Here is a 271,732-nt window from a genome sequence, read left to right as displayed (position 1 = left end):
TGACAAAATACTACCAAGGAGTTGATCCAATTGTACTTGCAAAGTAGGACAGTGGTGTCTGAGCTGAATCAGAATTTAGGCTTTCCTCAACTAATAGCAGGCTGTCTGGCTATTACTGAGTTTAGAATAACTGAGGTTGCTACTGTTGCTAACGAACCCAAGTTTACCTATGTAACTGCAGGAAAGGTAAGGCACTGGTATCTGTCTTACTGTCAGTACAGGGGTGGACTGTGTTGCTGTCTAGAATTGTGAGAAGCGAACTCTGGAGCTCTTGTGCCTTAAATTTCTAACTTGTGGCTCAGGGCTGTAACGCTCCGTGTAGCCAGAGGGAGAGAGACATTCAGAGGCACTGTCACTGTCTGATAGATGGTGACCATGTACTGAACTGTGGTCAGAGATGCTGTGGTCATCATCTGATCTGTCCATTGTCTGGTCACACTTCTGGGCCAGAATCTCTGCGTATGGCCTTCTAAAGCTTCTACTGTGTGAATGCCTATCTCGACGCAGTTGGTGGACATGGCGCTTACGCTCAGTGTCCCTATGCTGCCTTTTGTCATCCCCCTTTGGACTGTTCTGAGGGTGATCTTTTGAGGCAGCAGACCTGTATGATGCTTCAGTGTTTGAGCTGGCAGGCTCAATTGTTTTCCCTCCTGCTTTGGAAGTGACAGCAGTTTCCCAAGCCACCTGTGTCATCTTTCTTATCTCACGCAGTGAGGGGTTACCTTGGTGCGTCATAAGTACAACGTGAGTGCGTACGCATGGATGAAGGTTCTGCAAGAATAAGGACTTGAAGGTGGGGTTTTCTTCTAAGCCTGGTGCATTCTTGCCCTGGAAGAACGCATGCCTCAAACGTTGGTAATAATCCCTGGGATGCTCACGACGGGAATGTTTAACTTGGAGGGCTGCAACCATTGATGTGGTCTCGTCAGCAGTAAAAGAGAATTCTTCTACTAGTGCTTGACGGAGCTCTTGGTAGTCATTTCTGACTCTGGAAGGTTGTGATTGTATAAACTTGTGTACAGCTTTAGAGCTGGTTTTCCACACAAGTTTAACTTTCTCACTTTGGGTTGCATGGGGCAGGTCAACTAGATTGTATTCTAGTTCTCTAAAGTAATCTTCAATGTGGTGATTACAGCTGTCTGGGTCAAAATGATCAATGTCCTTAGCTATGAGCTCAAGCACTTTAAGGCGGGGACACTGTGAAATCATTTCTGGTGAAGACAAGACTAAACTAGCACTATCATGGACATGTGCATCACGTACTACAGTTCTCTCTGGTTGAAGGGCAGGGGCTGAACAACTGTTATTACTTTCCTGATAGTGCTGAGGAGAGGCTGAACAGTTCTGGGATGTTCTAGTCCCCCCTTCGGAAGGATGAGCACGGATGAATGTGTCATGTATCGGTGGCTGAGAAAAACACTGGGCAGAATATCTTCTAGAGGATAAACTACATGTCTCTTCAGTGTCTGTTTCAGAGAGATGGGAACTCAGGTAGCTGTTAGCTCTGTGTCTCAGTGGAGGTTGAGAGGCTGACTTCATTCCCAAGAACTTAGGGTCAGTTGGGAATTGTTCCAATCTTCTGAGTGGAGAGGGAGTTAACCTTTCATTATGGGAGGAGTGTGAATCGGAATAACCGGAATCACATTGGCTGAATGACTGTAGTGGGGCAGGACATTCTGACCTAAGCCTTAACAATTCCTCCTTGTGTGAGCAGAGATTTAACTCTGCTGAGTACAGGTCTTCTAAATAGCGCATGGCTTTCTTATTGGCCGTCTGAACCTCATGGAGGAGGCAAGCATTTTGCGCTCTAAGGAAATCTACCTCCTTTTCTAGGGCTGCTCTGCTCTGACAGGCAAGGCTGGTTTGCCTGTGGAAGTTCAGAAGCAAGCATAACAATGGATCTTTGGATGAGGTCTGTGCATCATTCCTGTCCTTGAGTAGTGAGTCTATTTCTTTCCTGCACTCACTGAAATTCAACCTGCTGATGAATTCTGGGTAGCCAGGTTCTAGGCTCTGTGCTAGGGAAGAAATAAACTGTTCTACACAGGGGTTCTCCATTGTTGTATCCGGAACGGAGGATTAGATTAACAGTTGACTAGTACAACAAAACAATGTGGTTGGCTATGGTGTTGCGTGACAGACACTTTGTAGTGTAGTTTGGGCAGTACACTAGCCTAACCAAACAATGTTGTGGCTTACACTATGGGGAGTAGCTTCCTGTGGAGGAGGGGTAGCTACGACACTGTCTAGTGGCTCTAGTGGGCACAACAGATTTCAACATGCACTAACTGAGATGCAGCGCAGTAACAGCTAGAGGATTGTTTCTTAAAGTTGACTCAGGCTGGAATGCATGGCAGTAACAGCTAGAGGATAACTTCTAAGTTTCACAGGGCTGGTAGCACGCTGTGGCTCTATCTCACAGGCTCTATTTCTTACTCAGGCTGGAATGCATGGCAGTAACAGCCAGGTACAAGCTCTCTATGTGTCACAGGGCCGGTGGCACACTGTGGTTTAATTAGCAAGGGGAGCACTTGAATTAACAACTAATTCTGACAGCTTGACTGGATGGCATTGAATGTATACTATTCGAATGCTGAACCAAAATTCTTACACTTCCTACAGAGTAGGTTCAACCTGAGTGGCTAGCAGCAATAGCAATCTCTTAGTTTAACACTACGAGGGCTTAAAGTGGTAGTTATCAACAACTCAAGATTTGGGTTACCAATTGCTTTAGCTAAAATTGATTTGAAAAAAATCAATTTTCCCAACACTTAACTTGTTTGTAAGTACAGCTAGATATCTTCTCCTGTGGCAGACTGGTCGTGTTAAATATAAAGACTTTTGGATAGTCTAAAGGTTTTAGATTCCAGAATTTTGGTACTGGCCAAAATTATGCTGAAATTAATATTGCACAATTATGAATAATTGCCAACAATACTCTGCCTCACACGGGGCACCATTTTGTTGGGCCTTGGCTACAAGTTTGGCTATCAGCAATAATTAATGATTATCAAAGATAATTGTTAATTATTAAAATCAATAAAATTATTAATAAGAATTAATAATAACGGGGCACCACCCTGGACTCAGGGAAAAAGATAGCCAATTCAGTCTCAAAGTGTACTAATCTATGAATTTGGGACTTTGATTAATAATTAATTTAATAACTATAAACAAAATCACCATATCAATAGCTAGTAAAGGTTGAAGGATTTGGAGTTCTTTACAGAGCAGAGGTTGGCAAAACTCATTCTTGTGCAACATTAAAACAGACAACAGGTATATCCAAAAGCATTTATTTAACAAAAGGGTAAAAGCAACACACAATACTAATCTAGCTAAGTGTACCTATATACAAGTGTGAGTGTGTGTGTGTGTGTGTGTGTGTGTGTGTGTGTGTGTGTGTGTGTGTGTGTGTGTGTGTAGGGAAGACAATAGCAAGATGGCTGCAGTCACCTGGTGACTGAGCACATGGCATGCCGACACTTTAGCTGATAAAGGGAACTACAGAGATAAAAGGCCAGACCATGTGGTGTCTTGAACCACATGTGCTGCCTGAACCAAAGTTTGCCAAACTAGGTTTTAACCTCTTAACTGTGTGGTTCTCTATTCAAGGCCAAATGATGTATGCTAAAGGTGCCAGGTTAAGATGGGGTTAGTTGCATGCAAGGCCTAGTTACTGGATGTAACATGTGTTAAGCATGCTAACATTAACCTAGCGGTGTGGCTATGCAGTAACCTGACTATAGGTAACAAGGACATCACAACAACAGTTCAATGTATAACCTTAACCAAATCAATACACGTACAGTACATTGTTTGAGTTAAACATTCTTGCTTAGCCGTACTATGCTTCACTGTGTTGCTAGGCTATGCCCAGTTGTTACCAGTTCATGAAGGAAGAGATGCGTTGTGGTGTCCTGCTTTGTAGCCGGTGAATCCGTGGGTGAGTCAGGCTGAGAAGGCTTTGGCTCTGAAGCTTAAGATGCAGGCGTTGCTGGGCAGACAGCACTCCAGTCGTGCAGAGGGCCCAGGTCACTCCTTGGTGTAGAGTTAGCAGCAAGCTAACTCAATTTCGCGGCTCCTGTACTTGTTAAACTGGCCAGCAGACTTGTGTGTTAGCTGCTGGCACAAGGAAACTTAGTTTCTGAGTCTTAGGCAGGCTCTCGCGTCTTCTGCCGTAAAGAAGACTGTGTGTGTCTGCTGTGAGCAGGCCACACCAGAGAGCAGAGAGCTGCTCCAGCAGCTCTGGAGGTGTGAAAGAGAGCAAGGAGCTGCTCCTGCTGCAGCTCGTGGAGAAAAAAGAGAGATAAGAGGGGAATCTCTAGTTTTGATAACCTGGATCCATGGGTGGAGCTTCACACTTTGGGTGCGAACCCCCAGGGCTCAGGTTTCTTGGAGTCTTGAAACATGTGGTAAACTGTGGTCCACATGTAGTCCCAACAGTAGGCAAAACAACCAGAAAGCTGAAACAACGTAGAAGTGAACATAAAAGTGCTAAACGTAGGAATGACAGAGATTATCCTGTAGTTGTACATATCAATGATGCAAAACATGACTTTTCAACTTAACGTTTTTGTGGTATTGAAAAAGTCAGCCTACTGTGTAGAGAGGTGATCATGACTTGTTAAAAGAACGTGAAGCTTTTTGGATCTTTACTGTACAGATCTTGTCACCCAAGGGTTTGAATGATGAGCTACTTCTTAATGTGATGTTATGACAGGGGATTTTTGAAGGTCTGTGTAAAGAAACGTTCCCATTAAATCCCCTCTAATTGCAAGCACAGAAGAAAGTCTGCAGGAGTTCTTTGTTCTGTCATTACTTGTACAGAAAAAGTCATTTTTCAGTAACTTTCATTTTCGATTGTTTTTAACATGTTTGCTGAGAGTGAGATATGTGCATATATATATATATATATATACACACACACATACACACACACACACACACACACACACACACACACACACACACACATATATATATATATATATATATATATACACACACACATATATATATATATATATATATGTGTGTGTTCTGTCTGTTACTGTGAGCCTCAATTTTGGGTTCTTGCAGCAAAGTTAGAAAGCAAATTGTGACAATGTTTGTTTAATTATTGCTCCTCCCACGAACTTGACTCAAGCTGGTCTCCAGAAAATGGAACTTTTTAATATTTATTTATCGCAAACATTTATTTGAGTGTCAAAAGAGTAGAGAGGTGGACATAACCAATATTAACCAATATTGGGGAGAAAAAAGACAGAAAATGTCTTTTGTTAAAGGGAAATCATTTGCCTTAAAAAGCAAATACTGCTACTGCACACAGGATGTGAGAAAACAATGTTGTAACATTTTAAAAGCGTTACTTGACAAGGTGATGATTATAAATACAAACTTTGAAATACAGCAGTGGAAAGGAAGTGCGCTGTGGTTTTGTTGGTGAGTGGTGGAGACATTCACCCTTAACTCCTCCAATATCTAATCCTTTAAGTATTTACTCTTGTCTTCTTATAATATAAGATATTTTATAGATTTAAAGGATTATATAAGATACTGCAGATGTGAGCACCAACTTGCTCATCAAAAGCAAAACCGTTCTAATTAAAGAGAAGAGAAGCTAATATCCTCCACCAAAATGTCCACCAAAAAGTTAACAACTTACAAGTGAGAAAATTAGACTGAAGCCACAACAATGAGGAAGAGACACGTTACTCATGACAGGAAGTAGACAGTGTATTTCTCTGTATGAAGCACTAATAAGGACATTTTGAGAGCTAAGAGCCAGAGGAAGACAGAGGCTGTGTCTCAAATCGCATACTTCTGTACTTACACTTAACATTTAAAGTGCATAAGTGTGTTCACACTGAGAAGTATGGAAAAATGCAGTGCACTGTGAGTACCCAGATGGTACACTCAAAATGGTCTAAAAGTTGAGTGTGGAACTATGGACACTTCTCGCCCACAATGGTCGCCATCTTGGCTACGTAGTGTAAGAGGAGGGACCACTTTTCAAACTGGAAATGGCGGCGGGTACGTTGTAACTACGGTGAACATCGCCACATTATACAAATGTAAGTTAAACATGTGTTTTTTAGCATTAAGCATCACTACACTGTTGTCGGATGTAAGCCATCAGTATGTTTATTGGGTTAAGGTAGCTGTAATGATTTGGTAGCGCGAACTATAACGCAAATGCTAACACTGGCTAATGCTAATTTCTGATCGTCATTTCCTGTAAGTGCACAACGGCTGTGATTTGAGACAACACTAACCTGTACACAGTGTACTACGTGAAAGTGTACTAGCAGAAGTATGTGATTTGAGACACAGCTAGAGAGAAAGACAGAGAAGCATGATGTTTCATGTGTAATTTATGTGTGATGCTGTTTCCTTTTTACTTCCCAGGTTTGTGGTGATGGTGATGATGAAGGTGATGCAGTGACCTACAGCACTGTGAAAGCTTCCTCCTCTTCTGCTGGAGCCTCCACTGATCCCAGCAGCCTCTACACTACCATCAACAAACCCAACAAATAACAGATCACAGTGTTCATATCATTACATTTAATTTATACCTGATTTGTTGAAGCTTTCTGATGAGAAAACCAGTTTTTATTCCCAGAATCCCAGCCAATTAACCTTTACTTCATAATAGAGACTGTATCCCTGTGGGGAATTTGTCTATGCTGTCCACACTTTATAGAGATTTTATCCTAATAATCAGTTATTTACAGTGTGCAGAACAGACTGTGCTTGACACATGAAGGGAAAGACATAAAAAGCATTCACGGTTTATTCAGTATTATAATGATTCACTGTTGGACTGTTGTTCTGGACTTTTTGTCCAGAAAGGGATGTAGTAAGTTCAGATATCCTTAATGAACTCACTATCAGGCACTTTATTGAGCTCAGTGATTGTTGTGCTAGTGTTGAGTGAAAGTTAAAATCTTCATTTTCACCGCTATTAGATGTCTTTTGATTGTTTTTTTTCTCTCTAAGCATGTATCTAATGTTGTTTAATGAGTGTTATAATGTATGTCTCTGTTAGAAATGTAATAAATCTAAAAGGGTTGTAGATCTATTGTACAGGTTTACAGTTGAAATTCCATTTATGTTTCATGCTTCTTTCAGACTATTTTAGAAATTAACATTTGTGTTTGATGTATTATTATAGAGTGAAAGATAAAGACAAATACACACATATACATCACACACTCTTCTTGTTACTGTTGTTTTGTGTGTAAGGCCACTGAGCATGTGTGAGAATGTGGTTGTGATATGTAGCATGACAAGCTAGTGAAGCTCTGTCAATGAAACCGAAAAGTAGTCTCTTTGTCTGATGCCTTGATAAAGTTTGGCCTGTCTGTTACTGTGAGCCTCATGTGGTTGAGGTGTTTATCTGGTCGTCATCAGAGGCTAAAACCTCCAGAGCTCTGCTGCTGTTGTACCCACATTCTCAACAAAACACTTCCTGTTCAGTTCTCAGAAACATTTACTTCAAAGATACAAAGAGGAACTAACAGGTCTCAGACCACTAAAACATCATCTTATCTGTTCTCAGCTGCTGCAGTATCACCAAGTTGCACCATGTTGAGCATCAAGAGTCAAAGTTTGACTCTTCACCTGTCTGTTCATGTGTGCTGTAAATCATCAACATGAATCCTGTCACAACAGAATCCTAATTCTGTTTGAAAACATCCTTTATACTACTTTTTACTTATTGACATTGCAGTTATGTGGTATGTTCTTAACCACTATTGGGGTGCTGTTGGCTAATTATTAAAGGGAAATCATTTGTCTTTGAATGCAAATACTGGTCCTGTGCACAGGATGTGAGAAAACAATGTTTTTACATTTTAAAAGCATTATATGATGAGGTCATGATTATAAACTTTGAAATACAGGAAGTGTGTTGTGGTCTTGGTGGTGGGTGGAGAAGTTCCGCCTTAACTCCTACAATATCTAATCCTTTATGTATTTACCCTTGACTGATTATAATATATGATCTTATAAAGATTTATAAGATTATATAAGATACTGCAGATATGAGCACCAACTTGCTCATAAAATGCAAAAACTTTCAAATTTAAAGATAAGAGAGGCTAATATGCTCTGCCTACAAAAAGTTGTGAGTGAGAAAAATAGACTGAAACCACAACAATGAGGAAGAGACACTTTACTCATGACAGGAAGTAGACAGTGTATTTCTCTTTATGAGACATTTTGAGAGCTAAGAGTGAGAGAAGAAGACAGAGAGAAAGACAGAGAAGCACGATGGTTGAACTCAGATGGATTAAAATGTCTTTATTTCTGATACTGGGACTTCAGTTTACAGGTAAGATACAAAAATCTGCATTATTACCAACGATACTTTATTGAATTGCTTTCATTTTGCTGAGACAGTCAAATATGCTGTTTGTTTTCAACATTCACACTACAGTCATATTCTTATTTCAGTTCATTTATCACATTTCTCTTTCAAATTCTCAACAGCAGTAACTGGACAAACTTCCCTCGACATCACTGTCAGAGTTGGAGATGAAGTCACTTTGTCTTGTGAAAATGTGATGACTGATCAGGATAAATGTAACAGTATTTCCTGGATCTTCAGTGGTTTAAGAAACACAGCAGCAGTAGAGCTGATTGAACTTGGACAGATTGATGAAAATGCCAAAGCTAAATCAGACAGACTGAATGTTACAGTGAACTGTTCTCTGGTTATAAAGAAGGTCACAGTTGAGGATGTTGGTCGTTACACCTGCAGACAGTTCAAATCAGGACAACAACAAGGTCAAGACTCTCGGGTTTATCTGTCTGTTGTTACCAGTGAGTATTTACATCATAATGTTTTCAGCTCAAACTGTCTTGTTAGAACAATATACTGAAACATTACAATAATTATGATCACAGTGATGAAGTTAATTTTACTCTTGTTGTCTTTCTCTCACAATATCTCCATCTTCACCAGTGACTGAACATAAGAACACTGATAAGATGATGTTAAGCTGCTCTGTGTCGACATATGGACAGTGTAGACAGACAGTGAAGTGGGTGTATGAGGGTAATTATTGGGATGTGAACACTCAGCACATGAAGGAGTCACAGTTTTCTTGCTTTGCCACTGTGACGTTTACAACTTCCCATCTTGCTGAGACGTCAAAGTATTCTGAGTTATTCAAGTGTAGCATGACACATATTCACACTGGAAAAGTGCAGCTGTTTGCCTTCAGCCCTCAGTCTTCAGGTGAGTAATCTGCCTTATTTATCTTCTAATTTTTTGTTTGTAGATGATAATTATGTGGTATTTTCTCACCACAGTTTGTTGGTTTTTGAGATTTAATTTGTCCAGCTGAGGATGCAAGAAAATAAACAAAACCCAAAACATCAACACTAATAGGAATAAAGGATAAAAGCAAATAAGTTGAGCCAAACGCAACAGCATCTGCATGAAAATACAACACACATACAACGTTCTTTTGTTCCAGTTCATCTCTCTGTCTGTTCATAGTTCATATCTTTCTTTTTTCATATGTTCAGGTGAGGTCACTAAAAGAGCTGCAACAACAAAATCAACACCAACAATGAAATCAACAAGACAACAAGGTAGTGATTTAACAACTTGTATCTCTGAGTGTAAAGTATGAATGTCAGACTGAGTCTTGGCTGTGGGTGGAGATATTCTCTTATTCACTTAATCTCAGTCAGTGTGTTCACACACATGTCTGAGTCTCAAATTTTGTTGTTGCTCACTGTTCTCTCTCTTTCTGTCTCTCAGCCTTTGATGTTTAAGGTAGAAAACAGATAGAAGAGAAATATTTCTAAATGTCATTTGTAGATTTGTATTTTCAGTGATTCCTGTAGCAACATACACTTAGCACCAGAGTTCACAGTTCAGTTCAAATATTGAACTATATTGAACTAATATTGTAATGAAGCAGTGATTAATGCAACATTTTCCGGTTAAAAAAAAGCAGTGCTGTATATACTGTATTTTTCTCATCTTTTAACTGCAGGAGTTTGAACAGAGAAAAATGTTCTTAATGTTTTCATTTTCTTTGCAGTTTGGTTGAGGTTCATCGTCATGTCTGTGGGTTTAGCAGCTCTCTTAATAACTGTTGTGTCAGTCAACATATGGACCAGAACTAAAGGTGAGAACATTCACAGAACGTTTATGAACAAGAAGTTTTGATGATCCTGGATTATTATTGATGTTGGGCCTCAAACGACGAGGTCACACAGAGAAGTCCACATGTAACCTGTGAGGCTTTACCACAAGGTGCTTTTTCCTTTGTTTCCCCCGAGACTATGGAATGGCGCCAAAATGCTGCTTACAGACAATGGGAGTCCATTGCAAACTCCATTTCTAAGGATGCTTTGTGATTTTCACACCTCAGCAGGGAGCAGTCAACATACAGTCTCTCATTGGCGGAGACGCTCCTGCACAGCGGAGCGTCCTGATGATGCAGCCATGACATCACCGCCCCTTTAAAAACTGAACGTGCCCTGAGGCACACGCCTTTCCCATGTCACTGAGCTAAGGGTAACCTTTGTTCCTCTGTGAGTCAGCTTGACTAAAGGGGGTACCCCACGCACGTGTTTTCTCCTCATCGAAGACTCCCCTCGCTGGACGAGATGAGACTTCGCCAGTGTTCACCCGAACACATTCTCGGATCTGAGAGAGACCGCTGCTGCAACCAGCGTCCTCAAATTCCCTCGAGAAGGAAGAAACAAAGTTTCTTCAGGAAGATGTGGAACTTCTCTGCCCCGCTCTTCTTCACCGAGTCGACTCTGCTGTTCTCTCCGCCACGCCACTGAGAGCCAGCTGCCGTGCTTTTTGCCGACTGTGTGAGAACGGCCACCGTCTGCATCCGAGCCAAGGACAAAGCCGGATAGAAAAGGTGGACTACAGCGACCAAGTAAGAGGCATAAGTCTGGGCAGAAGCAGTGTTAGTTGTGTGTTCTTTTCAGCATCAGTTGCTGTTGTTTAGCTTTTAGCTTTTAGCTTTATTGCTATTGTTTTGTTGTGTTGTTGACGGACCGCTGAGTCCATTTTTCTCTGTTTACTCTGAGGAGTCTTTTAAGTTTGCTGCCTGTTTAGTTGTGTTCACCACGCTAGACTGTTTTGTGTTTGTCCCGCTCGGGACTACTGCTGTGTTTGCGTCACCGTGAGTGAGAAAGTAAGTTGCTTTGTCGATCAGAAATCAGACAACGTGCGTCACAGACTGCCATCCGTACGCGCGCTCTCTGTGGACAAAGGAACCTCTTCTCTCCCTCACACGATCGCTTTCTCTCCTTCTTCTCTCTCTTTTGACTAACACATACACGCGCACACACACACACACATACACGCACTGACATAGTTTTGCACATCTGATGGTCAGATAACGTCGGACAAAGCTTTGCCCTGTCTTTCTTTATCTGCCATCAGGCACGTGTGTTTTTCACGGAATTGGGTGAGTGCAAGACGCCGACCACCAGGTGGCACCATCTTGCTTCTGTCTAACCAAGACACTGCCGTACTTCCGCCATTCGGTTCTCGCGTGACGTGACTTCCTCCCATAGTCACATCCATCTTGCAGACCAACGACATCATCACGTCAGGCCCGTTGCCACACACACATACACACACACACACACAGACACATGCATTCCCCTGCATGTGTCCAACCCTGTACGTAGCTGTCGTGTTTTGTTTGGTAGAATTAGATTTTAGAATAGTTGTTTATTGAATGAAGCATTTGTTAACTTTGTTAATTTTGCTAAGGTTAATAAACACTGTTATATCTTTAAAGAGAAGTTCTTCTGTCATTATTGTGTGTAACATATTGTGAAAAGTGGCTGATTGATTATCTATGATAATTATGAATTATTGCTAATAACCAAACACACTACTGCCCGTCCCACCATTGATGAAGCTAAACTTGACTTTGTTTTTGTGTTTTCAGGGAACAAAACACAGATGGATGACAATGCTCAATCAATCAATCAATTTTTATTTATATAGCGCCATATCACAACAGAAGTCATCTCAAGGCGCTTTTCACATAGAGCAGGTCAAGACCGTACTCTTTAATTTACAGACAATGCTGTGAGTTTTAAAACTGAATATTCAAATGTTTATGTTTGTGGTAGTTCACTATTTACTGTGATTCTGTAAAGAGGATAAAAATAAACAGTGGTGAGTGTATTAATCTGAAACAAAGGTTGTTTATTAGTTCTATTTTATCTCAGAATCTCAAGTGTGTTGTGTTGTTTTTCACAGGTGCATAATAATGAAGATAGAGATGAAGGTACGGTGATCTATGAAAACGTTGGAGAACCTTCTGCTTCTGTCAGACTCCACTGATCAACAACTTTCACACCAACATCAACTCACCAGAGTCCACCGCAGTTAAATAACATTTCATCAGATTTCATATGAGTAGTTCAGACAATATAAAGATCATTTTGTGTTGTTGTCAAAGTTTTTATCCGTTTTAAAACACTTTAACCATGTTTTTAATTGTTATTGATTGCTTTTTGTGTTGTAGCTTTGTCTCAGTTTTATCATTATTTGTACAAAAAAACTAATTTTTAAGAAACTTTCATTTTGTATTATTTTTAACATGTTTGCTGAGAGTGAGACATGTTTTAAATTGTGTAGAATAGACTTAACTGAGCTGGGAGCTCTAATAGAGTCAGTAACTGTCTTCTCTTTATTATAACTGATATTATATTACTGGCCAGTATTTCTCTATGTTTCCATACTGAGCTGCACTAGACGTATAATAATACAAAGAGGGAAATAAAATGGCTGTAACTTTGAAAGATTCCTACTTGATTTGATGAACTGAGACTGCTGAAGCCTCATATTAACTTTAGATTAACTTTAGAATATATTTTTGAACAGAATGAGGATTTTGCTCCCATCTCTGACACTGGAAGCATGTTAGAAAGGGATCTTTGATTACAATGAGCAAAAACCTGTTTCAATGTATATATGAGCACCTGACTATTGTTTAAAGACAGACTTGAAAAAATGTGAATCTATCCTTTAAACTGCCTCGCTTCATACTGTACATTGTTATTGTATTAATTTTATGTTTCTTGTACTTTTTCCTGAATAAATGTTCTTGCACAGACATAAATATAAATCCCTTTTGTAAGATAGAGAATATGTTCTGTCAGCTGGTAACTACAAATCTGATCAGACACAAAAATGACGTGGTGTTCCTCAAGGGTCCATTCTCGGGCCTCTTCTGATCGATCTCTACATGTTCCCATTAGTTCAAAACAAACAAACATTTAAATATTTTACCAACAATACTTTTCAAGAATATAAATACAAATACTCTACAGTAGTAAAAAAAAATGTAGTGATGCAAAAGTTTGTAGACTTGATGTAATTTGTTGGTTGGAGTAAAATATAAAAACATGACTACTTTGACCTTTGTGAGTTTAAAGGTTCAAATGTTTTATCATTTCTGGTCACACCTGAAGTCACATTTTGATGATGAACATGAAACATCAGCTCTGCCTCAAATAAATCCAGCTTGTGTGTTCTCCATGTTGTTACAATATATTTGTGCCTTGTAGTTGTTTCTCTGTTTTCTTGTTGTAGTCTGATGTTCAGTTTGTCATTGATTGTTTGAGTTATAAGGAGAGGCAGATGTTTGCTAGCAGTGAGCTGTCAGCATTTTTTTTTATCTTATTCTGAAGAATAGTAGTGATGCAGTTTTATTACTTCACTCACTGATTATTCCATATATTTTAAAACTTGTTAACTTAAGGCTTTCATGGAAAACTGTTGCACTGCTGATCATTGCTATTGCTGATATAAGTGTCGATAAACTTACTAAACTGAAAACTAAACTGAATTACATATCTCCCAGCTGCACCAGAGAGTGAATCACTAGAGTATGAAAGACTCTTTTCCACCAACTATGATATATAAATGCACAATAGTATCATGTAAAGTGCTGCACTGCAAAGGGACAGAGTGTCTACAGGAGCTAGATGGCAGCTCAAGCAGGATTTTTATCCTGGCTGTAGTTACTCTGTAAGGAAACTGTCATTGGGTTTGCAGTGCCTTAGAGCAGTGCAATCTGTGTACCTAAATGCAGCTGTTCATTATCTTGGAGTGATAGAGTTATTTTCAACACAGCTGAAATGAGCGTCTTTTTATCTTGTACCTTGATAAAGTGTGGCCTGTCTGTTCCTATGAGCCTCAGTTTTGGGCTGGTTCTTGAAGGAAAGTCAGAAAGTTAACTATGATAAAGTTTGTTTAATTATTGCTCCTACAAACTTGAGTAAACCTGGTCTCCAGAAAATGTGATTTTTTAAGAGTTATTTATCGCAAACATTTATTTGACCATGAAAAGAGGAGAGAGGTGGACATTTCAGTTATGTGGTTAACCAATATTGGGGAGAAAAATGACAGAAAATGTCATTTTTTGAAGGCAAATTATTTGTATTAAAATACAAATACTGCTACTGCAGACAGGATTTGAAAAAATAATGTTTTCACACTTTAAAAGCATCACATGGTGAGGCCATGATTACAAACATGAACTTTGAAATACAGCAGTGAAAAGGAAGTGCACTGTGGTTTTGGTGGTGAGTGGTGGAGACATTCACCCTCAACTTCTACACTATCTAATCAGTTATGTATTTACTCCTGTCTGCCTATATGATATTTTATAGATTTATAAGATTATATAAGATACAGCAGATGTGAGCACCAATTTGCTCATAAAAAGCAAAATCATTCAAATTTAAAGAGAAGAGAAGCTAATATGCTCCACCCACAAGAAGTTGATAACTTACGAGTGAGAAAAACAGATTGAAGCCACAATGAGGAGGAGACACTTTACTCATGACAGGAAGTAGACAGTATATTTCTCTGTATGAACCACTAATAAGGACATTTGAGAGTTAAGAGTGAGAGAAGAAGACAGAGAGAAAGACAGAGAAGCACAATGGTTGAACTCAGATGGATTAAAATGTCTTTATTTCTGATACTGGGGCTTCAGTTTACAGGTCAGATACAAAAATCTGCATTATTACCAATTGTACTTTATTGAATTACTTTCATTTTGCTGAGACAGTCAAATATGCTGTTTGTTTTTAACATTCCCACTATATAATTCATAAATACATATAAATAATATAATAATTATGTGCTTGACACATGAAGGGAAAGACAAAAAAAGCATTTTAGGTTTTTTCAGTATAATAATGATTCACTGTTGGACTGTTGTTCTGGACTTTTTGTCCAGAAACGGATGTAGTAAATTAAGATATCCTTAATGAACTCACTATCAGGCACTTTATTGAGCTCAGTGATTGTTGTACTAGTGTTGAGTGAAAGTTAAAATCTTAATTTTCACTGCTATTATATTTCTCCTGGTTGTTTTTTTTAATCTTTAAGCATGTATCTAATGTTGTTTAATGAGTGTTATAATGTATGTCTCTGTTCAGTTTGCTTTGTTGTGGTACAAAAGTGTCAAAAGGCAAACTGAGCAGAGATGTGATCATGTGACATCCCTTACTTGGACTGAATAAATGTTGTCACCCCTGAGAGTTTAATATTAAACATCCAAATGAGTCGAAAATGTAAAAAATCTAAAAGGGTTGTAGATCTGTTGTACAGTTTTACAGTTGAAATTCCATTTATGTTTCATGCTTCTTTCAGACTATTTTAGAAATTAACATTTGTGTTTGATGTATTATTATAGAGTGAAAGATAAAGGCAAATACACACACATACATCACACACTCTTCTTGCTGTTGCTGTTGTTTTGTGTGTAAGGCCACTGAGCATGTGTGAGAATGTGGTTATGATATGTAGCATGACAAGCTAGTGAAGCTCAGTCAACAAAATCACGTTCCTGCACATGCTCAGTGGCGTCTGCCTTGAGAACTACTCTCTGGAGACTGGATACAAAATAAGTAACCACTAAGTAGGTTATTAGTGATGACTGATTCACATACACACTTCTGGGACAAGCACAGACCAGTAAGCACACCAGTTATCATCAGAAACATACTGCTGGGGTCTCAGTGATGATTTTCAGAGATGAAAGTAGTCTCTTTGTCGGGTGTCTTATTAAAGTTTGGCCTGTCTGTTACTGTGAGCCTCTTGTGGTTGAGGTGTTTATCACGTCATCATTAGAGGCTAAAACCTCCAGAGCTCTGCTGCTGTTGTACTCACATTCTCACCAAAACACTTCCCCCTCAGTTCTCAGGAACATTTACTTCAAAGATACAAAGAGGAACTAACAGGTCTCAGACCACTAAAACATCATCTTATCTGTTCTTTCCCAGCTGCTGCAGTATCACCAAGTTGCACCATGTTGAGCATCAAGAGTCAAAGTTTGACTCTTCACCTGTCTGTTCATGTGTGCTGTCAAACATCAACATGAATCCTGTCACGACAGAATCCTAATTCTGTTTGAAAACATACTTTATACTACTTTTTACTTATCAACATTGCAGTTATGTGGTATGTTCTTAACCACTATTGGGGTGCTGTTGGCTAATTATTAAAGGGAAATCATTTGTCTTTCAATGTAAATACTGGTCCTGTGCACAGGATGTGAGAAAACAATGTCTTTACATTTTAAAAGCATTATATGATGAGGTCATGATTATAAACTTTGAAATACAGGAAGTGTGTTGTGGTCTTGGTGGTGGGTGGAGAAGTTCAGCCTTAACTCCTACAATATCTAATCCTTTATGTATTTACTCTTGGCCGATTATAATATAAGATTTTATAAAGATTTATAAGATTATATAAGATACTGCAGATGTGAACGCCAGTTTGCTCGTAAAATACAAAAATGTTAAAAATAAAACAGAAGAGAAGCTAATATACTCAACCTACAATAGCTCAATAACTTAGAAGTGAGAAAAATAGACTGAAACCACAATGAGCAAGAGACACTTTACTCATGACAGGAAGTAGACAGTGTATTTCTCTGTATGAAGCACTAATAAGGACATTTTGAGAGTTAAGAGCGAGAGAAGAAGACAGAGAGAAAGACAGAGAAGCATGATGGTTGAACTCAGATGGATTAAAATGTCCTTATTTCTGATACTGGGGCTTCAATTTACAGGTAAGATACAAAAATCTGCATTATTACCAATGCTACTTTATCGAATTACTTTCATTTTAATGAGACAGTCAAATATGCTGTTTGTTTTTAACATTCACACTACAGTCATATTCTTATTTCAGTTCATTTATCACATTTCTCTCTCAAATTCTCAACAGCAGTAACTGGACAAACTTCCCTCTACATCACTGTCAGAGATGGAGATGAAGTCACTTTGTCTTGTGAAAATGTGATGACTGATCAGGATAAATGTGACAGTACTACCTGGCTCTTTGTTGGTTCAGGAAGCACAGCAGCAGAAGGGCTGATTGAACTTGGGCAGATTGATGAAAATGCCGAAGCTAAATCAGACAGACTGAGTGTTACAGCGAACTGTTCTCTGGTTATAAAGAAGGTCACAGTTGAGGATGTTGGTCGTTACACCTGCAGACAGTTCAAATCAGGACAACAACAAGGTCAAGACGCTCAGGTTCATCTGTCTGTTGTTACCAGTGAGTATTTACATCATAATGTTTTCAGCTCAAACTGTCTTGTTAGAAAAATATACTGAAACATTACAATAATTATGATCACAGTGATGAAGTTAATTTTACTCTTGTTGTCTTTCTCTCACAATATCTCCATCTTCACCAGTGACTGAACATAAGGACACTGATAAGGTGACGTTAAACTGCTCTGTGTCGACATATGGACAGTGTAGACAGACAGTGAAGTGGGTGTATGAGGGTAATGATTGGGATGTGAACACTCAGCACATGAAGGAGTCACAGTCTTCTTGCTTTGTCACTGTGATGTTTACAACTTCCCGTCTTGCTGAGACGTCAAAGTATTCTGAGTTATTCAAGTGTAACGTGACAGATAAAAACCCTGGAAAAGTGCAGCTGTTTACCTTCAGCCCTCAGTCTTCAGGTGAGAAATCTGCCTCATTTAGTTTCTCTTTTTTGTGTGTAGATGATAATTATGTGGTATTTTTTCGCCACACTTTGTTGGTTTTTTGAGATTTAATTTGTTCAGCTGAGTATGCAAGAAAAGAAATAAAACCCAAAACATCAACACCAATAGGAATAAAGGAAAAAAGCAAATAATTTGAAGCAAACGTAACAGCATCTGCATGAAAATACAACACATAAACAATGTTCTTTTGTTCCAGTTCATCTCTCTGTCTGTCTCTTGTTCTTTTTTCATATGTTCAACAGCACCTACAGCCAGTGATACTCAACAAGGTAGAGATTTAATAACTTGTATCTCTCTTTCTCTCTTTTGATCAGGATTTTGAACAGAACTGAACTATGCAGTCAAAATGTTTTTAATATTTTCAGATTTTCCAGATTGGGCAAAGTTCATCATTGTGGCTGTGGGTTTAGCATCACTCTTAATAATTGTTTTGGTGATCATCAGATGGAAGAAAACTAAAGGTGAGAACACTGACAGATGAAACTTTCATAAACAAGACATTTTGATAAACCTGGATTTTCACTTTGGAAGCTAAAGTCGATTCTTTTGTCTTTTCAGGGAAGAAAACACAGATGGATGAAAACATTGTGAGTTCACAAACTGAATTATTAAATGTTTATACAGTTATGACTTTTCAGAGAAAAACAGTGTTTATGGTATGTTGTTTTAAAGGAGACATATTCAGCACATTTCCAGGTCTATATTTATATTCTGGGGCTCTACTGGAATATCTTTGCATGATTTACAGTTAAAAACTCCTTATTTATCTTGTACTGGTCCTTTATGCAGCCCCTCAGTTCAGCCTCTGTCTGAAACAGGCTGTTTTAGCTCCTGTCTCTTTAAGACCCGCCTCCTGATGAGCTCACTCTGTTCTGATTGGTCAGCTTCAGGAAGCTTTGTCCGGCTCCACAGACTACGTAAACAAACAGTAGTGGTCAGATTTCACGACTTTTTCTTTTTCTTTACTTTAAATGTCAACTTTTCAGATACATCTGTACATGTTTGAGCTTAAATCTGATCCAAAATATCTGAAAGACTACGGAACGGACGGCTGTTTGTGTGAATATGTGATGATGTGACGTCAGTTTAATGGGGAAGTAGAAGTAACTCTGCAAATGGAGCATTCATTACAGGCTGACTTTTGACTTTCAGGGAATATTTCTGCATATGTTCACCTCATGCTTTGAAATTTTGATTATATGAAACATAGACGTCTGACATTATATCAGTATATACTTGATTTTGTACGTATTTGTTCCGCAAAATATGACATGATGACTTTTAGCCTGATTTCCTTCTTTGAGAGAGAATAAAATAAGATTAGAAGAGTGAGTCAGTATAAATCCACATGTTACTGAGCAGCCATCATGTTGTCTTCACTGTGTAGGCTGATCCTGAAGATGGTGTTTCCTACGTCTCCATCAGCTTCACCAAGAAGACCAACAGTAAAGCCCGGGTAAGCTGAGTGTTTGGTTACACTGGTGTTGTTGCTGAATGAAGGAAAAAGTTTTGTCAGGAAGGAGAAAAGAAACGAATATTTATTTTATTTCAGTTATTAAATCGAAGCAAAATGATGACTTTCAGATCTCTCAGCTCCTGTTGAGTTATGTTGTTATGCTTTTTCATGTCATTATGTGTAATTTATGTGTGATGCTGTTTCCCTTTTGTTTCCCAGGTTGGTGGTGATGGTGATGATGAAGGTGATGCAGTGACCTACAGCACTGTGAAAGCTTCCTCCTCTTCTGCTGGAGCCTCCACTGATCCCAGCAACCTCTACGCTACCATCAACTAACCCAACAAATAACAGATCACAGTGTTCATATCATTACATTTAAGCAGAACAGACTGTGCTTGACACATGAAGGGAAAGACAAAAAAAAGAATTTTAGGTTTTTTCAGTATAATAATGATTCACTGTTGGACTGTTGTTCTGGACTTTTTGTCCAGAAAGGGATGTAGTAAGTTAAGATATCCTTAATGAACTCACTATCAGGCTCTTTATTGAGCTCAGTGATGGTTGTACTAGTGTTGAGTGAAAGTTAGAATCTTAATTTTCACTGCTATTATATTTCTTCTGATTGTTTCTTTTTTATCTTTAAGCATGTATCTAATGTTGTTTAATGAGTGTTATAATGTATGTCTCAGTTTGCTTTGTTGTGGTACAAAAGTGTCAAAAGGCAAACTGAGCAGAGATGTGATCATGTGACATCCCTTACTTGGACTGAATAAATGGTGTCACCCTTGAGAGTCAAATATTAAACATCTAATTGAGTAGAAAATATAATAAGTCTAAAAGGGTTGTAGATCTATTGTACAGTTTTACAGTTAAGATTCCATTTATGTTTCATGCTTCTTTCAGACTATTTTAGAAATTAACATTTGTGTTTGATGTATTATTATAGAGTGAAAGATAAAGACAAATACACACACATACATCACACACTCTTCTTGTTGCTGTTGTTTTGTGTGTAAGGTCACTGAGCATGTGTGAGAATGTGGTTGTGATATGTAGCATGACAAGCTAGTGAAGCTCAGTCAACAAAACCGCGTTCCTGCACATGCTCAGTGGCGTCTGCCTTGAGGACTACTCTCTGGAGACTGGAGACAAAATAAGTAACCACTAAGTAGGTTATTAGTGACGACTGATTCACATACACACTTCTGGGACAAGCACAGACCAGTAAGCACACCAGTTATCATCAGAAACGTATTGCTGGGGTCTCAGTGATGATGTTCAGAGATGAAAGTAGTCTCTTTGTCTGGTGCCTTGATAAAGTTTGACCTGTCTGTTACTGTGAGCCTCTTGTGGTTGTGGTGTGTTGAGGCTAAAACCTCCAGAGCTCTGCTGCTGTTGTACCCACATTCTCACCAAAACACTTCCCCCTCAGTTCTCACGAACATTTACTTCAAAGATACAAAGAGGAACTAACAGGTCTCAGACCATTAAAACATCATCTTTTCTGTTCTTTCACCTGTCTTCACCTGTCTGTTCATGTGTGCTGTCAAACATCAACATGAATCCTGTCACAACAGAATCCTAATTCTGTTTGAAAACATCCTTTATACTACTTTTTACTTATCAACATTGCAGTTATGTGGTATGTTCTTAAGCACTATTGGGGTGCTGTTGGCTAATTATTAAAGGGAAATCATTTGTCTTTGAATGCAAATACTGGTCCTGTGCACAGGATGTGAGAAAACAATGTCTTTACATTTTAAAAGCATTATATGATGAGGTCATGATTATAAACTTTGAAATACAGGAAGTGTGTTGTGGTCTTGGTGGTGGGTGGAGAAGTTCAGCCTTAACTCCTACAATATCTAATCCTTTATGTATTTACTCTCAGCTGATTATAATATATGATCACATAAGGATTTATAAGATTATATAAGATACTGCAGATGTGAGCGACATTGCTCGAAAAATGCAAAAATGTTAAAATTCAATGAAAAGAGAAGCTAATATACTCCACCTCCAAGAGGTTGATAACTTACAAGTGAGAAAAACAGACTGAAGCCACAATGAGGAAGAGACACTTTACTCATGACAGGAAGTAGACAGTGTATTTCTCTGTATGAAGCACTAATAAGGACATTTTGAGAGCTAAGAGTGAGAGAAGAAGACAGAGAGAAAGACAGAGAAGCACGATGGTTGAACTCAGATGGATTAAAATGTCTTTATTTCTGATACTGGGGCTTCAGTTTACAGGTAAGATACAAAAATCGGCATTATTACCAATGATACTTTATTGAATAACTTTCATTTTACTGAGACAGTCAAATATGCTGTTTGTTTTTAACATTCACACTACAGTCATATTCTTATTTCAGTTCATTTATCACATTTCTCTCTCAAATTCTCAACAGCAGTAACTGGACAAAATCCCCTCGACATCACTGTCAGAGTTGGAGATGAAGTCACTTTGTCTTGTGAAAATGTGATGACTGATCAGGATAAATGTTACAGTGCTACCTGGATCTTTGTTGGTCCAGGAAGCACAGCAGCAGTAGAGCTGATTGAATTTGGGCAGACTGATGAAAATGCCGAAGCTAAATCAGACAGACTGAGTGTTACAGTGAACTGTTCTTTGGTTATAAAAAAGGTCACAGTTGAGGATGTTGGTCGTTACACCTGCAGACAGTTCAAATCAGACAAACAACAAGGTCAAGACTCTCGGGTTTATCTGTCTGTTGTTACCAGTGAGTATTTACATCATAATGTTTTCGGCTCAAACTGTCTTGTTAGAACAATATACTGAAACATTACAATAATTATGATTACAGTGATGAAGTTAATTTTACTCTTGTTGTCTTTCTCTCACAATATCTCCATCTTCACCAGTGACTGAACATAAGGACACTGATAATGTGACGTTAAGCTGCTCTGTGTCGACATATGGACAGTGTAGACAGACAGTGAAGTGGGTGTATGAGGGTAATGGTTCAGATGTGAACACTCAGCACATGAAGGAGTCACAGTCTTCTTGCTTTGACACTGTGACGTTTACAACTTCCCATCTTGCTGAGACGTCAAAGTATTCTGAGTTATTCAAGTGTAATGTGACAGATAAAAACACTGGAAAAGTGCAGCTGTTTACCTTCAGCCCTCAGTCTTCAGGTGAGAAATCTGCTTTATTTAGTTTCTCTTTCCTTATGTGTAGATGATAATTATGGATTATTTTCTCACCACACTCTGTTGGGTTTTTGAGACTTAATTTGTCCAGCTAAGGATGCAAGAAAAGAAACAAAACCCAAAACATCAACACCAATAGGAATAAAGGAAAAAAGCAAATAAGTTGAGCCAAACTCAACAGCATCTGCATGAAAATACAACACACAAACAATGTTCTTTTGTTCCAGTTCATCTCTCTGTCTCTTGTTCTTTTTTCATATGTTCAGGTGAGGTCACTAAAAGAGCTGCAACAACAAAATCAACACAAATAAATTCAACAAAAACAACAAAATTATTAACAGCGAAATCAACATCAACAATGAAATCAACAAGACAACAAGGTAGTGATTTAACAACTTGTATCTCTGAGTGTAAAGTATGAATGTCAGACTGAGTCTTGGCTGTGGGTGGAGACATTCTCTTATTCAGTTCATCTCAGTCAGTGTGTTCACACACATGTCTGAGTCTCAAACCTTGTTGTTGCTCACTGTTCTCTCTCTTTCTGTCTCTCAGCCTTTGACGTTTAAAATACAAAACAGATAGAAGAGAAATATTTCTAAATGTCATAAGTAGATTTGTATTTTTGGTGCTTCCTATTTGTAGCAACATACACTTAGCACCAGAGTTCACAGATCAGTTCAAATATTGAACTATATTGTATTAATATTGTAATGAAGCAGTGATTAATGCAACATATTTCCGGTTAAAAAAAAGCACAAGTGCTGTATATACTGTATTTCTCTCATCTTTTAACTGCAGGAGTTTGAACAGTGAAAAATATTTTTAATATTTTATACTTTGCAGTTTTGTTGAGGTTCATCATCGTGTCTGTGGGTTTAGCAGCTCTCTCAATAACTGTTGTGTCAGTCAACATATGGACCAGAACTAAAGGTGAGAACATTCACAGAACTTTTATAAACAAGAAGTTTTGATGATCGTGGATTTCTACTAATGAAGCTAAACTCGACTCTGTTTTTGTGTTTTCAGGGAACAAAACACAGATGGATGACAATGCTGTGAGTTTTAAAACTGAATATTCAAATGTTTATGTTTGTGGTAGTTCACTATTTACTGTGATTCTATAAAGAGAATAAGAATAAACAGTGTTGACTGTATTAGTCTGAAACATTTTAATCTCAGAATCTCAGGTGTGTTGTGTTGTTTTTCACAGGTGCATAATAATGAAGATGAAGATGAAGGTACGGTGGACTATGAAAACGATGGAGAACCTTCTGCTTCTGTCAGACTCCACTGATCAACAACTTTCACACCAACATCAACTCACCAGAGTCCACCGCAGTTAAATAACATTTCATCAGATTTTACAGAGTAGTTTAGACAAAAAAGATCATTTTGTATTGTGTTGGGTTTAGGTGAGTGATTCTTTTTTAAACTACAGCACTTGTCAAACTTTTAATCTTTTTAAAAAAATGTTTAATTCTTACTTATTGCTTTTTACATGTTTGTTTGTTTTAGTTTTATCATTATTTAGTAGCTCTGACTAATTCATTATTGGCCTCTCTGTCAGAGTTTGTTGATTTCTTTATTAAGCCATATGTTGTCACTTTATCAGCATATATTAGACATTCCACTGATTATATTAACAACATTTCATGTCTTACTGTCTTATCTGACGATACTCTCTTAGTGATGTTGGATATTGCCAGACTTTACATGAATATATCACATGACGGTATTTTGGAGGCTTTACACTTTTATCTTCAGAACTGGGACAATACGTTGTTCTGCCTAATTAGTTCATCATTGATTTAGCTACTCTTGTCATGAAGAACCATTATTTTTACTTTAATGGAGATTTCTATTTACAAGTGTCTGGGATGAGCATGGGGTCTATTTGTTTGCCTAATTATGCCAATCTGTTTGTTGGTTTTTTTAAGAGAAATCGTGAATTGCATGAATTTTTTCACCTTACTGAATATCTTTAATAGCAAGTTGAAATTGACAATGGATTACAGAGCGGAAAAGGTTCATTTTTTTGACAAGTAACTTGTCAAACTTTTCAACCATTTAAAAAAATGTAACCATATTTTTAATTGTTACTGATTGCTTTTTGTGTGTTAGCTTTGTCTCAGTTTTATCATCATTCATACAGAAAAATTTTAAGTTACTTTTATTTTAGACAGTAAGCAATATTAAGGCAATGTTGTTGTTGTGACATTCATTGCAATAAAGCGAAGCTGAATTAGAAAAAAATTACTATGTTTAAAATTGTGTAGAATAGACTTAACTGAGCTGGGAGCTCTAATAGAGTCAGTAACTGTCTTCTCTTTATTATAACTGATACTATCATTTCTTCTCTTTAAACATGTATCTGATAATGTTTAGAGTGTTATAATTTATGTCTCTGTTCAGTTTATCTTGTTGTAGTAAAACAGTGTTGTGACGGCCCTCTGGCTTTGCTATGGCCCTGAGGTTTGTGTTTTGCCCTGCGGCTGCTGTGTGTCAGAGACTGTATTAGTGCAACTGGGTACACCTGACCAGTCCATCCAGGATGTATTTAGGATCAGCCATCCTCGCTCTTTTCTTCTGTCACTTCATGTTTTCTTTTGCTTGTTTGGTTTTGTTACACTTCTCTTTAGTTCACACCATACAAGACTACACATTCACACATCCACTCACCAACATCACTGATCTACTGACTGAACATTTCATATATTTGATTAATATATTTTGTTGCAATTTCTTGAAAATAAATATAACTGATTGATTTTTTCAGTGCAACCTTGTGTATTTCCCTTCATTTGTCACAGCCTGAGACCCTCAACATAACTGTCAAAAGGCAAACTGAGTAGAAGTGGGATGTGATCATGTGACATCCCTTACTTGGACTGAATAAATGATGCCTTGAGATTCATATTTTAAAGAGCTGAATGAGTGAAAACTGTTTGTAAATCCAAAGAGGTTGTAGATCTAGTACAAATTAACATTTTTAGTTTGGTGAATTATTTTAGAGTTAAAGATTAAAGCACACACACATACATCACACACTCTTCTTGTTGCTGTTTGTTATGTGAATAAGGCCACTGAGCATGTGTGGGAATGTGATTCTGTTTGCAGTGCTTTGCTAGAATATCACAACCTCTTGACATGTAAATAACTTTAGTATAAAGTCAAGTATATGTTGCACAACAAACTAGTGAAGCTCTGTAAACAGAACCATGTTCCTGCACATGCTCAGTGACATCTGCCTTACACAGAGCTCTCCTACTGGAGACAAAATAAGTAACCACTAAGTAGGTTATTAGTGATGACTGATTCACATACACACTTCTGGGACAAGCACAAACCAGCAAGCACACCAGTTATCATCAGAAACATACTGCTGGGGTCTCAGTGGTGATTTTCAGAGATGAAAGTAGTCTCTTTGTCTGGTTACTTGATAAAGTTTGGCCTGTCTGTTACTGTGAAACTCGTGTGGTTGTGGTGTTTATCTGGTCGTCATTAGAGGCTAAAACCTCCAGACCTCTGCTGCTGTTGTACCCACATTCTCACCAAGTCACTTCATGTTCAATTCTCAGAAACATTTACTTCACAGATATAAAGAGGAACTAACAGGTCTCAGACCACTAAAACATCATCTTATCTCTTCTTTCCCAGCTGCTGCAGTATCACCATGTTGCACCATGTTGAGCATCAAGAGTCAAAGTTTGACTCTTCACCTGTCTGTTCATGTGTGCTGTCAATCATCAACATGAATCCTCTTTGTTCTTAAACATGATAGAAATTTAATTCTGTTTTAAAGCAGAAACGCACCTCTGCTTCATTACTTTGCTTCATCTTAGCATAGAACTGTTATTTATTTAGGCAGTACGGTGGCTCGGTGGTTAGCACTGTTGCCTCACAGCAAAAAGGTCCTGGGTTCGAACCACGGCCATTAAAGGTCCTTTCTGTGTGGAGTTTGCATGTTCTCCCTGTGTTTGTGTGGGTTTCTGCTGTGTGCTACAGTTTTCCTCCATCATCAACATGTATATTAGGGTTAATGCTCCTGACCAAGCCTCTGGTAAAAGAACTGCAGTTGGTCCCCGGGTGCAGCACTGCAGCTGCCCACTGATCCTAGTGTGTGTGTTGAAGTGGTTTCTGTCCTACAGATAACCGATACCCCCAGTGTGGATAAGGCACCGACTGATGGCTATCCTCTACCTCTGACCTAGGTATCAAACGTAGTTCCCAAAATCTACATGCATGACCATCCTAGCCTTGCTTAGGGAACCAGAATTCAGCCTGGCTTCTATAATCACCAGCTGTCGTTGAACCACTTCCAATGGGCCTATATAGTCAAGTATGTCCTGACAGCCTGGGTCGAAACAAAATGTGTAGGTGCAATAAGTGTTGGAGGTTTGAAAGTACTCCAGGATGGCCTACTAACAGGACATCAGTGGAGGAGGCCCACTCTGTAGTTCGAGGGCACTCGCCCGGTTTTATAGGGCAGCCTCAGAGCCCTAGCCCTAACAGTTTAGCCAATTAGACTCCTAATTATAAACCCTCAACCTAATATTGTATTGAAATCCTACCTTTAACACATGTACAACTGCATATTAGCACTGAACCTGAACCATTACTACTCTATTATTTAGTAAACAACACTATTTTTTAACTTAACAAGAGTCTCAATAAAGTTTTAATCTAATCAATTTTCAAAACTATTGTCAGCCTATCCAAAGGGAGGCGTCTCTTCTTACCTTAAAGGAGCGCCAGAGAATCTCAGAGATGAGCACGAGTCAGGAACTTTGATTGGAGTGTATAAAAATACAAATTATTTGGTTTTAAAAAGCAAGCAATCTAAAACTACAAAAATAGTAAAATACAAAAACAAAAATTAAAGAGAGTCTCTAAGAGATCTCTCACAAGGAAAAAGCCTTGTCCTCTTCTCCCAAGGAATCCAGGATCACCTTCCCTCCTGCACGTCTCAAGGCTTTACTTTTTATATCTCTACAACCTCCTCTTCCTTGTATTACCACATATTGTCTATCTACAAAACATCCAACAATTTCATGCTGATGTTACATGACCTAACACAAAATAGTGAGCTTTTCTTTATTTCTCACTTACATCAGAGTACGGAACTGCATGGAACTTTTGAACTTCTTCTTATTCACTTTTTGAGATTGTTATCGAAGGATTTCTGCAAGATGCATGAACACAGCTCCTGTATTGCCTCAGAATTTCAGGTGGTTGCCTAAGTTTTATGATGTTTGTTTTTATTTGTATTGTAGTCATTCTTGAAGGTTCAGTTCTAGTTTAGTACACGTTGCACAAGTTGTGCAAATTCCTCAGAAACTGGTGCAACACATTAAGTTATGTTAATTTTGTCCCCAACTTTAATTAAATAAAATAGTTTAAAGTAGGCTTGAATAGAGTTTGTCTCGGCCACATATAGTGGAACTTTCAACACCCTCTTTTGGCCGAGGCATACTCGAAAATCAGAGAGTGGAAGTTTGTGGTTAGTGGTGGCACTGGTCAGAGTGATAGGTAGCATATATGTGCCACAAAGATGTTGGGAAAACCCAATAGAGGATTATTATACCTCTTGCCCACCGCCCGGTCCTTCCGACTGGCGGCCTCTTTGCAGCTACCACCTGCGTGACTGTGATCACGCGTTAGCATAGTTCCTTGGTCGAGACAAGACCTCTCCTACTATGAGCCAATCAATTGTCTACATAGAGGCATCAGCTGGATTTGTGCAGCTTGCGCCTTCCTTACTTTAAGACATCAATAATAGAAAAAAGTAAATGAATAAGTAAAACAATCAACAGAGAAAATCTTCAAACATTTTAACATTATATAATTGAAATCTAAAATGTAAAAATGTAAAATGGTAAAATCTGAATCAAACAAAATCAACTCCAACCATAAAAGCTTCATAAGCAGAGTAAAACTTTTTTTTCCCCTTAACACTAATCACAATATTAACTGCCCTAATAGGGAAAACAGTCAACAAAAATCATCAGAACTCAAAAAAATAAACTTAATATCAATGATGATAACAAGAATGATATTGTAAGTGTAAAACAAAAATGTAACAAATGCTGAATGAATCAACATTAAAAAAAAATCCACAAATATCAACATGTCCATCTAGTAACTTCATAATCAAATTGCAAGAAACACTATATGTCTAAGGTAGCTCTGTGCTACTATTACATATTGTAGGATAGCAAATAAGACTTGGCTCACGATTTCATCGGCCTGCACGTTCCCAAGCAAAAATAGTGTCATGGTTTGATTAGCTTCGCTTGATGTATATGGAGTCCCTGGTTGCGATTCCATCGTCAACTGTGGAAAATATCACGAATAATAAGTTACAAATAGTTCTTAACATCAAGTGTATCTGTCCATTCTTAAAATTTAACATCTGTCAGACACACCTCCAAGGAGGAACACCCTGATTGTGTGTGTGAAGCCTTGAGCCAAACCACAAAACTGCATGACAACCGTTGCTAGGTCTAAAGAGGAAGTTATTACATCATCAATATAGACAGTGAAGACAGTGAAGTTGTCCCTCTTTGTCAGATTGTCTATGCTACTATGCTAAGTCGTCTTGCCTTCATCTCCGGACTGCCTTCCTGGTTCCTGATCAGCTTGTCTCCGACCATCGCTCCTCGTCTCTGCCCCAGTAAACCCACCAGCCTTCTGTCCCTGACTCTGAGTTCTGCCTGCCTGTTCCCTGGTCTTTGTCTGCTTGTGGTTGAGAGACGTTCCGATTCCTGCTCTGCCATCGTCTCTGGTTACATCTGCTCTCAGAATCATTCAAAAATATACAGCTAGAAAATTGCAGCCATGTGTCACTCAAGACTTGTCGGGCTTTAAATTGCCAACATGTAGTTTTAACAGGAATCATTGCGTAATGGACATATTCCAATGTCAAAGATAAGGTAGTTATGTTCAATTTTTGATAAGTCACCTGTAAATCTGTTGGATCACCCATAACGCAAGTTCGTCTTTCACAGTCAGAGAGCATAGACCAAGAAATGTCACACACATCAGTCATGTCCATGCACACAGCTCTTGCCTCTGTCCAAGTCATGGGTGTGAGCCATGAAGGAGAGAGATGATGATCAGCTTGCCTAGATGTCTTTGATATGCATTGTTTTAACAGCCTGTCAACTTCCTCATGCTTCAGTCTGCATAAGCTGTCAGAGTCACGGCCTGTTCTGTTACTCTCTTCAAAATAGCTGTCATTTGTCAAAAATGTCTCTAAACTCACTCTGGTACCGAATGAGGCTTTTCGGGTAATTATTCCATAATCTGCAATATCCCACCTTTCAACATGGGTGGAAACCATGAGGCAATCAAGATTGCGGTGACACACCAAAACACAAATCCAATTATCATAATTTTGAGTCTAACTTTTAAGTGCCGAGTTATTGAGTTTTGTTGTTTCTTGTCCTCAGGTTCTGGTCTGGTCTCACCGGATATAGGCACCGGTTCAAGGCTCTCCATTGCTCCCTCTCTAGCCCTGGTTGCACGAACAGTGTCAAAGACACTGCAACGTCCATTTTTGGGCCAATGCCAATGTTTGAAGTCAAACTGCCATCAGTCAAAACTTTGCAATTTTTCAGCTGTTCAATTTCTGCTACTTCAAGAGTGTCCTCTTTTCTGTGTGTAGCCATGTCCTCATAACCCAAGTTTGTGAATTCTGTCATCCAATCATAATGTGGCAGTTTTAAGTGTTGTGGCAGTTGAGGCTTGTGTGTCTCAGTCAGAATGTCAGATGCATTTTACAATGCTCAAATCACAGTCTGAAAAGTAACTGCCAAAGGCAGAGTCTCATCCTGCACCAGAGGAAAAAGTGCTCTCCTTCCAACCGAAGGGTAGAGCAGAACTCTATCTGCACTTAGTCTCTGTAGTCTAGATACACTGAACACAGGTATAGCTTTCTCCATTGAGTCAGAAAGCTCCGAGAAACGAGCTGAGTCTAAACTAAGAGTGCTGCTTTTCCATTGAATACAACCTCCTTCCTGAAGAGCTCCCTCTCTAACTCTGTGCTCTTTTGCCAAAAAGCCAGATCCTCTACAAAGCAGTAACCCTTTAAACAGTGGGAGACCCTCATGAGTTGGACATGTTCTCAGCGTTGATCCATCCCACATGCAGCAGCATTGTGAGGTGGTTCCCCTCTCCTGAGGGTAATCCGGGTTGGTGTTCTAAACTGCAGCACTCTTCCTCCTTCTCTACCCCACATCATATTATCTTGTGGTGTATGCATTGAATTCCCATCAGGAAGTCGTGCAGGTTTCTCATGGTTAGGTCCATGCCACTTAACTATTTCACACTCTCCTTTACAAATCAGGCATTCACCAGGTGTATATGGTGACCACTCCAAAGGTTCCCAATGCTCCTCTCTTAGGTATCCCTGTTTTGCCGTAGCCTCTCTGTGGAGGGCTCTGCCAACCATATGTGACATCTTGACTTTCCCTTGGGCCAGGACTAACAAACCTCTGAATGTATGAGCTTGTGCGGTCTGAGGCAGGGCCATATTAATTTAGTCTTTCTCTCTAATTTGTGAAAAATGAACTGGACCAAATTTCTTAAGTACCGCTGTATTATTTGATTCTACCTCTACTATAGTGTCGTCCCCTTCTGTTTTGGATTTAATAGCTTCCTTATTAGGATTTACTACTTTTCCGCTCACCCAGACTTTATCACCAATCTGAAAAGTAAAAGGGCCTGGGTTACGTTGACTGTCAACTATGACTTTTTTAATCTTTGGAGCCTGACTGTGTTCATGCAGAGGAACTAACTTTCCACGTGTATCCCAATCAGTTAGTGCATTTTTTACAATCCAATCTTTTGCAGCTCTCTCAGCTACACCACTTGTTTCAGGTTTATAGGGAATAGACCAAATTTGTTGTACACCATGAGACTCTAAGAGTCGTGATACTTCAGAATTTTAAAATGTTTTCCATTATCCATTCTCAATGTTTCAATGGTTGGATATTGAATCAACAGCTCTGCTAATCTGGCTGAAACTGTCCTTCCTGTTGCTACTCTCAAGGGGAAGAGCCGCCTTACACTGGAACCGTTATCTGCACAGTTAAGGAAATATTTATTACCCAATGTTGATCTGCATGAAAAAGGCCCTGCCACATCTGCACTGAAATGAGTATGTGGGGTGCATGTGATAATGTGATGCGGATGAGTTTCTGTCTTCTTAAACCCTCCTGCTCGTGCACACTCGGGACAACTTTTCCTAAAGTTGATCACTTTCTCCCTAGCTCCAGGTATATCCAGCCCTGAAGCTTTCAGCCACTGTACGACCCTGTCTCCTCCGACGTGTCCTAACCCTTCGTGTATGTGCTTTAACACATTTAACTGGTCAGGGGGTGGTACTGTGGTTATTCCTGTGTTACCATCTTTCCACTCATTAGGCATGATTAATCACAAAGGCCCCAGTCTTGCTGGCCGCTCCGGAGCTAACAAATCAGCCTCCCTATTTCTTCGAGATAGGTAGTCAGTGGCTCCAGTGTGGCTCTCAACTTTGATCCATTTTACTTTTAGGCCTCTTCTAGCCTCTGCAATGATGCCCCACTGCTCTGCATGAGTCAGGGGCATTCCTTTAGTGTTTTCAAACTCCCTCTGTTCCCACAAATCCAACTCTTCTCTTCCTGCTTTATAACAATAATCAGAATCTGTTACAATCGCAATGCTTTTCACACTTTTCTTTTTACAAAATAGCAATGCCTCAAGAATTGCTGTTACTTCAGCTGTTTGTGCTGATTCGTTCACTCTACCACTTTTTGTCCAAACTGTTGGGTCTCCTTTTTTGGTCACATAAGCCCACTGAAACATTTCTCTGTCTGCGTTTTGTCTGCTTCCATCTGTAAATACATACCAATCTGCTTCAATTTCTTGCCCTGGTTTAGGGTTAATTATTTTTGGTATTGGCTGTCCATCACACAAAAACTTAATTTGATTGTCAATTAACATTAAATCCCATTTCCCCCACCTTGAGTTCAGAGTCTCTGCGTCCACAAGTTTGGATTTGGAAGCTGTTCCGAGAGAGAGAAATGGAGAAAAGATGAATATTGTTGCTCCCTGTGCTAATTCTTTTAAAGCTCCATAGTATCTGGATACTCCTGTCAAGGTTTTTTCATGAGGTGTAAACTTCTGTTCTGCAGGTTTAAATGTGTAGCTGAGCATAATGCATGCTTGCTCTGAGCCTTGGTTTTTACATATCAAATATATTCCCTCCATCTCTAAGTAGGTGTTTACAATCAGATTTTTCTCTGGGCTTCTTTTTTCAAGATCAACAGCATTTAGTATTGCATCTTTAAGTTTGTGCCAGGCGGTAACATGTTGTTTGGTGAGCACCCCTTTTCCTGTTTGCAATGCTCCTTTTAGCCTTTGTAATGGTGCAGCATATTGAGAGAAGGCCCTCACATGATTTGCTAAATATTCTCCTTTCCTAGGCAGACTTCTGTTTCTTTTTAGGTAGATGGATCTTTTAGCTGGTTGATGCTCTCTTTGTACTCTGGTGTGACTGCTTTTCCGGTTTCTGTTATACCAAATCCTAGAAATTTCAGTGAATGTTTTGCTATCTCACATTTTTTGAGTCCAATTTTGAAACCTGCTTCAGTGAGGCGGATGATAACCTATCTCAACAGATCTAAATGTTCTTCTTCACTGTCATTTGTAAAATATACATCATCAATGTAGATTTTAATGGGGAGTTCCTCCAAGATATCTTCAACTACAGATTGAAAGACATTTGGCGCAGAAGACAAACCTTGCACTAGTCTCTTCCATCCATAGCGCTGCCTTTTCCAAGTAAATGCATTTTTTGCTGTTGAAGCTGGACACATTGGAATGGACCAAAAACCATTTGCCAAATCAAGAGTAGTTTTCCACTTTTTATTTTCTAATGTTCTGACTGTCAGGGGTTTATCATTGATCTGGTGTCTGAGCAAGACCTGGTGTTTAAAGCAATCAAACTATGAACCAATCTCCATGTTTCATCTGGTCCTTTCACTCCCATAATAGGTGTGTTTGTGACAGCATTGTCAAGGCGGGTTATTACTCCTAATTTCTCTAGTTCCTCAATTGTCTTGCTCAACTCTTCTATGCACTCAGGAGGAAGCGGATGTTGTGGTTGTCGAGGGGGGGATGCCTCCTTGAATGTGTGTATGTGTGTGTGTGTGTGTGTGTGTATTTTTCATGCACTAAGCCACAGTCATTTTTAAAACAAGAGGGATTTGTTAACTCTAAAGTTTCTTTTAATTTATCTTTGAATTGGGTGTCACTTTCTTCCACTAATTTATCTTTTAATGCATTATCAATTTCTTTCATCCACTTAACTGGAGTAGGCTCACCATGATCTAGATCTTTTAAGGAAACTAAAGCTTTTTCTGCTTGAAATGCTGTAAGTATTCCACGTTGTATTTAATCCCTTTGAACAATTTGATCATTTCTTAAATCTATGAGTTTTTGTCTACCAGTTAATTCTCCTTCAGAAAAACAACTGATATGAGCACCTGTGTCCAAAACAAATTCCTCACTGTTAATGTTAGTTTTTAATTGTGACTCTGCCTCAAAAGTGCTTGGATGCTCTAGGCTGATCCCTGCCCTGGCGATATACATCCTGCCTGATTGGATATGCTGCTTTTGACGGATCCTGTCTTCTTTGTCTTGGGTATTTATCTCTCATTATGTGGTCGTTTATCTGTTCTCTCTGAGATGGTAGTTGTGAGGTGGCTGGGAGCGCATTTCAGTTTGTGGTCTTTTTTGCGGCTGTGGAATTCTCTCTTTAACTCTCTTTTCATCCATAATAGCTTTAAGAGCATCATAATGCTATGCTTCCTGAGCTAGTTGTACAGGGGTTAGAACAGCCACCTTTGCAGCTAATTGATATCCTCCTGGTATTGCTTCACAATTTCTTTCTAACATGGTTGTCTGTGCTGCAGGACTAACTTGGCTCTGTACTTGGAGGAAAGCCAATTTAGCGTAGTAGACCCTGTCTGCAGGTCCTGAATCAACCTTTTTTCTAACACCGAATTTGGGTCGATGCCAGGGGTGCGGCCAATAGTGCTTGCAGCTTGCAAAATGGTCATATCTGGTGGGATTGTAATCCCATGTTTTGTGTTTAGATGCAAAGTTGCATGTGGTGTATTTAAAATTTCTGCTGGAACGTGTTCAACCACTCGTCTTAAATATTCCTGCACTGGCTCATTTTTCTCTCTAACAGGGCAAAGATTAGTCATCAAATCAAAAACCTCCCTACAATCAATTCTAGGAACACCTAGATTGCTGTTGGCATCTGCCTTTGTTGTGGCTGAGTGTGATGAATTTGCTGATCTGCGGTTACATGATTAGTTGCCATCTGTCTAGACAGTGTCTCAATGCTGCTTTTCATGCAATCACAACCTGCATCAGTGTAACTTCCCTTCCATGAGCTCGTTATTCCTGGTGTTTGTCTAACCTGAGTACTCAACGGGGCTTGGCAGAACACATTTGTGTCCTCCCAGCTGAGGGTGTAATTATCCTGAATATTAGAACTTAAGTTTACATCTGGGGGTGTAGAGGAAAAATAAAAATGATCATTTAGTGTATAAATTTCAGACTCTTTTCCTTCCTTCACCGTGGTACCTTTCCTTCACCAGGTACCTTTCAGGCTTAGATTGCAAACTTTTGCCGCCAGTCGTTACTCAGCTCTGAGTCACTGCGGGGCGCTTCATTCCCGTTTAAAGTTGTTTAAGGGCTTCCCCAATATTAGTGCCGCTACTTTTGTAGGTAACCATTCGAGTGACATGTCTAACAAGGTAGAGTAATCAGTTTTTTAACATCTGGAGGTCTTCAGGTCCTCTTTTAACTCTTCAGAGGTCCCTGTTCAGGCGCCATGAAGTGGTTTCTGTCCTACAGATAACTGATACCCCCTGCCGGTGTGGATAAGGCACCGACTGACAGCTTTCCTCTACCTCTGACCTAGGTATCGAACGTAGTTCCCAAAATCTACACGCACGACCAAGCCTTGCTTAGGGAACCAGAATTCAGCCTGGCTTCTATAATCACCAGCTGTCGTTGAACCACTACCAATGGGCCTATATGGTCAAGTATGTCCTGACATCCTGGGTCACAATGAAATGTGTAGATGCAATAGGTGTTGGAAGTTTGAAAGTACTCTGGGATGGCCTACTAACAGGACATCAGTGGAGGAGGCCCACTCTGTGAGTTTTGTAGGGCAGCCTCTGAGCCCTAGCCCAGTTTAGCTAATTGGACTCCTAATTATAAACCCTCAACCTAATATTGTATTGAAATCCTACCTTTAACACATGTACAACTGCATATTAGCACTGAACCTGAACCATTACTACTCTATTATTTAGTAAACAACACTATTTTTTAACTTAACAAGAGTCAATAAAGTTTTAATCTAATCAATTTTCAAAACTATTGTCAGCCTATACCAAGGGAGGCGTCTTTTCTTACCTTAAAGGAGCGCCAGAGAATCTCAGAGATGAGCACGAGTCAGGAACTTTGGTTGGAGTGTATAAAATTACAAACCAGTTTTATTTGGTTTTAAAAAGCAATCTAAAACTACAAAAATAGTAAAATACAAAAACAAAAATTAAAGAGAGTCTCTAAGAGATCTCTCACAAGGAAAAATCCTCATCCTCTTCTCCCAAGGAATCCAGGATCGCCTCCCCCCCTGCACGTCTCTAGGCTTTACTTTTGATATCTCTACAACCTCTTCTTCCTTGTATTACCACATATTGTCTATCTACAAAACATCCAACAATTTCATGCTGATGTTACATGACCTAACACAAAATAGTGAGCTTTTCTTTATCTTACTTACATCAGAGTATGGAACTGCATGGAACTTTTGAACTTCTTCTTATTCACTTTTTGAGATTGTTATCGAAGGATTTCTGCAAGATGCATGAACACAGCTCCTGTATTGCTTGAGAATTTCAGGTGGTTGCCTATGTTTTGTGATGTTTGTTTGTATTTGTATTGTAATCATTCTTGAAGGTTCAGTTCTAGTTTAGTACACATTGCACAAGTTGTGCAAATTCCTCAGAAACTGGTGCAACACATTAAGTTATGTTAATTTTGTCCCCAACTTTCATTAAATAAAATAGTTTAAAGTAGGCTTGAATAGAGTTTGTCTTGGCCACATATAGTGGAACTTTCAACACTGTATAGGATGGGTCAAATGCAGAAGATCATTATTCCCACAGGGATCAATAAAGTACTTCTTCTTTTTAACCAGGCAGATGTCTTTGCCCCACAACAGGTTAGTGTGAAATTTGTACCATCTTACATCCATGTTTTCACATTTTAAAAGCTTTACATGATGAGATCATGATCATAAACATGATGTAGTTTGAAATACAGCAGTGGAAAGGAAGTGGTCTTAGTGGTGAGTGGTTTGAGACATTCACTGTTAACTCCTACAATGTCTAACCCCTATATAATGATAAGAATATGCTCCGCCTACAAAAAACAAACTGAAGCCATAACAATGGGGAGGAGATCATGACAGGAAGTAGACAGTGTATTTCTCTGTATGAAGCACTAATAAGGACATTTTGAGAGCTAAGAGCAAGAGAGAAAGACAGAGAAGCACGATGGTTGAACTCAGATGGATTAAAATGTCTTTATTTCTGATACTGGGGCTTCAGTTTACAGGTAAGATATAAAAATCTGCATTATTACCAACAATACTTTATTGGATTACCTTTATTTTACTGAGACAATCAATTAAGCTATTTGTTTTTAACATTCACACTACAGTCAAATTCTTATTTCAGTTCATTTATTACATTTCTCTCTTAAATTCAGCAGTAACTGGACAAATTTCCCTCGGCATCACTGTCAGAGTTGGATATGAAGTCACTTTGTCTTGTGAAAATGTGATGACTGATCAGGATAAATGTGACAGTACTACCTGGCTCTTTGTTGGTTCAGGAAGCACAACAGCAGTAGAGCTGATCAGACTTGGGCAGATTGGTGAAAATGCCAAAGCTAAATCAGACAGACTGAGTGTTACAGTGAACTGTTCTCTGGTTATAAAGAAAGTCACAGTTGAGGATGTTGGTCATTACACCTGCAGACAGTTCAAATCAGGACAACAACAAGGTCAAGACTCTCGGGTTTATCTGTCTGTTGTTACCAGTGAGTATTTACATCATAATGTTTTCAGCTCAAACTGTCTTGTTAGAACAATATACTGAAACATTACAATAATTATGATTACAGTGATGAAGTTAATTTTACTCTTGTTGTCTTTCTCTCACAATATCTCCATCTTCACCAGTGACTGAACATAAGAACACTGATAAGGTGATGTTGAGCTGCTCTGTTTCGACATATGGACAGTGTGAACAGACAGTGAAGTGGGTGTATGAGGGTAATTATTGGGATGTGAACACTCAGCACATGAAGGAGTCACAGTCTTCTTGCTTTGACAATGTGATGTTTACAACTTCCCGTCTTGCTGAGACGTCAAAGTATTCTGAGTTATTCAAGTGTAGCGTGACAGATATTTACAGTGAAAAAGTGCAGCTGTTTGCTTTCAGCCCTCAGTCTTCAGGTGAGAAATCTGCCTCATTTACTTTCTCTTTTTTGTGTGTAGATGATAATTATGTGGTATTTTTTCACCACAGTTTGTTGGTTATTTTAGCTTTAATTTGTTCAGGTAAAGATGCCAGAACCAAAACAAAACTCAAAACATCAACACCAATAGGAATTAAAGCTGCAAGCAGTGATGAACGGGTCCTCGCGCCTTTGCACACGTCGGGTCGCGGCGCAGTCGAAGGGCTTCTGTCACGGGCATGCAGATGTCTTCAGACCTGCGCTGTTTTCAGACAGTGCAAGAAGGAGATAAACATCCCTAACTTTGTCCACTATTTTACCTGCTTCTGGGGCTGCTTTGCTGCAATTTCGTAGGAAGCACTATTCAGCCAGTTTGCATCACTGACTGAATATTGTCATGAGGACATGTTCAGGCCGGGACTCTTATCAAACATGCAAAGTTTGGGGCAGACTGGAGCATTTGCACTAAAGTTATAGCAATTTCCTCTGTCATGGCGAAACATGAAAAACTCAACACCACACGCTTCAATGATAGCTAAATTATAGCATATTAGGCACCTTACCGCCACCCTCCGCTTCGGACTGTAGACCAAATATTAAATCCTACACATCAATCCTGTCTGTCTAATAAACTCAAAAAAAACCCCAAACTGCTACTCCGCCCACTTGGCAGGTTCATTAAAGTTTTAATCCTGAGCTCCAGAACTCTAGTCTTCCTGAGTTCTTCCCTCATATATTGTCTTTTTTGATCATATTTAGTACAATCTATGCTTGCATGTGTAATAGTTTCCTCAGCCAAGTGGGAAAAAATATGTGCATATATCGGCAATCGCCAAAAAGTAATCGTGTTAAATAACTGTGATGTCAATATTGAGCAAAAATAATTGTGATTATGCTTTTTGCCATAATCAAGCACCCCTATAGAGAACATAAATTATGATTTACTTACACACACACACAAAGCATTTAAATATGTATGTGATAAAGTGTTGTCTTTAATAAACAGTTACTTGAACATTTTTCAGTGTGCTCCTAAATTTCTGTATACCCCTAACTTTTTTCATTTAGGAACACATGTACTCCTCAACAAAAAAGTAAGCATTGAACACTGCTGTCAGATGTGTAGAGACAATAAGTAACTGCAGCTGGACACAGAAGAATACTCATATGTTTGAATGGAGAGTGTGAGCGAACCGCTCGGTGCTTAGGCCCTAATAAAAGAAAAACTGCAGTACAGAGCTACAAATTTTAGTTTTTATTTTTCTGCAGCACTTTATCACTAAACTGTCACCCTCATTCCATTTTTTCCCTTCCCCTCATAGGTCATCCCCACTACTGAATTATACATAAAAGACTCATAATTATTGTAAAATAAAGGATAATAACACCAAACTTCATGCAAAGTTTGTGTATGATGTACTGTATGTATATAGACCTTTCTGCTGTATCCTTCAAAAATTAGCTGCATTTAACCGTGAAACCCATCCCCCCACTTTCTTCCCTCCTTCTCCCTCTCAGCTGGAGAGAAGGATTTCAGAGTACTCTTCTTGTGAAATATCCTCATAAATCCCATGACTATGGCCAAATCTTACATTAAAAATTATATTTTTGTAGGAATTTTCGTCACGAATCCATTAATACAGGTTTGAAAGTGGTCTGACTTATAGTTTAGATGTCAGCGACCTTAGTTTGGCACAAAGTCCATGCCCAGACATTGCCTCCCCATTGGTTTACATTGTAAGGTGCGATGTGGCACTCCAACTTTCGAGGCTTACAAAATCTAAACCGTTAGAATTATTACAAAGTTTTTAATAACTTTTGTTCAGCACAGTGTGATAAGTCATGTATTAAAGTTTGAAGCCGATACCATTAACGCCCTAGGAGGAGATAGCATTTGATCAGGGTCCAAAATTGGCACAAAGTCATACATTCATGGGTGTATTGTGGACTTCCTGTTGGATTTAGGTCAGGGGTGTCAGCATATGATATGTAGGTCTTGATGAGACAAATAATTGAGTTTTGGTTTGATCTTTCTACGACATTCCTACGGGCCGCCATTTTAGATACATAGGTGGCGCTATAGAGCACATTTTAGCACTTTGGGGGATAATTTTTACATTTTATCAAATTTTTCATCAGACCTGATATGCCAAATTTGGTGAGTTTTTGAAAATGTTTAGGGGGTCAAATTTAGGTCTGAAGTGGTGAGATAAGAAAGAAAGAAAGAAAGAAAGAAAGAAAGAAAGAAAGAAAGAAAGAAAGAAAGAAACAGAACAGATACAAGAGGGTCTTCACCCCTTTGGGGCTCAGGCCCTAATAATTCCAAGCATCATTTAAAGATGGATCAGTGTGCATTGTTGCTTGATAAATTCTTTTCATATAAGACCTTTTTTAACATACATTCTTCTCTATCTTGGCTAGGTTGCTCTCCTGGAATTCCTGAAAACAGAAGCCACTTCTGGCCAATTTTCCTAATTAGGGCCTGAGCCCCAAAGGGGCGAAGACCCTATTGTATCTGTTGTGTTTGTTTCTTTCTTATTACGCCACTTCAACCCTAAATTTGACCCCCTAAACATGCTCAAAAACTCACCAAATTTGGCACACACATCAGGTCTGGTGAAAAATTTTATAAAATGTAAAAATTATCCCTCAAAGTGACAAAATGTGCTCGAGAGCACCACCTATGTATCTAATATGGCCGCCACGGCCCGTAGGAATGTCGTAGAGAGATCGAACCAAAACTCGATTATTCGTTTCATCAAGACCTACAAATCATATGCTGACACCCCTGGCCTAAATCCAACAGGAAGTCAGCAATATGCCCATCAAAGTACGACTTTGCACCAATTTTGGACCCCCAAGAAACTATCTCCTCCTAGGGCGTTAATGGTATCGGCTTCAAACTTTAATACATGACTTATCACACTGTGCTGAACAAAAGTTATTAAAAACTTTGTAATAACTCAAACGGTTTAGGTTTAATAAGCCCCGAAAGTTGGAGTGCCACATCGCATCTTACAATGTAAACCAATGGGGAGGCAGTCTCTGGGCATGGACTTTGTGCCAAACTGAGGCGTCTGACGTCTAAACTATAAGTCAGACCACTTTCAAACCTATATCAATGGATTCACGACGAAAATTCCTACTAAAATGTGATTTTGAATGTAAGATTTGGTCAAAGTCATGGGATTTATGAGGAGATTTCACAAGAAGAGTGACATTCTCCTCTCCAACTGAGAGGGTAAGTATAGGCCCCATAATAGCTAAAATCATTTCTCATCATATTCCTAATTCTCCATATAAATTTGAATAAGCCTTTTTCCTGTTGAGTCAGAATTGTAGGAGGTGTAACACTAGCATTCAGGCAAAAGTTCTGCAAGAAATATGCTGGAGTTGTACCATATGCATAACGTACTTTTGTTCTTTGAGCTAGGTAGTTAGTAGTGTCTCTAGCATAACCTACATTTCCCCCTGTATAGAGGGATAGCCATTGCATTATTATAAATGTTGTCACTTGATCAGTGGATTGAAAACATTGTTTTACAAGATTAAGATCACCCAGAAGAAACCCATAGGCTAGAACTTTTTTAGTTTTTACACTCAATTTCTTTGTTACCCTTTTAAAAGTGTCTAGGTTGCATTCAATTAGTTGTTTTTTCTCACTTTTCTCACTTATATAACATAAAGGATAAACCTGGAAATCTTTTGAGCCAGTTTCTGTAAAAGAAGCTGGATTAGACCACTTTCTTTTTCCCCATGTGTTGTATTTTTCTAAAACACAATTTTGCAAGTCATGCCAAATTTTCCAAGTGTTTTCATAATTTCCATAAATAGCCTTCCAAGCATCTGAACCCGGCACTGGTAGTTCAATATAACTAACATTTACCAAGACACTGTCAGAATTTCTAATTCTCTCATTTTTTACCCAAGGTAAATTTTGACTTTAGGAGACTAAAGATGGAGATCTGTAAGGTAGTATGCCATCTTTTCCCCTCTCTATGAGCCGCTGTAAAACTGAGCAGAGGCCATTTCCACCACTGCTTATCAATGAGGTCATAACTACATGCACAAAATTCTCGAGTCAAATCTGAAAATACAGGATTTTTATCACCCACCTTGTAGTACCATTTCCTTTTAGGAGTAGTTTTAACTGTCCTCTTATAACGGTTTGGGATGGGATCTTGAACAGTTTCAGTTAGATCATCTGGAGTATCTGTAATCACTTTTTTTCTAGGAAAGTATCCTTGAATCAGATTAAGAAATGTGGACCACACATATCTAGGCTGAATAGGCACTTGAGATAGTAACCTAAATCTAGTTAACAGCTTTGGTTTAGTCAGATTTGTCAAAGTCAATGGCTTTCCTGTTTCCTCTGTGGGGAAGGATTTAATTTTACCAGAATCATTCAAAAAGATACAGTTGGAAAATTGCAGCCATGTGTCACTCAAGACTTGTCGGGCTTTAAATTGCCAACATGTAGTTTTAACAGGAATCATTGCATAACAGACATATTCCAATTTCAAAGATAAGGTAGTCATGTTCAATTTTTGATAAGTCACCTGTATATCTGTTGGATCACCCATAACCCAAGGTTATGGGGACGATCAGCTTGCCCAGATGTCTTTGATACGCACTCACTCTGGTACCGAGTGAGGCTTTTCGGGTTATTATTCCATAATCTGCAACATCCCACCAACCCAACATGGGCTGGAAACCATAAGGCAATCAAGATTGCTGTGACACTCCAAAGGTTCCCAATGATCCTCTCTGAGGTATCCCTGTTTTGCCATAGCCTCTCCGTGGAGGGCTCTGGCTACCATATGTGATGCCTTGCCTTTCCCTTGGGCCAGGACTAACAAACCTTTGAATGTATGACCTCATGCGGTCTGAGGCAGGGCCATATTAATTTATTCTTTTTTCCTAATTTGTGAAAAATGTACTGGACCAAATTTAGCCGTATTATTTGATTCTACCTCTACTACGGTGTCGTCTCCTTCTGTTTTGGATTTAATAGCTTCCTTATTAGGATTTACTTCTTTTTTGCTCACCCAGACTTTATCACCAACGTGAAAAGCAAAAGGGCCTGGGTTACGTTGACTGTCAACTATGACTTTTTTAAGCTTTGGAGCCTGAATGTGTTCATGCAGAAGAACTAACTTTTCACGTGTATCCCAATCAGTTGGTGCATTTTTTATAATCCAATCTTTTGCAGCTCTCTCAGATACTTCAGAATTTTAAAATGTTTTCCATTATCCATTCTCAATGTTTCAATGGTTGGATATTGAATCAACAGCTCTGCTAATCTGGCTGAAACTGTCCTTCCTGTTGCTACTCTCAAGGGGAAGAGCCGCCTTACACTGGAACCGTTATCTGCACAGTTAAGGAAATATTTATTACCCAATGTTGATCTGCATGAAAAAGGCCCTGCCACATCTGCACTGAAATGAGTATGTGGGGTGCATGTGATAATGTGATGCGGATGAGTTTCTGTCTTCTTAAACCCTCCTGCCCGTGCACACTCGGGACAACTTTTCCTAAAGTTGATCACTTTCTCCCTAGCTCCAGGTATATCCAGCCCTGAAGCTTTCAGCCACTGTACGACCCTGTCTCCTCCGACGTGTCCTAACCCTTTGTGTATGTGCTTTAACACATTTAACTGGTCAGGGGGTGGTACTGTGGTTATTCCTGTGTTACCATCTTTCCACTCATTAGGCATGATTCCCTCCAAGATATCTTCAACCACAGATTGAAACACATTTGGCGCAGAAGACAAACCTTGCACTAGTCTCTTCCATCCATAGCGCTGCCTTTTCCAAGTAAATGCAGTTTTTGCTGTTGAAGCTGGACACATTGGAATGGACCAAAAACCATTTGCCAAATCAAGAGTAGTTTTCCACTTTTTATTTTCTAATGTTCTGACTGTCTGTGAGGGGTTTATTGATCTGGTGTCTGAGCAAGACCTGGTGTTTAAAGCAATCAAACTATGAACCAATCTCCATGTTTCATCTGGTTCTTTCACCCCCATAATAGGTGTGTTTGTGACAGCATTGTCAAGGCGGGTTATTACTCCTAATTTCTCTAGTTCCTCAATTGTCTTGCTCAACTCTTCTATGCACTCAGGAGGAAGCGGATGTTGTGGTTGTCGAAGGGGGGATGCCTCTTTGAATGTGTGTGTGTGTGTGTGTGTGTGTATTTTTCATGCACTAAGCCACAGTCATTTTTAAAACAAGAGGGATTTGTTAACTCTAAAGTTTCTTTTAATTTATCTTTGAATTGGGTGTCATTTTCTTCCACTAATTTGTGTTTTAATGCATTATTATCAATTTCTTTCATCCACTTAACTGGAATAGGCTTGCCATGATCTAGATCTTTTAAGGAAACTAAAGCTTTTTCTGCTTGAAATGCTGTAAGTATTCCGCATTGTATTTAATCCATTTGAACAATTAGATCATTTCTTAATCCTATGACTTTTTGTCTACCAGTTAACTCTCCTTCAGAAAAACAACTGATATGAGCACCTGTGTCCAAAACAAATTCCTCACCATTAACCCTCCTGTTATGTTCATTTGTCAGGAACAGCAATGGTGTTCCCGGGTCAATTTGACCCAGTGCATTTTTAATTATCCAAAAGATGTCCGAAACCAAAAAAATCCTAACAAGCAGTGTGAATATTTCATTACTAACTCCATTACTAACTATTCTATCAATATTTAGTGCAATGGTGTTCCTTACCTCTAACAGGTAATGGTTCAATTAGGAAAATTAACTCGTTTTTCACTAAAAAAATGCATGTTCAAACTTTTTTTTAAATGTTCCACCACTTTATTGCTTTTGAAAGACCAACATATGAAACACAATAGTTTTACATAACATTGAAACATAACATTTAAATTTTGTTTTACATACATGCACTGTTTGTGAACCAGAAATGAACAAAATCGCAATACAACAAACAAGCAATCGCAATATGAACGTGTGTGTGTGTGTGTGTGTACATCTACACAGCACACGAGTGACATGTCACCACACTGAGCTTTGTGCAAATGAATTTTGCACATTTCACACAGGTCATGCTTGTCTTGACATCGTCAGCTGTATTTCACCATTTTTTGACATGAATGTCTTGCTTGGAAGAATAGGAATAGCTATTCCCTCATCTGGTTCAAAATCAGAATCATTAGAATCAGAATTTAGCTCAAGATGGTCTTCATCTTCAGACACATCCTCTTCCATTTCACTGTCATGATCAATGATGACTTCCAGAGCCTCCTGGACTGTCATCCTTTTGCTTCTGCTGCTCATTTTGTAAAGGTGTGACAGAGTGTAATGTTGGTAGAACTGCCATGCAGAGAATCTTCTATATGTTTTGCCCCTCCCCTGTTGAGTGTCCACTGAATGTGGGTGGAGTTTTCCCGCGAGAACATAAATGGTTCTCGTCAAATATCATAACACCTGCATCTGTGTGTGTGTGTGTGTGTGTGTGTGTGTGTGTGTGTGTGTGTGTGTGTGTATGTGTGTGTGTGTGTGCTGTGTGTGTGTGTGAGAGTGATTGGGATGAAATATGTCTCACAATTGCAAAGAAAAAAATAGTCTGACATTTCTGACACCCTTTTACCTCCAGTTTGACTGCTGGGTCAAATTGACCCGAACAGTATCTATGTGATATAAACATGCAGGGGGTGGTTTTCCTAGATCTTCAAACTTTAAAACGGGTCAATTTGAACCGGAACATAACAGGAGGGTTAATGTTAGTTTTTAATTGTGACTCTGCCTCAAAAGTTTTAGTAGCTCTTTTGCACCGGATGGGTCTTTTGAAGATTGTGCCTCTTGTGCAGCTCTAGCGTTCTTCCGCGCTTCCTGAATGGCTTTTTTTCTGATCTAGTGGGAGATTTGCCCATTCTGACTTGCAGAGTTTGCGGGTTTTTTTGAGATTTCTCATCAGTTCTTTGTGGGAACTCTCTCTGCTTGGATGCTCTAGGCTGATCCCTGCCCTGGCGATATACATCCTGCCTGATTGGATATGCTGCTTTTGGTGGATCCAGTCTTCTCTGTCCTGGGTATTGATATCTCTCATTATACGGTCATTTATCTGTTCTCTCTCTGAGATGGTAGTTGTGAGGCGGCTGAGAGCGCATTTCAGTCTGTGGTCTTTTTTGCGGCTGTGGGGTTCTCTCTTTAACTCTCTTTTCATCCATAATAGCTTTAAGAGCATCATAATGCTGTGCTTCCTGAGCTAGTTGTACAGGGGTTAGAACAGCCACCTTTGCAGCTAATTGATATCCTCCTGGTATTGCTTTACAAATTCTAACATGGTTGTCTGTGCTGCAGGACTAACTTGGCTCTGGAGGAAAGCCAATTTAGCGTAGTAGACCCTTTCTGCAGGTCCTGAATCAACCTTTTTTCTAACACCGAATTTGTGTCGATGCCAGGGGTGCAGCCAATAGTACTTGCAGCTTGCAAAATGGTCATATCTGGTGGGATTGTAATCCCATGTTTTGTGTTTAGATGCAAAGTTGCATGTGGTGTATTTAAAATTTCTGCTGGAACGCGTTCAATCACTTGTCTTAAATATTCCTGTTCTGGCTCATTTTTCTCTCAAACAGGGCAAAGATTAGTCATCAAATCAAAAACCTCCCTACAATCAATTCTAGGAACACCTAGATTTGATAGATTATTTAGAGTTGAATTTCCTGTCAAACTCATGTCTAATAATGGGCCTGGAGATGTTAATCCTACAAGATTAGACTGCAGCAATGTAGGTCTTTGTGGGACAGGCGCTGGTGTGTGTACGTTTTGCAATAGAGTTCTCTGAGCTCGCGCACCGTAGTCAATGGGTGGTATTATGCTTGTGGCGGACACAGGTATAGCTGTTGGCATCTGCCTTTGTTGTGGCTGAGTGTGATGAATTTGGTGATCTGCAGTTACATGATTAGTTGCCATCTGTCTAGACAGTGTCTCAATGCTGCTTTTCATGCAATCATAACCTGCATCAATGTAACTTCCCTTCCATGAGCTTGTTATTCCTGGTGTTTGTCTAACCTGTGTACTCAACGGGGCTTGGCAGAACACATTTGCATCTACCCAGCTGAGGGTGTAATTGTCCTGAATATTGGAACTTAAGTTTACATCTGGGGGTGTAGAGGAAAAATAAAAATGATCATTTAGTGTATAAATTTCAGACTCTTTTCCTTCCTTCACCGTGGTACCTTTCCTTCACCAGGTACCTTTCAGGCTTAGAAACTTTTGCCGCCAGTTGTTACTCTGCTCTGAATCACTGCGGGGCGTTTCACTCCCGTTTAAAGTTGTTTAAGGGCCTCCCCTATATTAGTGTCGCTACTTTCGTAGGTAACCGTTTGAGTGACATGTCTAACAAGGTAGAGTTCAGTTTTTTAACATCTGGAGGTCTTCAGGTCCTCTTTTAACTCTTCAGACGTCCCTGTTCGGGCGCCATGAAGTGGTTTCTGTCCTACAGATAACCGATACCCCCTGCCGGTGTGGATAAGGCACTGACTGACAGCTGTCCTCTACCTCTGACCTAGGTATCGAACGTAGTTCCCAAAATCTATACGCACGACCATCCTAGCCTTGCTTAGGGAACCTAAGTCCTGACAGCCTGGGTCACAATGAAATGTGTAGGTGCAATAGGTGTTGGAGGTTTGAAAGTACTCCAGGATGGCCTACTAACAGGAGGATCACTGGAGGAGGCTCACTCTGTCGGTCGAGGGCACTTACCCAGTTTTATAGGGCAGCCTCAGAGCCCTAGCCCTAACAGTTTAGCAAATTAGACTCCTAATTATAAAAGCTCAACCTAATATTGTATTGAAATCCTACCTTTAACACATGTACAACTGCATATTAGCACTGAACCTGAACCATTACTACTCTATTATTTAGTAAACAGCACTAATTTTTAACTTAACAAGAGTCAATACATTTTTAAATCTAATCAATTTTCAAAACTATTGTCAGCCTATACCAAGGGAGGCGTCTTTTCTTACCTTAAAGAAACACCAGAGAATCTCAGAGATGAGCACGAGTCAGGAACTTTGGTTGGAGTGTATAAAATTACAAACCAGTTTTATTTGGTTTTAAAAAGCAAGCGATTTAAAACTACAAAAATAGTAAAATACAAAAACAAAAATTAAAGAGTCTCTAAGAGATCTCTCACGAGGAAAAAGCCTCGTCCTCCTCTCCCAAGGAATCCAGGATCGCCTCCCCTCCTGCACATCTCTAGGCTTTACTTTTGATATCTCTACAACCTCTTCTTCCTTGTATTACCACATATTGTCTATCTACAAAACATCCAACAACTTCATGCTGATGTTACATGACTTTACACAAAATAGTGACCTTTTCTTTATCTCTCACTTACATCAGAGTACGGAACTGCATGGAACTTTTGAACTTCTTCTTATTCACTTTCTGAGATTGTTATTGAAGGATTTCTACAAAATGCATGAACACAGCTCCTGTATTACCTCAGAATTTCAGGTGGTTGCCTATGTTTTGTGATGTTTGTTTGTATTTGTATTGTAGTCATTCTTGAAGGTTCAGTTCTAATTTAGTACAGAAACTGGTGCAAGACATTAAGTTATGTTAATTTTGTCCCCAACTTTAATTAAATAAAATAGTTTAAAGTAGGCTTGAATAGAGTTTGTCTCGGCCACATATAGTGGAACTTTCAACACTGTATAGGATGGGTCAAATGCAGAAGATCATTATTCCCACAGAGATCAATAAAGTACTTCGTCTTTTTAACCAGGCAGATGTCTTTGCCCCACAGCAGGTTAGTGTGAAATTTGTACCATCTTACATCCATGTTTTCACATATTAAAAGCTTTACATGATGAGATCATGATCATAAACATGATGTAGTTTGAAATACAGCAGTGGAAAGGAAGTGGTCTTAGTGGTGAGTGGTTTGAGACATTCACTGTTAACTCCTACAATGTCTAACCCCTATATAATGATAAGAATATGCTCCGCCTACAAAAATCTTGGTCCTTTACAAGTGAGAAAAATAAATTGAAGCCACAACAATGGGTGGAAGATATTTTATTCATGACATGAAGTAGACAGTGAATTTCTCTGTATGAAGCACTAATAAGTACATTTTGAGAGCTAAGAGTGAGAGAAGAAGACAGAGAGAAAGACAGAGAAGCACAATGGTTGAAATCAGACCAAGCGGCAACCTCCAGGGCTGAAAAATGAAGCCAATGCGGAAGTGCCAAAAACTGAAGTTCCTTGAATGGCCACTTGAGGCTCCAAAAGTGAGTCATTCCCCACAGACCCCCATGTTAAAACGCCCAACTTTACAGCAGAAATAAACATGTTTACAGCCTGGTACAAACAACGGTTTAGGTCTCTATAGCTAATTTCCCCTTTCATGACAACTGTGCGGGGGGTGAATTTTTTTATAACTCACTCGTTTAAATTTTATTAAGCCGTAAAGTTATGCGTAATGAAGGACATGGCTGCTTTGAGTGACAGGTCCGCCAGCCGCTAAGTGGCTTGTTTCAGCCATTCGGTCCGCCTCTTTGCCCATTTTTGATCGGCTGGGAGTTAGGCAGAGTCACACACAGCCAAGATGGTGATGGCCGGAGAGGCTCACTTTGAGCTTAAAACCGCTCTTCAGAAACCAACGGGTGACATCACGGTAACTACATCCATATTTTTATACAGTCTATGACTCAGACGGATTAAAATGTCTTTATTTCTGATTCTGGGGCTTCAGATTACAGGTAAAATACAAAAATCTGCATTATTACCAATGGTACTTTATTGAATAACCTTTTATTTTACTGAGACAATCAATTATGCTGTTTGTTTTTAACATTCACACTACAGTCATTGTCAAGTTATGTTCTTAGTTTCTGTGCGGCTTCCCCACTTGAAAGGGATTGATGTATCTACTTGGAGATCTTAGCTGGATTGCACTCAATGACCAAACAGCTGCTTCTTTTTTCCTCCTTTTATTTTGGCAGGCTAAGCAATTTAGCTTGTCATTGCATTAGGTGAAAAACCTGAATTTAGAAACCAAACAGAAAAAAAAAAAAAAAAAACAATTATATATGCACTTGTAAACACACTTTTTCACATTAAATGTGGATAAAATTAAAGCCCAATGCTCACTCTTGGCTCAATAGCAGATCCTGCATGCATTTTACTGCATTTCAACATAAGTGTTTAGCACAAAGTACTTTATACTTATATTCATTTAGAATAATATCAAATTATGCAGTCCTTTAAGCAACCATAATACTTCAAATGCGTTAAAAAACAGCAATTAATACTTTTTATCATCCACGTTTCCAGCATTAACAGGTTCACGAATAGATTTTCAACTAACAAACACTAAACACTCTGAAACAAACAACCCATTTTGCACTTTTGGACACTAAAGAGTTAAATTATTGCCCGTGCTATTAAACTAGCATGAGTCCAATTTAGCTCTGCAGCAGCAGCGGTCTCCACCAGGGAAACTATCTCAAGTCGCTTTAAAGTTCTGCATCTTTCCGGCTGCCTCTCCGGACTTTGCAGACATATTAGCCCCGAACAGTCTTTCTGTTCCTCACAACACCATTGAGACCTTTGATGGCATCTTCTAGCTTTGAGTTTTTAGCGTGCCATTTGTTCTCTTCCGGACTGCTCTGCCCCTTTTTCATGTAACTCTGCGTGTTACACTTTTAAAGCTCTAGGCGGCACTCCACAGAATGTTACTGTCCGTTTTGCTTTTGAATGTTCTGTTCGTCTGTGGATTTTTTCCATTATTTTCCTTATTATTTATTTATGTAATTTTTTACCCCTCTAGTCCCGACACTTCCTTTTTTTTTCTTAATGGAAACTCCATTTTGACTTGACAGTCATATTCTTATTTTAGTTCATTTATCACATTTCTCTCTCAAATTCTCAACAGCAGTAACTGGACAAACTTCCCTCTACATCACTGTCAGAGATGGAGATGAAGTCACTTTATCTTGTGAAAATGTGATGACTGATCAGGATAAATGTGACAGTACTACCTGGATCTTCAGTGCTTCAAGAAACACAGCAACAATAGAGCTGATTAACCTTGGGCAGATTGGTGAAAATGCCAAAGCTAAATCAGACAGACTGAGTGTTACAGCGAACTGTTCTCTGGTTATAAAGAAGGTCACATTTGATGATGTTGGTTTTTACACCTGCAGACAGTTCAAATCAGGACAACAACAAGGTCAAGACATTCATGTTTATCTGTCTGTAGTTACCAGTGAGTATTTACATCATAATGTTTTCAGCTCATACTGTCTTGTTAGAACAATATACTGAAACATTACAATAATTATGATTACAGTGATGAAGTTAATTTTACTTTTGTTGTCTTTCTCTCACAATATCTCCATCTTCACCAGTGACTGAACACAAGAACACTGATAAGGTGACGTTAAACTGCTCTGTGTTGACATATGGACAGTGTAGACAGACAGTGAATTGGGTGTATGAGGGTAATTATTTGGATGTGAACACTCAGCACATGAAGAAGTCACAGTCTTCTTGCTTTGTCACTGTGATGTTTACAACTTCCCATCTTGCTGAGATGTCAAAGTATTTTGAGTCATTCAAGTGTAACGTGACAGATAAAAACCCTGGAAAAGTGCAGCTGTTTGCCTTCAGCCCTCAGTCTTCAGGTGAGAAATCTGCCTCATTTAGTTTCTCTTTTTTGTGTGTAGATGATAATTATGTGGCATTTTCTCACCACAGTTTGTTGGTTTTTTGAGACTTAATTTGTCCAGCTGAGGATGCAAGAAAAGAGACAAAACCCAAAACATCAACACCAATAGGAATAAAGGAGAAAAGCAAATAAATTGAGCCAAACGCAACAGCAGCTGCATGAAAATACAAACAACGTTCTTTTGTTCCAGTTCATCTCTCTGTCTGTTGTTCTTTTTTCATATGTTCAGGTGAGGACACTAAAAGAGCTGCAACAACAAAATCAACACCAACAACAAAATCAACACCAATAAAATCAACAACAACAACAAAATTATCAACAACAACATCAACATCAACAATGAAATCAACAAAACAACAAGGTAGTGATTTAACAACTTTTACCTCTGAGTGTAAAGTATGAATGTCAGACTGAGTCTTGGCTGTGGGTGGAGATATTCTCTTATTCACTTAATCTCAGTCAGTGTGTTCACACACATGTCTGAGTCTCAAACCTTGTTGTTGCTCACTGTTCTCTCTCTTTCTGTCTCTCAGTCTTTAATGTTTAAAGTACAAAACAGATAGAAGAGAAATATTTCTAAATGTCATTTGTAGATTTGTATTTTTGGTGCTTCCTATTTGTAGCAACATACACTTAGCACCAAAGTTCACAGTTCAGTTCAGATATTGAACTATATTGTACTAATATTGTAATGAAGCAGTGATTAATGCAACATTTTTCAGGTTATAAAAAGCACAAGTGCTGTATATACTGTATTTCTCTCATCTTTTAACTGCAGGAGTTTGAACAGTGACAAATATTTTTAATGTTTTAGACTTTGCAGTTCGGTTGAGGTTCATCATCGTGTCTGTGGGTTTAGCAGCTCTCTCAATAACTGTTGTGTCAGTCAACATATGGACCAGAACTAAAGGTGAGAACATTCACAGAACTTTTATAAACAAGAAGTTTTGATGAATCTGGATTTTTACTGATGAAGCTAAACTCGACTCTGTTTTTGTGTTTTCAGGGAACAAAACACAGATGGATGACAATGCTGTGAGTTTTAAAACTGAATATTCAAATGTTTATGTTTGTGGTAGTTCACTATTTACTGTGATTCTGTAAATACAATAAGAATAAACAGTGTTGACTGTATTAGTCTGAAACAAAGGTTGTTTATTTGTTCTGTTTTATCTCAGAATCTCAGGTGTGTTGTGTTGTTTTTCACAGGTGCATAATGATGAAGATAGAGATGAAGGTACGGTGAAGTATGAAAACCTTGGAGAACCTTCTGCTTCTGTCAGACTCCACTGATCAACAACTTTCACACCAACATCAACTCACCAGAGTCCACCGCAGTTAAATAACATTTCATCAGATTTTACAGAGTAGTTTAGACAAAAAAGATCATTTTGTGTTGTGATGGGTTTAGGTGAGTGATTCTTTTTTAAACTACAGCACTTGTCAAACTTTTAATCTTTAAAAAAAATGTGTAATTCTTACTTATTGCTTTTTACATGTTTGTTTGTTTCAGTTTTATCATTATTTAGTAGCTCAGACTAATTAATTATTGGCCTTTCTGTAAGATTTTGTTGATTTCTTTATTAAGCCATATGTTGTCACTTTACCAGCATATATTAGACATTCCACTGATTATATTAACAACATTTCATGTCTTACTGAATTATCTGACGATACTAGTGACGTTGGATATTGCCAGCCTTTACACAAATATATCGCATGACGGTATTTTGGAGGCTTTACACTTTTATCTTCAGAACTGGGACAATACGTCGTTCCGCCTAATTAGTTAATCATTGATTTAGCTACTCTTGTCATGAAGAACAATTATTTTTACTTTAATGGAGATTTCTATTTACAAGTGTCTGGGATGAGCATGGGGTCTATTTGTTTGCCTAATTATGCCAATCTGTTTTTCTGTTCTGGTTTTTTAAGAGAAATCATGAATTGCATGAATTTTTTCACCTTATTGAATAGCTTTAATAGCAACTTGAAATTGACAATGGATTACAGTGTGGAAAAGGTTCAATTTTGGATATGTAGGTCATAAAAAACAAGTGCACAGTATCCACTACCTTATAGCGTAAGGAAACAGACAAGAATACTCTTTTGTTAGTAAGCAGTTTTCATCCCACCTCACTCAAGAGAGGTCGTTCCAAAAGTCAATATTTTAGACTCTGAAGAATATGCAATACTACCGAAAATTTTATGAAACAAGCTGATGATTTGTCCAGCGTGGGTATCCTACTGAATGGATAATAAGGTTTATGAAATGGCATTGAGAAAACCCTGCTGGCAACTGTTGAGAAAAAGTGAGAAAAAAGAAAAGAGATGTGTTGTAACTTGTATTACCTCCTATTCTCCCCACTCACATGCCATAAAATCAGTTTTTAGAAAACATAGGCATATTTTAAAATCGGACCCTGAACAATCCCCAATCTTTTAAAGATCTGCCACTTTTTGTGTACAAATGGGGGGAAAACTTGAGAGACCTAGTGGTCCATGCTGATTTTGCACATCACAAGACTACGCAACCTACACAACAGAAGCTTTTATGCTCCCTACCAGATGGTTACAAAATTAACAGTTTTTGTCGTCCTCACACGAACAAAGTATTTCCAATAAAAAGTTTCATTATTTGTGCTTCCATACATGTTGAATACATGCTATGTTGTCCATGTGGTCTAGTGTATGTAGGCAAAACAACCAGAAAGCTGAAACAAGGTATAAGTGAACATAAAAGTGCTAAACATAGTAATGACAGAGATTATCCTGTAGTTGTACATATCAATGATGCAAAACATGACATTTCAATTTTACGTTTTTGTGGCATTGAAAAAGTCAGCCTACTGTGTAGAGGGGTGATCATGACTTGTTAAAAGAACATGAAGCTTTTTGGATCTTTATTGTACAGATCTTGTCACCCAAGGGTTTGAATGATGAGCTACTTCTTAATGTGATGTTATGACAGGGGATTTTTTGATATACCATCTATTTTAGACTCATCTTGAATGAATTATTTATTATTAGACATTTTTGTCTTCATTTCCGTATTGGTGTCCTCATAAATATATATATATAATTTTTTTTTTCTCTAATTCTGTCTCTTCACCTTTCTTGTCCAGGGACAGATTCTAGGAGACAGTTTTTTCAAGCTCCAACCAGATTTGAATTAGAAATTGAAAATACTGTGTATGTTTGTCTTTTAAAAGGTAGCTTTTTTGTCGTGACTGTGTACATTTTAAGCTATGTGTAATGTGCATTTTGTATTTCTTTGTCTATTTATACTGTCAGCATAGAGAGCCATGATGTGATTTTGTATGATGACTGATTAAATGAGTGATGTCATTCTGTTGTGTGACCTGATTGGTCCATGTGGGTCAACCAACCTTTTTAAGATGGTCTCTCCTTTTGTCTTGTGATATAACCTGATGAAGGTCTGTGTACAGAAACATTGTTCCCAATAATCCTCCTCTAATTGCAAGCACAGAAGAAAGTCTGCAGTAGTTCTTTGTTCTGTCATTATTTGTACATACAAAGTCATTTTTCAGAAACTTTCATTTTCAGTTGTTTTTAACATGTTTGCTGAGAGTGATATATATATATATGTATATATATGTGTATATATATATATGTATATATATATATATGTATATATATGTATATATATGTGTGTGTGTGTGTGTGTGTGTGTGTATATATATATATATATATATAATATGGCCCGTCTGTTACTGTGAGCCTCAATTTTGGGTTCTTGCAGCAAAGTTAGAAAGCAAATTGTGACAATGTTTGTTTAATTATTGCTCCTCCCACAAACTCGACTTAAGCTGGTCTCCTGAAAATGGAACTTTTTAATATTTATTTATCACAAACATTTATTTGAGTGTCAAAAGAGTAGAGAGGTGGATATAACCAATATTAACCAATATTGGGGAGGAAAAAGACAGAAAATGCCTTTTGTTAAAGGGAAATCATTTGCCTTAAAAAGCAAATACTGCGACTGCACACAGGATGTGAGAAAACAATGTTGTAACATTTTAAAAGCATTACTTGACGAGGTGATGATTATAAATACAAACTTTGAAATACAGCAGTAGAAAGGAAGTGCGCTGTGGTTTTTTTGGTGAGTGGTGGAGACATTCACCCTTAACTCCTCCAATATCTAATCCTTTAAGTATTTACTCTTGTCTTCCTATAATATAAGATATTTTATAGACTTATAGGCTTACATAAGATACTGCAGATGTGAGCACCAACTTGCACATAAAATGCAAAAACGTTCTAATTAAAGAGAAGAGAAGCTAATATGCTCCATCTGCAAAAAGTTGACAACTTACAAGTGAGAAAATTAGATTGAAGCTTCAATGAGGAAGAGACACTTTACTCATGACAGGAAGTAGACAGTGTATTTCTCTGTATGAAGCACTAATAAGGATATTTTGAGAGCTAAGAGCGAGAGAAGAAGACAGATGCTGTGTCTCAAATCGCATACTTCTGTACTTACACTTAACATTTTGAGTATGTTCACACTGAGAAGTATGGAAAAATGCAGTGCACTGTGAGTACCCAGATGGTACACTCAAAATGGTCTAAAAGTTGAGTGTGGAACTATGGACACTTCTCGCCCACAATGGTTGCCATCTCGGCTAAGTAGTGTAAGAGGAGGGACCACTTTTCAAACTGGAAATGGTGGCAGGTACATTGTAACAACAGTAAACATCGCCACATTATACAAATGTAAGTTAAACATGTGTTTTTTAGCATTAAGCACCACTATACTGTTTTCGGATATAAGCCATCAGTATGTTTATTGGGTTAATGTAGCAGTCTGTAATGATTTGGTAGAGCGAACGATAATGCTAACACCAGCTAATGCTAATTTCCGATCGTCATTTCCGGTAAGTGTACAACGGCTGTGTTTGATTTGAGACAACACTACCCTGTACACAGTGTACTACATGAAAGTGTACCAGCAGAAGTTTGTGATTTGAGACACAGCTAGAGAGAAAGACAGAGAAGCACGATTTTTCCTATGTAATTTATGTGTGATGCTGTTTCCTTTTTGTTTCCCAGGTTCATGGTGATGGTGATGATGAAGGTGATGTAGTGACCTACAGCACTGTGAAAGCTTCCTCCTCTTCTGCTGGAGCCTCCACTGATCCCAACAACCTCTACGCTACCATCAACAAACCCAACAAATAAAAGACCACAGTGCTCATATCATTACATTTAATTTATAACTGATTAGTTGAAGCTTTCTGATGAGAAAATCAGTTTTTATTCCCAGCATCCCAGCCAATTAACCTTTACTTCATAATAGAGACTGTATCTCTGTGGGGAATTTGTCTATGCTGTCAAAACCTCAGAGAGATTTTATACTAATAATAAGTTATTTACAGTGTACAGAACCGACTGTGCTTGACACATGAAGGGAAAGACAAAAAAGCATTTTAGGTTTTTTCAGTATTATAATGATTCACTGTTTAACTGTCGGTCTGGACTTTTTGTCGAGAAAGGGACAAGTTAAAATATTTACATCTACATTTTTCATTTAGCAGATGCTTTTATCCAAACACAAGCAGGGATCTAGTCAGGAGACAACAACATGAGTAAGTGCCATAAAGCTTAAGATAGAGTCTGATTAGACATCAAGTGCAGAGGTGTTCGCAAAAGAGCTGGGTCTTTGGTCTTTTCTTAAAAATTGAGAGGGATTCTTCAGATCGAACAGAGTTAGGTAACTCTTTCCACCACTGGGGAACTACAGAGGAGAAGAGTCTAGCTAGCGACTTAGGGCTCTGTTGTAGTGGTGGTACCAGGCGCCTTTCGTTGGCAGAGCGTAGTGAGCGGGAGGGAGTGTAGACCTGAATGATGGAGTTCAGGTAGGCAGGACCCATTTTAGTTAATGTTTTGTAAGCGGATGTCAGGGTTTTGAATTTGTCATGTGGACAGCAACCTGGATCCAGCGGAGGGATCTGATTAGTGGGGTGACTTGTGCTGTTTTGGGCTGGTTGAAGACCAGACGTGCCGCCATGTCCTGGATTATCTGCAGAGGTTTGAATGTGCATGCGGGGAGGCCTGCCAGTAAGGAGTTGCAGTAGTCAATGTATGATATTACGAGAGCCTGTACCAGGACTTGTGCTGCATGCTCAGACAGGTAGGGTCTGATCTTCCTGATGTTGTACAGGGCAAATGGACATGACTGAGCGACTGAGGCCATGTGAACCTTAAAGGTTAGCTGGTCATTGATCATGACACCCAAGTTCCGGGCAGACTTTGTGGGCATGAGTTGGGTTGATTCGAGCTGGATGCTGATGTTTTGTTGTATGGAGGAACTGGCTGGGATGACAAAGATCTCGGTTGACTTGAAGGTGGCGTTCTCTCATCCATGCTGATATATCAGCAAGGCATAACGAGATCCTAGCCAAGACTGTGTGGTCTTCCGGCAGGAATGACAGGAAGAGCTGGGTGTCATCAGCATAGCAATGGTATGAGAAACCATGGGAGTGGATGATTGCGCCAAGTGAGGTTGTGTATAATTAGAAAAGAAGTGGACCAAGCACTGATCCTTGAAGAACCCCGGTGGGTTGCAGTTTGGACACTTCTCCCCTCCAAGATACTATAAAATATCTCCCTGGTAGGACATGAACCAGTGGAGGGCGGATCCTGAGATACCAAGCTCAGTGAGTGTGGAGAGGGGGATGTGGTGGTTAACTGTATCAAAGGTAGCTGACAGGTCCAGCAGCAAAAGGGCTGAGGACTGACCAGCAGCTCTAGCTGAGCGTAGTGATTCCATAACTGACAGGAGTACAGTCTCAGTAGAGTGACCCTGCTTAAAGCTGGACTGATTCGGGTCATACAGGTTGTTCTCAGAAAGGAATTCAGAGAATTGGTTAAAGACTGTGTGCTCAAGTATTTTTGACAGGAAGGGCAGGAGTGAAACCCGCCTGTAGTTTTCAACCTGGGCTGGATTGAGTGTAGGTTTTTTGAGCAGCGGGGTGACTCAGGCTTGCTAAAATGCGGTAGGGAAAACACGTTATAAGTGAATATCCTTAATGAACTCACTATCAGGCACTTTATTAAGCTCATTGATGGTTGTGCTAGCATTGAGTGAATGTTAAAATCTTAGTTCTCATTGCTTTTTTATTAAGTCTTATCATTTCTTCTCTTTACGAATGTATCTGATAATGTTTAGAGTGTTATGATTTATGTCTCTGTTCAGTTTGCCTTGTGTTGTGACAGCTCTCTGGCTTTGCTGTTGCCCTGAGGTTTGTGTTTTGCCCTGCGGCTGCTGTGTGTCAGAGACTGTATTAGTGCAACTAGGTGCACCTGACCAGTCCATCCAGGATGTATTTAGGATCAGCCATCCTCACTCCTTCCTTCTGTCACTTCATGTTTTCTTTTGCTTGTTTGGTTTTGTTGCACTTCTCTTCAGTTCACACCATACAAGACTACACATTCACACATCCACTCACCAACATCACTGATCTACTGACTGAACATTTCATATATTTGATTAATATATTTTGTTGCAATTTCTTAAAATAAATGTAACTGATTGATTTTTTCTGTACAACCTTGTGTATTTCCCTTCATTTGTCACAGCCTGAGACCCTCAACATAACTGTCAAAAGGCAAACTGAGCAGAAGTGGGATGTGATCATGTGACATCCCTTACTTGGACTGAATAAATAGCGTTACCCTTGAGTCTTATTTTAAAGAGCTGAATGAGTGAAATCTGTAAGAAATTTAAATACGTTGTAGATCTAGTAAAAGTTAACATTTTTAGTTTGGTGCATGATTTTAGAGTTAAAGATTATACATACATACATCACACACTCTTCTTGTTGCTGTTTATGTGTGTAAGGCCACTGAGCATGTGTGGGAATGCGATTCTGTTTGCAGTGCTTTGCTAGAATATCACAACGTCTTGAAATGTAAATAACTTTAGTATAAAGTCAAGTATATGTTGCACAACAAGCTAGTGAAACTCTGTAAACAAAACAATGTTCCTGCACATGCTCAGTGGCATCTGCCTTACACAGAGCTCTCCTACTGGAGACAAAATAAGTAACTACTAAGTAGGTCATTAGTGATGACTGATTTACATACACACTTCTGGGACAAGCAAAAACCAGCAAGCACACCAGTTATCATCAGAAACGTACTGCTGGGGTCTCAGTGATGATGTTCAGAGATGAAAGTAGTCTCTTTGTCTGCTGCCTTGATAAAGTTTGGCCTGTCTGTTACTGTGAAACTCGTGTGGTTGTGGTGTGTTGAGGCTAAAACCTCCAGAGCTCTGCTGCTGTTGTAGCCACATTCCCACCAAAACACTTCCCCCTCAGTTCTCACGAACATTTACTTCAAAGATACAAAGAGGAACTAACAGGTCTCAGACCACTAAAACATCATCTTATCTGTTCCCAGCTGCTGCAGTATCACCATGTTGCACCATGTTGAGCATCAAGAGTCAAAGTTTGGCTCTTCACCTGTCTGTTCATGTGTGCTGTCAAACATCAACATGAATCCTGTCACGACAGAATCCTAATTCAGTTTGAAAACATCCTTTATACTACTTTTTACTTATTGGACATTGCAGTTATGTGGTATGTTCTTAACCACTATTGGGGTGCTGTTGGCTAATTATTAAAGGGAAATCATTTGTCTTTGAATGCAAATACTGGTCCTGTGCACAGGATGTGAGAAAACAATGTCTTTACATTTTAAAAGCATTATATGATGAGGTCATGATTATAAGCTTTGAAATACAGGAAGTGTGTTGTGGTCTTGGTGGTGGGTGGAGAAGTTCAGCCTTAACTCCTACAATATCTAATCCTCTATGTATTTACTCTTGGCTGTTTATAATATAACATATTTTATAGATTTCTAAGATTATATAAGATACTGCAGATGTGAACGCCAGCTTGCTCATAAAATGCAAAAACTTTCAAATTTAAAGATAAGAGAAGCTAATATGCTCCGCCTACAAAAAGTTGTGAGTGAGAAAAATAGACTGAAACCACAACAATGAGGAAGAGACACTTTACTCATGACAGGAAGTAGACAGTGTATTTCTCTGTATGAAGCACTAAAAAGGACATTTTGAGAGCTAAGAGCGAGAGAAGAAGACAGAGAGAAAGACAAAGAAGCACGATGGTTGAACTCAGATGGATTAAAATGTCTTTATTTCTGATACTGGGGCTTCAGTTTACAGGTAAGATACAAAAATCTGCATTATTACCAACGATACTTTATTGAATTACTTTCATGTTACTGAGACAGTCAAATATGCTGTTTGTTTTTAACATTCACACTACAGTCATATTCTTATTTCAGTTCATTTATCACATTTCTCTCTCAAATTCTCAACAGCAGTAACTGGACAAACTTCCCTCTACATCACTGTCAGAGATGGAGATGAAGTCACTTTGTCTTGTGAAAATGTGATGACTGATCAGGATAAATGTAACAGTACTAACTGGATCTTCGGTGGTTCAAGAAGCACAGCAGCAGTAGTGCTGATTGAACTTGGGCAGATTGGTGAAAATGCCAAAGCTAAATCAGACAGACTGAGTGTTACAGCGAACTGTTCTCTGGTTATAAAGAAAGTCACAGTTGAGGATGTTGGTCTTTACTCCTGCAGACAGTACCAACCAGACAAACAACAAGGTCAAGACTCTAATTTTTATCTGTCTGTTGTTACCAGTGAGTATTTACATCATAATGTTTTCAGCTCAAACTGTCTTGTTAGAACAATATACTGAAACATTACAATAATTATGATTACAGTGATGAAGTTAATTTTACTTTTGTTGTCTTTCTCTCACAATATCTCCATCTTCACCAGTGACTGAACATAAGAACACTGATATGGTGACGTTAAACTGCTCTGTGTCGACATATGAACAGTGTAGACAGACAGTGAAGTGGATGTATGAGGGTAATTATTGGGATGTGAACACTCATCACATGAAGGAGTCACAGTCTCCTTGCTTTGCCACTGTGATGTTTACAACTTCCCATCTTGCTGAGACGTCACAGTATTCTGAGTTATTCAAGTGTAGCGTGACAGATAAAAACCCTGGAAAAGTGCAGCTGTTTGCCTTCAGCCCTCAGTCTTCAGGTGAGAAATCTGCCTCATTTTTTTCCCCCTTTTTTGTGTGTAGATGATAATTATGTGGTATTTTTTCGCCACAGTTTGTTGGTTTTTTGAGATTTAATTTGTCCAGCTGAGGATGCAAGAAAAGAAACAAAACCCAAAACATCAACACCAATAGGAATAAAGGAAAAAAGCAACAGCAGCTGCATGAAAATACAACACACAAACAACCTTCTTTTGTCTTCCAGTTCATCTCTCTGTCTGTCTCTTTTTTCATATGTTCAGGTGAGGACACTAAAAGAGCTGCAACAACAAAATCAACACCAATGAAATCAACAACAGCAATGGGACAGAGCACAAAGGCAAAGATGAACCAAACAGCTCCTACAAACAATGATACTGAAACAAAACAACCAGGTAGAGACTTAATAACTTGTATCTCTCTTTCTCTCTTTTGATCAGGATTTTGATCAGAACTGAACCATGCAGTCAAAATGTTTCTAATATTTTCCAGATTGGGCAAAGTTCATCATTGTGGCTGTGGGTTTAGCATCACTGTTAATAATTGTTTTGGTGATCATCAGATGGAAGAAAACTAAAGGTGAGAACACTGACAGATGAAACTTTCATAAACAAGACATTTTGATAAACCTGGATTTATCACTGTGGAAGCTAAAGTCGATTCTTTTGTCTTTTCAGGGAAGAAAACACAGATGGATGAAAACATTGTGAGTTCACAAACTGAATTATTAAATGTTTATACATTTATGACTTTTCAGAGAAACCAGTGTTTGTAGTATTTTGTTTTAAAGAGGACATATAATGCACATTTCCAGGTCTATATTTATATTCTGGGGCTCTACTGGAATATATTTGCATGATTTACTGTTAAAAACTCCTTATTTATCTTCTACTAGTCCTTTATGCAGCCCCTCAGTTCAGCCTCTGTCTGAAACAGGCTGTTTTAGCTCCTGTCTCTTTAAGACCTGCCTCCTGATGAGCCCACTCTATTCTGATTGGTCAGCTTCAGGAAAGCTCCTCCAGCTCCACTATGTAAACAAACAGTAGTGGTCAGATTTCACATCTTTTTCTTGTTTTTTACTTAAAATGTGAACTTTTCAAGTACAATTTTTCAAACGATGTGACGTCAGTTTGATGGGGAAGTAGAAGTAACTCTGACTGAGTTACTGAGGCTGACTTTTGACTTTTAGGGAGTATTTCTACATACCTTCACCTCATGTTTTGGAACTTTGATTATGTTTAACATATTAACATAGACTTCTGACATTATAACAGTATATACTCAGTTTTGTACGTATTTGTTCTGCAAAATATGACATGGTGACTTTTAGCCTAATTTCCTTCTTGGAGAGTGAGTCAGTATAAATCCACATGTTACTGAGCAGCCATCATGTTGTCTTCACTGTGTAGGCTGATCCTGAAGATGGTGTTTCCTACGTCTCCATCAGCTTCACCAAGAAGACCAACAGTAAAGCCCGGGTAAGCTGAGTGTTTGGTTACACTGGTGTTGTTGCTGAATGAAGGAAAAAGTTTTGTCAGGAAGGAGAAAAGAAAAGAATATTTATTTTATTTCAGTTAATAAATAGAAGCAAAATAATGACTTTCAGATCTCTCAGCTCCTGTTGAGTTATGTTGTTATGCTTTTTCATGTCATTATGTGTAATTTATGTGTGATGCTGTTTCCCTTTTGTTTCCCAGGTTGGTGGCGATGATGATGATGAAGGTGATGCAGTGACCTACAGGACTGTGAAAGCTTCCTCCTCTTCTGCTGGAGCCTCCACTGATCCCAGTAACCTCTACGCTACCATCAACAAACCCAACAAATAACAGACCACAGTGTTCATGTCATTACATTTAATTTATAACTGATTAGTTGAAGCTTTCTGATGAGAAAAAATAGTTTTTATTCCCAGAATATCAGTCAATTATTCTTTACTTCATAATAGAGACTGTATCCCTGTGGGGATTTTGTCTATACTGTCCAAACTTTATAGAGATTTTATCCTAATAATCAGTTATTTACAATGTGCAGAACAGACTTTGTCTGACACATGAAGGGAATAACATAAAAAGCATTTTAATTTTTTTTTCAGTATTAAAATGGTTCACTGTTGGATATCATTTTTAACAGTTTTTCTCTTCTATGTTGTATTTCTGTAAATAGCTTTTTGTCCAGAAAGGGATGTAGTAAGTTCTGATATCCTTAATGAACTCACTATCAGGCTCTTTATTGAGCTCAGTGATGGTTGTACTAGTGTTGAGTTTCTCTTTAACCATTTATCTGATATTGTTTAGAGTGTTATAATTTATGTCTCTGTTCAGTTTATCTTGTTATAGTAAAACGGTGTTGTGACGGCCCTCTGGCTTTGCCATGGCCCTGAGGTTTGTGTTTTGCCCTGCAGCTGCTGTGTGTCAGAGACTGTATTAGTGCAACTGGGTACACCTGACCAGTCCATCCAGGATGTATTTAGGATCAGCCATCCTCACTCCTTCCTTCTGTCACTTCATGTTTTCTTTTGCTTGTTTGGTTTTGTTGCACTTCTCTTTAGTTCACACCATACAAGACTACACATTCACACATCCACTCACCAACATCACTGATCTACTGACTGAACATTTCATATATTTGATTAATATATTTTGTTGCAATATCTTAAAAATAAATTAGTAAAATTAATAAAATTATTGATTTTTTCTGTACAACCTTGTGTATTTCCCTTCATTTGTCACGACCTGAGACCCTCAACATAACTGTCAAAAGTCAAACTGAGTAGAGGTGGGATGTGATCATGTGACATCCCTTACTTGGACTGAATAAATGTCACCCTTGAGAGTCATATTTTAAAGAGCTGAATGAGTGAAAACTGTTAGAAATCTAAAGAGGTTGTAGATCTAGTAAAAGGGGTTAAAGATTAAAGCACATACACATACATCACACACTCTCGTTGCTGTTTGTTATGTGTGTAAGGCCACTGAGCATGTGCAGGAACGAGGTTCTGTTTGCAATGCTTTGCTAGAATATCACAACCTCTTGACATGTAAATAACTTTAGTATAAAGTCAAGTATATGTAGCACAACAAGCTAGTGAAGCTTTGTGAACAAAACCATGTTCTTGCATATGCTCAGTGGCGTCTGCCTTACACAGAACTACTCTCCTACTGGAAACAAAATAAGTAACCACTAAGTAGGTTATTAGTGATGACTGATTCACATACACACTTCTGGGACAAGCACAAACCAGCAGGCACACCAGTTATCATCAGAAACGTACTGCTGGGGTCTCAGTGATGATTTTCAGAGATGAAAGTAGTCTCTTTGTCTGCTGCCTTGATAAAGTTTGGCCTGTCTGTCACTGTGAGCCTCGTGTGGTTGTGGTGTTTATCACGTCATCATTAGAGGCTAAAACCACCAGAGCTCTGCTGCTGTTGTACCCACATTCTCACCAAAATACTTCCTGTTCAGTTCTCAGAAAAACTGACCTTAAATATACAAAGAGGAACTAACAGGTCTCAGACCACTAAAACATCATCTCCTCTGTTTTTTCCCAGCTGCTGCAATATCACCATGTTGCATCATGAGCATCAAGAGTCAAAGTTTGACTCTTCACCGGTCTGTTCATGCTTGCTGTCAAACATCAACATGAATCCTGTCACGACAGAATCCTAATTCTGTTTGAAAAGATCATTTAAACTACTTTTTACTAATGGGACACTGCAGTTATGTGGTATGTTCTTGGTCAACAATGCGGTGGCACAGAAAATATAGGCTAATGTTTAAAGGGAAATCATTTGTCTTTAAATGCAAGTACTGGAACTGTGCACGGTACATGAGAAAACAATGTTTTCACATTTTAAAAGCAGATTATTTTAACCTACATTATCTCAAGTCAAGGACTATTTTAATGCACAACTCAGAAGATGATTTTTGCTCCTCAAGATTTTAAAAGGCCATTTTAGTTGAGGACTAGACCTTACATACCCTTAGAGTAAACTTGCAGCTCTCATTTACCCTATATGAGAAAATGAGAGAATAATCATAATAATGAAAGCACAGTGCAAAGCAGCTGGATGAGAGGTCATTACACAGAGTGATGCGTCATCATATTTAAATATAATTCCACCCAAAGTCTGACTAAAACTGATACTAAAGCAGAGTATTCTGCAGAAGTCTATTTCCGGCACTGAACATTTGACTGTTTGTTAATTCAGACACTTTAACGCTGTGAGGAAAATCATCAGAAATGTACTGCTGGGGTGTCAGTAGTGATTTTCAGAGATGAAAGTAGACTCTTTGTCTGGTGCCTTGATAAAGTTTGGCCTGTCTATTACTGTGAGCCTCTTGTGGTTGTGGTGTGTTGAGGCTAAAACCTCCAGAGCTCTGTTGTTGTTGTAGCCACATTCTCACCAAAACACTTCCCCTTCAGTTCTCAGAAACATTGACTTCAAAGATACAATGAGGAACTAACAGGTCCTGTTAGGGTACAGCTCTCATTTACCCTGTATAATAAAATGAGACCCTGCTTATAACAGTTTGCTAACCTGAGAAATCACATACAAACTAATAATGTATACTACCTTTAAATTAGCTGAATTTATTCCATAACTATGTGTTCAGACCGAATGTGAAGCAACTTTTAGATGTGGCACGACCCAAACACAGTCACACTCCCACAGACACTCTTGGCGCATCTGTTGCGGATGTAGTTTGATGGTGCGCAATTGCCCCAAAGGATTACATTGCAGCCTGTTTCACAGCTGCTGGCTGCAGCACTCCTGCTCAATACTGGACCAATTTCAAAAACTGTTGTCCCCATTAGTCACTTATACACAAAAAGATGGGAAAATAGGGTCAAGGTTAAAAAATACCAAAGTTTCCCTTTAACTACAACATTTTGTCTCACTTCTATCTTTCCTCCACCTTATTATGAGTCCATTACAGCTTCTAGTGAATATAAAGTATAACCTTTCTGTGTGGAGACACGCCTGAATTGTCAAATTAGAAGCTTCCAAAGTGACTCTCCCTGTCTATCTTTGGTCCATCAGCCCGCCAACAGGCTCAAAGTGTGTCAAACAGATTACCTCTGAACATAAACACAGTCAGTGTTTTCAGCTGCGAACGATCCAACCAGGAGGAGCAAAGACCACTGCAGAGGGAACTTTTCAACTATTTTTACTACGTTCATGTGACTCCCAATGGGCTCATTTCGGCTGAATGTGAAGGAAATCCAAAGCTCGGCCCTCACAAGATGTTTGCTCACTTCTCCTGCAGGTGCTTTTGCTAAATTTGGCTCAAATGTGAGTAGACCAAAGTTAAATGTTTCGTATCATATTCTTTTTTATTATACCAAGAAATGAGAGAGAAATGTCTCACTGTGAAGAAATGGAACAGTTAAAATGCTCCTTTTTCATTCATTTTGAATTCTAATTTGATTTCTACTGTAAAAACAAAATTCAAATAAAAATATTAAAAAAAGAAGAAAGTATCAGTTGTGTAAAACTGTTTCTTCTCTTCAAGCCACTTGGTCTTTTTTTAGAGTTATCCAAATAACTTAAATAACTTTATGTGTCCCATAGTAGCTTGTTGAGTAGTTGTTGAGATATTTTGCTCTGAACAACAGTGTTAGACTGACCAAAGGACCAATATTGCAGTTCTCAGCTGCTACTCACGAAGCAAAAAAATAAATACTGTTCAACTCAAAATTACATTTGAAATCTGTTTGCCTCCTTACTTGTCACTGACCAACATACACTTCTATTTAAACACTTCAGTGTACAAACTGATTTACACGATCACATACTGTTCATGTGCAGATATTGATGATGCACATAAAATAGTTGCACAGGGTTGTTTCTGGACATTTCCAATCAATCATCAAATAGTTATTTGTATAGCACCTTTCGTACAGGGTGGTGTAATATAATTCTGACAATAATAAGTACAACAGTACAAATATACAGAGTACAAACAATTTGTTACTAATGCACATGAGAAACAAAAATGATGAAAATGAGCTTAATGTGCTTAATAAATAAAGTTGTATTATTATTACTATAATAGACGTGCAGTAAAATTAGTGAAGCTATGTGTGACAGCTGAGTATAGCTCTGTGTTAAGAAATCACTTTTTCACTTATTCATTTGTCATTACTTTCAACCGTCACTTTCACTGGACAGTTATAATCTTCAGTTTCCTCCTGTTCATAAAAGATTTTTTCAATGTAAGTGATGGAGGCCAAATCCACAGTGTGTCCATACAGTCATTTTGCACAAAAATGCATTTAAAAGTTGATGGGAAGTTTATGTGAGGCTTCAGCAGTCTGAGTTAGTCATATCAAGTGGATATCTGCCACATTTAGAGTCTTTTTAGTATCAAATTCCCTCTTTGTGTTTCCTCAGACAGTGTTTCCCTGTTGAGCTGTGGTGGAAGTATAGTAACAAAAAGAGGAACTTTGGAACTAAAAAGACTGTAACATTGAAAGATATCTACTTGATTTGACTCATTTGGACAACTGAAGCTTCATATTAGCTTCAGATAAACTTTTAAATACATTTTTGCACAGAAGGAGGACTGTGGATTTTGTCCTCCATCACTTACATTGTAAGTGCATTATGAAGGGATCTTCTAATGGTCAGTATGAACAGGAGGAATGATTACAACAAGAAAAACATGTTTCAATGTTCATTTGGGCTCCTGACTGTTATCTTAAGACAGACTTGAAAAATTGTGAACCTGTCCATTAATGTCACAACCTGTCAAATACTTCCTGATACTCGTTTTCTTCACTGTACGTCCATCATGTTAGTTAGGAACTTTATTGTGCACATTGTGGAAAATTATCTTTGATTTAACCACACAGTGTAAAAAAAGTCAATACAATACAGTTTAAGTGACAATATAGGATAATGATGGAGGACAGGTGACAGGGACACCGCAACAACAAACGACATCATAGAAAATACACTACAGTTAAAGCATTGGGAGAGGGGCAAGAGAGGTTTTGTGAAATCCCAGGCAGACTATACATTCAGCATCCTAATTGCATTTGGCATTTTGTTGTATAGAAAAAAAGGCCAGTGGGTTGTTCACCTGGGCTACTGCACTTACATTTTGACACCATTTCTCTTTTAGTCTGGATTTCAGGAATGGAAATTTCCATATTGTTAATTTTCACTGTAATTTCTCTCAGAAACACTATCAGAAATTCCATCTTTGTTGCTCTTACCACATGTAAATGTGTGTTTTGTCACTAGAGGGCAGCACTCTGCAGCTGATCCTCACACTGTGTGACTCCACAGGAAATACTGAGGAAAACCCCACAGAGTTTCACCCCTGCTGTGTGTAATTATACACCCTTTAATATTTTTCACATCATGCACTTTTAAATACTGTGGTTCTGTGTGTATAAATATACAGACGGGTGACAAATTAAAGAGAAAACCAGCATAAAGTGTCTTAGTAAGGTGTTGGGCCACCACGTGTCACCAGTACAGCTTCTGTGGACCTTGGCATTGATTCTACAAGTCTCTGAACTCTTCTGGAGAGATGAACACCATTCTTCCAAAAGATATTCTCTCATTTGGTGTTTTGACGATGGTGGTGGAGAACGCTAACACTTCGGTCCAAAATCTCCCATAGGTGTTCAATTGGTGTGAGATTTGGTGACTGTGAAGGCCATAGTATATGATTCACATCATTTTCATACTCATCAAACCATTCAGTGACCCCTCGTGCCCTATGAATTTGGGCATTGTCATCCTGGAAGAGACCACTCCCATCAGGATAGAAATGTTTCATCATAGGATGAAGGTGACCACTCAGAGAAACTTTGTATTGATTTGCAGTGACCCTTCCCTCTAAGGGGACAAGTGGACCCAAACCAGCAAAATGCCCCCCACAGCGTAACAGAGTCACCAGATACCCTCACTGTAGGGGTCAAGCATTCAGACCTGTACTGCTCTCTTGGTGTACGCCACACATGCACTTGCCCACTTGTCAAGAATATGTTGAAGGATGACTCATCTGACCATATCACTTTTTTCCACATCTCTGTAGACCAGTGCCTATGGTTTTTGTACCACTGAACTCTCAAATGTGCATTCATCTTTGTAATGAGGGGTTTATGCACTGCATCCCTGCTATAATATCCTGAGGAAGAGTTGCTTTTCTGTGTTTCTTTACATATCGCACTAATGCACGAGCATCATGGCCTCACCAAATGTGTGCTGTCGACCCCAATTTTTGACCCTATTTACTGCATTTTTTATACGTGTCTCAGAGCATGACTGGATGTTGATTGCTTAATTGTGCCGTGCATTGCACATTCATTATGACTCTCCCCTCATTTATTCAGGTTTTTCCTGTAATATGTCACCCTGTACTTTTCCCTCCTCCTTTCTTTTCTTTATCTAACCATTGTGTTTTTAGTGGGTTTACCTTGTAATTTTTGTCTCAATTAAAACACACACACACACACACACACACACACACACACACACACACAAAAGAAAAGTAAGTACCAGATAAGTTCAATCAGGTTGAACTAAAAGAAATGCCTCTGAAGTAATAACATGGTTCTCTATTTTGAAATAAACTGTATAAAAATGTATGTAGTTTTATCAGACCCCAGAGCTGTGTTGAAACACATCTGAGCAGGTTCCTGGAGTCCCCTCCTTTAGATTCTACTGACCCCTTGACCTTTCCTGTCAACTTTTTACCCCATTACTGATATGAATAGTGAGCTCATTAGAACATTGTTCATGTATTTAACATTGGCAGCCTGTAGGTGCTGCTAACAGGGATGTTTAGTCTTGCAAGACACCTCTTGAAATAATATTCAGGCTATTGGGAAACACTAACTGTCTTGTTTGTATTGACTTTTTTTACACTATGTGGTTAAATCAAAGATAATTTTCCACAATGTGCACAATAAAGTTCCTAACTAACATGATGGACGTACAGTGAAGAAAACAAGTATCAGGAAGTATTTGACAGGTTGTGACATTAATGGACAGGTTCACAATTTTTCAAGTCTGCTTAAAACAACAGTCAGGAGCCCAAATGAATATGGAAACATGTTTTTCTTGCTGTAATTATTCCTCCTGTTCATACTGACCATTAGAAGATCCCCTCATAATGCACTTACAATGTAAGTGGTGGGGGACAACAGTCCTCCTTCTGTGCAAAAATGTATCTAAAAGTTTATCTGAAGCTAATATGAAGTTTCAGTCATCCAAATGAGTCAAATCAAGTAGATATCTTTCAACGTTACAGTCTTTTTAGTTCTTAAGTTCCTCTTTTTGTTATTATACTTCCACCACAGCTCAACAGGGAAACACTGTCTGAGGAAACACAAAGAGGGAATTTGATACTAAAAAGACTCTAAATGTGGCAGATATCCACTTGATATGACTAACTCAGACTGCTGAAGCCTCACATAAACTTCCCATCAACTTTTAAATGCATTTTTGTGCAAAATGACTGTGTGGACACACTGTGGATTTTGGCCTCCATCACTTACACTGAAAGCACATTTGAAGGGGATCTTTTATGGTCAGTATGAACAGGAGGAATGATTACAGCGAGGAAAACCTCTTTCATTGTTCATATGGACACCTGACTGCTGTTTTAAGACACACTTCAAAAATTGTGAACCTTTCCTTTAAGCTGCTAGTACATCAGTACTGCTTCTCAGATGGAAAGGGTGGAAAAGCTTTGGAAACCTCCCCCCTCACTCTTCCAATGTCCAAATCATCACTTTTCACGTGAACAACTGAGTGCAACACTATGATCATCTCGATATTTAAACAATATCGCGTGCCCCCCCCCCCTTACAACAACATTTCACATCGTCTTTGAGTGTGGCTGTTTGGAACAGTAATGCATTTTATTTCTGACGTGGTATGAACCAGTTCCTTTCCAGTGAGACTGTCCACCCAAGAAAAGCAACACAATAGGTCGTAATGTCAGTCGTCCAAAAACAAGCTATAATTATGTTTGAGTGACAGATGCCATCTAGCAGCCGTAGTAATTGTGACTCAGAGCAGTGGTGCAGTTCAGATGACGTATATATATGTGAACAGCTTTCCTCATTCAGGGGAGGAGGGGTGGATGGAGGCGTTAATCCAACAGTGGATTTGCCACAGGAGACTGTGAGTGTCACATTTCCAACCATGAGTCAGGACAGTTTTTTAAAAAATGTAACTACGATTGTCCCCTAACCTTAATCCTGTGGTTATTATTGTAGCCATGACAATGAATGTGGCCTAACTTTAAGGAAGTAGTAACTGTAACCCACACCACATGTTTCTCTTACCTTAACAAAGTGATTGTTTTAACCCAAACCATGATCTTTCCCTAAACCTAACCAAGTGGTTTTTGTGCCTAAACCTAACCAGACCTTAACCACATCACAACATCTTTTTTGGAAAGCACAGACAAATGATGTTGTCCTACTGATTACTGCCTATAGGGGCGCCAGACTCTTATGTGTTGTTCTGGAGTCACATAGTCAAACCATTTGATTTGGAGGACTTGTTCTTTGTTGTACAACCCTGCCCTTACAAAAAATTACATAAAATGTATTATGTTTTAAGATTAAACTCTTATTTCTGCCTCTGTGAAATTCAAACACCACTCTGCTCTCCCCTTTATAAGCCTGTATATTGTTTTTTCAGCAGAGAAGAAACTCACATCACTGTTATTCCACCATGATGTCATGAAGTCAGTTCCACCCATGTGTGTTATTACTTCTGTCTGTTGTGTATATGAAAGCAGCGCAGCCGGCGACCGGCCGCCTTTGATCTCTGCAACACAACGTACCGTCGGTCTCTGAGGCCTGTAACCGCACCCTCGCCCCCGACGTCAACGCTGACTGTCCGGTCCGCTGTGACTGTACACGAAGAGGACCGCAGACAAAACAGAAGGGTAAGAAGTCCCATTCCTTCAGATCTGACTCTGTCTGTCTCTGATCTGACCCACCCCCCCCCCACCTCACCTCTGGACCGCAACCGCTGATGCAATGAGCTCAAGGCGAGTTTGGCAGCCATCTTGTTTTTACAGCCTCTCTGTCTCCATCTGCTCTGTGATGAAGGCGGTACAGCTGAGTGGCTGCACGTATACTGGACACACAGTCTGTTTTAGGCTGCCTACACATGATTCTTCAGAACACAATGCAGAGGAAAAATGTACAGCAGGGCAGCTTTATGGCATCAAGACAACGTTGGAAGAAGTACTCAGATCTTTACCCAGAAACCAATACAGCGATGTAAAAATACTCCATTACAAGAAAAAGTCCTGCATGAAAAAATCTTACATAAGTAAAAGAACATAAGTATTATGAGCTTGATTTAGTTAAAGTATTGCAGTAAAAGTAGTGGTTTGGTCCCTCTAACTGATATATTATTATATATGACATCATCATATTATTGATACTGAAGCATCAGTGTTAGAGCAGCATGTTACTGTTGTAGCTGCTGGAGGTGGAGCTAGTTTCAACTACTTTATATACAGTTAGCTAGTTTAGTCCAGTGGTTCCCAACCTAGGGGTGGGGCCCCTCCAAAGGGACACCACATAAATCTGAGGGGTCGTGAGATGATTAATGGGAGAGGAAAGAAGAAAAAACAAAGTTCTGATACACAAATCTGTTTTCAGTTTTTGGACTTTTTCTCTAATCTTTGATTTTTGCTGAAATATTGGATCATTTGAACATTTATTGAAATGAAAGCATGTGAGAAGTTTAGACGGAAAAATGACTATTTGGTGGAGCTGTTAACAACTCATAGACATGTGAAATGTGACCCTGACTACACACTGCTTTTTGCAAGACGTCAAAAGCCAAAAAGGTTGGAAACCAGTGGTTTCATCTTTAACAATGTGTTGTATTTTAAAAGCTTGTTATATTATCCATTGTGTCAAATCTTCATCTGAAAAGTGACTGAAGCTGTCAAATAAATGTAGGGGAGTAGAAAGTACAATATTTCCCTCTGAAATGCAGTGGAGTGGAAGTATAAAGTAGTGTCAAATGGAAATACTCAAGTTAAGTACAAGTAACTCAAAATTGTACTTAAATACTCGCTTGAGTAAATGTACTCAGTTACTTTCCACCACTGCATCAAGATGTATGCCAGGTAGCAGAAAAAGCTGTGAATAGGGACAGAGGGGAAAGTGGGAAATGTATGGACAACAAAATTTGTAATGTTTTTGAGTTTAATGGAAAAGACTGCTGTTAGATTAATCAATTATTTAGTCTATGAAATGTCAAACAAAAGTGGAAAAAACCCATCACACCAGATGTCTTTTTGGCGTTGCCCCACCAACAGTCCAAAAAGCCAAAGATAATTAGTTTTCAATAATATAAAACAGCAAAAGGTTTGATATTTTTGTTTATATATTTATATATTGTCAAATTTGTTGACAGCTAACTTTCTGTCAATCAACTAATTGATTACTGTAATTGGCTAATTCTTTCAGTCCTAACTGAAGGAGCTCATGCTTCTATGTTTATGTTTGTTTTTGTCTCTGGGAAAGGAACTTAATCAACCAATCAACTTACTTGATGCACAGGTCTGCATGACTCGTTGTTGACATTTGGAAGTTGTGCCTGTCAGCTCCTCTGCATGCCACATAATAGCTTTGACAGAGACATTTCTGTGTATCTTCAGACACAGACACAAAGCACAACTAATGCAAGTAATACAAATACTAGTTCAAAACGCCCCTGAATTCGGGTGCTTTTGTCTACAGATTGCAGCCTTTAGTCTGCAGGACAAAAACTGCTTCCTTGATGAATTCAATCTCTCGTCACATGGCTGCGAATGTCAGAAAATCCTCAGTGGGACTATTTCCTTGTGTGGTTGGAGATTTTCCATGAACGATGGCGTGATTATCTGGGCTATTTTCACATGCCAGCCCCCTGTCCAAAACACCCGAGCGTCCCCGAGCTGCAGTAACTCATCTCAGAGGAGATTTATGAGCCTCTGCTGTCGGTTCTTAAGTCTTCAGTTTTGAGATTCAACCATCATGCTGTAACTTCAATTCTTTATAAGAACATGCAAGAAGATGCTTGTTTGATTCCAGCTCTGAATTTTCAAGACTCAAGAACTTTATTGTCATTGTGAAAGAACAATGAAATCGCAATTGCGTCAACCTCAAATGGTGCATCAGTGTTTAAGACTTCACACATATTTACAAAGAATAAATAAGACAAGAATGAGATAAGAAATATAAAATATTAGCAATAAAAAGTACAGAATCTAAGCAATATAAGTAAAAAATACAAGCAATATAAAATATAAATACAATTAATGACAAAATACAATTAACAAGGGTGTGAAAGCATCAGCAGCAAATTTAATCCTTTTTTCTCTCCTGTACAGCAAATACAGTCTGTAAACCATACAGTTTGAGTGCACACACACACTCATACACACACACCATCCTCCTGCTGGTTCACAGATTTAACAAGTTGGACATGACTGACCTGTGGAAACACTAACTGCCCTCTGTGGACCCTGTTTCAACAACAGCAGGGTGGGTGGTCCATCCCCATTACTCGATTAGTTGTTTTTACAGTATGATACACTCATCATCACAAAAACGCAATCAAGGTGGTTTAATTAGCACTCAGCAGTGTTGGGCAGTGATTACTTTATAATGTTTACAGCAATGTGATTATTTTTTTCCAGTAACAAGTAGTGTAAGAGATTACAATTTGATGTTATGCAATTACATTGCTATTACTAATTTGAGTAACACTCCATTTCTTCAACAGTTTTGAGGTCGACTTGTTTGGTGTCTTACTGATAGTTTGATGGAGTGTTGATATTAGTGCTGGGAAGTTAGAGTATTTGTTTCTGTGTTGTTTCACAGGATGTGTGGGTTTTGAGTAGAAGATGTGCGGGTATTGAATAGAAGAAAAGCAATTATGCTTAATTATCCTGCCAAAATATTAGGCTGTAGGCTACTCAAAGCTGATAACTTCTAAAATCTACTTTTACTTTACTTTTCTTACTGTGTGTTGATGCTATGTGTGTATTATTTTTTACAGTATTTAAAGAAAAATTGCCCAACTTGTATGTATGTTGTATCATGACAGTAGCAGAAATAAGAAACAACCTGGAGACAATAAAGGTATTTAAAGGACCAGTGTGTAAGATATAAGGGGGTCTATTGGCAGGGGTGTATTGGCAGAAATACTGGAACAAATGGAATATAATATTCATAAATATGTTTTAATTAGTGTATAATCACCTGAAAATAAGAATCGTTGTGTTGTTGTCACCTTAGAATAAACCCTTTATATCTACATAGGTGTACTGCCATGTTTCTACAGTAGCCCAGAACAGACAAACTAAACACTGGCTCTTGAGAGGGCCTTTTTTGCATTTTTCCCAAGTTTCGCAGCCACCATAAGTTTTTCTACACGCTTGGAAGGGGAAGAGGTATTCAGTTGATTGCAATCTGCAACCTCACCACTAGATGGCACTAAATCCTACACACTGGTCCTTAAAACAAAACGCACTAGTTGATATCATTTTGGCATCTGTGTGTTCACTGGTCCGATGTGATAGCTTGTTGTGGGGACAAAAACAAGGAAAAATGTGACTCACTCCAAAGTATTTACATGTTGTTTGCTGGCTGGCTAACTCAACCGGCTGGTTTAGTTCAGAGTCAGAGGCTGTGAGAACAACGCAGCTTCACTGAGAGGATGGGACTTCATGTCATCATTGCGGCTAATGTTAAGTTAGCTGTTGATGGTCAGTAAATACCTCCAACCTGTAGGCTGGTTGCTTGTTAAACTACGTCTCCTTTGCTTTGTCTACACATTTTAAACACAGAAGATGGGACGTGGCTGTGGACGCTTTCAAGTTGTTTAAGTTGCAGAACCGATAGTGGGTTGAGAATCTATGAGTTATAAAGGTTTCTCTCTCACTTCAGTATACTCTAGTCAAGCAACATCATCCGTCTCACTGGTGATAGTAAGGCTATTAATAAAGTCTAGAAGGAGATTCAAAGTTTTGAATCTTTCATTGTACGAATATTGATTTATTGATTGGGACAGTCTGCAGTTTTTAAACATTACAGATGCACTGCACTGGAGTTAGCTCAAAGCTAATTTGCATCCGCAGTCCCCCACAATCAAAACATACAACAACACCATACAAAATACAAAATACAAAGCTACACACAACAGCACATCACATACACCCACAATGTCAATTAGAAATTAATAATGTAAATGTGTCAAATTAAAAGCAAGACTACCTGCGCTAATGAGAAGATCATAGATGGAGTTTAGTATTCCTTTATACCTTCTGGACTAGACTTACAGGCTGATTGATTGGTTCAGATCTGCTTCAGAAAATATAGTGAAAAATTTGTGATGGGTAAACTTGACTGAGTATGACATTCATAATGTGAGGAATTAGATTTTTCAGCCCTAGTTGACTTGGAAATAAATGGAAAATATGAGAGCTAGAATGTAAAGCCCACATTCGACATGGATTGTGACGTGAATGTTTCTTTCCAAGCTGTAGCCTCATATCGATGATCGACCAGCATCACCTGAACACAGCATGATTTTTAAACGTCCTGTTTTGTTAGAAAACCGGCCAATGCTTGGCTCTTGATGTTTTGGTTGATGTACTGCACCACAACTTTGAACGCTTCATGATTCTTGTTACGGGACCATTTTTCTGTACGTTCCCCTCCTGGTTACAGCACAAACATTACATTAGACGGCCATTACATCAAACCCTGGGTCCAGTGTTTAGTTACTGTCCTGCTGATTTATGAGATCAACGGCGCCGTATTTCTGGGCTTCACTTGCCTTTTTAAAACCAGTGACATGCAACGTCGGATCAGAGTGTCACCATCCTCATCTGCTGTTGATCAGTCGGCTCTTTTAATGTCGAACCAAAAGTTTTACTGCTGCTTTTTACTGCAGCTCTCCACTCTGCAGAGCCTCGAGGGGTCAGGTTTACCAGGACGCTGGTCGTAAACAGGTTCAAACTAAACTATAATGTCAGTGAAATGATCACATATATTATTATTATTATATTATAATCAAATTATACATTTATATTTAAACTGAGACTAAACTTATGTATAATATAATGTTAATTCAAATCATGGTCTTTGACCTTTGAAATGTGTTCAAAACAAAATGTTAATCAGTTTATTGCAGTGATGGAATGAAACTAAGTACAATTTCCGAGACTTTACTTTAAGTACTGTACTTAAGTACAATTTTAATTGTACTTAACTTGAATATTTCCATTTTTTGCTACCTTGTACTTCTACTCCACTACATTTATATCACAGCAATAGTTTATATCACAGATGAATATTTTATATGTAAAACATATGATCAGTTTATAAAATATGCATTGTTATAGATAAGATTAAAAAACAATATATGTTGTTAAAATTAACTTTTACTTGACAACATTAAAATGATGCTTACATGTACATCATCGGTTAATGGGTATAACACTAATTGGGACCATTTTGCATAATGAGTGGTTACTTTAAGTACATTTTGCTGCCAATACTTATGTACTTTTAGTATTTTTACTTAGAACTTTTACTAAAGTAAGTATTTTGAATGCAAGACTTTTACTTGTAATTGAGTTTATTTAGATTGTGGCATTGCTACTTTTACTTAAGTAAAATATCTAAGTACTGTATAGAATCCATTTTCTTGAATATATTCTAGATTACAGTTATTCGTAGCAGTTTACAAGTCATTTATGCTTTCCAGGAGTAATTTTATAAAATGACAGACACCATTTGTCCTATTAGTAGAATATTTAACCTTGTAAAGCCATAAAGACACTTCACCATCAGGATATTCTTTAAACAAGCACAATTTCCACTTGTTATGGTGACTAAAGGTAGATTTCTATCAGCAGAAATAGTGTTAATGTAGTAAAGAACAAAGAGTTGTATGTTAAAGTGACAGTCTCACGTGAATCTGTTTTATTTCTGCTAATGAGTGCCAATGTACCGCTTTGCTGCAGGTGAGGAATTTTTATTGTGTTTCCAGACTTTAGATCAAGGTGACAATATTTTCAGAGGAGAGACAGAGGAGAACAGGAGAGGTTTTCTCATTGTGGTTAAAATACAATAGTGATCACCTGAGAGGGAGATTAACTGTACTGTCAGCAACACAGTAGTACCTCAAATCTCACAAAAGTTACGACATTTTAATGTTATTGTTTACTGATTTTCTGAGGAATCACATTATGATATTCAGCATCAGATATGCTCTGAAGCTGTTAAATGAGGCAACTAAAAATATTCAAATATCAAGCCCAATTCCCATATTACCAAAATTACATACCTAGGAATCACGCACACACACATCTCACCAGAACATAGTAAGGGGCAATCTCGGAACCTATCGGCTATCTGTTTGACGATGATTTAGCCTTTGGGGGCAATGGCCAATATTTTGGGGGTTCCAGCATAGCAAGTGGATATCCCGATAACAGATATCCAGGCCAAGACTTCCTCTTCTGTGCACCGGTCATTGTTTACAGTCCGATAAGCAACTTGAGACAGTCCAGGAAACATTTCAGCCAATCTCTGTAAACAGATATATATGCATATGAATGCAGATGAATAAAAAAAGCTAATAAAAAGCTAAATCATCATCAGTCGATAGCTGATGGGTTCTGAGATTGCATTTTGGCAATCTCAGAACCCATCTGAGATTGCCACCTCTTCTGCTCTCCACATGGACTGTTTACTTGCATGCAACCAAAGCCCCCTCAAATGTGATTGATCAATACTACTCGGACTACAAAAGGAAACCAAAATGCTTCCAGTACCAAAATCTTGTCCCGTTGCCTACAGATTCTGCATTCATATGCAGATCTCTGTTTATAGAGATTAAGTGAAGGGTAATTATGAAAAAAATTTTAAGGAAGTTGAACATGACCTTGCAAGTTGGAACAAGCTGCCTGTTTCTTTACAGACTTGCATATCTGCAATAAAAATGAATGTTCTGCCTCGCATTAACTTTCTAATTATGATGGTTCTGCTCTCTCCCCTAGTGGACTATTGAGACAGGATTGATAAACTAGTAGGTAAATATATTTGGAATAACAGCCATCCTAAACAGAAATTATCAGTACTGCAGAGATTTTAAGATCAGGGTGGGCTTTCCCTCCCTAACTTTAACATCAAGTTCAATTCATCAACATCAATTCTTTCAACTATGTCCTGTCATGGCTCGGCTTGACAAATGCTCTTTAGTGTAATTTAGATAATAATCTCAATTTCATCAAGGAGAAACACTGTATGCTACATTATAGACCTATTATTGCCAACACACAATTAGAAGTTTCAGAGTTGTAGAGAAAAACTTGGAGAGGAACCTGAAAGGACACTATAACACCCCCCTGTGACATAACATAAATATATTAATTGCAAATAAGCCCACTGGAATTCAAACCATGGTCCTCAAAAAGTATTAATACCATTGGTGATTGATACAATGACAAAGATATGCTCAGTTTTCAAGAATTGTGCCACCTCTTTGGCTTGTCTGGCTCATGTTTTTTCTCTACTTGTGAGTAAGGTCAGCGCTTGAGTCATATGGTGTGCCGTTGGGGGCACAGCTTCCCATTCACCCTTTCATCAACTGGATAAACTTTCTCCCCACTATCAAATTTGTATCAGTAATATACTCCAAACTACCTGGACAACAGAAGGACCTGTCGATGCTCAGAGCATGGAGGAGTGACTTTGATAAAGGTGAAGACAAATCTTGGGACAATGTGTGGAAAAATACCTTCTGCACTTCTAAGAATCCCAACCAACTTATCCACTCTAAGTTCTGTCACAGAGTTTATTATATGTCTGTCAGCGGGTTTTGCATGAGACAAGCACAAAGTCTAGACTGTAATATGTGCCAACCTAACTCATTAGGATGCTATAAACACATGATGTGGGAGTGTCCCTCTGTTCAAGACTTTTGGGACCAGGTATCCAAAGTTCTGTCTGAATTGATAGGTAAGGCCATAATACACAATCCAACTTTACTGCTCCTCAGCAATGATTCACAGTTAGGACTTAGTAAAAGACAGCACAAGTTGTTGCTGTGAAGTCTAACAGGTGCCAAAAAATTTATTGTCCAAAGATGTCTGCCGCATCACTTAGCACCAGGAAATGGCTGACATATTTTCAAGGCATTGTGTTACTTGAGCTGTCTACTGCCCGAATTAATAAAGCAAAATTCACCAATTTGGAGATGTGGGCACATGCAGCAGTGCAAATAACAGTAAGCTCTTTGGGTCATGAACAGAGGAACACTATATGTTACATCTCTCTCGGTTGAGCAGTCTGTGGGAGAGCCCAGGGTCAGTTGTGAGGGGGGCTATTAAGAAGGATGCTGGGGAGGGATGACGAGGGAAGGGGGGCAGGGATTTATGTGTATGCAAAATGCTTTAATTATTTGTATGTCACTTCTGTGTCATTTGCGAATAAAGATTTGTTCACAAAGAAAAAAAGAAAATTGTGAAAAATGTCAATCACTGTTTCCCAAAGCCAAAGATTCAACCTAAAATGTCAAATATATTCAGTTTACTATCATAGAAGACGAAAGAACACAGAAAATATTCACATTTAAGTGGTTGGAATGAGAGATGTTTTGGTCTGAAAACTTTTGCTTAGTACAGGGGCAGCTATGTCACTGAGTGAGACTGTTCTCTCAAGAAAAACAAATGTCATTAAAACAGCAAATGTCTCAAAAATGACATGTTTACCTTCAAAAGAAGCCCTCTAGTGACTGTAGAAATTATGACTCTAGTTGGAGGCAAAGGAGGAAGTCATGTGACATTAGAGAGCAACAAAGTCAATAAAACGTCAGACTTTAACACAGCAGACTGATGATGAGGCTTTTCATCACTTTCAGTGTCTTGGTCAGATTTACTGAGATGTTGTGGATGTTGTACTTCTCTCCCAAACACACCAGTTCTCCACAGCTGACGTCTTAACGGCTCTGAAAAAGCTTCCAAAAACAAACAGCCTATGTTAAACGGGAGCTGAGGGACTCGGCACATGAAGAAACTCATAAAGAAGGCCTGTGACATCTGTTTTCTTCCCCTGGTGACCTCTGGGAGGTCACAGCGGCGTCACGGACACCAGCAGAGGTCATACAGAGGGTTCCTGCCAATAGTGGTCAATGGCAGACTAACTACCACCTACCAGAGGACAAAGACCTGCAATTTATCTTTTATTTACTTTTTACAGGTTTGTAAATGTTTTATTACTTTTTAAAATGACTTTATTTCAATTGTTGAAGTGGTAATCTGTTTTGTTTCGTCTCTGTTGCTCAGTTGTTTCTGCTCTTCATCCCTAGAGATCACCTGTCAGTCAGTGTATATACATATTGTTTATTACGCCCATTTTTTCATTTTCATTATTTGCATTTAATGACCACTAAATCAGCTGGTTTTTGCTCTGTTGGTCTGGGAAGCTGATTTATCATTCACCCACATATGTATAGTAATAATGTCTATACCATGTTTATGCCCTTGCCTGTGTGGTCCGTACATGTGATGTGTGAGCGGAGATGTGGGTGAAAGGTTGAGGGTTCTCCTGGTGTCTTCATATTGTGGATTTTTGACCACCAGCTTATCACGAGAAACTGAGAAAGAGTCAGCAGATATGTAGTCAGTGTTTTTCCTATTAAAGGAGACATATTATGCTTTTTCTGGTTTTCTGTTATTCACATACTGCTATGATGTCGGATGTTGATTTTTTTCCCTCAGTTCCTGATTTTATTGAGTCCTTTATTTATAACATAGTCATTTATTGTTTTGTGTGTGGATGGGATGGGGGTTGAGGTATGGTGATGGTGGGGGGGGGGGGGGTATTGTTTTTATTGAGTAAAACACATATTATTTGTATGAAAAGTGCTATACAAATAAGGACTGATTGATTGATTGATTGAGAGAAGAAACGTCTTCCAGAGCAACAAACATTGGAGGTAGAAGAAACTCTCTTTACACAAATCATTAAGTTTACAGTTTCTGCTGAATGATCAGCCCCTTGAGCCTCTCTACACACTGACGAAATAATGTCCCACATCTGTACAAACAAGTTGAGAAATTTCTTTTTCAAATGCTGGAAAAATGTTTTAAAGCTACCTTATGACCTCAAACTTTTAAACTACACCAAAGTTTTAAACTGCCGTATTTCCTTGTTGAATAGGTCTGTCACGATTTCTGCCTCAGTTCTTTGTCTCCCTACCTGTTGCCACTTCCTCAGGGTCTGTCTCCCTCTCTCTCCCTGTGTGTGTGATTGTGTGAGTGGAGACAGGTGTGCTGGAGTCAGAGCAAAGCCCCTCCAGCTGCAACCTGTTCCATAATCAAAACCTCCGCTTATACTCAGCCCTGCTAGATCGTGTCCTCTGCATCAGTCAGTCTGTGCTTCAAGCCATTTTTGTTTGCATTTACCAGTTATCTTGTTGTTGCCTGTTTTCCCTAGCCTGACACGGTCTCCTGTTCCCCTCAGTCCTGTCTGCTCAGTCTCCTGTCCCTCAACTTGTCAGCCCTGCTTCCCTGTCCTGGAACCCTGCTCTACCCAGCTTCCACGGATTCTACTCAGGACCTGCTCCCCTTGCTCCAGTCTGCCTCAGCCCCAGGCTCCCAGTTACCAACCCGAGCCTCAGTTTCCCAACTAACACTACTACTACTTTAATACTACTTTACTACTTTCTGCTGGTCTGCTTTAATAAATACCTTGTCCTATCGTGTCACTTTTTTTGTGCCTCTGTGTGTCTGCACTTGGGTTCACTTGCTCCGCCCCCACGTAATAAGGTCAGTTTAAATGAGATTTGAACAGAGAATTAAGTGTCAGAAATACTGTTAAGGATGCCAGGATATCTCTGCCCACATTATCTGTATGCTCAGCTCAAATCTCTGCCTGCATCAATAAATGATATCATCTTTAAGCTCCTTGGGCTGCTGCTTCTTCAGCTCATTCTGTGGCGTTTTGGCTTTCTCTCTCTGCACCACCCAAGTGTTGAGTCCCTGCAGGTTTTCAATGGACCCTCATTCTGATAACTGTAGTTTGATCCCATGGTTTATACAAACAGTCCCTTCAGTCCTGTGGAGACGGGAGGAAGCTCCACATCTGTAGTCCACCACAATCTGACCACAGATCTGTCAGCAGCCATCTGACAGCTTTCTCTTCTCACAACACCAGAATGATGGAAAGGACAGAAGTAAGCGGGGTTTGACAATGTTTGTATATTCGTTTTTCAAGTTTTATGATTTTAAATGCACTAAACCCCATTTTTGATGCTATCTTTGGCCAGTTTTTCAGCTACAGTCATTGAATGTGATTTGTGATTTTCTTTTATTTTCATGTCATGCACACAAAGTGCCCAACCCTCATGCGTTTACAAGACACCAAAAGTACAGTTGCAGTGGTCAAACATTTCATTTCATTACAAAATTACAGATTATTATACAGCTCGGTCTCAAACAAAATATTATGCCTTCTCTCCCAAGCTTGGCAAATAAAATCTGCTACAAAAAAGGTTCCTGAAGTACAACTCAAGTTTTTCAGAATCATCCAGCCAGAAGAAATCAACATAAATGGAGAACAAATAAACTAAAATGTACATCCCTTTCGTCCTCGTAGACAGGACAGTAAAACAAAAAATTAACCTCATTCTCAATTTCACGTTGCTCACATGACAAATAGAGTCTGTCCTCCTCTGGGGTGACATTAAACCTGCCGATCTCTAGGGCTAATGGTAATGTTCCTGAATGTAACTGTGCACATATGGATCTTTGTCTTTTGTTTAAATTATACTTCACATAAGGTTCTACACTGTAGCTATATAGACAATAAGTTCGTAATTTTTGTCTATACCATATATCAACAGACCATTTTACTCCAAATCTCCTAAATATCACAAAATGACCTGTTCTGGATGATGAATGATGAATTGGTTAAATAAAATAAGGATTTCAACTCATTAGCCTAGGGGTGACGATGCAAAATGTCCCAATTAAATATCTTTTTTAGTAAGTCTGATCAGACATCTCCATAAGTCATTTCCAAAGCCGAAGCATTTGACATTTATGTCTGATGTTTGGAGATTCTCATCCCATATCTCCACTAATGGCCAAAACTGAAGTACACTTACAGACTCCCAAATACAGTTCAAATAGCTCTGTGATGCACAGTGTTGCAATTTGTATGTTCACAGAAACTCCAAACTCTAGAAGCATAGTCAGACACAGGACACACACGAATCATAGAGTTGTGTATAAGACTGGAGTCCCATATTACCACATTGTTTAATTTTGTTCAGTACAGATCCCAGTGCTCTACCCGCTGACTAAGCTAGAATAATGACAGCTTCTTTAAATGTCATCTGCTCATCCACTGTCAAGCCAAGATATACTGATCAGTATATGACTAGCACTATGGGACTCAAATTTAAAAAACAAAACAAAACAACTGAACTTCTCTCCAGTTATTTTTGTCTAAAATATTCTATTTGTGTTTTGTCTTGATTTACCACTAGTCTCCATTTCCAGCACGATTCCGCAACAATGTTCAGCATAATCTGCAGATTTCTTTCATGTTTGACAGTTAGACTACATATGTCATCTGCGTATAATAATATGCCTACAATCTGATCAACTTTAACTCCCAAGCTAGAAGCCTTAATTTGAAGAGCTAAATCATTAACATAAATGGAAAACAATGATGGAGAAAAAATGTCTTCTTGCCTCACACCACATTGTTGGTAAAACCATCCAATGTTCTGGTAATTTGTCTTGATGCAGAAGGCAAAAGTGTGCATCTCACTCATAGACTATATATAAAGATCTCCTTTGAAGCCAGGACCTTCCAAATAAGGAGTGTGGGACCACACCAAGTGTTGGACCAAAGCTAAGGCTTACTTACTGGGAATACCGAGTGCTGCACACTTGAGTTAACGTTAGCTACTTTAGCCAACTTGTACTAAGAGGGCAGGTATTGTAATCAAATGACATTAAACTTAGTGAAATGTTGTAACAGTTGTCCAACTCAGTAGGAGTCCTGGAGCCAGGGAGAGCAGCAGGAGAGCCAACTGTCAAATGACCACCAGCACACTCAATTCAATTTATCAGATTTCACACAGCTCCCTCTGGAGACACAAAAGGCTTTATGCTTTCTTTTTTTTTACATATGCAGAGGTACTCTCCAACATCTGGAAACACACTTTATTGTGTCAAATTGGAGTTGCCCTTTAAGCTATACCATAGGTTTAAGTGTGAAAATCAGAAATTATAGAAGATATTTTAATGCACAAAGAAACTCTTCTTTGCTTGTTAACTGTTTGCTGTGATCATACTCACAGTCGAAATATATTTGTGACACTTACAAAAGGCTGACAACAACTGAACTTTGAAATGTTTGTGATTTCAACTGTACTGAGGTGCCCTGCTTAAAAAAAAAACACATTTAAATAAAAACACTAAAATAAGTAAATACATAAAAATAAGCCCACAGGCTTCAAGTAAGCATACATACAGGAGTAAAAAGAATTAGTTACTTTCACTCTTTGTCATGTTGTCCTGACCAGATGCAACATGCCTGATGAGAAGCGGAGCACAGCGGCGGCTCAGCACGCTTCACTGGGCCTTTAAAGAGGAAAGATGTGCAGGTGAAAAAAGTTTTCAAGTCTTTGCTTGTGTTGAAACAACTGAAAGTCTGGGACAATGGCTAGAAATGGACTTTTTTTTTGCGAAACAACATTTCTTTCGATATTTTTTATATACCTGGTAACTGTATGATGAGGTGAGATGCTGAAGGCTCGAAGGGCCACAGGTCACAGTTTATCACATATCAGCAGTGTGGTACCTTCAGGGCCGGGGAGAAAAGGTCTGTCACCTTTTTTACCGTGAAACCTGAGACCTTCACTTAGCCAGAAGAATGGCATCACCTCCCCCTTCTTCTCTCCTCTGCTCAACTATTTTAAAAGCCTTTCGATGTTAATGCTCAGGTCAAATATTGTGAGAGTTTCTGTTTATGTGTCTAAGCCCAGATCCTCCTGTGGATCTAAAGGGGGGATTAACAGATCAACAGCACAGGTAAAAGATCTGATGATAGGCAGTCCAGGTTCTTTTAACACTGTCTTGACATGAAGTTCATTTTACAGGAAAACTTTTTTTTGCATCCTGGTTTTGTATATAATTACTGTCTGTTATGAGAATATTTTACCCACATATTGCTCACTGCTGAGCTTTGTGGATGTTTGGTTGGTTCTCTGCCGAACATCTACAACAAAAAGGCACCAATATGTGCTCAGACAGGTCGTCAACAAGCACCTAATTTAACAAAACTTACTGTATAAGGTTCAATAAAATGGCATCTTTACACCCTTAAAGTAAACAACTTTAATATTATTCAAGAATTTAAGGGGAGAGAGAGTATGGGATTACTGAAAAGACCGATTTACTGATTAGATTGTATGTTTGCACTTTCTAGAGCAGGTTGAGGTCACCATTTAAGATTCACAGTTTACCTGAAAGTGACAGTTTCCTGGGATGTCAAAGTGTCCATTTCATTGCTTTCTCAAAATTATTATCCAACTGTCCTTTGTAAACATCCATTACATTTTATTAATTGTGCATGTACACACGATGGATGTATTATGGGAACTAGACATGGAACCCATTCATTCCTACCCAACACATACACCAAAAGGTGTAGCACAACCTAGAAAACATGTATAAGCATCTGTTAAGACTGAACAAAGTGTCATTCAAAAGTCGTCGTAGTCGAGTATATTTTTAAAAGTCACATCAGTATATTTTTAACATAACTGGTTCAACAGGTTCAAGATTAGGGCTGCAACCAACTATTGTTTATCTGTTGATTATGTTCTTGATTATTTGATTAATGGTTTGGTCTTTAAAATTTCAAAAAAATGTGAAAAATGATCACTATTTCTCAAAGCCCAACAAGGAACCTAAAACATCTTGTTTTGTCCCGAAACCAACAAATTATAAACCACAAAATATTCACATTTTAAAAGGTGGAACAAGAGAATTTGTGTATTAAATATAAAAGACTCAAAATGATTCATTGATTATCAAAATAGTCGGTGATTCATTTTCTGTCAATCAACTAATCGATTAATTGACATTTTTTTCTGCTCTATTCAAGTTTCAACACCTCAATGCCAGCTCATCATAGTTTATAGGATTTTGCTTTGGTGTGCTCACATCAGGATCCCCTGGACAAATTTCTTGGCAAAAGCGCTTTGATTTCAAAAGTGAAAACCTTTTGTATACATTATGGTGTTATACACAAATTTGCAAGTAAGGCGACACTGTCTACAATACACTCGACATGGAGCGAAAACCCTGACACCAGAAGAACTGTGTACACTTTTAGACATTCTCTCCTCAAAAGACATTCTTAATTTTTGTTGTTCACACAAAAAATGGCAGAAGTAATTGTGTAGAAAATGAGAAAAGAGTTTAAAAGAGAATTTAAAACCAATCTCTGCATGAAGTGGGCATGCCTGTTGGATTGTTGGTTTTGGAGAGTTACAAAAATTGCCGAACTCAGTGCCCCAGTTCCAACTTCGGGGTTTTCAAACACTCTTCAACGATCCGACAAGCATTTGATTGAAACGTACTGATGCCTAGACTTGTCGTCCTGTATGCAGGTATCCCTTAAAACATCCATGTTGCACACTTTTCTCTAATTAATTATTAATTAAAATATGAGCAGAAAAACAAAAGTATGTTTAATAATTTCGGAAAGACTGATGGAAGAAAACTCTCTTTGAGAAAATATACTAACATGCAGAAGCTAGTGGAACAAAAGCTAGCAAGAAGAAACTCATTTCTCGATTTACGTCACAACAGTCTTTGCCTACCTGCTGCAGAAAAATATTTTACTCACTTTCCGTGCATGGATGTGATTATTTTCATTCTAAAGCCATCATGCTCACTTAACAAAATTTCATGACATCAGGCAAACCTCTGATGGTGATCTCAAGTTGCGCTATCACCAGCCGCCATCAGCAACACAAAAACACAAAGATGAGTGTGACAAGAGGAAAGTGTTATCGGGCAAAAACCTGGGTGGTAGCGGTAAACTATGTTGTGGGAGTGTTTGTGGTTAAAGATGGAATGGCTGAAAGGGTGTGTGGCAGCGTGGAAGACATTCAGATAGTTAAGATGGTATTTGTGATTGCTCATACAACGTGAACCAGCTCTATCCTCCCTCTCAGCTTTGTTACGTCTGTCTGTCAGCGCCCTGCTGAACAAGCAGCTATTCATTAGAGATGCTATCAGATGGCGAAAGGCGCTGGGTTTTTTCAGATAAAGAGATGAGATCGGTGGGAACCATCTCTAATCTGACTCTGTGTGTTCGTGTTTTTGTACAGAGTAAGAACGTCACCGTTATCAGACGAACATTACATGTCTGTTTATGCATGTCTTGCCAAGTGTTTCTGGCCCTTTAAACTTTGTCACGCCATTTTCATTCTGTTGCTCTCCACTGTGACAGTAGTAAAACTCAAACAAGGTACTGTAATCAAATTTACCTTTCATTTTTGAATTACCTTAAAATGATCTAATGTTTTGTAACAGGTTTTACACCGGCCTCCCATCAGTGTGCTATATGGCTACTATTATATATAGATATTATAATAAAAGAAAATGTACCGACATTGATATATATCTTAACTGGCCTTTTATTCCAAAAGTTGTAAAGGAAGCAAGGGAAGTACATTTAATAAAGCCCTGGAGGGTGTGAGTGGATGATAAAGGGTAACCGCCTGTACGGGACGCTCTAATAAGTAAAGCGAACATACCGGCAAGGCAGCAGGGATCATTTCATTGGTCAACACTGCGCCTGGCCTTCAATTGGTTGGGGAATTTTGACAGGGTTGTTGCACAAATAATCTGAGAGCAGAGCAGAAATCTGAGAGCAGACGTTTTACAAGCAGCCTGAGTGCGAGGAGAAGGGTTGAAGCTGGAGCAGGAAATCTGTTCAAGCAACAATATATCTGAGTACAAGCATACAGTTTGAGCAGAAGCAGAGCAAATCTAAGTGCAAGCAGAGACTATTTGAGTGCAAGGGCAGGGTTTGAGGGAAAGAATTACAAAATCTGAACGTGAATAAATCATGCTCTCAACTTGAAAGACCACGCTCTTGAATAAAGATAGGAAAAAAGCCCCATAGACCTTCCCATCTCTATTTGTAACGCTCTGAATGCCCACTAAAAATTAAAGCTTTAACTATAAAACGTATCAGTGTCTAGACCATTAAAAATGTCCTTTAAAATGATTTTAAAAAGTAGAAACCCTGTAGTGTTATTGGCATTTACAACAAGTCAAAGTTTCCACAGAGCACAACCATGGTGCAATGCAGTAGTGCAGTGCTCTTGTTTGTAAGACAAACGCATCTTCCATGCACTCAGAAAAGCATAGTCTCTGTTTGACAAGTTAAGCCGTCATAATTGATACCTGATGCTCAAAGGGTTGCAACACGACAGTTGTTATTGTGCAGTAATTAGCCAGGGATGGGCTTTGTGCAAGGTTATGGTACACTGGCAAAGACTGCAACTAGGCGTCAGACAGAACCACACAGCGTTTAGTCACGAATCTGTGTCAGGTGTTAACAATACAAGATTCAACTGTAATTAATAGCTATAGACATGATGTCAGTGATCATGAACGATATATCATACTTAGGCACACATCATGTGCCTGTCTTTTGAAGATCTTCCACTGACTTTATTCCTGTAAGTGATCCACCCTAAATCTATCTTTTGAGTGAACACTTACTTTATTGTTTCTTGTTCTCTTTTTCTTTCTGTGCCAATATTGATGTGAAGCACTTTGTAATCTGTGTTTAAAAAGGTGCTTTATAAATAAAGTTTTATTTGCTTACTTACCTTTCTAAATTTAGTTAGTAGTTTTTTATTTTATGTCAGTTACAATTGATTCCAATGGTAACTAGTTTTCACAGTGGAAAAAGAAACAAATTGGTCCATATGAATCTATCAAACTGCTGTCTATCTGTGTGCTCAGTTAAGTATGTTGAAACACTCATGTTTCCACCAAAATATGGCTAAATATTTCTCTCAATCCAGCATGTAATCCTATAGCTGATATGGATTCAGTACATCAAGTAAGAAATGAGAAGATGGCTTGAAGAAGAAGAGTTTTGTTTTTGTTGTTTTCCCTCCAATCATGCACATATATTTATTACTATTTCTATTTTATTTAAACTCTTTTCAATGCACATTTCACTGTGATTGTACCTTATATGATTACATGTGACAAATAAAATTGATTGATTGATTGATTGATTGATTACTGGTAGCTTTGTCCTGCTAATGTTACGTTAGCCTCCTGTCATGCTGGATAACCAAGAATTTACCATACTGTTATTACCGGTTTAGTACTGGTTGCCTGTTAGCTGATGTTGAATGTCCAACAGTTTAGCCCTGTGTTAGTTTTGTTTTAGCCAGATGCTGGATTGTTAGCAATTTAGCCTCACTAATGTTATCTTTGTGACTTGTTAGCTAATTTGACATTAGATTGGCCTTGTTAGCAGTTATTGAATTGTTGGTAACTTAGTCCTGCTAGTGTTATGTTGGCTTCAGGCCCCACTACACAATAAGTGTTAGGGTGCAGTTGGCCAGATTCAGACAATTTTTTTTAAGTAAAAAATTTCACTGATTGGTAGGGTGTGTTTGTTTTGTCATTGGACCAAAGAGGTTAGTACATCTTTCACGGGAGATGTTTGGCTTAAAATTAACTGTCCTTCAAATGGTTGTCACAAAAATAGCAAAACACGGACGCAGATCTTATCCTCACAGCATACTTGTAACCCTGTCTGACTCTATACAGACTCTAAGTGTTTGAAGTTTTTAAGATATGTGTCAAACGCCACCGATGATAATCTTTTGATCTTCAGTCGACCACATCATCTCATTATTTATGTTCTCTCATGTTCCTGCAGGACAGAAAGAGCAGTGCGTCAGAGGTGACTTCGAATGGAAGGTTAGTCTAGTAAGACTATCAGAAAATATTCTACATTATGACAAAACGGAGTAAAAGGTTGAGGCAGAAGTGACTAAAGCTGGATGTCTGTCAGACAGAAAACTGCTGAATCATTGAGCAAGACAAAGCAGATAATAGAAAAGAGAATGAGGTCTTAACTGGCTTCCTAAGTGACTCAAACACTTCCTAAAGGGACAGTTTTAAACAATGACCAGATGTTTGCTCTGTCTGTCTCTGTTTCAGCTCGACTCAGATTGTTCAGGTATTAATGGACAGCCTCTGTTTGCTTTGAGCTGTTTGCTCATGGATCATCTTACACCTTTTCTTAACCTGCAGGAAGCGTCTCCTGATCTGCAGAGGCAACAGCTAATGAGTCTGAAATTTAAGTTGGTTTTCCAGGTCCAGGATCTCAGATGGACTCACTGAATATCTGTTGTAACACAAATATCTTTGTAGTTACACATTCAAACAAACAAACTCAGTGTGAAATTGTCACGTTCATTTGTAATAATACATGTTAAACATGTACATGTAATAATTATTTAATGTGAAAAAAATCATGTTATAGGCACATGTAGTTTTAGGATATTTTCACATGTGAAATATAATATTTGATGCAAAATATAATCCCATGGGAAATATAATATTACATATCACATGTAAAAATATCATTTTCTCATGCTTTTTTGTGTAGGATTGATTACAGTTTGGTTACAATAAGTTTTTTGTTGGGTACTACTTTGTCCAGCTGATACTAGAATCAGCTGATTGATGGAAAGCCAGACCCAAAAGAAATAAAATCACCATGATCAATTATTTCAATAGTTGTATGTCACTATTATCCATACAATTTACTTTGTTTGAGGTAGTTTAATTTGCATAAACCCATAAAGTTAATGTGGCTGTCGACATTAACGTGTTAGATTCATTCTGAACAGAAGGCTAGCAAAATTGATTTGTTATCAGTCAAACCTGTCCAGGAAGAACACTGATACTGGACAATTCTGTCAAGAATTATGTTCAGTGTTCGATTAACACATACATACACATAATCACAAATGATTGTTTGTATATTTCTGTTTGTGTACAGATTAAACAATTAAGAATGAATGTTCATAAGTGAGCTTTAGAGGTGCTGGCGGGCACTTTTTTGAACTCTGGAGAGAGCCAGGCTAGTTGTTTCCTCCTGCTTCCAGTGTTTATGCTAAGCTAAGCTAACCGTTTCCAAACTCAAGCCTCATTCTCCACACATGAGAGTGGAATCAATTAATCAATCAAGTCTCATATAACTCTTGTCAAAAAGGTGAATAAGTATATTTCCTAAAATGTTGAATAATTCTTTTATGGTTAGGGAAAGAGTGAGGATCAGGTAAAACAAAAAAGAGCATCTACCTCACCTGACCTACTTCCTGCAATGACATTGAAGGTTGGCACTGGATGAAAATGTTGTGTTGCTGATTTGTCCAATGTGAATGTAATTCCTATGGATACTGAGCTGTATAGGCTGTGCTTAAAATACTCTTAACTTTCTTATATCACTGTGTACATTTATTGCTGTAAATGTAAATTGTTTTTTGCTTTTATCCATCAATTGATGTTTAAATGCTCTAATTGCTCAGACAGTCTGATTTGTTGGACACCAAATATAAATCCTGTAACATCTGTGTATGATACATATACATACTTACACAATCCTTTACAAACTCTGATTGTTTAACAAATGAAGTTTATGTTAAAAAGACATCTTTATTATTATCATTATTACTATATTTGACCATCTGTTGTGCTATTCTACTCTGCTCTGACATCTGGAAAACCTTTGCTCTTAATGCCGTCATTACCACTGAGATACATTTTCTATTGCATGTCTTTATTAAGCACATTTATAGAAAAATATACAGCTTTGCCAGTATATTTTACAAGATGATACAATTCCAATGCAATTGATATGTTCCCTTTCATGATAAAAATGCAGAAAAAGTTGGAGTTTGTTGAAACACAAGTTCAGGGTGAAAAAACAGTCAGTTTTGTTTTTAAAGGGGAAAAAATTACAATTTCTGGATGTATTTGGTATATTTTTCCTTCACCTCTTCTCTGCATGCTGCTCATTCTGCAAAATGTTGTAAATCACTAAATAAAGTCCTGGAAGGGGCAGATCATAGGAGATTGAGACTGAGTTTCCCTCAGGTCTTAAGCTCCAGTTTGGAGCAGTAAAAGTCACTTTGTCTCGACTCTCCTCAGAAATAAAAACCTGATAGTCTTTCAGCATCACATCACGTCATCTGTGGCTCCTCTGTGTCATCACGAGGCTGTAGACAATCTGTGAGCTGCATGATGGTGTTTGTTCAGGAGACTTTGACTTTTCCTGTCTTCTGCAGAAAAAAACAAACCAATAAAAAATCATTTATCATGCCATGTCAGCATCATTTCATGACAAGACTTAATGGCTGCAAATAAATAGTGCAAAACTAGGCATGCCCTAGTAGCCTACTGATGAAGAAGCTTGCCACGTGTCTGCAATGTCTGCGGTTTGATTCATTTGTTGGGACATTTGTTGCATGTCTTACCCTGTCTCTCTCTCCCCTTGTTTCCTGTCATCTTTCAACTGTCACTATCTAATAAAAGGCATAAAATGCCTCCAATATATATATATATATATATATATATTAAAAGTTCATAATCAAATAATTGTTGTTTTATTCTGTTTATAATTTTGGATATTGGATGTTTCATCTCTGTGATACAGCTCTCTTAAACTGGCTCTAATCAATATTTTTGTATTAACAATGGATCAAATGATGTGTTAAGTGAAAGATGTCATTCATGGGTATGAAAACAAAGAGAACTGTCACCTGACTCTGCGGGTTTTTTTTCCCAGCAGCAGGCAGCTGTTTTTAGAGAAAAAAGCTCTAAACTCACAGTTAAGCCATGTTAAGATGGAAAACTGCAGTGCATGAAAATAGTACAAGGGGCTCCGGTGGTGGGGGCATGTTGTTTGAGGTACCAGTGAGACAATGAAATACGATCCAGGGAGTTGAGTTGGAGTTACAGATTAATTGCATTTAAACCTGCAGTGTGGTTCTTTTGTCTTCCCCTTCTGGCAGTGAGAGTAATTACACAAACACTGTCAACATGTGCTTACGTCATAGGGTCCATAGTAGCCTATCCCGCCGCTACTGTTGCAGCTGGAAAACGTTGGATAAATTGTTTTGAGGGTCACGCAATCCCTGCGAAACGACTCGTTTCACTTTCAGAATTTGATCCATTCAGCCTGATAATATTTGGAAAGTCTAGAGGAACCACACAATTAAATTATTTTATCCCAACGTGGGAATGTCACCATAGACACCAGATTTAAAAACTCTGTATACTGCGAAGTACAGAGAGATTTACCTGGCAGTGATAGGCTTAATCAGCATTGTGTGAGCTCATTTGGCAAGGACTTGAATGTAACGGACGTTCATTTACATGTAAAAGTTCCACACTCCAGCTTTAAGAAATTATCAGAAGCCAAAACACTGCAAAGCGGTTTGTAATACTCACAGACTGGATTTTACAACTCTGGAAAGTTATCACAGCAGCAACTGTTTAATGAGGTAAACAGTTGAATACAGAATTCACGTTACAAAGTAATCCACCAGGAATGTGCGCTTGCATGTATGTGATTGGCCAGCGCAGCACTGGATGACGTTGGGTTGTGCTGCGGCAAAACTTGAGCCCAGTTCAACTTTTTGCTGGAGCTGAGCTCTGCTAAGCCGTGTGCAGTGGCACCCCCGCTGTGTGAATGCACTGCCCCCATTCAAATGAATGGAAGGGCTGTGTTTTTCATGCACTGCTGTAGCTGGTGATGAAAGTGGCACATTTAGCAGTTAAAGACTCAGATATTTTTTCTACGGAGTTGGTGGAGACCAAACCAGAACTAAAAGAGTGAATATTGGACTTACATTCACCAGGTGGATAGAAACATGACTGAAATTGAATGATAATGTTGCTCCATAACTGCTGGATATGAAAATAATAACTGTTCACTAGCATGTTCACCATAACAACTTCATAAGGTTATGACATGACTTTGTTTTCACAGCTTGTTGCGCTTCCTCAGTGCAGCCAAAAAATCAATTAATGCAGTTTTGAAAGATTTGAAAGATGGTTTGATCTCATGATGATATGTAAACTTGAACTCTAGCCTACATGGTGAATGTTTGTTTGGTGCAGGACAACATGTATGTTCATGTCTGTAAGTTAGATAAGAGGGAGACTTTAGCAGAAAACCTAAGATGGCTCTGTGGCTCTTGTGTTGTGTAACAGGATGCTATCAGGCTCAGTGTGACCGTCTGCTCTGCCTATGATAGAACAACATGTTAGTACTTTATGCAAAGATTTGATTTTCTGTATCGAAATAAGGACTCCAGCAATGTAAGCGGATAAGGAGGATAGGAGGGACCAATGAAAAATATAAATTCCTCCCTTTTGGTATTGGCTAAAGACACTTGGTTTAATGTCGTCACTTGATGTACACGCATTTCATGTATTATTTTTTTTTTATTATTTTATGTATCTTTTATGTACCTTTTCTGTATGCTTAACTCTCTGTGTGTTCTATGTTTTACATGGCTGCAAGACAAATTTCCCCTCAGGGACAATAAATTTTAAGTTGAAGACAAGCGATTTACAGAGCAGATGTGCATGCTGTAGCAGAAAAAAAAAACATATATATAACAATATAATTCCAGTTTGACTTTAAATTAGCATTGAAGTACAAAATGTATGTTTTGTGGTGATATTATGAGGAATTTTTAAAAAGAAACAAACATTAATGTGTGATTAGTTCATTATAAACTCAATCTCTCACACATGGTAAGTCCATATAGAGACATAAAAACACTCTTGGATAGAGGCTCCTGTAGCCTCTATGGATTTGGACCCTTTGGAGTGAAACAACTTTGTCATATGTGAAGTTAAGTCTATTTTATTTATATAGCGCCAAATCACAACAGAAGTTGTCTCAGGGCACATTTCACATAGAGCAGGTCTAGACCGTACTCTTTAATCTACAGAGACCCAGCATTCCCCCATGAGCAAGCACTTGGCAACAGTGGCAAGGAAAAACCCTTTAACGGGAAGAAACCTCGAGCAGACCCGGGCTCTAGGTGGGCGGCCATCTGCCTCGACTGGTTGGGTTGAGAGACAAAGAGGGAGGGGCGGAGGGGAGATGACATGATGTTTGTTGAGCTTTTTAAAGGACTGGTTTTGTTGGCTGTTGATTTCTGTCTGTTCTGTTGTTTTTAACGGCCGCAATGAGGCTTGAGGCTGCTGGTTTGAGATCAGATTTGTGATCATTATCTCCAACTTTTCCAGTTAAAATTGTAGCTTCAGGTCAGAGGTGTGCATGAGTTTTGTTCAATAGTATGAAAAAACTTAAACTTAATCATTTAGATTTATTCTTTGATACAAACCTTTAGTTAAACAACCAGAAACCATTAAAGTTAAATTAATAACATATACAAATTAATTTTCTATTGTTTTAAGGAAACATGTCATTTTTGTCGGCCTGGTTTCAGGCTCGTTTTTACCAAACACACACAGTTTAAACAGCAGATATGGTGCAATATATCATCTGTATGTATATACTTGTACAAAGTCCTAACTACATTTTTCCTATCAAAACCAGGAGCTGTTTCTGCTGTGTAATTTGGGACCATTTTTATCTCAACAGGACCAACCCTGTCTCTGAAAAACACACACATTAGTGGTTCTTCAGCACAAAAACACAGCGTCTAGCAGAAAATAAAGCCCCTCAGATGTGTTTTTATAGCATAAAACACAGGATGGAAAAACTGTGGCTTTCTAGAAAACAGTTTCTTAGATTTATAATTTTCAGCCGGCCCACAAAGTCAACTTTCCCTTCAGCTTCTATCCTCCAAAAGAGCTGACATATAACTGTAAATGTCAACAGAAAATTTGTGGATAAATGCCCCATTTGCACCCACAATTTCTGTATATACAGTGTCAATAAGAATATAATTTTCATTCAAACATTTAGTGTCTAATAGTACTGGAACAAATCAGATGTTACGCTATAAAAGCATGTGTGAGTCTCACCTTCTCTCTGTGAAAGTTTGAAAGATGTAGCATTGTGGAAATCTGCAGCCTCCAGTGGTGGTGCAGGGCCAGGATGAACCAGACTGGGAGTCAAACTGGGATTCATACTGGAGGACTGATGCTGCCAGTGGTGTCCAGGGATCATGTAGTTGGCTGCCGGACCTCCATACACACCGTACTGGTTCGGCGGAGAATACGCGCAAGCTGAGACGTAACCAGACAGACTGGATGAAGACTGAGGAAAAGAAAGAAAAATAAAGAAACATGAGAAAACAAGGACAGCTTGTATCTTTTTAAAGCAAATCACTTGCTTAACAGAAAAACACAGGAATACGTTTTATGACAAGGGTTTTCCTGCTTCTAGTGTTGCAGAAATATACAGTTTTTTTCTTAACCACACATACTGGTGTGGACAACCATTGACGAAGCACATTTCTTAGCCTACATCCTATCTTAGACCTTAACTTTAACCTTATTCTAACATTAACACTAAAGTCTTAACCCACAAATAGACGGTAATGTCGCCATTTTCCAAAAATGCCTATTTTTTAATTCCTAATTTGCATAATGTTCTTTCTTTCCAAAATTAAACCCAGTCCTCACTTTCCAAAAATGTGCTCACCTCAAAAAATGTCCCCACTTTTCAAAAATGTCCACCACAGCCACTGAAACTGTTGAACTGTTGGCCTAAAGTATATTGAGCTGCAGGTGTGTATTTTCCAAAACCTGAAACTCAAATTTGTGAAGAATTCCAGCAATTTTACAATTTTATAATGATTATTTTATTTACCTGTTGTGGGTATTTGAGGTCTGGCTCATTGTTGGTTTTGTCCACTCCATTGACTCCGGAGGGAAACGGTCTGCCGCTCATACTGGTCCAGTCGTCCACTTTAGCTGAATGTCCATCAGATCCAGACAGAGCTGCAAATAAACAAATTAACACTGAATTAAAAATATTTTAACATTTTTTGTCTCTGTGTGGAAACTCATATCAGCAGTTCTTGAGCAATTTTAGTCCACCTTAAAAGATCAGTTTGTGTCATATTCAGTTAAATTTAATCCAGTTAGAAGAGCAACAAAGTGTTTTTTAAGGAGAGAAATGACACCTTAGTAGTCAGTGACCATAAGATTTCACTAGTATGAAGAAAAGTCCAGAAAATTCTCAACGAATAAATATTAAAAATAATGAAACTCTCTAACCCGTTGTCAGATTTTCTCACTTCTGTTTACAAAAGTCAAACACAAAATACCTTGCTATAAAACAGGCTCTGGTGTTCTGCAGGGCAGACGACAGTTTTATTATTTACAGATGTTTTTTGACTTTGTTTTATTTCTTCCATATCTGCTTAATCGAAGCAGTTATTTTGTCAAAGTGCTGAACAGCTAAAAAAGATTCACAATGTTTGTCAGTCGCACCTTAGAGCTTTTCACCCACTGACTTAACTTATCTTTAGTCTTAAAGTTGTTGATGGATTCTGTTAGCTGTTGATTCTTTCAACACTGACGCTATTTTGCCAGTGAAGCTGCCGTATATATCATTTATATTTTTGAAAAGTAATATTGTCAAGGTATCTGAGGTCACGATCTCAGAGTTTTTCTGTGAATTTGGAGGTTTTGGCAACTTCAGGAAACTTTACATTTAACGCTTAAAAGATTAAACACTGGTTATTTTTATAGGCTAGATGGTTCCACTATCTTAAGACTTGATTACATTTGAGTATTGTTGCACCAACACAGATGCTATTTTGAGATTTTAACAAATTGACAGCTTCAAAATTATAAACAAAAATATCACATCTGGCTGCATTATTACATCAATTTGAAATGTCTAAATTCTCACTTAAACACATTTCGTAAGTGTAAATAAAGTTCTGTTGGACTGACTTGTAATGAATTTTCTTCAGAGGAGAATTATAACTGTTGACTTTAAAAAGATAAATTGGTGCTGTTTGAAGTGGATGCTTTTATAGACTTCTACATTCTGTATATTATTAACTTTCTTTTTATTTTTGAGTAAATATGTCCTCACCACCAAGATCTCAAACCAAAAAACAAACTTCAGCATATTCAATACCACTTTTAGTATCTATCTAGATATGCTGAAACTTCTTCAGAATTGCAAGGCCATAAAAACTGTGAAAAACTGTCTCTAAAACTGTCTCGTATTAGCTCAACCTTTGAGCAAAAGCATAATTTCCTCCCTCTTTCATGCTTGTTTTTCCTACTATCCTGGATGTCTTGTTTTCTCTTCATCATTGTTGTAGGTTTTGTTTTCTTAATGATTAAAAAAAACATAAAAAATAAATGAAGTTCTGTAGATTTGAACAATGTAAAGATGAAGCTAGAGACGGTGGATCCATCAGGGGTTTTCAGGGTTAAATGAATCAGTTCCCGAGAAGGAACAAGAAGTTCTGGATCGAGTTTAAACACAAAAGGTTTGAGTGAAACCAGAGATGAATCAAAGATGACAGAATGAAGGCATGAATGACTGTCTTCAGATGTGAACAAGACTAAAAAACAAAAACAGCAGTTGAATATCACCACAGGATTTCTGAAAAATTTGGGACCAGAGGCAATTCAAAGTGGCATGAGTGCATTCAAACAACATGTAAAAACACAGCGAAGAGGAAAATGAAATCAATCAAATAATAAATAAGATTTATAGTATAATATACGATTTTTTTAAACTCACAGTGTAGCTAACCGACCGTTTTGGGACTGAAAACTTTATCTGCTGATTATCTCATCATCTGGCTTATTTTGCATAGTATAGTAGTTATAGTAGATTTTTAAACAAGGTGTGTTTTTTTATCTTCTGTAGTATCAGTTTGCAATCATGCTGACTTGGTAGAAAACGCTCAGTCCTGTTACAGCCGACAGTGATGCAACAAATAATCATCTGGAGAGAGAGAAGAAAAAGTAAATATGCGGCGAGGGGAGTAAATTCCCACATTATAACCTAAAAATGTCAGTTTGCCAGTCATTATTGCAGTTTATCATTCTTTTAAATACATATTTAAGTCTTTGATCAGTATATTTAAAGAGGAAAGTCTGACTCTTTGAAAAGAAAGTCGTCAGTTTTTCATTTAAATCTGCAGATATTTCAATGGTATTAACTCAAATATCAGCATGAGTCATCCCACACTTTTTGGTGGAGTATTATCAATTAATCTGATCAGTATATTTTCCTGGACAGCAAAAGTAAGAATGTTGAACAGTCTTCTTTGATAAAAGTCTTTAATATAAGGACTCAAGCTAAAAATCAGTTTATCCCAGTGCTCCTCAATATGAATACATGTCCACATAGGTTTCTATCATTTTAGGTCACGTTCTCTGTGTTTTTCTGGGAAACTGGAGGTTTTTAGCAACTTTAGGAAACTTTACAATCCACACTTAAAAGCCTACACATGATGAGTATTTTGAAATGCTGACTCCTCTTTAGACGTGATAAAATTTTACTAATTTTGCATTAATATAAATAATAAATAAATACATGATGCATTATTTCCCTATCAGAACTTTATTCCTGACATTGTGAAGAAGGCTTAAATCTAAAAAGGTTTAAAGAGAAGACTAAATCTGCATGATTTTGACCGGACAAATTATTAAATAAATAAAATATGAAAATATATCATTTAAAAAAGGCACAGATTTTCTTGTGGGTGATGCAGGATTTCTAAACTCTTGGCTACAGCCCCGTTTTAAAAAAATCTTCTCAGTCATAGTATTAGCTTGTAATATTATTTATTTTATGGCATTTATGTAAAAACTCACCTGAAACATGTCTGTAAACAGAATAATATGCTTCTGTTTCTGTTTCAACCACCGGTGGCTCCAATTTTACCAAGTAACTTTATTTTCGCAAACACTTCACAAAACTTTATTTTAATTTCTTAAGAGAGGGATCATAAAGTTTACAAAAATATCCAATATGTAAGGCTGAATTTCGGAGAAATTTGATTAGATACGACATCAGAAGATGCAATATATGCAATTTGATTTTCTGTTTGATTTATTTGCCATAAAAACACGTAGTTTGGGGTTTAAATATTCGATTGCAAACATCATATAGTCTATATGCAAATACATAATGAGGGAAAAGTTTTGTTTTCAGTAAAACTTTTGGACATTTGAGGGTGAAAATCAGAAGTTTTTAAGTGTTATTAAATAGTTGCCACCAACCTGCCGGGTCCATGAAGGCTCGGATGCCCAGGATGTTGTGCCAGCTCCGCGGCAGACCGACGTGCCCGGTGGGTACGGATCCAGTCCTGGTCCCGGTGGGGGAGTAGGGGTAGACGTGTCCGTATGGGGGCAGCTGAGCCGGAGCCGGCTTGCTGCTCTCATGTTGACCCGGCTGAGAAACAGTCCCGATCTTATTCCTGAGGATCCGGCTGATGGAGCTGACGGACGGCACGTTGTACTTGTCACACACCCCGTCCGTCAGCAGCCGGTCCCGGATCTCCCAGGCGAAAATACCCGGGTCCCCTTGCTTGTATTCCTGGATGCTTCTGACCACGGCGGGGGTGGTGACGCGCGGCTTGCTGCCACCGATGGCTCCTGGCAGGATGGAGCCCGTCTCGTTGTAGCGGGCCAGAATCTTGGACACGCAGCCATGAGAGACGCGCAGCTGTCGGCTGATGTCGCAGGGCCGCATGCCGAGCTGCGCTAGCTCCACGATCCGCAGCCGCAGCGGGGCGGGCAGCGGCCGGCCGTTCACAAACACCCCGCCGAGCTGGTTCACCTCCCCGTAGCTCTGCTCTGCACACACGGGAGTCATTTATCAACCAGCTTCTTACTGATTTTCATAGGCCTATATTTGATTTTAGTGCAATTATTGATCTTTAAGAAGTCAAAAAGGACTTCTAATGTGATCCACAATCCAACAATTTTTAGGGCCTACTTAACGTGAAATAAAACTGAGAAAAGAGGATACTTTTTGGAGAAGCATCAAATGTTTCTATTTGATAAATTCTAGAAATTGTTTAAAAAAAATAAATTAATTAATTAAAAGGAGAAGAAGAATACGATGAGATACAGATTAGGGTTTCTTTACATTTAATGCACAATAATGAAATTAAATCAGCAGCAGTTCTTGTTTCTATGCATAGATGACGTAAGAATGAGCTAGAAATATATAATATAATACAATAATTATTAAAAATAATATATTCAGCTCGGAGAATAAATATATATGAGGCCTGGGATTTGTGTGACTAAACGTCTTTGTGCGGACAGTATATGTATTATTGTTATTGTTAAATTGTGCTGCTGTTATTTTTAATTAAATTAGTACCCAACTAGAGTTGCAAAAGTTTTAATATTTTTGTTATTTCAGGATGGATTCTGGCATCAGTTTTATAACAGAGAAGTAAAATAGACATTCAAATAAAAACATGTGTAAATTATGTGGCTATCATCATTGGCAACAAGGCAGATAACTGTCATCGAAGACCCAATTAGTGTTTGTTTTGACCATTTCAATTACAGGTTTGAAGACTTTGACTTAAAGAACGAACATTTGCTCTTTTTTTTTGTTTTTGTTGTTGTTTTTCATCTGATTATAGCTGAAAAACCTTGGCCTGTAAACAAACATTACTCGTGTACACAAACCTTTAACAGCATCAGAAAACATGAATAAATCAGATTTTATTTAAGACCTGTCAATCAATTTGGGAGCTTCAGACTACAATCTTTATTATTTATTATTATATATATATATATATATATATATATATATATATATATATATATATATATATATATATATATATATATATAGTATTTTTAATTTTGGTGGTAGTGTGACCATTTAACTTCAGACACTCTTATGAATAGCCTAATTACAACTTTAATCTTTTAAAAATTAATTAGTTCAACAGTAGCTACTTATAACAGTACTTAAGATAATAATAATCTTAAACCAATAAAACAATCATTATCACATCACTTAAAATACAAAAGAAACACAGAGTGTGATATTATCTCCTTTCACGACTTTTACTTCATTCAAACACTGAAGTAAAGTTCAGACATTATAACAAGAAGTGAGAAGCTTTTCATGAAAAATCTGAACTGAAATTAAATCAAATTAAATTAAATCAAATTAAAATTAAAATCAGTTGTGTCTGAGCATTTGCTGTCTTTGCCCCTAAACACTGGACTAGTTTACCTCAAAACCTTATATTCCCTCGCTTTTTTTCAACTGCTGTTTTTCTGTTCTGTCCTAGTTGTTTGATATTTAACATGCTCTCTATAAATAAATCTTTACTTAAGAGACTTGCAGGGCAACAGCAGAAGACATTTTGTTTTCCCATGAGACATTTTTGATTTTAGACAAACAACAAACTACAGGATGATAAGTTTCATCTTGTCCTCCTGAATCCAAAACAGGTGAGAGTTCATGTGTCTCTGCTCATTTAAAACATGTTTATCCTCTATAAAGAAATTCCAGAACAGCAATATGCAGCATTTCCTCTTTGTTTTTACTCAACTAATGTCCTAAAATAAAGGTTTAATAGCTGAATTTTGTTACTAAGCATCATCTGAGTTGAATGCAGCTGCATCTCATTTCCTGCATGTAGCTAACCTTATAATTTTTACTCTCACTTTACTTCAACAGCACTGATTGATGCAATTATTGTTTGATCAAGTAGCTTTTATGTTGCATTCAGTATCATTTCACTAATCTGACTAATGTGAACTCCGTTTTCTTCAAGAGGGTAATATTTTATGCAAACACCCTATTAGAAAGATTAATCTACAGAAACCAAAGTTTAAAAATATGGTGTATATTCATTTTATATCAGCTCATGTTTGATATCTCTGTCTTTTATTATCTTCATTTTAATTCCTGCTGCTACTTTTGTCTCAAAGGACTTAAAACTTGCAGCAAACATGCAACTTTCCCAAAAGAAAACATCCAAAATTGGAGAGTAAATTTACTTTTAGCCTGACATTAATCCTCTCTCTCTCTCTCTCTCTCTCTCTCTCTCTCTCTCTCTCTCTCTCTCTCTCTCTCTCTCTTTGTGTGTGTGTCACCCTCAGCCTCAGTTTGTAAAAGTTGAACAGTTTTCATCTCCTCACCCATCAGCTGCTGTCCACAGCGTCTCAGCGTCTCGCTACTCCACCATCCAACAATGCTCCGACTGCAGCCTGCAGCTCCCTGAACCATCTCCTCCTCCTCCTCCTCCTCCTCTTTCTCCTCCTACCCTCCTCCTCTGGGTGGACGTCATGTTTCCTGTTTGCAGAGCAGGAGGATCATTTGGCGTCATTCAGCACCCAGAGGAACGAGGGCTCTTTGGTGAATTTAAAGGATAGGTCTTTTTTTTCCCCCCAAGTCTGTCTTAATACAATACATACATGTCATTATGTATGTGGAAATGGGTCTTGATTACTGTAACAATTCCTACTTTCCACATTGGCCCTGAAGCTGTTCTCTCTGAACGAGACTACACTATAAGAACTAAGGGACGGGATGAAACCCTGTCACATTTTTAATGCTCAGAGAAATGCAACATTATCTTCCCCCAGGTTTGGAGGACGGGACCAGATGAATCAACTGTTTGTTGTTTGTGAGTATTGCGGAAAAAAAAAAAACAGCACTGAGCAAGACAGCCTTAGTGACATCTACAAAACCCATGCCCTCTCAAAGACTGACACCCTGTTCAGTGAGCTTCAGCCTCTCCCATCAGGCCGATGTCTTCAGCTCCCAGCTGCAAAAGTAACAGAGCGAGGAATTCCTTCATCCCATCAGCCATCACACTCTATAACACACAGCAGCACAAGGAGGGTGGGTGTGTATGTCTTGCACATAAAAACTCCTGGTACTCATAGCAGTACTATAGTCAGTGCTGCACAGTGGAAGGTATCATATTGTGTTTATGTCTGGGCTGCATTGTGTCATCTCTCACATTGATTGTTCTCACATTGTTTTCTTTTATCGTCACTTGGTGGCACTGTTTTCTTGTTTGTATATTGCACTTGATTTCAGCAGCAAAGTTAAGGAATAAAGAAACATAGACAATCTAAAGTTAGTAAAATTTCTGGAAAGAACCAAGTACTTTAGCACTAATTTATAGGTAAAATAAAGACAGTGTTCAATTGGTACACTTCCAATTAGTGAATTCCAGTTGCTAAGCTAGCATAACCTGAAGTCTTTTAGTCAGTTCACAGCAGGTCAGCCAAACATGCAAACATGTTTTATCTGCAGAAAAACATACAATTCAACATATATAAGAATAAAGAAAAAACAAAAAGGCACAAAAAAATCTAAAATCTATGTACTCTATGCATCGCATCGGTGCACCGCCTGTTGGCACCTACATCCTATCAGACTCAAACTTAAGCTTTATGGCACTTACTCATGTTGTTGTCTCCTGATCCCTGCTTGTATTGTATCAGTCTCAGATGTATATCACTTTGGATAAAAGCGTCTGCTAAATGAAATTGTAAATTTTAAAGTTTCCAATAATAAATGACTGATGAATAAATATGAACTCAGGTCGAAATGGAATATATAGCACTGCTATAAATAGCACCAAATTACAACCAAAAACTCAGATGGCATGTCCTGGTGGTTCAGTGGTTAGGCAAAAAAATCTAACTGATCCACAGATATCCAAAACAAAGAACACAGATTCAATAAAATATGGGTCATTTATACACAAGGACAGAAAAAATAACTGAACTAAAAATAGATGTTATACATGAAACTGAAGCTTGACATAGGATAAAAATGCTGAAAGTTAATTTATTTCCACAGATGTTTCTGCAATTAGAATTTGGTCTTTGTTTACCACCACCATCATCCCACCACCCTCCCCTGAGAAGCGTATAAAACTTCTCAAAACCAATGTTATAGAATGCTTTACACAAAACAAACACAAACATACAGGAAGGCAAGGCAAGGCAAGGCAAAGCAAGTTTATTTGTATAGCACATTTCAACAAGGAAATTCAAGTGCTTTACATAGAGCATAAAAGGCATCAAGACAGAATATAAAAGCAGAACAAGGCAATATAAAAAGATGTAGCAGTCACCAGATGTCTGAGCGTATTAACCGCTCTCTGAAAAGCATGATAGCTTCTTATGTTGGGGAGAGGCATAAGAATTGGGATCGGTTCATACGAGAGCTGTGTTTTGCCTTGAACTCTGCGGTTAATGAAGCCACTGGCTTTACCCCAGCTGAGCTGCTGCTTGGAGGGTTTTTAAAAGGACCTTTCACCAGAGCCCTTGAGCCCTCTTCACAGGTGCCCCATGCCCTGAAAAATGTCCAAGCTCTTGTAGAGTCAAACCTGGAATGGGCAAAAAGAAAACAGCTCATAACTGCAACAAACACCAACAACATGTTACCTACCAAGAGACAGGGTCTGGATGAAAGCCCATCCCCTGTCCATTTCTTCCAAAAAGCTTGCACCATGGTGGATTGGTCCGTACCGTATTGTGGAGCAGGTAGGCCCTGTGAATTACAGAATTGTGCTCGAGGACACGGGACAGGATCTGCAAGTGGTCAAGGTGTCTGACTTAAAAGAGTGTCACCCAACCTGTGCCAAGGTGGAAGCTCAGGAGAAAGAAGCTGTCACATGCACATTTTATGGACAGAGACACTAGTGATGAAGATGACTTTTTAGGTTTTTTGTGAAATTATGTGAAAGTAAATAACTGTGTGAAGGACATGTGTAAACACCTAGGAGGCGGTGTTTTATTATATGGGGGGGGGAGTGTAGCAGTTACCCATTCATGGGACTTGCTGTCATTTCCCTGTTCTGAATTCGTGTCTCCCGGTTCCGAAATTGTGTTGTTGCATGTCAAAATCCCTCCGGATTGATTGGAGGGTTATTCAGATCACCTGTTGGGAAGGGTGTGGGAACTGGCTCCCAAATAGTAATTGAGGGCAGCTGGGTGCATTGCCCTCTTGGCCAATCAGGGTATGACGACGCCCTTTTTCTGGGGTTTAAGAGAGGAGGGAAACCACACACCTTGGTCGCTGTGTTCTTTCCTCAACTTGTTGCAGATCTCATTTGCAGTCTGTTCACCCTTTTGAGTCTTTTGCCTTTCTGATTTGAGGGTACCTTTCAGGGAGTACTACAAAATAAACCTTTCAACCAAGTGACCTGCGTTGGGTTGATCTTAGTGCTATTTGTACAAGAGGTTGTGCTTGCCTCACGATAGCCTAACACCTGCAGGCTTTATTTTGTTTATTTAGTATATATATCAAAGAGGCATTTGTTTATTAAGGGGCCGTTTCCCAATGTACAGAACCTTGTGAGGTGGTTTGTTTTATTTTTTTTTTATGAGGCTGGGAGCTGGTTCTCCAGCTTCTTACAGAACAGCTGTGTTCAAGGATATTCAATACCGCCACAAAGACATAAATACAATTTTTTTAAAGTCTTAAATTGGAAATAAAAAGAAGCTAAAACAGAATAAGGCAGATAAAACAGGAGAATAAAAGTTACGGTGCAGTGTAACATATTAACCCTCAAAATTGGTTTAATATAAGGCAGTGGCAAACAAAAGTCTTTAACTGTGATTTAAAAGAATTAAGAGTTGCAGCAGACCTGCAGTTTTCTGCAAGTTTGTTCTAGATATGTGGAGCATAAAAACTGAATTCTGCTTGCTCCCTTCCAGGAGTAATCCTTCTCTGAATGTCAGAGTAAATTCTCTTCTGCTTCATAAATTAGTTTTAGTTCTCAGTTAAAACCTCTCAAATCAATTCTGAGACACTTGATAAATACGGGCCCAGGGTCAGAGTCTGACTTATAAAACCTGTTTTTTTTTTTTTTTTAATTTATTTTTTTATCTTTTCTGCACCAAACAGGTCATATACAATAAATCTGTAAAGTGCTGACTTCAACAAAATCCAGAGATAACTGTTCAGTTTGTAGTCAGTCATGGGACTTAAGTGAGGATGACAAAATCCAGACGCCAGTCCAGATGGATCATCAGGATATAGCTGATCCTCTCTCGACACACACTCCTGTATGTTTACTCACACTCTTACGGAGATCATGACAGAAGAAGAAACAGAATAAAAATCAGTGTTTAGTGAGACTCAATTCATCAGCTGTCGGTCAGTGATGCAGCACATCCAGTATAAAGAGCAGCAGGGACTTCAGTCCTGTTCAGACCAGAAGTGGAACAGCTGTGTAGCGTAGCAAGCTTCCTTTCAGCACTCATGTTAACATGTTGTAGTGAACACACTGAGCTCCAAGCTCACAGACCTGCAGAAACTTTTGTATCACGTCTGTTTACTCTGCAGATTTCACTGAAATACAGAGGAAATAAACTGCTGAGTCATGAACACATTACTGCAGAAACAGACATTCAGTCATCAGTTTAGTGATAGATTTACTGTTGATACATGTGAACGGTTATAAAAGTTTAAAAGCTACAGAGTTTCTGTGGGATTTGAAGATCTTTCCTGCTGTGAAATCATCACAACACAATCAGTATGAGCTCTCAGCTAAACACCTGCTGTGATTCCTGGACATCAGAGGTTTTGGTCTGTATAAAGACCACATGGTTGAACATAATGATGGTTCTGTGGAATCAGAACCAGTGATTTGCAGGCTTCAATCAGACTGATCTTAGAGCTCTGACAAAGATGAACTGATCAATTACTTAGTGTTGAAATGAGAAAACACTTACAGATCATATCTGATAGTATGACAGTTTGATGATGAGGACCACTGTCTATATACATCTTGTAAGGCTGTCAGCTATAATCCAGCTTTATTTCCTGCTGACATGAACACAACAGTAGTCATCTTTACATCAACTCAAACACACGATCACAACAAGCATCTGGATGATCTGATTGGCTGGCTGCCTGTTCTCTCTGTCTTTCTGTCCAGTCCTTAAGCCTGTAATTGTTGTTCTCTCACAGCTTCACTGAGGAAAGATGAGAGGGGTTGGACTTCAGAGCTGAGTCCAGAGAAGCACAGCTGATCACTGACAATCTGCATTCACTGCCTGAATAAAGAATAAATTATGTAGATAAAAATCCATTAATCATCAGATCAGATGTGTTCAGGATTTAAATGTGTAGTGCAGCATTACATCAATGACTTTTTCCCTAAAACGAGCAAAGTGACTTTGTCATTGTGTTATTCTGGATCATCATGTCAGCCTACTTCCCACCAGGCACATTTTTGAACAGGAACTGCACTAGTGAAGATTAAAATCCATTTATAATCCAATCAAATGTGTTAAGGTTTTAAATATGTCGTTCAACATTACTATGTCTTCATCAATGAGTGTTTTCCTAAAATGAGTAGAGTGTATCATTGTGTTACTGTGGATCATCATAATGCCAGCCTTCTACAGACATCATTCAAATGTCACCACGGCATTCAGACACAAATTCATGTCAACATTCATTCATTAAAAAATACCTTAAACACCTGCATTGATTTCTGTGTGTGTGTGTGCGCGCGTGCTCTGAAGGATAAATATCACTGATCGGACATTACTCATTAAAACACATGAATATAATAAAACACTAAACTCGATCAATTTAAAACTGATATTAGTTGAGATCTTCTGTATACAGATGTGACTTTTACCAAAAATGATAAACATCAATTTACTTTAACAACTAATAGTTCACATTTTCTACAATGTCCTTAAGAATCAGTCATATTTTATAATGACAGACTAAATTTTGAACAGTAAAAAAAATGAAACTATGGAAAAAGGAAATCAACTTAATAGATGTGAGTCTTTTTGTACATAAATTAGGTTCAATTGTTAAACATTAAGACCAACAATAATAACAGTCAGTGAACTGACCCCAGAGTCTCCAGTCTACAGTGTGGTCTCTCCAGAAAATCACACAGCAGCTTCACTCCTGAACCTTACAGCTTGTTGAAGCTCAGATTCAGCTTTCTCAGATGGAAGGGGTTGGACAAAGGTTTAAATGTGTAGTGCAGCATTACATCAATGACTTTTTCCCTAAAATGAGCAGAGTGACTTTGTTATTGTGGATCATCATAATGTCAGCCTTCTTCCCAACAGGCACATTATGAACAGGAACTGCACTAGTGAAGATTGAAATCCATTTATAATCCAGTCAGATGTGTTCAGGTTTTAAATATGTAGTTCAACATTACTATGTCCTCATCAATGAGCTTTTCTAAAATGAGCAGAGTGATATGTTACTGTGGATCATCATAATGTCAGCCTTTTACAGACATCATCCAAATGTCACCACAACATTCAGGCACCAAAACTGACTCATAAAAAATATTTTACACACCTGCATTGATCTGTGTCCCCGTGTGTGTGTGTGTGTGTGTGTGTGTGTGTGTGTATGTTCTGAAGGAACAATATCAATAATCAAACGTTATTCATTAAAACACATTAAAATTAATGTAAGCCAGAAAAATCTTCATCAACTAAACTTTAACAATTTAAAACACACAGTATTAGTTGAGAGGATCTTCTGTATGCTTAGTGACTTGTTACCAAAAATGATAAATATTAAAGTTGCAATAAATGACAATGAGCCCCACTAGATGTCAGCTAACAACTATTTGCTATGTAAAGATATAGTGGAGTAATGGTGACCTGGGCAGAGAGTGAAGTCACCCTCCCTCTTTGTGTGTTGTTGTCTGAGCCTCTCTGCTCTGTGTTGTGGTAGCCACTCTGACCATGCGTGCATGTGAGTCCCTCCATGTCCTTCAGGTCCGTTTCCAACATGGCGGCCACGTCACAAACTTCCTCAAATTACAGCCAAACAGTACACTAAAATGTTTCTGAAAACATTTGAGATGAAAAATAGGCAATGCAGTAACAGAATCTTGATCCATATTTGATCAGCACTGCTTAGTTTGACAGTTTGATCTGAGTTTCAAGAACTGTCTGTTCAGGGGCTGCTCCCCCCCCCCCCCCTCCCCCCCCACCTTTGAGTATGATGCACATATTTGTTTTGGTCTGAGATGCTAGTGATAGTGCAACATCAAGTGGGGCTGATTGTCATATATTGCACTTCTTTTTTTTTTTTTTTTTTTTTAATTTACTGTACAGTTGAAAACTTTAAATCTGGAAAAAAGAAAATTAACTTCATGATTGTAAGTTATGTATGTACATAAATTACATTAGTTTCAGTTGTTTTATCCAGTTGATAAACCATAGTAACAGCCTCTGACCTCAGTCTCCACTCTACAATTTGGAATCTCCAGTCCAGCAGACAGCAGCTTCACTCCTGAATCCTGCATATTGTTGTAGCTTAGATCCAGATCTCTCAGATGGGAGGGGCTGGACATTAGAGTTGAGGCCACAACCTAACAGTGAGTCTCTAAGAGTCCACAGTCAGAAAGTCTGCCATGACACATATTACAACATATGTTATCATGAAAAGAGGACACTTTATATTTTCTTCATGCATTTGATTAAGAAAGTTTGACATTCCCTATTTTGATTAACATTTGGTCTTCACCTCAGTGGTTCAGTAACTCTTTTTTTTTTTTTTTTTTTTTTTTTTAAATATTTTTTCTCTGGGGTATTTCCTTTGATGGAAAGCAACAGTTAAGAGATAACAAAGGTCCACTGCCAGAATTGAACCACGGACATTGTGGTTACTGCATTTGGCATGAGTCTGAACTAGTAGGCTTCCAGAGCACTCCTGGTTCAGCTAATCATATCTCACTGTGCTTGAATGAAACAATAATTATTATCACTCTCTCTCAAACCTGCAGACTTTTAATATTTTTTTTAATCTAGCAGATGAAGGGAGAGAAACCAGAGTTAAATTGAGGCTTCCATAATGTGCAGTTTGTCTGTGTGATCTGATCCCATGTCTGTCTCTGCAAAGTTGGCATGAGGCCATCTCGATTAGAAAACCATTTTTACTGTCCACTATTTTTACAGTTACAGTTGAGAAAGTTCATCTCTCTTTGCAAGCTACCTGCTGCTGTCAGGTTCCCACCCATAAGCAAGAAAATTTAATGACTTTTGACAAGCACAAATGAAACAAATGGCTTGACAACATTAGACCTGTATATAAAATATTAATGTAATTAAATATAATATAATTATGTGCATGACAGATGACAGCATGTTTAGATGTCAACATTGTTTTCTGAGAAACTGATTCAGCACACAAACACAATTAACAAACCAATAAGGTTGAATTATTAACATAGCATCAGAAAGATGTTATCAGGGTATCAGTATTAAAATATAACATTGATCTTTAATGTATAAAATATCTCTTTAAGCTGTCTGAATTCTACCATTCTGCTCTTCATTCAGACCTTTATGCATTTCCTGTTACTACTCTCTTCTACACCAACAAGAGAGAAGAGAGTAAAAAGAGTTTTTTTCTGTGACAAACAGAATATAAGAGACTTAAAAACAAGACTATGTAACACAACTTCCATCTTTAAAATAAAAAGCTGAATTCGTGAGAAATAAAGGCACCATTGTGTGGTGGAAAACTGCCTTCCCATGATGAATGTGCCAGTGAGTGCAAAGATAGCATTATGCCAATAAGAGACAGTTCCCAGGGAGTTAGGAAGAAGGCTAATCTGTGGTATAGCATTTTGGTTTTCTGTGAAATGATTAAAGACCACCAGGTCTGTTTTTAGTGTGAGAAAAAGGTGGAAGATGCTGAGACAGTAATTTTTAAGATAAGTCACACTTGAAACATTTGAAACAGCTCAAGAACATCTGTGGCTAAATATAACTGACATTATTTTGGCTATGAACAAGTAGAGCACTATTTTAACAATTTTATATAATTTATATTTGAAGAACTAAACTACCAATCTACATTGATTTATAATGCTAATCGCATCTGGACTTACTGAGCCTTTCTGCAGGTCCTCAGTGGATCCCAGAGAGTTCCTTCTCTGATCTGTTCTGACTTCAGGAACTCTTGGATCTCCTGATGTACTGAGTGGTCATTCATCGTCATCATCAGTGGAAGATGTTGATGCTTCTGTCAGGAGAGATATCACAAGTGTTCTTCTTTTTCAGGTTGTTGATGACTCTTTGGATGGTTTCTGAACTGTTCTGTCTGACCCAGCAGGCCTCCTAAGAGACTCTGATTGGACTCAAGAAAGGCCATGAAGGAAGCGAACAAACAGGTCTAGGTGGCCATTTTCACTTTTGAAAAATTTCTCCATGGTTCCCATTAGGAAGACATCCAGCTATCATTGCTTATGAAATAAGCAATAATTTTCTCAAGGAAAGACTTTGGTTTTGACTTCCTGAGTTTTAACTCTTCTCCCAGGAAGCCCTCCAGTGCAGTGGTGCATGTAGACTGCAGCAAGAAACTCCTGAACGCTCAGATGAACAAAGCAGTAGACTGCTTTCTGGAAGATCACACTCTCCTATGAAGATCTCTGTACAAACTCCTGACAACACAGAGGCCTCTGTGACATCAAGACCAAAATGCTCCAGGTCTTCCTGGTAGAACACGATGTTTCCCTTGTCAAGCTGTTCAAACACCAGCCTCCCCAGCTTCAGAAGAACTTCCCTGTCAACTTCCATCAGCCCCTGTGGACTTGTCTCATGTCCCTCATCATACTTGTGCTTCTTCCTCTTTGTCTGAACCAGCAAGAAGAGTGAATACAGGTCAGTCAGGGTCTTTGGCAGCTCTCCTCTCAGGTCTGTATTAAACATGTGCTCCAGATCTGTAGCAGTGATCCAGCAGAGGACTGGGATGTGACACATGATGTGGAGGCTCCTGGATGTCTTGATGTGTGAGACGATTTTGGTGGACAGCTCTTCATCACTGAATCTCCTCCTGAAGTATTCCTCCTTCTGGGCATCAGTGAAGCTACGTACTTCTATTACCCCGTCAACACATGTCAAAGGGATCTGATTGGCTGCTGCAGGTCAGGAAGTTATCCAGACAAGAGTTGAGGGAAGCAGCTTCCCCTCGATGAGGCTTGTCACCACCATGCTGACTGATGACTTCTGTGTGACATCAGACACAACCCTCCTGTTCTTGAAATCCAGTGAAAGTCTGCTTTCATCCAGGCTGTCAAAGATCAACAAAACTTTAGTCAGCAAGCTTCTCTGCTGTGACCTTCTGTAATATTGGATTGAAGTCATGGAGCAGCATGAGGAGATTGTACTGCTCATATGATCAAGTTCAACTCCCTGAACAAAAGCAGAATCACCAGACTGACATCCTGGTTTTCCAAGCCCTCTGCCCAGTCCAGAGTGAACTTCTGCACTGAGGTTTTTCCAACGCCAGCGACACCTTTCGCCAGAACAACTCTGATGTGTTCCTGTTGGTTCGGTAAGACTTTAAAGATATCGTGGCACTTTATTGGAATGTCATGGAGGGTCTCCATTTTTGAAGCTGTCTCAAGCTGCCACGCCGCATGTTGGGTATTAACCTCGTTTGTCATTCCCTCTGTGATGTAGAGCTCAGTGTAGATCCTGTTGAGGAGGGTTCTACTTCCTGCTTCATCAGTTCCCTCAGTCACTTGTTGACATCTCCTCCTCAGACTGATCTTGTATATATCTGAAACCTCCTGCAGATAACTATCTGCTGAAAGAGAAGAAAAATATAGATCTGAACAACGATCATCGTTTTTACATGCACTTATATAGCCAGGCTACTCAGAGAAACCAAGTTATGTGGGTATTCAGGGAACGTGTTAACATGCACAATACTGGGTAGTGTAAATCTGTGTGTACAAGCAACAAATCAGTGATGAGATTTCTTCTCTACACCAACCTTGTTCTCAAAGCATGCCTTTCTTATTTTATCTGTATTTTTGATAGAAAATGTTTGTTAGTCCTGATTTTTGTTCAGTTTTTCTGTGTGTCTGAGCCAGAACTTTTTCTCAGTGCGAATGTGTCTGAATTCAATTAACAGTAAAATGTTAAGTGCTGGAAACCAACTTATTTAGACATCTAGAGGATACTTTGTGTTAGTTTCAGTTTTAGGACTTTAAATACATGAATGAATCACTCTATACAATGATCTCTCCTTTCATTCAGCTGCTCCACTTTCCCCATATACAGTCTTTTGTTAAGTACATGTTATGTGCATACATGGCAGAGAAGCTGATGATCTCCAGGAGAAATCTACCTGGGAAAAATCAGGTTTCTCAAATCTTCATTACAGTAACCAATAACTGTTTCTTTGTAGGACCACCCATCAGAATTATGTCACTGCCCACCTGGCAAGATTTCATTCATGTTTCCACAGTTAAGACCCACAAAATTTCAATGATCCAATGATAACCCCTCAAATGACCCGTGCAGTCTAAAACCAGCCTCCAGGAAGTATCATTTAACATTTTAGTTGATATTGTACTTTTAAGGCATTTTCACAAACATGTTTAAATACCAAATAACAAAAAACAACATACACACTATCAATATGGGGTCATATGCTTCTGTGCACTGATCAGGATTTAGCAGTATTTGAATCAACATGTGATGACAATTATTGGGTTGTTTCTGTGCATGTTGCCAGGCCTCTGCCAATCAAATCTGGTCAAACCACACCCAAACAGTCCTGGCAATTTGAGTGTTACAGTCCTAACTAACGATGCTGATAGTATGTTATTTCAATCAGACAAGTGAATGGAGTGAAGATAATGTTTGTTATAACAGAGATAGAAATGTGACAGTCATGACAAAAGTCTTTGTTGCTTGGATTCCACGAGGATATCATCCCTGAGCAGCCACAAGATAGATACCCCATGGTGTCCAGACACTGGTGGTGGTGGCGGCTGCTGAACCTGTGGAGATTGGGCAGAGATGGGGAGATAGAGGGGCGTGCATAACAGCAGCATGCACAGACTAAGCAGAGAGACATATTTAAAAAGACAGCAACCATATGATAGGCTTACAATGAATGTGTGTGGCTGTGCTATTGGATAGATGAGACCAGCTGATGAACCGCTGATATCGCGATCCAAGCCCCAGGCAATGACAGCTAGGAAATAGGGTGAGCATGCGTGAGAGATGAGTGACATGATGATATGAGAAGTAAAACTATTGACCTAGGCATGCAAAAAAGATAGTCTTCCTGACTGAACTTTCGCTAAGCTCCATTTCTCACTGAGCCCTTAGTGACATGAGATAAGGTCAATAAACTCAGCAGGTTCAGTCTGTGATTTTGATGATTGTATGAAGAGTTTTAAGATCACAACACCTTTTTGGAGCATTTTCTGTTCGCAAATAAAAAACACAGTTTAGGTGTTTGTGTCAGAACTTGGCCTTTTGTTTTGTTTTTCTGCTAATGCTTACATTTACATACCATATAACAAAACAACTAATGTACACACTCTGAATACTAAGTCTGTGTTTCTTTTTGTATCTACAGCTTAAATCATATGTGAGGGCACAGAAATCCTAAACATTTATCTCCTGTAAATTCACAATTTGTCTGAAGAGTCTGATGTATGCATGTAGTTTGACTGTATCATTTACAGACATTTTTAAGAGTAACAACTTCACCTAAATTTGGATCTGCTTGCTTTCTTTCAAAGCAGTGTTAATTATCCAGCTAATAGAATTACAAAGTGGGAGGAGCTATTTCAGACGCCCTTGATTCCTGAAATTAAAATTCCATTACTTTTTCCCCATAGACAATGTAATATAACTCACAGTTTGAGCACTTCTACGGCTTTGATTGGTATCAAACTCTCCTGGTTTAATCATCAGTGCAAAAGATGAACAACTGAATTAGAAAATATCTGGTTTACATGTCACTCAGTGCAATGGTGTGGCTCACTGACATGTTTTTATGATTTTGTACAACAATATAGTGTACTGAAGTGCTGTAGTATTTTGGTGTCTAATAAACCTTTAATCTCATATGTTTTTCAAACTGGCCTTCATGAATTGTATTCCATTGTCTCACCAGTACCTGAGACAATATGACAAAAGCTCTTAAGTGGTCAGAACACAAACCATAACCAACTGTGATAGTTGTCAAAACATAACCAGACCTTCATGTACAGTAGTTGTGTATTTGTCTATTGTGTTAATAACGACAGTGGCACTGACATGAACACATAGTAAAAATATTGTTTAATTAAGAGCATGAAAGAAACTCTTACTGGCATCTCTACAGTGTACACTGTGGTACCGTTTTGCCTAGCCTCAGTTATGTAGTAATATTAACAGTAGCATTAAGAATAATACTGGCAGTAATAACAGTTGCAGTGGTACTAGTACCACTAACGATAGCATTAATACTAGTAGCACTGACAGTGATATAATAACAGTTATACTAACAGCACAAGTAAACCCTGACTGTGAACTCAGAACACAAGATTCAAGACAAACACGTCTGTATAAGCACCACACCCAGTGGTGAGAAAACAGGAAGTGTGAGAGAACAGGATGTTCTCTTTAGCGTTAACCGTCTTTTAAACTGTCTCTTTGACATAGATTTGCTTCTTGACTCAAACATGACGCACAGAATATAATTTTTATTAATTCATAGTTAAAAGAAAGTTTTACATTCTCTCAATAGTATGGCAAATTGTGAAATGTACATGAGCAAACACAAAAATGGCTCCAACAGAAGTCTTCCCTCTACAGTCCAGAGGGACACCGCTGACTCAGACTTAAAACGGAAAAAGTAGTGTGGTATTAACACTCACCCTGCCTTATATGTCCTGTTTTCCTCCATTTGCTCTCATGACTGTAAAGTGGAGTCTCAACTGAGTGAATGCATAATTTCACTTTCGTTCGTTCCTCCCCTCAGAGCTGCTCCTCCCCTCTACATCTCCTGTGTGCTGCAGTACTATGGAAGATTTAAAATGCCAATCAAACGAAGCAATAAAGTAAAATACAATAAACATTATAATGTGTATTTCCTTTTTAGGTATTAACAGTCTTAATTGTCTGCAATAACTGTCATAATTGAATAAAAGTGAATAAAACATTTTTTTTTAAAACGATAATTGAACTTTTTGAGTTTAGTTTAATTATATGAATTATTATTCACAAGGACATGAATTTCTATGCCACATTAAAATGAAAAACCACAACACAGAAAACAAAGTGAAGAGGTTTAAGGTATTTCAGTGTTGTCCAGCAGAGAGCAGCATAGACCTGCCAGTACTAAATACAGAGTTATTAGTTTTCATGAGGAGGTGCAGGGAAGCTTTTTTTGAAATGAAGATGGTGATTTGACTTGAAAGGAATTAAAGAGAAAAGGCTTGACAGGCTTTTGAAGCTTTCTGGAAGCAGCTTTAAGATCATGAAGAAGTGTGAGATATGGAAATGTTAACCAGATTGTTAGATTAAGTCTTATTATATTTAGTACATTATATATCATACTTGTTTTATTTATTCTTATTTATATATGTTTGGATGGATGGATAGATAATTACTCTGTCTAAATATTAATATTCTGTAAAAATTTCCACACTGACTACTTCTTATAAGATTTTTTTAATGCAATGGCGCCTCCCTTTGGAAAATTTCCTACATTACATTTTTTCCCATCAGTGGAAAGATGATCAGTGAAAGCTCATCTGTCATTCACTTTACAAACTTTTCAATGTGGAGAAATATATTTATATTTTGATAGGAAAACAAGAGAATGTAACACTTTTTACAGATCTGTAAATTCCTAATAACATCCAAGGAAGTTTCCTGAAAATAACATAATAATATAGCAATTATATGGTAAATTGGCACTAATTTTAGGTAATTAGGTGATCAATCTGTGCAGTTTCAGTTCATTAATTTCAATTAATCTCTAAGCTGTTACCTATAATCTTGTAATCAGTGCACAGAAGGTCAGATAAACATGCAAAAATGTAAAATCTGTCTACAAACCAACATACAATTATGAAGCATTAAGTTTCCTATACTAAATGATTAATGAATAAATATGTACGAAGCAGTACTTTTAAGGAAATACCTCCTAGAAATCAACAGTTTCTTTTAAATTCAACATAACTAACTAAATTTACTAAAATACCATATCCCTACAAGTAACAAATTACATTTTTTTTCTGTGAGATTATTAGGAAATAATAGACCTGTAAGTGTAAGGAAGACTTAAATGTAGAAATCTGGAATTATTGATTATTACCGCATACAATATTATGATAATGTTTTTAAAATGAATGAAATCAATACAGCATAACTGATTATAAATTTATACAGTACATAACTTCCAACTTATTCAGTCAACCTTGAGGGTTGTAGAAAACCCAAACCAACAAAATACATATAATTTCTGGTCACATTTTGTTGTGTTTGTATATTTTTTATTATCTTCCTTAAATATCCTGTATATGTTTCAATAAGGTTTAAAAAAAGATACATTAAAACTCGACTTATTTGTTTGTCTTTCTGGGTTTTCCACATTAACTGGACATGTGGCTGAAAAAAAAAATCTGCAGTTTCTCAGTCCGACACCAGGTGGTGCTCTGAGCTCAGGGTTGAACAACAGAATCTCAGAAAATAATTTGGACATTTAGATATCATGATCTTAGTTTAACTGACCTGTTGTCACCTTTGTGTAAATAGTGTTTTTTTTTTCAGGATGACATGTCTGTAAACAAATATAATTGTCACATCTGAGAGCTGCAACATGTAAGAATCAAGTAAAATAAAAGCAAACTGAGGAAAAATATCTACACTTTTGTTTTATAATTGTGGGAAGAAAAATACTTTTTCCATCATATTTGGGCCAGAAGACATGTTACATTCTCAGAAAGAAAAATGTCCTCTTTCGTTGTTGTAGTAGTGGTGGTGGTGATGATGATGATGATATCATCATCTTTATTTATATAGCACCTTTCATAACATAAAATGCAGCTCAAGTGCTTTACAGAAAGGGGTACAAGCAAAAAAAAAGATTTTAAAATATTAAAAGAAAGGAGAAAGATAAATACAATAAACAATAAAAAACTACAGTAATAAAGAGTTAGTCACGAGATAAAGATAAAAAAGCTGATAACAGTAAAAGGCAAATAAAAGGTTGAGTTAATTAAAAGCAAGACCATAAAAATAAGTTTTAAGCTACTTCTTGAAAATATAAACAGAGGATGCTTGTCTAATATGTGGTGGGAGTTTGTTCCAGATTTTTGGTGCATATCTGCAAAAAGCTGCTTCACCATACTTTTTGCATTTTGTTTGTGGCACATTTAACAAGCCAGCATTAAGCGACCTAAGTGACAGTTTGGAATATATTCTGACAAGCAATCTGAGAGGTATAAAAGTGCTAGACCTTTTTAGGCTTAAAAAGCAAGTAAAAGAATTTTAAAATCTATCCTCAATGTTACAGTTAGTCAGTGCAATGACGCTAATACTGGTGTAATATGTTCCCTTTTCCTAGTTTTGGTTAAAATTCTTGCTGCTGAGTTTTGAATGAGTTGCAGCCGATCAATGGTTTTATTTGGTAAACCAGTATAAAGTGCATTACAATAATCTAAGTGTGAAAAAACAAAGCCATGAGTGAGTTTCTTGGCATCCTCCAAAGTAAGGTAGGGTCTGACTCTTGCAATGTTTCTTAAATGATAAAAAGCTGTCTTTGTAACATTGTGGACATGACTTTTAAAATTCAATTCAAAGTCAAGGATAACACCCAAGTTTTTTACTTCTGGTTTAATCTGTAGAGCCAGATTTCCAAGCCTCCATGAAAGTTCTTCTCTTTGTGCATCTGTGCCAATCATTAGAACTTCTGTTTTATGTTTATTTAATTTAAGGAGGTTACCACTTATCCACTGTGTAATGCTAGAGAGGCAATCTATCAAAGGAATTAGGGCATCTTTATCGTCTAGCACTACAGATAAATATAACTGGGTGTCATCTGCGTAACAATGAAAATTTACACCATGGTTGCGAACTATTTCTCCAATTGGGAGCATATACAGGGAGAACAGTAGCGGACCAAGAATTGAACCCTGAGGAACACCAAAGAGAGAGTCACACTTGTCTCTGTACTATGACCTCTTCTAAAGCCAGACTGAAATTTTTCATGGATCTCATTTTTTGCAGGAATGCATCCAACTGTCTAACTGCCTTCTCTAAAATCTTACCTAGAAAAGGCAGGTTTGAAATGGGCCTAAAATTAGTATAAAAAATGTTATCAATATATTTTTCAAAATTTCTGCTACTTTTATTAACTTTTATTATTGATATTGATGAAGTATTTGGGAGGCTGTTTGATTAGATTAAATTCAACTTGACTTTCATTTCACAAGCACTGTGACAATGAAATGCAATGTGGTATCTAACTAGAAGTGCAACCATCATGTACAGAATAGTGGGTGGTATAAATATGTGCAAGAAGATCTAACCAAAAAAGTAGCTAACCAAATCAATCAAACCATCTAACCAAATAAGGAAATAGCCTCAGATACCAGCGATGGAAAGTATATTTACTCAAGTACTGTACTTAAGTACAATTTTGATGCACTTGTACTTTACATGAGTATTTCCATTTGATGCTACTTTATGCTTCCACTCCACTACATTTCAGAGGGAAATATTGTACTTTCTACTCCACTACATTTATTTGACAGCTTTAGTTACTTTTCAGATGAAGATTTGACACAATGGATAATATAACAAGCTTTTAAAATACAACATTGTTAAAGATGAAACCAGTGGTTTCCAACCTTTTTGGCTTTTGACATCTTACAAAGAGCAGTGTGTAGTCAGGGTCACAGATTTATCTGGTGACCCTTTGGAGGGGCCTGACCCCCAGGTTGGGAACCACTGGACTAAACTAGCTAACTGTATATAAAGTAGTTGAAACTAGCTCCACCTCCAGCAGTACAACAGTAACATGGTGCTTACACACTGATGCTTCACTATTAATAATCTAATGATGTCATATATAATATATCAGTCAGAAGGACCAAATCACTACTTTTACTGCAATACTTAAACTACATCAAGCTCATAATACTTATGTACTTTTACTTAAGAAGGATTTTTTCATTGCTGTATTGGTAACTTTATTTAAGTAAAGAATCTGAGTACTTCTTCCAGTACCTCTGTCAGATGCAACCCTGAATTTACATTTTTGTGGACATCCTGTTGACCAGAATGTCAACAGGATGTGCTTTTTGTCCCTATACAGTGGTGGTAGCGTTCCATAGGCCAAATCCAGCCCTCCAGCAAAAGTATTTGTCCCTCCAATGAAAGTAGGTCTCTAGTCTCTGAGTGCAACACAGAACATGTATTCACATTAGAGTCATTTTTAGCCAAATGGGGATTAAAATAAGATGTAATTTACTGGTGTGAAACATGACATCTGCCCTCAGATACAGTCCTAAACTGTGTTTATAAATCAATTTTATTATTACATAAATTAAAAGGAATAAACAAAGCCTGGAGGTCTGCGGCAGTCATTGAGCCCCCCAGTGACTAATCCTGAAGAAACTGGACTAGAATCTGACTGCAGACTCCTGCTGGTGTCTTGTGATGATCTTAACTTAACAGTGTCCTATCAATGACACTATTATTGTATTTACTGTTTATTTTAATTGTACTTTCATTTTTATTTTTGTCATTTTCATTCATATAATTTATTGTATCTCATTTTATTCTAATTATTTAATCATTTTATTTTTTTATTATTTTAATTGTTGTTTTACTTTATTTTAATTTTGTTTTGATTTTTTTCATATCAATTTTTATATTTTAATTTTATTTTTGTTTTTACATTATTTTTTATTGTTTTTTTAACTTTTGTTTTCATATTGTTTTGTTTGTTTTACTTAATTTTACTTATTTCCACTTTTTTCATTTCATTTTTATATTTTATTTTGGTTTTATATTTAAGTGTTTTTTAAAACATTTTTTAACCTTTTTGTCAATATTTTTAAATTTTATTTCATACTTAAATTTTTGTATTTATTACCTTTATTAAAATATAATTTTACAGTTTTTGTTTAATGTTATATGTTATGTTTTTATAACTTCAGTTTCCTTTGTGTTTTACGACAAATTAATAAGGCTACAATTTTTCAAGTTTTACAATATTTATTTAGTTTAAATCAACTTAGTGTCAACCAATGATGAAACTGCTTTGTGTGTGTGTGTGTGTGTGTGTGTGTGTGTGTGTGTGGTCATGAATATAGAAGACAGTCTATTGAAGGCAGCAGTCTAAATACCATGACAACTCCCAGCAGCCTCACATGTATTCCCAGTAGTGTGTGTGTGTGTGTGTTTCAGGCCATTATAAAGTGTTCAGGGGGAATAAATGGGATAAATGTGGAGGCTGTGCAGTCTTTGTGGCTGTCAGCTTGTCGTGTGTTTGTTTGCAGAATTCGACCACCCAGCAGGAACACACACACTCACACACACACACACACATACAGAGCTCAACTCATTGTCACACACATCACACACAGCAAACTCAACCAAACATAGCAACTCTGCCATTAAAAATGTCCCCAAAACAAGTAATATCCTGAAGGAGTCTGGTTAGGAAATGTCTTCTTTTTCACTTCTCCAGTAATTTAATTTTATTTTCAGCTTTCAAGACTTTTTTCTTATTAAAACATATAAGATTCAGTCAGTGAAGTGAGATCATGACACTTGTTCCCACTGATTTTATAGAAATGAGGATCAGTACTCACAAAACAAGGCTGAAAAAGGCAGATCAGTGCATGAGAATCAGAAACATGACACTCAAATCTATTAGTAACAAAAAAATACAACTTGATTTGTTGAATCAGCTGAAATGTAGATTGTTGGTTTGTGTTTCAGCTTAAGGATTCATAATAGAATAGTAGAGTAAATGCCTTGTTGTAAAGATGTAGATTTAAAATAAAAGTAACATGTTTAAAATATATATTTTTTACAAGTTATTGACTTTATTTCACTGTCTTTTATATTTAGGGTTAACAAATACTAATTGTTTCATCAATATGAGTTTCATACATTTTTATAGATGCTTGTGTCATTTTTCTTGTATTTTGGGTTCCAGAAGTAGCTTTATACTTTGTTAAATTGACAAAATGATAAATAAGAAATATAGTTGAGAGTTTGTACTGAAAAAAAGGGAAACCATGCAGTTAAAATTGCTGAACAAAGACAATAAAGTGATGCAGAGAAAGTCAACAAAAATTAACCAAAGTTACTCCATTGATTGTCAATCAAATGACAAACTGACACGCACTAAATTTGAGGTTTTTGCAGCCACAAATCACATCGTGTAAATCAGACAGCTTTGGAGCAGTTGGAGGATGGATTTATAGCTATGCTAGTGGCATGTTTCTGGCAATGTCAGTCGGCCCACCACTTTGGTCCAGATCAAAATATCTCAACATCTAACTGATTGATTGGCACAACATTGCTACAGAATATGTGACTATATGATCATTAGAGGAATTTCAGTTTTGAGCAGTACCAAATGTTTTTACTGACTATTTAGATATAGTGGGAGTACTATGACAGTGCCAGTTGGCACCATAATTAAGACCCAAAAATTCAATTGTGGAAAGGCCAGTCTGATTGACCTGAAATTTCACGCACAAGTCCAGCTCAATGTGCTCTACAAAAAAAGTCTCTTGGACCATAAAAGTCTGCCATGATCGGTTTTTGCTAATTTGCATAAACTGAAAAACAGTAATGTGACGTCTACTTTTTGCATCTTGACTTTATCAACACCAAATTTGGTATGAAGCCTCAGGGGACTGAGACAATTTTAAAGATTATTTCAAAAACATGGCCACCATCGATCAAAAAAACTTTGCAAAGGGCAGTGCTCAGCAGGAAATTGGCCATAACTCATTAACCATTTGTCCAATCATCATAAATCTTGGTAGGTAACTTCAGTCCGTGATTGGAAATAGGTCTACCACAGCATTTTGAGCCAGACCCACAGGGGTCACCACAAATGCCTTTAACGTGTACCTCAAAACCTGGTGGACAGAATTTCACCAATTTTGGTGCACATGCTGTTGAGGTGAGTATTAACCAAAATCTGAAATGCCATATTGATTGGTGCAAGTGGGCATGGCCTGTCACATATTTGGTCCAAAACCATTACAAATCACTGTTAAAAAATAATGATGTTTTATGGTGTGACAATGCTGTGGTTAAGGTCAGGTTAGGTTTAGGCACAAAAACCACTTGGTTAGAGTTAGGGAACGATCATGGTTTGGATTAAAACGATCACTTGAAATGCGATTAGTACTTCCTTTAAAATTTTGCAACCTTTGTCGTCATGGTGACAGTAAACCCCACAATGTTATGGTTTTTTAAAAAAATGTCCTCACTTGGAAACATGACACTTGCCAATGGAAGCAGGAAGCTTCTAGCTAGAGATGCTCCCAATCCGCCTCCTCCTAATAAGGCAAAATCATCTTTTCAAGTCACCTTATATTGACATCATCTGAATAGCGTCACTTCCCCGGTCATAATTACAACGGCCACTAAACGTCACTATAGGTTGTTTTTGCTGGCTTGAATTTTAGACCATGGACCAATAACACTTATCACTAACCCTTAGACCAATTTTTAGACTTTATACTGTGGTTTTTCTTGTGAGGTCAGTCAGAGGTCAATTTGTCAGATTTTCATCTGAAAAGTTACTAAAGCTGTCAAATAAATATAGTGGGGTAGAAAGCTCTGAAATGTACTGAAGTTTAAGTATAAAGTAGCATCAAATGGAAATATTCAAGTAAAGTACAAGTACCTCAAAATTGTACTTAAGTATAGTACTTGAGTAAATGTACTTTCCACCACTGGGAGCTAGTTTCCTCCTGCTTCTAGTCTGTGCTGTAAACTGAGCTAAACACATCATAGCCTATCTATAATGACACACACAAAGATGGAGGGCCGCCTCTGACTATGTTGGTTCCCAACATAGTCAGAGCTTCAAATTTAAGCTCCAGAAGATTTAGATCGGAGCCCCAAAAAAGTGCAACTTCAGGTATGAATTCACACTAAAATCAATTGCCACAATGGTACCTCCAGTCCAGACAAATTCCCCCAGTCCTCCAGACAAAAAGGCAAATGGGGGTCAAGGTGCCATTCAATGAGTGTTGGGTGGCATTGCCTGAGGTAGCACATGAAGTTTGGTGGCTGTTGTGGAAAAACTGACTGAACAGTAAGGCTTTGGAAAATCAAATCAGATGAAAATCCATGCAAGTAAATGGGCCAAAAGGCAGGAAAAAACATTAAGAAGGGAAAACTTGTAGACCATGTATTTCCAAAAAAAACCCACTTCCCACTCATTTGGCGCCCCCTACCTCATTTGGTGCCCAAGGCGACCGCCTATGTGTCAGTTAATCTTTAAAAGGAAAGTCAGGGTTCAGTTTGCATGCACATGGTTTGAAAGTTTTCAAATGTTACAGTAGCTTTAGCAATCTAGCCTATTACTGATATAAGAGCTATAAATGATTATGTATAAACTAATAACTAGCTGCTGTAATGAAGTGCAGTGTGTTTGTAGATCAGTCCGTCAGCTGTCGTGTAAACACACTGACTCTTCATCTGCTGCTCCAGTTAATCCTCACAGCAAACACAGAAACACTGAGCAGAGAAGAGAAAGTGTTTGTTTCTACTCACCTGAATCTCTACCGAACAACAGTGTGATGAGATCTGATGTTCGTCCTCTTATCCTTCACTGTTTTAGCATTAATTCAAAATCTATTCATTTCTCAAGGCAGTTTTGTATGTTAAGTGATGTGACTGTCAAACACTGTCACTCATATATTATTTTTTTCATGTGTGTTTGCAGGTGTTAAAAAGGCCAGATTTATTCATTTATTTAAAATGTATTGTTTAAACTTAATTTCATGTAATATTTTATTTTAAATGATTCGATTTTTCATTTTCATCTTAATTTTCCTTCATTTTTAATTTTTTAATTTGGTTTTATTCATTTCTTTTATAACTAAATAAGGATACAAAGTCAATAGACTAAACTGAATCTTTTACTATGAATAATTCATTTGAGTTTTCGTTTTGCTTTATTTTGTTAAGTAATTGAACTTAATTTGTTTTATTTAGAATAATAGATTATTACATATTTTTATTTGAAAAATTAGTAATAAACTAGTAATAAAGTTGAGTTAAAATATATCAATATAACAATGATTTTCGTTTTTTGCACTTATATTATTATCATTATTATGTTAATGTTACAACATTAATACAAATAAATAAATAGTATAATAAATAAAAAGAAAAAATTAAGTACTTTCTTCTCTGTGTCCTTTCATATAACTTTCTAAATGTAGCCTATGTGATGTTTAATCAAAATAAAGACATTAAAGTAAATAATAGATTCCTGATCATCATAAATGTTGTTTGTTTACTTCGACGTGTCCTCAGCAACATTAGAGGTTTTTATTCTTCAGTAAACATGTAAACAGGAAGCGGATCAGTGACTCTTTCTCTCTAATCCTCCTCATTAAACATTCATCTCCTCCCTGAAGCTGCAGCATCACACTTCATGGCTGCTCCCACACCCTCATCCACTTGACTCCCGGGACCCGCCTCCGTCCTTTTTAACGACACACACACACACACACACACACACACACATACACATACACATACACATACACACACACACACACACACACACACAGGCCGTTAAAAAGCTCGGAGGACACACTCTCTTAGTGTCTTCCCACATTATCCCTCAGTATTTTCCGAGCTGTTAAATCCTCTCCGGTCGGCCCGTCCAGCTCCGGGCTCCCGCTCCGTTTGACGGCATTCATGGACCTAAACAGCCCGTTCTCCGCTCCTCTTTAACGGGCTTCAGTCGGTGAATCAGCGCGGACACAAACCTGGAACTTTCTCTGTTTCTGTCTCCCCTTCCCTCTCCGCGCGTCATGTCTTTTGGCACCAACACAAGAACGGGCTTCTTGGTGCAGGACATCCTGGATCTCCCCGACTCCACCGGGAGGTGCGGCTCCGGAACCGAAGAGACAGAGGAGGACGACACCGAAGAGGCCTCCGCGGAGGTTTCGGGGTCGGAAAACGCGCAGAAACTGGGATTTACCGGAAGGAATTTGTGCGAGCGCGGCGAAGGGAGCTTCAGCAGGTGGAGCCGCGGATCCGGTAACCTGCACTTCTCATGTGAGGAGATTTAATTTAAAAAATAGTCATTAAAAGTTGATACTCACACTCATTTTAGTCCATATTTACATTATATTTATTTAATTCCTACCTTTAAAGTCTGGAATTTGACGCTCTTCTATTCGTGCGTAATTATCAAATCGATTGTAACCGTAATAATCTGCTTTACTGTCAGACTTACATGAGGTCTTAATTAATCAAAAACTAAACAATCATCTCGTTATTAATGGTAACTGTTAAATTTACAGCTCAAGAGTGTTGCTGATGTTCAGTTTGTGTCGTTTTTAACCAGAACAGCAAGTGGAGAGGTGTCCAGTCTATCAGTTGAACTAAAAATCATGTTTTTGTGAAGGGAGATCAACACTGTTTTCAAATCAGCCGCAGGATGTTTGTAGGAAAATATGAAGCGAAATAATCTGAGCTGAAAACTCGTAAACCGTAAAAAGTGAATTGATTTCTGTTAAGAGGAGACATAACTTCAGTCTTTTGTTGTTTTAAAGAAAAAAGATTAAATTACTCGTGATGGAAGTTTCTGTGTTGTTTCAGGATAATAAAAATATTGGGAGTAATCAGATTACTTGTCCTCTCGCCCTGCAGTACACGGTCTTTCCTTACAGTCCCGGATCGAGCCTAAATCTCCCGAGCTCTCCCCGGACGAGTCTCCGGACGCGGAGGGGGATCCTGCGGGCGGCGCGGTGCAGAAGAGCCGCGGCAGGAAGCGGCGGGTGCTGTTCTCCAAGGCGCAGACGTTCGAGCTGGAGCGCCGCTTCCGGCAGCAGCGCTACCTGTCCGCCCCGGAGAGGGAGCACCTGGCCGGGATGATCCACCTCACCCCGAACCAGGTGAAGATCTGGTTCCAGAACCATCGCTACAAGATGAAGCGGGCCCGGACCGAGCGCAGCCTGGAGGCGCTACAGCCGTTGCCGGCCCGTCGTGTCGCCATCCCGGTCCTGGTGCGGGACGGGAGACCCTGCGACCGGATCACAGCGCAGGACCTGGAGGCGACGCTCAGGTCCGGTCTGAGCCTCCCGCTGTGTGCCTACTCCCCGCTGCTGCACCCCGGCCTGCCGCAGCAGCACACCGGGGTGCAGCAGCTGGCGCACATGTACCACTGGAGCTGGTGAAGACTTTGACTGATGGATACATCTCCAAAAATACGAAGGAGAAGCTCGTGTTCGGTCTTAAAATGGTCGTTTTTCCTGTCAGAACAGGCCCCCTTAAAAGATAAATGCGAGTGAGAAGATTCATCTTTTTTCAATGGAGTTTGATACATTTCATCTGTTTTTCCCAGAAAAATAACTAAAAATAACTAGGTATTCAAGGGTATAATTAAAATCCAAAACTTAAAAAACAAGTATATTATTATTATTATTATTATTATTATTATTATTATTATTATTATTATTATTATTATTATTATTATAGCATAATAATAAAAACTCACCTCTTTGGAGTTTTTGATTTGATTTTCAGCATTTCTTCTACACTTTAAAGGACAGTTTTTGTGGCATTAGATAATGTAACGGCGAATTCCCCTAAAAAAAAAAAATTAAAAAAGACATTTTTTCAGTCTCAGCAGTTTGGAAAATTTGTTGTTTTTTATTTTCACTCTTCATCAGAGATAACAAAAGACTTTCCCCCTTTCAGACGCGCAAAACGTCTAAAACTACACTGACTCTTGTTGTGGATAAAAAGAACCGAAGTGGAATCGATCTTAAAACAGATCAAAACAAATGTTTAGTTGTTGTTTTCGGGATTTTGTGACGTTTTCGTTGTCTCTTCGTGTCTCTTTTATCGCGAGAAAATCTTTCCGTGTGTTTTATAAAATCTATTTATAATGTTGACCGGTGACTTGTTTTGTAATAAACTGGATATTTATGACGGTGAATAAACGTTGGAGCAGAAGTGAGTGCTTTGATTTTAGCTCCATGTTGACTCCATCAGGATGGATTTTATAGATCAGTTTGTAGGAATATTGATAATATTGTTATTTAAAGAGAAATTAGAAGATTTTTTAAATCAGGAATGTGCACAGTATGCATTTTATGAATAATTGGTCTCTATCAGGTCATATTAACTTCAAACTTCTGCAGAATTTCTAAAATAATAATTCATTATCCAACAAGTTAAAGTCTTTGACAGTCTTTTGGTTTCTAAAGTGAGATTAAGAATAACTTTTATGTTCCTATAATATTTCTATGATGTTCCTAAAGGCGAAATTATGCCTATATTGTCTAAAAGCATTTATCCATAAGGATTAACCCTGGGTTAAAAGTCCTGATCCTGATCTGGTCTTTTAAAGACCGTAGAAGTCCATAGTGAGATTAGTTATCCTAAACTGTAACTCAATTTATGATATTCCTAAAAAATATATATATATGTGTGTCTTTATGAACCTAAGAGGTCTGTGGTGCGTTTATAAGGTTCAGGACTCTTCAGTGGGTCCCAAAATAAATCAGAGGGGTCACAATATGATAAAAACAACAGCAAATAAGGCTTTTCTCTATTTTATTCTTTAATTTATTGTATTCCATTTATTGTAATACACTGACATTTTCACCTTTTCAGTCCTCTAAAAAACCTTAAAATGACACAGTTTGAGAAGAACGACAAAGGCCATCACCTGTCAGTCACAAGTAGACATCACCTCATTTTAAAGGGCCACAGGTTAAAAAAGGTTGGGATTAATGTAATGTGTCATATCTTCAGTCATTTAAGGAACAAATTTAACTGTTTTTTTACTTCTTTAAAGTCCAGACTGGATTAGAAACTGAGCCACGTGGGCTGCTAAAAGCCTTAGGCGCACTCAGGGTCCTTCAGGTGGAAGCTTTATTACCTGATCTCAAGAACTTTATTATTATTTCAGCTGATATTGAGCGTACATGGTGCTTACTTCAAAATGATTTTATCCTTAATTAAGTTACCTCCCAGCATCATGTCTGGAATGATGTACAAAGAGGAGAAACAGACAGATTAATTGGGATTTTATTCTTCTACTCTGGATCATGGTTATTTGGAGTACAACCAAAGTATACAACACAATAATAACAAAACAATGGCACCCGCAGGAATGAATTATATACTTAATCAAAGGTGGAAAATTCTTCAAAAAGGCATCTGATTTACAAATATCTTTTGGTCTATCTGACTGTAATAACAAAAAGAATTTAAAGACGGATGGGTGATTTAAATAGTACTTTGGCGAGTACTTGTCTCTATAATTTATTATGCTTGCATTCAAACAAAATGTGATACTCATCTCCCAGAAATTTGTTATCACAAAGGTTGCAGATCCAGTGATTTCTAGCCCTTTATATTCTCCAGTGATCTTGGAAATCCTGGTGTCACAAATAAACATTTTTTACCCAAACAGGTAAATCTTAAACCTGCATTAAATGATTTTTTTTGTCCACTAGTTTTCAGCAGAAACAAGCAGTGAACACAACTCTAACATATCATCAGCTCTTAAGTTGATATGTTGAACTTGTTCGCAAACAGTTGCTTATTTCCACATCCAGCAGTTACGGAGCAACATAATCATTCATTTGGCGTCGTGTTTCTGTCCACCTGGTGGATGTAAGTCCAATATTCACTCTCTTTTAGCTCTATTTTTGCTCTCTACCAACTCCTGAGGGAAATATCTGGCTCTTTAGCTGCTAAATGCTCCACTATGTTCACCAGCTAGTCTACAGCTAACTGTTTCTGTTTGCTGTTTGGTGCTGAGCAGGTAGGGTACAGTGGCTTTTTAGAGCTTTTTTTCTGAAAACAGCTGCCTGACACTAATGAGAGCACTGGGAGTGAACCAGAACAGTAAAGTTGCAGCTGGACAACAAAACAATGAACTGAAACTCATTATTATCCTGTGGTTATACAAGTGTAAGTGCAGGTTAATAAAGTAACATAAATATGGTAGTATTAAATGGGTTGAAACAAGCCAAAAATGTCCTCTTCCTCCTCCCCTTCCTCTTCTTCTTCTCCTCTTTTATAGCAGCAGGTGACACATTATAACCGCCTCAAAGCTTTGACCCCCTCCTCCTCCTGTGACATCATCCCTCTGAGATGAGCTGACCTCTGGCCCCACTGGATACAAAGACCCCCCAACACACACACACACACACACACGGGGGTCTTTCTTTCCTTTGTCACAACACAGTAAATAGCTGGTTTGCTGGTGAATGAAGATGTTTAATCCTGTCAGACATTAAAGCCACAAACTAACTTAAGGGCAGAATCTTCAGAGTTAAATTGGCTCTATATCTGCACCAAATCTGATGTTATAAATGTTTAATTTACGTATTACTTCTATTATGTTTTTTTCACTAATTGAGCTGACGGACTTTGTGTTCAGCTGTCTAAATGTTAACTGAGCTCATAATCACTGTAAGAGTTCATTTAATAACAGTGATCCAACAAGAGTCAAAACCTAATTATAGAAAAACAAACTAAAGTCAGGGGATACGATGCAAAACCTAAACCTAATCCTATATGTATTAAAAATGATTAAGTCTGTAAAATCTCTTAAGTATTGTGTGTGCATCCAAAGCCTGATATATCTTATTCCTCTCTGCCATAGACCTCCGTTGTCCAAAAACACGTCAATGAGCCACACTGTTGCAAATAACTATGTATATATATATATATATATATACATACATAATATGATATGTAGCACAACAAGTTAGTGAAGCTGTAAACAGAACCACGTTCCTGCACATGCTCAGTAAACAGAACTTACACAGAACTACTCTCCAGAGACTGAAAACATGATTGCTGTTATTACTCTTTGGAGACCAAACTCTTCATAATGAAGTAATGTCACTCAGTACAGCAGTGTGGCTCACTGATGTGTTTTAATAGTTTTTGGACAACAACGGAGGTCTACAGGCTTTGGGTACACACACAAAGGGCTGCAACTAAACAATAAATTGGTTATCAAAATAGTTGCCGATTAATTTTCTGTCAAATGACTAATCGATTAATTGTTGCAACTCTACACACAATACTTGTTCATTGTTGGTTTGGCTCTGCACGTGATATTTGTTGATGAGAGGAAATATATAGAAAATCACCAGACTTATCCTTGTAAGTTTGCACTTTTAAAGGTACTCGAAGACGCTTACACAGAACTACTCTTTAGAGACTGAAAACATGATCACTGTTAGACATTGACCATACTCTTACATACCCTTTTAAAAGGTGACAATATGTCAATGTTGAGTTCACTCACCGGGACATCACCCATTGGTTTGTGGACTGCTGTTTTGAAGCCTCTAGTTTGGCGATTTGACGGTCGCCATCTTTGATTTTTGGATCCAGAAGTGACTATATTTAGACAAAAGGGTGGAGCTGACCCTAGAGCTAGCTACTAGCTTGGTTAGAATAGTGCATTTACAGTCTGGTTAACTGTCATAATGCTAATGCTAATGCTAATTTTTGCTAGCAAAAAACAGGCATAAAATCATTAAAACAAAATGTACTTGCTGGAAAAACAGACCAGCTGACCCTGTGGAGGATCTTTTAGCACAACCAAACCAAAGTCAAACAAGACTTTTTTAGACTGTGAAATAGCAACAGCTCTTAAAGGGCAAAGGGAATCTGGACACATTAGGTGCTACCCGCTTGAGTTCACTACTTCTTTCCGCTGCCCCATGGTGGCCAAAAAATGTTATTGCAGGTTTAAAGTGAAGGTGTGTGGCTGCTTTAAAAGAAAATACATTCAAACATCTACAAAGTATGGAGCCCCTGATGTTTAAAAGATATATATATATATATTATCCTGTGTGCTCAAGTTATATATATAAGATAATAATTTGCAAACACAAAATGTCATCGAGATCCAAATCCTGTGCAAATAAATTATTATCTTGTGTTTTGTGATTTCAAAAAATGGCATCTTTAAGGACTTTGGGGGCTCCATAGCAAACCAAGTTTATTGTACAGCACCTTGCAACAACAAGGCAGTTGAAAGTGCTTCACATAAAACACATAAAATGCAAAAGACAAAAAAAGAAACTCAAGACATTATCATATTTTATCTATGTCTTACTGATTATTTTTGCTCTGCATGTATCAAAATGTGTTTCGTGGTCTTGTCTTGCCTGCATGGCTATATGTACTGAATATTGTTGCTGTATTACTGTACTCATACTTGGTTGTTTGCTGTTGCTCTGCATGTCTCCTGCACTGTCTTGAGAAGGATTAATTTGTTGCTGTTGTCTTTATGGTGTCTTGTTGTCTTCTGGTTGTAATTTCTAACCACTTAACCTCCTTGTTGGTTTCAGAACATCTCACCAAAGGACTGCAGTCTGAAAATTATCAGCTGGCTAACACTGGCACATTTACAGAAATGTTCAATAATGTGTATTGTTGAAAATGAAATTAAATACTCAATAGGCCGTTTTCACAGGAGACATTTTTGCTGTGCCCAATACCAAGCTAAATACCACTTTGTGGCAGTCACCCATTCATTGGACTTGCTATCATTTCCCTGTTCCGAATTCGTATTGTATGTCGAAATCCCTCTGGGTTGATTGGAGGGTTATTCAGATCACCTGTTGTGCAGGGTGTGGGGATTGGCTCCCAAATAGTAATTGAGAGCAGCTGGGTGCATTCTCCTCTTGGCCAATCAGGGTGTGACGACACCCTTTTTCTGGGGTTTAAGAGAGGATAGATACTGCACACCCTGGTCACTCTGTTCTTTCCTCAACTGGTTGCAGACTTCATTTGTAGAGATTGTCAGATAGAAACTCTGGTCTGTTCAGGCCCTTTTGAGTTTTATTCTCTGTCTTTTGTCTCCCTGATTTGAGGGTACCTTTGAGGAACACTACAAAATAAACCTTTCAACCAAGTTGGATCTCTCTTAGTGCTATTTGTGCAAGAGGTTGTGCTTGCTTCACAATAGCCTAACCCCTGCAGGCTTCATATTTTACATATTAAAGAGACATTTTTTCATTATTATTGTTGAAGAGGCATTTGTTTATTAAGGGGATGTTTCCCTATGTACAGAACCTTGTGAGGTGGTTTCTCCAATTGATTGTTTTATGTGGCTGGGTGCTGGTTCTCAGGCTACTTTCTGATCAGCTGTGGTTTGGAGGATCAGTACCGCCACAACTTCTATACAGTATATTACAAACTAATCCTTATAGTAGGCTAAACTGTTTTGCAGTTGTACAGAGAAAAGACATCTATGTTTGTTTCACACTAACAGGAAATGATGCATAATGTGCATCGTCTGATGTCAGTCAAATTGTAGCTGTGTCCCAAATTCAGACCACACAAAGCAGGTTTTGAGCATGTAGTGAGTTCACATCGGAAAAGTGACAACAGTCAGTGGTCACACTAAAATGTCCACAGTTTTGTGTGTGTTGTTGATGGACAGAAAAAAACATCAGGAAAATTCTTCATGACACTAAAACAAAAGAGCTAATTTATTTTATTTAAGGTTTTATATCATACTGTGACCAGCGGTGGTTGTATATTAAATTTGATCTCTCTATTTTTCTGCACATTTGAAACAGTTTCTCTCTCCCTCATTTTATTTTCCTCAATAACTGATTTGATATCGTATAGTGTTTTTTATATTGTAATGTTATATTAAATTCAGCTCACTTTTATTTAAGAAAAACAAACATGATTTTATTTAATTTCACATCATTCTTTCCATGTCTGTCTCATCTCTCACACTTTCAACACAGTATTTTTATCAGATATGTTTTGTTCCTATTTTTTATTTTCATGTTTATTGTCTGTTGTGATTTGATTTTGATCATTTTTATGTCTGTTGTCCCTTTCAGGACTATATTTCTGTTTTAATTTATTTAAGGTTGGTGTAGTTTTCATATACAGGTTTTTATTTTGTCTTCACTGAGGATTCGTATAGTTCAAAAATGAAAAATGTGACTGTCAGACTTGTTTTTCATCATGCTGACAGCAGGTGGCAGCAAGAGCTTGATCATGTCATGTGTTTGCTAACAAACACACACACACTGATGTTTCCATCACGTCAGAGGACATTACATTAACTTAGATTAATTTCCTGCAGACTCACCGTAACCTAAAGCCAAATCTTCACCCTAAAATTAATGATTTACATTATGGGAACTTGGTTTTTTTTTGTCCCAAAGATGGAGGTGAGTCCCCACAACATGAGGAATGAATACCTACACACACACAATGAGAGAGAGAAAGTCTTTAAATTTCTACAGCATTTTTTTTCTCTTCAGCAGATTTGAAACTTGTTCGTAAACAGAGACTGTAGTCATTACCGTACTGTATTATCGTACCTATTTTCTGATCTTTATATTTGTTTATTGTATTGATCAATGTTGTTTTTAAATTGTTGTTGCTGTTGTTGTGTGGACAAGAAGACTAGCAACCACTTTGTGGAAGCTAATGGGGATCCAAATAAGGATTAAAGAATAAAGAGTAAGGATTTGTGCTCAATCTCACCCACTTACAAGGTGCATGGAGAAAAAAGTATAAAAATATAGTGCCAAATCACAACAGAAGTTATTTCAGGGCACTTTTCACATAGAGCAGGTCTAGACGTACTCTTTAATTCACAGAGACCCAACATTCCCCCATGAGCAAGCACTTAGTGACAGCGGCAAGGAAAAACTCCAGGCTCCAGAGAGAGAAAGAGGGAGAGAGACACAAATAACCACAACAATAATAACAATAGCAACTATAATAATAATAGAAATATGACCAATAATAATAGCAGTAGCATCAAGCTGGACCACAGGAAGAAGCCAAGTTAGTAACATGCATTAATAGTACATGAATGCATACAGGTGGAGAGGAGGAGGAGGAGGAGAGAGGAGCTCATTGCATCATGGGAAGTCTAGACCTATAGCAGCATAACTAGGGCCAACCGAAACCAAGCAGCAACCAAGCAGGGTGAAACCCAAACGCAGTGGTCTAACAATAAAGTTCTTCTACAAGATTTGACCTTTTTTGCATTTTAAAATGCAACCTTGAGTACTTTTTTGTGTGCTATATGAGATTTTGAGGCTGAAGTAGGGAACTTTGTGTTAAGATTTTTGCAAATTGAAACGTTGTTGTGAAAATTGAGCTAAAACGTAAAATGCAGCACATTTAGGATCATGCATTTGCTGTTTTTCAAACTGATGCTGTTTGTGCCATCTGACTTTAATGCATCAAAACAAAGGAGGAAAAACAACAGCTTCACCATACCAGCTGCAACAGTCATCACGGAGCTGCACCTGAACAGTGAGGCTGAAGGAAATTAAGTTTGGTTCATGGTTTCAGGACCTTTTACACACAGAAGAAGAAGAAGAGGAGGAGGAGGGTGGAAGGAAACCAACATGAAAACAGATTTGTCCTAATCAATTTATTATCCAGTTTTATGGTTACTTGGGAAACAACTTGAGAATCTAAAGCAAAAGCAAACACAATGCCATATTAAATCTGCATTTCTAGCAGGAAAATAGACAATCTTAATGACCTGGAAAACAAACAATTAAACATAATGGATGAAGACGGACATAAAGAGTTCAAGACTTGACTTGGATATGGACATTAAACCCCATCCAAACTATTTTTGTCAATGTATACGTATCATGTGTGATGAATGCAGTGCTGCAACTGATTATTTGCTTGATTTATTAATTAGTTATTTGGTCTATAAAATATCAGAAAATGGTGAAAAATGTCAGTCAGATATAGTAACAATAGATAAGATATGGAGTTCACTGTCACAGAGGACTAAATAAACCAGAAAGAAAGAAGCTGGTGCTGAAGAATTTGTCCATTTCTTCTTAAAAATTAACTTGAAACAATTAAACCATTATCAAGATAGTTGCTGATTAATTTTCTGTCAATCAGCTAACTGATCAACTTATCATTGCAGCTCTGGTTGAATGTCACGTCATGTTTTGTCACTCAAAATTTGTGGAAAATTAGAAAATATATATTTTTAAAAATCATATTCAACAACTTAGAATTACACATTACAATGAGATTGCTTTGAATTAAAAGAAACACAAATTAACCTCCTGGTGGCACTCTGGAGCTCAGCAACGCTTAAACAGCCAGCAGAGAGCTCTTCACACACACATACACACACACACAGCTGATGACATGCAAGCGTTTTCAATGTTTCTCATGTTTCTTAATGCGGCTTTTACTGCTAAGTGGTGCAGAGTCAGCGCCTTGACCTCCGTCGACCCACACACAGACACACTGAATGATTTCTGAAGACCACTTCTGGATGCGTGACCTCTGACCTCTCCCCGCACACTGTAACAAGGTCAAGATGGAGCCTTTTTTCCCCCCTGGTACAAGCTGAAATATGTGAGTGCGATGCAACCTTGGTGATAAAAAAAAACCCATCGTACAGTCGCCTGATTCAGAAGAAAATCATTACAGAGAAATGTCACAGGAAGCAACAAGAAGCTGAGCTGAAGATTTAAATCTTAAACTTTTAGAAGCCGTTTGGTGCAATTTTGGTTTAAGCTGCAAAAATTTTGATATTAAATGCACCTTGTCATGGAGACCCCAAAGTCCAGATAATTAGATTTTCGTCTTTGTCACACAAGATATCTCACAACTTTGATATAACTGAATATATCAAGATAAAAACAAATGCACAGATTATAATCGTGTGCAAACAAGATGAAACAAGGGATCTTTTGGAAAGTGTTTATGAGATGAAAACTTGTTTGCAGAAGATAAAATATCATCTTTCAGCACTTTCGTATGTATCTTTAAGGATTTAGATTTTGAGTTCACATCAGGAGTTTGTTGCCTGACATGAAGAAATATTGCAAAATGAGCACTAAATGGTTTTTCTTTTTAAATAAAATACTCAAGATAAAACATAATATAGACTCACATAACATCACATCAAAAAGACAGTGATTGTGTGGCACTAATTCAAGATGCATCAGTGATGTTAAACAGAAGAAGGAAGGATTTGAAGGATTTGTCTCAATCTTAATTGAAGGGAGACAATTTATTCCATCCATGACCCCAAAAAACAGAAAAGTATCCTCAACCATCTTAGACTTAAATCTTTATAAAGATTTACAACACTGGCTCTTCTGTTATGATCATGACTTTCACCCACCTTCTTAAAATAATGACAATGTAGTTGGGAGCACATCCATTCAGTAACCTAAAATCTATATTTCATTGAATCTGATGAGTTTTTAACAAATATGTTGAATATATTTCCTGCCTCTTATATTATTTTCAAACCTCTACTTCTTTTTATTGATGTACAGTATTTCTTACCTTATATGGCTCATTGTCGTCACTGATGGTTGAGATATATTAAAGCCACTGTATGTGTAGGCTAAAAAATGTCCAAATTTGGCACCTTTCAGTAGTAGCATGAAGAGACTGTTCTGAGAAAAACAGTAGCATAATTCATTTAAACAAATGTCCAGAAACAACAAATGTTTGTCATGTGACTCCTGCCAGTTAATCTGGTTGCTTTCAGATGAGTGATTCTAGATGTTGTACTGGATCTGGACTATTTACTCTTCTGCACAGTCCTTTACTTCATAGAACGACTACATACAGTATCCACTTTATCATTTACTTTTTTGCAGCATAGCCTCTGTAGTCAATGATAATATAACTATTAGTTACAGGTATGTCAAAATACATTGTTCCCTTCTCTGCTTGGTGTACCTCCCTCCTCCTGTCCCTTGTTCCTCCTCCTCTTCCTGTTGAATTCTTACATTGATATAAACTGCTGAGTTGGCAGTAAAATCCTCATCTTTCACAGCGATGGTGGTATAGTGGTGAGCATAGCTGCCTTCCAAGCAGTTGACCCGGGTTCGATTCCCGGCCATCGCAGTTCTGTTTCCTTGTTCATAAAGCAAGTGGCATTCCCTGGGGCTGAAAAATGAAGACATTGCAAAAGACTACAGTATGTCCAATGGCCACTTGAGGCTGGTTCCAAAAAAGAGTCAGTCAATGTACATCCCCATGGTGAAATGCCCAACTTTACAGCAGCAATAAACACTTTTACAGCCTGGTACGAAAAAGGGTTTTGGTCTCTATAGCTAATCTCCCTGTTCATGACAACTGTACATTGGGTGAATTTTTATATAATTCACCCATTTAATATTGTTAAGGCTTAAAGGTACGCATAATTAAGGGCATGGCTGCTTTGAGTGGCAGGTGGGTTCCGTCACAGGCAAGTCGCTACCACGGCGACAACATTGCAATACTGCCCTTACAAACTGTCTGTGAAGCTCTTTGTGAGGTGATTATATGAATGTTGTACTATAGTGTAGTTTTGGTGGAACAACACCTATGACATGTATCCATTTGATACCCCAACAACAGTTTCTTAGCATGGTGGTTGTCGTGGCCGAGTGGTTAAGGCGATGGACTAGAAATCCATTGGGGTCTCCCCGCGCAGGTCCGAATCCTGCCGACAACGATGCGACACCTTAATCTTGTTCACGTGCTGTCTGTTCTAATTCTGAGAATTCTCATGTCTCCCCACCAGCTGGGAGCACTGGAGGGACCTCTTGGATGAGTAGTGAAATGCCTTCAAGAATGAAACACTGAATCTGGTTGCTTTCAAATGAGTGATTCTAGATGTTGGACTGGACCTGCGATATTTGCTCTTCTGCACAGTCCTTTACTTCATAAAATGACTACATACAATATCCACTCTGTTATCATTTAGTTTCTTGCAGCGTAGCTTCCGTAGTCAATAATAATATTACTATTAGTTACAGGTCTGTCAAACTACATTCTTCTCTGCTGTGAAATGCTTGTCTTCCACAGCGATGGTGGTATAGTGGTGAGCATAGCTGCCTTCCAAGCAGTTGACCCGGGTTCGATTCCCGGCCATCGCAGTTTCGTTTCATTGTTTACAACGCAAGCGGCAACTTCCGTGGCTGACTAACCAAGCCAGCTGCAGTTACTCAAATGGCCACTTGAGGCTGGCTCCAGAAGCCAGTCATTCTGCGTAGACCCCCATGCTGCATGTTGAAATGCCCAGCTTTACAGCAAAAACAAACGCGTTTGCAGCCTGGTACAAGAAAGGGTTTTGGTCTCTTTAGCTAATTTCCCCGTTCATGACAACTCAACAGTGGAAGATTTTTTATATATTACTTTTACATTACTTTTCTGCAGCATAGCTTCTGTAGTCAATAATAATATTACTATTGGTTACAGGTATGTCAAAATACATTCTTCCCTTCTCTGCTTGGTATACCACCTTCTTCCTGTCCCTTGTTCCTCCTCCTCTTCCTGTTGTGGTGTTGAGGTGTGACATGTATGCATTTGATACCCCAACAATAGTTTCTTGGCATGGTGGTTGTCGTGGCCGAGTGGTTAAGGCGATGGACTTGAAATCCATTGGGGTCTCCCCGCGCAGGTCCGAATCCTGCCGACAACGATGCAACGCCTTAATCTTGTTCACGTGTTGTCTGATCTAATTCTGAGAATTCTCATGTCTCCCCACCAGCTGGGAGCACTGGAGGGACCTCTTGGATGAGTAGTGAAATGCCTTCAGGAATTAAACAGTTAATGTGGTTGCTTTCAGATGAGTGATTCTAGATGTTGTATCGGATCTGGACTACTTACTCTTCTGCACAGTCCTTTACTTCATAGAATGACTACATACAGTATCCACTTTATAATTTACTTTTTTGCAGCATAGCCTCTGTAGTCAATGATAATATAACTATTAGTTACAGGTATGTCAAAACACATTGTTCCCTTCTCTGCTTGGTGTACCTCCCTCCTCCTGTCCCTTGTTCCTCCTCCTCTTCCTGTTGAATTCTTACATTGATATAAACTGCTGAGTTGGCAGTAAAATCCTCATCTTTCACAGCGATGGTGGTATAGTGGTGAGCATAGCTGCCTTCCAAGCAGTTGACCAGGGTTCGATTCCCGGCCATCGCAGTTCTGTTTCCTTGTTCATAAAGCAAGCGGCATTCCCTGGGGCTGAAAAATGAAGACATTGCAAAAGACTGCAGTTTGTCCAATGGCCACTTGAGGCTGGTTCCAAAAGTGAGTCAGTCCATGTACATCCCCATGGTGAAATGCCCAACTTTACAGCAGCAATAAACATTTTTACAGCCTGGTACAAAAAAAGAGTTTTGGTCTCTATAGCTAATCTCCCTGTTCATGACAACTGTACATTGGGTGAATTTTTATATAATTCACCCATTTAATATTGTTAAGGCTTAAAGGTACGCATAATTAAGGGCATGGCTGCTTTGAGTGGCAGGTGGGTGCCGTCACAGGCAAGTCGCTACCACGACGACAACATTGCAATACTGCCCTTACAAACTTTCTGTGAAGCTCTTTGTGAGGTGATTATATGAATGTTGTACTGTAGTGTACTTTTGGTGGAACAACACCTATGACATGTATCCATTTGATACCCCAACAACAGTTTCTTAGCATGGTGGTTGTTGTGGCTGAGTGGTTAAGGCGATGGACTAGAAATCCATTGGGGTCTCCCCGCGCAGGTCTGAATCCTGCCGACAACGATGCGACACCTTAATCTTGTTCACGTGCTGTCTGTTCTAATTCTGAGAATTCTCATGTCTCCCCACCAGCTGGGAGCACTGGAGGGACCTCTTGGATGAGTAGTGAAATGCCTTCAAGAATGAAACACTGAATCTGGTTGCTTTCAAATGAGTGATTCTAGATGTTGGACTGGACCTGCGACATTTGCTCCTCCGCACAGTCCTTTACTTCATAGAATGATTACATACAATATCCACTCTGTTATCATTTAGTTTCTTGCAGCGTAGCTTGCGTAGTCAATAATTACTATTAGTTACAGGTATGTCAAACTACATTCTTCTCTGCGGTGAAATCCTCGTCTTCCACAGCGATGGTGGTATAGTGGTGAGCATAGCTGCCTTCCAAGCAGTTGACCCGGGTTCGATTCCCGGCCATCGCAGTTCCGTTTAGAAAGCAAGCAGCAACTTCCGTGGCTGAGAAACCAAGCCAGCGTGAGTTACTCGAATGGCCACTTGAGGCTGGCTCCAAAAGCCAGTCATTCTGCGTAGACCCCCATGCTGCATGTTGAAATGCCCAGCTTTATGACAAAAACAAATGCGTTTACAGCCTGGTACAAAAAAGGGTTTTGGTCTCTTTAGCTAATTTCCCCGTTCATGACAACTCAACAGTGGAAGATTTTTTATATATTACTTTTACATTACTTTTCTGCAGCATAGCTTCTGTAGTCAATAATAATATTACTATTAGTTACAGGTATGTCAAAATACATTCTTCCCTTCTCTGCTTGGTGTACCTTCTTCTTCCTGTCCCTTGTTCCTCCTCCTCTTCCTGTTGTGGTGTTGAGGTGTGACATGTATGCATTTGATACCCCAACAATAGTTTCTTAGCATGGTGGTTGTCGTGGCCGAGTGGTTAAGGCGATGGACTTGAAATCCATTGGGGTCTCCCCGCGCAGGTCCGAATCCTGCCGACAACGATGTGACGCCTCAATCTTGTTCACGTGTTGTCTGATCTAATTCTGAGAATTCTCATGTCTCCCCACCAGCTGGGAGCACTGGAGGGACCTCTTGGATGAGTAGTGAAATGCCTTCAGGAATGAAACAGTTAATGTGGTTGCTTTCAGATGAGTGATTCTAGATGTTGTACTGGATCTGGACTACTTACTCTTCTGCACAGTCCTTCACTTCATAGAATGACTACATACACTATCCACTTTGTTATCATTTACTTTTTTGCAGCATAGCCTCTGTAGTCAATGATAATATAACTATTAGTTACAGGTATGTCAAAATACATTGTTCCCTTCTCTGCTTGGTGTACCTCCCTCCTCCTGTCCCTTGTTCCTCCTCCTCTTCCTGTTGAATTCTTACATTGATATAAACTGCTGAGTTGGCAGTAAAATCCTCATCTTTCACAGCGATGGTGGTATAGTGGTGAGCATAGCTGCCTTCCAAGCAGTTGACCCGGGTTCGATTCCCGGCCATCGCAGTTCTGTTTCCTTGTTCATAAAGCAAGCGGCATTCCCTGGGGCTGAAAAATGAAGACCTTGCAAAAGACTGCAGTTTGTCCAATGGCCACTTGAGGCTGGTTCCAAAAAAGAGTCAGTCCATGTACATCCCCATGGTGAAATGCCCAACTTTACAGCAGCAATAAACACTTTTACAGCCTGGTACGAAAAAGGGTTTTGGTCTCTATAGCTAATCTCCCTGTTCATGACAACTGTACATTGGGTGAATTTTTATATAATTCACCCATTTAATATTGTTAAGGCTTAAAGGTACGCATAATTAAGGGCATGGCTGCTTTGAGTGGCAGGTGGGTGCCGTCACAGGCAAGTCGCTACCACGGCGACAACATTGCAATACTGCCCTTACAAACTGTCTGTGAAGCTCTTTGTGAGGTGATTATATGAATGTTGTACTGTAGTGTGCTTTTGGTGGAACAACACCTATGACATGTATGCATTTGATACCCCAACAACAGTTTCTCATCAGGGTGGTTGTCGTGGCCGAGTGGTTAAGGCGATGGACTAGAAATCCATTGGGGTCTCCCCGCGCAGGTCCGAATCCTGCCGACAACGATGCGACACCTTAATCTTGTTCACGTGCTGTCTGTTCTAATTCTGAGAATTCTCATGTCTCCCCACCAGCTGGGAGCACTGGAGGGACCTCTTGGATGAGTAGTGAAATGCCTTCAAGAATGAAACACTAAATCTGGTTGCTTTCAAATGAGTGATTCTAGATGTTGGACTGGACCTGCGCTATTTGCTCTTCTGCACAGTCCTTTACTTCATAGAATGATTACATACAATATCCACTCTGTTATCATTTAGTTTCTTGCAGCGTAGCTTGCGTAGTCAATAATAATATTACTATTAGTTACAGGTATGTCAAACTACATTCTTCTCTGCGGTGAAATCCTCATCTTCCACAGCGATGGTGGTATAGTGGTGAGCATAGCTGCCTTCCAAGCAGTTGACCCGGGTTCGATTCCCGGCCATCGCAGTTCCGTTTCGTTGTTTACAAAGCAAGCGGCAACTTCCATGGCTGAGAAACCAAGCCAGTGCGAAAGTGCCAAATACTGCAGTTACTCGAATGGCCACTTGAGGCTGGCTCCAAAAGCCCGTCATTCTGCGTAGACCCCCATGCTGCATGTTGAAATGCCCAGCTTTACAGCAAAAACAAATGCGTTTACAGCCTGGTACGAGAAAGGGTTTTGGTCTCTTTAGCTAATTTCCCCGTTCATGACAACTCAACAGTGGGAGGTTTTTTATATATCACTTTTACATTACTTTTTTGCAGCATAGCTTCTGTAGTCAATAATAATATTACTATTGGTTACAGGTATGTCAAAATACATTCTTGTTGAGGTGTGACATGTTATCATTTGATACCCCAACAATAGTTTCTTAGCATGGTGGTTGTCGTGGCCGAGTGGTTAAGGCGATGGACTAGAAATCCATTGGGGTCTCCCCGCGCAGGTCCGAATCCTGCCGACAACGATGCGACGCCTTAATCTTGTTCACGTGTTGTCTGATCTAATTCTGAGAATTCTCATGTCTCCCCACCAGCTGGGAGCACTGGAGGAGAGATGTTGTTATTGAGTTGACAAAACATTAGAAGGGACATTTATGCTTTTTGTGATTTTCTGTTTTGTTTATATATATATATATATATATATATATATATATATATATATATATATATATATATATATATATATATATATATATATATACTGTTCTGATGTCGGATGTTAAACATGGGCAAAGTTCCAAAACTTGAGGTGAACATATGTAAAAATGCTGCCTGCAGGTCAAAAGTCAGAGCTTCAACCTGCTCTGAACACTTCTTTTGCAAAGTTACCTCCTCCTGATGAGCTACTTCCTCATCATGATGACGTCAGATTGTTGTTTCATGTGTTGTTCTCATTGTCCAATCACATATTTCAGATCTGATTAAGACTCAAAAATTTACGGATGTATTTAAGAAGATGAAATTTTGAGCAAAGAACAAGAAAAAGTAAGTGAAATCTTGCTACAACTGTTTGTTTACATAGCATCTGGAGCCGGAGATAGCTTCCTGAAACTGGCCAATCAGAACAGAGTGGGCTCATCAGGAGGGCGGGGCCTTAAAGAGACAGGAACTAAAACAGCCTGTTTCAGACAGAGGCTGAACTGAGGAGCTGCATAAAGGGCCAGTATAAGATAAATAAAGAGTTTTAAAAACTGTAAATTATGCAAAGATTTCAGTAGAGCCCCAGAATATAAATATAGATCTGGAAATGTGCATGATACGTCCCCTTTAACAAAACAGCTGCGGTTTGCTTCACATTTCCCACACAGAATCAATGCTGGTTTCTTTTAACCATGACCCTGATTATTCCCGAACATTAACCTCTTAGTTATTTCAACCCAAACCATGTGACCAAGTCTTTTTGTAAATTTAAGAGACCGTCATCCCAAGAAACATGACACAAGAGGTCATAAATGCCAGTGGCCCAAAACAACCTATATTCAGGTTTCAGTGACAGCGCCCTCTAGCTGCCATTGTAATTATGACCTCCTGCAAAGGAGAAAATCACATGATGTCAATATATAGCTTCAAAGTCTGCATTTGGAGGAGATGGGTCAAAAAAAACAGGGGCCTTTGCCACAAGAGACCATTGTTCATTTCCTGTTTCCATCCACGAATCAAGACTGTTTTTTAAAAAGCGTAACTACGATCGTCCTTAACCTCATGGTTAAGGTTGTAGCCATGACGATGAAGGTAGCCTAACTTTAAGGAAGTAGTAACTTTAACCCACACCATGTTTCTCTTACTTTAACAGAGTGATCATTTTAACCTAAACCTTGATCTTTCCCTAAACCTAACCAGACCTTAACCACAGCATTGTCTCAGACATATGATGTCATCCAGCTGATTACTGCCAATAGGAACGCTGGATAAGAAAACACTCCTTAGTGTCGTTCTGGAGTCACATAGTCAAACCACATTTAATTTGGAGGACTTGTTGTAACTTAACCAAACCTCAACCTTAGTGGTGACACATCAAAAACACTTGTGTGTGTGTGTGTGTGTTACAAACTACTTTCTTGTTTGATTTGGAGGACTTTGTGGTTTTTGCAGTTAGTCGCCTGTACTTGAATGTTCTTTACCTATTTAGAAAAACAAGAAATGATAGATAGATAGATAGATGTGCACCAACAGATGTCAATCAAACTGTGACTTTGGAAAGCTACTTCACCAAGAGGAGTTACTTTTTCTCAAGTTTTACATCTTTATTATTTTCTTTTTAGATGTTTTGCAGCTGTCTCACCAAACCACTGTCTGCCATTTGTTTAAATGGTTTTCCAGTTGTGAGTAGATGCTCTATAACTGTTGAACATTGCATTGTGGGACTTTCGTGTTCATCAACAGCACATTCAATAATCCAATCTGCAAAGTGACATTGTTTGTTTACTTAATTCAGCCACTTTTTACTTACTTTTTCTTTTTTTTGCCCGATTGGTGGGTCTGAACAAGAGGATCCAGGGTTATGTTTTGTGCTTTTTCTTTGAGTTTTGACTGTCACATCACCTGAGAGTCCTCCACTCTCTTCCTCTCAGTGTGGAGTTATATGTTGGTGGATTTTTCAATGTTTCAGGAGCCAGGTGGTCTGGATGCCACCCCTCCCCCTGGCCTCCTGGTTGGAGTGGGCTGCCTTTTCAAGAGGCATTCAGGGGCCCCAGCTGCTTGGCCTAATGTTCCTCTAGAGATCAGAGGATTAAACGGAGGGGAGACGGACAGAGAGGCAGGCAGAGAACCAGGGTCTGCAGAGGGGAAATGAAAGGAAACGATGAGGCAGGAAATGTAAAAGTAAAGGGAGAGAAAAAAAGATGCGTACAAACAGAGGTTGTAGCAAGTGTCTCCTCCACCTCCTCCCCACAATTTGATGCTAAAAAGACTGTAAATGTGGCAGATATCCACTTGATATGACTAACTCAGACTGATGAAGCCTCATATAAGCTTCACATCAACTTTTAAATGCATTGTTGCACAAAATGACTGTGTGGACACACTACAGATGTTGGCCTCCATCACTTACATTGAAACGCATTCGAAGGGGATCTTTCAATAGCCAGTATGAACAGGAGGAATGATTACAGAGAGGAAAACCTCTTTCAGTGTTCATAATGACACCTGAATGGTATTTTAAGAAACACTTGAAAAATTGTGAATCTGTCCTTTTAGAAAACAAAAGTCTGAATATGGCAACATGTTATACACCTGGCTGAGGTATAAAAGTTGGTGTGTGGATAAAAAGCAAAGAGAAATAGACTTTGTGATTAAATGATTCCTCAAGAATACATGAAACAAACAGAAATGTCATACTTTCATCATGTTTTCTGGTTTGAGTTGCCATCTTTTCTATTTGAAGGCAGGATCTTCCAAATATGGAGCACAGGGTGTTGCCTTTCATGCTCTGCAATTATGCCCCGCCGCCTCAGACCCAAGCTAACACTAGCTTAGTGGGAACACCGAGCGGTGCACATTTTGACACTAGCTACTTTAGCTAAATTGTGCTAACAGGGAAGGTATCGTAATCAAGTAACATTGAAATGAATGAAATATTGCAAGAATACTCAGTGTGAGTCCCGGAGCCGGGGAGAGCAGCAGGTGAGCCAACTGTCAATCACTGCGGTCAATCAACGCCCCCACAGCAGACATCACAGCTACTATAAGTCTTCAGATCTTTTTGACAGAGCAATAATTTCCAAAATGACCACTAGCACACTTATTAGAGGGCCTGAATTTAGAGATCGAGACCATAATGACTTGTTGAAAACAATCATGGGTATTTCTAGAGAGAAGTGGAGGCTTTTTGAATGGAGGTCAGTTGGAGCATCTTTAAGGTAGATGCCGCCTGATATGACTCACTGTTCTCTTCTTTGCTGTAGGAGCTGTATGGCAGATCCACTGATTTAAACACGCACAGACTCTGAGTGTTAACACAGCTAACATGCTAACCATTTTCTACAAAGTTGTAAATTAAACAGCCTTGTGTTTTTGCAAATGAGGGACAATATCTGACCAGAAGTGAACTGGTTTTTACCCTCCTTATCATTTAAATGAAGGGGGAGAGAAATCCAGTGTGACTGCACCTTTTGGAGGACTTAATGATACACACGTGTTTTCACTAGAACTAAATGAGCAAATGATCCACACACAAACATCAAAAACTATGAAAAAAAAAAAAGTGTAAATGGTGCTAATTAGGCTACAACGTTACACATTAACAGATCAAATTTAGAGAAACATTTTCTATGTTTGGTTATGAGAAAAGAATAAAACAAACAGAATAGATCCAGAAAGTTCTTCACATCATCATCATCATCATCATCATTATCATGAGCAGCAGTATTTTGATTGCTAAAATGTTTTGGATTTCAGCCTCGAGTGGAGAACAAATGTGTTGAAGAGGTTAATGTGTTGAACTGTCAGGTTATTCAGCTGCACAATTTGCTGACTGACGTTATTTCATACAAAAACTGAACCACATCGATGACTTCTTGCCCTCCACGGTACATTATAGGTTATGTATGCCCTGAGCCTGACAGTACTTGACACATCAAAATAAGTTATTTAATAACAACCTGTATGTGTGTTTTCACTTTAATTATTTAAGCAGAAATTTGATTTTATTTTTGGATTCATGTCTGATAACTGATCGTTCACTGATCTGCTGTTTGGTGCCTCCAAACCTCCTAAAACCTTCTTCATTCTAGTCTACTTGTTTATTGTTACCTGTGCAGGTTTTGTTTTGATTCCAATGTGCATAAAGATAATTATTAATCTGAATATTAAAAGATAAGTCTAGTGATATTCTATATTTTTATTGTCATCAACAAATCCAATAAAAAGACCAAAACCAACAATAAATTAATCTACTTGCAAGTATTGTCTGTGTTATCTGATGTTATTAACGTTTAATTGAAGCATTACTTGTGTTATGTTTATATTTCAGAGACGTTTTATTGTGTGATTTTTGTCGCTAATCGAGCGGACAGACTTTGTGTTCAGTTGTCTAAATTTCTGTGAACTGAACTCATTAACACTGTAAGCGTTAATTTAACAACAATGATCCAACAAGAGTCAGACAGAGACTACAAGCTAATTATAGAAAAACACACTAATGTCAGGGGATACAATGCTAAAGTAAACCTAATGCTATTTTAAATATGATTAAGTGTAAAATTTCAACAAGATTAACACATCAATTTAAATGAAAAGGCTGCCAATTTTCTGTATTTTTCTTATTGTCACCAAATCTCATGTTTGGATCCAAACCAACAATGAACTGATCTACTAACAAGTATTGTGTGTGTATCCAAAGCCTGATATATTTTATTCCTCTGTGCCGTAGACCTCCATTGTTGTCCAAAAATGATTAAAAACACATCAATGAGCCACACCATTGCTCTAGTCTACATGTTCCTTCATCACCATGAATACACACACTGTAGTTTCCCACACACACCGTCCTGCTGCCAGAAACACTCACTAGAGCACCAAATGTGGATTCATCCGCTGCTGAAAATAGTCCCCAACAAATGCACTTTTTCCTCCTGTTTGTTTGGTAAAAACTACAATGTCCAGCTGTTTGAGGAAATCACTGGTTTCCATCTTCAGTAGGAACTAATGAGCTTTGACAGGGTGGAGAAGTCAGACAGTGTTGAGAAAGTAGAGAAACAGACTAAGACATTGTTGGTTTTGTGTCTATTGATGGGATTTGTTGATGATAAAAACATAAAATATCACCAAACTTACCTTTTTATGTCACAAATGATGACCATAAACAATGCATTTTTCGGCGATTGGATGGCAAGCACCTCTGTTCCGGTAATTTCTCAGAGATCCCTTTATTGACAATATAACTTAGGAAAGCTATAAATCCTCTGAACACCTGAGGTCTCTAGTTTGTGGTTGTAAAGTTTCATGAGGCTGTGATTATCCTAGAGGTAAGAATAGGTCATTTTATACAGTGAGGTCAAGTTTCAAAAAATGGTCTCATTACAAAGAAATGGCTACTGTGGGGACTGACATCATCACACAAGAATACAATTGGGCTCATTGAATCAACAAGAGTCTCAGCTTTTCAGTCATATCCAGTTTTTGCAATTGACTGTTTAGGGACCCCAGTATGCAGAAATATTCAAATACACAATTCTTAGAAAAGGCGAAAATAACACATTTATACTGCATGCAAAGAACTGCATGTTTTTCATCTAAAATTGCATGGGATTAGCATCAAGTGGGCATGTCTGTAAAGGGGACTTGTGGGTACCTATAGAACCCATTTTCATTCAGATATCTTGAGGTGAGAGGTCAAGAGACCCCTTTGAAAATGGCCAGGCCAGGTTTTCCCTCATCAAAATTTAGCCTAACTTTGGAGCGTTTCTTAGCCCCCTTCCCGACAAGCTAGCATGACACGGTTGATATCAATGGATGTCTTAGGTCAGCTAGTTTCATAGTATCATACCAGAATCTTCACTGTAGCTTTAAAACTGAGACCGCCACAGCTCCTGAAACACAGTAACGTCAGCGGAGGAAACCGGCATCCTTGTGGAGTTAAGAGGTTGAAACTTGGATGAAAGGCAAAACCATTTCTTGTATGTGTGGTGCATTTTAACAATGGATAAGATTGACTCCCACTATATTAAAACAAAATAGGAAAATTACTGGAACCAGTTCCCACAGAGACCTGGAATGAGATATGCTCTGGAGCCCACACCAGATCAAATACATGGAGAGAGTTTGGATGGAAACTTATTGTACACTTCTTCAGAAAACCTTATATAACATGTAAATTTGATGAATCCACGTCTGGTGTTTGCTGGAGGACATGTGAGGAGGTGTCAGCCAACTATGTGCATACACTCTGGGCATGTCCAGAGCTTAAGACCTACTGGGACGACATATCTATAACACTCAGGGATGTTTTAACATCCTGTAGTAGCACTACGTGGAGTGATACCAGATGGTATTGAAAGATGAGAACATACTTATCTTCTTCAGATTGTATTTGCTGCAGTTATCAAATGTATCACTATTCGTTGGCTAGATCCAGATCCTCCTACTCATGCAACCTGGTTACAAAAACTACGGGAACTGTACTGTATAGAACTGATCACTCATTACTCAAACACACAGAAACTCACATTTTATAAACTATGGAGACCTGTTAAAAGTATAATTATGCCTGATCATAGATAATTATTGAACTGTTGTCTTTTTGTATACTACCATTGTCTAATCCTGCTTTATTTATAACATTTTTTTCTTTCCCTCATATTTTTCTGTTATTTCCTATTTTTTTGCCACGATTATTGAACTTACTTTTACTTGCAGCAACCATGCAAGAATGTAGAATGCAAGTAGGTTATGTAAGCTGTATGTGGTGGTGGGTAGAGGGAAGATGTGGGAGGGTTGGGGAGGATGTGTGTGTGTGTGTGGTGGTGGTGGGGGGGGGGGGGGTTCAAGGTGACAGTGTACGTTTCTATGCTTTAAGTTTTGATCCTGCATTTGAAAATAAAAAATGAGTTCAACACCAAAAATGTTCACTCACCTTATGGTTGAATTAAGCAGGATGGAGCCTTTAGAGGTGTGAATGCTTTTCTCATTTACAGATATTTTCTCTCCGGTTTGTAACGGTTCTTTTTTTTGCTCAGTTAAACCAGACTGCAGTACGGAAAAGAGTCTTAACTGGCTCTAAAGAGACCGAAGGAGGTCCGGGTAGCTGGTGTTTGGTCGGGGACTGTAGCTTTAAAGTTAAAGATCCCCTTTCAGACTTGTTTTAAGATGTATGTAAAATACTCAACTTTCAATAAGAATTTGTGTCTGATACAGACTTTCCACACAAAAAAAGTTAAATATCTTGTTAAAATCCTTAAAATGACATCTAGTTCTTCTCCCTCATTAAAAATTCCAGAATCTATGAATATGTAAATATTTTTCATTTCAAAGTTTAACTGCTGGACACAAGATGTCTCCTACTTCACTGTAAAATCCATCCTCATTGTTTGTGCACCAGAGGCGTCAAGTTTCCACATCACACTTGTGTAAGTTGCATACTGGACTGTGATTGGCTCCAAACTATTTGTGATGTCACACATCATGTTCGCAGGCCCGCCCCTTAAAAATCTGATTTTCAGCGAGCTCAGAGAAACTTTCCACTTTCAGCAGATAGATGTGAAAATAAACTCTGCACATATTTTATCATTCTGCACAGTGAAGCTCAAACATCCAACTGAAGGAACAAGAAGAAAAACACTTTTTTTCAGTATTAAGGGTGAAACTCGGCATCGAAGAGTTCAGTGAGGAGTTTAAATGCAACATACAGAGTCCAAACCACCAGGAACAAAATTCTGGTGGAAAAAATACAGAAATGTTGACTTGTTTATTCACTTTTTATTTTACTGAGTCTAAAACTACTGCAATGAGCTTGTAAAACTCACCATTGTGTGTACATTTTTTTATTATAAATACAACATAAAACCCCTAAATTTAATTAAAAAAGTAACAATGCAGAACATGATCTCATCGTCCTCTATAGCTGCAGCTCTGAGGATGTACGAGTCAGAAATATTAAAATAATAAAACGACAGCTGACATTCTCCTGCATACTTTTAATTCTGATGCTTAAAGTGCATCTTTCTGATAACACTTCTTATTTTTAATGCATTTACTTGAAATTGAGCATTTTTACAAGGTAATACTGCTACTTTTACTGAAGTAAAAAAGTTTGTTTTTGTAATATTATTGTATAATAATATTAGAAAGCCAACAAATGGAGGAAACATGTAGTCCCACTTTTAAGTAAGATGGTAAACACTCAATAAGATACAATAAACTCAATTTAGACTAATTATTAGTTTTTATAGGAATATTATTATACAATAACTAAAAAACATCCTTTAGTGTGTTGTAAGCTGTTAGAGGAGAGCTAAAAGTCATTTGTGCAACAAAATCACCATAAACTCATTATAGGAAAATTATGAAAACAACATAATGTAATATAATAGAAATAACACTTGAACAAGTTCCAAAGACACATTATACGTCTCTACAGGAGATAAATAAACACCATTAAGATCTACAAGTTCAATAACTTCCTAAAGAATACAGCAGCTAAACTCCACATCTTTACAATCAATAAATTTGATATGAATGCATTTGTGGAAGCACCATCAAGTGTTAAATATTCAATAATTTACTGTAGAATAACTGAAGTCTTTATTCTTTATTTTCCCAATCAGCTTCAAAAAAGTAGTCTTTCATCCTCCCGGAGTCCAGACAACAGCAATTTAAAACAATATTGATCAATAAAACAAGAAAGAGCCAAACAAGACAAATATATAAATCAGAAAATAAGAAAATTAGAATAAAAACAAAGATAAGATATTTATATTGTAGTTATATTACAGTGTTTTGAACAGTTTATAGGCATGTTTAAAACTCCTGATTACCAATATATTACATCGTTATCGATCATTTATTAACTGTTTATGCACCAGTCATCAACAGTGGAGTTATAGTTAACAAAGACATTAATAAACACTTAAATATATATTTGTATCTGTTTCCAACTACACTATAGTGTTATTATCAATTTACGAATTGTTTATATTAGTTCTTAAAAATGCTTAATAAGGAAGATTAAAATAACGTGTTATTCAAAATTGTCCAAAAATGTTCCAAAACCACAAAAACAAAAGTAACATCTGTGGTTTGTGACTTTTTGAAAGGCAGAAGAAGCTCAGAAGACAGAAAACAGAAGAGTCTTTGTTTTCTTAGTGTGTGTTGATTGTTACTTGACTGTTCCTGCAACACTGTGCAGGAACAGTTAATATCAGAGGAGGTAAAACAGCAGCTTGATGAGACAATACACACAGCAGACAGCTACAGAAATATAATAAATAGATGTTTAAACACATTTTTATGTACTGATGTCATCATAAACTCACTAAAAACATTAATAAGGATAAAAAAAAGTGCAGCCATGCAGGTTAACTTACTATAAACTACTGTATCATCAATAAACTATTACATTTAAAGGCTAAGGCTGCTGATTTACTTTATTTTTCTTACTGTCAACAATGAATTGATCCACTAACAAGTATTGTATGCGTGTATAAAGTCTGATATATCTTATTCCTCTGTACTGTAGACCTCTGCTGTTGTCCAAAAACTATTAAAAACACATCAGTGAGCCTCATCGCTGCACTGGGTGACATGTTCCTTCATTATAAAGAGTTTGGTCACGTTAGTTCTTTTAGAAACGGCTCGACTTTGTGCTGTATTGTAAATTTCTCCAAGAACTTCAGTACAAAGTCAAGAGGTTGTGATATGTAGCATAACAAGCTAGCTGAGTTGTAAACAGAACCACATTCCCGCCCATGCTCGGTGGTGTCTTACACAGAACTACTCTCTGGAGACTGAAAACATGATCTCTGTTATTAGTATTTGGAGCCGTTTCTAAACAAACCAAACTCTTCATAATGAAGGAACATGTCACCAAGTGCAGCGGTGTGGCTCAATGACGTGTTTTTAATAGTTTTTGGACAACAGTGGAGGTCTACGGCACAGAGGAATAAGATATATCAGGATTTATACTCCCACTAAGGGCTGCAACTAACCAACTAATTTTATCGATTAATCAATTAGTTTTTTGGTCCATTAAATGTCAGACAATGTTGAAACATGTTTGCAAAAGCCCAACCAATAGTTCATAACCCAAAAATATTCATATTAACAAAAGTGAAACAAGAGTATTTTGGTATTTTTTCCTTTTTAAAAAAAAAAAAAAAAAAAAGACAAACCAATAATATAAATAAACTACTTGACTCATCACTGCAGCTCTGCACACAATACGTATAAAATCAGTTCAACGTTGGTTTAGCTCTTCACTTGAGATTGAACAATAAGAAAAATATAAATCACCAGACTTTTACTTTATATTTGCACTTTTCAAGGTACTCAAAGTCGCTTTACACAGAAGAAAATAAAATCTATAGATAAAACACACTAAAAGTATACAGTGGGGGGGACATTAAAGCAAATATTAAAGCAGCTTATTCAGCTCTGTACCAGAGGCACCAAGAGGTCACCATAATATTATAGTGATATACTGTAAAAGTTAAAAACACTGTATAGTAAGATGTTAAACATTCATTAAGACACCATAGACTCTGCTGGAATATTCTAATAAGAACTAAAAAAAACAAAATAATCAAGTCAGTGGTATGAAGACATAATAATTAATAACAGTAAAAAGGAGATTAAACTTTAGAGTACCAGAGGCACAAAGAATCCTCTGTAACATTATAGTGATAAAGAATATATTATAAAAGTTCAAAACACTTTAAGGGTTAAACACTCATTAACATGACAAACTCATTGTGGACTAATTATTAGTCTCTATATGGATATTATAAGAATTAAAGTACATTATTTAGTAGCTTATAGTTAAGTCAGTATCAGAGACACTGTAAGTGAAACCTTCAGAAACAAGAGTTAGAGTACCAGAGGCGCCAAATAGAGATATGAAAGAATATAAGAGTTAAAAACGCTCCTCAGTTTAATTAATTCACATTAAATCATCATATTCTACTGTAATAAATCCCTGTAAACATCTGCAAACATCAGCTCTACATGAGTCCTTACAGTAAACCTGGAGGATTTCTCCCTGGTGTTTCCGTCCCCGGTGGGTCCTCCTGCTCCCCGGTGAGTCCGCGTGCTCTCCGGTCCCGGTCGGTCCCGCAGCTGATCCGCTCACCGGAGAGCAGCAGCGGCTCGTTTTTAATCCGCCGCCGGAAAACTACAAAGCGCAGTGACGTGACGGTGATGCAGCAGGTCAGCAGGTGATTGGCTGCTCGGACTGAGAGCAGTCAGCGCGAGGACTGAACTCAACCTGCACGTGAGCGTAGAAGGTGGATTGTTGTCCACGAGGAACGTGAAACACGGAGAGAGCTGAAACAACACGAGGTGAAAAAGTTTAAACATAAAGTTTCTTCTGAATAAAAAAACATTAAAGTATAATTTAATGTCAGAACTGTGAACCAAAATTTATAATTAGGGGGGGAAAAGCAGTTTATCAATTAATAATTAATAGATTTAAGTCAATAGTTTTACGAAAATGAGTCAAGAAATTATATTTTTTCTTGGAGTTATGTGTAATGTTCCTTTAAACTCTCGTTAGAATAAAACAGACGTATATTGATAATAAATAAGCACAATAATTATAAATAAGTATAACTAGTAAAATGTAATTTAGATGTTAAAGGAATATTATACAATTCAGAAACTATAATAAACATTTTACAAACATGCACTGGGCCTTAGATTAAATTAAATAAATAATAATACATAAATATTTAGGAGGTCATTAGGCTATAGAGCATAAACAGGCCTTCTAAATGAAATACTAATTTGCGTAGAAATAAAAACAGAAATTCACTCTGATAACTCAGCGTAGAAGAAGAAAATATGCGTTTAAAGGCAAATAAATGAAAACTGTTCAATATCTTCATACATGAAACGTCACAAGTAAAACATTTGATATTTTTCATGAGCTTTTCTGTTTTAAAGCGGCAACTTTTTATCGTGTGAACTTTGCTTGTTGCAGATTGTGAAGAGTTGCTGTTTGTCAGTCAGGTTCTGAGTTAATATCGAGTTAAACAATTAAAATATCACAGAAAAACGTAAACAAAGCGTTTTTTAGCGCCATGTTTGTTGACAAGAGAGTTTAAATCAAACATTAGAATTAATTAACTCCACATAACAAACATTTCACTTTTCTCAGTTTGCTCTGCAGGAAGAAACTCGAATAAGCTTTATAAAGAGTAAAGTTAGTATCCGGTGACTCCTGCAGAATAGAAACCTGTAACTGAAGCTTCCGGTCAAGCAGCCGTTCAGATCCATCCGAGCATAATTGGAAATGAAACTGAGACAACAGACAAGTTAGAGCGAAAAACTTCTGAATGTATCTGACAAAGAAAACAAGATGTCAGACTGAAGTTGAGACAGGAAAACATCTTTTATTACCTGAAAATATTCTTCTAATATCGATAATAATGACCATCTAACAGTTGGTGGCCTGACAGCTGATTTCAGCTCATTAAGACCGGATTGCAGTAATGTTTAATACACTTAGATGATGTATGTGAGGTTGTTTCAAAAAGAAAATGCACTTTAATAATAATTCTCCATCAGACAGATCTGTGAGTTTGAAGGAATTTGAGGTTTCTGTCTGCACGCGCGCCTTGCTTTGGTCAAACCTTGCCAACCAAACAGCAGCAGCAGCAGAAGAAGAAGAAAGTAGGTCCAAACCATTTTCTCCACTTACCTCTGTCATGTCACTTGTCATTGTTGGCTGCTGAGCTGGCGTCGCTCCGCCCCTCCATGTGTTGGTGTCTGAGTCCAGCGGGATAAGGGCAACTCGTCTCCTCCTGCAGCCGATCAGCTGGACTTCTTCCCAGGGAGACAGAGGCAGCAAGAAGCCCGGAGGGAGGGAGGGGGACGCCGGACAGACCCGACCGCATCCAGCCAGAGGCAGCAGCGCACACCGGAGGGCACGGGGGGTGGCCGCACCATGTCCTTGAGCCCAAAGCACTCCACTCCCTTCTCAGTGACAGACATTTTGAGCCCGATGGAGGACAGCTACCGGAGGTTTGGAGGTATGGATCCCGCTGCGGGGAGCCTCGGGACCCCGCTGGGCGCCTACCGGCAGCAGCAAGTCTCCCAGCCGGGTATGCAGCATCAACAGCAGCCGCAACAACATCAGCCACCTCATCTCCACCATCATCACCACCACCATCACCATCACCACCTGTCCTCCTCCTCTTCATCCTCATCCTCCTCCTCTTCCTCAGCCTCGGCCACCGCAGCGGCCGCCGCTCTGGGCCCCGGAGGGCCCTATCATGTGTCCCACGGGGTGCCACAGTTCTCCGGGGCCGTCGGAGGGTTCTGCAACGGCGGCATCGGGAACGTCGGAGACCTGCCGTCGTACCAGGAGACGGTGAGGAGCGGAGGAGCGGCGGCGGCGGCGGCGTGGTACAGCAACCCGGAGCCCAGATACCCGACAAGTAAGAAGAGTCTGAATTAAAAGTTTGTTTTTAAATTCTGTAAAAAAAAAAAAAAAAGAAAATGTGGCCTGATAGTTCGGCCTCTCACTTTTATGAACGATAGGTTTTATTTTTTTAATGTTTCTAAAGTGTGTTTAAACAATCACATCCGGCCTTTTCAGAATTAAGCTTTTAAAGCAATGTAATTTTCAAAGTTTATCGTTATTTAAAGTGCGTAATTACACTAATTAATGCCATTTATATCACAATAAACTGACTATAAAGTGTCTATATTGTAAAGTCTTAATATCAACATTCATTTTAAGCCGTTAATAATTAATAGTTCATATTTTTACTGATGGGCCTGATTGGATATAACCCGGAAACTTTTATAGTAAAAAGCAAGAGGTGAACTTGTTTTCCGTTAATTTTTACTTATTTCTAAATGTACTTTAATCAAAAATTTAAATGTATTATTTTTTTCAAAGAGGCTCTAAATTCATCAGCATTTTACTGGAAGAACCGGATGTTTGCTGATAAATGATGTTTGATGTTTTCTTGACTTTAAACTCTTCACTGAGTTCGTCTTGATTATTGCTCCTCTTAAGTTTCCAGATTCATGGGCCCCTCCGCCGGGATGAACATGTCCGGGATGGTGGGCAGCCTGGCCGGGATGGACTCCACCGCCAAGTCCATGGTGACGCTTCACGCCGCGCCGCGCCGGAAACGGAGGGTTCTCTTCTCTCAGGCGCAGGTGTACGAGCTGGAGAGGCGCTTCAAGCAGCAGAAGTACCTGTCAGCCCCGGAGAGGGAGCACCTGGCCGGGCTGATCCACCTCACCCCGAACCAGGTCAAGATCTGGTTCCAGAACCACCGCTACAAGCTGAAGCGGCAGGTTAAAGACAAAGCTACCCAGCAGCTGCAGCAGGACGGAAGCGGCGGAGGCGGCGGCGGAGGCCTGTGCGCCACCAGCCGCCGCTCCTCTTCCGCTTCCCCGGTCCTCTCCAAGAACGGTAAGGCCTGCAGGGCCGACTCCAGCGGCTCCAACCAGACCGAGAACCGACAGAGCAGCTCGGGTGAGGTCTTGAACGCGACCCCGCAGCAGCAACAGCAGCAGCAGCAGCAGCAGCAACAGGTGAACCAGCTGTCGTCCACGGAGGAGCTGGAGGATTTGTCCCCCAGTCCGCCGATGGGACTGCACGGTCAGATCAACATGACCCAGACGGACGCGGCGCTCATTGAGTACACCAACAGCATGATCGGCTCCAATTTACTATACGGGAGAACTTGGTAGGGATACCGGCATGTTGACAGGCGGGATCGGGCCTGTGGGATGTCATTCCCGGGTTGGATTTTTTGGGAGAACCGGCTGGAGGACTGTTTTTTTTTATATATATATATATGTTTCCGTGCGTAAAGCTCTGGTTCCTTTACGCACACCGGGACTGAAAAAAAAAAAACACTTGGCTCAGTGGTTTTTGGGCATTAAAGTGCAAAAATAAATTGTATATTAAAAGGCTTGAACCTGGGCTGAATGTTGCTGATAATGTTATTACTTTCTCCCTCTTCAAGGCGAAATATTTGTTGTTGACAGATGTGATCGCTGCTGCGTTTAAAAGGTCAGGAAACAAAAACACAAAATCTGAACCGTGAGAGCGGAGACTGAGGAAGCTCACTGTGCTTCCCGCTGACTTCTACCACCAATTAAATTATTGCAGGTTTCTATGTGATACAAGGTGAAGCAATAGAGGCCGGTGTGAGAGAAAAAAAAGACATTTACAGCCGTTTAAAATTTCACAAATCGAGAAATAATTAGAAGGAAGTCAAACAATTTTTCTTTGTTAAAGTTGATTTTAATTTGTTTCCACGACTGAATAAATGATATTTTCATTTTGGACATTTTACCGTTTTTTTTTCTTTTTTCTGTGGAGCCTGAAGCAAACATTTTCTATTTTTCTGTGTTTTCAAAAAAATAATTGACAGCAGGTGTGAATCTCCGGTATAAAGACGGGATGTGTGACGCTTAATGTTCCCAAATATTCACCAAAAAACAAAAACAAAACAAAAAAAAAGCTCCATATCTCAGATATTCTGCAGTAAAACCTGCTGCAGTTCAATCTAAAAACAACTCAAGATGTTCACTTTTCTTTTTGTGAAGAAATCTTGATTTTTTTAATTATTTTTTTTGCAAATTTATTAAAACATAATTTTAAAATGTTTTTTTGCTTCTGAATTTAGAGTCGAATTTATTTTAAAAATAATTTCCTTTTACCTGAAGATAAAAGACATATTTCTGTAAAACAAATATAATCTCAACATCAGTGTTTGGTTTTTTTTTTTTTCTTTCATTTCACATTTTCTTTAAAACACATGAATCATTTCTCTCAGAAGTAAACAAACTGGGACATTAGAGCTCAACACTCACTTGTATTTTACAAGTTTTACAGGCGATCATCTTAAAAATCACAGGTTACCTAATAAGCCTTTTTTTTTTTTTTTAAAGTAGAATAAAAAGAAAAAAAAATTGTTTTCATTGTACAAGACGACAATAAAATGAAAAAAAGATGACGTTTCCTCTAGAAATAGTAAAGTCCAACAGACAGTGAGTTTTAGTTCCAGTTGTATCTTCTGGAGGGAGGAGGAGGAGGGTAACCTCTGCCCGAGTTGTAGCCCTGAAACACACAAAAATAACACGTTTGAAATAATATTACAGCTTTATAATCATTATAGACATGAACTGAAACATTTAAATAAAACAAATCAATTACATACATTTTGCCAAAATGATTGAAATATCATTTTATCATCACATTATTTCAATATAAAGTAAAAACACAAGTGGTTTTTGATGTTTTTTACTCTAAATTTTGGATATTTCGTTGGTTGTGGAGGTTTTAAAAATAAACACACAGGAACTGAAACCTTTATCAAACTCGTAAACATATTTTATTTTGAAAATGTGTTGTTTTTTTTTTGTCCACCGAGCAGCCCCGTTAAAGGTTCAGTTCACCCAAAGTACAAGATTTTTAAAAATGATTAAAACTACTTTCTATAGAAGAAAAAGTCCTGATGAATTATCAGAGGAGTATCCACAGTAACACTTCTAGAAAGAAAGATTTAATGTCATTTTTCAAGGCTGTGAACTACGATTGCAACTAACAATTATGTTTTATTATTTATTAATCTGACTTTTATGGTAAATTGATTCATTATTTGGGCGATAAAACATCAGAAAACTGATAAAACAAACATAAAATCCTGAGTCAACAGAAACGTCATCAAATGTCTTCATTTGTCCAAAAACTCCAAAATATTACATTTACAGTCATTAATTTTTGAATCAGTGATTGTTTCGCATTTTGCTTGAAAAATTATGATTATTCAATTATCAATATTTCTGTCAAGCGACTAATCGATTAATCGTTGCAGCATCACAAATTAAATTTCTTTCATCTTTGTTGTATTTGGCTGAAATCAAAACCTGGACAAATAAAACCAAAACCATCAGCAGACTCTTCACTGGTTTAACTGGTCAATATCAGACTGTTCAGTTTAAACTAAATAAAACAAACGAAACTCAACAGGAGCAGCTTTTTACCAGCTGCTGGAGTTTGAAATCAAAGTTTTCTGTCTCTTCATTTCATTTCAGAATAAAATCCTGCTGACTCATCAGTTTCCTGACACTGACTTTTGTAAGTCAGATTCCACTTAAAAACTTTTTAAAACCGCAAGTTAAATTATGAAATAATCTGAATCTCTTTATTCAAAATTTGAAAGCGGCTGACGACCAATCAGAAGTCTGCACGAACACAGTTGGATGAGTTTTATTGGAGAGTTTTAGTAATTTAATAACACTGAATAAAACTGAGACATCAGTTCAAAATGATCAAAGCAGTGAAAAGTGTTTGACTGTTAAAACAGTTTAAAACCTTTTTTACATCAGTTTTTAATGAGTTTATGATCTTTGACAGAATGAATGAAAACAGAGCTGCAACTATTTGATTATCAAATACATGTTTGACTCATTTATAAGCAAAAATGCCAAATATGTGATTGTTTCTGGTTCTGAAAAGAGAGAATTTGCTGCATTTCTGAGTCTTTTATTGCAGTAAATGTTTGGGTTTTTTACTGTTGTTTAGATATTTGAAGATGTTTATTTGGGGCTTTGAAATTGTGATGAGCATTTTTTTTTTTACCGTAACATTAATTACTGAAGAAAATCATATCAGCAGATTAATGGATAATGAGAAACATCGTTAACTTCAGTCCTGAATGAAAACAAATCCTGATGTTCAACAGGAAACATTTACAGATTGTTTACAATAAAGTAATAAAGTTAATTTATAATGTTTTCACACTACAAATGAAACGATCTTAAAAGGATTTTCCCACAAAGTTGAGTGAACTTTTCAGCATCATCAGATTCTTTTTTTTAGGTTTTTGATTAAGAAGAAAGAAGAAGAAATCTCTGTGTAACCTCTCAGGGAGACGGATATGAGCTAATAGCTAAATCTGACATAAATCATCTCTTGTTCATGGTCTTTGTTTAATAAAGACTAAAGGCAGGAAAATCCAAACTGCATGAGAAGTTTAAGCTACAAGAAGCTTCAAACTTTGTCAGACCAACTGATTAAAAGTGTAAAAACGTTTCAACCTACTAGAGGACAAGACTAGTTGATCAACTTTAGCTCCGCCCACAGCTCGTCAGAACAAAGACCTGTTTGTTTTTGTTTTGTTTTTCTTACAGTGAGATCTCGGAGTAACCGTCAGGGTTTGTTTGTTTGCGTGTTTACCTGGTGTTGTTGTCCCCGTTCGTCCCTGCGCTCGTGCCAGTCGTCTCTACGCTGGTCGTAGCGCTGCTGGTAGCTGCCTGGCCCCGCCCCTCCCCGTCCGCGGCTCATGTTGTGCTGATACGACGACTGCTGCGACTGCATGGCCCGATCCCAGCCGTGACCCCCGCCTCTGTTGTACTGTTGCTGCCTGGAGACACCAACACATCCACAATCTGTTAACTCCTGAGTCCAAAAATCAATACAGATATTTTATATGTTGAGTTTTTTTTTTATCTGAACTGGAACATCTGTTGCTGAACTTAACCGATAATAAAATAAGAATTTATTATCTAGTTAGAAATACTTTTCCACAGGTTAAAACTGCTTAATTCATGAGAGTGAGGTCGTTATAAAGTGTTACAGTGAGTTGAAACCTTTTAATTCATTTCTGATGAATATGAGATTTTACACTAAAGTTAACACGTGCTGACAGTCCAAACTGACTTAATGGACCAAGAGTGCACGGATCAAACACAGGTTTTAGTTTAATGGTCATCCAGATGGTTTTTTACTCTTTAAATGTAGAAATAAAACTATACTTCAAATTTTTTGATACGAGTGCCAATAAAATATCAGAGTTTTCTCTGTTTTACATCATTATAAACTGAATATCTTTCTGTTTTGGACTGTTTGTCAAACAAAGTAAAACATCTGAAGACGCTTTTCTCCATTTTCTGATGTTTCATAAATTAAAGGATTAATCAAAAATCAAAAGATGAGTCAGTAGCAGCCCTGAAAAGATCTTTGTGTAAATAAAATACACTTTAAATTGGGCAAAGTTACATTTTGGATCAGAAAAAGTTTAATCAAATAATTAAAGATTAAAAATCTGACCAACTTTTGATCCTTGTTAAACAGTTTTTCTGCATTTATTCCTCAAATAAAACATAAAAAACAAATGCAGGTTTGATTTTTCCGCCTCAGAAGTTCAGATTTATTGTTCTTTTCTCTCTTTTTTTTTTGGAGGAACTCCCTGCCAACGGTCACTTCAATTCTGGACTTCCTGATTCAGAAAAAAAAAAAAAAAAGAGAGAGAGAGAGAGAGAGAGAGACGGCCTTTGATTCAGCTTTGAAGTGACCTCAACTAAAACCCCCCCATCGACTGGCGTTTACGGAGGGGATGGAGCTCTCAAAGGGATGAAACGGCCTCTCCTCACAGATGACTTAACGTCGACGCGCGCGAGTATGAAATGAAGCATATTCACATACGGCTCGGATCGACACTCGTCCCTGAAACGAGGCGGCCGCGGTGCGACGAGCCGGCGGACAATGTGTCGGTCCAGCGGTGATATTAAAAAGTCTCTGCTTGGCAACAATAAAGAGAAGAAGAAGAAGAAGAAGAAGAAGAAGCCCCATCCCTCATTACTGAACCATGTCACACTCTGACCGACGCCTGGACTTAACCGAGCGCTGGAATCCATAATCCCCCCCCCCCCCCCCCCCCCCTCTCTCTCTCTATCCAAGTTCCTCCTGCATTTTCATTCGGTCCGGTCCTGAGTAGTTAAAGAAACTGTTTTCAGTCGCCGCTAATAACTACTGACCCGACGTGACACCGAGCCACAATGGGCCTGAAAAGTTGAACCATAGAAGTTGATTAGGACTTTGGAGAGGTCTGGAGCCAGAATCAATAGCCGGTCTGTGTGGACTCGGCTGGCCGCGGCGCGGGGAAACGACGCAGCCTCCTGCAGCATTAGTGATGCCTCATTAAGTTGCACAAACCTCCTCGAGAGAAATTTGTTTTAGAGCGACGGGGAAAAAATCTTAATTCAGAAACGGACCCCCCCCCCCCCCACCCCCCCACCCCGACAGAGGAACGAGGAGCTCTCGAGGTTTAGATTCAGATGGAGTCGAGCTACAATAACCGCGGAGCAGGGCCTTGACATGTTTAATTCACACACAGTTCTGTCATTGTTGGAAGGTAAAGAGGAAGCTTTGTTGGGAGAAAAAAAATAATAATTTTCTAACATTAAAAAAGGTACAGAATGAAATCAACTGTGTGCTTTCTATAGAGTGCTGGATCAAGTCCTTGGCTGACATATTTAACAAAACACTATTTTGGAGTTAAACCATGAAAAGTAATGATCCTTCCCATATAGGCGCCGACGCAGCTGAACCCAAGAGGTTAAACGGCGACACGTTAACTGAACTTTACTTGCCGTGACGACCGGTAAACCGGCCAGACTCACCTTGGATATTGGGGCTGGTGGAAGGAAGGAGGCGCTCCCAGCAAACTGTTCTGCCTGGAATCTGCGGAGAACAAAAGACCAACATGTTCAGAAGAGGTTTGAAGTTTTACGGAAGCAGAGAGCTCTCAGCAAACACAACACTTTGTTTTAAAACGATATAACTACGAAATATGAAACCTGCAGAAAGAAGCAGGTTGTTGTTTTTGATGTTTTACTTCGACACGTGCTTCAAGTTTAAATACTCATCAGGATCATAAAAACCTGAGGAAGTAACTCACATCAATAGAGTCGACTTTTTAACTGTGATGAAACCTGAGAAAATCCTTCATGTTGATTGTTTGGAAGCCAAAACTAGAAGGATCTGACATTAAACATGTACACTAATTAACCCAATTCATGTCGGCTTTAACCTGGGAGATAAAAAAAAAGGGGTGGGGGGGGGGGGGTGGGGGGGAGAAGAAGTAGAATAACACCAACTATTTAATTTCTGTCATGGATACAGAACGAATCAGTTGTCATGATAAAATTAAGCTCTTTCAAAATGTGGAATCATGGCCGGGCTGTGGAGGGGGAACGTAGACGAGGGGGGAGAGCGGGAGCGCTGCATTTGCATTTTTTTGTTCAGAAAATGAAATAAGCATTCAGCCGGCAGCATTGTGGACGCCTCAAGTACCCCGGTTCCATCGCTGCAAGCCCTTCACAAAGACACACTTAAAAAAAAAAAAAAAAAAAAAGAGGAGTGAACGGCTTCTTCCAGATTCACTGTTGCCAAGGCGATGACCAGCTGCGAGCCGCGGACTTGTTTGTTTATAGGGGCAGGCCTGCTGAGTGGCTCGGCTCAGGGTGGGTGAAGGGTGCCGGGAAAAGGACCAGAGGCTCACATTTACAAACCTGAGAAGGAGTCGCTGGAAGAAATTTTTAGATTTGACTGATAGCAGCGTTAGCTTCTGTAAACTGGTATTTGTGTTTTTAAGCTGCTGGTAGACAACACTGTGTGGATATCAGGGCTGCTTAATGTATTGGTAGTTTGTTTATCGTCGGTAGAGCTGAAACTGATCGATTAATCAGTCGTCAGAAAATTTATCATCGACTGTTTTGATAATTGATTGATCCTTTCAGTCATTTTTCCAGCCAAACTTTGTTACATGTGACTATTTGATGCTTTTGTCTGTCATATATGTGAATAAACTGAATATTTTTGGATTTTGATCGAAGAAAACAACATTTTTGAATATGTTGAAGTAGGTTTGGAGAAATTGTGATGGAATTTTTCACTTTCTTCTGACAGACTAAAAAGATTTATCGAGAATATAATCAGCAGATTAATCGACGATGAAAACAATCATTAGTTAGAGCGCTAATCATCAGATGTGCCAACACATAGTAAACATGATACCTGCTAAACATCTGCATATTAGCTTTGTCACTGTGAACATGTTAGCATGCCGACGTTACCATTTAGCTCATAGAACTGCTAGCATGGCTGCTGAATTTTAAAGCTTTTCTCAATACAAAGTAAAGCAAGTTCAACCGAACTCCAGAGGACGAGAGGACGCAGTACGATCATTTTCAACTAGAACAGCAGCGTTTTTACTGACAACATCAGTTCAGCTCTGGTGATCACACTTCAACACAACAACCTGACTGTACTGTGACAAAATAATCTCCACTAACAGAGTTTTTCCTCAAAAAAACCCCCCCGAAATGGACAGTGAGACGCAGTGAACTGTGATATTCAGTCTGTAATGTAGCTATAATAAAAACCGAGATCAGACTGTTCTACCCGGTATGACGACACGTTGAACGGCCGATCATCTCAGGAGTCGGGCTGCTAGCGGCCAGCGGCTCCTCACGTCTTCGAAAACTTTTCGAAATAGGCACTACTTGGATGAATTGACCACATATTGGGAATCTAAATGATTACTTTCTTGCCTGAAAATATGAAAACTTAATAAAGTGATATAATAACAGTTTTCAGCCTGGCTCAAAATCTCCACCATCGCTGCCGGTTGGTGCGAAATGCGTTTTGGGATACTTGGCTGTTCCAAGTCCATGCAGACAGCTCCTGATGTATCCTCAATAACACAGCTGGAGCAAGTATACGTTTAGTCATCTGGACTGTACTTGGCTAGATGTGGACTTTGAATTGGAACAGAACTTCTCAGCAGATTGAGAAGCACCTTTGGTCTTGTTTTTCTCTTACTGTCCAGCTCCAGTTGACATTCTGTGTTAAAGTCCCTAAAACTAACACAATGGATACATTTGTACTGATATTCTGTAAATTTATAAACTCCCAAAACACCCAGTTTCTACAATTTGCTTCCTTGGACATAAAAGCCTTTACACTGAGACCATCATTGGACACAAAGAGAAAAACCTGTAAATTTACATTAAATGTTATTATTGAGCAATTAAATGGGAAAAAAAACAATAAGGAAATAAGATCTTTGGACTGAAAGGAGCCTTGATCATGTTGGACCAGCCGATAACTGATATTCATCAAATATCTAAGAGTTTGGGAAACTAATGGGAGACTTAACATCTTGGAACTCATGAACATCATTAAAACAGAAGAAAAAACTAAAATAATCAGTTTAAGAAACAGAAAAGTCAAGTAGGAAATATTCCACCAGTTCTCTGCTGACGGCTGCAGAAAGTAGTAAAGCTCACAATTACCAGCCAGCAGGCGGACTGCTGTCGGCGCATTATCATTTTGTTTTTGTCATTCAGTTTTCATGTTTGATTATCTCCTCCACCAACAAACTTTAAGTGGACCACCCAGTTGGGCTCCAATTATAAACTCCACAACACTGGTCTTCTTTTCCTCATCGCCAGCGATGACTCAAAGGAGAGAATTACAAGTGGACACCTGTCAATCTCCTTAATTAACAATGATCTGAAAGTGTATAGACCTCCAGTCTGCAGCAGACAAAAGCCAACAAAGGATTACGCTTTAAATCCTTAAAACACGCTGCGTCCACTGTATTAATGCAGGGATTACAACCGCGCTAAACAACTAAACGTCTCTCTCCACCTCTTTTCAATTAGTTCAGCGACTATTTGACTCAGCTCCCCGTCCAGCCGGCTCAGGTCTGATAACAGAAGCAGGACTGTAACTTTTCTCTCTGCTGGACAAAGCAGACCAACAGACTCCCAAAGACTTCACCAGCTTCTTCTTCTCCACTGGTTTACGAGCCAAGAAACAACTTTATAAAAGATTAAAACCTTTGGATGAATGGTGGCTGAGGGAGATAACGTTAAAAATCAGTGTCAATACTAATGTGTTTCAGTCCAAAACCCAGATATTCAGTTTACCATGATGTTTGACAAAGAAAATCATTAAATCGTCACATTTGAGAAGCTGAAACCAGCAAAGTTTGGACATTTTTGCTTAAAAAAATGACCAACAATTAATCAATTATCAAAATAGTTGCTGATTCTCTTCATTCTGCAGATCGACTTATTGATAGCTCTACTTTTTTCCGACACATTGAGGAATCTTTTTCTACCAAACCCTTTTTAAAAATTAACAAAATAAGCAAAACATCTCAAATGTATCAGTGTGTATAAATTAATCTACTCTGATGAGAAACTCCAACAAGATGCAGAGTTCAGAACAAAACTTAAGTCTTCAGAAGCATCAAATCATAGTAAAGATAATGTTTCAAAGGACTTTCAAAGGCCACATGTATTTGGTGACTCCTTGTTATTGAAGTTGGTCCACCAGCCAGTGTGAGCAGCTATTGTGTGCATTTGTTATTCTGAAGTGGCTGGGGAGTTTTGGAGGCTTATCAGCCACTGTGGCCGCTGGATGAAACCGTTACTTTGCTGCCCTGGTTAAAATTTGGTGTCAGTGTGTGTCAAGACAATAATGGCCACCAGCAGAGACTCCCCCGGCTGGTTATTAAACACCAGCTGGTCCGGCTGCAGTGCACAAAGCCCCGCAGTATGTTTCAGAGGCAGCGTGTTGACACATCACTGCAGGAGGTAGCGGCGCTGTTAAAAGGGGGAAGTTAACTTTGGTTTCAACCCTCTTCAGAGCGCATCATACACCCAATCAAACGGGATCCTCCCGGATGCTTTTATCACAGGGGGCCACTGTGTCCAGCGGAGCCACTCGACAGTCTCATTACCGGCCCTGGTCTCCCACAACGCTAATCAGCAACCCCCCCCCAACCTCACCCTCCCTCCCAAAAAAACCCCCACAAAAGCCTAGTGGAGCAAAGCCTGCGGTGATTACTGGCCAAGCAGAGGATTGTCCCTGAGAAAGTGTTATCTGGACAAAAGCAAGCTTCTGGCCTCCTGCTGCAGAATAAGGCCTACTTGTCTGGATAATCACATTCCTAGGGACGCCAATATTATGGTTCGTCCATGTTTCCAACATCAATGTTAAACGGACTCCTGCTGGAATCAGAGAATCTCCTGAGTCATTTGTTGTATTAAAACAGCTGAATCATTTCATCGGTTGGTAGCTAAATCTTATTTTAGATCAAATTTTAGCATCCAACTGTCATCACGCGATGAAAAAGTCAAAGGTTCACAACTTTAAAAAGAGAAAAATCAGCAAAAATCAAATTGAATATAAACGCTACCTTCAATAATGACACATTTCTGTTCCAGGTACTTCAGTTGATCCTTCGTCACCAGAAACAAGCTCAACATTTACAATAATTCCCATTTATTAAAATAACTATTTCTCCCACAAATGATGGAAAAAATACAGAGAGAGAGATAAAAAGGCTGTCCTGGACCACTAATTGGAAAGTTTAACATTAAGAAGGAGCAGCAGAGGCCAGGGGAGGTGCTACCGCAATCCGGAGGAGCCAAAAACCCCTATTTGCATCAAGTGCCAGCGGAATAGCCGCGACTCCCCCGCACGCTATCAGTGGGCAGATGAGATTATTCATCTACTTGCAAATTGGCACATCAAAGTCAAACTGGAGAAGAGCTGGCAGAGGACCGCGGGGCCGAGGCCGGGGCCGAGCACAGACCGTGATTAGGAGCTGGGAAAGAGATTCTGCCTCCATATGTGACCATTTGTGCCGCTCAACCATCCCTCGTGTGACGAACAAAAGGAGCTTTTTAATCATATAACACAATTATTTGTGTCTTAAAAAGGGGACGGTTTGGCAGCTGGTTATAAAAAGTGTCCAATTTCCTCTGAGTGAATTAATAACAACACATATCCATTTGTCTTTTTTTCCATCATCTTTTGTGTTCATGTTTCCACTGTTTATAAGGAAAAGGATCATCTAAACCAGCTGCTGATGAAGCTGTGATGGTCATAAACTAGTAGAGTAGTTTATGGGTTTATTCATTTATTTTACTGCTAATATAGGTTATAAGATAGTTAGACGATAGGTTCAGACCTGCACTTAAACTGCAAATGATCTTTGTTTCAGACAAGAGAAATGAACATGATTGTTTTAATTATCAATAAATCTGCAGAGTTAATAGGACTGGATTGATGAGCAGCACAGAGCATCATCTTGCCTTGGTCAATATAAAACTAAAGCTGTGAATCCAACAGTTCATCCAATGAGTCTGAAAGTTTATTCTTCGCCTTTGTTACTCAAAGGTTGCTTTTTCTGAAGCTTTCACCTGAAACTAACATTTTTTTTTAGCCAAAATCATCCAATTTCACCTTCAAAGTCTGTTGAGCTGAGATGATGTTTTTTGCTTTGCTACTATACACAGTACCAGTCAAAAGTTTGGACACAACTTCCCATTCACTTCAATGTGTGAAGTGTGTCCAAATTGTTTTACTGGTACTGTATATACACACAAAACCCAACAAGATGTACATCATCATCATTACATAATATATATATATATATAAAAATGTTTATGTCTAATAAAATGAGTCCTATGTTAATCTGCGGTACTATCTACTGTAGATCAGTGTGTCAGATGTGTGTGTATATATGTGTGCGTTTCTTACGTTGGAAGGGCTGGTGGCCGCCGCTGTGTGAAGGACGGTAGTTTCCTTGGTTGTAGTTGCCTGGCGGCGGGGTGTTGCTGTACTGACCTCCGCCACGTTGGTTCCTGTTCAGATTGTGACTGAAGAAAGACAAAAAAAAAAAAGCTGTGCTGTAAAATCTAATTCACAACAACACATTCTTTCAACAAGCTTCCCACATTTTGAGAAAATGTTCATCATCTTTCTACACAAACATGTTTATCTCCACAGAAATTCCAGGTAGTCGGTTTTCCTCCCTCTTCTTGTCGGGGTAGAAAGGCCTCGAAGGGTCAATTCAAACAGCAGGTGTTCAGAATGAAACTCGCCTTCATTAAAACTTCGCAAGAGGCTGCGTTCATGGTTGTGTTGCTTCAGGTACCGACCATGAAATACCACCCAAGATCAGAAGCCAAACCATGGCGCAGAAGTTAATAATGTTATGAGACAAGACTGTAACTCCGGAAAGTTACCGCAGCGGTAATCTTTTTATCTTTTGTTTCAACTATGACGAGGTAAACAGTAGAAATAAAGCGCTCACGTTACAATGAAGTCTACCAATAATGTGTGCATGTTTGCTTGACGTTACAAATATCCGGTTGGGTAACAGAAGATACAGTCAAGATACAGAAGATAAAGCTTATAGTTAGGGCTGGCCAGGCTTGCCTTGGATCAGCCCTTAGTTATGCTGCTATAGGCCTAGACTTAATAATGTAACCATTAATGCATGTTACTAACTTGACTACTTCCCCGGAGTTTTTGTGAACCTGAGTGATGACAGCGTGGTCCAGCCTTGCACCTTCTCTATTATTACTAGTCATCTCTATTATTATTTTTGTTGTTATTGTTAGTATTGTTGTTATTATGCTTCCCTATCCCACCCTCCCACTTTTCTGTCTCAACCCAACCGGTCAAGGCAGATGTCCGCCCACCTAGAGCCCAGTTCTGCTTGAGGTTTCTTCCCATTAAAGGGGAGTTTGTCCTTGCCGCTGTCGCCAAGTGCTGCTCATGGGAGAATTGTTGGGTCCCTGTAAATTAAATAGTACAGTCTAGACCTGCTCTATATGAAAAGTGCCCTGAGAGAACTTTTGTTATGATTTGGTGCTATATGAATAAAATTGAATTGAATTGAAATACAGAGAGAAACTGCAGGGAGAGAGAGGTGGATGACGTGCAACAAAGGTCCCTGGCTGGCATCAAACCAAGGATGAGTCTGTTGTATTATGCGTCTTGACCTGGTTCAACGTTTTTGTTGGACAACTCTGCACTTTATTTGTCAGGGTCCTTTTCAATGGACTGCATAACCTGACTTGTACATGTAAATATGTTCAGTCTTCTGGTACCAGATACACTTATGAACTACCTGATGTTCTAACATTTATGTGTAATACGTCCCCATGTAACAAAACACCACTCAAGATAAGATCAGGCAGGACGTTCCTGCTGATCACCCCACTCCAGTTTTCCTCCAGACCACTCCTCAGGACCCTTCCCAGAGACTCAGAGAAGGCCTCAACTTTTGTTCTGCACACAGGCAAAAACAATAGTCAGGAAACTCAGACACAGCAGCACTCAGGCATTTGGCTCCAGAGATGTTGCTGTGTGTGGAGTTGCTACCGTTCCACCTCCTGCACCAACTCCAGCTCCTTCCCAAGAGATAGCTTTTTATAGACAAGGGTCAGCAAGCCAAGACCCTTACCTGTGCACTGGACCCCTATAATTAAACCTGTCGGTGGTGAGCTCATATGACGAGAAATATTTTTATTTCTTTATCAGGTCAGTTTATTATAGAAACTAAACTCAGTTATGGTTTATTGACCTTCAAGGATCGATTTAAGTAAAATAGTGCTGAGTGTAGGTCACCCGTATTCTCAAGACAACTACTGTAGTTACAAATGTAAAAAATACACTTTGGGTCATTGTTACATGCTGATAGTGCAAGCCACATATCCACATCTCTCTCTTGTTTCCTGTCAGCCTCTTTGCCAATAACTGTCCAATAAAACGCAAAAAGTACCCAAAAAAGTCATCTTAAAAAAAACCCAAAAACAAATCTGTTCCGTCAGATGTTTGCGAGACGGACGACTGAAGAAAACAGCTTAAACGCTTCTGTTGTTTTTGTACCCTTCTTGTTGTTTATACTCTCATTACTATTGTTTTTATCATTTACTTTAATGTAGTTTTTTTCTCATTACTGCATTGTCGGGAAGCTGAAACCTAAGATTTTTACTCTCTTATACTTGTCTAATATGATGTAAAGAATGAAGAAACTTTATTCTGTGTAGACAAACTAAGTGTCCAAGTAAACAATGACAATGAGCTGGCATAATCAATACCAGAACCCTGAAACTAACGCAGCTAAATGGAATTCAGCCATTATTACATTAATCAGTTACACCTGTACTTTTATTACTGTGACTTATCAAAAAGGTCTTGACATTAAAGACATTAAAGACTTCTTTAGGACCTGGAGACACCCTGACATTGATCAGTTCTTACAAGTAATGTAAACTAATGCTGTTTGGTGATTAAACTACACAAAAATGTCTCAAAATCTAAAGTTATTGATGTTTGCATGAATTATATACATAAGAGGGTTAGATGATAAAATATGAACCAGTTAGGTTTTTTTTTGTTTCTGTAGCTGTGATTACATAGAAGTCTCCATAGGTGGTGGATATCATCAGGTATTAAGTTCATTATTGCTTCGTCCCCAAACTACACTTAATACAGAGCAGTCATTTGGTTAAAAATGAAAAGCAACAACAAAGAAAAAAAAAGATCCTTTTTCTTCTCCAGGTTTTCCTGCTCACCATCCTCTGAGCACCTGCCTGTTTGGCCCCATCAAGGCACATAACTGCCTGAATTACTGAATTAACGACTTAGTTTAGCTGGAAAAGAAGAAAAAAAAAAAAAGGAATACATTGTGTTTCTTCAAATCCGTGCATAATTAATTCCCAAACACGCTACAGTCGGACCGAGCCAGATGTTCAATTATTCACATTTCCTTAATGATAATATCAATGTGTGGAGGAGAGCGCTTAGATCATAATCAAGGACGGCTGGTTAATGGGGACCGTTAGCGGGGGGGGGGACACACACAAAACATTTAAACACATTTTCCATTTTAAAATACTGTACTCCTCTACGAAATCTGAACACTGAGTCACCGCAGAATCAACGGCCATTGTTTCACACGGCTCACCATAAAATTATATCATCACACCCCGCGAGATGCGTCAGAGGCAGGTGTGTGTTTGTAGAGTTTTATATGTTTATGGCTGTTTATTAAGCTGTGAAAAATGGATAAATACAAACATTTATTGATCTGTTTTTTCAGAGTGCGACATAATTTCATAAGGGTGACATTTGTATTGCGAATGACAAACAAAAGTCTTAAAATTTTGCTTTTTGTGGATATTTTTTCGTTGTTCAAAACACTTTTTCCAGAAATATAATTATAGTCATGACAGACTTGCATGAAAATTTAAAAATTTGAGCCAATACGGTAAATTCTTTGCCTTCTGTCCAAACAGGAATAACAGGAATGATACCAGAGCCTGTGGTTGGACAGATACATAGATATGTTTTTACAGTCAACAGTATTACATAGAGAAACTTACCCCAGAGCCCTGAAGCCGGACTGGTCCAGGTGAGCCTGCTGTCTGTTTGGGTTGAAGCCTAGCTGAGGTCTCCATGGTTCCCTGTTCCCCCTCTCCCAGTCCCCAGGTTTCAGGACTTTATTGGGCATCCTGGAAGAAGAAACAGACGGACAAAAGTTGAAACATTTAACATTTGCTGCTTCACCCATGCAAAGAGCTGACGTGTCTTTCTGTTTTATATCATTAAAAATATTGAATAAAAAAAGTAATCTGAAGTCATCAGACTGATCCTATTCACTTAATAATTCCTTTCTAAATGATTAAAACATAAAGTGACAGTGTCGGGTACCAAAAACTGGTGAGAAATCTGTCCAAAGGAAGCAGTGAAGGAAAACTTTAATATGTGTAAAACAGAATCAAGTGAGCATTTTAAAAAGAGAATTTTTTTCTTTTGTGTAAAACGTTAAAAAAAATGTTAGCAGTAATATCGTACTGCAAGAAGTTTTAAAATCTACAAATGTAAATTTGAAGTTATCTCTCCTGAACATTAGGAGCTGCCACTGTGTTTTATCTTATTTTAAGTTGTGAAAAGTTAACAAATGAATATCAAAATGTGAAAAAATACCCAAATGAAAGGTATGATATGGTATGATATGGTGGTTGATGTGACTGTATAAAAAAACATTTCTGATGATATTCTTGTCAGCAAATCCCATGAAAACACAACAATGAATTGATCTACTAACAAGTATTGTGTGTGTATAAAGTCTGATATATCTTATTCCTCTGTGCTGTAGACCTCCATTGTTCTCCAAAAACTATAAAAAAAAAAAACAAAACACCTAAACAAGTCACACCGATGCACTGGGTGACATGTTCCTTCATCACCACACACACAGTAGTTTATTTTGACTCTCACACATCGTCCTGCTGCTGGAACACCAAATGTGGATTCATTCACCACTGAAAATAGTTCCCGACAAACGCACTATTTCTCTATTTTCTATTCTCTTGTTTGCGTAACATTTGCTAAAAGCTACAGCTGTTTTAGGAAGTTACTGTGACTTGTTTCTAAAAACTTGTATCTTCAGTAGGGATCAATGACCTTGGGGCTGAGAGCCACCGACAAGAGTAGCAAAAATCGGTTTTGGTCTGGTTTTGGTCTTTTCATGGGATTAACTGACAATGAGAACATTGTGAAAAGCACCAGCTTTGTCCCGTAATAATAAGGAGCGAAAAAATGAAAAGCTTCCCACACCTGAAAAGAAAATGTCTTAAATGTTTAGCAAAGAATTTTTGTGATAAATAAAGCTTAGAAAAGAAAAAAAAAAATCCTCACTTGGCTCCCGCGAGGAGGACCGCCTTGAACACAAAATCTTGTGCATACTGAGGATCCTTGAACTGCACTCTGAAAAGTACAAGAAAATCATTTTCAATTGGGGACAAAGAGAAATCCATTAGCTCACATTTTTAAAATAGTAAAATCTCCCCTTCAACACTCCGCCACTGTGTGAGAGTTTGCGACGGTTGATACGAGGATTATTCTGTGATCAAGCATTATCATTTTCTTCTCAGACTGCTTCGTCTATGTCACTTTCATTTTCTAAAAAGGTTCACCCTCAAAGAAAGGTTGATAACTGATGACGGGTGGGTTTACAGATACACACAGTGAACACCGGGACCAGTCTAAAAATAACCTGCTATCAAACCGCTTATTTGTGGATGGAATATTTTGTTGTTTACCATCGTTTTTAAGTCCTGCACTCTGATTTTGAGCTGCATGTAGAGGCAGCTGAGATTTACTGGGATTCCAATTAGCAACTTTCCTTATGCAGAGGGAAGTAATTAAACTATGAACACCTGTCTCTACAATGAACCAGCACATTACAGTAGAAATTTATCGACAACAGTTAGGATTTTTCAAGCAAAACTACTAGATATTCTCTGGTTTCAGCATCTTAAATGTGAGAATTTGCATCTATATCGTCACAAATCTTTGGATTTTGGACTGTTGGCCAGACAAAACAAGACATTTGAGGGTGTACTTTGGTCTCTGGGAACTTGTGATGAGCATTTCTATAGATTAAACAATCAATCAAAACTTATGAACAGATATATAGATATTTGGTTATCCTAAGTTGCAGCATTAATTAAAAGTTTGAAAAAAAAGGATTTGTTGCCTGGGTTTCCAACCTCTTCTATCTAACATCAATTATGTCTTGTTTTATGTTGATCTGAACATTTCACTCTAGTCATCCTTTATTCCAGTCAGAGGAAGTTTATGCAATCAAATCAAAGCTCAAGAACAAACCACTTTCAATTTTATGTCTAACTAAAGAGGATTCAGCCTGTTCAGCTGCTACAGCATGACCTATCTGTTGTGATTTTGTTAATAGTGTTTCTGAGATAAGATCTCAAAATGTTCAACTCTCATGCTTTTCCTTCTGGTTTTTTGACAGTTACGATGATAGATGGTCCTTACCCGATCGCACTGTTCTGTGAAATGTCACGCAGCATCGGAATAGGCGACTTCACCGCCCTGAAGGATAAACATCAAAAACAAAAAGAATGAATAAATGAGCCGGTCGGAGTCGTCACACCGGACCAGCTCGCATTCAGGGGGTTAGTGTTAAAAAACATGGGACAAAATATACAAAAGTGAGAATAAAGCAGGCGTTCCTTACTTATCTGGTAGAATAGGGTCGTCATCAAGATTTAATGTACCTTGGATTCCGTGGCAGAGCTCTGCAGGGATCTCAGTGCCCTGAAGGAGACAAAGGGGCAGTTTATATCAAGAAATAAATCATGAATTGATTCAAACGTGTCAATTCAGCAGCAAAGGTGTCATTTAATGGAACCTATTATGCTTTTCCTATTTCTGTGATATATATAATGTTACAATGTCGGATGTTCTTATTAAACGTGGCCCGAGTGTCAAATAATGAGGTCAACGTATGTAGAAGTAATCCCTGTGACCAAAAAGCACCGGCTTCAGACTGCTCTGCATGCTTGGTTTCCGATGATTTTTTTCTACTTTCAGCCCGAGCCGATGTCGGTTTGTGACGGATTTATTGATCTGCCCCACGTACAACGCAAGTTCACTGCTTTGCTCCGCTAGCATTACGGTGTTTTCCATTGATTGGAGATAGTCACGTCGGGTCATGACTCAAATCGAGCTGGAACGCTGTGAGTGTTTTTCCATTACAGAGCACGGCGAAGTAAAACCAGTAGTTTACCTGTTGAGTGTACTGGTCGTCTGCGGCTCTTCATCAAACATCATCATCACTGTGGCCGTTTCGGCTTGTACTATTCCTTCCTGCATCGTTCTAACTGATCTGCAGAACAAAGAGCTCCGAATATCTCCATATGTTGTTGTGTCGACAGTTTTTAGCGCCGCTAACGAAGCTCTGCTAATTCCATGAGGAACACCTTTTGTTCCCTGTAAATTCTTCACAATGAAAGTCTCCAATTATTTAGTCGTTTAAAGCTTTTAATATGAAGCAGTGAAGCAGGAAAAGTTGGGTTTGCATCGGTGGTAGCTTAACACAACTCTGATGCAGCTGCCCCTCGGCAGGCTTCTTGAAGCTGGCCAATCAGAACAGAGTGAGCTCATTCGGAGAGTGGCCTTGAAGAGACGGGAGCTAAGACTGCCTGTTAGAGACAGAGGCTGAACTGAGGGGCTTCATAAAGGGCCAGTAGTCATCATCACTGTGTATAACAGAGTTTAAATGGAAAGTGGCAGAGAGCTTTGCAGCAAAAAGGTGGTTCAGGAATGCGAGAGCTAATGACACAGCGGCAAGGTAAAGAGTCTAGATTAAACAACAAATCAAATAAAATACAGTTGTGATCAGTAATAAAAAGATCCTTGGAAAATAAAGAATTAATATTCAAACCAAGAGTAAAAACAAGGTCAAGAAGTATGCCCTCAGTTGTGTGTAGGGCCTGATACATGTTGAGTGAGACTAGAGGCAAAACTGTCAGAAACATCATCAGCATGAATGTTAAAAATGATAAAACTGGATAGCTTAAGGACAGAGGACAAAAAGTCAGCGAATTCAATTAAAAATGATGAGTTCGGGCCAGGCGGAGGGTAGATTAAAATACAGTAAAAAGGATTAGAACGTCTGACTTTAATCATTTGAAGTTCGAAAGAAGAGAATGACCCAATGCTCACAAAGCGACATACAAAGTGGATCCTGGACACGGCAGTAAGTCCTCTACCGCGACCAGAAATCCTGGGCGAGCTGATAAAAGTGTAATCCTTCGGGCAGAGCTCGATGAGAGGGCCGAGTTTCATATCCCTCTGTCAGGTTTCAGTCAGGAACAGAAAGTCTAATTTCTTAGACAAGACAAGATCATTTAGCACCAACGATTTGTTTGCTATGGAGCGAACATTCAGTAACGCCATTCTCAGAGATGTAGAGACCCGGCTGTCAACAGAAGAATCCCATGGGTGCACCATGAGGCAAGGTGTGCAGATGACGGAGACTCTCTCCATCGTGTAGGTAGATTCCACTAACCGGGGATGGGGGAGGGCGATCAAGTCACTGAGAGGGTCGGGGAAGACAGGTCAGAAAAAGGGGAGTCTGACATTCCCAACCACGGATAAAGGGAAGTCATTCCACAGAGTAACAGGATACACCGAGCCGAAGCTCAGCAGAGGTGATCAGAGCTGTTTTCCAACAACACCTCGCCTCCAGAGCTGTCTTCGCTTCATCTGGACTCCGGCCCTTCTTCTTCTCCTCTTCCCGTATTTGTGAGAACTTTAGTGCTGCGAACCACTACGCGAATCGCCGGCCATTGACACAAAGGTGGGGCGACAAGGATTGGGAGAAACTAATCCATGGGAGTGGAAGCACCACGATCCACCATAGATGCTCTGATAAATAAGAAAGTCTGGCAATCATAAACCTGAGCAGCAAGTCCATCTTTGACCCCAGATGCAGAAGGTCTCCAAGACCATGTGATAGATAGCTCCAAAGCAGCTGATGGACCTTGAGGTGAGATTATTTTGCCAACAATAGTGTGTTTGTTCTGTCCATCACTTTGGAATATAATGAACAATTCCGACCTTTAATCTTGTTACCAGTAGTACGAATATTTTTTGAGAGTAATGAACACTGAGTGATACTAATGCTTAAATTACTTAAATGAATAATCCAAGTCTGTATGAAGACGACACAAGAGGTGCAACTAATGATGATTTTTAATGATTGATCTTTCAATTATTATTTTTAAGTAATCTATTAATTGTTTTGGTCTATGAAAGATCAAGAAACTGAAAAATGCCCATCACAACTTCCTACAGCCCAAAGCTGTGTCATCAAATTACTTATTTAGTCTCACCAACAATCCAAAACTCAACGATATTAAATAATACTATACTGTAAGATGAGGAAAAGCAGCAAATTCTCAAATTTGAGAACCTGAAACCATCAAATGTTTGGCATTTTTTAGAATTATGTAAAGCGATTAATCGATGACCAAAATAGCAGATTAATTTTCTGTCAATAGACTAATAGTTGCAGCTCTAAATTATACAGTTTCATCACTCTGTGCCATCTAGTTTGAGCTGATCCTGATCAGACCTTATTCAGGCTCACAGTTGCTGCTCTATTTCTGAGACATGTTCATGACGAAGTACAGCCAATACAATTCACAAAGCCTAAACAACATGACACAAAACTACTTTTGCTCTGGTTTACAAAAGCTTAAATCAACAGGACTGAATTCAACTCAGGCGACATTTGCACAGCTGCACAAACACATCTGCAGCAGAATGATGCAGCAAAGAAATGGAGATCTTTACTGGATATTAAAAGTTTTATCTGCAGAAGCACAGAAGAAGACTATCATTACAGAGAAGTGTTAAGTTGACAAAGCAGCTGACTGCGTGTGTGTGTCAGTTACATTAAACCACAGTAAAAGATATTTAACAAAAATATAACTAATAACTAACTGCTATATCATAATACCTTTAAGTTATGCATTATATCCCATTATGGCTTTTGATTTAAGTTAGACAGATATATCTGTGTAATATATCAGCTTATTGGGAATTTGGACTTCAGTTAATGTAAAGTTTGGGTTTTGTTTTTTTTACCTCGCGAGATTCTGCACGGTAAAGTTCATGGATGAAGTCGGACAGCGGGTGAGACTTCCCGAGAAACATGACGTCGCTTCCAAGGCTGTTTCTTTTCACTGCAATAGAGAACAGAGAGTAGCTGTGGTCAGAGAGGAAACCAGTGGTTACTGGGAGAAACTGGTGCACTCGTTTTACTGGACTGTATGGTAGAGGAGAATAAAGAAGGAAAGATGATGATGATGATGATGAATGGGAGGAAGAAGGGAAAGAAGAGTCATAAGAAAGAAGGGAAGAAAGAAGAGGGGAAGATGAGGAGCCTACAGTAAAGTATGTTATTAAGATGATGATTATACTGAATGATTAAAAACAGTTTGAGGCAGTTTTCAGTGAATTGAATTGTTTTCTGAACTGTGGTCACAGCAGCTGGTACAATCAAAGTATATCTGAAGGTTGCGTCTTAAATTTGTCTCAAACTTCTGTTTCTAAAGCGTGTCACCACACAGAAACTGATAGAAGTTGTGGCTCAAAACTACAAACAAAACAAAAGAAAAGATTTGCTATTATTATACTGATTTATTTTCATTAATGATTAACCTGATTATTTCCTCCATTAGTCTATAAAATGTCAGAAGATAGTGAAAAATGTGACTATTTCCCAAAGACCAAAGTGACGTCCCCAGATGTCGTCTTTTGTCTTATAAGATATTCAGTTCACTATCATAGAAGAATAATGAAAACCACCAGAAAATCTACACATTTGACAAGCTGGAACCAGAGTTTTGATATTTTTTTTCTGAGACTATTTAACTGAATGATACCAAAACTATTTAACATTTCCTGTCTGGCCAGTTTGCCCTCCAATGTCTTCCCACCTCCCAAAGTCCATCTTCTTCCACTACAGTCTGTGTTTTATATCAAACCTCACAGACTTAAGCTGATAAATAAATTCAAGTGTCAGTCAGAAATATTAAAGCTATGTCACACGCTAACCACTTTTCATTACAAGAGGTACGTTTCATTATAAAAGAAATCTGGAGTTTCACACTGCAACAGTCAGTGTTGGAAAGCTGCTCACCTTCCTCAGGTGTGAGGTCCGCGTAAACGTCAGCCAGAGCCGCCCTCAGCCGACGTTCGTCCACAAACGGCAACAAGGCCACACCTTCAGATAGCAGCACACATACAGAACATCATCAACAAACCACACGTTGACATTCACATACGAATTACAAAACTGTTGATTGGACTTCTAACCCTTGTAGTATTTTTTGCCACCAACCAACACTCACTGAGTGATAACAATGTATGAAAAAGTGTTTTTTTTCTTGCCATACTGACTTAAATTTGGCACGATCAAACATTACAGCTGTAAGTAAAGTATTTTCTGATATAAAATCCTGATACACACATCTAATATTTAACTGTTACATTTAATTTAAGAGCTCCACAACCTGCACTTTGGGAATTTGTTGCCCTGGGTTTTACCTCTCAGGCAACATGTCCATGACCAACTCTAATAAACCATAAACCTCAACCATAATCATCTATCATCTAAAGCATATTTTGTGTTGGAGGTTGTTGTGATACTGTTGATGTGATTGTGTTAAGTCAAGGCAATGACATGAACTAGCTGGAACAAATCTCTCCTTTACATTCTGTGTTATTTAACGGGACAGTGACTCACCTTGCCAGGCGTATTTCTTGCCGTTCAGATCAATGGCAAAGTCGTCCGGGTAGAAGTCAATGATGGAAGAATCCTGTGTCAAAGGAAGACTTTACTATTATAACTTGTAAAAAAGACGAGGCAGCAGCTGATTGTAGGCCTTTAGAAACTGATCTTAGAAGGTTTTATATGTTTCTACTCCACTGAAATACTTCACAGCCAATCACAGCCACCTTATCTTGAGTTCAGAGACCTCTTGAATTGTTGTCCTGAACCTCTTCGGATCCAAAAAACTTACCGGACTGCTCATGAGGTTTCGCCACGTCTGGGGCAGGAAGTTGCCGCTAGCAGCAGGAAACACTCCCATCAGCTGTTCCAGGGGCTTGAACTGCATGAAACAACCACACAAGTCATTTACATACTTGATACACATCACACAAGAAATACATTGGTAAGTACATCGTTATTAGATCATCTCTATTCATATATAAATTCTAAAACTGTTGTGATTGTTGTGGTGGATTTTGACAACGTTTCGATAAGAAGAAGATGGTAAAAACACAAAAGACATCGAGGTCAAATGGAAGGAAACTAGAGGAGACAGAAGATCAGAGAAGAGAAAGTGGAGAGAAGAGGCAGAGGAAGACGAGAGAAGGAGGTTTCGGTCCGTTCTTACCGGTTGGGTTCCCTTCTCAAACTCTGTGAACATGCCTTTGATGTCTTTGAAGTCAGAGGCGAACGGGGCGTAGTGAAACGGGAAGTACCACTTCCAGGAGGCACAGCCCTGAAAAATCAATCAGGAAATATTCTGACTTTAATATGACTTTACAAAACATCAACGTATAGTAAAGGCTTATTATTAACACAACCTGGAAATGTAACACACAAGATATTTACCATTTAACTCTGACTGCAGCTGCAGATTATTTGAATCCTTTATTAATCTGTCAGTATACAGTTCCCTTTTTTTGCACACTTTGTGTTATAGATTTAATTTTAAATTGATAAAATTGCCATTTTTGCTCATCAATCTGCACTCAATAACCCATAAAAGATATATACTATGTCCAGTCCATTCAATTTTCCCGCAGGTGGACTCCAAAAATGTTCTAGACACATCTCAAGGATAATTGAAGCTAATAGATGCGTCTGACAACAATCTCGAGTGCCATCGCGAAGGCTCTGAATACTTTTGTAAATGAAAGATTTGAGCTTTTGATTTTTAATAAATAAAAATTTCAAAAAACATGTTTTCACTTTCATTATGGGTTATTGAGTGCAGACTGATGGCAGTTTTATTAAATCCACAACACAATAAAGTGAGTAAAAAGTGAAGGGACTCAAGTACTTTCTGAATCCACTTTATGGTTACTGTTACTATCAAATAAAGGCAAAAAATATATATACAAATGCAACAAAGGGTTGAGTTTTCATCTTAACCACCAGCAATAACCATACAAAACAGCAAATCATCACATTTGAAATCTGGATTTTTTTTTTACTACTATTGGTTGAATTAAAGGGGACACACGCTTTTTGTCATTTATATACTACAATATAATTTTGGATATTAAACATGGTCAAAGTTCAGAATCTTCAGGTGAACGTTCAGTCTGCTCTGAGCACTCTGTAGTTGTTTTAAACGTCACGTTTTTTTATATTTCTGGTGTTTCTCAGGTTTTGTTTGGTTGTGTTAGATGTGATTGTTGTAAATGAATGATTTGTGTGTTGGCGATACATCTTCTGTCAATCAAACTACCGCAACCTGATTGTTTCACTTCAAATGTATATTCCTGCTGAGATTGTGTCATCGCTGGTTCAACTATGTGGTCATTTTTGCAGCTATAGCATGAACGGAGGTGTTGCATTGAATTGTATTATATGATCAGAAGTTCCTGTTATTTTCTTCTCCTCTTCTACGTGAGTAAAACCTGCAATTTGAACAACGGCTGTAACGCAACGAGATTTGATTTACAACGATATGAAACAACAGCAACATTGAAGAAGCTACAAACAGAATATTTGGCTTTTTTTTTGTTTAGGTGTACATTTTTTCCCCACTCTCATGACAGCAAGATAGATGAAAACATCTGGTGAACAAATGTATTTTAATTCCGATCAGGTCTAAATTTAACATTTTGTTGCTAGTGTTTTGAGTTTGAAATGTGACTAACAAGCCAACATGAGGACAAAAGGGGGGAGAGAAAAAAAAAAAAAAAAATACTGAGAGCCGACTGGGAAACGGAAAGAAAAAAGCTTTCCTTTGCCCTTTTTCTACAAAACTTCCACCGCAGCACAAAGCTTAAAATCCAATCTGATCAGACTAACGTGGCTGCACTGACATTTAAAAACCTTCACGAGCCCGGCTGAATCCTGATCAGACAGAGCCTGTTTTAAAACTCCCCAGTCTACTATATATGTGTGAAACGCTCCGCACCGCCGGCTCTCCACTCCACAATCAAATTTCTATCTGTCGTCGCTTTCAAGCTACGACGAAGCAAAAACCAATCCGGTCCTTGGAAAGATAAACCGTGTTGTGAACTAAACACCTGCTGAGAGTCTTTTACACATCAACATCAATTCCTTTCCTTCTCTGTGTTCTTCAAAATGTTTATGTAGGAGCCATGAAGAAGAAGAAGAGGAGGAGGAGGAGGAGGAATAGAAGAAAAAAAAAACATGTAACCCTGCAGATCAAGCATTTGGACCACTTATCCTTCCTGAGCAAACACGTCTCACACCAAAGAACGACCTTCACTTCCCACAATCCACCTCTGAGAAAACAAGGTCCTCCGATAAATCCACCAGTCCTCACATCTTAGCCAATCTCGTTTTAAAGCCCACCACTCTATTATTAAAGATGTTCATTTAAATGATAATATGGGACTTTACCATAATAAAAGGTAGAGGAGGCCCCGATCTCCACGTTCACATAATTGTACAGATCATTTATGGTAATATGCTGAAATGTTTTGTCTGATGGAGAAATTTATTTGTGACTGTAGTCCGGCGGGGTCAAAGACCACAAACCACGACAACAAAAAAATACATTTAGTGTTGTTTTACACGACAACGCAAAGAAAAAAAGGCTTGTTACCTCAATGTATTATTACAGTAAATAAACACATATAACGTAAGGAAATTTAATGTTTTCATTTGTCTTTCAGTTTAAGAATATTTGTCAAAATTAAGGCAGCAACTAAGAAATATTTCTAATTCATCTCTCAATTATATTGTTTTTGGCGAAATTTTTAAAAAAATGCACCGTTTTCTACAGCACAAGGTGACGTCTAAGAAAGAGTCTTAAAGAAACTCAATTTTTATGTCATTAATGGGCAATGAAACCAGATCAAACAACTGATTGATGTTTTTCTTGATAAACAACTTCAGCAATCAATTATTAAATTGATATTGTTATTTTTTTGTTCATTTACTGTTCAGCAGAATTCCAAAGTAATGATTGATATCAAACTGTAGTTAAACACCAACTACAAGATGCTTAGAAACATTATTTTATTATTAAAATCTATCAAAATGAAAAGTTTATTTGATGTAATCTAGAACAGTGGAACACAGTTCATTACACTGAGTATGACTATTTTATCTGTGATATGTTGACATTTGCCAAATTGTAAAAAAAATATTCTTATTGGCTTCAATCATTTGATCCTTCATTAATAAAAAAAATTTGGTCAAACTTTCCAGTGTTTCCCACAGATGGAGAATTAAAAAAATGTGAAGTTCTGCCAAAAAAAAGGGACTTTTAAGACGCGTCAGCTCTGTTTAAAATGAACTCTAGTGGCCTTCACAAACCAAATATCTCAAAATAAATTGAACAAAACGCATTAATGAATTACTAATTATCATACAACATCTAGACTGTAGACTGAAGACAATTTGAATTTGGTTTCTGCACTGATGCCCTTACTAGTTTAGATTCAGAAAGGCCTGATTTGATTTGTGTACATTAAATTAGTTTCAATTCTTTAATCTTTAATTCTTTAAAGATTCTTTAAAAGATAAACACCGATATTCCATAAATATGAGCACTTCTCTGTGCTGCTAACTTTTTATTCAACAAGCAACACTGCTGTTCTCTTCTGAATATCAAATAGCTTAAAGGTGTAAATTATACTCAACTGCCAGTTTATTAGATACACCCAGCTGGAACTAATGCAGTCTGACAAAAGTCTGAATATTTTGTCCACATCATTGGCATGAATGAAGGTAGACTAAATATTAGAAACACATCTCGGTATAAATAACAGCACCACAAACATCAGCCAGTTAAATGAACACCTCTCTAAAACGGTTTCATTATAACCTTTATGACGGCAGGATTTATTACAGTGCTGTTGTATTGAACTGCATTAGTTTTAGCCTGTTGTACCTAATAAACTGACCACAGGGACACAAGCAAACAAGGAAAATAAGAGCCGTATCCTACACATACTCAGGGAAAAGGCTGGATCGTTCTAGCTCTGGGTGAAACTGATGGGAGATATTTTGTCGTTACATTTCTGGTCCAAATTCATGACAAAGTGGGTCTGTCTACCCGCTGCACGCCTGTTTGATTTTTGAAAGAGAGCAAAATAAAACACACAAAAAAAAGCCCCCAAATACACTGTCGGCACGGTGAATGCTGCCTTCATCGAGGTTACACGCCTAAAAAACACGAGGGATCTGCAAAACTGAGACACAGGACAAAGTGTGAATCTGGTCTTTTGTGTTCTGGATAAAGCCAGCTCTCCCTTCTCCTGATCATTTGGAGAGGTGTGCGTGATCATAACTCTGTGGCGGCGGCGGCGGCGGTGGCGGTGGCAGAACCGTGAATGTGTGGCAGCGGAGAGCAGACACGTCCCACCGTCCGCCGAGGGCCCGTTAATGAATTCATCCAGAACGGCCCCCCCGAGACGGGCTTTGGATTGGCGAGCGGCGTGTGGAGTCAACGTAGAGCGTGCATACACGGAGCGCACAATCAGCCCGGACAAATCCCCCCGGGCTCTTCTGGAGAGGGCCCCCCCGCAGCTGATTATTTTATTTCAAGATAAAAGATCAATATTTTACAACAAGGAAATGATTTAGTGTATAATCACACCGCAAACAATAACTGGAGATATTAAAGACAGCTGTATGGAGATGGTTTAAGAGTACTTGACTTTTAATATAAAAGACAAAAAAAAAAACCTGTCGCTCTGATAAAAAACTGTTTATTCTCTCCAGGTCTTGTGTTTGGCAGAATGAATGGTTGTGATCTGATGTGATAAACTGTGAAAAAGTGAATTTTCTGGAAAATATCAATGAGACTAAAACCTTTCCAACAAACTTGCTCCTTAAATTAAACTGAGCATCCAAACAATTATTCATTTCCATTACAGGAAGTGTGAGTGTAGAAACCTTTGACGCAGCTGGATTAATTCAATTTGTTTTACATTATCAACTGGTGTACTGCCGTAATGATGGCTTTAAGTTGTTTATTTCTTATTATGACTTGTTTGTACTGTGGTGATTTAAGGATTGAAGATTATTCTGCTGTTAGAAAACTATTGTTTGATTTAGAGGACAAATCCATTTTGCTCATCTTCTCTTTTCTATCATTCCATTAATTTTATGTTATGTTATGAAATCTCAATGCTTTTCCTCTCAGATTCATTTACTCTTAATCCAAACAGCACTGAAAATGAATACAAACCTTTTTTTTTTATTTAGTGGGTAACAGGGCAGGAACAGAGCTTTGCCAGCTTGTTGTGTTACATCTCACAACCTCTTGACTTTGTACTACAAAAGACAAAAAATTCTGTGCAAAGTCAAGAGCTGTGTAACCATGGCATATTCCCACACATGCCGCACTAGGAAGCCCTCTCCTGAGAGTTACCATCTTATCGCTGTGATTACTCTTTAGAGCTGTTAGTGTGTGGCTCACTGATGTGTTTTAATAGTTTTTGGACACAATACTTGTTAGTGGATCAGTTCATTGTTGGTTTTGGTCCATGGGGTTTGTTGACATCAGAATATCACCAGACGTATCCATTAAAAATGTATTAATTGAATTCTAAAGCATTTATCAGTAAGAGTTGATTATTTAATAAAAAAAAAGAATGTATTAATTAAAACAAGATTAAGCTCTGCTGTTTAACCTGCAGCTCAAATATTCATTATATCCCAGTTTTGAGATGATTATTTAGCTTATTCTCAGAGCCTAATCAGTCGTAGAGTTTGTGAAGTTTATTCTAAGCTAATGACCAAAATGGAAAGAGTTCATCCTCTGAGGAGCATGAATCTGATTGGTAAATCTGACCTGCACATAGTGGGAACTTCATGAAAGGTGAAGTGAAGCCTTTTCAAAGTCTGTAATACTGGTTTTTGTCAACATTTCTCCACTGTCACAACTCAAACCTCCATCTTTTCTTTCAGGCCGTATTTGGTAGAACATTCCAGATGAAGGGCGATCACACCATGAGTTGTTGTCATTGAAGGTAAAGTGGTGAAATGCAGCTCAGGGTAGGACAGCGTTGTATGTGTGTTTTTGTGAAGTGAAGCGTTACCTGGTAATAGTAGCGCAGCACCCAGCAGAGACCCTCCACGTACGACTGAACCACCTTCCGCCTGAAATCCTCATCTGTCACGTCCACGTCAAACTTGGTCTTGTAGTATCTCTGCTTCCAGCCGTCCTCCCACAACCTGCAGCACACATGGACCTGGTTTTAATTTACTGATCGAAGCGATTTAGACGATGGAACTAGTTTTCCTCATAAAACCAAACTGTAACAAGTAGTGGTAAACAGTCTACTATGATAAAGAAAGACCGTCAGTTGCAGATATTAATGACCACAGTTTGAGTCTTGTTGATCCAGAGGTGATTTTCTCACTTTGGATAGAACAAACATCTGGAGAAAACCCAAAAATTCACCAATGAGAGGATTATGGCCTAAGGCAGTGGTTCCCAACTACTCTTTCCTCAGGCTCTCACAGATTGACCAACTTAACACACATTTAACACACATCCTTCCATCCATTTCACTCGTCAGTGGATTCAAACTCACAACCTTGCTGTAAGGAGACATTGCTAACCACTACTTTAATGAAAACTGAAATAATACTCAACAAAATAAGTATTGCAGCAAGAGAGAGCAATGAAGTCTCAAGACACATTAAAGCACTGCAACAGCAGTCTCTAACGCTTGCTGATTTAGTCTTATTTAAAATTAAAAATTTTCCAACTACAACTATTTTTACAGTATACTTCAACATGTCAACAGGCCTGATACAAAGAACAGGGAAATACAACAGCTGCAGAGCTGAAAATGATAAAAAAGAAAAGTTGTTTTCAACAGGTCAAGCCAGGTCAGTACTTCTCTTCATAAAATGATTTATATTCTTTTGTGTTTATGTTCAGTGTCAGTAAAACCAAGCTGAATATATTCTGTAACAGTTTTGTTCCGCCTGTTGTGGAGGAGCTTCAGCGTCCCTGGAAAGACCTCTACAGTCAAGGGAAGTGCAAGGCTAGGGTCACATGATCCACAAAGCTGGCATCAATAACTGTAACCGGCTCTGAAAAGTTGTATGTTGTAGCACTTCGACTAACTAGGAGGCGAGAAATGGTATTTTAGAATAAAAGTGGTGTTCCAAGAGTAATTTCATTTTTCTGATGAAGAACACCCAAATGCTCACAACCCATTCAGAATGAGACCCACCAGTTGGGAACCACTGGTTTGAAGCTTTGGCTCCATTTCGGTTGTAATTTCCATCTAGAAAACGACATTTTCATTGAGCGCCGACTTCATAAGGTGTTGGACCACAACCGGGGTCATGTGATACCTACCACGGGGTTGAGCTCATTACCATCATCACCACATTTAAACACTGCGAGTACTGAGAATCTTTACAGGTACATAAACAGAAATATTCAAATATAGTCAAATATTCAGTGGAACATTACAGCATGTAAAGTGATTAGAATAATAAGTAAATAAAAAGGTAAGTCCCACTTTAATAGCACTCCAGATATATTCAAGTGTTCTAGTAGCCCTGAAGTGCAAAGAGCAGAGTGTTAAAAATAAAATAACAAAAGGCAAGTTTAGTCCACAAGCAGTTCAATGTCAGCAGGCCTGGCAAAGACAGAATCGTAGAGTCTGATAGCAACCGGCAGGAATGACTTCCTGTATCGCTGCTTTACCAGGGTTGAATGAATCTGTTGCTAAAGATGCTCTTTAGCTTGGCTGACATGCTGTGTAGGGGGGGTAGGAGGTGTTCTCCAGGATCGCCAGCAGTTTTGCCAACGTTCTGTCTTCTGCCACCTCCTCCAGTGTGACCCGCTGGGATCCAATGACGGACCCGGCCTTCTTTATGAGTGTATTCAGTCTGTTGGCGTCCATTGCTTTGATGCCTTCGCCCCAGCACACCACACCACAGCATAGAGGATGGTGCTCGCAACGAGAGGCATTCTTGTAGATGGCCTCGGTGTTGGTGGACCATTCCAGTTTGTCGTCCAGATGGACGCCCAGTTCCTTGTAGGACTTGACGATCTCCACGTCGCTTCCACTGATGCGGACCGGAGGGAGAGGGGCTTATAATGTATCATAATATTGATCTACTCTTTCTTGAGGATTTACTGTCTGGATGCTGTGGCTTTGACATTACAACTGTTGGTTGCTTACATTGTCGGTGACCTTGAATTTAAATCTAGTCTACAGCTGAACATGAGTGTAAGAGTCGATCAAATGTTGGTAGTGTAAATGTACCTCAACAACGCGTTTACTCATTAAAAATCGCTCGTGTTCAGGATGCTGCTCTGTTCATCTATAGGCTGAAAAAAAAACAAAAAACACTGCACTCACTTGCTCACTGCTGCTGGAATAGTTTAATGGCTTTGACTTCTTGGTAGATTTGGGGCAGCGATGCTGTTCTGCACACATAATCAAGGCCGTCCAGCATCTGTGTCGTCGATCCTCGGAGCGGCCCGCAGGGAGCGTCGACTCCTGAGAGGAAAGCCTCCATGAATACCAATTTAGTCCAATGGATTTAGCAGCTTTGGTGAGTGCGTCACAGAGGAATTTACTCGAATATTCCTGCTTTCCATATTAATCACGTGCAGAGGGAGGCGGGAGCTGCTCGGCAGAGGGGTGAGCGTGTGCTGGGGAGGTGGCGGAGAGTTAAACAGCTTGTAACGCAGCTCTGTGGCATTAATGAGCAGCTCTCTGACTGAAGCTGGTTTGTTAGGATTCATTTTTTTTTAAAAAAAAAAGGTATTTTGAGTAGTGAGTTGGTATATTTAAAAACAAAGTACATACAGAATAAGTTTCACCAGCCCCAAAAAAGTTGCACAGAATTATCAGAAATCTCTTCTATCATTGTGTAGATTTCCAATATTAATTCCTCAGTAGATTAATGTACTGAGTGAAACATTATATTAAAGATAACAGCAGATCTGGAGTATTAATCAGGGCTGCAACTAACTAATTTATTTTCCTTATTGAGTAATCTGCCAATTATTTTCTTGATTCATCATTTTTCTATGAAATGTTAGAAAAAAAAGGGAAAAAACGTCTTTAATATTCAGTTTATGATGATGTATGACAGAAAGCTTCTAATCATCACAGTTTAGAAGCTGCAACCAGAAAATGTGCTGTTTCTGCTTAAAGAAATGACCTAAATAGTTGCTGATTCAATGTCTGTTGATCAGCTAAATCGATCAATCAACAGTCATCTCACAGCTGATGTTTTGACATGTCAAAGCAGGAAAAGCACAGGTGTAATTAATAACATTAATGACGGCTGAATCTCATTTAGTTTTTCCCAATTCATGACTGTGTTATAGTGCATGATGGTTCAACAGTACCGCTTTTTTTGGACATTTGAATGGGACTGACGCACTGTTAATGTTATCAGTTAAACTTGTGCTTTTCCTGCTATGACGAGTCAAAATGGAGCTTAAGGCAAGTTTCAGGCGACCTCGCTGTGCGCTCACACCCAAAGATTCATAAGCAACGAAAGCAGCCGGCGGTCATTCGTTTTCAGTGAAAGCTGGAGACGAAGGGCTTCAGACGCCCGGGCAGCAGCGAGCAGCGGTGAGCAGCGTGATGCAAACACCAAGAGCAACAAGTTGAAGTTGAGCAGAGTTTGACTTCATGCAAATTAGCAGCGATGCTGCTGAAGCACCAACCAACAGCAGTCAGGATTTCATTTTCTTCCCACAGCAACTGCTGCACTAAAGTTCCCAGCAAACATCTCTTACTGCTGCATTTTCAGGCTATTTTTACACTTATTGTTTTAGATGTATTTTATAACTAGCCGATAAAGGCTACTCGGCCAACAACATGATTTTGAAAGTAAAACAGCATTTTGATATTTTAGATGACAGAAATATACACAGGCACATTGTCTTACTGAATAACACAGAGTGGAAACATGAAAAATTGCATATTTTATCATCCTTGTCAAGTGTACAGTTTGCCTGCTGAATAGCTCTACTACAAACTTGATATTGGCCACAACTGAAGTGATGTCTGCAGCTCTGCTTGAACGACCCGCCCCCTGCTGACAACTGCTGGAGGGCCGCCGGCGAGCAGCCAGCGAGCAGAGCACCCGCCGCTGCTCATGAATCTCTTGGTGTGAGAGTCCAGTAAGAGTGTGGTTGATTTGACTGGTTTGAAGTCAGAGACCGTGTATCCCTGTTGTTATCAAACTTCCCTTTCCCAAACTTCCAGAAGTGTTTGTCGTGACTGCATGTAAAGAAAACAGGACAGACTGGTTGTGAATATGCCCAAATTTCTCACTAAATGTGGAGTTTATTTTTCTAAAATATCTACATGAACATGTCAGTTTCAGTTCCTCTTTCTCTCGTTGACACAAGCGTGCTTTCAGTTTCTCTTCATTTTGTGCTTTCTCTCTCTCTCTCTCTCTCTCTCTAACGTTCTTATGATGGTGTCGTCCTTCATCTCTAAAACACTGAACTAACTGAAGAATGAGCTTCCTGTTAAACTAGAATTAAATGAAATTCTTTACCTTAATTTATGGATTTTTTTATCTTGACACCTTCTTTTGACTTTGGTGAAGCTTGTTATAAGAGTGTTATACAAACTTTTATTATTAACAGTTTATTATAACAGTTATTATATATTGATGCATTAAACTAGACTGAATTTAACAGGGCTGCCCCCACCAAAGACTTTCCTAGTCGACTAGTAGTCGTAAGTTCAAGCCGTCAGTCGACTAGCCATCACACGTTTATGATATTAATTTAATTATTTAAATATATATATATTGGGGGCATCAGAAAATGGTTTTAGTTGTTATAAGTAACATTGTTTACACTGTGCTACATTACAGAAAAATACAAGATCGTAATATTGAGCCTTTAAAATATGTTAACAACAATGCTAACGGCAAAAGCGGTAATGACTCTGAAAGTGTTGAAACAACCAGTGAGGAGTCTGAACATTTTGTTAATTTATTTCAGTGTAGTATGACATCACATGACTTCTGAACTTGCAACAGACTTTGCAGAAAAAAAGGGATCAGTGTTGTGCAGAGCTGCTGAAGCTCCACCTGGTGGTCATACCGAGATGATACCAAACTCACAGACAATCAAACTGTTTTCTAGAACGCTAGTGAAAAGGCGTACAGCGCTGTCGCCTGTCTGCAAGGACAGGATAAGGGAAGAGAAGTTGTGTGTGTTTGGAGGAAGCTGCAGCAGCCTTTTTGTTTTTCCTGCGACTAACCAACCAATGAAAATATTGTCGACTAAGACTCTTCTCGTTGACTATTACCCTAGAATTAGATAGTCCCTGCATGGTCTGAGTGACCACTGTGAACTTGCTTGCTGGTCCCTACATCCAAAAAGATCAGACCAGCAAGGACAAAGTATAAGAGAAGGTAAAGACTGAATAGAACCGAAGCCTTCAAACATTATTGATCGATTGGCAGGTTGCGGTGAGAAGATTTCAGAGCTGCCACACCAATCCCGCCAACACAGCATGTGAAGGTTTACCTGACGTTGTCTTCAGGCTCCGGCTCGTCGTCACTGTCCTCGGCTTTCCTCTTCACCCCCCTGCTGTCTGTGCCTTCGCTGGGACCTGCAGACGACTGAACGGGGGAAAAAAAAATTATATAAAAAACAGGACAAAATAATACATAAAACAGTAAGATCAGAACATTGTACATTTGTTTTTATCAATGCAATAACCGTATATAGAACGCAAGATAAAAGATGACTCCCATGTTGACATTATATTTGATTTTGAGTTGACAAAACTACAAGTTGTTGCATTTTCAGACACAATAAATACTGTATACAGTGACTGGTTTCTCTCCTGTACCAGCAGCAGTATTTTACTGACAAGTCGCTCAGATACGGAACCTTCTAATTTTACTCCTCTCACTTTTCAAAGCATTGTGAGGTTGGACGTCACCGTGGATTTTACAACACAACACTGAAAACTGAATACAGAAGGACTTTTCAACTTCCTTGAAGTCCACAACAAAATACAATGACATGAATGAGTTGAGCTGTGCCTTGTGCAGGTGAACGACCCCAAATACAAATGTATGAGGAAGATGGTGCAATGTATGAAAATGATAAAGAACACTAAAAATCAGACGGTATACTGAGCAGAAACAAAGATTTATGTGTAGTTGTATAGTTGTCAAAGAGAAGTCAAGAATACAACTTGTGTAATTCAGCTATTTTTGTCTAATTCTTGAGCTTATTTCATGAATTATGTGTGGTTTTTGTAATGTTTTGCATTCACTCAAAGAACAGACAACTGATACTGTTTGTAATTTTGTTTAAATTCATTATTTGTCACATTCTTGTACTTTCAGTTTTCAGCTGTCAATCTTTTTTATTTGTTTTAAAATCTCGCCTGTATCAAGTTATATTTGACATCTCTTCTTTCTTGTTGTGATTTTTTTTATCTGCTGTTGTTATATAATCTATAGAGAGCAAAATGCAAATCACAACTTCTTGCAAGTTAATGTCATCAAATGTCTTGTTTTGTTCGACCAACAGCTGGAAACCCAAATATATTCAATCAACCATCACATAAGACAAAGAAAGGAAGCAAATCTTCACAATTGGGAAGCTGGAAGCAGAGAATGTTTTGGTGTTTTTGCTTGTAAAGTTAATCAAATAAATAATTGATTATCAGATAGTTGCAGATTATTTTTCTATGATTCGACCAACCAATTGATTAGCTTATCGTTTGAGCTCTAAACAGTGTGTGATTGTTAGGTGAAGCGTTTAGAAATTAACATATAAATACTGCATTATACAACATGTTGTATATTCTTAAAATCAGTGAAAATGCCTCAGATTCAAATCCATACTGAACCTGATTTATTCCATACAGATAAAATAGAAAAGCTTGTGTATGTATGTGTGTTTTATGTTTGAAGGAAGCTGATAGAAAAAGAAAAAAAAAAAAAAAAAAAAAAAACCTACCTACCTTAGCTACTTAGCCTTCCTATTTTCTAAAGCCTTTGTGCTCTCGTCATTCATGTGCTAATGTATGGGCGGCTATTGTCGGTCGATATAGTTAAAGCTGTACACAGGCAGGAAATTTAACAGCTCAAGAGACACGTTAAATAGAGTGACGACCATGAACTGAACGAAACGGCAGCATCCATGTTCAACCTGGAGTTCGACACAAAATATCCACGAGAAAAGAGTTCAGTGTTTCAAAATGGCCGAGTGCATGTAATTTAACCGATTGAGAGATGTTTTTTCCAAGGATGGTGATCAACTTTTCATAGTTTTCTGAAGGTGAGATTTACTGCTAGAGAATGAATGCTTTTGAATTCATATATAGTGTAATGATCAAACACTTTCAGGTAACTGATAGACGATGAACGACGTTTTCCTTGGTGAAGAAATGAAATTCGCTCAATGATTCGCCAGTAATGTATACAACAGGAACATTCAGTATGGCATTTAAATGCCAAAAATAACACCAAATATCCATTAATTCGGAAAGCAATAGTGTCTGGGAGCCTCTGAGCAGCGCTGTTTCGAAACAGTGTGTCGTTGCCTGGAAAACTGCAGGTAGCATAACTCCTTTTTAAGGAATAGGGCAGTACGTAAGCCAGTGAGTGGTTAAGCGAGAGAGTGAGCGTCAGGAAAGTGACGGTGAATGTGAGCAGAGCAGAGGAAAAGGTTAGCAGTAAGGTCGTATTCAGACTAAATCAGGAGGTGCAGCGTTCAGCCGCAGGGTTGAGCGGAGGTGTGCGGGGGGGTGTGGGCGTGTTTATTTGTCCTCCGGGATGTAACCGCTGTGAAACAATCAGAAAATAACGTTTTTTTCTCGCTGCCAGCGCTCCCTCTCTTCATTCACTCTCTAGCTCGATCGACCACTGCTGCTCTCTCTCTATTTCTCTCGTCTTTTTTTACAGTACAGACTACAGTGTGTCAGTTAATAAATGCTGCAGCTTGGGGGTTAGCTCCGAAGTTAGCAACAATGGGTTAGCATAACCTAACAATGCTAAACAGAGAAATGGAGAATGTGTGGGCGCTCATATTTATCATACAGACATGAGAGAGAGAGAGAAATATCGATCCTCTCATCGAACTCGTGGCAAGAAAATGAATGTGTCTGTTTCCCAAAATGTGGAACGTCCCCTTTAACATACCAGTATTACCTAAATTGTTCTTGTCTAAATGGTTAATGAGCAAATTAGATTAAAAACATCTACGTCACCTAAAATGTTCACATGGTCTATATGGATTAAACAGTTATCACTATTTCATCAAAATATTCATTAAATGTCTTACAGGTTACCAAGGTCTTACCGGTTGACATTACATAAATGGATCATGGATCTAGTTACTGAAATTTATTATGAAACACTGCATTTTATATATTTAGTTTAGTATAATTGGTTTGAAACAATTATACCAAACAAACTATCTAAAAAATCTTTTTTGGCAAATATTGATCATTGGGACCAAGAAACGTTTGAATTTTGCACTTTACCCTCAGAATTTTTTTAAAGCAATTTAAACCCTTCGGTTCAACCACCGCCGTGTTTGCATGTATAAGAAAACACAGATTTGACACGTCTATAAAGAACTTACATTGCCTCCATTTCTCATCGTGGCCTTCAGGGACTGAGCAGCATCCTGGAGGGGGGAAAAAAAAAAAAAACACTTCATCATGACTGCTCTTCTTCTGCAAGGATTCATCACCACACACTCACACGTCTTCCTCTTTCTGACTGGTGAGTGATGTGATGACCACATCGCTGAAAATATCATAATATGTGACTGGACAGCGACCTCAGAGTTATATTATCTCTGTTATGTTATTTTTTTTGCCAAAATTCACACACATATCATTAACTTACACAGCTCACTCATAACATTCACTCTACATATGATAAATATCAGGACATGAGAGATAAGTGAGTAAAACCACAATCTAGTTTTGTTTAATTTTAAATTGTGTAGGCACCCTTATAGAAATGTTACTCTACCAACAGCGAATTACCAAACTTTCATCATTAACCATCAAAATTTTATGAGTAACCCAAAAGCTTTTTCATATTTGCAACCTGTGAGAATGTCTTTTTTCCAGATTCAGTGACAGAAACTCGACGTCACACGTTTAACAACCTAACGCACCTTGTTGTGTTGCATCCTCATGTCGAAGGCCTGGTGCCGGGCGTTCTGGACGGGCTCGGGGCCGCCTCGTCTCCCCAGGGCGTGAGGGGCGAACTGGCCCGTGGTGAGGTAGGCTGGGCCTTGCTGCTCCGCCTGGAACGACAGAGAGAAACACAAAACTCTCATTCATTGTGAAACATTCAGTAAATGGATGACTGGTTTGTATCAATATCATCTATATCATGAATCTGTATATATATCAAGTAATAAATTTAATAAAGTTTAAAGTAGAATCAGTGTGTGCTGTTAAAATGACTTAATGACTAACGGGGCATATGGCTGCACAATTAATCAAAAGATAATTATTGATGTTGATCATATGTGGTGACAATGACACAAAAAAAGAATGCACATGAAATATCTTTCAAATACAAAAAGTCTGAAGAAAATTTGACAAAAAATATATCTTGAAAATTAGAAATATAATCATAATATTAGTGACAAAATCAGCAGGATTAATGAGACATTGAACATTTTAGGGACATACTCCGAAGGTTTAGTCTCTATGAAGTGTCGAGGCGTTCTCTTAACTTTTTCTACTGTTCAGTAATTGTGATGAACTCGTTTACTCTTATAACTTGTCAATAATGTCATTGATTATGGATTAGCACCAGGTGTGAGATGTGACTTCAACACACTTGCTATTAACAGGCTAATTAACTCTTTCATCTTTATTACTATTAGACCACCAATACCGCAAATTTCTCTTATTACTTAATTTTCTATCACTGAAGAATTATTCCCATTTTGTCCAGTTTCATCAGTCAAGTTTTGACATCTAGTGTAAAAATCAAAACACAATCATCATCATCATCAACATCATCTATCTGCTTTACTCACCTTCATCCTCTTCCGTTTCTCTTTCATTCTTCTCTTGAAGCTTTCCTACAAGAAAGAAAACAAAGACTCAGCGACCACTGAAAGCATTTCATTAAAGTTAAGAACATTTACTAATCTTTATATAAACTGTAAATTGGCTACCTGCAGTGAGCCGTATAACTGGACTGCAGTATATGTCTTTTAGGGCTGGTTATCATTTGAAATTTTTCCTGTGGTGATATGATACCATGCCTTTCTACAAAACATTTATTCATTTAATTGTATTTGTTTTGTGGGCATCTTGTGTCTCAATAGTAAAGAGATGACAGGAAACGAGGGGGAGAATGATGCAGCGGTCAGATTCAAAAAGGGGATGGTTCATAGTCGGCATCTTAAACACTCAGCAGCAGAACCTCCTGCTTTTTCTTTCATTTATCAAAAAAAGTTCTCAAATGTTAAAATGTTGTCCAAACACACGCAGCCTTACAAGAACTTTGCCTCAACAAGATAGTCTAGTGTTGGCAAAATGATGATTTAAATCAGGAACTATATATTATACACCAGACAGAGGATACAAACCTTTGGTAATTTAAAAAGTGCAGAGGTTCGATACCCAGCCTTAATGTTTTTATAAGCTAAAATTAGAGTGAAGCTGCAGAAAACTTACATCATCTTCTTTGCGTTTTTTGAAGATGTTGTCCTCGGCGACACCCACCGCCTGCATGATCATCTCAACTCGCTCCAGCTCGACGAAACCGTTCTCTGTCAGGTAACCCTGAGAGACGGACAGGACGGGTCAGGTCACAGTAACTGACAGTCAAGAAAAACAATGACGGAAACAAACGCCTCATCTTCAGCAGACTGCAGGAGCGGTCTGGAGATAATTTACTTTTTTGTTGAACCCACTCCTACTTCATTTCCCAGCATGCTTCCCAGTGAGGGTGTGTGTGTGACCTTGTTGTGCTCAGATTAGTGATGATACTCACTCCGGTTTTGTGCACAACGTCTTTGTAGATGTTGACCAGTCGATCTATCGCTCCCTCTCTAAAAAAAAAGACACAGAAACACCAGTGAACCATTAAAAACAAGTAATTCAGTGTTCATTTAAATGAGACATTGAACTGACGCCAAAAAAAACACTCACCAAGTGCTACTTTAGCTTTGACAGAGAGACATTTGGCTGCTCTGCTCGCCACTCTGGCAGCTTACCAACTATCATTCATTACCAACTATCACTTAATCCTTCTACAAATAAAATAAAGTAGTGAAACAGAACAACATAAGTTTTCAGTCCCATCAGTGTTAACGTGAAGATCGGGCTGAGACACTATAAACACAATCAACACAACACTGACAGAAACTGGTGAAGGTTTAAAGCGTGAACAAAACTTCTGGCGTAACGTGAAGCTCACCTGATTTCTAAGGACGGCAGGTGTGGCAGGAAGTCATTTCCGACAAAGAAGCACATGAAGACCCAGTCGTCGACGCTCCTCTCAAAGTCAAAGGGAAACGGGAGGCTGGCCATCGTCAGCTCTCTGGCCAGGTACTGAAAACATGAAAGCAGAGCAGAATTAAATGGAGATGATCTGATAGGTGCTTTGTTCCTGTAGCCATTTCTGTTCAAACGTGGCCCTAATTAAGACCAGGAAAAACACTTTTTCAGACAATAAAGACAAGTTCCAAAATGTCCAAGAAACCTGATGTCTCAAACCAAACTTTATCAAGTTTTTAGGCCGAATAACAAAATGACAATCAGTAAAGAGCAAACATACTGAACTGTACAAATGATTGACAGTGAAATCATTTTTCTCCCCTTTTAGACCAACTAGTAGAATTTTAAATGTTGCTCCAAACACCTTCAAATCCATTAACACTCTGCACGATGCACAGACAGTCATCAAAACGCTGCAGCACCTCTTTGAATTAAAAATGTCCTCATAGAATAATGACAGGTGAACGGTGATGCTGGTTCATTCAACAGACTGGATGGTGTCACCAGCGGTCGCTTGTTTAAAAAGCCATTATTTATTGATTGAATGTAGATGTCGTTACCTCCCGCAGCACACAGAGCCTGATGAATATGAACTCCTGTTCAGAAACCGGCATCGTGTCGGCGAATTCATCGTGCTGGAAGAGAAGAAGAGAACAGTCTCGTTTGTTGCACGTTTCAGGGCTTAATGAAAGAACGTTTTTTTAATTATTTCAAACTCATAACTAAAAAGTATCATCATCGCGTAGGTTACGGTAAGTTTACACTCACCTCTCCCTGCTTCTCTCTGGCCGTCCCCTGACAGTCTTTGATTTCGTGACCCATCTGTCCGCAGAGCGCGCACGGTCGGGGTTTGTTGGGTTTAAACTCCTCTCTGATGATGGTGAAGTTTGGCTCGTGGGTGGCCAGTCCCAGCATGATCAGGTCAGCTGATCGGCCGCCACATGGACAGGAAAAAAATGTTAAAATGTCGTTTCCGACTGACAAGACTGATGGAGAAATAATTTCATTTGCATTGTATTGTGCACATATTTCTTTCACATGTCATGGAGGGGCATTGAAAGCTTACCGTCGGCTCCACACAGGCAGTGGTGTGTGTTGGGGTCGTGGTTGGGCTGAGCTGTCGAAGTGAAGAGAGAGTCAACAAACGTCTGCTACAGATGATCTTATATTGTTTTAATATGTATTGGATGCATCTTGTATTTGCTTGTAATGCTATCTGTCATTTGTCATTTGAATGTTGTAAAAGTATAACTGTCATATGCAGTATCATCTGTTTGGTTTATAACCTTTAAAAGCTTGTTTTTTTTCTTTATGCTCTGTCCTGCTACGTGTGCTGCATTTTAAATGCAACCAACATGCATTAATTACTGAGATTAATCAGTGTGAGGCAGCTGTACCTCTCTGTCTCCTGATGAAGTCCATAATCTTGTGTTCTCCTTCACCTGGAACACTGGCATCAGACAAGAACACCTGGATGAAAAAAAGAAAAAACAGACAGTTAAAGACAGAGCTCATGCCACATTAACATACAACCAGAGTGAAAAAACAGTTACTTTCATCCTTGTTTCATTTTTTTAAAAATTTGAATCACCTGTTTTGTCTAAAACATGATTTGAAAGCCTGAGCAGCGGAGATAAACTCACCGTGACGTTCCTCCATCCCGGATCATTGCTGAGTCTGTCTGCAACGTAATATCGAAGACAATGTGCCAGGTTGTCCATGAACTCTGTTCCCTGGAGATGCAAGAAGTCAAATTATTCATTCAAAAGAGTTTATAAAAAGGCTGGAAACTCCCAACTTAACGTGAAGGCAGCACACTTACTGGAGTGATACAGTTGCTGTCAAACCTCTCCTTAATCTCCTCGGGTGGAAGATAACCTCCTGTGAGGAAGAAAGGAAGGTCATTAAAAGACGGATAATCAGTAAAATACACAGAGGATTCATGTAAAAACACAGTTTCCCTGTTTGACTGTACGTGAGATTCAGGACTTCAGATTTCATCTACTTTAGCCGGTGGATGTTTTAAAGTTGTTAACCTGGGTTGAGAGTGTTGAGAGGAGAGAGCGTGTTCCCTCTCTCAGACGAGTGTAAACTACACTTCAGTTACATGAAACACAACCGGACATCATCACTATCACTGCACAGAGAGATCCAAAGGACAGAATGATGCTCGTTTTTAAAAAAATGTCACTTTCAAAGTGAAAAAGCAGAAGTCCAGTTGTGTTTTTAAAGCCTGGATCTGTCTGTACAAGTTTGCATAAAAGCTCTCGACAGACCAAACACTCATTTTTGGTCAGTGTGATGTTTGCTGTGTGAGTTTTGTTTGCACTGCATATAAAAGGACAAGTCAGGACATGAGAGTCGACATATTTTCTCTGTGTTTACTATCCATCAAAGAGGAAGGACTGAAAACACCACAAACCTCTCTGGATGATCTCCTCCCTCATGCGATGCTTCTCCTCCGCCAACTCCACTCCTTCTTTGGAGGCTCGAAACCGCCGAGAGCGCTGCTGGTTCATTTTGGCACGAGGAGCCTGGTCAAGAGTTTAACGGAGAATTATTTCTACTCAAAAACAGCTAATTTCCGGTTACCTATCACATTATTTCAAATCAAGACAGCTGGGCTCAGCTGATGATCAGGAGACATCAAAATGTTTCTACAGACCATCTCTAACACTAGAACCTCCAGCTTGACTCTGGTGAACAGGATACAACTGTGCACAAACACAACTTCTCCCAAATATTAATATTGACTAAAATATAAATAGAGCAGGAAACAAAAACAGATCACACCAGCCAAATTAATTATTATCCTTTAAATAAAACAATTCCTGGCTGATTTAATGTGGTGTACATCCAGCTCTGTTGCAGGTGCATCAACTAGTTTTACTGTTCAAAAACTGCACAAACAATATAAAACTTGTAGAAATGTCCTGCTCAACTGTTAGTGAAAGTAACTCACCACTCCATCAATGGCCATGTAGAGAACCCTCCTGGGCCGCACTATATTAAACAGACGGTCGATGTATTCAAAAATGGCGACCATCATCTCGTCTTCATTTTTGGGAGCTGGTCTGTGGACGCAGAGTTCACAATGTGAAGTTGTGTACAGTACTGCTAATGTTTTCATTATTTCATCATTTACGCTGTTCTGTCTTCACGCCATTGAAAGAGTCTGACAGTTTAAAGTTACATTATTCATTACGTGCACACGTCTGGTTTTTATGTGCACGGCTTTATAGAAAGAACACTTCAGACCAGTTATATGTTAAAATTGCGTCAGCTTGACCTTGTGTTGCTACAATAACCTTCACTTATCACAGAGCCTTTATCTCACTCCATGCATCGAGTGCCACCTGATGCTACAACTACTGACTTTCTTTCACACATTTATTAATTTGTTGATATTTTTTCCCCAATTAAATCAAGTCATTGAATGTCAGAAAATAGTGAAAAACTTTCATCACAGTTCCCAGAGACCAAGGTGACATCTTCACACTGCTTATTTTTTTCTGACAGACGCTTGCTTGGATGTTTAGTCACCTGCCTATTTTACAAAAAACTCCTAAAATATTAGAAATGGTCTTAATCTTAACAGGATAATTTGCAAATAAAAAGTGAAGCATTTGGCTTTTCTGTCATACCAGAGAGAATGAAAAGGGTCTTTGACTAAAATAAAAAACTGTGCAGAGGAAATCTACAGATAGTTGATTGAAATAAAAAGGAGAAAAAAAAACAACATTTTAATTAAATATCCAAACTGAACAGAAGAGGTTCCTACTTGTCTTCTGGATGTGTACAAGGGTGAATGATCCCGTTCATGTCCAGGTACAGGTTGTCGAACTCCACCTCGTTGGGGTTCGGTTTGGTTGTGTCGACGGGTATACGGACTCCGTTACATTCTTTCCCCTGTGAAGATAAAACACAACACAAACAAATTATTTCATCTGAAGATACTACAAGCTTTTTACCAGGAAACTGTTTCACACTTTGCCTCGTGATCAATATAGTTAGTTAGTAGTAAGTAGTGCCATGTTTCTCTTAATTCTAATGTTTTTACGGCTGCAAGTTAACTAACAATTATTTTTATTATCAACTAATTTCTCGATAATCAATGACTTATTTGGTCCATATTCAAATGTCAGAAAACAGTGACTGTGAGAGATTTAAATAATGGTTATGATTTGATGTGTGTATATATTATATATGTTACAAATGTTGTTCTCAAACTAAGTGGTCAGTATCAGTCTGTCATTCAACACCTGTTCTGATACCTTCATGCTGGGTGTATTTTTAACTTGGCTCTTCGCCTTGTAAAGTGAGACAGTTGACTCTAAGTTATAGTCTTTGTTTAACAGTTAGTTTATGTTATTATACTTATTGTCTGAACCAGTGGTTGGACAGATTATAGTCTATAGTGTAGAGTTCTGTGTGTCTTTAATGTGTTGATCTGACGAGTCTTTAGAGGACAGTGTTGTTTGTTGTGAGTGTGATAACAATGTCACGTTGTCATGCTGTTTTTCTGGCACATCTGGTCCAGAAGAAGTAACACTCGTAGACTAGTTGAACTCTGGAACTTGCTTCTATCTGAAGGTTGGTCACTGACCTTTAGAGTAAGCTATGGATATTTTAAGTTGTGCCCGGGTACTTGAGAACTGACTGAGTGCCAACTCGCCCCAGAGAGAGACACGGTGGTATACTCTCTCTCTCTCTCTCTCTCTCTCTCTCTCTCTCTCTCCATCTCTCTCTCTCTCTCTCTCTCTCTCTCTCTCTCTCTCTCTCTCTCTCACAGATATGATGTATGGTACTTCTGATTGTATTATTTTATTACACTTTTTTAAACCATGACAATGCTCTCTTTGTGTTTATTGAGTGATTGAGCAGTTCTCAACTACATGACAAACATTGATTGTTTTCCAAAGCCGGACCAACAGTTCACAACCCAACAACATTCAGTTTACTATCATGTAGGACTAAAGAAACCAGAAAATACTCACATTTTAAAAGCTGGAATCAGAGAATTTGGACATTTTTTCTTCAAAAAAAAAAAAAGAATCAAAATAGTAGGAAATTAATAGTTGTTAACTAATTGATTAATTGTTGCAGCTCTATTTTGTGCTTCTGTGTCATTTTTATTAAGCTACATTATTTCATCAACATCCTCAGTGAACAAGAATCTCAGATCAAAACTGGAAGCTTGGTCAATAATTTCTAGAGCTGCAACAAAAGATTATTTCATATCGATTAATCTGTTGATTATTTTCTCAATTAATTGATTGGTCCATAAAATGTCAGAAAATAGTGAAAAATGTTGATCACTATTTGATTAGGCTGTTCATCTGCTGAAAGTGAAAAGTTGCTTTGTGCTCACTGAAAATCCGATTTTAAGGGTTACGAGCATGATTTGTAACATCACAACTGAGCCTGAGCCAATCATGGTCCAATATTCAACTTACACAAGCGTGATGTGGAAATCTGAAGCATCCAGCGCACAAACACTGAGAATGGACTTTATAGTGAAGTAGGAGACATCATGTGTCCAACAGGAAAACTTCTGAGATGAAATATATTTGTCTGTTAATATATTCTGATAAAGTTTAATGAAGGAGGAGGACTTAAACGAGATAATTTTACTTTACTGAAAAACTGTATCTTACAAGTTTTTATTCAAAGTAGAGTATTTTATATACATCTTAAAACATGTCTTTAATGTGTATGTATCAGAGCTGCTTGATGTATCTGCTCTAATGTTCCTAATTTTACTTATTTTTATTATGCAAATCATCTATTATGTAAATCATTTAGTCTGGAAAGCACTTTGTTCTTATGTTTGAAAAGTGTTGTATAGATAAAGTTATTAAAATTGTTGTTAATTACATTACAACGAGTCTTAAATTTGGACGTTTTTGTTCATTTTTCTAATAGTCTGACGTTGGAGATAAACAAACACGCTGTTTTGTTTACAATCTCGCCACGAGTCCACAAACTTGTGTTGTTTCCCTCCGTGAAACTGTACAGAATCGAAACCTTCAAACCACAAAAAAAATACCGGCAACGCGGCATTAACGGCACAGTAAACATTTACCAACTGTTAAATAAACCAGGTATGTTTAACTATAATAAAACAATCCGGTAAAACAGTCGCGCTAACGCTGCGCTAGCTTACCTTCTCCTCGACACAGTGCACAATGATTGACGGATATTTTCGGCTGAGCCAACGGAAAAACGCCGGGACTCCCATCTCCGGTGAAGAAGCGCTTATCAGTCAGCTTATAAAAAATAATGTGAACTCGTACGAAACCTTTAAAATAGCTCAATTAAAACACGAGTCTTGTTGTTGATGGGTCCAACGCTTCGGCTACATGCTGTCCATCGCGGCCATTAAGAACATTTTCCGGTTCATGTCGACGGGTTCCGGAGCGTTTCGTAGAGCTGCGCGGGAAACACAGCGCCCCCGGCGGCCAGAGGCGATACTGCAGGCGGGTCATGAGTACACACTGAATCTGCATCATATTCCATATGCATATAATTGAGACCAAATGCTACTTTTTACACATAAAAAAGTTAATTTAAGCAACGTAGCTGCATTTTTAACATCAAATTAAATCAAATATGCTAATTATAAACAACGTGAGAAACACCATATTCGTTTTTGCATATACATTTTTTGATTTCTTCCCTTCAAAATTCCACCTTTAACAATATAGTTCATACAAAAATTACTAATAATGGATAAATGTACAGTATCATATATTTTATTAACTAATGTCTTGCTTAATGCTATGTGTGTGTGAGAGAGAAATGGCAGTCAATATATGGACCATTTATCTGACGCCTGCATAACACTTATTTCATTGTTGTACTACTCCTAAACAATCATCGCAATAATGTGATATGACTAACTCAGACTGCTGAAGCCTCATATAAGCATCACGTCAACTTTTAAATACATTTTTGCACTAAATGACTGTGTGGACACATTGTGGATTTTGCCCTCCATCACTTACATTGAAAGCACATTTGAAGGGGATCTTTTAATAGCCAGTACGAACAGGAGGAATGATTACAGCGGGGAAAAACCTCTTTCACTGTTCATATGGACACCTGTTTTAAGATAGACTCAGAAGATTTTGATCCTTTAATTCTCCTACACTGTAAAAAAAAAAAAAAAAAAAAAAGCTTCAAGTCTATTTTTTCCCAAACCTGCGCATCAGTGAAGCATGGATATACATACTTTGACTGCTATGTAAATAAATTATATATTAACACTAAAGAAAGAAGATTTCAGTTTCTACTGATTAGCTAGATGATCGGTAATTTTGAGAATTTTCACTGTATTGATGATAGGGATTTAATCATGTTATTTTATATATAATGTGTATATTTGCTGTTTGTTTTTTATTTTAAAGTGTATATTCTGCATAATTCAATCACTGTATTGCAAGTCAAAAACTGAGTTTTAACTGGTTCCAAATGTAGAGACTACTACATCACTCTAAATTAATACCAGTCAGCTTTACAAACAGTTTTAAGGTTTTGCTGATCACATTTAAAGAACAGCTTGATCTGGCCCCAACCTTAATTTCAGACCTTTTTGAGACTCTTAATGTCCCTGCACTAAAAGAGGCAAAGTTTGATCACGCTCAATTTCTGTTCAAGCAGCAAACAGCACTCCTTAAGAGCGGCAGCCTCATGGTTCCCCTCTGCTGTTGCTGTGAGGGTAAGAGGCAAAGTTGCCATCGTGTGTACATTGAAAAAAATACAGGCAACAACGTTGCCACCTGTTGGTGTGCAGGCACTTTTAAGAGCATGATACATATTTTGTATTTTTGTATTCTCAGGACAAGGCTTGCTGAGGCTCATTGCAGAGGATCATAGCCATCGTTTGAATTCTGAAAAGAAGTGGGTGGCTTTCAATCTGCCATATGAACTTGAGGCTTTTTTTTAGCATGCAGATTCACATCTGTATGTTAATATTGATTTGTTTCTGGAAGGAATTTAGTTCCTGTTTTTGAATTTAGCCCCTATTTCCATGGCCAAGGAAAGTTCAATCAATATTTGTCAGAGGTGGGGGACTCAAGTCGCATGACTTGATGCAAGTCGCAAATTTGAGGACTTGCAACTTACTTGACAAACACTGATAAGACTCGACTTGACTTTGACTTGAGGCAGATGACTCGAAAAGACCTGACAGTTTTTATTGCTGAATCGCCTATTTGCATTATTGTAGATATTGAGCATGAACAGTTAAAGTTTTGAGACATGATAGGGTGACTTCCAGTGTAGTGTGTGCAACCCAGGCTTTAAAGACAGTGTCCAGCAGGACCTAGAAAACAATGCAAGACAGGAGCTCAAAGCTTATTGAAAGCATTTCCCATACTTGTGCTGATTATCTCTCAAGCTTAATATTACCAGACTGTTTCTGATTCAGACAAGGCAGCTTATGAATTGACAGCTTTTCATGACAGAGCTTCATTATTCTGTTCGCGGTCCCTCATTAGTAAAATGTCAATGTAAGTCAACCACAGCAGAATGGTCTCTCCTCTTTAATCAACTGTAACTAATACACACACACACACACACACACAGATATATATACACATACAAACAGCGACATATATACAAAAAGCATATATACAGGAATAAAAAAAAAGCAGATGTAACAGGCCCAGGAGATCATCCCCCAAATAGAGAATGAAAAGATTATATAATAAATATGGATTAGTTAAATAGATGCAAATACAAGCAAAATGGGGGAAAACAAGGGACACCAAATGAACAGAGCAATGCATCAATTAACTGGCAAAATGTTACTGAAAAAAAAACCAATATGATATTGAACTCTTGACAATAATAATAATAATAATAATAACAATAATAATTGTTGTAGTTGTTTTTTTGTTTTTTTTAGAGGACAACAAATTCCAGCATATGTATGAGCCCTGCAGACTCATATTCCTTGTAATCATATTGTGGTTGAATTTCCATCATCCACATTCTGATCTTACATAATGTTCCTTTAATGGGGCTCTCTGAACAGATGCCCTCTCGCTTTCCATTCTCGCAGCACCACATTTAAGGTGTATTAGATTTTTTTCCCTCCATTTCTCTCTCTGGCTCATGCTGGAGGGGAGGAGGAGGAGAAGGGGGATTGGAGGGGGGGGGGGGGGGGGGGGGTGCGGGCATTAGCCTCCCCCCTTCAGGCAAGGCAGGTCTGACATCAGCACTACTGTATTATTAGTGCAAAGAGCTGCTGATGGAAAACACTTGGCCTGCTCCAAAGGGCCATTTCCATAAACATTTCCTCTAGAGTTGCAGGTAATAGGATGAAACCATCATTTCAGTGTTTGCGGAGGAAATCTGATGCAAATAGTGGACATGAAAGCTCAAACACACACCTCCCACAAGCTGAAATCTCACCCGGCAGCTCAGGAATGTGACATGAAAATACATTTTGACAGATGAAGGTGATGCATTTACTGAGTTCATGTAAAAATGCACGCTGATTCTGGGCTGGTTTCCATAAAGACTGTTATGAAAAAGTGGAAAATTAATTTGACCAAAAGCAAATTAAGGCAGAATTTCATCTCAGGTTTTCATTTTGAGCATCGCAGGAAGTGAAAATTCAAATTTCATGCAAACACTTGAAGGCAGCGAACTGTTTTCTTTCTACAAACAGGATGGAAAATCAATAAAAACATGCAGGTTCTGTCATTTCTCAGTCTGTGTGTGAACTGATTTTTCAGTAGATTGCCTCCATTGTGCAGACGACTGAAAGAGGGAGAGCGCCCTCACCTGGGGGATCCTCACCATTATAACCAGTATGTTTTCGGCCTTGTGTCTGTGTGTGTCTGTGTGTGTGTTCTTTGGCCTTTGTCATCTTTAATCTGTCTCATTCCAGCTGTTTCATAACAGCAGCAACTGACACAAAAAGACTGGAAAAGTAGTTGAATCTGAGTCTTTTACGTTAGCTTAGGACATGAAATCACAACAGTTGCATGAATTTGGCTTTTCAGGCTGCTTCTTTTGCACTCTGTGGCATTTAAATTATACTGCAAACTCATTTTGATGCAGGCATATATATCATGTTATATTATTTATTACTCGGACCATCTCTATGAAAGATAACACACACTTAAAACAAAAAAAATCCCAAAACTCTCCACTTCATAAACACATATCAGCAATTACACATTAAATCAAACAGTATACCAAACATACAGACAATCACAACCCCATATACATTTTATAAAACATTTATTTCTGTTAGTTTCCTGTTTTAATCATTAACTTCCATAAAATCACTGCCTGACACACAAATCTTTGTTCTTCCTTTAGCTTGTCTGAAAAATTATTTCCAGTCATTCTTACCTGAATTTAAAGATAACAGTGTGACTTTGTTTTTCTTTTATATTTATGTACACTATATTATTTAAGTAGACGTAATCAATAAGCCCATCTAGGCTTTTTCCCTCTCCCTGCTCCTCCCACTTTTTGTATGTATTTGTTTGATTTTAACCTCTACAAAAAAACCTCAAAATGTTATAATTCTCAAATTAACATTGAAGTAGGTTTTCCCTGCTGTAATCATTCCTCCTGTTCATGCTGACCATTAGAAGATCCCCCATCACTTACATTGTAAACACATTTGGAGAGGATCTTTTCATAGTCAGTATCAACAGGAGGAATGATTACAGCGAGGAAAACCTCTTTCACTGTTCATATGGGCACCTGACTGTTGTTTTAAGACAGACCTAAAAAATTTAAGACTGATTTAACTTTATTACAATCTCAGATAACCTTCCAAATCATATGTGGGTTATGGTTCTTAACAGTATAACAGAAACTACTTTTTGACATTTTATAGACTAAACAATTAATTGATGAAATAAGAAAATAACAAGCATTAAGACATCTAGGAGGATCACAAAGGTGCAGTGAGTTCATCTCACAAACAGACCTAAAAAAGATACCACAAATAAGTTAGAAATAAGCTAAAACATGAGACAAAATAAATAAAATAAATAATATTAAAAGAAAGAAGAAATAAAGAAACAGAGGGTGAAACAGGAGCAAACTGAAAATAAAGAAAAGAAAATCATTTTAAAAAACCAAATGTCCAGAGGTGACCTTCAATATCCTCCCTCTACTATAGTCACACCTGCAATATATGAAGCAGCTCAAATGCCCCCCTCACTATACACTTATATCATAAAGAAACTTGTCATTTTTGATAAAGCTCAGTGCAAAACTAACCGGCAATAAAACAACTAACAGCGCCTATGTCTACAAGTGGGATCCACCCCGTCTTCCACAACTCTGGGTGCTCAGTGCTGGGGTTATCTGCACCTGCCATTTACAATTGCTATTATCAATACAAAGATAAAACTGGAGGATTAACATAAAGACACATTCCTCGAACAGGAATTCAAACTCCCTCTCTGCCAGCTGAACACCGTTGTGGAGACTGCAGCAACTTCAGTGATCTACTATACACACTATAGTCGGTGTTTTTACTTATATGAAAAGTGACAGCTAAGCAGAAGGGAGGAAGTGACATCATGTGGTCATGACCAGCCAGGTAAAAGTGACTGGGCATGGGCTAGACAGGTTTAAATGGGATTAATATGAGATTATCCCTGCTACGATCACATCTGCATTTATGGTTTAATCGAGACAGAAAAGTATTAAAGGTCATTATTTATTGTTTATTGATTTAAGTACTGAGTTTCTTGAGTTATAGATTAGCTTGGGTTGTAACTTACCACATAACCACCATGCTTTCCAGGAGACAAAAGGAGGAACCACTTTCTGATTTTAAGATCTTGCTGACATTAGACCACCCCTGATAGAAATATGGTTCTGCCTAGATAGACTGGAGGGCCTATTTAAGGGGAGAGTTGTTGGTTTGAGGGAAGAGCAGAAACAAAGGAGGATGTCAGTGTAGCTGTGTTAAGGTAAGTTTGATTATGCTTGTCTAATGTCTGTCTCTTATCACCTTCTTTGACACTCTGGCAAAGCTTCCTCACAGGTAAAACTTTTATTTTAAAAAGCCAGAGAGGGTTGAAGAAATGTGTGTTCATATTAGCTTCAGATAAGCTTTGAAATACATTTTGCACAGAAGGAGGACTGTGGATTCTGTCCTCCATCACTTACATTGTAGATGCATTATGAAGGGATCTTCTAATGGTCAGTATGAACAGGAGGAATGATTACAGCAAGAAAAACATGTTTCAATGTTCATTTTGGCAACTGACTATTGATTAAAGACAGAGTTGAAAAATTTTAAACTTGTCCTTTAAAGGTGTGTAAGATTTAGTGATATCAAGCAAAATGAACTTAGCAGAAATGGAATATTATATTCATAAGTATGTTTTAATTAGTATATTATCACCTAAAAATAAGAATTGTGTTTTAGCATGAGCCCTTTACATCTACATAGGGAGCAGGTCCTCTTCCACGTAGCCCACCATGTTTCTGCAGTAGCCTAGAACAGAGAATCCAAACACTGGCTTCAGAGAGGGCCTTTCACGTTTTTCGTGAGTTTCATGGCCACCGTAGATTCTCCCACATGCTTGGAGGGGGAGGGGGAGGGGTTTCAGTCGGTTGCAATCTGCAAAATGCCACTTAATCCTACACACTGGTCCTTTAATGTAAACTAGAATATAAAACACAAAATTCTCCCTTTTTAGTATATGATTTTTTTCTCAAAGGAGATAATAGGACAAGTGATTTACAGAGTCGATATTTATGCTTTAGCAGGCAAAAAAAGCAGTTAAATTTCAGTTGGACTATAAATCAATGACACATACATTTAATTACACTAGTCAGGACTGAAGAATAAAGAGCACATCTGTGTAAATCATATAATACAGCAGATCATTAATTTGCAGCACACACACACTGCTCATTTAAATTCAATGGAAATACTCAAACACACACACACACACACACAGCAGTAGTGCCTCGTTCCACAGCTTCCTTGACTGCAGGCATTAAATCAAAGCCAAAAAAAATTGAAAAAAAAAAAAAGTTTCTGAGGATGAATTTTGCACAAAGGCACTGCAGCTCTCACTTAAGTATTCAAACAACATTTGATCTGATTTATTCTCTGCTTTCAGAGATCCAGGGGTTGATTTCATGGTTTAAATTGATTCAGTTCACTCACGGGGAGTATTTTACACATGAGATATGAAGCATCTGACTGATAGAGGTTTAATAGAAGAACAAGTCAAGGAAAAATAATCTCTTTTTCCGCCTAATTCAAGCTGTACTGTAGTTTCATGCTAACAAAGACACTGGCTAAACATGTTAGCGCTCCTTCTTCGTGCCTTTGATTAGCTGATCCCTTTAGCCTGCACATGAAAAGCCCAGCAGGAATTCACATGGTATAATGCAGCAATTTGTGTCTCCAAGGTTATGATGTGTCCTTGGTGGCTCGCAGAATGTCTTCACATCTGAGCCTCTTTGAGTCGCTTTCTGCCCATTGTGCTGCAGGAATAAAGACTCGCCGGGTTTCAATTTTTTATCCCTCCAGTGAACAGTCACAGACTCGCATTTTACTTCTCATTTGTTCCCCTTTTTGCTGAATTTTACAAAACACTATGATGTTTCTTTGTGGAAATGCTTTCCGGTGCCATGTCGGGGGGGACAATGTGATTGGTGCCATTTAGTTTTTGTTTGTTTGAGTCATCATTGGAGGAAAAACTTTGAATCTTTAATTATCTAATTAACTAAGCAGGAAAATACTCGATTACAAGTAAAAGCACTACATTTGAAAAAACTTCAGTAAAAATAAATATCAGTGGAACAATGTACTCAATGTATAAGTAGTGATTGATTGAACCTTGAAGTCCTGCTCCATTCAAAAACATGTGTTTCTTCTCGTTCCTTCAGTTGGATGTTGCTCTCTTCACTGTGCAGAATGATGTGTGTACAGAGTTTGTTTTCACATTCATCTGCTGAAGGAGGAAAGTTCCTCTGAGCTCACCTTAAATCTCAGTTTATCACACGTACCATGAGCATGATTTTTGACATCACAACTAGTTTGGAACGAATCAGGGTCCAGTATGCAAGTTACACATGTGGAAACTTGAAGCCTCCAGTGCACAAACACTGAGATGGACTTTACAGTGAAGTAGGAGACATCTTGCGTCCAGCAGTTAACTTTTAAAAATGTTAAAGGGGACATATATGCTTTCTGTTATTTATATACTGTTATGTTGTTGGATGTTAAATATGGTCAAAGTTCCAAAATTTGAGGTGAACATATGTAGAAATGCTCCCTGCAAGTTAAAAGTCAGGGCTTCAACCTTCTCTAAATGCTTTGTTTGTGAAGTTTTTTCTACCTTGCTGATGTGAGATCATCGTGCAAGCCCATAAACAGCCGTCCATTCTGTAGCCTTGGTTGCTAAGGTTGTTGCTAAGGTTTTCCCATGGGTTGTTTGCATTGTCCACTCTCATATTTTGGATCGCATTTTGGCCTCGAACATGTACGTATGTATTTGAGAAGTTGACATTTCAAGCGAAGAATGAGAAATCCTGCTACTGTAGTTTGTTGACATAGTCTCTCAAGCTGCCAGAAGTTGGCTGAAATGCAACTTCCGTGAGCTAACCAATCAGCTAACCAATCAGAACCAATCAGGGGAGGCGGGGCCTTAAAGAGACAGGAGCTAAAATGGCCTGTTTCAGACAGAGGCTGAACTGAGGGGCTGCATAACGAGCCAGTATAAGATAAATAAGGAGTTTTTAACTGTAAATCATGCAAAGATATTTTCCAGTAGAGCCCCAGAATATAAATATAGAATTGGGAATGTGCAGAATACATCCCCTTTAAGAAATTTGAACTAGATATTTTTTGTGGAAAAACCATATCAGACACAAATTATTATTAAAGCAGAGTATTTTTATATGCATTAAAACAGGAGGGGATCTTTACCCATCCCATAGTTGCCATGTACAGATATTGTAGAAATGAATTATTTAAATAATGTTGGCAAAGAACGCAATCTGGGAGTTTGGAGAAATGTCCAGTTTCAACGTTCTTTATGGTATAGTTGGTTGGGACATGAGAACTCCAAGATGGTGTGGAAATCCCTCATTTGGAAAGAAGATGTACTGCCTGGTGAAATTAAAGTCCGTAAAACTTTTGGCTAGAGCTGCAACAATTGGTTGAATTGTTCGATAATCGATTAACAGAAAGTTAATCAACTATTTTCATAATCGAATAATCATTTTAGTCATTTTTTTGAGGCAAAAATGCAAAAAAAATGTTGGTTGCAGTTTCTCAAATGTAATAATTTGCAACTTTTCTGTGTCATACATGATAGTAAATTGAATATCTTTGGATGTTGGACTGTTGATCAGACAAAACAAGACATTTTAGGATGTCGCCATGAGCTCTAATAAATTATAACAGGTATTTTTCACTGTTTTCTGACATTTTATAGACAAAATGATCAATCAATTGATGAAGAAAATAATCGTTAGCTGCAGTCCGACATGTGGTTTGTAGTAAAATTTACAACCTGTCTCATTTTGGACACTGTCACATCTGTGACTGTATCATTAAAGTCAAGACACCTGTCAATCAAACACCAATTTACATTTTCTGGCTTATTTCCTGATTAATGAATTAAATCTGTCTGGTTGATTGTGTACTTGTGTTATTAAATCAGTAAAAACATCCTCTATCTCCATTATGGACATTGAAGGTTATGTTGACAGAGCAGCAGCAGCGGGTTTTCACTCAACGCTTTCACAAACCCAAACAGTAATAGGATCAGTGGTGAATCTGCTCACAGTGGCTAATTGAAAAGGCCGTTCCACAGCACTGATGCTCTGAAACACTCTTGGCAGAGGTAAAGCGGTTTAATTGAGCTAAATTTGTCTCAATTAAGGCGCTCACTTAAAAGCGAGAGACGTCCCTGGCAGCAGGCCTGGTCGGCGAGGGGTCCTTACCTGCACATTAGAGGAGAAGGCATTTTAATAACAACACAGCCCCCCCGTTAGCATCTCACTGGAGTGGGACTCAATTATTGTTAATGGAGGTTCACCACACATTTTCAAATGGAAACTCTTATCTGCAGCAGATGGGCTGAGCTATACTGAGATTCAGTTACACAAACATTTCTCAAAGGTAGAAATAATCTTACTGGCTAAGTTAAACATCAGTAGGAGGACCCAAACAGGAGACACATCTGGCAACTTAATTTCTCAAAATCAGTGCAGCGACATATTAAGCAACCAGCTAGGTGGCAAGGTAAAAACTGAAAGGTGGTGTAAGATGCGTGCGCTGGTTTTCAGCATCCAACTCTGCAACAATGCAGTCAATGAATGTCTCTCAAAATCTGAAACCTTGTTGGTGATTGTCTCTATGTGTTTGCATTTGAAACACCTCCAAAGATGAGCTGCACTGCAAAGGTTTGCACATTATCTGGCTTGTAGCTACCTGAAAATATTTTTGATGGTATGATATAATTAGCCTTCCCATAGCAGACCTAACATAACAAATATACACACTTTATTGTTCAAGGGAATGGGAAGATGTGTATATCAAGATAAACACTATAAAAGCAACAATAGTCCTAAAAAAAATCATCATAAATCATTCAAAAAGCTGTCAGGATCTTTAGCTCACACCCTGCAGATCTGCGGGCCGGTGGAGAAGGATCTGGCACATCCAACAAATCTGCTTTAGGAAAAAAAGAATGAATAAAATATAATCTCAATTCAGTAAGTGTAATGAATCTAGAACTGTAACAAGAGCACATCACAATAAAATCAATAATATTTACAACTTTGTGATGGTCCAGACTCCTTTGTGGTTTGTGGAGATGAACCATGTCACTTTCTGTGGGCAGCAATTCTGTATTTGGCATTCAATTTTAAGTCAAATCACCTTTTTGACCACTTCAGATGCTTTTGTTTCAGGCGACATGGAACTGCCTACCTTTATTTTCTACACCCAAGCTATAACCTTTTAGAAAAAAGTTGAGTCAAGTCTGATAATTGGTATGTAGAGCTGGGCCTGACGCCTTGTCTTAAATGGATAAACCCTTTTGATTTGGGTAACTCCATGACCTTTATTTAGGACAAACTTTATATTTTTGCATCCTTTGTTACTATCACTAGTGGTAAAGATCTAAGAATAGCAAAGATGTCTCTCCATTTTTCTTTTTCTATAAGAAAGATGTCAAAGAATATACATTTACATTTTGGATATTTCACTCATGTTTCTGTCTCATGTATATACAAGTGTTTATATATTAAAAACAACAATTAAAAACAAAAGAAAAACAACCAGAGATCATAAAACAGAGGGGAATAAAAGTTACACAAAAATATAAACTGTCAAAAGTGGGATAATGAAACACAGCAACATATCAAACATTCATAAAAGCTTTCTGATCAAAGACTGTAGTTGTGTTACTGTTGCTGAATTTTAAAAGGTTTTGGGACAGCCAACATTTAGCATCACTGAGGCAGGCAAATAGATTATCAAGGTTTTGAAGAGGGACATATATACTACTATATATACTATGGTTCTGAATGATCTGGCTGACAGGAAGTATGTATATTGAAAACAGCAGTGGGCCAAGGATAGAGCCTTGAGGAACACCACAATTAAAATGGGCAACAGAGGAACAGACATTTTCTGTGACAACAGAGAAGGTTCTATTGGAGAGGTATAAATGTCGTAGATGTAGAAAAGTGCAGTTGGGACCAACCCAGGTTTATAGATGGTACAGGAGAGTGGAGTGATCAGTTATCTCGAAGGCAGCACTCAAACCTAAAAGCACCAGGACTATACAGTCACCTCTATCGGCTGTTGAAAGTAGATCATTAGAAACCTTCATCAGGGCTATATCTGTACTATGGTGACCTCTAAAACTTGACTACTAAAAATATCATTAATATTCATAAAATATATGAATTGAGTTGAAATGACTTTCTCAAGCACCTAAGATAAAAATGATAATTTAAAAATTGGTCTGGAATTACTGAGTAATAATACGGGATCCAAATTAGGCTTTTTCAGTAACGGTTGAATGATGGCATGTTTAAAACAAATGGACAAATTACCAGAAGTTAGAAAACTGTTAATAATTAAAAGAATAAAATGACCAACAGTAGGGAATATCTCTTGAAAAAACTTAGTTAGGATAATATCTAAACCACAAGTAGAGGATTATATTTGAGAAATTATTTTATCTAGTGTGGGGAGGGTAATGGTATGAAACAAGGAAAATGAAGCAAGACTATTGTTGTAGGGTGAGTAGATTATGTGGATCAGGTGAAATTTGAGACTGAATGATCTCTATCTTCCCAATAAAGTGAGCAGCACATTTCTCTGTCCAGGCATTTTCAGGTAAAGGGTCTGTACTGGATCAACCATTGAGAACAGAATCGATTACATTGAATAAGACTATGGGGTTATGATATGCTGATCTTGCATCTTTTACTGCTTTCTGATAGTTTGTCATACATTCCTTAAGAAAATTGTGCAGACTTAGTTTCTATTTGTGTTCCAATTTTCTGCACTGTTGTTTCAATGATTGAGTGTGATGATTTATCCAGGGGAGGGTGTTTAATCTTAGCTTTCTGATTTTTAGTGGAGCAATATGGTCAAGAATGGAAAGACAGCGACTGTTGAAAAAGGTTAATAGTTCATCTGGATTGTGTGGAGATGTTGTAATGGGAAAAGACCAATTGGAAATAGCATCACTGAATTGGCTACAGAGTCAGCAGTAAAAATATGAGCCTATGTGATGGGGTGAGGTTTTAAAACAGGAGAGGGTAGAGGTGCTTTAAAAATAACAGCTTTGTGGTCAGGTACGAAGATGTCCACTAACTGTAGGTTCTCTGGACAGAGACTAGAAGAAAGTACCAAGTCAAGGATATGACCTTTGGATTGTGTAGCTCCTTTAAGTGACTGTAGGAGGTCGAATGATTCAACTAGATCTAGAAACTCACCAGACATGGGATATGCAGGACAACAAACATGCATGTTAAAATCACCCAAAATAAGTACTCTGTCATACTTGGATAATACAATAGACAAGAGTTCAGAAAATTCTGTGATAAATTATTGTACTTTGTGGGTCTATAAAGTAAAATATACAATAAGGGAAGAGGACTTGTAATGACTCCAAGCTATGGGAACAATCAGATCATTAATTATGAATAATCTGTTACAAAGTGACCTTGCATTCAGAAGGCCAAGTCTGACTTGGCAGGTCTACTGCTCAAGTAAGATTCACACGCAGGATAGTTGATACAAAAGCGATCAAACAGCAAACAATCACACAGCATTGCAATTACATCAGGAGATTACAACACTGTTAGAAATGGAATTATATACATTACAACCAAACCAGCTTACATTTCTGCTATTTCTATCGTCAAGAAGAGGAAAGAAACATGAAACATTAGTGGAGTCATACATTTATTTCAAATTTGATAAAATTTGTCTGTTTGTCAAATATGCCTGTCCATTTTTCATCCGAAGATTTCGTTGCTTGATGTGTGATGAACTTGTGTTGTTTATAATTTCAATTGCAACCAGTTCTTCCTCAGACAAATGCTTCATTCTCAGTTTTCCCACCTAAGGTTACACCTGTGTTTATCACTGTAAAGTGTGTGTTGTGCAGAAATGCTTATTTACTCCAAGAACCTAAGTTGCCTGTTTTAAGTTTGACTCTCAGAACTGACATGACACAGCACACACACACAGAAAAATGTAAAATCCTATACAGACAGCTCCTCCTGGACTCACTTCTGGACTCCTGCTGCGCCCTGGTGGTGAACAGTTGCAGCTGCACCAGGACCCCAGTGCTCTAGAGCCCAATTGGATGGGTCCCAAAAGGTCACGAGTCCAAATCTTGAGCTGTGTGAGAGGGATTTGTCGTTTTTTCATCAATGTCACCATCAATTAATGGCCTGAAAGTGACTCTGTTTGAGAAACAGCTTAAAGCCTCACTGAGAGAAGAGCTGCAGCCGACACACTTACATCATAAAAACATCCTCAGCCGAAGTCGAACTGTGATGACAAGACTTTTAACACTTTGTTAACAAACTCTTTGTTTTAATATCCTAGAATCAGGATAAGGTCATGAATGGGAAGATTAACATCTCACTTTAGAGCCAAAGAAATGTCCAAATTTGATCATGGCTCTCTGTAGTTTTGCTTCATTTTAAGTGTGAAACACATGAAACACATTACTGCATTAATTGTTGTCTCCCATTCTTGCTGTACATTTTATTGCAGATATTATCTTTGACTGCTTTGACTTTGACTTATAATTGAGTCTTGACATTCTTACTTTGGTACGGGGTTTCTGTTCTTCCTCCACCTCTTTCAGTTGGATGCATTGTTATTGTTGGAAACAGAACTGAACTGTGTGAAGAGTCAGAGTCACACTGTGAACATGTGTTTACAGCAACTCTGATACATTCTGTGTGTGACTTGCCTCAGTGTCTTTGTGTGTCTTAATATGTAAAAACCAGCACGATATTCATACAAAAAAAAAAAAAAAAACTCACCAAACTTGTGGCAACTTCCCTCAGCAGTGACAGCGGCGACACGGATGTTTTGATCTGCGTGTGTTATTCGTGTGGCCCTCCGCCTCATGCTGCGACATTCAAACAGAGCTGCGTGTCATTAGCCTGGGAGATCTTTGGCAGCCACATGAAAGCCGGTTGATCAGCGGCAGTGGTGGTGGCGGCTCCCCGGGGGGCCGTCTGCTCGCATCCCTGCACCGGAGGGCGTGCATAGGCCTGCGGCCGCCGCCCCTGCGTCTCTTGTTTCTCAAACAGGAGGCTGTTTAGCAGCCGACTTACAAATGACCTGGGTTGGTCTAGTTGGAAGTGAGGCGGAGAGGGGGCGGCTTAACATCGGCAGGGCGCTCACACAGCTCATTACTCAGACGGATAATACAGTCGGGGGGGGGGGGGGGCAAAAGACGACAGGGAGGAGAAGTAACTAATGAGAAAAAGAGCAGATACTAAACGAGGGAATTATGAGCCTCCTCATCAGCTTCTCCGCTCCTCATTTTTCACTCAGAGATGCTACTGCTGCAGGAGGAGATTCACCTGAGCAGAGCAGGAAGAGACCTGCTTCAACTGTTCAAACAGACAACACATGCTCCCTCATTCATTTCAATGAGACCACTGTGCAGGCAAAGCGGGGGTGCCATCACAGAGGGCACTGACAAAAAAACACCCAGTCATCCAGCAGAAATGTTGAACTTGACTCAACTTTTGCTGTAAAGTATTGCAGCATCACCCGACAACGTACTGAAGGGGCTAATCAGATACGTGCATGTCCGCATTCCTGGTAGATGAAGGTACGGTCACGTTACACGACCATCCTGCAGATATTAGCTTTCACTAACTTCAACTGAAGCGTTTACAACTGAAAAATGTATCATGTGTCTGTAGTTTTGATGCAGTCTCCTGCAGGTCAGAATTCAACTTAATCTTTCTTTTTTTTCCAATCGAAGGACATTTATTTAGACATTTGAGTCCTCAAAAGCAAATAAAGGGTTAATAGTAGTTTAAAAGTAGTTTAATGCTGACCAAGTATATCAGGCTGCAGCACATATAGAACAATGTAAATGTTCTCAAACTGGAACACATACCAAAAATGACCTTTAACAAAAACTGTCAACAAATCCTCTTAAATTAGTTTTGCTTATAGTAAGGTAGAGCAGCATTAATGAAAATAAATCAATAAATAACTGGAAAAATCTTTAAACAATAGATAATACTATTTCACTGAACAAGATATTGTCCATAAACACTAAATACCATGTTAAACCATATTCTTGTACTTATTCAACACATTATTTTTGAACATAATTCAAAAAAATATTGTTTGATTTACACATTTTTAATTATTTCTCAAATTTGTTCTATAATTTCACCCTTTTAACAGAAATACATCTGTTTTTCAAATGTGTTACAGTTGAAACAATGTTGTTATTTGTGTAACCTGACTATTAAATTAATAGCCTGACTGAAAAATTGGATCCAAATTAATAAAAGAAACACTGAGGCATGTTTGGAAATAGAGTCATTATTCACTTTGGGGCTGTTTTGTTCTGAAGGCTAATGAGACCGTACGTTCAAAATCACCACAATCGCTCTCAGGTCACCTTTAAAAACATCAACGAGGTTGTTCACAGATTATTTAAGAGTTTTAAGGTTCTAATCAGACAAAACACAAAGAGAATTTCAGTGGCTGCAATTTCACTGGGTTGCCTGCGGTTTATTTTATCACCTGTGGTTCCATTGATTTGTGAACAGCATTGAGAACAGCAGGTGCTCAAATATCACCACCAGAAACAATAAAATGAACTGATTTTGGTTCTGGTTGTTTGAGAGTGAGAGTCCATCATCTGCATCTGCTCATCAATGTCATGTGACTAGGACCATGTTGTTTCCACTCAGGTTTTTCAAGCTTCTTCATGTATGGATTAGGGATGTGCAGAGATCCCAGTATTTGTATTTGTATCTGTATTTGTTGAGGCAGCAAAACTATTTGTATCTCTATTTGTATTCAAATAAAAGTGGAAAGAGGCTTAAAAATCCTGTTTTGTTTTTATTACACTTTTAATTTTAGAAAATTAAAGTGTTATAAGAAGAATTCTTACAAAGTAAGTCCCTACACCGGGTTTTGAACTGGAGTCTCCCAGATCATAGACGACTGCGCTGACTACTGAGCTAAAACTTTACTCATCACCTCCTTGCAGACAGACCTCTACCTATTTATACATCCATAACACAGAGACAGCACACCATGTAACATGTAGTAGAACTTCAAAGGTGATTATTGCTTTGCATTTTTCAATTATTGCCTATTTTATACAACCTAATTTTGTGGAAAGGAGAAGGGGAACAACAGGTTATGGAGAGTCCCTTTGGAGCACTTTGCATGTGTTAGTAGCTCAGCTTTATCTCTGGGGAACACCCCCAACAAATAATTTTTAAAATATTTGTATGAAAGAAATATTCGTGTAAAACCTACTATTTGTGCTTTGCCGAATAATGTATTTGTATTCGGGCACACCCCTAGTATGGATGCCTTTAAAGGAGATTACATGCAGCTGCATTGAGTATACTGGTATTTGCATTGTTGTCACAGCTTCCACTGTCTTGAAAGTATCAATAACTTACATATAAAAAATCAGTTTGTGTCTTTTTTTTTATGGAGAATGAGTCACATGTAGGTAAAACATAAATCAGATTAGAGAAGGTTAAAAGACTTTATCTCATATAACAAGCTAAGTTTCCATCCAAACATGGCGCAAAATTTAACTGAAAGAGATCATTCGAATTAATACTTGTTTCCATCCACTGCTGTTTTGCAAATATTTGGTGTTGGTTCATCAAGATAAAAAGCTGCTGGTGTTATTTTTCCAGTCCGTACCATTTAACCATTTCAGCAGAAGAGGATGAAATGAGATGACATCATTAAAATTTCTGTTTGTTTCATTATTAATTTGAGGAACGTTACAGTCTCTTCATCGCTCCACACGGATCTGATGTCTTCGTCTCCTCAGTGGGTGTTTAATTCACATGCTTCATGTACTGTCACTAAATCTGTTTCCATTGCACTTTGTCACATTCTCCTTTAACTGATATGACAACTTTTCCACTTCAGCATAAAAACTTTTTTGGCAATATTTTGAGATTTTTTTCTGTATTTCGACTGGTTGTTTTATGCGCACATTGAAAATCCTGATAAAAACAAGTGCATGGAAAGACACCTACAGAGAAAAATCACAGAGAGAAAGATTTTATCATTGTTAGCGTTTAGCATTTCCATGTTTGTCCATATCTTTGGTGTAAGATATCAGTGAGCTGCAGTGTGAACACAGACGAGGCGGTCTGACACATTACAGCTGAGCAGAGATTAAAGTAAACTCTTTGTTGAGAAAGAGTCCCACAGTAAAATGTAATTGGTGCCTCGCAGCAGGACATCAAATGCTAACGCTGCCTTGAAACATTAATAAACAACAAACATCAGTCCTATACATTTCAAAATCAGGATAACTCACATACTGGTCTGTAGAAATGCCTTTAATAAGTGTATGTCAGCATAGGAAAAAACTACACTGAATGTTTAATCACCTCTGCTTGGCAAATAAGCCATTTAAAGAAAAGAAAAAAAGACGGCAATTGAGGACGGTCTTTAGATCAAAAGCTATATTTCGAATCCAGAACATTTGCTTTGGGGCGGCTGCGTCGCCTTCCAATTTGTCAGGAGCGACAACTGAGCCGCTTTTAGTTGGACTACGTAAAACTGCCTCCCAGGGGGCACTGGGGCAGACCACCAACGCTTTTCAGCCACCATGCTGCGTCAACAGAGCAAAACAAAAGCACAAAGCTGCAGCAGGGACACTTTGTAGCTCTGCTTTAATGTGGCGGCCGGTCGCCTGCCCCGCTGACGGGCGACCTCGTCCTCCTGGAGGCGACACAAACACTGCAAAGCATCGCTGTGCTGAGGGATAAACATTCAGTCTTCCATCCTGAGCAGGGCTATGTTGGTGTTTTTTTTTTTACATTTTATTAATTGACAACAAAACACACATTCTTTAAACTTCTGCTGAGCATTTAAAACCATCCCTTCAGTGTTTAGACAGTCAACATTTAACTATATTTAATTTAATCTTATGTTTTTGTCAAAGTTGCCTAATTGTCGCATGGGAGTGAAGCTGCAAACAGGTAAAATTCTCAAAATCGTCCATCGTTGTCTGTTCTTGTTGGAGGAATATCCAACATCCATGACTTGAGACCCATTTTGATATAAGAAGCTACTTAATTTGTTTTTGTTTTCTGCATTTGGGCTTCCATAACTACAGCAGCAAAAAAAGAGTTTTCCCAACCGCATTTCCAGAGCTTAATCTCAAAAACTGGCAAATGCACACAATGTGAAGTTCATGAGGTAACACATGTAAAAGCACCAGTATGTTCCTTTAATTTCTTCCTACCAATGCTGAGATGTTATTTGATATTTTTATTCAAAATGCATTTTGAAATTAGTAACTAAAGTCCACCCTCATGTTTCCATGTTCTGCAGAAAATGTCCAGGGGTTAACGAATAAAACACACTAACCTCATCTGTGGTAAAAATAAAATAAAATGCTTGTATTCTATGTGGTAAGGAGACCATTGATGTGTCTGTTTTTATGTGATTTGGATTATAGCACCAGATGAGCTGCTGACACCAGCCTCTATATGAGACCTTTGTTCTATTATTCTCTCTTTTGGTGAATATTTGGCCAAGAATATGTGACATCACATCCTGATATTTGTAGATTTTTTTTCACCAAGCTAAAATATCAAGAATAAATATCAGATTTTGGTGTCTTTCCCTCAGAATTAAATGTGATATATTTATAATATGAATAAACGTTTGAAATTAATGTTCAGAAATTACACAACAAAATTCCCTCAGTGAAGAGGAAACACAAAAACAGATTTCTACACCCAAAGGTGCACAAAGACCGAGCAAAATGCATTGCAACAACAGGAAATGTTGGGATTTTGTGGAGGAACAGTTCTCACTTTTGTTAATATGAATGAAACAATTGTGGAGAAACAGGTGATAAGTAAGCCTCAAAAATTAAAGACCAAACCAAAACCTACAAGTTGTATTAATGGCAAGTACATAGGACCAAATACTCCTTAGTAATGTTTTAGTGTGAAGATCTTCATCAGGTAGCAATTATTTCAGAATGATTTTAAAATGAATCATAGCTGATGAAGATCTACTGACTGAAACGGGAGAGTGTGCCAGAAGCTAATTGTTTCCTACTGAAGACGTACATTTTTAAAAACGGATCACAGATATGTAGTGTTATAAAAAGTCTCAGTAATTTCCTAAAACAGCTGGGCACTGTAGTTTTTGGCAAACATCACTCAGACAGGAGGAAATAATGTATTTGTTGTGGACTATTTTCAGCAGCGGATGAATCCACGTGCTCTAGTGAGTCTGGTAGCAGGACGGTGTGTGTGGGAGTCATAATAAACTACAGTCTACAGTTCTACGGCACAGAGGAATAAGATGTATCAGGCTTTACATACACACAACAAGAACAATCTAAATTATCATCAGCTTTACTCCTTTAACATGAGGCCAAAACAGGATGTTACAGCTACAGCATTAGAGTAGAATGTGGGTTTCAATAATCACAAGGGGAAAACAAGTCTTTTGCCCTTTATGTACCTGCACACTTGTCACCTTTTGGCAAAATTCGACTTTTTTATTAAACATATGGCACCCTCATGATTTATGTAGATCGGACACATCTCAATGCAGGACATTGCCTGATCTTGTGTTTGTAATGCAAACCATTACCTTGTCCAAAGTGAGCTATCTAAACTTATCGAATAGCTTTGTCAGGCCCATCCAAATTATCAATCGCCTAATCGTTGCTGCTCTTGCAAACAGCTCTTGCAAACATCATCCCTGTTGTTTTCTGTGTAATATCCAACACAGCGGTGGCATCTTGACCCGTTTTAACTCCTCAGAAAATCACATTTTTTAACCCACTTGAGTTAAAAAGCCCGTCTTTACCTTTAAATCATGTTGTATTATGCCATTAAAAAACACCTTGAGTGTTACCTTGAGTTGAGTAACGTGACCTCAGACATTTTTGCAGACCTGCAGGGTGACAAACAGAAAGCAGGCTGGAATCTGTTAGTCCGAGGTCCAATTAAACTCCATTAACTGGATTCCATCAAAAGGCTGTTAGCATTCCCCTCCCTCCGACCCGCCCGCTACACAGTAACAGAGGCCTTCCTTTCTTCAGCGTGGCGGCTGTGACCGAGCCGAGGTCACGGCTAATCCTTAGGGGGGGGTTCTCGCTTTGTCTTGTCACAACCAGGGGGGTCAGAGGCTCTGAAAGGCCGCGGCTCAGTTTAACATCTATTAGCAGAAAGCTGCGACTCCCACAGAGATGCTCCTATTGGCTGCTGGGGCTCAGGGCAACTGTGTGTGTGTGTGTGTTTGTGTTTGTTTGGAGGCTGAAGACATTGTGCTTAAAGTGGTGCAGACACTAAATTTTTTTATTATTCTTCAACGATGTGTTAACTCACTCTTTTAATTGTCCTTTTTGCGCAGCAAAAACATGACTCGTATGCTTACATGCAGATCAATCGATCTGAATGTGATTTTCTGTTATTCATATACAGTTATGATGTTGGATATCTATGTTAAACCTGGTCAAAGTTACGAAACTTGAGGTTAACATTATGTAGAAATATTCGCTTCTAGTCAAAAGCCAGGGCTTCAACCTGCTCTGAATGCTTTGTCTGTAACGTTTTTTTCTACCCGACATTTTTTTCTACCTTGTTGATGAGCTGACGTCGGCTCGTCACACGTGTCCATAAACGGACATCCATTCTGTAGCTTTTGTTGCTAAGGTTGTTGCTAAGGTTTTTCCATTTGTTGTTTGCATTGTCCACTCAGACAACAGATTGGATTTTGGTTCGAACATGTACAGATGTATTTGAGAAGTTGACTTTATGAGTAAATAACAAGAAAAAGGTTTTTTGAGGTAGCCTCCGGAGCCACCAGAACTCTCCCGTGGGGTAGCCTCCAGGAGCTAACCAATCAGAATAGAGCATGCTCATCAGGGGTCTTAAAGTGACAGGAGCTAAAACAGCCTGTTTCAGACAGAGGCTGAACTGAGGGGCTGCATAAAGGACCAGTAGAAGATAAATAAGGAGTTATTAACTGTAAATCATGCAAAGATATTCCAGTCGAGCCCCAGAATAAACATATAGGCCTGAAAATGTGCAGAATATGTTCTCTTTAAGTATAGCAAATAAGGATTATAAGCCTACAATACAGGTGTTTTGAAATTAAAGTGGATGACTCTTTACAAGATGATTAAATTTCAACTTTATTATAAAAGAGACAACATTGATTGCAGCTGTAAGTTCTTCAACTACCCGTCTTTTATCATCGCTCTCTTTTCTCATTTCCTTCACACTCATTCAATGCTGAAAAATGTTTCATTCACACATTGTAACAGCTACAGTCAGGCTGATTCGTCCATGCGTGGTTGAATCACCAGCTCAGGGAAACCCGTCCGCTCATCCAGCTCCCGGGTGAACTGCAGGTCGACCGCCTCGCCGACAACCACCTCAGCTGTGGTGAACACCTCCAGATCCCCCATCACATGACCACCGACTGTCTTGCCTTCGACGTCAGACAGGCAGATGTGGACGTGGGCATCCCGGTTCAGCGTGCCGACCAGGGAGACGATCTCATACCGCCCGCTGAGGTGGATCACCTGAGGGACACCATGATGTGAAAACAACAGCTTTTTTCCACGGCCTCCATAACCAGATCCTTAATGAGTCAGGAGCAATCTCCTCTCTTTCATCAGCACACACACACACACACACACACATCACAGGCCTGCACGCTGCTGCCGCGTACCTCATTTGTGTTCGTCGCCGTGGCGTTTGCCAGCCGGAGTGTTGCCTTGGTGACGCTGCCCACGCAGGTGATGATGAACGGCGCTCGGAGTCGCCTCTCCTCCACGAACGCCTGAAGAGATCCCAGCAGTTCCTGACCAGGCCCAAACCGGACCACATGGACCTGCAGGGGTGATCCTCCTCCTGCTGAACTCTGGGGAAAAAAAACAAAACAAGTTTAAGTTTATACAGTTTTCTTTCTTTCATTTTACTGTTCTTTGTATTTGATTTTTTAAAACATTTTTTTCTTTTTTACCATTTTACCACAATTTTTTAAAGAATTGTAACTTTTTTAGACCTTTTTGTTTCTCTGAAATAAACCTTTTCAAACAGAAAAACATGCATGAATACCATAAAACTAAAAATAAAAAATAATTATGAGGATGATTGTTGAATGGATTTATTTACCATTAACCTGATACTAAATTAACCGTCATGTGTTGAAGTTAAGTAACTAGTCCTGTTAAATAATGTATCACAGAAGTGTCCAGTTGTTTATTATTTGTACTTTGTCATTTGAGAGCAACTTCCTGAGAAACTTAGAAAAATTTACTTGAGGAGCTTTAGTTTTGTTCTCTGTGTTACACCGTCTGTTATGAGTTAGTCACTGCATACTGCAGCTTTAAACGCTTTCTAAATGAGGTAATACACTGTAAATTTATGAAAGGATATCAGTACAAAGTCAACATGTTGTGATATGTTGCTACTGAAGCTGTAAACAGAATCACATTCCTGCACATGCTCACTGATTTCTGCCTTACACAGAACTACTCTCCTGAGACTGAAAACGTGACCTGTTATTAGTCTTTGGAGCTGTTTCAAAACAAACTAACATGACCAAACTCTTCATAAAGAAGGAACATGTCATCCAGTGCAGCGGTGTGACTGACTGACCTGTTTTTAATACTTTTTGGATAACAGAGGTCTGTGACCATGGGCGTCAACTTGCCTGGGCATTCAGGGCTGTAGCCCCGAAGATTTTGTATCTTCAGTGAAAGGAACAGAGGCAAGACCAGTCAGAGAGGTTTTACAGGAAAATACGTGGAAATACTCGTGTCTTATTGGCTGATAGGTTTTTATCAATTCTTCAAATGATGGGGTTACTATGTCAAATACTAGCTCACACAATCAGTCGGTGTGAAGAAAATGGATACACAAAGATTTTTTACTAGTAAAGAGGTTGAAGCTGAAGCTGAAGCTGAGGTGAACATGATATGAGCAGAAGTTATATACAGCTAGCGTACTTTGCATTGCACTGTAGCCAGCTAAACTGTTAGCAATGATTGCTTAATTGTGCCTCTCTTTGGCTAGCGACACTAAACCAGCTCAATGTCATGTTAGATAGCCAAAAAGTTTTTTTATTTTATTGGTCACCCGAGGCAAGTTTCATGACCAATCCAACTTTTTTCTGGTCATACATTGACAGCTAAGTTACCACAGCTTGCATGAAACAAAACTTTAGTTTATTAGCTTCAGAGAACACAGTTATATTTCTTTCTTTTCTTTTAATTGCAAATAAATTCAGTCATTTCATTTAATCTTAACCTTCTGTCTGTTTCCCTTCTTATATTGAAGCCTGAAAAAGTCGGGTCATAACAATATTGAAGTAGGCAAAATCTAACCAGATATTATAATTTTAAACAGACAGACTTTAGTCATTGTCTATGTTTTCAACTCTTATTCCAGTTTATGCATCTTAACTGGATTTAATTGGATATGTTTTTAGTGTATCTGTTTATGTTTGTATTTAGGCCATATTAGGTTTGATTTCTACACATGTATGTACACAGGTAAGGGGGTGTTTGCCAACTGAAAAGAGGATGAAGAAAAAGAGATTTGGGCGTTTTTAATGTGTTTCACCGTGGGCATATTTCTTGTCAAAAATGAGGTGGAAGCAAATCATTTTCACACTCAATTCTAAAAATTTAGACAGCTCAATGTACACGTTGTGTTGCATTTACACTTTGATGTTTATCTGTCCAACAGCTGTCCGATCAGCTCGAGAAACACAAAGTGGCTCTGTGGAAAAATGGGCTCTAAATGTTTAGAAAAGAAACACAAAAGTGTGTAAATCCAGATTTTTCTTTTTATTCAGTGTGAGTTCAATGTGTGTGTGTGTGTGTTTGTGTGTGGTCCATTCAGATCTTTAACAGGATCAGTGAGCTTAACCAAACACCAGCCTGACCTCCGACCCCGCAGCGGGAGGAGGGAGTCATGTGATCCGACATTAATGAAGCTCACACTGATCCACGGGTTTACAAAGAGCTTTTAGAAAACGAGCCGGAGAGGCAGAGCAAACATCACATCACTTTACATTTATTTACTCTGCATGCTGATCAGTCAGTGTGTGTTTTAGTTAAAATATCAGTCCACTTCAGCATTAACAACCTGCAGAATCTGATGATTTACAGCAGGTCACATTTTATTTAGTTTTTACTGTTTTCCATTGTGAAAGGACCAAAAAATCCTACACACTGTCGATCACTTGTGTTTGCTTTATTAGCGACGTTTCGGTCCTCAGACCTTCATCAGTCAAGATTCATGAATCTTGTGTGCAGGATATTTTTTGGTCCTTTCACTGGCAGTTTACAATCCAATGCACCTGCCCATAAGACTTTCTGGAATTAGAATCTAGAATCTAGAATTCACTATAAGACATTAGATTTCTAGAATGTAAGATAACTCCAAAGTGATTATGATAAAGGCGAGGGACAGCCACTTAGAAATGAGAAAACTCCATATTATACTTTAGAGGTGACGGATGTCTCAAAAAAATTTCAGAGAAAGAGAAGACTCTGTTAGAAAAAATCTAAAACCTTTGGGAGTGTAGAGAGGCAGCAGGTTCAGCGTTGAACAGAAAAACAAGAGATAAGAGACTTAACATCAATTACATTGTAGTTTTTATTAATGTCCTGAACAAAATGAAAGTGAACAAGCTGCAATGTATATCCTTTATCACTCTTATTCACCAAAATGGCTCATAAGCAACTTCAGTTGTTTGTCAGAGATTTGTTTTAGAGTCCGTGTTGAGGATCTGCTGTCTGAAAAGATCTTTGACAAAAAAAAATATTAATAAATTACATTTAGATTGTTCTTTTTTTGTTTCCTCTCTGCAGGTTGTTTTTTGTTCAAATGGGATTTTTCCAAATCCCTGAAAACATGAGGTTTGTCAGTTATGCTCGTATTAAGTTAGGGCTGTTATTTTCTCAATTAATCGATTAATGATTGTTGTTTGGTCTATAAAGTGCCAGAAAATTGTGCAAAAATGTTGATCACTGTTTCCCAAAGCCCAAGATGCAATTTAAAATGTTTTGTTTTGTCTCAACCAACAGTCCACAACTCAGAGATATTCAGCTTACCGTCATAGAAGAAGAAACCACAAAGATTATTTACATTTCAGAAGCTGCAAAGAGAGAATTTTGGCATTTTTTTACATTTAAAAATTACTCAAAAAAATCAATTATCAAAATATTTGCAGATTAATCATCTTTGATGATCTATTAATTGACTAATCATTGCAGCTCTATATTAAATAGGTCAGAGAGACATGTCATGGAGCTAAGGGTGAAATACACTGCATTTTTGCAGATTTTATCTTGTTTATTTTACAGATTTTTCCTCTATTTCAAAAATACATGGAAATGTTAAATAACAAAAATTACAAAAATAGAGTGAATTTACATGTTTAATGTAAAATAACATGAAAAATGTGCACTGTGAATTTCAATTTTTAAAAGGAAATTTTAGTTTTTTCCACATACGTTAAAATACATCTGGAAATGTATAATAATTTTACAAATATTTACTTTTTATTAAATAGATGGGTTAGGGTTAGGGTTATTTAATAGCTGACTATTACATTTAGGTTTATGACTGTAAAAACAATCTTAAAAATTAGATATAATTAGTGACAAGTAACAGTAAAAGAAGAATAGGTTCTGTTAATTTACATAGTGAGGCCTTTTGTTGTGTGGAAATGTGCAGTTTTTATCTTTCTATGGTCTGCCAAAACATTAAAACAAAATATGCCTGAGAAACAATCCTGGTGAGCACATTAGTCACCTCCCGCATGTGTTTTCTCTTCATCTGCTTTTTTAAACAGATGGTATAAAGGGGCTTTTTAAAAATGAAAAGTAATGAGGTGTAAACTCACCATTTCTGCTGTGACTCTGCAGAGACTCTGAGGGACTAAACTCTGACCAGAAACACTCAAGTTAAACATTTACAGTCACATGTGTGGGACGGTTGCAGTTTGGGTGGAACTGAGCATGCTCAGTAAAAAAAAATAAGAAGACTCAACTTACCACTTCCTCCAGAGGTTATTCAGGGTTTCAGTAATTTGTATTCCTGGTCTTTTACTGTCACCTGCTGGTGATTTAAGAGCTCTGAAACTGGAATGCAGAGTTGAGTATTTCATGACTACATTAGACTGCAGCTACTTGTGGGGAGAAAAACATATTTATTCTTTATTCTAAGTATTACTAGTTAAGAAAGACTTTAAAATATCTAAAACATGGCTGAAGATCATCATTATTTATCTGCAAATTTGCAAACCAAAAGGGTCAAGATTTTGAGAAAAATACTAATAGTTTTGTGGCTTTTTTTAAGCTTCAGTTGTGTACATTTTGCATGACTCATTACTCTTACATTTAGCAACAGATGGAGCATTTATGAAAAAAAGACCAACAAAAAACTTTATTAACATCAACACATTAAACAAACAATGAGAAGGTGATGATATTAAATGTTAATTTAGCATACAGGGTACTTCAATTACTTTTAAAGTAAAAAAGCAATAAATAAAAAAATATAAGATTTGTGTAATAATGAGGCTACATATAGGTGATATTAGATAAAATAATGAAAATGTAAAAAAATAAAAATAAAAACACAAACAAACAAATAAACATTATCAACAACAACAAAACAATAAACTAAACTGGTCCAAATATTATTTGCGATTTTGTAATTTTAACACATTTAGTAGAAAAAATACACTTTGATTAAGTTGGAGGACACATGAATTTTTTTTTTTTTTTTTTTAAAGGAAGGGTTAAACAGATTTTTAATTTTCTGATTTTTAATCCTCACTACATCAAAAACATACATACAAAAACTACATCCCACATTTCCCATAAAGCAGACAAAATTGTGATAACTGCGCCCCCGAATCACCATCACCCAACTGGTCAATTTAAAATTATAATGATGGAGTTTTTTGCCTGTATGTCCACTGGTTTTCAACACTTGACAAATATCTGTACATATGAATGAATAGAGGAGAGTGTTACCGTCATAAAAAATTGATGTTAAAGAAAAAAGTTAATATTCATGGATTTTGACATGTCTGTCGTTATTCTTTGTTCGTTTGTTTGTAGCTATTACGCTACCATGGACTCAGTGAGTTAGCTGTGGGCTACAACTTGAGCCTCATTTTCTTTTGCCTTTTGCAAATTGTTTCCATTTAAAGTCTGCTGAATTAGCTATCGAGAGTTCCTGTTTGCAGTGTAAAATGGATGTACAGACAACTATCACTGGAATATTTTGATACTGAAGAAAACTTAAAAATGTGATGATTCTCAGCTGAGCTTCATGTGTGAACTCGACAGAGTGCCTCTTTAAACCACCATTCATCACTTATCATACTTTTTGCTTATTCATTTTAGATCAACTAATCGATTAATCGACTAATTTGTTTCAGCTCTACATTTGACGGATACACAAACAGAGGTAGACAGAGGGATGGCAGCACATCAAGCACAAAAATATTAACAAATACCAAAGAAAAAATTCACAGTTACCACAGTGTGATGTATCTATAGATGATGACAGCTTAACATTTACTATTATCATGTCATTTTCATTGGATCAGATGGATCATAGTGCTAGACTGTCATGTTTTCTTGAATTATTAAGAGGAACCACAAATTTATCATCAACCACAGAGTGTGGCAAGACCTGTTTTTCTAGTTCAGTAAAATCGATCTACATGCTAGTAGAGTTAGAAAGGTTGTTACTGTACATTTATCTCCTGTTATCACTCAAGACACCAAATATTACAATCAGTGGACTCAGCTGTATTGGCTGTCTAAAAATATCTGACAAGCGGAACCACAAAAATTGCATTAGGACAGTTCTGAAACATTTGAGCCAGTGTGGTAGGAAGCGACCTTGACTTGATGAAATCTATAAGAGGAAACATCTTAGCAAGCTTTACTTTAGAGAAATGCTGTTGATAAACTGCATCAAGCATCAAGAGTTCTTTTGGCGTGTAAAACGATCTCTGGTGGTTTGCAAATGTAATAACTGATGCATTTCCAGCCAGCTCAGGGGGAAAATGGGAATAAAAACACTCTGATAAAGATTACATTTGGACCTTGAGAGGGACCAATCTCATTCTCCATGCATGTAAAAGTTCCTAAAACTCTGTGAAGAACTTCTTTGTTTTGAACCCTAGATGGCGCCGTGGTTTGGAAAATGAATCCAGCTGAAACAAACTCATAGCTGCCATCACTCACTGCTTAACATTGCTGCACACACAGCTGACACCTTTGAATTTCTCCACATGTAGTTTGTTACAGACTTACAGTTATTGTTACAGGAGTCCACATACAGCACCTCCAAAACACTTTTATACATATTTTACTACTATTGGATCAATGGCGAAGTAAATGACATGTAGAGATGAAAGGAAAGAGCTTTCTTTCTTTTTTTTATCATTCTTGCATGTGATACTGTACTGGATGCTGAGGATGTCATCACTGTAATTTAGACCTTGCAATGGATTTATTTATTTTTTATTTTTTACCAGGGACAGCACGCATTAATTAGCATCAATAGTACGTAAAATGTATCAGATTTAGCCTAAAGACTCATTTTCATGCACAGTCTCTAGACACGGTGATGTCACACATTAAAAAAACAACAACAAAGAAGTGGGTGGAAAAAAATCTTCAGGATTGTCTTAATACATCTAATTGGTTTCTACAAATATACTACATGGCCAAAAGTATGTAGACACATGTAGATTCTACCAATATGTAAGTGCTGAACATGTCATTCTGCTGCTGTAACAGCCTCCACTCTTCTGGTTTCAGGCTTTCCACCAGACTTTGGAACCAGTCTGCAGGGATTTTACTCCCATACAGTCACAAGAGCATTAGTGAGGTTCAACACTGATGTTGGGTGATGAGGTTTTCCAGTTAACCTAAAGTTGTCGGTTGTGAGAGGCTGTGGTCAAGTTATTCCACAGCAAACTGGGGAAACCATTTTTTAAGGCAGTAGATTTATGTATGGGGTCATCTTGAAACAAGAAAGGCACAAACACAAACTGTTGCCACAAAGGAAAGTGGAAACACACTATTAAAATATAGGTTTGTTTCTTAGGCATGTCTAAAATATAGTTAAATGTTGATAATAAATTTCCCTTCATTGAATAAAGATTAGGGGGAATACACACTCATTAATACATCCATGACACACAAAAACCAAAACAATGGAGGTAAAATGAAAGAGACCTTTGTGTGACTTTGCTGCTTTTTCTAAACATCAGAGCAGCACAGATAAATGAAGATTCACTAATCTGACAGCCTCATATTGATATCATACAGTCTGACACAGATTGCAGCCAAGATTTTATTACAGGCATCTTACACAATGTGACATGCAATAAACTTACACGATCACTGTTGTCGCACAGTCTAAAGGCAGCTTAAAAAGACCAAAAGTCCATAAGCACAAATACACAAGACATAATAATATAGAAAATAGTTAAACTGGATTTTAGTCATTTCTGCAGAGTGACTTCCAGTGTGAGTTTCACTATCTATATAATATCACACAGACATCCTGTAGTGTAATAAGGGTCAGAGGTCACAGCAGGCTAGTAATGTCTCCAGTGATCCAGAGAAATGCTGCAAATGGAATTAACAGGACATTGGAAAAGAAAATTAGGGTTTTTATATTGTATGTAATGTAGAAAAATGTCACTGCTTAAAGAACCATTTGCTGTTTTATTTTGTTTTTTTTTTTTTTTGAGGCAGTGATCCAATATCATGAATTTTTGATGATGAAAAAAAAAAATTTCTTGATGTTATTCAAACACCAAAGTTGTTGCTGTGTGTTTTAAATTGCAAACAGATGAACCGTGTATTTTCTGAAGGGGCTTTGGGAGGCAGAATGCAAATCGCGCAGCCACACAGATAACTCCCAAACCTGCTGATTTATTTTGTCAGTATTTTTCCGTGTAATAATGAGCAGATTAAATCAGGGTTGTGGCGGTGTTGGGGCTCCTGGGAGCCAATGAGGGCACGCTCCGGCGATTATTTCGAGTAGAGGCGCTTGCATGTATTCCCACTGCGAAGCCATGATTACTATCAGGTTACAGCATCCATGACAACAGCTTTCAGTTTAAAGGTATACTATGCAGGATTTTCCTAAAAAACAATGTCTAGAGTCATACAAATGTAAGCCCTCTCAATCATCACTTATGACCCATGACCATGACTAGAAGTGTGTGGCAGTGTTTTTATCTGCAGAGACTCTGCCCTCTGCCTATATTTTATCATTTTTTGCTGTGTTCGGGATGTTTTTGGGTGTCAACCTCTGGACAGTGGGTGTGTAGCCCCCCAGCCAATAACACTGCACAGGTGCAAGGTCGGGATTTGTAGCATAGCAACCAGGTTACATATCTGTCTCTATCTCTCTCCTCTGCTCCACTCTGCTCTCTGTCTCTGTGTCATGGATGTATAAAGAGCTGCAGGTCTGTGTGTATGTTTGACCGAGGGCGGGGCTGAGCTACACACACGCAGAGCAGAAAGGCCACAGCACTCACACCAAATCTGGCAACGAGGCACCTTCCTGCAGCTATGCATCTCTAAATTAAAACTGGTTGCACCCAAACTGGTTGTTACGTAGAGATGAGTTGTTACTAAATACTTACAGCTACTAACTGCAGGTGGAACTGTTACTAAGCTAATGACCAAACTGACAAAGCTAACATTAACTTGCTAATATGTGAGCCACTTAGACTGAAGCATAAAAGAGAAAACAAGGAAAATAGTCGACATATCTGACTCGACTCTTTCACCGAAAAAAAAACTACAAAATATTTCAAATTACACCAATACCAATAACATTACATGACCAAATAACGTCAGTTAGCTTAGCATAATGGGATATTTCCCTTTCATTGTAAACTGCATGAATACTACAAATTGTAAAACACACATGTCTGCAGGTATGCAGGTATAAATAAAACAAAGTAACACCTACATTCACAAAAGATTTTTTCACTTTTGGCCTATATTAGTTGTTGAGAACCACATTGGCTATGTAGCATCAGCAATTTTAAAGGCTGATATTGATCATTCCAACATGCTGCTGATCCTGATGGTTTCAAATTTCCTGCTCACCTGTTCAGAAAACTATCAAACCCTGAAAACAGAATATATGTATCAATTTTCCATCAGCAAAGTCTGCACATCACAATAAGGCCAGGCTGAGTTTTTGTCTCAAGAGGGATGGGCGGGGTCAGAAATCTGTGATGGTATGATTGGCTAAAAATTGTGATGAACACTTTACTGGCAGTGATAGGATTTTTATATAGAAATACCAAAACATTAAAGCTGGATTACATTTTTTAACCAGGTGTAAATTTTAGTAAAACTACAAAGTGATGAACTGATGTCATTTTCACCATAATTTTGAACTTTATAAATAAAATGAATGTTTTCCCTCCACCTCCTGTCAGAACTGATATTTACAAAATTCCTTTAAACTGCTGCTTTGTTTACCTCCATAATCCACTGACCTCTATAGAATAAAAAAACAACTTTCCACAGGAGGTTAAGTGGATGCAAACACCATCAACATAACTGTGGTTTTAAATACAGAATTAAGAGATAAACCTTCCAATTTAAAAAAAAGAACAAAGACGCTCTAGAAAATACATGTTACATTGTTTTAGTGAAGCTTCCCTTTAATAGGATTTGGGCATTTAATCAGTATTTCTGGCATATATGTGTGTGTGTTTATGTGTGAACTAATTAGGACCAGCAATTACCCCAAACTGTGGCTGCGTCTCCTGCTGAAGGGGGGGGGTGAACGTGGGTTTGGGATGGGGGGAACAATAGCAGACTGTCAGTGCCAACGCTGTCATGCATGACAGATGCATGTGGACACTCCAGACAAAAGCACGGCTGGCCGAGTGTGTGTGTGTGTGTGTGTGCGTGTTGGGTTGGTAGGGGGGGTTGGGGGGTGGTCAGCTTGTGTCCAATGCAGAAGAAGTAGAGGAGCGCTGCTGGCGGCTCAGGCATCGTTCCACGACACCAGCAGCTCCCAGCAGCCCCTGCTGCAGCTCCTGCAGTCCAGCCGGCTAATGGAGGGACGACTGTTCATTACAACATCATCTGCATAATGAGACTGTGATCCTCTGCTGCTCTGAAGTACGTAAGTAATGATTTATTCATTCAGCACTTTTCAAAACAAAAGTTTCAAAGTGCTTCACAGACATCTACAGAAGAGGATTAGGGCCACAGAATTCTGCCTTCAAACTCACAACTCAAATAAATTTTTCACATGTGGCCCTAAACATCTTCCGTGAGCATCAAATATCAAGCATTAAAGATTTATATTTATGAAATATAAAATAAAATAGAGTAATAATATCAACAAAATCAGTTTTACAAAACAGCAAACATCTTACAATAGTAAGACACAGATTGGCTTTTGTCTTCCTCATAAGTAAGTAACAAGTATTTATTCACAACTGTGCAAAAAGGTTTGCTTTACAATAATGTTACACACAGAACAATAAATAGTCTTAGTCAAACATCCAACCCACATTAATCAATCACAAAGAGGGGGTGGGTGACATAACATAACATGTACAACTTTTTGAACAATAATAATTACAACAGCACAGGCACAGAAACATAAATCACAATCTAATAATCTCCCTAAATGTACAAAAACTTCTCTTTTGGGAAGTTTTCAATGGAGAGGAGGGTTCAATTCACAATGAATGGCCTTCTGTTTTGCGCCCCCTCCAGTGTTTGACTCCACATGTGTTGACAGGGGTAAGAGAACTGATGGGTGTCAGCCACCAGAGACACAAAACATGTTTTCTCACTCATCATTGTGAGTCAGTGCTCCAGAAAGCAGCAAATTTATTGCATTTGATGCTTGGATTGGCATATCCTGGCTACTTTAACTACTTCTTCTTTGTCTTCCTCTGTCTGTAAAATGTGCCTGTGTAGCCCTGTTCAGGACTGTCTCATTCACTGCATGAGAGACAGTCTCGGGCAGCAGCTGTGTGCTGCTCTGTAAAAGAGATGGGGCGGTCAACCAGACGTACATTTGCCAGACCAATCAGTTCTCATCCTTAAAGTCTTTTATCTCTTACAGTAAAACCGAAAAGTAAGTATTTTGAGTGTGAAATTGGCTCATTTTTGCCCCTTGTGGAGAAAAACATCCACTACAACCGTCAAGTATCAGTGGGACGGCCAAAAATCAGCCACATAAAGAGGATTCAAAGTGAATAAAAGTAAGCTTTGAGCCTGGACCTAAAAGAGTCAATGGAGGGGGGGCAGATCTGATAGGGAGGGGAATGCTGTAAAGACGCAGTCACCCCCGAGTTTAAGATTAAAGCCCCAAGTCAGCCAACCTGAGGGACCTGGAGGTAGAATAAGGGGTTAGAAAATCTGCAATATAGGAGGGGGCCAACCCATTTAGGGCTTTATAAACAAACAGAAGAACCTTAAAATCAACTCTGAACCATACAGGCGGCCAGTGGAGAGATAGGGGTAATGTGGTCTGTCTTCTGGGTACCTGTCAGGAGCCTGGCTGCGGTGTTCTAGACCATTTGCAGGCAGGACAGGGACAACTGACTAATCTCAGGATATAGAGAGTTGAAGTTGTCCAAGCGGGAGGATATAAAGTTGTGGATGACTTTCTCAAGATCTTTGAAAGAGAGGAATGGCTTGATTTTGGCAATAGCATGAAGCTAGAAAAAAACTGACTTTCACTACTGCATTAATTTGCTCATCAAACTTAAAGGCGGAATCAAATATCACAACAAGGTTTTTGACATGAGGTTTGGTTGGTAATTAGTTTGACAGAGTCAAGGGGGGCAAATAGGACAACTTCAGACTTGCCTTCATTCAGCTTAAGGATGTTTTGTGCTATTCAAAACTTAATGTCCTCAAGGCAGTTCAAGAGGCTCATTAGATTGGACTTGTCATGTGGTTTCAGGGGGAGATAAAGCTGAGTGTCATCAGCATATCAGTGGAAGGAAAATGTCATATTTTTTAATGATTTGTTCCAGGGGAAGCATGTATATAGAGAAAAGAATGGGACCTAGGATAGAACCTTGTGGGACCCTGCAGGAGGGACTAGCTAGGAGAGAGGAAAAATGTGAACCATGTGTGAACCATTTCAGGGCAGTTCCATCAACACCAACCCTGTACTGGAGACGGTCTACTAAAATCTCATGATCCACAGTATGGAACGCCATGCTGAGGTCAAGAAGAATTAGGATGGCACAGTCACCGGAGTCGATAGAGAGGAACACTTTCAGCAAGGCTGCTATGATAAACCTTAAACCCTGACTGAAATATTTCCAAGATGTTCTTTTGATGTAGGTCAGGCAACAATTGACTGAGAATAACCTTTTCAAGAACTTTTGATAGGAATGGAAGTTTACAAATAGGTGCTAGGCAAGGTAGGGTCCAAGTTGGTTTTTTTTTCAGGAGGAGCTGGACCACTGCATGCTTGAAAGAGGTTGAAACGGTGGCCAGGGAGCTATTGATAATAGAGGATGCTGAGACCGGTTATGTCAAAGACATCCTTCAGGAGAGCATTGGGGACAATATCAAGGAGGCAGGTTGCAGGTTTCATGTATTTGTGTATGAATTATGTATTTTTGGTGACAGGGACAAGTGACACAAAGATTTATGTTTTATCAAAAGTGTTTTTAAACAATACTTTTTGGTTTTAAAGGGCTGGTTCACAATTCTTGAAGTCTGTCGTAAAACAACAGAACACTGAAACCTGTTTATCTTGCTGTAACCTCCTGTTCATACTGACCATTAGAAGATCCCCTCATAATGCACTTACAATGTAAGTGATGGGGATGTGCAAAAATGTATTTAAAAGTTTATCTGAAGCTAATATGAAGCTTCAGTCGTCCAAATGAGTCAAATTAAGTAGATATCTTTCAGTGTCACAGTCTTCTTAGCGCCAAAATCCCTCTTTTTGTTACTATACTTCCACTGTGGCTCAACAAGGAAACACTGTCCGAGGAAACACAAAGAGGGAATTTGATGCTAAAAAGACTGTAAATGTGGCAGATATCCACTTAGCCTCATATAAGCTTCACATCGACTTTTAAATGTATTTTTGCACTGAATGACAGTATGAGCACACTGTGGGTTTTGGCCAACATCACTTACATTGAAAGCACATTTGAAAGGGATCTTTTAATAGCCAGTATAAACTGGAGGAATGATTACAGCAAGGAAAACCTCTTTAACTGTTCATATGGACACCTGACTGCTGTTTTAAGACACACTTGAAAAACTGAGAATCCATCCTTTAAGGATGAGGACTAACTGGTCGGTTTGGTTTTGGTTTGGTGTGTCTGGGTAGTGCCACAGCTATAAAATGTGGCACATTTAAAAGTATAATCATTCATTTCCACTTGTAGAAATTATTAAAATAATGAATTTGAAAATGTGCAAAGCCTCAATGGTCATGAAAACACGTTTCCCCTCCAAAATAAACCAAAAACATGCCAGGCACACACACACGCATGCACACACAATGTCCTTAATTATGTTGGAGTTTACTCAACAAGCTCATTAGTGCTTTCGACCAGAATTTGTCCCCCTGCTGCTTCCTGTTAATTCAGCTCGTACTGGCACAGTTTGTCCTCAGTTGTTAACTTTTTTTATCATGATGTGGAATTAAATCTAAATGATCTAATTGAAAGGAACAATTTGTTTATTTCAAGGTCAACATCACATCATCAAACGCTGCTCTGCTGTCACATCACTGCAGGGTCAGAATATTACTGTCTAGATACGACAATTTTAAACATAATACAACAAGTTACAGACAAAAACCTACAGACAGAGGAGCTTTGTAGGATTTTTGTGATTTCTGATGTTTGTTCATATTATTGTGAGGTCAAATTCAAAATTATCTTTAAAACAGATGAATGGAAACATACTAAGTCATTAAAAGCAGCATCCGTAGACCATCGTTTATCTGAGATGCTTCTACACGCAGCAGTGTGTGTGTGTGTATGTGTGTGTATGTGTGTGTTTTGGATGTTTTGTCCAAGACAACACTCAGCAGCATGTTGGAATGACATGTATGAACATGTCAGAGCCACAGGCAGCTGCATGTGTCAGGTGCCTCATGGGAAACGTGTGTGTGTGTCTATATATGTGAAGCAATTAGGACGAGTGTGCAGCAGTATGTGTATCTGTGTGTGTATGAATTTTTGAATGTAGCCTATATGTGTTTATGTGTGAGTCTATAGATGAATATGTGTGTGGCGTCTTGTACTCTTGAGGTTGACTGTGTGTGTTTGTGTATATTTGTATGTTGTGGGGGGTTTAATGTTAGGGTTTGACAAGTAGTGGCTATGGTTACGGTAAGTCTCCAGGAAATCAATGTAATGCATGTGTGCATATATATATTCATGTGTGAAAATTTTGGGAAATTAAGACATGGGATGTGATGACATTCTCGAATAGGGATATTTTAGGAAAGTGAGGTCATTGAGAAAGTAAGAACACTTTTGAAAAGTGGGGACATTTTTGTGAAAAGTAACATTTTTGGGGACATTTTAGGAAAGAGAGGACGTTGAAGACAGTGTAGACATTTTTGGAAAATGGTGACATTTTTGTGTAAAGTAACTTTTAGACACTGAGGACATTTTTGCAAAAAGGAACAACATCTTTTGGAAAGTTTGGACATTTTAGGAAAGAGAGGAAATGTTTAAAAATTGAGAAAATCTTTTGAGAAAGTGGGAACATTTTTGAAAGGTGGTTGCATCTTTTGAAAATGTGGACATTTTTTATGAAAATTAATGACTTTTTTAGACAGTGAGGACAGTTTTGGAAAGAGAGGTAATTTTTGGAAATTGACGTCATTGCTTGAGAAAGTGACGACATTTTAACAGGTGATGATATTTTTGGGAAAGTTAGAGTGGTTTTTTTAGCGAGTGGTGATATTTTGGGGAAGAGGACATTTCTGGAAAATTACGGCATTTTTGAAAGCATGGACATTTTGAAAGTCAGTATTTCATTATGTTTGTTGTAGCACAAGCAGCACTTTGAACAGAAAGCAGCATTTAGACACATCGGGACATCACTGTGAGTTTGAAAGCTTGTAAAGTAACTTTTCACCTGTTTAGGAACAGTTTTCTTACTTTACTGCCTCCTTCCAGCTTTTTTTGTCTTTTTGTTAGTGCAGCAATTGCAACAGTAACCAAGACAAATCTCTGATCACACCTCTGAAACGTGGCTTATTTTGAGATTTCAGGTGGCTCCATATTCTTTTGAAGAGGCTGCTGGACAGATCTCTGTTCTGATTAAAGACCAGGATTAAGGAGCGCTGACCTTTTATTATCATGGATTCATCCTCCACACCGTCTGAAATCAATAGACGGCTCTGTAGGATTTCACACATCCATCTACTCTCACAGATCAATCCCCCTACAATCCTCTCTAGCCCTCAGCAGGAGCTCCGGGGGCTTTTAGGGTGAAATTATGTGGTAGTGCTTCTGCTGCTGGTGGTGGTTTAGAGGAAGTAATATGTTGACTTCAGGGCTTTCTCATCACGCCAAAATTGGTGTTCGTATTGATGCCGCTATTAGCGCTCCCCTCTGCAAAGACTTCAGCCATTAAAGCCTGCGGTCGGCGCAGCACAAGATGGGGCTGCTAGCAAGTAAGATTGGCTATGATAATAGAGCTGCTGTGAGCTTATTAGAGCCCAGTGTGGTTCAACCGCCTCCACTGCAGGTGAGCTCAGGGGTGGAGAGCATACGCTGCAAAAAATATCCACCTCAGAATTGAATGTAGGCTTGTATCAACAGAAAACCTGCTGTTATATATTTTAAAAAAATGGTTTAAGTAACATTTGGTTGTGAAAAGCTTTACTGATTGCATTTGTTTGTGCTGACTGTGCAGAAGTTTCACTGAAAGGATCAGTGAAAGATTTCTTAGAGCGACAAATGAAAGGTTGAAATATGCAGCATCACTTCACTTTCTTCAGGAGAATATCACCTGGCTATTAGGAAACTGCGGAAAATATGTATTAGCATTTTTCCTTCTTTTTCTTCTTGGTAATTTATGTTTTTTGGTCCTGTTCATTGTTTTCTTAGTTACTAGAATATTATAAAATTGTATGCAGACTTCAGGCTCAGCCACAAGCCAAGGAACAACTCTAATGTTTTTGCAGATAACGGCGTCATGTGAGAATTTATGCAACATCTTACATTTTGGTGCTTAACAAACTGTGGATTTTGAAGGTCACGTCCATTTCCGCCTCAACAGATTTCACATTTATTTAAAAGAGAAAAAAAATGTAGTCTATTAAAATTCCACCAAATGTTACAAAATATCAATTTTTTTATGCCAACATGGATGAAAAGTCGTTAAAAGCACTCTGAAAAAAATAGAAATTTGAACATCTACAAATTCTGAATTTGATAGCACATGTTCAACTATTATTAAAGTTACATTTTATTTTTAAAAAACCACTAATTTAAATGTGTATGACCTCTGTGGGGATAAAATTACGCCTTGCGGTTCAGGAGTCAAAATAAAAAGGGTTTCATCAATGGCCACGTGGGGGCGCCGTTGAGTCCAGAGCTCCGCTAAAAAAATTTCTACCGAAATTTTTGGTGTAAACAGACAAACAGGAAGGGAATAAATATATTTTTTTGCAGCATTTACTTACAAAACATTGCCAGGATGCCTGGTCAGCCAAGATTTGGACCAAAACATTTATATTTTAAACAACACAAACTGAAAGCAGCATTATGTTCTCAGTGTGACCAATCCCCTTTCATTCATCTGTTGAACGCTGATATGAAGAACCAGAGTCTGAAACCTGACTGACATACCTGCAGTAAGGCCCTGCAGTGTGTAGTTATGGGTTTTTGGGGGTTTAAGGACGTGGGTGTATGATGGCGATTGCCCCCCCCTCCACCCCATACTTCTGCCCACTCACCCCCACCCTACCCACCCCCCTCCCTTACTCCTCCTACCCTCTCTGCTTTCCCTGCTGCCTGGCTTAAACTAATCCCATTATCAGTGAGGCGGCCTGACGCTGATGTGGCCTGCTAACTGACCAGCTGCTCCGAGTCTGGCCACCACACACCCACTGCAAAAAACGTCAGTCTGAACAAGTCCTCTAAAATAACGTCTTCAGTCGTAAAATTGCATGAAGCAAAGAAGAAGTACAAATAACAGCAGTACAGTCGATTTTACTGTCAAATTGGAAAATGTTTGTTGACACTTTTCTGTGAGACCGAAGAAGAAAAAAAGTTTGTTTTTATGTGATTAATAGTTGTAAACTTGTAATCACAAGATAACAAGCAGTTTCCTAACAGTTTGGTGGTTTATGCAATATATACTGGCAGGTAACCATGACAACAGTACTGATGCTTCAGGATACAGGTTACCAGTCAATTCCCATTATTGAAACTAAGGTAAACATGGGTTAAATTGGTGGAAAACACACTTTAAAACGTCAGATGATGATTTCAATGCAACCTTTCAGTGTTTTTTTTTTTCCTGTGGTAAGTGGCCGTGCTATAAATATGATAATGCACCCTGAGGGATCCCGATGCAGAATATAATACACTTGGTAGATGATGATGATAATAAAGAAGGTTTGTATTAATATTTTGTGATCTCAGCATGAATAATTTTTAGTGTTTTTATTAAAAGAAATTGAAAAAATGCATATCCAAAGGTGAATGTTTTGTTCATAGGCTGATTATCAGCACAATTTACAAACCGAGTCACTCAAGAGTCTTTAACCAGGCTGTCAAACAGTAAAAGCCAATCAGGAGGAGGGTTGAACTCATGAACTAGTTGGGTGTGGGCCACGAGTACATATGCATACACATACTTATCGATAAGCCTAATTAATTTCAATCTGTCAAATCCAAACACCTTTCATACAAAACATCATTTTTTTTAGCAAACAGGATTAGAGTTACATTCCCTCTATAGGAAAAATGACCTGCTGAATGTAATCTGTAATCCATCTATCAAAACTCATTATTTTCTTATTGTTTGTTCACTTCTTGTTATACAAACCTGATTCTTTCTCAGTGGTTTAATTTTTTTCAGCGTGCTCTGGCATGGAGGCCCAGCAGTCTGCCAGCCTATCATCCTGGACACTGGCTCCGCTGTCTGCTAGCTAGCACGCTAGCCCGGGCAGCATGTGGCGTGGATCTCCTTGGAAAGACGACGTTGGAGTTCCACAATGCAACACAATAATGCCGAGTCACTCGGAGCGTCGCTAATCCAGATTCCCAAAACAATGTGAGAGGCACCGTGAGGTCTGAAGGCAGGTAGCACAGATTAGTGCAAACCTGGAGACGTTTCTTTTGTGTTCAACGTGACAAACAAGCAGGAAAGAAGTCAGTTTTAATGAACCATTTCACTCTGAAGACAAGTGAGAGGAACTGACAGTTTGATGAAATGAAGTTAAATTTCTAGTTTTCCATCAGAACTGTCAGTCAGCAAAGCACAATACAAATAATACAAATGTAAAGAAAGTATACATTCAACCTATCTAAACTTAAATTGACTGAAAAACTTGAAAAACTGAGAACGGGACATGTTTTTCTGTCTAAACTGTGTCGTTGGATCGTCCAGCTGCCAAAATCCAGATGAGAGAAGAGAGGAGCTGATAAAAATGTTGGTACAGTCATCTGGTCCACTTTGTTACTTCCCAAACAGCATCAAACGCTTAGGGGACTTTTTGTAGCCCTGGGTGTCGCCTGTCAGGCTGCCCTGACCGTCTGATTGTCTGATTGGTAGAGCTCATTGGATGCAGCCTGACAGGAAACTCTCTAGAGACTCGGTAGGACTGAAAAAAAAAAAACACCTTTCTATGCTTTAGGATTATTTAAACCTACAATAACTGATTTTTTCTACCAACTTCTGAGGGAGATATCTGGCTCTTTAGCTGCTAAATGCTCCACTGTGTTCACCAGCTAGTCGCTAACTTTGTTTGACTTCTATTTGATGCTGGTGAACTTATTATATTCTCTTAAAAAAAAGATGCCAAAATAGATAATCAATCAAAGACGAGGCAGTAAAGGACAGAATAATTGTTAGAAATGCAAATACGTTATTGTTTTCAGAATCTTTTCAGCACAGTTTATCCATTAATAATACACTTATTAACACTATATTTTTAATTCAGTCATTCATATCATTATTTGAAAGGCACAAGGACCAATAGTCTGTGTTTTTAATTTTACTAAATGCCTATAAATGCATAAACTCCTGAACAAATCTTAATAAATAACTCAATTCTTGAAAAAAAAAAAAAGTTGCACTGAAATAATTATTTTTGAGGAAACATGTTACTCAACCTTGTTAAAACTGGATTCTGGATTTAAAAAAAAAAAGATACAAAGCTGAACATTTGTATTGTTTGTTTTATAAGCAGTAATGTGTTATTCAGCTCTTACACCAGAAGAGAAAATCATTTCTTCGTCATGTTTCTCGTGCAGCGGTGATGTCAGCCATCCTCTGGGTTCAGCTCTAAACCAGCACTGATTAATAATTTATGGATCATCCCATTATGCCACTTTACACAGTTCAAAGGCTGCGCATTAGCATCCCAATTTGTTCACTCTGGTATAAAGACACGCTCAGCCTTTTTGCATCAGTATTTCTCTTATAAATGGAATTTGGGACGGTCTGTCCTCACATCAGCGGATAAAGAAGATTAAAGTGCGGGCATCCTGCGTTGCCTCCCTCCCTCCCTCCCTCCCTCCCTCCTCACCCCTCCTGCCTCCTCTCTCCTTCCATCTCCAGCTCGGCTTCGGGGCTTTGATGTGTTTTCGTGATGCTTCTGAGGAAGGCAGACATGAAATACAGTCGAGTTTCATCCAGAGAAAAGACTCGACATGTCGTATCGGGGGTTTGTGAAGAGGGTTTTATTCTGCTGATGAAAAGGGAAAAAAAACAGAAGACTGATGCAGAAACACAGAACATGTTCAATAATTCCTTATTTTGCTATTTTACTCAATGTCTTGTCCTTTATACTGTAGGAATTTAACTTTAGGTCATCAATTTAATCTGGATAAGAGTTAAAGAGAACAGATAATAAAAAAGTATTTCTTATTTCAACTTTTAATTGTATATTTGCCTTCACTTCTTACATTCAAAACACTAAAAAAAGGAAAGGTTGCCTCTTAAACTCGACTGATCCATTACTAAATTAGTCATTTCAAACTTATTCAAACGTTTTCGATCATTAGTGAGGATCCCAAAGTTTCCAAACATACCAAACATGTCATTTTTGAGTAGATAAAGGTATAAAATGCGGCAGAAAACATCAAGAATATTTCACTAAATGAAACAAGCTGATGACAATGTCTGCAAGACAGTCAGACAGCATGGAATAGCCTAAGTTATACTAACTAACATATAAAAGAGATCATTTTTCCGATCGTAATGTGACTTCACAGGAAATGAATGGGGGGGAAAATGAGATGTTAAAAGGCAAAAATCCCCTAAATCCCAGTTTCTTTTGATGCCTCACCATTAAATTCTCCATCAGGAAACTTCAACACAAAGCGTATTTGTGAGATAGATACATTTCCTGCTTAACATAAATCTAAAAAAAAAAAAATTTCAAGTGGACAAACTAATGAATCTTCTCAGACTCAATAAAAGGAATCAAATTTAAAAGAACAAAACGAAGAAAATCAACAACAACAACGACGACAACAAAGCAACAGGAGGTAATGTGAGAAATGTACCATTAACATCCTGCTGAAAAGGAGGCCTGGCTGCATTAAATGTCACCGCATACATCTGCTTTTTGTGCTCGCAAATGACTATTGATTGTGAGACTGACACATTCGGCCCCCGAACTCCTTTATTTACAGGTTTTGGTTTTCAAGCTGTTTTTAGTGTGATAACGCTCCGAGCGGCGGGGACAAACAAAAGCCGAGCGGAGCCGCCACTTGTTTTTTTTTTTTTTTTGTGAATCCCTCCACATTCGCCAGTATCCGGGCAGATATGTACAGTCTCCCTGCCTGTCTCATTTCAATTGGCCTCCATCTGTTTTGTCTATCCATGAAAAGGTCTATTATGATCCTCTGCTCTTTGTACAAATGGACTACTAAGCGGATAGGGACCCCCTACCCACCCACCCCCCCTCCCCATCGGCACCCCCTTCCCTGAAACACTAGCCACGGATTCCAAGGAGCTCGTCGTGCCCCTGCTTTAATTATCCAGCGCCGGCAGAGGGATCTTATTTTTAACGAGTCTTAAAATGCTCCGTCCTCAGATTCGCTGCGAGAAAAAGGAGGCAGAGACGGTTGAGGGAGGGTTAGCCAGCTCTTTATTAACCCTACAGTGACTAGCTAATGTGATTGAAGTGGAACCACCTGGCAGGGCGAACTGTATAGTCAGCTGCCACTGAAGGCCAGCAAATGGGGAGGACCAGGTGCTGCGCTCCAGCCTCTTAATTGTTGCCATGTAATAGCTTGCTTCAGTGCACAGTACGGCTTGGGGCTAGGATTAAAAAAAGCTGTTGCTGCTAGCAAGCACACAGAAGTCCATTTTCTTTCACTGCACCCCCCCACCTCCCTTCCCCTCCCTTCCTCCCTCCACCCCTCCTCGTAACCCTCCCACTGCAACACACACAGACACACACTCCTTCAGTTGTAATGAAAGAAAAAAAAAAGGGAATCAGGGAGGAGGGGATGAAAGGAGGCAGGAGTGCTGTTTTTATTTGGTTACGTGGCTCGAGGAGGCTATCTGAGGTGAACAGCCGTCGTGTCCGGGGGTTTGGATGCGTCTCTATCTGCTGCTGGATGACAACAAGGCTTGAAAGCTGCAGGACGGAGAAGAATATATCAGCTTTCAGCAAATCAGCCTCTGTGGAGCTTGCAGCCCTGAACCCCCGGGAGGCTGAAAGTCACTGAGGTTGGAAACTCAGCCAGAAGAGTGCACAAGTCAATCTCTGGACTCCCTCGGTTAGAGAGCACAAATATCTGCCAAGACTACATGATCCTCTGAATGTGTTGCTCTAATAATGAATCCAATCATCTAATTTTAATAAATTGGAAGTTATACTGGTATTGAAGAACAGGATCGGCTTTGTAGTAGCAGAAATTTAAATATGTTTTGTGTTATCCTTTGTATCGTAACTCCAGAAAGTAAAACTGAAAAAAAAAGTTGCTTTCTTGATGTTGAAATTATGAAAACACACGTGTCTTAGATGAAAAGCAGTGGTTGACCATCTAGACTATTTATGCTATTATTTTGAGAAGGGGGCAGATTATACAAGATTCTTTTCTTCTGACTGCTCCTTTAATCATCGGACGTGTATTATGTTGTCACAAATTGTAGTTTATATTTCGGTAAAGAGAAAACAGACACAATTAGCGACTTCCTCGTGAAAAATTGTGGAGCATTTAGCAGCTAAAGAGACAGATATTTTATTTTCAGACTCAACCAGAGTTAAAAAGAAAGTGGATATCGGACTTGTATTCATCAGGTGGACACAAACATGATGTCAGATGAGTGAGCTCTGTCTCTGCTGGGTGCTGGATATGAACATCAGCTTAATATAGTGATGATATGTACATTTTGTGTTACAGGTTGTTAGAAAACACCCGATGAAGTATGTACAAAACCTGCATCAGCAGCAAGAAGCAGCAGCCTTCTTCTAAGTCTTAAAAGCATGATCGAAATCCGCTGTCAATTAAATGATAAATTATATTCACAAATTAAAATAAAAAACCTCCTTGCCAGAGGTAAAACCATCACAAACGTCAGCTTTAATAACACCTGGGCACTTCCTGAATTCGATAACTAAGCCGGTTCCCTGTTGAAAGATTAAAAATCTTAACTGTCAAGTGCTTTTATGTCCCTTTTCCATGTGTTTCTGTTATTCTGTCCACTCCTGCATATCACACGTTAAGGTTCAAAGCTGCATCACTCACAATCTTCCAGTATTAGTTTAATCCTCAAGTGAAAGTGAACGGATGCAGTTCTATTATACAGTAAATCTCTTCTTTCAGTACAGATTCAGCCGCAGAGCTCAGACAGACAGAAGATGGACTGTAACATAATCTGTGTGTGAGTGTGAATGAGGCCACAGATGCAGCTGGAGCAGTGAGGAGGATCAGTGGGAAGAGGCTGAGTGCTGCTGTGCTCGGGGACCTCCAGCCTCCCCGCTGCACCGGCTGCCAGGTAACCGTCCACAGGGCCTGACCGCCTGATCTCCTGCGGGACCCGGGACCGGGAGGGGCCCGACTGGGACTGAAGCAGCAGCAGCAGGATTATTCTACTCAAAGACAAACAACAGTGCAAACATATGATCCTGAACCTAAAATGTTAAAGGGAAAAACACTGAATTTACTCCAAGAGTTGAAAGTAAATGCTATTCTTGTAACTCAGTTTTCACTTGAAGGCATAGAAACGCTTTATTAGCTAATTGTTTTTCTATAGAAAATGTTAAGAAAAAAAAGTTTTCTGCTTTGAGAACACACACACGCAGACCAGTGCAGCAGTGTTTGGTGTATAAAGTGTAGTGTACTGCAGAGGAGTGGTGCGAAAAAAAAGAGAGCTCATGGTGATGCCATCAAAATGAATTTTGTTCCACCAACAGTCCAAAACCCCAAAAATATTCAACTAACAACATAAATATTGAGACATTAAGAAGCTGGAAGAGAGTGTTTACATCTGAGTTTAATAAAATTACTAATCTTTTCAGCACTATTTCACCTTTTTCATGAAAAATTTACACAACTACAATCCAGTAGTTTGTAGTTTTGTCAGCTGTTGTGGGAAGATTTTTCATCTCAGTTCAATTCTAAGCTAAAAAAAAATATCAACAACCACAAAATATGTTCACCATTGACCTCGTTCAGTCTGCCATATTGGTCTTTTCACAGTAACCATGATAAAAATTTTATCCAAAGTAATAATCAAGACCTCGTTTACACCCAGTGTTTACATGTGATCTGTATCTGGAGACGTTATCTGAACAGTGATGGCTGTTAACAAGCCCTTTCATTTACACCACATTGTCTTCTGCCTGCATAGTAATCAAATATGAAATTCATGTATGCAGAGCTGGCGGACTTGTCAATAAACCAGGCAACAACACTGATATTGGACAATTTTGCAAATCCCTAGATTACACTCGATAGCCAGGTTTCCATCCAAATGTGCTGCAAATTTTAACTGAATTTCCAGAATATCAGCCAAAGAAAATTTGAATTAATGCACGTTTTCATCCTCTGCAGTTTTAAAGATATTTTGTGTTGGTTTTTTCAAGATAAACTGTTGGTGGCGCTATTTTTCCAGTCAGTGCAATTAAGATATTTCAGAAGAAGACACAACTAGCTTACATCATGGAGAGAGCAGCAGTCAAAGTTCAAACTGTAAAATAAAATAGAAAACATGATGGAAATATGACATTTCTGCTTCTGTCATGTATTAATTAGAGGAACGTTTCAGTCTCCTCATCGCTCCACAGATCTGATGTTTTTATCTCTTCAGTGACGTTTCACATGCTTCATAGATGTCATCATTTATTCTTTTTTTTATTTTTTTTATCCAGACACCAAGTTTTACACCTCAGCCAGAACTTTTTTGCAAAAAGTTTTTTGAGATTGTTTAAAATTTGATGGATATCCACTCAGGTTTTTTTTTAATGTGCAAATTGAAAATGTGCACAAAAACAGGTGGATGGAAACCTTTATAGATGTGAAGATTAAGTGGATGTTTAAATCACATGCTACATGTACACACACCAGCTTTTCCACATCAGCCAAGCAAGATTTTTTCAAATTTTCTGTGTTTCCGTTCAGGATTTTTTATGTTAAATTGAAAATGTGAATAAAAAACAGGTGGATGGAAACGTACCGAATGAAAATGAATGTTTTTTAACAATCAGTGATGATTCTTTCTTTCCACAACATCAACATCATGGTCGGGCTCAAGTTAGGGAAAGATTGTGGTTATGGCAAATAAATGATGGCTAATGTTTGGCAACTGAAACACTTTTTAAACAAAGTTAACATTAATTATAAATCTGTAAGAGTACGTGAACTCTGATCTCTTATAGGAAAGTCAAATACGCTACACCGCAGACTAAACTAAATACTATGCATATATTTACACCAGCATTAACATGAGTTTTTATAGTTATATATTAAATATTATATATATTATATATTTATATTTATTGAATGTTAATACAGGTGTAATTAGGATCTGAGAGCTTCATTTGTAGTTTCACCTGACATTTCCTTCTATTTGAGGAATATTTATGTCAATCATGAACAACTTAATACACCTTCTTCCCCTGAATATATATTTAAATATTAGGGATGTGCAGAGATCCCAGTATTTGTATTTGTATCTGTATTTGTTGAGGCAGCAAAATTATTTGTATTTGTATTTGTATTCGAATAAAAGTGGAAAGAGGCTTAAAAATCCTGTTTTTGTTTTTATTACGCTTTTAATTTTAGAAAATTACAGTGTTACAATAAGTGTTCATGAATAAACTACCTTACAAAGGAGGTCCCCACACCGGGTCTCGAACTGGAGTCTCCCAGATCATAGACAACTGCGCTGACTACTGAACTAAAACTTTACTCATTTCCTCACTGCAGACAGACCTCTACCTATTCATACACCCATCACACAGAAACAGCACAGCGTGTAATGTTTAGAGAAGAACTTCAAAGGCGATTATTTCTTTGCATTTTGCATTTATTGCCTATTTTTTACAACCTAACTTTGTGAAAATGAAAAGGGGAACAACAGGTTATGGAGAGTCCCTCGGGAACACTTCATGTGTGTCAGTAGCTCAGCTTTATCTCTGGGGAACACCCCCAACTCCGGGAGTGATGTCATAAATTAGGAAATTTGCGTCATGTAGCAGGTGGATGTGACTCCCCTCGTTGAGACCTGCTGATAGACGTCACAGCGGAGCAGAAGAGAGACTGAGATAGTGATGTAACCGACCTGCATGCTGGTATTTGACATACATACATAAAAAAACCCACTATTTGTGCTTTGCCGAATAACGTATTTGTATTCAGGCACACGCCTACTAAATATTAAGCGAAAAAGAAGTAAATACCAATGGAAACTTCTCATGAGCTTTGATGGAGCAGAGCAACAGAAGATGAAAACATCTGACCCTGACACGTTTCCCTCTGATATGCTGTTTGAAATAAACTTCAAGGTTTAATGTGGTTCCTTTCAGAGCAGCTTCCTGTCTCAGAAACATTTGTAGAACTGACACTCCAATCTGCTGAAATTGTAAGTGCTCTCCAAAGCACTTCTGTCATGTTAAGCAAAGCGTAATAAGGAATTCATCTCCTCGTCCGCTGTACCCTCGTACGACGGACGTGAAAGCATTTAATCTGAGAGCGCGGGAGAGAAAAGGGATAAAGAAACAACAACAAAGCACGACGAAGTTGAACTTCAGATCCTCTCGTACGACCTCAGTCACATCCGTCCGTGTTTACTAAAGGATGAATGGAATACTTGCAGCTCTAATACTCTCTGAGCCTGCTTCATCCTGCTAGTGCTCAGCTGCCTTTGAGGGGAATGTATCTATAAAATGTCTCAGGGAGCCATCTCTCCATTTGACAGCCCTTCGGGAGAACAAAGGCTCAGCACTAATGCAGCGCAGATCAACCGCCTGCTTTTCTATTGAGCAAGGTGCCAAGATGCGCAGGCTTCTAATGCTGGAGCACCCGACGCAGGCCCGCGAGGGACCGTCTTCAAAGCCTAATGCAAAGTGAGTCATCCACCACCCGTCTCATAATAAGTCCCCCTTTAATTCAGCCCCCTTTGGTTATTTAGTTGCTATTGTGTTTTACCCATCTGAGGCTGTGTCAACAATCAAAAAACGAGTCGGGGAGAAGGGCGTGTAGCGATCGGGGACGACCTAAAAGCACAGCAGCCCGGAAAAATGTGGGACGGCGCGGGGGTTGCGCAGCCATCTGTGACCCCTGCGCCTCACCGAACGCTGACAACTAGCAGGTCCCATATGGCCGACCGGGGTCCACCGGGTGTCACCCTCTTGTTGCTATTTTGTTGTTGTTATTTATTTACAGAAGCAGTCAGATGAGACGAGCGATGGGAGAGCTTTGCTGCGGGTGCCAGGAGCAGCCAGGGACTCGCCGAAGGAGAGGAGGGTTTTTTTTTTTTTCCCTCTTTTTTTTTTTTTTTTTTTTTTTTACGAGATGATTTGGCAGCGACGTGGCGCCCAGCAGAGAGCCGGTCCAGCCAGAGGACAGAGGGAGAGCGGGGCCGGACCATCTGTGGGACAGACATGGTAGACGTCCCTCCAGCTTGTCTGTTTCTGTCTCAAATGGTGCCAGAAAGTGATTTTCATCTCAACCAGATCCGCGTTTAGTCACATGTTTGTTCACACCTACTCAACGAGAAAAAAGTTAATCATAACAAGTCTCGATATAATTTTAATGTTATAAGTTGGATCCAAAGATCAGAAAAAAAATCTCTCACACTGTTCGAAGCGATGATGAGCCAAACTTTTTTTTTCTTTGAGGTCTGTTTGTACAAGTCTTCCAAATCAGATTAAACAAACTGCAGAAACTTGTAGTAAATATCTGATAAATCTCTGGTTTCAGCCTGATGAATCTCACCTGTTCATGAGGAGGTGAACGTCCCTGAGATATAATCACTAGGATAGTCGACGTCCCTGAATTTGACTTATAAGGTGATCTGTTCTGCTCCGTTTGTGGGTGGAGTAGAGTAAAACATTATAGACACATTTACCAGTGTCAGTAGTCGTATTAGAGGAGCTGAATCAATTAGAACATATGAATCCAGCTGCCATAGACAGAAGTAATGAGGGAATGGTTTGATATAAGGTTAGATGATAAAGATCTTAAGAAGGTCAGATCTGCCTGATGAAGGTCCTTGCTGGGATCTGATTGGATTCTGTAGGATCTTCTTTTATTTCACACCTGTGCAGAGAAGCAGCTTTTATGTCCTTTTAAGTCCTTATTTCCCCTTTTTCAGGAATTTTCAAGCAATGCAAAGAATTTGAAATATCCAGGAAATGTGAACATCCTTTAACAAAAGAAGTACAGCAAAGGAAATACTTCAGACATACTGATTTGCACAAGGAAGAATTTTTTTGTTTTGTTTTAGTCTCAATAAAATGTGGTTAAAGTGTTAAAATTTGATTAACACAAGCTTATTTTGATAATTTTGTCTGCTGTATCTCAGTCTAAGGAGGTAAAGATAGAGATGCACTGCTCACATATCACTATGTGTGTTTCCATCCTGTTCCAACCTGTTTTTATTTGCAATTTCAATTTGCACATTAAAAAAAAAAACCTGAGCGGAAACACTTTTTACGCTCGGCTGAGGTGTGGATAAAAGGAAAATGGAAGCAGACTTAGTAAATAAATAATGACGTACGTGAAGATGTGACCTAAACGTCACTCAAGCTTCCACTGATGAGATGAAAACATCAGATCTGTGCGGAGCGATGAGGAGACTGTAACGTTCCTCAAATTAATACATGAAACAAACACAAATGTCATATTTCAAACAGGTTTTCTTCATTGTTACTGAAGATTTGACTGGCACTCTTTTAAAGAGGACGTATTCTGCACATTTCCAGCTCTATATTTATATTCTAGGGCTCTACTGGAATATCTTTGCATGATTTACAGTTCAAAAAATTCCTTATTTATCTTATACTGGTCCTTTATGCAGCCCCTTCAGTTCAGCCTCTGTCTGAAACATTGTCTGATAAGCCCGCTCTGTTCTGATTGGCCAGCTTTCTCTGGCTCCAGAGGCTATGACATAAACAATAGTTGCAGGAATTCACTTCTTTTTCTCCTTCTTTATTCAAAATATAAACTTCTCAAATACATCTGTACATGTTCGAGCCATAATTAAGGTTACGGAACGGACATCCATTTGTTGGCATTTGAGAACAACCCGATGACATCACGAGGAGGAAGTAGAGGTAACTATGCAAACAAAGTGTTCAGAGCAGGTTGAAGCTCTGAGCTTCTGTCTATACTGTACGTTCACCTCGAGTTTTGGAACTTTGACCATGTTTAACAGCCGACATTATAATATAAAAGTCATCCCTTTGTACCTTCTTCTTCTGTAATGGTTTAATGGCACCAGACTGGAGAATTAGCACCACCAGCATAACAATAGTGGATAAAAATGTGCATTAATTCACATTTCCTTTTGCAGATTTTCTGGAAATTTGGTTAAAATTTGTGCTTCATCTGTATGAAAACCTTGCTTTTGCATTTTATGAAGCATCTTATTTCATGCCATTGCATTTCAATAGCTTTTTATAATTCCATAAACTTTACTCATCATTAGTGAAGAATCGCCAGCAAATGAAAACTAATCGGTAAGCACATGACCACTTTACTGAACACACCCTACAAACACATCCCCTCCCAAAAACAACACGAGTCCTTTTTCCCTGTACATTAAACAGCCCCTCAGCAGCAGCAGCAGTACAGTATGATGCCGCATGTAAGTTCAGGAGAGCAGAATGCTGATGTAGAGTGAGAGAATGTCCCCAAGGTTCAATTACCGAGCCGCCACAGGTCCTCTCAGCCTTCATTAGCTGCCTGCTGGAGCAGACACTCCTTCCAGAGACTTGATGTGGTTGTTGTATTGTGTCGAACCTCGGGGAGATGCCTTTCTCTCCGTTCTCTAATGATCACACGAAAAGCTTTCTCAGAACTCGGAGGCGCTGCTGTGTGCTGTTATGTGGTCTGTTAATACAGCAGGGAGGCTCTCGTCAGCCACCTCTGCGTCTTCCTGCTGCCTCGGCACACAGTGTTCATGCCGTTCCCACCAGAACAGTTAACTAGACGCCCGGGTGTTGGCATGCCCAGACAGGGTGGAGGCTGATCAGTGCTTAGCTGGGAGGAGAGGGTCAAACACACTTTAGCTCTCGGCTTCAGTTTTTGTTTTTTAAGAGTAAGTATATTGTCAAATTCAGAACTGTGTATGCCAGAAATGCTACCATTCCTGTTGGAGGTGATTTTGCAACTCCCCCTTGTGGCCTGAAAGTCTGCTACATTCAATTCAACATCTGTATCATCATTAAAAATCCCCCCTAGGCATGATTTAAGACATAAAAATACTGATATATATTCAAAAAAATAATAAAGTTCAGTCACCTGGTTAGAAATTATTAAAGTGACATCTGCTCCTTCTAACTTCTACTTCATAAAATCCAGAATCTATGAATATGCAAATGTTTTCCATTTCAAAAGTTTATCTGTTGGACACAAAATGTCTCCTACTTCACTGAAAAGTCCATTCTCAGTGTTCAAGTTTCCACATCACACTTGTGTAAGTTGCATACTGGACCATGATTGGCTCCAAACTAGTTGTGATGTCACAAATAATGCTCGTATGTACACACCTGAAACACAGAGAGAGAAATTTCCCCCTTCAGCAGATGAATGTGGAAACAAACTCTGCACATACGTCTTTCTGCACAGAAAAGGTCGAACATCCAAGTGAAGAATCAAAAAGCAGAACACAACGAGTGGAAGGAGACTTTAACTTGACTGGAAATTATATGAACTTACAACACACTACTGAGAATTCAAGAGCAACATGGACGAAAGGGAAAAGAAAGGAATTTGCTTTCTTGACTCAATTCACAAGCAGGTTTATCTTTTAATGGCAAAAAATATAGCTGTACTATGTTTATACACTAAATACATAACTGTAAATCAACAATAACAATAAGTCACAATAAATAAGCCTCTCCTGAATCATTGAGGACTTTTAGATGTGCTTATCTTCACGTTTATTTAAAGCTACAATATGCAAGTTCTATAAATAAGCTAGTGCTAGCATAGCGCTCCTCCCAGCCCTTAACCTGTATCAGTGTGATTGTGCGAACCCGATTTATTGATTTCTCCCTGGGAGCTGGAGTTAAACGAGCTCTTAGACTGCTGGTATCTGGAGCTTGCTAGCCTGTGAGTAAACCATAGCAATGTTTTCCAGCTGCTAATGCTAGCGTGGTGCCTCGGAACGAGAGGAGCTGTAGGCCAGAAGTGTGTTTACGTATTGATTGACAGCTGTGAGCTCCCACCCCTGACTTTGATCTTCATTGATTGGTTGGAAGGACGAGGCTCGTTTAAAAACCTTGAGAAGGAAATATCTCTGTACTGAGTCAGAGAAGCCTTTGACAACACTTCTTCACGTTCGTATGTTTTGAACCATATTTCAACTAAAATAATATTGGAAAAAACTCACATACTGTAGCTTTAATCTGTTATTGACTGTTAGCTTACCTAGCTACTGTAGTGCACAAACTACACACTCATAGTGTCCAACTTGCAAAAACGTGACTCAAACGGAAGCAGACCATATAGATGCATAAATAATAATACAAGTATAACCAGGAGCCATTCTGCATGAGTGCTCTTACTTTTGAAACATTAAGTTCAGTACACTGAACTTTTCCTATCATTAATTTTAAATTGCGATATAAGTAAAGGACCTGAGTACTTCTTCCAGTATTGCTTCACACCACATCCTCCATTCTTAATATGAAGTGACATAAAATGCACCAAACAGGAGAGTTGTTCCCTGAAAAAACATATAAAAGAAGCAGGTTGTTATCTTACATCTCCAGCATGTATTTGAAGACACTATCTTGCTGCCAAATGACAAAGGGTGAAAAAGATATAAAATCAAACTGTTATTTTTCATATCTTTCAATATACAATAACAACCAAAGAGCTCCTAAAACCTAAAAATCAATCATTTTTCTCACTTGCAACTTTCAAAGATAGTTTAATCTTGTTTTTAACTCATCCACAATATGTATAACGAAGCACTTTGCGGATGACAAAAAAAAAAAAATCCTAATTTTCACCATCACTGAATATCATCCATGGGAAACGCGTTCCTGACAATCACATTTAGCAGCAATCAAGCCTCATCTCTGTTACAGCACCGTCTTAATTTCCTAAACCCTAGATGCAGATGAAAATTTAATCTGCTCACTTATTTGGGTAATGGAGACGGAAATTAGATTATGCCGTATCTCAGCGCCGAGCCATCTGGGACAAGACGGATGATTGTAACTTTCAGCACATCAGTTTTCACACCGCAGAGTCTTCTAGAGCTCGGTGAGAGAGCTGGTGTGAATCTGCTTGTAACCTGACATAAATCTCCACTATAGTTTCAATTTTCCAGCTTTATTCATACTGAATTATCATTTTTCAGACTGACATTGCCTTCTTTTTTAGTTGTTTTCTATGAAAACCAATAATAGTATCCAATTCAGTTTTAATTCACTTGCAGTAAAGGAAAAGATTTGGAGATGGATGTTTCTTTTTACATTTCTGTTTGTGTACAGATTAAACAAACGAGATATAACATGTTAATTAGTGAGCTTTAGAGGTGTTGGTAGGGTCATTTTTGAACTTTGATCAGAGCCAGGCCAGCTGTTTCCCACTGTTTCCAGTCATTATGCTAAGCTAGGCTAACCAAATCCTCCAATATCTCCATATCTAACACACAGATATGAGATCAATATTATTCTCACTTTTGGAAAGAAATCAAATAACTGGATTTCCCAAAATGTTGCATGTTTACTCTCCTGACTTTCATTATTATGTTTATATTTTTCAGATTGAATCAAGTGACTCAGGCAGGTAGTAATATGAGCTTTTCCTGTCTGTAGTCGCATGCCTGTAGCTGCACCATACTGAGCCCCCTGTGAATATCTTCATATTTACAGGCCAGTTATCTCTCTGAGGGAGGGCTGGCGTGACCGCAGGCCTCTCGAGCATGTTACAGGAAGGTCAGCGCCGTTGATGGGGGCTAATTAAGCAACCGGCGCTCAAGAGGCAGTCGAGTGTGAGTCACCCAGTACTTTACCCATCAGAGGAATGTCTCAGTTCTTGAATTCAAGGACATATCTGCTTCTCGAGCGTGCTCGAGCCGCTTCACAAACACTTCAAAATGCCCCCAGTGGAATCTTCTCCTTTTTTGGGGAATCACTTCTTTTTATTTATGTTTACAGTTAAAAGTACGCTGGAAGGAGTAGAGGATAATTCAAGGTCAAAGAAAATACAAGGACTGCTGCCTCCATCAGCGAGTGATTGTCTCAAAAAGCTGGTGAAAGATAACGACCTGCCAAAGGCCAGGAGACTTTTTGTTCTTGTATCATCTTTGAGGTGAGAGACTTCTCGTCATGGTCTGCCATTGCAATAATCCTCTTGCCTGCAGCTCCATTAGGCAATGAAACAAGTTGTCCAACTGTGGGGTTGGAGGGGGTTAATCCGGCAGCAGCTCCTCTGTGAAAGGCCTCAGCTGCCACCGTCCAAACCTTTTGAAACCTCTGTCAGTTTATGGGGACTTCAGACGACCCCTTGTCCCTGACCCTTATTGATTCAGGTCTGCACCGCACCCTCTTCAACTCCCCAACCACCCACACACACATACACACAAGCTGTCTCCAAAGAGCCCAAGCCCTCGAGCTACAACACTGGGGTGCCGTAATGTTTCAATTACTGATGCCTGTCATTGTCTGGGCGTAGCAGGAGAGATCTATTTCTAACTGACCGGTCTGGCTTCACACATTATAGGTTTTAGAAATCATCTGAATCCTTTTTTCTGTTTAACATGTGATATTTAGCCTGCATGAATCAGTATTTTGCTGTTGATATTGAATCAAATGAGTGAAATGTGAAAAATGTACCTCACAGAGCCTCTTTTAGTTCACAGTTCTGGTTTTATGACACATACTGTTTTGGTTCAGTATCAGTGCTTTCATCAACCTTGTTTCCAGCAACAAACTGATGACCTGCTCAATACCAAACAGCAGAGACAACGTTAGAGACAAATTGGTGAAGAAAGTGGATCATCTAGCAGCTAAAGAGTCAGATATTTTGAATTGGAGAAGACCAAACTAGAGCTAAAAGGAGAGTAAATACTGGTCTAGATAAGCAGAGTGAACGTTCTCACCTGGCTGTTAGTGATGCATTTTGGTTGGCTTGAACTTTTCTTCTTTGAAAAGAATCCAAACCAAAGGGAAAACACAAGTTTGCCAACTCCTCCACTGATTTGGACCACAGCAAACAAAATATAGGTTTGAAAACTTCCTATCTTTCAACTTTAAACCAAGAGCTTGAGGCTGAACACCACAGCTTGAGGCTGAAGTAAAGTGTGGCAGAAGGCCGCTAGAAGCTCCAACTGACTCCCATTCAAAAAGCTTCAACGTCTTTCTAGAAATACTAAGTCGATCATTCTTTTCAACGAGTCATTAAGGTCTCAGTCTCTAAATTCAGTGTGCTGGTGGTCATTTTGGAAGTCATTGCTCTGTTAATAAGATTTGAAGACTAATAGTAGCTTTGATGTCTGCCGTGTGGGTGTTGATTGACAGCTGTGATTGACAGTTGGCTCACATGCTGCTCTCCTCAGCTCCGGGACTCACATTGAGTCAGACCATTGCCACAATATTTCACTAAGTTTAATGTTACTTGATTACAATACATGCCCTGTTAGCACAATGTAGCTAAAGGAGCTAACAGCACTCGGTGTTCCCAATAAGCTAGTGTTAGCTTGGGTCCGAGGTAGTGGGGCACGCACTCCAAATGGAAAAGATGGCGCCGACAATAAGCTGCAAATCTGGGCTCCAATGAAACCAACGTGTGACATCACACTTCGCTGCGTCCATCTTTATATACAGTCTATGCTTCAAACACCAATTGGCCCCAACAGGAACAGACTCCAGCTCTGTCTTTGTGCCGTCATTTTGATCCCAAGTTGCAATGCAAACCATCTGTTTACATTTTTTCACCACACTGAGAAGTTCCTGTGGGCTGATTTCAGTAAGCTAACATTTAGGGCTGCAACTAACAATTATTTCTATTATTGAATAACCTGTGGATTTTCTCGATTAATGATTTGGTCTACTAAATGTCAGAAAATTGAGAAAAATGTCACAATTTCATAACACACAATGAGTTCTTGTCAAATATCCTGTTTTGTCCAAAATCCAAATACAAAAATACAATGACATAAAATTAGCTAGTTTAGACAAAAGAGTCTAAACTGGCTGTTTGGCGTTTTTACTTTAAAAATGAATCAATGATCAACCAGTTAACTAATCTTGTGGGCTCTACTAACATCTTCTCACTTCATTTTTACTTTTTGGTAACACCATATGTAAACCATATTTGCTTCAATTGGGAAAACTAAATTTCAAATAATTCACACACGAAATTTTTATTTTGACGTGATTGTAATTAACTTCACATGTTCATATATGAGAACCAGCATGTTTCTAGAGAGCACACGTGTCTGTGAGTTCACATGGAAGTGTCTCATGTGTCTGTCACTGTAATGGAAGCTGTGAATTAGCTTCTCTAGCCATCCATCTGAGACAAACATTGCGAGAGAGAAGTCAAAGGTCATGAACAGCCATCTGAGCAGTTGGAGGGTATGTGTCCTGCTCGAGGACACTTGAGCATAGATTATCACAGAGAAGGATGTTCTGTGGCATTGTGGGAGCTTCTGACATATCCCGATAAAATATGAACAAACCCTCACAAGGTCATTACTTTAACTGTTTCCTCAACCGCTCTTTGTACAGAACAAGGCCCAAACAGATGTACGTGACTTGAATGCCTCGGTCTTGGATCAATACTCGCTCAAGGGAGCGCGGCAGGTCCCCACGCTCCTCCTGAGTCCATGAAAGTGACCGGCTGCTCGTCCATCAGTGGCTCATTTCTGTGAAACCGAATCTGAAAAGCTCCGTTCCTATGGAGATCAAGGACCTGGGTTCGTTTTATAAATGAATTACTGTGGTTACATGCAGGCATTTGGGAAAATTGTTCCACTAATTGAAGTTTATCTGTTGTTATTTTCAAAACACAGATGGTTGAATACTGAAAATTGAGCATATTGGGTTTTTTTTTTTTTTTTTAACAAAGCTCTTACAATGACTCATAACATAAAAGCAATGCCATCATCTATTTCAGTTTAATGCGAGCAATCATTTTGTTCTGGAGTGGGTGTCAATTTTCTGAAATGGCAGTTTGTGAAGTCCTCATTTAGGCTTTTTATGCATTTTTTTTATAAAATGTCGTGATACTGCACAGTGTGAGTGTGATTTTGTCATGAGGTTTGATTGCTATAGCAGCTGAACTGTTATGACCCCCAGTTCATCCCGAAGCATCCGATGCAATGACACACGAAGCTGCCAAGGACCAAACTCAACAGGACAGTAATGACAAACTAAAAGTCACATCAGTTTTTTATTGAGCTAAACTTTGACATGAAAACATCTTCGTAACTGAGAAGATCTTTATATTATTAGGCCAAGTTTTTGCAGGTGATTTTCTAAATCCATCGACCAAAATTATTGTTAAAAGTAGAACGTTTCATTTAAAGCACACTGAGACCTTAACAATGCTTCTGTTGTAGCCTGCATGGTGACTGTTTATGCTCATCACTTGTAGCTACAGTTGCTAACATCGGTTCTGGTGTTTTTAGCCAGATTTTGGCTGAACTGTCAGTGGAGGAGTGGATTAGGCTGCAGGAGGGCTTTGAAATTTTCCAAATGTGAAAATTTGTCAGTCAACAATCCATTGTAACTGATATGAATTCACATTTACCGCCATCAGCTGTTTTCTGTGAAGGACAAAACTACAAATGTTTCACAGTTGCCTTTCAAGATTTGATACTCAAAAGAATGATTCTGGGCAAAGTCCAATAAATGAGATAATCAGGTTTTTTTTCAAGACTGTCCTCCCAAAAATGATCATTCAGTCATTTCAGAAAATTCCCATAAATGACAGTTCAAGTGACAAACTCCTCTAGAGACCATAGTAATTATGATTCGTGTCTGTAGGGGGCAAATTTTCCCAATTTTGCAGTTTTCGCGCTACATTTGGCATCTTTTAAGACCCCTTTAGCAAGTTTTTTTTTTTTCAAAAAAAAAGTGCACCCAGAAGGAGTTTGGAATAGAAACGCTGCTCCCTCATGCTGAAAGGAATCAGCCAAGGTGGTTTGGCCATCATATCAAGATGCCTCCCTTTGGAGGTATTCCAGGTACATCCAACAGGGAGGAGACACCAGGGCAGACTCAGAACATACTGAAGGGATTACATACCCCATCTGACCCGGGAACATCTCGGGGTGTCCCCCTGGAAGAACTCGTCGACGTGGCTGTGAGGAAGGATTCCTCGGCTACCTTGGCTATCCTGCTTTTACTGTGACCAAGACCCAGATAAGAGGCGGAGAATAGACGGATAGATCGCTAAAAAGAAGTGAGACTGGACAAGAAAAACACTGTGTAGTTGTGCAGTGAGGGATTATTGTCACAATTTAAATTTTACCTCCAAATATCATGTTTTGGATAATCTGGATAAACTGCTGGCTTGTGTTTTTGCTCCATTGGACGTTGCAATAATATTAGTGTATCACAACTGATTGATGGCCAACAGGAGGAAAATAATATCAAACTTGTAATAACCCTGAATTATACTGTAAGGGAAAATCTAAGGAAAATATTGGGACCTTTAATAATAATAATAATCTTTATTTAAAGAGTGCTTTTCAAAATCCATGTTACAAAGTGCTTCTCAATAATCATAGTTAGATTTTAAAAACAATTCAATGTATGATAAAACAAGAAAAATTAAAAGAAATAAAAACAGAAATAAAAGACAGTTCAAAGAAAATACAAAATCAGGAAAGACTCTACGATAAAAGTATCAGGAAGTGACTTAAAAAAAGGTTAAACTTTAGTGTTTAAGCTTTTCCTGCCTGTTTTTGTCTAAATTAAAACCATTTTGGGATGAAACCCCTTCATCAGTGCATCCGTGTGTCTGTGCCACCAGACCGTTGGACCCCTCCCTCGGCTCGGTGGCTCAGGTGTTCCTGTGCGCAGCCTTGCGGAGGTTTCTTTCAGTGATTCGTCATGGCTCAGCCAGGCTGCTGCGCCAGCGCGTGCCAGCTCACCGAGGAGGGCCGGGCCTGCTCGCCAGACGGCCACTCGGCCCGACAGCCTGCCGCTGTCAGCCAGGGGCCCGGGTGTCACTGTCGGCCCTGGCAACCGGTCCCTGGCCCCGCCCCACCCAGAGACAAGAATAGGCAGCAAACTCCCCCTCCTCCCCCTGCCTCCTTCCTCTCTGCAGGCTTTTCATTAGCTGCAGTCATCAGGAGGTTAGGGCTGAATGAGACAAGTGGAGGGGTTTGCACACACACACACACACACACACACACTAACACACACACTCAGCTGCATCAGAGCGAGTGTTTAACTGTATTGACCAGTTAAAGTCAAGTCATGTTGTGAAGGTCACCGCCGCATCGACATGGAAACGAGCAGAACCCTCACTGTTACAGCTCAGAAAGAATTTTAATTGCGTACTTATGTCCCCATTATGCTTTTAACCTTATTCTCTATTAGCTTCATTGTCCTTTTAGTTGATCAATCTACATCTCGATTGTCTGCTGATGTGATTACATCAGATAAGCACACTGCAATGTCGGGAACCCATTGGCTATCCTGCTTACGACGATTTAGCCTCTGGGGTCAACAGCCAATATTTTGGTGGTTCTGGTGTAGCAAGCGGATATCCAGATAACGGATATGCAGGCCAAGACTTCCTCTTCCGCGCGCCGGTCAATGTTTACAAGCCGATTACCAACTTGAGATGGTCCAGACGACATTTCTGCTGTCCTCTATAAACAGATATATGCACATGTATGCAGTTAAGTTTTTTAAAAAAGCTAATAAAAAGCTAGATCGTTGTTGGACGATAGCCAATGGGTTTTGAGATTGCATTTCGGCCAACGTGTTCCGCCTCTTTGGCGCTTCGTAGGGACTGTTTACCTGCATGCAACCAAAGCCCGCTGAAATGTGATTGGTCAATATTACTCAGACTATAAACGGACTACAAACAGAATCCAGAACACTTCTGGTACCAAAATCTTGTCCCCTTGCCTACAGATCCTGCATTCATATGCAGATATCTGTTTATAGAGATTATGCACACTGTGGACTAATTCTAGACTTATTCCTTTAATGTAATCTGTTGGTGTGTTTCCATCCACCTGCTTATATTCGCATTTTCATTTTGCGTATAAAAATAGTTTGGCTGGGCCTTAGTGTTAATGTATCGATAGAAGCAAAATGCAACAAAGGGCAATGGAGACAGATTTATTGATTTAATCATGACATACCTGAAGCGTGTGACTGAAGAGACCGCTGTTCGGCGGTTACAGGAAATGGGCTGCGAGCTGAGCTACCGCTAGTGTTTGCTCAGCTTCTCTGATAACTTCAGATCCAGACGTCCGATGACTAAAATCCTTCATCTGGTTAAAAGATATAAAAGTTATAAAAGATCTAAAAAGTGTATCGTAAAAATGTGGCTTTAAACTGGATAAAAAGTCTATTTATGACGCAAACACAACACTGATTCATGCATTCAAGGGGACATGATGCAGTTGACTGCTGACCAAATGAAACGGACCGTTATGACCAGATAATGTAAGTACACAACTCAACAAAATATAAAACATACTGTAGGTCTAGTTGCTTATAGATATTTTACTGTTACGCATTACTCTTTTAAATCTCAGTTTAACATGTTTACCTACGAGCATGATTTGTGACATCACAAGTAGTTTGCAGCCGGTCGTGGAAACTTGAAGCCTTCAGTGCACAAACACTGAGGACGGACTTCACAGTGAAGGAGGAGACATCATGTGTCCAGCAGGGAGACATATTCATAGATTGTATTTAGAGTGAGAAGCAGTAGATGTTATTTTAAGGAAACTAATCAGACACATATTATTATTCCAAGCTGCAAATTTTTATATTCTTAAAAAATGTCTGTAGGGGATCTTTTTGTATGATTACAACATTGTTGACATTATGTTAAAATTGTTTTTAATAAATCCTCTTTTTGGGAGCATCTATTCAGTGTGCAGGCACCTTTTTCTCTTCATATTGTTTTTGTCTTTTTTGCCTACAAACCTGATATCCTGCTGGGACGTGCATATATTACCTCATGAAGCATCATTCTTACCTACTGCTTCATATAAAGTCAAGTTTTTATTGTAGGAATGGTCATTTTTAAACTTATACATAGAGTATGTTGCTATATTTATTCTGACAAAGTACTACTAGCAATATTAAATAGCCTAGATTATTTTACAATAACTATTTAATGTTTAACTCTATTGTATTTTAATCATTAGCTTTATCATTATGCTTTTATTACAGATTTACTCTTATGTAACCATTTCACATTGTAGTAATCAGCGTTAATATTACAATATCACTTTAGTTTCCATTTATCCTTGGTGAAGTAAAA

The 271,732-nt window shown here is 38.5% G+C and overlaps 6 protein-coding genes and 12 non-coding genes across 19 annotated transcripts; 14 read left to right on the top strand and 4 right to left on the bottom strand.

The window, feature by feature from the left end:
- Window positions 1–94,006: 94,006 nt before the first annotated feature.
- pax1b (paired box 1b) lies at window positions 94,007–103,124 on the bottom strand. Its single transcript, XM_044377485.1, has 4 exons — window positions 102,442–103,124; window positions 99,050–99,180; window positions 98,260–98,494; window positions 94,007–94,529 (listed from the first exon to the last, which is right to left on the bottom strand). The coding sequence occupies exons 1-4, from the start codon at window positions 103,034–103,036 to the stop codon at window positions 94,459–94,461; spliced, it is 1,032 nt and encodes a 343-aa protein (XP_044233420.1). The 5' UTR covers window positions 103,037–103,124; the 3' UTR covers window positions 94,007–94,458.
- Window positions 103,125–114,475: 11,351 nt separating this feature from the next.
- Window positions 114,476–118,915, bottom strand: LOC122999915 (protein NLRC3-like). 2 transcript variants are annotated; one of them, XM_044377272.1, is made up of 2 exons: window positions 118,845–118,915; window positions 114,476–115,762 (listed from the first exon to the last, which is right to left on the bottom strand). In XM_044377272.1, the coding sequence occupies exon 2, from the start codon at window positions 114,934–114,936 to the stop codon at window positions 114,478–114,480; it is 459 nt and encodes a 152-aa protein (XP_044233207.1). In that variant the 5' UTR covers window positions 114,937–115,762; window positions 118,845–118,915; the 3' UTR covers window positions 114,476–114,477. The 2 variants fall into 2 exon arrangements, with proteins under 2 accessions (XP_044233207.1, XP_044233208.1); XM_044377273.1 differs by having other exon boundaries at window positions 114,476–115,765; window positions 118,845–118,909.
- A 9,803-nt stretch (window positions 118,916–128,718) lies between these two features.
- Window positions 128,719–130,565, top strand: nkx2.2b (NK2 homeobox 2b). Its single transcript, XM_044329558.1, has 2 exons — window positions 128,719–129,237; window positions 129,853–130,565. Exons 1-2 carry the CDS (start codon window positions 129,009–129,011, stop codon window positions 130,377–130,379), a joined length of 756 nt encoding a protein of 251 aa, XP_044185493.1. The 5' UTR covers window positions 128,719–129,008; the 3' UTR covers window positions 130,380–130,565.
- A 10,444-nt stretch (window positions 130,566–141,009) lies between these two features.
- Window positions 141,010–141,081, top strand: trnag-ucc. Its single transcript has one exon. It is a non-coding gene; the product is annotated as a tRNA-Gly (tRNA).
- A 510-nt stretch (window positions 141,082–141,591) lies between these two features.
- On the top strand, window positions 141,592–141,673 carry trnas-aga. The gene has a single exon. It is a non-coding gene; the product is annotated as a tRNA-Ser (tRNA).
- Window positions 141,674–142,025: 352 nt separating this feature from the next.
- trnag-ucc lies at window positions 142,026–142,097 on the top strand. Its single transcript has one exon. It is a non-coding gene; the product is annotated as a tRNA-Gly (tRNA).
- Window positions 142,098–142,560: 463 nt separating this feature from the next.
- trnas-uga lies at window positions 142,561–142,642 on the top strand. Its single transcript has one exon. It is a non-coding gene; the product is annotated as a tRNA-Ser (tRNA).
- A 437-nt stretch (window positions 142,643–143,079) lies between these two features.
- Window positions 143,080–143,151, top strand: trnag-ucc. The gene has a single exon. It is a non-coding gene; the product is annotated as a tRNA-Gly (tRNA).
- Window positions 143,152–143,662: 511 nt separating this feature from the next.
- Window positions 143,663–143,744, top strand: trnas-aga. The gene has a single exon. It is a non-coding gene; the product is annotated as a tRNA-Ser (tRNA).
- Window positions 143,745–144,091: 347 nt separating this feature from the next.
- On the top strand, window positions 144,092–144,163 carry trnag-ucc. The gene has a single exon. It is a non-coding gene; the product is annotated as a tRNA-Gly (tRNA).
- Window positions 144,164–144,618: 455 nt separating this feature from the next.
- trnas-uga lies at window positions 144,619–144,700 on the top strand. Its single transcript has one exon. It is a non-coding gene; the product is annotated as a tRNA-Ser (tRNA).
- Window positions 144,701–145,140: 440 nt separating this feature from the next.
- On the top strand, window positions 145,141–145,212 carry trnag-ucc. The gene has a single exon. It is a non-coding gene; the product is annotated as a tRNA-Gly (tRNA).
- Window positions 145,213–145,722: 510 nt separating this feature from the next.
- trnas-aga lies at window positions 145,723–145,804 on the top strand. The gene has a single exon. It is a non-coding gene; the product is annotated as a tRNA-Ser (tRNA).
- A 352-nt stretch (window positions 145,805–146,156) lies between these two features.
- trnag-ucc lies at window positions 146,157–146,228 on the top strand. The gene has a single exon. It is a non-coding gene; the product is annotated as a tRNA-Gly (tRNA).
- Window positions 146,229–146,643: 415 nt separating this feature from the next.
- On the top strand, window positions 146,644–146,725 carry trnas-aga. Its single transcript has one exon. It is a non-coding gene; the product is annotated as a tRNA-Ser (tRNA).
- Window positions 146,726–159,137: 12,412 nt separating this feature from the next.
- nkx2.4b (NK2 homeobox 4b) lies at window positions 159,138–162,863 on the top strand. Its single transcript, XM_044377104.1, has 2 exons — window positions 159,138–160,348; window positions 160,936–162,863. Exons 1-2 carry the CDS (start codon window positions 159,856–159,858, stop codon window positions 161,619–161,621), a joined length of 1,179 nt encoding a protein of 392 aa, XP_044233039.1. The 5' UTR covers window positions 159,138–159,855; the 3' UTR covers window positions 161,622–162,863.
- xrn2 (5'-3' exoribonuclease 2) lies at window positions 162,735–209,014 on the bottom strand. Its single transcript, XM_044377103.1, has 31 exons — window positions 208,778–209,014; window positions 206,393–206,520; window positions 205,574–205,685; window positions 205,034–205,145; window positions 204,434–204,492; window positions 204,255–204,344; window positions 204,009–204,081; window positions 203,678–203,728; window positions 203,380–203,537; window positions 203,172–203,246; window positions 202,532–202,665; window positions 202,106–202,163; window positions 201,787–201,894; window positions 201,141–201,185; window positions 200,262–200,393; window positions 199,716–199,760; window positions 196,635–196,729; window positions 191,191–191,326; window positions 185,325–185,432; window positions 184,947–185,036; window positions 184,670–184,742; window positions 184,064–184,147; window positions 183,007–183,104; window positions 179,588–179,667; window positions 179,386–179,442; window positions 178,243–178,311; window positions 176,925–177,053; window positions 173,287–173,405; window positions 167,346–167,406; window positions 165,121–165,307; window positions 162,735–162,999 (listed from the first exon to the last, which is right to left on the bottom strand). The coding sequence occupies exons 1-31, from the start codon at window positions 208,850–208,852 to the stop codon at window positions 162,937–162,939; spliced, it is 2,904 nt and encodes a 967-aa protein (XP_044233038.1). The 5' UTR covers window positions 208,853–209,014; the 3' UTR covers window positions 162,735–162,936.
- A 21,498-nt stretch (window positions 209,015–230,512) lies between these two features.
- Window positions 230,513–235,366, bottom strand: LOC123000035 (bifunctional protein GlmU-like). The gene is made up of 3 exons (XM_044377473.1): window positions 235,259–235,366; window positions 231,068–231,259; window positions 230,513–230,918 (listed from the first exon to the last, which is right to left on the bottom strand). The coding sequence occupies exons 1-3, from the start codon at window positions 235,325–235,327 to the stop codon at window positions 230,664–230,666; spliced, it is 516 nt and encodes a 171-aa protein (XP_044233408.1). The 5' UTR covers window positions 235,328–235,366; the 3' UTR covers window positions 230,513–230,663.
- Window positions 235,367–271,732: the final 36,366 nt, after the last annotated feature.

The sequence above is a fragment of the Thunnus albacares genome, chromosome 16 (assembly GCF_914725855.1).
Source record: "Thunnus albacares chromosome 16, fThuAlb1.1, whole genome shotgun sequence".
NCBI lineage: Eukaryota > Metazoa > Chordata > Actinopteri > Scombriformes > Scombridae > Thunnus > Thunnus albacares.
Note: the sequence above shows the minus strand (reverse complement) of the source record. Positions and strands in the feature narration are given on the sequence as shown.

What these genes read in the sequence shown, in the direction of transcription:
- nkx2.2b (XM_044329558.1), top strand. Translation starts at nt 129,009, where the DNA reads ATGTCTTTTGGCACCAACACAAGAACGGGCTTCTTGGTGCAGGACATC. An exon ending in CAGGTGGAGCCGCGGATCCG is followed by an intron (nt 129,238 to 129,852) that starts GTAACCTGCACT and finishes CTCGCCCTGCAG; the next exon opens with TACACGGTCTTTCCTTACAG.
- pax1b (XM_044377485.1), bottom strand. Translation starts at nt 103,036, where the DNA reads ATGACTCCCGTGTGTGCAGAGCAGAGCTACGGGGAGGTGAACCAGCTC. An exon ending in AGCCTTCATGGACCCGGCAG is followed by an intron (nt 99,181 to 102,441) that starts GTTGGTGGCAAC and finishes GTTTATTTGCAG; the next exon opens with CTCTGTCTGGATCTGATGGA. An exon ending in ACCTCAAATACCCACAACAG is followed by an intron (nt 98,495 to 99,049) that starts GTAAATAAAATA and finishes TCTTTTCCTCAG; the next exon opens with TCTTCATCCAGTCTGTCTGG.
- xrn2 (XM_044377103.1), bottom strand. Translation starts at nt 208,852, where the DNA reads ATGGGAGTCCCGGCGTTTTTCCGTTGGCTCAGCCGAAAATATCCGTCA. An exon ending in CGGGATGGAGGAACGTCACG is followed by an intron (nt 204,082 to 204,254) that starts GTGAGTTTATCT and finishes TTTTTCATCCAG; the next exon opens with GTGTTCTTGTCTGATGCCAG. An exon ending in CTGCCGTCCTTAGAAATCAG is followed by an intron (nt 202,164 to 202,531) that starts GTGAGCTTCACG and finishes CTTTTTTTTTAG; the next exon opens with AGAGGGAGCGATAGATCGAC.
- nkx2.4b (XM_044377104.1), top strand. Translation starts at nt 159,856, where the DNA reads ATGTCCTTGAGCCCAAAGCACTCCACTCCCTTCTCAGTGACAGACATT. An exon ending in GGAGCCCAGATACCCGACAA is followed by an intron (nt 160,349 to 160,935) that starts GTAAGAAGAGTC and finishes GCTCCTCTTAAG; the next exon opens with TTTCCAGATTCATGGGCCCC.
- LOC123000035 (XM_044377473.1), bottom strand. Translation starts at nt 235,327, where the DNA reads ATGTTTAACTTGAGTGTTTCTGGTCAGAGTTTAGTCCCTCAGAGTCTC. An exon ending in GCAGAGTCACAGCAGAAATG is followed by an intron (nt 231,260 to 235,258) that starts GTGAGTTTACAC and finishes TTTTTTCCCCAG; the next exon opens with AGTTCAGCAGGAGGAGGATC. An exon ending in CGGCGACGAACACAAATGAG is followed by an intron (nt 230,919 to 231,067) that starts GTACGCGGCAGC and finishes GGTGTCCCTCAG; the next exon opens with GTGATCCACCTCAGCGGGCG.
- LOC122999915 (XM_044377272.1), bottom strand. Translation starts at nt 114,936, where the DNA reads ATGTGTCACATCCCAGTCCTCTGCTGGATCACTGCTACAGATCTGGAG.